Here is a 286922-nt window from a genome sequence, read left to right on the forward strand (position 1 = left end):
AGTAAGGGCGAAGGGGTGAGTGAGTCACGTGGGTGTCCGAGGGAACTGCTCCAGAGGGAGTGACAAGTACAAACGGCCTAGGGCAGGAACTGCAAGGCGGTCAGCACTGCTGGAGTTGCCTGAGTAATGAAAGAGAAGAGATTCATCCAGAGAGGCAAGATTTGGAGGTCTCTGTAGTCCTGTGTAGGCCACGGTAAGGCCTTTGGTATTTTACTGTGAGTGAAATGGGGAGGGCTTGACAAATGATAGGACTTATTTTCAGTCACAGCAGGATTTTCTTTGGGGTTGGGGTTGAATAGCCACCATATCTTCCTGTGCCCCCAACCCTGGCTTGAACCCAAGTACAACTGATGGCACACGCAGTTGTGGAACACATGCTTCTGAGAAGGGAGAGGCAAATGAGGAAGAGGCCCTCAGCTTTGAAGGCTGAGCCCCGGGCCAGGGTGGAGAGAGCTCTGAGCAGCTCTGGGAGGGAGTGTGTGGCCCTCTTGGTGACTTAGCCTCCACAGTGCTAGGAATGCGATGTCTGCCCACAGGCCGCCGTTGTGAATTGAATGGGGAAAAGGTAAAGGGAGGAATGCGATTCCTGGGTTTGGACTGTGCAGTCTGTGGTTGCGACAGACTCTGCTGGCCTCAGGCCAGGCTCTTCACAGTCTGGTCCCCTCCCCACGCCCTCAGCAAGCCTCTGGGTCATAGGAGTAAGAAGCTGCTTCCAATTAGACTCACTGAACCCCTCGGGCCCTAGAGGGAAGAACTTGGTAGGAGCCACTGCTCTGGGTGTAGGGAGGAGGAGGAGGCGGTGCCTAGGGAGGTGAGGTGGGAGGGTCAGGCAAGCAGCTACGCACCGCCTGCCTGGATGCCCACGCTCCCAAGCAGTGCTGCAGGCAGGTGCAAAGAGGGTGACCCGGGGAGTGCCCAGACCCGGATTTGAACCCAGTGATGACGTGCCCATGAGCAGCATGACTGAGCAAGCAGGTGGAGCGCCCCACACCCATTTCCTCATCTGTGGAATGGAGAGAACGTGCCACCCACTTCATGAGGCTTAACAGACGATGGAAGTGGAGCACTGAGCACAGAGCCTGGCCTGTGGTCAGCGCACATCACGCAGTGGCTCCTTTTCCCATCACCCAGTCCACAAGGCTTCCTGTGTCCCTGTGTTCCCAGATCTGGACTTGGCTCAGCAGGGCCGGTAGTGGGAAGCTTCTGAACTCAGCCTGAGAAGAGACCTGGTCTGGCTGGGGAAGTCAATGCAGGTATCAAAATAGGAAGCAAGAAGGAAGAAGGCAACCTATAGGACTGAGTGTCGTTCTAACTTGTTCTCTGCTTTCCCACAGCGAGAAGTTCACATTTCACTCTGACTCAGCATAAACACGCGCATGGATGTAACACGGAATTACAAGGTTCAAGAAGCAGTACTGGCTCTCATGCTCTAGTTTCTATTCTCTTCTATTCCATTAAAAATATTAAATGCTGGTCACAACACAAACACAAAATTTTTAAAGCTAATGAAAAGTGTAAGCCTGGGATTGGAGCACAGTTGGTCTCACGACTGGCCTCTCTCAGCCCACGCCAGGGCTGTGTGGACCGGTGGGTGAGCAGGTCCACAGCCATTGTGACTGTCCTCTTCAGGTCCCCAGAGGACCACCAAGAGGTGGGAGGGGCAAACCCAGGAGGCAGCGGAAGTGAATGGACAGATGATGCCCTGAGGAGCTGCTTCAGACACTGTCCAGGATGGCCTTCTGCCCCACAGAGCCAGGTCAGGGGCAGTGGAGTGAGCACCTATGTTGGCTGTCTTTAGGCAGAGGCTAGAGGGCCCTCCATCCATCACCACCTGCACAGTGTGAATCTGGCCTGGGAAGGACCAAGGGACTGGGGGACCTGAGAGAGAGAATGTAGCATGGGGGTCAGCACAGAGCTTCTGCTACCGGGCAGCCTGGGCCGACGGTCCATGTCCTGGCACCATGGCCTCCCAACTGGATGGCTGTGGGCAAATCATTTAACCTCTCTACGCCCCAGTTTTCTCACTTGTAAGATGGAGATGATGATCCTTCCTCAAAGGGCTCCTTAAGGACTGTGTATGGATGTGTGCATCCTAGAACAGTGCCTGGCACTGTTGTCATTTTTATGCCAAGTCAGATGAAGGCACTGACTGGCTGGAGGCAGCCAGGTTGTGTGCCAACAAATGCCATATGGCCTCAGGGCCCAGCTTTCTCTCTCCACAGTCTCCAACCTGGTGAGCCAGGTTCTCCTTGAGCTTGGCGGGGGTGGGAGCAGCATGGGTATGTGCCCACCTGCTGTTGCCCTCAGCCAGAGACCCTCGACATGCACCCCCCACGGTTCATTAATCACTTGCTAGCTGGCCAGGGGGAGAGGGGGAGATTCATTCTCAAGATCACAGGTGGGTCCTTCTGGGGCTACGGGCCTTTTGGGGTCACAGGGTGCTGGGAAGTCACTCCAAGTCCCAGCCTGTGTGCAGCTTGCTACTGCGCCCTCCCAGGCCCCATATAAACACTGGGGAGCCTTGCACTGGTGACGATGTGGGTGGGAGGACTGCGTGGGAACAGGTTCCCTAGAATTGTGTGAATTCTCAGCTCACTGTCCTTCCTGGAGGCATGTGTAGGTTCCCACAGAGTCCAACTACAGGTCACGTCACAGGCAGGGGGACGGCTATTATGGACTCAAGGGCTTCTTTCTGGTGTTCCTTACATCAAATACTGTACTAAACGCAGAGCATCAAACCTTTTGTGGGACCCATCCCCACTTAACCCCATAGGGTCCAGAGATCTAGCCCAGTCCCAGTGTCAGACAGCCCCACCTTCAAATCCCAGCTCTGCCAGCTAAGAGCCTTAACTTCTGTGACACCCAGGTTTCTACTGGTATAAGAGGGGCCATACCTACCCATTGTGACAGGGGGGTTAAATAAAATGTGGAAATTCACCAGCACAGCACCCAACACTTCACTCCATAGGCACCTGCCAAATCGAAGCTGGGGCATCTCCTCTCCCTATGGCCTCCCAGCACAGTCTTCATCCCTGTCCTCCCCAGCAGTCCCAGTTCCTTGCAGCGCCTCCTCCCGGGGCCTCTTCCAGGCATTTGGCTCACAAACAGGTTCTGTAGCAGCAGCGGCAGCAGCGGCCTTAATTTTAATTCTGAGCACATGCCCACGCACGTGCCTGCACCCTCAGTGCACGCATGCACACAAACACACACACACACACATGCATGCACACACACCAGTCCCTCAGGACCAGGACTGGGGACCTCGGCCAGGCTGGACACGTACTGCCTGTGCCCGTGGTGATACTTCCCAAGGTGGACACAACCACAGGTGCACACCAGCCTTCCCTGTGTCGAGTTACAGGTCTGACCGTAAGGAGAGGGAGGACGGAGACTGGAACGCTTTAGGACAAGGGCTCTCACCTACCCCACTTTCCTTCCAGAATCTTCCTTCTCCCCCTTCCCTGTGGTGCCCACAAGAGGAGCACCAGAGGAAGGGACACTCCGTCTGTTTTCTGCTGTGAGACCTCCTAAGGACTGTGTTTGCGGGGTGGGGAGCAGGGCAGTCCATCAATAAATACTTATTAGACATCTACTGTGAGGCTGGGCTCAGCGGCTCATGCCTGTAATCCCAGCACTTGGAAGGCTGAGGTGGGAGGATCACTTGAGCCTGGGAGTTTGAAACCAGGCTGAGCAGCATGATGAGACCTTGTCTCTACAAAAAATAAAAAATTAGCCAGGTGTGGTGGTGCATACCTGAAATCCCAGCTACTTTAAAGGCTGAGGCAGAAGGACTGCTCAAGCTGGGGAGGTCGAGGCTACAGCGAGCTGTGATCACACCACTGCACTCCAGCCTGGATTGGGTGCTGAGAAGTCACTCCAAGTCCCAGCCTGTGTGCAGCTTGATACTGAGAGACCCCATCTCAAAAAACTTTAAAAATAGGGCCGGGCTCGGGGCTCACACCTATAATCCCAGTAGTTTGGGAGGCCAAAGCAGGCAGATCACTTGAGCCAGGAATTCGAGACCAGCCTGGACAACATGGCAAAATCCCATCTCTACTAAAAAATGTAAAGCATTAGCTGGGTGTGGTGGTTATGCATGCCTGTAGTCCCAGCTACTCAGGAGGCTGAGGCAGGAGAATCACTTGAACCTGGGAGGTGGAGGTTGCAGTGAGCCAAGATTGTGCCACTGCACTCCAGTCTGGGCAGCAGAGCGAGAGTCTGTCTCAAAAAATAAAATAAAATAAAATAATAAAAAGACATCTACTGTGAATCTTGACCATGACCTATATCAGGTGCTGTGGATGCAGCAGAGAGTAAGACAACGGGAAAACCAACAATCACACAGAAACACGTAAATGACACACACTTGACCCTCATGACTCGCACATTCCCCATCTGTGAGTTCGCCTGCTCTCTAACCCCAGCGTCAACACTAGCAGCAGCGCTTCCACCGTCATTCTTGAACACTTGAAGAGTGGAGACGTTTGGCCCGATGCACGCCTCCCAGCGGAGAACCACGCAGGGGATGCTCTGACTTCTTGTCACAGCTCTCACACTGTGAAAACGGTCCTTTCCCTTGTTTACATACTGTCACCACATGGTCTGTTGAGTGTCATGCGTTTCACATTTTTGTGCTTTTTGTTGATCTCACTATTTCAAGTGACCCCCGCGTGTAGGCTGAAGTGCTGTCTAGCATTCCTGAGTGCAAGAAGGCTGTGATGTGGCTTATGAGGAAAACCTCGCTCGAGCATGAGTCATGGTGCTATTGGCAATTAGTTCAATATTAATCAATAATACATACTAAATAAGCTGTCTGTAAACAGAAAGACATGAAACAAGGTTATATATCGATTGTATCACTCAGTTGACACAAATGTTGTGATCACAGGCTCACAGGAGCCTATCCCCTAGGAGCAATGGTCCCACGCTTGCTAATTCAGCGTTCAGGGTGACGATGGAACGTAACTACCACAAATAATGAGCATTGTCTGTAATTACTGATAAGCGGCATGAAGAAAATAAAACAAGGAAATGCAATGGTGACAGTGAGTGTCACTACGTAGCCGGGACAGGCCTCTCTGGGGAGGTGACATTGGCGCTGAATGGGGACGATATGGAAGAAGGCAGCCATGGGAGGCATTAGGGGGAGAGTGTTCCAAGCAGCAGCTGAGCCGAAATGAGCACAAGCTCAGGGGATCAGAAGACAGCAAGAAGACCAGCGTGGCCAGAGCAGAGCACAGGGAAAGAAGACGGAGGAAGATTGAGGCTGGAGAGCTGGATGGGCCCAGGACACCCAGGGCCTTGCAGGCTGCAGAAAGGAACTTGGATTTATTTTTTCCTGGTCAAATCAGAAAGCAGGGAGTGACGTGATCTGTTTTGTCCTTACTGCTGTGTGGGCTGTACCCTGTGAGGGCCGAGAGGGCTGTGGTGAGGAGTCTGCCATCGAGCTCAAGGGGCAGCCAAAGAGGCAGCGGGACAGAGGGTTCTGGGCTCAGGAGGGGCCATGCGTGGGGGTCTCTCGTGTGCCTTGCATGAAGCTCTTTCTGCTGATGCCGCCTCTAGGGGTCTCCCTGTGAACCCAAACCTGCCTCCGCCATCGATGCTTCCTGGGTGAGAGCTGTGCAGAGGTAAGCCTGGAGAAGCTTCTACACAGTCTATTTTTGAGAGATCAAATTCCATCCCCGGGTCCTGTGCTCTGGTCTCTGGGCTCTCAACCTTCATGGCGGCTGTTCCTCCTCCTCAAATTCCATCCAGCCGTTCCAGCCCCACACACCCACCGCTGCCTCCCTGAGGAGGACTTCCTGCCCACTGTGACCCCCAACTCCCAACTGACCTCTGACTTTTGAACTCGCACAGCTCTGATGGCCTGAGTCACACACACACCTCTTTCTCTGCCCCCTAAAGTGAGACTTGGGTCTGCTGCTCTTCCCCTCCACCCTGTGAGGGCCCCAGGCACAACACTGGCAGTGGTAGCATCGCCATGGCACCAGCGTGGCCCATGGTTCTGCTGGGCATGGTGCAGGCACGGAGGGGCTCTGGGGTCTGGCTGCTGGAGAGATCACTACGGGGACGGTCCTCCTCCTGACTTCCCAGAGCACCTCACTAGGTGGCCATGGCGACCGGGAGCAAGCCAGAGAGGTTCTGTGAGCCTGTGGTCACAACATTTTAGTCAACTGATCGATACGTAACCTTGGTTTATGTCTGTTTCTGTTTACAGACAGCTTATTTAATATGTATTATTGATTCCTTAGCATTGAACTAGGGGGTGGGGGATGGGGGTGTGCAGAGGATAGGAGGACTGAGGCCATGGCCAGAGTGCAGGCAGAGTGCATGTGGAAATGCCTGCAGGGCCTGGGGGGAGGGCCCGGCAGTGCTCCCTGAGGGCTCCAACTGGGCCCAGGTTAGGACTGAGCTAGGGGCTGCAAAGGACGAGGGCTGCAGGCAGGGTCAGGGCTCAGGCTGGGGCTGAGGCCGCAGCTCAGAGTCTGGTCTGTGCTGAGCCAGCCAGTGTGCCAGGGCTTGCTCCCAGGTCACCGTGGCCACTGAGCTGAGGTGCTCTGCAAGGAGTCAGGAGGAGGGTCATCGCCGCAGCAATATCTCCAGCAGCCAGAGCCCAGAGCCCCTCCGTGCCTATGCCACGCCCAGCAGAGCCAAGGGCCACGCTGGTGCCATGGCGATGCCACCACTGCCAGCCTTCCCCAGCTCCGTAACCATGGGAATGTGCACAGGACCTCGGGCTGATTATGCAACGCCTCTGAGGGAGGGAGACTCCCAGGCCCTGACCTACTCCCAGGGATGGCAGTGGGGAAGCCAGAGCCCAAGCAAGGTCCCACCTGTCCCCCCGCCCAGGGAGGGAAGCAGCAGGCTGATGGTCACACAGCCCCCACCTCACACACACAGCACCCTGCCAGGGAGGGGATAACCATGAGGGGAAGACAGGAGAGTTGGAGGGAAGGATGGATGGCATGGGGGATGGGCAGAGAGCACTCCGGAGAATTCTGACAGATGGGGCTAGGCCATCTGCATGCCCGTGGAAAGCTCTGGCCACCTCCGGCCAGCCCCGAGGCCCAGATGTTTGGTATCATGGAGACAGGGCAGCTGCCTGATGGGCTGCTCTGTTGCTTCCCTGCAGCTGAAATCTGGGGCCTCATAAAGAAAAAAAATGCAGAGAGAGTGTGTGCAAGAGCAAGCCAGAAGAGAAAAATCCGCACGACAGTGTCACACAGATGAGACAGAACAGACTGTCAAAAATATCTGCAGTTTCCTGTTGGTTTCCAAAGCCTGGATCTGCCCTGAAGGCAGCCCTGTTCCTAACGGTTCCAGGGCCTGGGGCTCTGGCAGCCCCAAAACTGGGAGGGTGAAGCCATAGCAGGATGGCTGGACTGGTCGCCCAGGATCCGGAGGGCAGGAGCCAGTGCCTGGGGCTTTCCAGGCTCCTGCTCCGAGGCCTGAGCCGTCTCCACCCCACCCTGTCTGGACTCTTCCTCTGGTCTGTTCTCCTCACTCCATGCATCCCATCTCTGCCCTAGCCTCCCCTTTGCAGCCCCCAGGCTCCTGCAGCCCCCCTCGCCCCCTTCATGGCTGGAGGCTCTGGCTCCAAGGTCTTCCTTGCCCTTCAACCCCGGCCTTCATCTTGGGTGACCGCAGTGCCCAGGCTGATGACCTGTCACCCAATGACCTTGCAGTCCCTGCCTTCTTTCTGTCAGGGACCTCCCTGACCCCCAGCGCACACCCCCTCCCACACCAACACGGAGCCCATGCTACTGCTAGAAGTCACACCAGCCGTGCTGCAAAGCATCCTGTTCTGACCACACCCTCTGTCCTCCCAGAACTCTTCCTCTGCACCCCAACCCAGCCCTTCCACCTAAAATTCCATTCCCTTCCAGCGGACCCTCCAGCAGGGACCCTGTGGCATTGGGCAAATGCTCTCTGACAAACACCTAGAAGTTCCGCATGCCTCGGCCTTTGGGGCAAAACCCGGCCCTGAATAAGCCCAAGTCAGTTTTGTCTGTGCCGGACATCCCACCCAGAGAAAGTGGTCTCACCCCAGGTTTCCGCTGTCGGGGGAGCTGCCCACCAGCACAGCCTGGCCAAGGCATGTTATCCTACTGCTGTCCTCCCCTCCGCTGCGGCTGCTTCCAGTCTTCTTCACCCTCAAGACCCACCCACCGTCCCCTCTCACCCCGACTCCCACCACAGCAGGCCATGAACCCGCCTTCATGATGAATGCAGGAGCCAGCAGCCGCCCTCCTTCGCCTGCACACCCCCAGGCTGCACACCCACCTGCCAGCCTTTGGAGCAGAGCCCCCTTTCCCAGCCAAGACCCCCACGCTGGGTTCTCACGCTGCCTCCTCACTCCTTCTCGGCCACCTGCTCCACGACGTGCCCCCCATTCTTCAATGATCCCACATCCACTTCTAGTAATTATCTGGGCTATCCTCTTACCACAAAACTAAATGTCTCCTCCTGCTCCCCTCTGGCTCCCCCCGCCCTCCCAGAAGAGCCTGGATAAAGGGTTGGTAAAGGCTGGTTCTCCTGCGCTGCCCCAGCGGCTCCCTCCGCACCCTTGAGCCCAGCCTCCCAGCCCATCCTCTGACAAATCCGCTCTTAAAGGCTGCTCAGCAGCACTCAGCCAGCTCACCAGCCCCTCGCTGGGACGCTCTTTGTTCGGGCCCCAGGATCCCACAGTCATCTGGTTCTCCTGCCACCTCTCTGGACACTCCTTCCCCCGGCTCCCCACACGGCATCCTTGGGGGTCCCCTGCTCCCCCCGTGGGGTTGTGAATGTGTAGATCCCTCCAGCTCAGCTCAGTCCCCATCTTGTCCTGATCCTCACTCACACTGCGGGTGGCCTCACCCATGCCCTTGGCATCAAACGCCACCAATGTGCCGGCCACTCAAGAACCCCCCTTCTGAGCCGCACCTCGCTTCTCACTCCAGCCCGCTCCTGGGCGTCCCGCTGGCTGTCTCAGTGCATCCCAATCCCAACGTGGCCAAACTGAGCTCCCGCTCTTCCCTCGAAAGCTTGCTCCTCCGTCTCTCCTCATTCCTGTAGGCTTCTGGGAAGCCTCCGTCCATCTTCTTGCTCTCACACAGCCTCATTGCTGAGTTAGACACCCCTGGACGCCATCCTTATCTTTTCCACCACTATTACCCTAGCCCATGCCTCCATTTCCAGTCTCCCTGCTTCCAGCGGAGGTCTCTGCTGAAATTCAGTCTTGGTATACCAGCCAGATGGACTGTGTAGAACACTAAGCCTCGTCACATCACACACTTCAGTAGCTCTTGGGATGAAACCTCAACATGGTTTTCCTGACCCTGTGTGATCGGGGTGCTGCCTGCCCTATGCTCCCCTTTTCTAGCTAAGATCCAACTACAATAGCTGATATTCATCTCCTCCCACGCCGAGCTCCTTCCCACCTCGGGGCCTTCACATGTGCTGTTTCCTGTACCTGGGTTTTTCAAATCCACTTCTTTGCCTGGTCAACTCATTGTCATGGTTCCAACCTCAGCTGTCACTTCCTCCAGGAAGCCTTCTTATTTTTCACACTTCCAGTCTAGGTCTGGTGCTCTGGATATTTGTTCTCCCAATGCTTCGCCGCTCTCTGCATCCATCTCCATGACGATGTGATTGCTTGGATGGTGTGCTTGTCTCTCTGCCACACATCTGTCATGCTTGCGGCCAGCCAGCATATTCCCAGCGCCCTTCCTGTGTCTGTGAACCTTGCCACATCAGGGGGGCCCTCTCCGAGCTAGAGTTCTGAACTTGCTGTACCAGCCTTCCTTGCAGCTAGTGGGCAGGGTCACTGGACTGTGCCATCGGGATAACTCTGGGACTTAGATCTGGAGGAGAGCAATAAGAGGAAGCTGGTGCCAGGTGGAATCACGTTTTTGGCCAGCATGGGAGAGAAGGAGTTTGGCTTTTCAGGACAGCCATGTGGTGGTTCTGGCATTCTGTCCCCTGTGTTGGTGGTGTAAGCAGCTGTGTCTATGACCAAAAATGGTGAAATGAGGAATTTGCCACCGTGGCCCCTGGTGTGGGAGGGACACTGCCTCTGGGCCCCAGTTCGGGCCCTCCTGGAGACAGGGGAGCTACCCGATGTCCCTGAATCTGTCATGTTTTTGCTTAACTCGGCCAGAGTGGGTCCTGCTGTCTGCAACAGAGGGACCTAAATAATCCCTTCTGTATCAGTCCCTTCTCCAGAGAATAAAACCAACATTTTATACACACACATACACACACACACAGTAGAAACAGCTTTATTTATGGTATTGACTCATACAATTATGGAGGCTGAGAAGTCAATCTGCACTCTGCAAGTCAGAGCCCCTGGAGGGCGGGTGGTGTATTTGAAGGCCTAAGAACCAGGATCCAGGGTGGGGCAGGAGATGGAAGTTCCAGCTCAATAGCCAGGCAGAGAAAGCTCAAGTTTAACCTTCTTCTGACTTTTCTTTTCTATCCATACCATCAAGGGCCGGCTGGTGCCTGCTCACTGGTGAGGGCCATCGCTTTCCTCAGTCTGCCAGTTCAAATGCTAAGCCCTTCCAGAGACACCGCCACAGACACACTCACAAACAATGACTCATCAGACATCGAATACCTGGGCATCCGGTGGTCAAGTCATGTTGACATGTAAAATTGGCCATTGCCAACCAGACCCTCAGCCCCTTGCATAGAGGAACATTTGAGAGTTGCCTGTAGCTGTATTTTCAGACTCTAGCAAGGGGTCTGTCCCCCAGGTACTCAGTGAACACTCACCACACGGTCTGCCTGGCAGATCCAGAGCCCTGGCAGGAATGCCCATGATCGTCTGTCCCTGGGAAAACAAAGCCTGGACCTGACCCCACCCTCCTACCAGAACCTTCCTCCAAGTATTGCCCTCTAAACTGAGATCAGCCCCATTCCACTTCCTGCCCAGCAGATGGTGGGAAGGGACCACTGTGCAGCCTGGCCTGGTGGGGCTCTAGGGTCTACACCCCTTGCCTAAGTCCCCTCTGCCAGGAAGCCTTCCCTGACTGCTCCTGCCCACACCCACACTGGGTCCTCGGAGCTTCCACATCCCAAAGAGTCTGAACCCAGCACGCCGGTTCTCACAACTAGGTTCAAGCTCATCCTTGTGGATCTTCCCAACATTTCTGGGGGCTCTCTGGGGACAGAGAACGGGCCCTTCATTTTCCTCTCTCCTCCTCTTTCCCACAGAGGAGCCCGAACATAACAGGGGAGAAGTCCAAGTTTCTTTCTTCTCTTTAGGGAGCTCTCCTCCCAGGACCTGCGGGGAGGCTGGCTGGAAGGACAGCGGGGTAGGTGGGGCGGTGCGTGGGGGAAGAGCCGTCCTGCAGAAAGCCTGGGGCACAGGGAAGGCCCCATGCTCTGGATTTTACGCGAGCTCTAGTGGGCCCTGATTCTCATGTCTCTTCAGTTCTCCCTCTTCTTAATCTGCTTCTTATTCATCAACACTGGGGCCTGCGGGGGGAGGGGGAAGTGGGGATGTCTTGCTCCTCCACACCCCTGCCGGGACCCTCCCTCCCCACCTAAGCCGCTTTGGCTCGCTGAGCCCCAGGCAGGCCGCTGGAGTCCTGGGTCCATTCCAGCATCAGCTCCCGCAGGCTGCACCGCCGACCCAGCCAGGGCTCTTGGCTGCAGTTCGACTGCCACCTGGTGGCCGCGATGAGCATTGCGCTTCTCAGCCCCGCTCCTTGCCGGCCATCCGGTGTCCCTGGTGAGACTTCCTCAGATTTGGCCTGCTAAGCAACCCCCTCCCCTTCCCGCTCAGATGTGGAAGCTGGAGTCCTGAGAAAGGAAGAGCTTGCCAGTCAAGGGATCTGCCCAGGAACCTGCATCGTAGGCCCAGTCTGCGAATCCCTGTCATGGAAGAGACAAAAGTGACAGGAGTTTGAGGCTCCAGTTGAAACTAAAAGGGAGCAAGTGGTGAACTTGTAGCCGTTGTGAAACCTCCGGGCGAGGGATGGACAATTCACAGAGGGAGCGGCTTCTGTCCGCTGCCAGTACCACACACTGCCAACGCTGATGACCAGCTAGCCACTACTGACGTTAACTAACACCAACCACACACTGCTAATTAACCACTAACACTAACTACCAGTAACTGCTAACTGCTAACTAACCAGTAGCACTAACCACTAAATAACGTTAACTAACAGCTAACTGCTAAACTAACTGGTAACTAATTAACACAAGCTACTAACCTTAACTAATGCTAACCACTAGCCACTAACTCTACCAACTGCTAACCACTAAAATTAATCACAACTAAATGATTAATTTAGCGCCAATCACAAGCTAACACTAACTACCACTATACTAACACCATTGCTACTGCTAACACCAGTTAAAACTCAGAGAAACAAATAATAATGCCAGACAGGCACAGTGGCTCACACCTGTAATTCCAGCACATTGGGAGACTGAGGCAGAGGATTGCTTGAGCCCCAGGAGTTTGAGACCAGACTGGGCAATATACTGACACCTATCTCTACAAAAGCATTTTAAAATTAGCTGGTATAGTGGTGCATGCCTGTAGTTCCAGCTAGTTGGGAAGGCTGAGGCAGAAGGATCACTTGAGCCTGGAAGGTTGAGCAGCAGTGAGCTGTGATGGCCTCACTACCCTCCAGCCTAGCCTACAGAGTGAGATCCTGTCTCAAAAAATAATAATGCAGAAAAACCTCCACACTTATATTGTTTGTGCAAGAATTCTCTAGACCAGTTTTCTGGGAGGCAATTTGCCAACAGGTACTAACAGACTTATGTGCATTGCATTGGTTCAAACATTCTTCCACGTTAGGAGAATTTATTCTGAAGGTCTAAATTTGTGTTTTTTTAAGGTGTACATGGAAAAAAGTATGCAAGGAAATTTACCATCACACATATTGATTTTTAAAATTGAGAGAAACTTTCACCAATATATTAAATAACTATTGGCTAAATAAATATTATATAGACTTTTCAAACTAGCAGAAAAATTGTCTGCAAGTGTTCTCCAGCAAACCCCCATTTACTCATTTTTAATAACTGCTTTATTCATGTACAATAACATTCACCCTGTTCAAGTGCACGGGTCAGTGGTTTTCATGTATTCCCAGAGTTTGCAACCGTCATCACTAATTTTAGAACTTTTGATTACCTCAAACAGAAAAGATGGAGCTCCCATCGCATCATCCAGATACTCCACATTTTGCTAATTCATTCATAAATTGATGGATGTTTAGGTTATTTCCACTTCTTGGCTACTATGAATAATGATGTTATGAATATTCATGTACAAGCTTTGTGTACGTGTACAGTTTCAGTCTCCTTGCCTATGTACCTAGGAGTGGATTTTCTGAATAATTCAGTGTTTGACTTTGTGAACAACTGTGCAACTTTTTAGCAAAGCGCCTGATGATTCTACAGTCCCACCAGCAGTGTATGATTTCCACACGTTCTTGCCAATTTTTGTTATTGGCTATTTTGTTTTCTTTTTAGCCATCCTCATGGGTGTGAAACAATATTTCATTGAGGTTTTAATTTACCTAGTGACTAATGATACTGAGCATCTTTTCATGTGCTTTTTAGCCACCTGTATATAACGTATATTGTTTTATGCATACAAATCATATGCAACTTTATAAATATATGATCTCAAGATGTTTCCAAAACACAGAGGAAAAAAAAATCTTTCCAGAAACATACAAAAGTATTAGTGGTGAATGTCTGGGTAATAAGATTATGATCGAGTTTTTTAAAAATCCTTCTATACCTCCTAAATGCCTGCCATGAATATGAATTACTTTCATGGTTTGACAGTGAAGGAAGGAATGCATGATGGGTTTTCAGACTGGGCCCGCACTTTGACATTTGACCAGGAAGGTGCCAGGCAGCCGGGCGGCATGGGCCACAGTGTGACCTTAGGCTTCACGTAGCTGTGTCTCCAGTCCCTGGAACTCTCAGGACCATAAGGGAAGAGGCTGTCCATCCGCTGCCTCCACCAGATGCACATTTGTGTGCCAGCACGGGTGAGGAATGCCTACTCCTTCTGCTCCCAGTGGATGAGAAAAGAAACCTGGTCCAGGCAGGCCATGGAGGACAAGCTAGATCCTCCGTGCAGAGGACAGGGCTGGCATGCAGGGATCACAGAGAAGGGAGACTCCCAGACAAGGGCCAGGACAGGCAAACGGCACCTGGCGATCAGCCCAAGTAGGCAGAGGCTGGAGGGGAAGGTTTGGACTCTCAGGGTAGTTGGAGAAAGGAGGAATGGCCAGAAAGGCTAATGTAGTAAGGGAAGGCTTCCTGGAAGTGGGGGAAATGGAACTGAGTTCTGCAGGACAGGTCTGTTGTGGGTAGACCAAGAAGGGAGAGGTTTCACTCCAACCTGACAGTGTCCGTTTCTGCCTGTTCTCTGTACTGGAATCTCCCTCCACCACCATCAGTCAATAAGCAGGTCCCCACAGACAGAGCCCAGGTCTCCTCCTCCTGCCGCTGCCAAAAGGAGGGTGGAAGAGGGATGGGCTCTAGATGTGTTACATTAAGGGAGTCCTCACTTGGTGGGAGACAGCAGGCAGTACGCTGGGACCCAAGAGGGCACACAATGGGGAGGACATAAGAGAAAGACCTGGAGTTCAGGCATCTCCACCCCAGAGAAGAAGAAGGAAAGAGAGTCAGGCAATTTTGGTGGGGCTGTGGGATTTAGGAAGCTCAAGAGCTGCTGGTGGTAGTGCAGATCTGAAGCATGCAACCTGGCATCACCTAATCATGACGGACACCCAGCACTGCCCCTCCTGGATGTGAGTCCTGGACAAAGGCTCACTCTCACAGGTCCAGAAGGGAACCGGCATGTGCATGTTCACTAGAGCATGGGGGAGACAAGACAGGAAGACGTGGGCAGTGACTCCACAGAGCTCCACATGCAGCCAAAATGATGGATCAGATGTGCGCAGGGCAACACGAGAGCATCTCTTTTTTTTTTTTTTTTTTTTTTTTTTGGAGATAGAGTTTTGCTCTTGTTGCCCAGGCTGGAGTGCAGGGTGCAATCTTGGCTCACTGCATCCTCCACCTACTGGGTTCAAGCAATTCTCATGCCTCAGCCTCCCAAGTAACTGGGACTACAGGTGCCTGCCACCACACCCAGCTAATTTTTTATATTTTTAGTAGAGACAGGGTCTCACTATATTGGCCAGGCTGGTCTTGAACTCATGACTTCAGATGATCCACCCGCCTCGGGCTCCCAAAGTGCTGGGATTACAGACATGAGCCAACGCATACGACCCAAGAGTGTCTCTTAAAAGCACAGTGCTGAGGGGGGCGGAATGTTAGAAGCAGGATGAGGCAAATGACCAACAGCATTGATATAAATTACAGACACACAAAACACCACGTATTTTGCAAGACACACAGAAACACAAGTACTCACATTAAACATGCTTGCTTGTTTGCCTGTGAGAGGAGGGGAATGGGAGCAGTGATGAAGGCAAAAAGAGAGCGCAGTTTAAGAACAAATAAAACAAGAGGCCCTTTGCACAAATAATCATAATGTAGCATGAACTGAGGAACGATGAACGCAACTCAGCACCAGCCGTCCAAATAAAGAATGCAGGTGCACTCCCCTTTAGAGGCCATTTCCTCACTCAAACGAGCTTCTATTCATTTACAGGTTTATTGGCTCCTCTGAGCCTTGGGCTAGAGCCCCAGGCCCTGGGAAGAAGAATGGATGAGAGCAGACACAGAGGGACCACAGAAGTCAGAGGCAGACCTCGAAAGAGAGTCAGAGGCAGGGACCGGGAGGAAGGGCTGCCCCTGTCCCGGTCTGGGATGGGGCTGTGGTCTGAAGGTCCCCGGGGGCCCCCTTGCTCCTCCAGAGTGTGATGGACCCATAATAGCTGCCCAAGTTCAAGTGTGGACTCCAGGGGCATGATGGGGCAGCCTAGCACATAGATGTCAGCACCTTTGCTGCCGAGCGGGAAGGCGTGGTCCACTTAGCACGGGTCCTCCGGGCTGGCAGGAGCTCAGGGTCATGGCCATGCCACTTCCGTGAGATCTCAGTCCTCACCTCCAGGGACAAGGAAGAGGATGTTAGGAAGGTCCCCCTGGGGCTTTGCTACTCCACCCCAATGAGTCTGAGGTGCAGGGAGAGGCCATGTAAGAGAAACGGAGACATGGGGCAGGAAAAGCCATGCTTGGCCACGGGCCCTGCTAAGTACTACCTCTGAAGGATACTACTTCCTCCTTCCTGTGAGTATTTCTCACCATTCTTTCAGCTCCTCTCTCTGCCTTTTAGCCCTGCCTTTGTCTGAGCCCAGTTAAAGGCATTTATGGGTGCTTTCTTGAGTTCCTGGCCAAATAACCACCCTGTTCTCTCTGAATCACTTAGACCACTCCTTGCTCTGGGGCTCAATTTTGTGAGCTCAACTCTGGCCACTGCAAACCTGTCCAGAGGACGTCACCTGAAGGGGGAGAAGATTCAGAACTCTGTCTGCGGGGCTTCAGTTGAGGGAACTGAAAGGAACTGAAAGAAAAGTAGCCTGGGGCAAAGTGGAAGGGTGGGATTGGAGGGGGCGCTGTCTGTATCTTCACGTCTCCAAGGGGCTTTCATGGGAACACGGTGCTGAGAGACTGCCCCATGCAGTGGGGCAGAACTAGAGATGTGGTGCAAGATGAAAGGAATCAGCTATCTGTTCAACATAGAGACGATCTATGTGGGAACACAGCTGCCTGGCAACAGAAAGAGCTATTGCAGGGTAGTAAGCTTCCCATCACCAGAAGTATGTAACCACCTGGTCTCCAACACTGCTTCCTAAGACAGCTCCCTTCACTACTGTCTGTGGAAACACCTTTTCCACACCCCACCAGACTCAGCCTGGGCTGCTGCTTGCCCCACCCAGGACCCCCAGGGCTACACTCAGACACCAGATAAGGCTGCATGGGACTTAGAGAGGCCTGGTGAGGAGTGAAGAGAGGGAAAGGAGAAGGAGCAGTCAGGGACAGAGGCGAGAGATGAGATGGGAGACGGGAGCAACACTCCACAGTGAGGGACACAGGACACCTGTGGCCAGGTCTCGCAGAATGCAGAGCCCATGGCAAATCCATGGCCAGCAGAGGGAGCGCAGGGGCCTGCAGGTGCACAGAGGTGGAACTTGGGAGTCTAGGGCATTGAGATCAATTCTCCCCGGCCCCTCTCCCCAGAACAAGACTGTCCTAAGGGGGAGATTCAGAAATTCACAGAGTCTCCTGGATGGAATTCACTTCGAGCCGGTCTCTGGCATCTTCCCACGTGTCCACGTGCGCAGCAGCACCATCTGTTCTGTCTTTTCATGCCTATCTCCCCTTCCGTCCATTCTCTTTGTGTGTCTGTTTCCTTTACGTGCTGTTTCCCGGGCTCCAGATCTTCTCTTTGTCTCTGATTATTTTTGCATCTGATTATTATCTTAGTTCCCTGTACGTTCACCTCTGACTTTCTTGGTTCCTCTATCCATTGTCTCTGATTGGCTCTCCTACAGCTGGCGTACTCCCTCCCCGACTCTCCCTTTATGTTCAATTTTAGAAACACAGAATTGGGGGATTCCTTCTGACTCCCTACTCTAATTCCGCTCCTGATCCCTGAAAGGCCTCCTCCATCTCCTGAAGAGTGGCTAGTAGAGCTTGGCCCAGCACAGAGAAGGGATAGGTAAGAGATGTTTACAGGTTGCATTCAGGTTCAGCTTGATCCAGAAGCTCAGGACAGACTACCACAAAGGCTCATAGGAGTCAAGGTGTGGCCTGAGCTGGGGTTTACAGGGCCTGAGTGGGAGAGAGAAGGAGGGGCCTTAGGTCTGGTGGGAAGGGCACTCCATGAGGGATATCCTTGAAAGTCACACACCTCTTGGTTGAGGAAGCAGTAGAGGATGGCAACGATGAATCCCTGTGGGGCCAAAGAGGAAAGACCCCATCAGAACACTTCGGCCTGGCCTCAAAGTGTCCACAGGCTTTCTGCTGCTCCTTCCCTATTCACCCCCAGGCTATGGCTTGGGCCAGGTCTGATTGAAAGGGGAATTTTGATGCATTCATTACTTACTATGTGCCAGGAATATTGTCTCATAGAATTGTCATAGCAAGCCTGCCAGGCTGTACTGTTGGCCTCATTTCTCTGACTTTATTTCTGCATCCCTTATGGATGAGCACAACATTTGGCACATAATAGGGGATCAGTAGGAGCTGAATAGATTGGATGGATGGATGGATGGGGGCGTGGATGGGTAGGTGGATGGATGAATGGATAGATGGGCTGGTGGGTGTGTTGGTGGGTGGGTGGATGGATGGATGGATGGGTGGATGATGGATGGGTGGGTGGATGAACGCATGGGTAGTTGAATAAATAGAGAGAGAGGTGGCTGGAAGACGGACAGACAGACAGATAGTTGAATAGATGGACGAAAAAGAATAGCCCTCACCCTGTCATGAACTCAGCCAAGGCCTGTGGGCAACAGCAGCTTCCTCAGCACCTCCCATGGAGAGAAAGAGTGCCTGTGGGGTCCTCACCTGGAAGGAGCCCAGTCCCAGCTCCAGGGGGAGGCGGATGCCCAGGCCGGCATTGTCAGGCAGGAAGTTGAAGATGATGTAGTGAATTCCAAAGAGTGGGATAAGGAAAAGTGTCGACTTGGAGAGACGCCTGCAGGAAAGACAAATCCTAGGCTCCCAAGGCTGGGATTAGAAACTGTCATGTGCACTTCGTCTTCTATCACTTCCTACCACCTCCCTATATCCACTTTGCCGACCAGCCACCCTGGGAAACGCCACCTCCCCACACTCACCCTGGGCTTTTGCATTTCTGGGCCCAGGATTCTGCTGATTCCCCTGCCAAGTGTTATTGCCCCAGTTTATCCCAAAGTCTATGCATCTTTCAAAGTGGGGATCAAAACCACTTCCTCCAAGAAGTCTTCTGTGACCACACCACCCTTCATATAGAAAGGATCTCTCTCTCCAGGCTCCCATAGAAATTCGTCTTAGCACTCATCCTTCTATTTGGCATGGGAATTGGCTGTTCGAAGTGCCCATCCTTCCAATACTGTGATACTCTAGAAGGAAGAGGCCAGGTCTATTCTGTCTCTGGGAACATAGGGAAGAGTACGGGGCTGAGGTCACGAATGCCTGTTGGATGAGACAGAACCACCACGTTGAATCCCCCTCCAGTTACACTTTTCCAGTGTCCCCAGACACACACACACACACAGTACCAATACTGAGAATGGGTATGGAGGCTGCCCTGAGCTGACTCCAGTTTCCTCAGCAGGATGCGGATAATATTGAGAAAAAGCCCAAAGTTCACCTGGAAATAGAGGTATAGGAAGATGGAAGACAAGGGTCAGGGGCTATGCTTGGGTGGCTGGGGTGAGCTCCAGCCCATTTGGGGACCAGAAAATTTAAATGCTTGAGACGTGAGAATGCAGGTGGATGAACACACATATCGTTGCTCCAGAACTTGTGGCCTGGAGCTGGGAGGTCCCACATTTGAGCCTTAGAGGACAGAGGAGGGCCCAGGACTCCTGTCCCTCTCCAGTCCTGGCATCAAGGAGGGGTGATCAGGCCTTGCCACCTGCCTCCGCACACCTCCCAGGCTCTTCTCTAGCACAAACCAGATGTCCCTCACTTTGCACAGTTGCTAAGTTGCAAAACATTTGTACATTTACCAAAGCCATGCAAAGCGGTCTTAACTGCCTCTGTGTTGTGTGTGGGAGCAGAGGGAGGGGAGGGGTTTAGCCGTGTGGTCTATTTACTGCCCCCACCCCACACCCCACACCCCAACCTCTCACTGCAGTGGTAAATGAGCTGCAACCAGCACAGTAGACTCATCAAAACTGAGCTGGAACAGCCTGCATGCTGGTGGAAACCACCATTCCTCTGGCTTTACAAATGCAATACTGAGGCCCAAAGAGGGCCTCACAGAGAATCAGTGGCAGAGCAAGGCTGGAGCTCTGTTTTCAAGACTCCCAGCCTGGAGTTGCATTTCCTGCTGTGCACAGCCCCTCGGTAGATCCAGGGAGGTTAACTGGATAAAGCCAAGAACAATGGCCCAGGGACTGACCCCAACCGAGAGGACGATGGGCCCTTTGATGATCCACCAGTAGGGGGAGCTGTTGTCCAGGTCCCAGCACCTGGAGAGAGAGGCAAGAATGCCATTATTGGAAAGTCCCATTCACTGTGATGACCCAGTGGCACAAATGCACCTCCCTCCTCTCTCGGGCATTCGTGCCTTCTGGCCTCACCCCACCCCCCCTCCAGCCTTCTCGTCTGTCTCAGCCAGTTAGGATCTCACCCAAAGGGGCACCCCAATCCAGGCTTGGTTCACCCTTTCTATCCACCTAGATGGACAAATGTTTCTGAACTCTGTATGTTCGATGCCTCCTTGCTGGACCCTACACATCCCTTTTTCCAGGAGGACCCTTGGCAGCTCTCCCACCCCACCTTCCTCCAGCCCCACAGCCCTGGGAATCAGCTGCACTCCCTGCCTGGCTCATGCCCCTTCTGTGCTATCCACAGAACGTTCTCCCACCCCGCATCCTAGCCGGGCAGTCCCTCCTCCTCCTCTTCCCAGCCTGGAGAACAGCCTGTGGCCTGACTGTCCACTCCACACCCTATGTAGGCCCAGTGGTTGTGACGAGGCGGCCGCTCTGACTCACGCAGTGTCCTCGAAGGCCAGCTTGCAGCCCACCCACGTGCCAGTGAAGAGTACAGGCAGCCCTACAAGAGTACAGGGGACACACAAGTGAGGGGGTCTGCATCCTTGGCTCTGAGACCTGGCCCCACCTCCCTCACCACCATCAGCCACTCAGGGAACTGCAAAGGCAGGGCCAGGCAGGACCCCAGAGCCAGGGTCCTGGTCCCACACTCCAACACTTGCTGCCGGACTGTGGCCCATCCCTCCCCTTCTCTGGGCCTCAGAGTTAGCTGGAGGGGCTTTTATGTGAGCTCCCTGGCCTTCCCAGCCCAGTACCTTCCCACGGTGCCCAACCCACCCTGGGCACTCACCCCAGCCAGCGAGAACCAGCCACCAGAAGGCTCTCCTTGAGCTGGGGGAGGTGGAGGCCAGGAGGCATGTCAGGTAGGCGGCTTCTGCCAACAGCCAGCTGAAGTTGGTCATGGTGGCGAAATGCAGGGCAGCCACAGAGACCTTGCATAGAACCTGGGGATGATACTCGAGTGCTTCCGAGCCGGGACACCCACTGGAGCCCCACCCCAGTCACCTGTACCCCACTCAGATATACAACCTCCAGGCCCCTCCATCTTAGGCTGGGAACTCCAGCTCCTTGGGCCACCCGAGAGGGGATATGGTGATATACAGTGAGGGTGAAGAGCACATATTTGGGATCTAGACTGCCTGGCTTCTAATTTACCATCTATTTGCTGTGAAATCACCTCACACCTTCGCTTTTCATCTGTAAAAGGAAAAACTTCCACTACCTAGCTCGTGTCCTTGTCATAAGGATTAATTAGAAACTCTGCCTAAGACTTGCTTCTATTTTCACTTAGCCCCACCCTTCCCGAGCTGACGTCAACTGGGTGACCTTGCCAATTGCCTCTCCTCTACAAAATGGGATGAAAGCGATCCTTTCTTCTTTGAGCTGTTTTAAAAATTTAAGAGATAATGCCAGCTGTCTCTCGAACAACACAGGTGTGAACTGCTGAAGTCCATTTACACATGGATTTTCTTCCATCTCTGCTACCCCTAAGACAGCAAGACCGACTTCTCTTCCTCCTCCCCCTCCGCCTACTCAACCTAAAGGCAATGAGGAGGAAGACCTTCATGATGATTTACTTCCGTTTAAAAACAGTACATTTATTTTCTCTTCCTTATGATATTCTTAAAATTTTTTCTCTAACTTTATTGTAAGAATGCAGTATATAACACATGTAACAGACCAAACATGTGTTAATCGACCATTTATGTTATCGGTAAGGCTTCAGGTCAACAGCCGGCTATCAGTAGTTAGGTTTGGGGGTGGTCAAAAGTTATACTTGAATTTTCAACTGAAAGGGGGGTCAACACCATTAACCCCCACGTTGTTCAAGGGACAGCTGTACGTGGTAAGCACTTATTGAAATGCCTGGCACAAAATAAGTGTTCAATATGAAGTATGATTAAACCTTTCATCAGTTAATTGAGGTCATATGTTTGCTCGCAGATTTCACTGTTCATTTCCAGGACACCTATAGAGAATCTAACAGGTGCTGGGTCTCCCCACTCTGCCCAGCTTCCCTTTAATTTCGGTTGCCTCTTACTGTCTCCACCCCACCTCTCCCATGGTGTCTTCCCAGTTTCCGGGACATGGCCCAGGTCCTCCTGTCTTTGCGAGTTTGTTCACCCGGGTCCCTCCCCTTCACATGTCCTCCTTCCCCATCTCCCTATCGTTGCCGCCAACATAGCTCCAGGGTCCCTTCCTCCCTGAAGCCCCCTCTCGTTATCCCCCCACTCTCAGCTTCCTCCACTTGGACGTCCTCTAATCTGTGTGCATTCTGTCCCTCGGGCACTTCCTGAAGGAGGGACCCGGCTCCTCCCGGCCGCTTGCATACACACCCCCAGCACAGACCAATGAGTGCTGAGGAGGTATCAAAGGAAAGGAAAAGGCTGTGCGTAGTGAAACGTGGTCTAGGTTAGATTACAGAACGCGGAGTAGAGCATGCAACATGGAAAATTACATGGATTGACACCACGATCTTTCCCAGGAATGGCGTGAGGACTTAGGGTCTGACATGAGAGACGGGCACTTTCCTGTTCTGTAACTGGCCATGCCTGCAGGAGCCCCAGGGTCAGCCCACAGGGCAAGGCAGGCTGGGGCAGGCACATCTGGGTCTGTAATCCCACCTCCTCTCTCCTCCACCAGCCCAGCCCCTCTGCCCACGGCCATTACGGTGGAGAAGCTGCAGTGGTCAGTGTCGTCAGCGTGGAAGAGGGCGGCATCCTTCAGGAACACAGCTCCCGCCTTGAGGATAAAGGTGGTGAACAGCTGGGTGTGGACGTAGTTCCGGGGACAGTGGAGCCTCCTGGTGTGAATGGGAGAAATGAGAAACAAGAAGCAAGCGGGGAGAGGGGATTCTGGGTGTGCTGCGACCGGGCTGAGCGGGGCAGGAGATGAATCGAATTGAATGCAATTCAAGCAGAATTGAACTGAGCTGAACTTGAGGTTTCAGTTTAACCCTTGCAGGACAGCTGAGCAACCATTCCTGTGCTCAGGGTAAGTGTGGAAACAGAGGAATATCTGGTCCCTGCCTTGGCAGTGCTCAGAGTCTGGGGGAACGGGGGCAGAAATGGCAGGTACTGCCCATGGGACCCCCTGGATGGTCAGAGACACTCATCCCCATGAGACCAAGAACAGCACAGGCCAGATGCGGTGCTCAGACTTTGAAGGCTGGAGGAGCGGGTGAGGGGCTGAAAAGGGACAATGATCAGAGAGTTGTAACAGTCAAGAGGGACTCAGGTGGGAGGCGGAGGATTGTTAGATGCAGATGGGAGCTGGGCTTTCTCAAATATAAACACACTGAGGAAAAATAAGGAATTCCAAGCAAATGCAATGAGTGCCGCAAGAGCAAAGGGGCGGAGGTAGGAGTGAGTTCTGGTGTTTGAAGAGATGGGTCTACATGCTGGGGAAGAGAGAAGGGAAAGTCGGACATGGATATGGTGCTTAGATCTGGGAAGTTCATGGCTATCCAGGCAAGAAATCAGACTTGGCCCTCTGGGAAATAGGGAGCCAAGGAAGGTTCTTGAGCTGGTGATTAGGATGGCAAACCTGAGAGCAACCAGGATGGTGATGGCCACAAGGAGGGCTACAATAGAGATGCTATGGCCCATGGTGTAGACAATCTTCACAGTGGAGAAGTAAGATTTCTGGGAAGGGCAGAGACAGAAGAAAGTCTTAGCTTCTGGACCTTGGAGGGAAAGAGAGGCTTGGCAGTCAAGCAGGTGAAGCCTTTGCCATTCCACCCCAACACTCCCCATCTGGGGGCAGAGGTGTCCGCAGGTACCATGGAAAGCTCCCCCCATGCACTGAAGATTTAGTTTCCTGCCTGAGCTGTGGGTGAGGGAGGGGCCGTGGCCGGGAGTGGAGATGCTTAGCACTCAGGATGTTGGGGGGCAGGGAGAGGCAGCCACAGAAACTACGTGTCCCTGGGGAATGACAAAAGCCCAAGAGGAAATCAGCTTGTTTATTGACATCCAGCTTGCTCACCGGGCTTAGGAACACAATGTCCCCAAGTAAAGGAGACAGCCAGGGACACCTGGGGACAGCCATATCAGGCAGGCAAAAGCTTTCCATGGCCAAGTGTTTGGATCAATCAGAGTCCAGCCTGGCCCTGAAGATAGAGGGTGCAGGCAAAGGCAGGGAGCAGGGCCCGGGCACTGGCCCCAATCCCAGCTCTCCTGTGGGGCTCAGGCAATCACTGCCTGTCTCTGTCTTTGCATCTGAAAAATGGTTACAGTCATGCTTTACCTTTCAGAGATCACAGGGATAGAGAAAAGGGATGATGCGTGTGGGAGTGCCTGGCAAAGGCTCTGCAGGATGCAGAAGGGTGGGGTGTGCTGGCTGGTATTAGGAGCTTTTTGCAATCTCTCTAGGCTTGAGTTTCCCTCACTGGCCCACACCACAACCATGCACACTGCTCCACTGACTGAGGGCCAGAGAAGAGAAGGAGCTTCCCCAGGCCTGCCAGGAGCCTTGTTTCCTCTGGAACCACCCCAAGCTCCCTGTCCTGGAGGCTTGGACACTGAAGCAAGATAGCAGCCGACAGATCTCCCACCTGCCCTCTGCCCCACTTCTCCCTTCAAGTAACTTGGCTGGTGGGTCAGCCTCGAGTAAGTTAGCAAAAGACCCCTTCTCCTCCAGACACTTCACTGCCCTCTCTGGAAAACTGTAATATTCCAACCTGCAGGCCAGGGAATGGCAGCCCCCACATTTGTGCACCCACCCATACAAATGTCCATGGCAGTCCTTCCTCCAAGATGCCAGGATCGTCTTACCTCATCGGCCAGCAGCTCCAGGGGCACAGGGCAGGCCACGGGGTAAGGTGGAAAGGGCTCTGACCAGCCAGTGATGGTGCAATCCCGGTTCACGGCCCCTGGGAGGCAAGCAAGACTTTCTAGCCACAACTCCTTCCCTCCTCCCAGGAGGGGTTGGGGTGCCGTGGACCATCAAGTGACCCTGGCAGGGTTACATGGACAGTTCCTCTCAGCGACAAAGAGGGTGTCTCCAGAGGCCTGGGGCCCTGGTCCAGCCTGCCCAGGGATACACTATGGGGCCTCCTATCTCTGGCTTCAAAGGCACCATCTCTTCCCAGAGAGGGTTATTCCCCTGAGGGGCAGAGAGTGGTGAGCTGGGCTACCAGCATCCTAAGGGCAGTGGGGGAGAAAAGAGGCCCTCACTGTCCGGGCACCCAGGCCAGGGAGGTGAGGTAGAGCAGCAGGGTGCCCCACCCACCCCGCCCTGGGCAGCTGGCAGCGTCTTAGCAGTCAGGCAAGCCTGCCCTCCTCCCCACTTGCAGCCTGCCTCCTGCTGACACCTGGCGGGCACCCAGGTCCAGCACTTACAGCTTCCACACTCTAATCCTCTCCTGCGCAGTTCATGCTCTTGTTGCCCCAGTTCACAGCTCAGGAAACAGAAGTCAGGATCAACTGACTGGCCCGAGGTCACCCCAGAAGAGGGCAAGTTGGTACAAACCCAGGTCTGCCTGCCCCCAAAGCCAGTGATGTGTCTGCCCCCCCTCACCTAGCACCCTACTCCCTTTCCCACCGCCACACCCAAGACCCCTCACCTGACTCTGAGCTGAAGTGAGAGAAGAAATCCGGGCAGGGGAGGGTGACCCACTCGCCAGAGCCTGCCGTCGGCCAGCACAGCAGCCCATCCCAGGTCCTAGGGCAGCCTGAAGAGACAGCCAGGAGCAGGGGAGACTCGGTCCAGGCACAGGGCTGCCCCCACAATTCAAGGGTTAAGGCTGAAGGACATAAAAATCAGAGAAACCGCCGCCTGCCTCCCAGGCCCCATACCCAGGGTGGTGTTGGGCGTCTCCTCTGCTGCCTGTAGACAGGCGCTCTCCTCCTCTCTCAACTGGGTGATGAAGTCACATTCTGGGTGCATGTGGCCCAATACCTGCTGGAAACAGTGAACAGGATGAGCCAGGCCAATTGGGTGCCCTTCCAGGCTCTGTGGTCCAAATGGCCTGAGAATAGGGACAAGGCCTGATTCATTTCTGTGTCTTGATCCTAAGCAAAGACCTGCTCACAGCACTTTCAGGTGTGTGCAGTGGAAGTTCAAATACAAGGAAGGGAAGGGGAAGAGAAAAGCAGGAGGGAAAGGGATGGCTCTAATAATCTCCCTTGTGGTTAATACTCTTGTTCTAAGGAAGGAAGGAGAAAAGGAAGGCTGGCTGGCTCTAATCTTCTCCTGCGCGGTTAACGCTCTTGTTCTTTCCAGTTCACAGCTCAGGAAGCGGAGGTCAGGACTGACTGACTTGCCCGAGGTCACACTGGAAGAGGGGAAGTTGGTATTATACAAACCTGGGTCTGCCTAGGGTTCGAGTGACTGTTTCTCCATTCTGCCTCATGGAAGTGAGTTCTGAGACACAGAAGACAATGTGCTTCCGAAGACCTTGCAGAGACAGCCAACTCTATCCTTGCCAGGGCCCTTCCTCCTTCCCTGTGCTACTCTCCTTGCTCTGCACTCCTGCTCCCTGGAAGCAATTCTGTGTAAACTACCTTGGTAAATAGAATAATGGCCCTCAAAGATGTCCACATCCTAATCCCTGGAACCTGTGAATATGTCACCTTATATGGCAAAAGGACTGTGCAGATGTGATTGAGTTCAGGGTCTTGAGATGGGACGATCGTCCTTGACTTTCTGAGTGGGCCCGACCACAAGGCTCCTTATAGGGGGTGCGGGGGGCAGGAGAGTTAGAATCAGAGGAGGCGTCATGAGGATGTGTGTTGTGGGAACTGAGATTTAAAGGTGCCGCACTGCTGGCTTTGAAGTAGAAAGGACACCAAGGCAAGGAAAAGCCAAGCAAATGGATTCTTCTCTAGTCTCCAGAGGAATGCAGCTCAGTGAATACTTTGGATTTACCCCACTGGAAACCATTTTAAATTTCTGACCTTTGTCTCAGTCTCTGCTTTTAGGGGTGCACGTGGGCAGGAACACGTGAGTAAATGAGTAAGTTAGTGAGAGAAGATGGATGAATGAATGAGCACATGGATAAGTGAGCACACAAACGAGGTGGAGGAGCAATCGAATGTGGATGCACAGAGCAAGGAAGGGAGGGAGGGATGCCTGCTGGGCAGCTGGCTGGTGGAGTGGATGAGTATACAGACAGACGGAAGACATATATAGGGCTGGGAGGGTGGTGGATGGATGAATGGACAGACAGATGACTCGTGGATGGGTCCATGGTGGATAAGTGAGAGAGCTGTGTAGGGATGGAGGTGCGGGCTCGTGGATGGGTAGATGAAAGGATCATAGCCTTGATGGCTGAGCAGCCCTGAAAGATTGCAGTTTTAGGAGCTTCCCAGATCTCGTGCTACACAGTGGCCGTGAGGAATGATCTCTGGAAGCTGGAAACAAGTTGGATTTTTTGGAAATCATCTAGCACTATTTCTGAAAGTGTGCCTCGGGAACCAACTAGAGATCCACTGGGACGGAGGCAGGAATATCCAGAGATCCACGGTGGATCCAGCGCTTTGCATTTCCACAAGTTCTCCAGGGAACTGGGAGTCAATGCAGGAATTCCTGGCACGTCTCCCTCCCACTGCCCCAAACTGGAGGAGCACCAAACTGATCACCCAGCAGCCCAGAGCCCAAACAGATGCATATAAGGGGAGCCAAGTTCACAAAACATGCTTTCTGCTCTGTGAACTGGGTATACAGCATACACATTTTTGAATAACACACACATCCAAGTCAGCGAGTGTAGAATTCTGTTCCCCAGGCTCTCACAGGGGAGGAGTGGCTGGGAAAGGAGAAAGGGCTGGGTCCTAATAGACCCTGGGCAAACTGTGATCAAAACCAGGACAGGGGCCAGGCACAGTGGCTCACACCTGTAATCCCAGCACTTTGGGAGGCCAAGGTGGGCAGATCACGTGAGGTCAGGAGTTCCAGACCAGCCTGACCCATGTGGCAAAACGCTATCTCTACAAAAATACAAAAATTAGCAGGGCGTAGTGGCACACTCCTGTAATCCCAGCTCTCAGGAGGCTGAGGTGGGAGAAATGCTGGAACCTGGAAGGCAGAGGTTGCAGTGAGCCTAGATCATGCCACTGCACTCCGGCATGGGTGATAAAGCCAGACTCTGTCTCAAAAAAAAACAAAAAGAAGCAAGACAGGTGCCATGGGAGGGAGTGCCCATCTCACAGGGATAGGAGAGGGGACATTTGAGCTGAACCTCTGGACAAAGGAGCATTTTTAAAGCCAGACACACACAGTGAGGAGAACAGCATCTGGAACCAAAAAACAGCATGTGCAAAGACAGGGGAAGTGGAAAAAGGTGTATTTGGGAAGTATCTGCCCAGGACTGTTTCTCTTCCCATGACCACAAACACACACACACACACACACACACCCTCACACACTTCCTCTCTCCCTCTCTCTCTCTCTCTCTCTCTCTCTGTCTCTCTCTCTCTCTCTCAATGTCCAGCAGGATCCGTGTCAGCAAATGTTTTATTAACAGCTGGTGTTCTTTGGGAGAAATGCAGGCACAGCAAATAGTGCAGCAGACCTAAGACGGGCTGGGGTCAGAGAGTAGAGACTTTGACCACCAGGTGAGGACAGGAGACAGTGAGTGACCACATGGAGAGCCCCGAGAGCTCTGCCATGGACCCGTGGGCTAGGAGAGGATCTGAGACCCAACCCAGTAAGGAGGGTCACCGCCACCAGCACTGCCCTGGCAGAAGTCACTCCTGTCCCACCCTGCTGACCCTATTGCCCCAAATCCAGCTTGGACCCAGCTCTGCCATCTGCTGTTTAGCCATGCAGGGCCTCAGGGTGCAGATGTCACCCACTACCCAGGCTCCAGATCTCATTTTGGTGGGTACCCCAGACTCAGCTCTTGGCTTCCTCCCCAGGACTCAGTGGCCCCAGGTCCATCTCAGGGCAGAGCCCCATTGCATCTCCCCAACATCTCCCAACAGACTGAGGAAACAAAGCGGGGAAGGAAGGGGGCAGGTGAGACTGTATGGGACTTTCTCACACCATCAGCCTGACATCGACCCTGGACTGTTGAGAGAGCCATGGTCTCCGCCTAGCCTTCCTCCTGCTACATGGTCTGGAAAGCCCCAACTTTGCCTGGGAACCTTCTCAGAGCCAATCAAGGGGAACCACTGAGGACAAAGGACGCCATGTGAGCAGCCTAGGGCCAAAAGGAGAGATAGACGGTGCCCACACTGCTAAGAGGAGGAGGGAAATTTAGGGAAGCCCAACTAATGACTCGGGATGTGTGGTCACAGGGCCAGATGGAAGGGGAGATTCTAGGGAGGGAAGTGGTGGGGTGGAAAGACAGATCATTCCAAGATTTATCCAAATGTTCCTGCTCAATCAGGACTGGCAAAACACATCCTGGGGCTCCCAGTCACCCCTACACACTCCTGAGGGGAGGCTCCCTTGCCCTGGACCCCCAGGCCTTGCATCTGTGCCTGCCACTCTTCCTGGTGTCTGCAGGGGATGGAGCCCCCCCTGGCCAACAGTGATTTAGTTCTAGCTTTCATATCAACACCATCTGCTGAACGGCCACCACCAGGTCCTGGGTCCCCCTGCTAAAAATAAAGCTTTTGCTGCAGAGCACAGAGATGGCGCCAGGGGGCAGTCAAAGTTTCCTGTGTTGCACCCCTCTACCCAGCCCTTGACAAATCAGATTCCGCTCAATGCACAACAAACCTGGCCAGCAGATATGTTCTCTTTTTACAAAAGAGATAAGGCTCAGGAAGGCTGAGGGACTTGCGGGCCACACGGCTAGTTTCACGGGTCCAGGATTCAAGCCCAAAGCCTGTGCACTTGGGAGCAGGTGCAGCAAGGTGCTCGCGAGGGGCAGCTGAGGAGGAAGAATGCTTCAGCCCCCACCATCCCAGAACTTTGTGACTCCCATCCTGGTCCCTGCTGTCACTTGCAATAACCTTGTGGAAAGTTACTGGAAAATTGCAGCCTATTTGGGAAAGGCTGTCTGTCCTGATGCTCCGTGCTCCAGCGCCCTAGCCCATGGAGTAGTATTTGGTTGCCAAAAGCCTCTCCAGCCCTCAGCATCACAAGAGGTTGATGGATCCCCTAACTGCTGGAGCAGAAGCAGCTGGTCTCCACCAGCTCCTCAGGTTCCACTCCTTCCCTGGCCACACTGTCTTCAAAGAAAACCACCAAATTGGAGATGGCTCAGGGAGTCATGGGGCTAAGGAGGGGTCCGGAAATCCTACCAGGGGAGCATGTGGAAGCATCGCAGATGCACAGCTGAGAGAAAGAGCAGACTGGGGGAACTAAGAGGGGGGCCTGACTTTGCCTCCCCAATTCTGAGGCACTGTCTTGGGGCAGACAGAGTCTCTGTGGTCCCCAGAGGGCACAGCCAGGCCCTGGGGGAAGCAAGAGGAAGTCTGTGTTAATAGCGCTACCCAGAATCACAGCAGACTGCCTGGCAGAGGGAGATGAGTGGGGGGCCCCAGTATCAGGAGTGCTCCAAGCCACAGCCTGCCACCTGCTCGTAGGGAGGGACTTTAGAGTGGGAGAAAGGCAGTAGGGTCTCTGCCAGGCTCCAGTTGGCCCCATGACTCCCAAATCTGGAGCCTAGTAGAAGCTGGAGGGTCTGAGCTGGCTACTCACGGTCGGTAACTGGCTCAACACGCAGAAGACTCGGGTCCCCCACATCCGGCGGTCCATGGTGGGCCCAGCAGCGGCTCCCTCCGCCAGCCTCAGTGAACCTTGGCTGTCTTCCCTCCCCTGCTGTCCCCTGACACAGCCACTGCCACCACACCCTCTGCTTCCCTTTTCAGGTGGCTGTTTGCATAGGCAGGAGCCAGCCAAGGGGACACAGCCCTCTGAATATTCACCAGGATTTCAGGACACCTGCTCAGCTGAGCCCTGGCTCTGAGGTGGGACTCTTTCCAGCAGGCAGGGGCTGAGCCCCCACCCCCATCACCTTCTACTCTGGCCATAAGTCTGCTCGTGTGTCTGTCCTGATAGCAAAGGCCCAGAAAGGTGACAGCCACTGGTCACTTGGTCAATATTCTCTACCACTTTCTTCTTTCTCTGAGTCCAGGTCTCTGGTGGCCGTCAGATTGATGGGATCTTAGAGAATAGGAAGGGGACCCGGACCTGCCCTTCAGAAGCCCCCAGATTACTTGATGTGGGCTCCTTGCCTTAGCCATAGGGCTGGAGAGTGAGGTCAGAGCTGTGCAGCCTGGTGGGGAAGGAGAAGGGTATAGTATCAGTGGAGACGGATGTCAGTGGACATGGAGGGTTGGAATGGTCCTAGAAAAGGAAGTGTGATCTCTAAGCACTGGCATGGACTGACCAGGAATGTGTCATGTCAGCAAGACCCGGGTCCTGTATAGGGCAAGGACTCTAGCGTGGATGGTGGGCTGAAGCTGCAAACATCAAGGCTCTGGACTTCACATGGGGGCTTGTCAAAATCTCTCCAGAAACACTCATGGCAAGAGGGGGAAATGAGGTTGGTTGGAAGCTTTGTGAAACGATTCATGGGCCAGGCCATCTTGAACAGGGAGAGGACAACTCTCATTGGGAGCAGAAATGAGAAGACTTACGTAGTCACTCAAACTATATTGAACGTTCATTGCCTGGTTGCTTTTATTATAGTTTTAGACTTTAAAATGCATGATCTCCACCGGCCGGCTAAAGACAGTGTTCTAAATGCCCTGGATCTTGCACAGCATCTTGAAATTTCAAAGACGTCGTTTCTGAAAGACCTGAATGTCCCAGTAGCCAACCCGTCCTGATGTTTGTGTGCACGTCTCCACTCACAGAAGCTGCTGGGCTGGGAGCTAGAACTCCAGACATGTTTACGGCCCCAGTGCATCATGAATGTTGAAGGCGACTCGCCCCCGCCACATCTGGATTTGGGCTCATTTGGACATCAGCAGGGCTTTATTTTTCCATTTCTGTTCATTGTCAACAACATGCTGAAGAAAAATATTTCAAAAAGAAAACATGAACCACCCCAAGCCCCAAAACGCTCCTACCCTGTGCAAGCATTTTCACGAGATTACCTGTGAGAAGGGTGCAAGCAGCATGCCACACAGAGCTCTGCACACTTTTACACTTTCAGGGGAGGGCAGAGCTCCTCTCTTGGCAGGCTGAGAGCTCACAGGTTGGAAGAGCAGTGTGCTGAGAAGGTACAACTTGAAAGGAAAGCTAGAACCTTCTGTTCCTCAGCTACAAAGAAGCAACAGCACCAGGGAAAAAAAGTCTTACAGTTAATCACTCTTGATAATTAGCACCACTATCATTAGCATTAATGATGGCTAATAATTGAGGTTGATAGTGATAATTAATAATAGTGATTACTGTCTAAACGACTGGTTCCTAACCTGGAGCAATTTTGCTTCCCTAGAGGACACTAGGCAACGTCTGGAGACACTTTTTATTATGAAAATAAAAACTAGGAGTCGGGGTGGGGAGTGGGGTGGGAGGTGTCACTGGTGTCTAATGAGTGGAGACAAGGGATGCTGTTGAGTATCTACAATGCACAGGATGCCCCCACCCTCGACCATACAAGGAATTATCCAGTCCCAAAGATCAGTAAGACCAAGGCTGAGAAACCCTGCTCTAACTGTTCTGTTCCCCAAGGATCCCTGCAAGCCTGTTCCTTCATGGAGCTGTCTTCTCTAGCTAATTCTCTATACACCCAGGATTCACATTCTGCCTCCATCACTTTCTAGCTGTCATTCACTTGGCAAGTTATTTAGCCTTTCTGAGCCTCTGTGTTAGTCCATTTGTGCTGCTATAAAGGAACATCCAAGGCTTGGTAATTTTTTTTTAAGAAGACGTTGCTCTTGGCTCACAGTTCTGCAGACTGTACAGGAAACATAGCACTGGCATCTGCTTCCAGTGAGGGCCTCAAGAAGCTTCCACTCATGGTTGGAAGGTGAAGGGAGAGCCCTTCGTGTATCACATGGTGAGAGAGGGAGCGAGAGAGCAAGGGAGGAGATGTCAGCTCTTTAAGCTACGAGCTCTTGCATGAACTAGCAGAGCGAGAACTCGCCCATGACCATGGGGAGGGCACCAAGCCATTCACTAGGGATCCACCCCAGACCCAAACACCTCCCACCAGGCCTACTCCAACGATGCAGGTCTATCTCAACATAGGATTTGGTGAGAACAAAACATCCAAACCATATGAGCCTACGTTTTCCCATAAGAAAAATGGGGATGATACTAACGCCTTCTTTATAGGGTTGGTGGGATAAATGGACAAGGAAAGCCGTGTACTATAAAGAACCTCATATAGAGCCTAGATCACAGTGGACAATTATTTATGACGGCATGTAATGAAGATGGACTAACAGCAAATAAGATTGGAACAACTGGTTCTTTGTATGAAAAAATAAGATTAGATCTCTAGCTCACATTTACAAAACATAAATTCTGGGTTTAAAATCCTAACTATAAAACAACAAATTCATAAAAATGCTTCAAAAAATAGAAATTTATTTTTACGGCCTTGGAATAAAGGAGATTTTCATATAAAACTCATAAATAAAAAAGTGTGATCACATCAACATTTTAAAATGTATGTTCAAGAGAAGATGTCATAGATGAAAACTAAAAGCATTTTTCTGCTACAAACAAAGAAATATTTCCAACCAGTCTTGACAAACAAATCTGTAATATCAAAAATATATTTTTAAAATATTTAAAACTCGGCCGAGCATGGTGGCTCATGCCTGCAATCCCAGCACTTTGGGAGGCTGAGGCAGGCAGATCACGAGGTCAGGAGTTTGAGACCATCCTGGTCAACATGGTGAAACCCCGTCTCCACTAAAAATATAAAAATTAGCCGGGTGTAGTGGCACACAGCTGTAGTCCCAGCTACTCGGGAGGCTGAGGCAGGAGAATCCATTGAACCTGGGAGGCAGAGATTGTAGTGAGCTGAGATTGCAAGCCTGGGCAACAGAGCAAGACTCTGTCTCAAAAAAAAAAAAAAAAAAAAAAAATTTAAAAATCAGTAAGAAAGAGAAAAATAACTCAGTAGAAAAGTGAGCAAAGGATATAAACAGACAATTCAGAAAAGAAGTGAAATATACAGGCCAATGAACAGATGAAGAAATGTCTAACCCTGCTAATACTAAAGAATATGAAAATAAAAATAATAATAAGCTACCCATTTTCACATATCACATTGCCTGAAACTATAATGTCTGATAACACAGTGTCTGGAAGATCATGTAAAGAAATGGGAGCATTCAGAAAGTGCAGATGAGAGTGAATTTTGTATAACCACTTTGAAAACCAATTTGATATTATCTATTGAATTTAAGAATGAACATATCCTATAAGCCAGAAATTCCATTTCTGGATATTTGCCTCCTGAGTTGTGTTGTTTATAACATGTAGTGAAAACCAGAAAACGACACAATTGTCCAATGAGAAAGGAATAGCTAAACAAAATGTGATTTATTCATGCAATGGAATACTACTGAGCAGTTAAAAGGTATAAACTAAGTCCATTTGTACAAGAGGATTTCACAAAGTTCATGGAAATATGTAATTAAAAAATAAAAAATATAAACTTTCTTTCTCAACATAAGCTCCATCAAGTTCAAGACACTTTTGTAAGCAGTGATAGCAGCCATGTAGCTCAGCCCTAAAACACTGAGGGTCCTGGGAATTCAGCCATGTCAATGCAGTCTTTTTTACATTATTACCTAAAGAAAAATGGGTGCCTTTAAAAGATTTTTTCTGATTAGAAAACAAAAGGATGTCATGAAAAGCCAAATCATGACTGTAAAGTGGATGTGTAATGATTTCCTACCAAAACTCTTGCAAAAATTGGCCTTGTTTGATGAGAGAAATGAACAGGAGCATTGTGGTGGAGAGGGATTCTCTAGTGAGAGTTTCCTGGGCATTTTTCTGCTAAAGCTTTGGCTGTCTCAAAATATTTTCATAAGAAGCAGATGTTATGGTTCTCTGGCTCCCCGAGAAAACCAACCTGCAAAATACCTTGAGCATCTCCAAAACTGTTTTCATCATGACTTTTGCTCTTGACCGGTCTCCTTTTGCTTTGACAGGACCACTTCTTTTTTTTTAAGAGGGAGCCTCACTCAGTTGCCCAGGCTGGAATGCAGTGTCAAGATCTTGGCTCACTACAACCTCCTCCTCTCAGGTTCAAGCGACGCTCCTGCTTCAGCCTCCTGAGTAGCTGGGACTACAGGCACGCACCACCACGCCTGGCTAATTTTTGTATTTTTAGTAGAGATGGGGGTTTTTAGTAGAGACAGGGTTTCACCATATTGGTCAGGCTAGTCTTGAACTCGTGAGCTCAATCCGCCCACCTCGGCCTCCCAAAGTGCTGGGATTACAGGCGTGAGCCACTGTGCCAGGCCCAACAGGACCACTTCTACCTCTTTGTAGTCACTGCTTTGATCATGCTTTGTCTTCGAGATTGTACTGGCAAAGCCATCTTTCATCTTCTGTTACAAATCTTTGAAGAAATGTTTCAGGATCTTGATCCTGCTTGTTTAAAATTTCCACCGAAATCTCTGCTCTTGTCGGCAAGCTGATCTGGGTGCAATGTTTTTGGCAACCGTCAATTGGGAAGTTTGCCCAACTTTAATTTTTCGGCTGGAATTGAGTAAACTGAACTGATTGAGATGTCTATGGTATTGGCTATTGTTTCTGCCATTAATCATCAGTCTTCTTCAATTAGGGAATGAACAAAATTAATTATTTTCCCCACAAATTGATGTGGATGGTCTGCTGCTGCAGGCTTTATCTTTAACATCATCTCATTCTTTCTTAAAAGGAATTATCCATTTGCAAACTGCTAATTTATTTGGGGCATTGTCTCCCTAAACTTTTCATAAAGCATCAATTATTTCACCATTCTTCCACCCAACTTGATCATAATTGATATCAGTTCTTGCTACAATTAAAGCAGAATTCATGTTGCTCTGGTAAGAGCTGGGGTTTTTTTGGTTTTTGGGGTTTTTTTTTTTGAGATGGAGTCTTGCTCTGTCAGGCTGGATGGAATGCAGTGGTGCGATCTCAGCTCACTGAAACCTCCGACTCCTAGGTTCAAGCAATTCTCCTGCCTCAGCCATCCCAGTAGCTGGGATTACAGATGCCCACTATGATGCCCAGCTAATTTTTGTATTTTTAGTAGAAACGGGGTTTCACCATGTTAACCAGGTTGGTCTTGAACTCCTGCCCTTAGATGATCTGCCCACTTTGGCGTCTCAAAGTGCTGGGATTACAGGCATGAGCCACTGCACCTGGCCTGCTCTGATAAGAGTTCTTTTGAAACTTATGTCTTACCCTTCTTAGTGCCTCAAACTAGATTCTGTTCAGACATGTTACAGTAAGTTAGTACCAGTTTTTTCAGTGCTAAAAGCTTTAGAAACCTATGCATAGTTAATTATGGAACAATATCAGGTAGTCTAACATATATGGAACTAGAGTCACAGAAGGAAGAGAGGTTCAGAAAAATATTCGAATAACAAAATGGATGAACTTTACCAAAGTTGATGAAAAACATATATCAAGGATTCAAGGAGTTCAATGAACAACATAAACAATAAACTAAAAACACTCCAAGGCACATGATAATTATTATAAATTACTGAAAACAGTAATAAAGAGAAAACCTTATTGGCCACGAAAGGGGAAAAGACAATCTGTGTGCAAAAGAACAAAATAAGAATTACCACAGATTCTCATCAGAAACTATGCAAATCAGAAGACAGTGGAGGGATATTTTTAAAGCACTGACAGAAAAAAGTTTAAAACTATATCTATTAGTGAAAATATATTTTAAACATGAGGGCAAATACTTTTAAAGAGAAATCAAAGATGACATAATTCATTTTCAGCAGAGCTGCACTACAGGAAATGCCTAAGGAAGCTTTTTAAGTCAAAAGGAAAATGAGAACAAATGAAAATTTGGAACTACACTAAAGAATGAAAAGTGGCCAGGCTCAGTGGTTCATGCCTGTAATCCCAGTACTTTGGGAAGCTGAAGCAGGAAGACTGCTTGAGGTCAGGAGCTCAAGAACAGTCTGGGAAACATAGTGAGACCCCCTTCTCTACCATTAAAAAAAAAAAAAAAGTTTTAATTAGCCAGGTGTGGTGGCATGCATCTATAGTCCCAGCTATTGAAAAGGCTAAGGCATGAAGATTGCTTGAGTCCAGGAGTCCAAGCCTGCAGTGAGTTATCATTGTGCCACTGCACTACAGTCTGTGTGACAGAGTGAGACCCCATCTTGAAAAGAAAAGAAAAAAGAAAAAAAAAGAGGAGAGGAGAAGGGGAGGGGAGAAGGGAAGGGAGGGGAGGGGAGGGGAGGGCAAAGAAGGAAAGGGAAGGGAAGCAGAGACTGGAAAAAGTAAATAAAGGTACGAAAATAAAATCTTTCATACCTTTCTTCTCATTTTATACTCTTTAGAAGATCATTGATCTTTATGAATATAGCTGCCAAAATCATCAACAAAATACCAGCAAACCAAATGTAACAGCTTATTAAGAGGATTATACAGCATGGCCAAGTGGAATTTATCCCAACAATTCAAGGGCAGTAGCTCAACATATAAAAATTAATCAGTGTAATACATCACATTAATATAATAAATTTTTTGAAAAAGATAAATGATGCAGATTAAGTATGTGACAAAATTCAACATCATTTCAAGATAAAAAACCACTCAGTATATTAGGAATAGAAGGGTACTTTCCTAACAGTTGGCATTATACTCACTGAAAGAATGAAAATCCCCTGCCCCCCTAGATCAGGAACAAGGCAGACCGCTTTCACCACTTTTATTCAACCTGGTACTGGAAGTTCTAGCCACAGTAATTAGGCAAAAATAAAAATAAAAAACACGCAAATTAGAAAGGAAAAGATAAAATATTCTGTTTGCAAATGACATGATCTTAAATGTAGAAAACTCAATCCACAAAAAAAATTTTAGAATTAATAAATTCAGAGCCATACCACTAATCTGCATTAGTTCAAATCCTACATCTGCCCATTACTAGCTTAATCATTCTATGCTTCAGTTTTTCCTTCTCAAAAATGGGGATAACAAGGCAATCTAAAAGGTTGTATGTAGGGATGAAATAAATTGATCCATATAAAGGTATTAAGCAACTAGTCAAATAAAGCCCCTATGTTTGCTGTTATGTCTTATTGCTTCTTGTTGATGTAAGTGCCTTATAAGTTATTTGAAATTTCTTATACTAGAATTTAACTTTAAAATTTTGTCTAAATGGCTCTGTTTATTTTGGTAATGATATTGAAACTGTAATAGGAGTACTGTGATGACTCAGGGACCCATACTAAGCAATGAATGAAACAGTCTCTCCAGAAAGGAGCTGAGCCAACCAGAGAGTTGGAAACCATACATGTTAAACACACATGATAACACAAAGTAGGAGTGGTGCAGAACACCAAGTACTATGTAAATTGTGTAAACTTCCTTGGTTAGTGCTGTAGTCTCTAAGCATTTGCCATGTAAATTCCAAGTATGTCCGTGCGAAATGAAAACTTGGACCATCTTAAAACTTTTTTTGTTTTTATGGAATTCAAAATCATTTTTGTGGTTGCTAAGAATGAAATTTACAGACTAACATTTCTTTTTATTCATTAAAAAAATTCAGAAAAGTTTAAGAAAACAAAATTAACATGCAAAATTTAGGTGTATTACTGTAAATTAATGATGAGTACTCTGAAAAGTAAATTAAGAAAACTATTCAGTTTACAGTAGCATCAAAGAATAAAATACTTTGGAATAAATTTAATCAAAGAGGTGAAATACTTTTACATAGCAAACTACACAACTACTGAAAGAAGAGCTCTAAAGCAAGGGAAAGATATCCTATGTTCATGGATTGAATGACATAATATTGTTAAGAGGACAATATCACCCAAAGTGATATACAGGTTCAATGTAATCTCTATAAAAAATCATATTGCCATTGTTTTCAGACCTAGAAAACCCCATGCTAAAATTTATATGGAATTTTAAGGGACCGCAAAAGTAGAAACAATTTTGTAACAAAGCCAAAGCTGGAGGTCTCATATTTCTCAAATTCAAATCTACAAAACTATGGTAATCAATACAACGTAGTGCTGGCACAGAGATGGATATATAGAGACCAATGGAATGGTCTCCAACATTGGGGAGCAGATTTCAACGTGAGATTTGGGAGGGTCAAACGAACCAAACAATGGCGACTTTACAATGACTAGGATGGTTATTTAAAAAAATAAGGAAAATAGCAAGTATCGATGAGGATGTTGAGAAATCAGAACTCTCAGGCATTGTTAGTGGAAATGTAAAACGGCACAGCTGTGTGGAAGACAGTTTTCAAAAAGTTAAATATTGAACTACCATATGACTCATGCCAACAGATATTTGTACATTAATATTTATAGCAGTGTCATTTATGATAGCCAAAGGTGGGTGACCATCAACAAATGAATAAATAAACAAAATGTGATATATACCTACAATGGAATATTATTTAACCATAAAAAGAAATGAAGTTACGATATATGCCACAGCATGGATGAACTGTGAACACGTTATGCTAAATAACATAAGCCAAACACAAAAGGACGAGGATTGTATGATTCCATTTATATGAGGTATCTAGAATTGGAAAATTTCTAGACATAGAAAATAGAAGTCACCAAAGTCTGGAGAAATGGGATAATGAGGAGTTGTTTTTTTAATGAGTACAGAGTTTCTGTTTGATATGATTTTTTTTAAAGTTAGTGAAGATGTTTGCACAACATCATGAATGCATTTAATTCCACTAAATCGTGGTACATTTTAAAATGGCAAAAGTGGCAAATTATGTATATTTTAACCACAATTTTAAAAATGAAAAAGAGATAAATTGATTGCTTAAAGCCAAACTAATAGTTATGTTGTGGAGTTTGTGGCCTATGTAGAAATAAAAAGTATAAAAACAATGGCAAAAAGGATTGAAGGAGGAAGAGAGAAGTCTATGATTATAAAGTTTTTATTCTATATAAATAAAGCAGTATAATAAAGGCACAAAATCAATTTAGTGAAGAGAGCACAGTCTTTTCAACACATGGTGCTGGAGCAACTGAATATTTGTTTTGAAAAGCAAAAGTGAACTTCAACTCATACCTCACAACTTTTACAAATTTAACTGAAAATAGATCATAGACCTAAATTTAAACATAAAACAATAAATCACCTAGAAGACAGTCTGGAAAAAATCTGCATATTCTTGGGCTTGGGAAGGACTTGTTAGATTATAATACTAAAACCACAATCCATATGAGAAAAAAAAGCTTGATAAATTAGACTTTAACAAAATTCTACAAACTTTTGCTCTGCAAAAAGAAGAAAAAGACAAGTGATAGACTGAGAGAAAATATTTGCAAATTAAATGCCCAATGAGGAGCATGCATGTAGAATACATAAAGAGCACTCAAAACTCAACATTGAGAAAGACAATGCAATTTTTAAATGAACAAAAGAACTGAACAGTCACTTCACCAACAAAGATGCACAACTGGTAAACAACATCTAAAAAGATGCTCAACGTCATATTTCATTAGGGAAATGCAAATTAAAGCCACAAGCTGCAAACCACAAACTACACACCTACTAGGATGGCTACAATTTAAAAACTGAGTGTTTGCAAAGATGCAGAGCAACTTACACTCTGAGAACTCCAATGAGAATGTAAAATAGTAAACCAATTTACAAAACACTTTAGCAGTTTATTTTAAAGTTAAATATGTACTTACTATCAATCTTTCTCCTGAGTATTTACCTAAGTGAATCAAACATTTATACTCATCTTTACACAAATGTTTATAGTAGCTTTATTCATAATCATTAAAAACTGGAAATGACCTTTCTTTCAACAAATGAATAGTTAAACAGACTGTGGAACAGTCACACAATATAATATGACTCATCAGTAAAGAGGAATACACTACTGATTTATGCGACAATACAAATGAATCTTAAATCCACTTTGATAGGTGAAAGAAGCCAAACCCCAAAGGCTACATACTATAGTGTTCAGGTACATGACACGCTAAGAAAGACAAAAACTGTAGAGACAGAAAGCAGATAAGTAATTGCCTAGGGTTGGGAGTGGGAAAAGGTTTGACTGCAAAGGTACAGCATGAGGGCAATGGGAGGGTTAAGAAACTCTTTGGTATATAATGTGATGTTGGATATTAGATTCCATGCATTTTTCAAAATCCATAGACTTGTACACCTCAAGGAGTGAATATTACTGTATGTGAATAGTTTTTTAAAAAAAATGATCTCAGGGGTTCCCAAGATGGAATGCAGACTGTGACAATGAAACTGACGGTACTACAAACATATGACACAATCACCCTGGAGATGAAAAAGAAGGGATCTAAGTATTTTGCCTAGATACTGTGAGACTAAAGATTATAAGGATGATGCATAAACACTGTACTCTATTTATCAAGTTTGTTTTCACAAAAATATGCGATAATAAGTCTAAAAATACTTGTATAGTAGAACAGAGAAAATAAGTAAATATACTGTAGATAATAAGATTCAAAGAAAGACTAGTTAATGAGAGCTAAAGTTACAAATAAGTAAAAGGAAAATGCCAAAATGAACACATCGTGTTGGATTGCAGTCACATGTGTTAGTGTAAAGTCATGCTTTTCTTTAATAGATGATGGATCAACAGATTGGTAGATTGATTGACTGATCAATTAATAGATATATGCATACACATGAATTAATACACATTCATATACTTCCTATCTCGGTCTGATGAGAGTCACCTGCACAGAAGCTGGCACACAGATCTTGATATCTATTAATGGTATTTACTGTTCTCCAATAAAATGAACTAGGGTTGCTTAAAGAAGTTGATTCCAGGGCTGGGGCAAAAATAATTCAAGATAATCCTGGAGCAACTCACGGTTCCAGAAAGATGAAGAATGCTCAAAAAAAAAAAGGAAAGGAAGAGAAGAATGCAGAGCAAGGAGGCTGGGGGCTGCCAAAGAACGCAGGGACAAACCTAGTGCCGCTCCCAGCAGCCAAGGCTCGCCATCTGAGCAGCCAAATACATAGCAGCCGTATTGGATTGCAAGCCAAGGAGCAAAATAAATAGCCATGAGTTCACACACAGTAAATAAATGATGGAGAAGAGAAAACTCTCACAGAAAGATTTCAGTTAATAGAGGTAGCTGGAATGAGAAGCGTAGAAAATTGCCGTCGGAACACCGCAGTAATAATTGCTGCAGGCAAACCCACCAATGAATGCAAAGGATTTGTTGGTTTGTTCTTTCCGGTTTTCGGTTTTGGTTTTGGAGACAGCATCTCCCAGGCTGGAGTGCACAGGCATGATCATAGCTCACTGCAGCTTCTAACGTCTGGCTCAAGTGATCCTCCTGCCTCAGCCTCCTGAGTAGCTAGGACTACAAGCACGTGCCACTACACTTGGCTAATTTTTTTTTTTTTTTTTTTTTTTTGAGGCGAGGTCTTGCTTTGCTGCCCAGGCTAATATTGAACTCCTGTCTTCAAGCAATCCTCCCACCTTGGCCTCCCAAAGTGCTTGGATGACAGGCTTAAGGAAAGCAAAGTTTCAGAGAAGAAAGGATAGTTGTTTGGTCTCAAAGTATCTCCCTCAAACTTTCAAACTAAATGCAAACAGAAAAAAATTGTAACTTTTTAGTGAAGAAACCCATCAGACACCAAGTGATGAAGATCACCATCACCAGTGATGTCTTACTCATATGATGTGCCTCATGAAATGATGCAACCAGAAGGGCATTTGGTATTCTACCCCCAAATCCACAACCTCAATGCAGTAATGAGAAAACATCTGACAAACCCAAGTTGAGGGACACTGGACAAAATACTTGACTGTCACAGATAGAGGAAACCAAAGGGACATGGTCAAATCCTGGAACAGAAAAGGAACACTAGTGGAATCTGAATGAGGTCTGTGGCTTAGGCCTAGTATCATATTAATGTTAATTTCTTAGTTTTGATCATCGCACTGTGGTTACATAAGATGTTGCCATTAAAGGAATTCTTTGTACTATCTTTGCAATTGTTCTGTAAGTCTAAAATTATTTCAAAATAAAAAGTTAGAGACATAGTGAAATCAAGAAGATGAAAAGACAAACCTCTGAGGGAAAACATTTCTAAAATATTTGTCTTATAAAGGGCTTATACCCAGACTATGTAAAGGATTCCTACAACTTAATAAGGAGATAATCTGATATTAAATGAATGGACAAGATTTTCATAGACACTTAACCAAAGAAGATGTGAAGGGAAAATAAGCACATTTAAAGATATACAGCATCATAAGCCATCAGAGAAACATAAACTTCATTGTAAGATACGACTACACACCTACTAGAATGGCTTAAAGTAAAAACCTGACAACACAAGTCTTAGCAAGGATGTGGAGCAACTAAAACTCTCTTACATTGCTGGTGGGAATGCAAAATGGTGCAGCTTCTGTAGAAACCCATTTAGCAGATGAACATAATACCGTTATACCATGCAGCAATCCTACTTCTAAGTATCTCTCCAAGAAAAAAAAAAGTGTATGTTCACATAAGGACTTGTACCAGAATGTTCATAGGAGCTTCATTCATAGTAGACAAAGCCTGGGAACGCCCCCAAATGTTCATCACTGGTGAATGGATAAGTAAATTATGGTATATACATACAACAGAATATTAGTAATAAAAAGGAACAAACTACTTACACACAACTATGTAAATGCATCTCAGAAGCGTTATAAAAGCTAAGTGAAAGACGTCGGACTCAAACTGCATGCAGGATGATTCCATCTATATGAAATTCTATAAAAAGTGAAATGATAGCAACTGAAAACAGATAAGAGTTTGCCAGGGAACAGGGGTGAGGTTATGAATTGACTGGAAAGGGTTAAGAGAGAATATTTCAGGAAAGTCAGAAATGATCTATACAGTGACCATGATGGTGGTTACACTATTGTACACATTTGTTAAAATTCATCAAATTGAACACACAAAATTGGTGAATTAAATAATACCTGTTTATTCCTTAATAAAGCTGATTAACATTTATAGATTTTTAGTAGAAAAGAGCAAGTTGCAGAATGTATGTGCTTTCTGAATTTAAAAAAACTTTATATTTGTGTATATTATTTTTTAATGTCTAGAACTATAAAAATGGGGAAAAGCGGAAAGGGATGGGATGTGGGGGATGGTCAAATGGAACATTATCTTTAATTTCAGTATTTCAGCTGTTAAAATTTGTGAACACTCCTTGCACAATTCAAATTATTTAAATTGAATATAGACGGTAGCTGGTGTTATGGTTTTTCCATGTAATATCGGCGGATATCAGAGATCGGGGTCAAGCCGGCCTCCCTATCCCGTTAGCAGATGGTCTCCTTGACCTTGGGGATGGACAAGTCCTCAGAGCGCGCGTCTGTCGGACGGTAAAACTCCCAGGGTTTAGTCCCGCCTGTGCTGGTGCCCCCTGGTGGTGATGATGCGCAACGACCGCCTCTTCCCAACAGCAGCTGCTAAAAGCCCCCCTGGTCTCAGGATGGCGCCAGGCTTGCGGAGGCTGAAGGGCGCCCAGAGCTGGGGCCTGGGCCTTGGAGCGGGTGAATAGGCCTTGGAGATCAGCTGTTTCTGGATATTTGGCCCGAATCTCCCTTGCTGAGGGGACTGGAGGCAGAGGGTACCAGAGCGACCCCTTTCCCCGGCTGGGGTTTAGCCCCTCTCCTGCGCCCCATGCATGCTGTCCTCCTTTCAGGCGCAGGCAACAGTCCTGCAGACACAGATCCTCAGAATGGACCCCACAGACAGGAGCCCCAGCCCCAGCCCTCACTTAGCTGTGGCTCTGCAGGGCCATTGGCTGCCTGGAGCCATCTGCCGCCCTCACATGATCCGCTGAGAGACCCAGCTCTGAACAGGGCTGCAGTTGGGACTGCCAGGGCGAGGCTCTGGCCACGGTCAGGTGCAGGATGAGGACCAGGGCTGAGAGTCCTGCGGACACCTCTAATAATGACACTTAGATTCTTTAGTCTCTGAGCAGCAAAACAATCTGTTATTAAGACTTTTAAGTCAAGAGCCATGGCTAACGCCTGTAATCCCAGAGACTCAGAAAGCTGAGGTGGGAGGATCACTGGAGGCCAGAAGTTCAAGACCAGCCTGGGCAATATAGCAGCCCTCGCCTCTAAAAAAAATAATAATAATAAAATTAATTAAAAAGAAACAAAAACACTTTTAAGTCACTTGACAGTTCCAAAGAGAATTTTCTGCTGAACAGAAATGATGAAACTAAGGAAAGGAATCTCATTCCCCACTGGTCAGGGGCACCTGCCCAACTCCACTCCCCCACAGGCCCTGGCTCCTTCCTGAAATGCCTCTTTCTCCTCCCAGTAGCAGACTCAACCCCTGCAGACACTTAGGAACGTCCAAAAATGTCCTATCTAGGATCATGATGATGGTCACCCTATTGTGCATATTTGTTAAAAATAACCGACCAGGCAAGATGGCTAATATCTATAATCCCCAGCACTTTGGGAGGCCGAGGCGAGTGGATCACGAGGTCAGGAGTTTGAGACCAGCCTGGCCAATAAGGTAAAACCCTATCTCTAATAAAAATACAAAAATTAGACAGGCGTGGTGGCACATACGTGTCATCACAGTTGTCCGGGAGGCTGAGGCAGGAGAATTGCTTGAACCCAGGAGTCAGAGGTTGCAGTGAGCTGAGGTCACGCCACTGCACTCCAGCCTGGGCAACAGAGCGAGACTGTTTAAAAAAAATCACCAAAGTGTGCACATAAACTTGCTGAATTTTGTTTTTTGTAAAGTATTCCTCAATAAAGCTGATTAAAATGTAAAGATGTTTAGTAGAAAAAGCAAGTGCCAGAATATGGGTTTTTTTCCATTTAAAAAAAACTCTATATGTGTGTATATGAGAGTTTTTTAATGCCTGGAACTTCCACATCAAAATCATAAAAATAGGGGAAAATGGGGGAAAAGCGGGGAAAATGGGGGAAAAGCAGGCAAAAGCAGTAACACCTGTTGGGGGAGGGGCGAGGGCGAGGTGTGGGTGGGCAGGGGCGCGGAAGGGACACTGGCCTTCAGCCAGACAACATGAGAACAATGTGACACTTTGTTTTCCTCCAACCAAAGACGGTGCTTTGAACTGTGCATAGATAACTCATTTCTTTATAAACTTTAAACTTTACTGCAGACTTTGCCCTCTTCTCCTGGAGCAGGCTTTCTCTAGCCGGCCCTGTGAGGTGAGTGGGGCTAGAGAGGGGAGATGTATAGACCTGTGAGATACACAGACCCAGCCGTTCCTTGCATGCGCCCCACATGGAGAATTGGCCTCATTCTGCAGAATGAGAAACTGAGGTGCCCAGGGTCTCAAAGGAAATTGTTCTCTGAGCTGGGACTGGGACTCAGGCCCCTAGGTTCCCAGCCCTGGCTGCTGTCGGCAGCCTAAGTTGCATGCTGTAACTCGCCACAAAGCTTTGATTCAAAATTTGAATGTGCTTATTTTGGTTTGAAGTGGTTATTACTAACTCAAGGCACAGAGGGAGCAGAGCCCCCAGAACATGGTGGAAGCATCCTACGCAAAGGTGCCCCCCAGGCCCCAGCTGCACCACACACACACACCGTCCCTCCTGGCCCCACTCCTCCAGCATTCCAGATGAGGAAAACCACCACCACCAAGCCAAGGAGGAACTGGGACACCGTAGGCATCACAGAGAAGGAACCACTTCACCCACTCTCCTTACAGATGGGGACCAGAGAGGGCAGGAGACCCATCCAGGGTCACACAGCCAATTAGAAGCAAAGCAAGGACTCAGGCCCAGGCTGGTGTCCCTGGCCAGCCACTCCTTGCAGAGCAACACGTAGGTGGGAGAAAAGGCAGTGTCTAAAAATGTTGCCGTGAGTCTGGGTAGGGACAGAGCTAAAGAGCCAGGGCTAAGGTGCTGAGGACGGGCCAGCCAGACTGCTGCGGGAGTGGGGGTCTGAAGGCCTGGAGGCTGCGGCAGACACGATGGGCCTGTGCTCAGGCATGGGAAAGAGTGGCCGGGAAGAAATCGAGGGTAGTGAGCTCCCACAATGAGGCCCTGCCGCAGGCCCAGCATGGATGCGTCTCCCAGAAACCGAAGATTGAGTGGACGGCCCAGAAGGCCATCTACAGCATGCTCCCACTTTCATAAAGCTCGAAAATAAAGTGGACCAATATACTGATTAGGCATACAGGCATGATTGCAAATGTTTTCTTTTTAAGCAGGAAAGATAAACACACAATTCAGGATAGTCGATACCTTTAAGGGATGCTGGGGGAATAGGAGAGGTGCACAAGCTACATGCGAATTTTGGAAATGTTACAGTTCCTGAATTGAGTGATGGGCTCTGGAGTATTTATTATGTTATTAAACTTTATAATTTGCATCTCTAATAATTCCTACTCATATAGGGCTTACTATGTGCCAGGCGCTTTAATAAGCACTTTACATATACTAGCTCATTTAATCTTCACAACCTTATGAGGTGGGTCCTCATTTGCCAGATGAGGAAACTGAGGCACCAGTGATTTGCTGGAGTTCACACACCTGGTATCTGGCCCCAGATTCTAACCCAGGCAGCCTGATTCCAGAGCCCGTGGTCTAAACCATTCTACCAAGCTCCATATATTATTGTATAAGTAACCAATGTTTCATTCTTGTAATCAAATAAAAAATGTAAAGTGTACTGGGAGAGGCAGGAAAGGAGGTAACCACTGTGTCACAGGCAAGAGGGGCAGGGCCTGAGATGGAGAGAAACTCCCCCTCCAACCCTCCCCTTCCCCAGGGTAAATTCCTCCCCTCCTTCACCCTCCCCTCCACCTGCCCAGCCCCTAAACCTTCTTCAAGCTCCCTCTCCCCCTCAGTGGCCTCCCTCATTGCTGAACCCTCTTCTCTGAGCAACGAGGGCTGATGATCCCGTGCTTTTGTTTACAAACCTGGGTGGCCTGGTGATGTGTACTGGTCTGATGATGTGTACTGGTGTGGTCAAGATAGACTGGTCTCAGCATGGAAGACTTCATGGAGGAAGCAGCCCTGGTCCCCTCTGAGAGGACCTGGAGGGCTAGGCCAGAGCTTCAGCCCCTAGTGCCCCCTTCAGAGATGCTGAGCCTGGGGCTGGGCACAGGGGATGCTGGAGTCAGTTCTGATCAGAGGAGGGGGCTACCCCCAGAATGGCAGGGGCAGGGGTGGCAAGTACCAGGAGCGGATGGATGTCCCCTGAAGCCTTCTCCTGGTCTCTCCCTGCAGCCCAACCTTCACCCTTCCCCACCCAGCTCCCTTATTTATAAAGCATATGTCCCCGTGTCCCTGCCTGCCCCTACTGTTTATCCAAAGCTTCAGCTGCTTCCCCTGATAACCCTAGAACAAGTGATCCTGGAAAACTGGGAGGGCCCCAGGGGCAAGCATAGTTCAGGGACACTCCCCCCACCCCTACTCAGGAATCTTCATTGGCTCCCCATGGACACTCCAGGATCTGATGCACACAACATGCTCAAAAATCAGTAGCTGTCCCATGTAAAATGTTAATTTCAGTTTTTGCCCATAGGAGCTATTCCAGACCACTTTGCCAAAGGCCTCAAAGGCAACTGAGACAATTTCAGGTCCAGGGAGTGGAAGTGACTTGCTCTCGCTCACGTGACGAGGCCATCTGAAGTCCTCTCTACTCCACCGCCCTGCCTTTCTGCCCAACCATTATACACAAATGCAAAGAACTTAGTCCCAGACCTTTCCAGCTGTGTGACTTTGGTTGCTTGCCTAACCTCTCTGATTTAGAGTTTCTTCATCTATAAAATGCAAACATTGTCTGTTTTCTTCAATACCCAGCACCCAGAATGGTGCTTGACACGTAGTAAGGGCTCGATAAATATTTCTTGGATGAATGAATGAGTAATCCCTAACTCTCAGCTCATTTATGAGTATCAAGCCAAGCAGAAAATACGAAGTTCCTGCACAGTGCCAAATGCACGGCGGAGACGTTGCAGAGGGTGCTCCTCTTGCCCCCTCACTGACCACGATGAGGATTCTAGCCCCCTTCTGACCCCAGCCAGGCACCCCGGATGGCCAAAGCCCAGACTCCATCCTGAAATCACAGGCACCCAGAGCTCTGAGCCTCTTGAGTTTGCCGAGCACCCCCAGGCCAGCCTCTTCCCTGGCAGCTCCTCTGGCCTCTGCTCCCCACTTCTCTGCCTCACCACAGGCCTTCCACTCGGCGCCTGGGGAAACAGTGCCCCTGGCCTGCACGAATGCCCAGCCTGCCAGGCCCGGGCCCCCTGGACATTGCTTTCTCCTCCTCTCCTTTGTTCAGCAAATGCTTCCCTGCTTCTGGAACTGTCTCCCGGGACTCACAGTGGAGGAGAGGCCAGCAGGGATGGCAGAGATCATGCCTGTGCTCAGGGCCGTTCGGGGGTGTAACGGTCTCAGCAGGGATGGTGTAGGACTGTCCTCCCAGCACAGAGAAAAGCAGAGATGAGAAATGGTCACAGCAAAAGGTAATCAGAGGTGAGGGCCACCGCTAGCTCCGGGCAGCAGAAAGAGCTCCAGTCCCATCTCTGCGACTGAGCCCAGAGGTGACTTGGGGCAGGTCCCATCTCCCTGGCCTCAGTGTTCCCAGCTCTAGGATGGTGCCGGCGGCGGGGCTGTGGTCAGTCCCCCATCACCTCCCGCTCTCATCTGGCTTTCTCGTGTCATCTCACCCCAGTATCCCCACAGGCAGACGCAGGGCTCCCAGAACAACCAGGCAAACAGGAAGCTTCTACTTTAGCCCCGCCTGCTAAGGAGCCTAACTCCATCCTCAAGCATTAAGCCCTAGAACCTGCCCTGCAGGGGTCCCCGAGGGATTAGCGTCCAGCCGTGGAGGGTCGGGCTGATGTGGACACGTGGGCAGGGCTTTGGAAATGGTCCCCCTGGCAGGTCCCAGGGGAAGGCGCCTCCCTGGCAGCTTCCCCAAGAGTTGGGCTGAGGTGCCCGGATGATGTTTCCACCCGGATAAGCCCGGAGAGTGTGGAATGAGAGGCAGGCCTGTGAGGGCTGCGCGGGCCTCCTCCCACAGGCCGGCAGGCCGGACCGGCTCTTTGTACAGCCGGGGAGAGAGAGGCCGCGCCACAGTGAGAGCGCAGGCACAGCCGCCACCTCAGGCCTTCCTCTCAGTGCTGTGTTATGCGCGCGGGGAGGGGCTGGCCAGGGTCGCACAGCAAGGCAGCGGCAGGAGCCGCAGGTCCCCCAGGGTGAGCGCAGGCCTGCCCCTCTCACAGGTGGACAGGCGCAGGGTCCCCACCTAACACTGGTGGGTGGGATGCTGGGGCCTCTGAGAAAGGTCCCCAGACTGCCATCCCTCTGTGTGTCCCTGAGGGCAAAGCTAAGCAAGCCTGAATTAGGGCAGAGCTGCGGAGATCAGCTGGGGTCTCCATAATAAAGCCCCAAGGCTGACACGTAGACTTCAGGCATGAGGTTTTGAAAAGCTTTTGGACAAAATCCTCCAGCCAGGAGTGTCTTTCGGGACTCTCAAATTCAATCCCCATGTCTACATGGGGACGCTGAGGCCGAGAAAGGAGTAGGGGCTCATTCATGGTGCCACGGTGAGTCAGGAGCAGAGGCGAGCCTGGAACTCTGGGCCCTGACTCCTACCCCAGTGCTCTCTCTAACGTCACTGGCTGCTGCGGCTGGGGCAGCGAGGGAGCCTCGGTGTGCAGAGCCCATCCAGACATGCTGGGATTGGCCTGCTTTGGAAGCGGCTGGATGAGGCTGTGGCTCTGCTTGGGCTCACCCCCAGTTCGCATCACCTTTGCCCACAGCTCCAGGAGCTTGGCACGGACACAAGCCCCAGCTGGTTCCAGCACAATGGAAGGATAGTCAATGATTCATGGAGGCTTCGTTCCTCGGGGCCTTCTCCCAGTGCCCAGGAGCCCGCTCCTGGCTCCTGTACAAGCTCCCCAAGCAGGGCAGGACAGGGATTGATCAGTGCTGGGCCTGGAGGGAGACTGTGGGAGGGTCCTCCCCACCCACCATCTCTTCCTCTCCACTTCTCTTTCTCCTTGCTCCTCCCTCCCTCTCTCCCTTTCTCTCTCTCTCTCCCTTTCTCTCTCTGGCACACCCCAAACCTGCCTCCCCTCCCCTCTACCTCACCAGCACCCTCACTGGGAATTCTGAACCTTTCCTTCCTCCTCCTTCCCTCACACCTGCCCTCAGGAGAGGTTTTGATAGACTAAGCCATCCTGAGGTTTCAGACAGGGAAAGCTGAAAGCTGAGGGGCCCTCAGAGATAACACCCAGGCCAGCGTTTACAATGGGTATTTTGTAGAAATCCAGCTGTCTGAAATGGTAATCCATGTTACTTCCAAAAGAAGGTTCTGTGGACAAACAAGTTTGGTGAACACAGGCTTCAATAAAATGAGTTCTGATTGCAGGGCTTGTCAGAGCCTCTACTCTGCTGACAGAATGATGAGACTCCAAGAGGGTGATGGGGTTTCCAAACTTACCTCGCCACCTGTAAAAACCAGTCAATAGCTCCAAGAGCTGAGACGCTCACTTGGTGAGGACCACAGAGGTCAGGTGACCTCCCCAAGCCCCTCCACTCAGGACTTAGCCAGGAGCATGGGTGGTACCTATTAGTAAAGTCCCTCTGGCTGCTAAGCTGTTTCAAATCCAACTCTTCAGGATTTTTTCCTCCAGAAAAATCTCCCCGAGGGCAGCCTGGGCAGCTTCACACTTAGAGAGAAAGAGGGAAAGGGGCAGGGGCCTGGAGCCCTTGGAATTCTCTGGAACCCAAACTGCAGGCCCATGGAGGCATTCCTGGGCTTGATGTCTCTGGCCTCACATTCCTGGAGGCAGATGCAGCTGCCCTTCCCAGCCCGGGAGGTCACTGCCAGCAGCGGAAATTCTTGGAGTTCGTCTCGGATGGAAGCTGCCACCAGCCCATCAGCTACAATCCAGGCGCAGTAGCGGCTCAGCGGCTCCAGGGAACTTCAGGAACAGTTTAACAGTCACCCCCACCCAAGGGCCCAGGAATCCTCCTGCAGGGCATAGAGCGGTGACTCCTCTTCAGATCTGCAGACACAGATGGGAGAGAGGGGGTAAAGTGAGGCAGGATACAAAAAGGTACAGGTGTGGGGAGGGCGGGGAGATCGCTGAGTCCATCTCCTCGCTGCTGAGACCCAGACACGGGGTGAAAGCACGGAACGCTAGGAAAGGGCACCCGAGGTGCATTTCAGAGCTGCGGCACGTGCTTGGCATTGGCACGCGCCAGGTGGCCTGTTGGAATTTTGGGGCCACATCTCCTGTGACCAGCCTCCACAACCTGCCTCTGTCAATGATTTGACTGGGACATGAAACTAGCTCTGGCCACGCTATGCCGTCTTCAACATGGAATTCACCTCCCAGTGCCTGACTTCACAAGGAATGTCAGCTGAGGAAATGTGATCAATCAGTATAAAGGTTACTGACATTCTTACCACATGTAGAATTTATTATACATTTCTTATTGAAGAAAAGTGTTCACTGACCACCCACCAACATTTTTGTGTAGAATCAGTTCAAGATTAGAAATTGGATCTGGCAAATAAGATAGATGAGAGCATTGGTCCTGTCGGCCTGGTTGGCAAGTGAGGAAGGGGAGCCCGGACTCCCACCAGACCCCCAGGAACTTGCTCTTCCCAGCTGGACAAAACATCAGCTGCTGGGAACTCGGCAACGTGGCTCTATTCTGTGGCTGGGTCTGGGTAAGATCCCCTCATATTGTTCAAAAGCTGGATTTCAGGAAGGTTTCCTTGGAGTTTACATGATTCCTGTCATCCCCTGGCAGGCAGTAGCCTGACACAGTCCAGAAGACCCTGCAGTTGGGTCCACAGGCATCTCATAGACGTGCACAGATGCAGTGTGGGCATTCCTGCCGATAGGCCTGACCTGACTCTCCAGAGAATTGAACCTCCTATGCACGTGCACACACACGCACCCCCCACCCCCCAAAGTGATATTCCAAATATATTAACACCCTGTGTGCCGTGAGCAGCACCCCCAGCCACCTGCTCTACACTCACACGATTAGAATACATTTTCATGGTTTTATTGGTTCGATTTGTTTCCTATTTGAGTTCCTTAAAGGCACAAGTTATTACTTCTATTTAAGGTGCCTTATGAAAAATATAAGCTTCTTTTTAAAACACTTATATGAAATAAAGCACCAGGGACAAGTTGACCCCTTTCAGAATGTTCAAGGCTGCTGTGAATGGTAAGCTTCAGTCCTTAAGAACTTTTTGTCTGTGCTAATTCTTTGGGTTTGCTTTTTCTTGGATTGGACTCATTTGTTGAATCAGCTTTCCTCATATTACTATTTCAGAGGGAGAAAGGGTAATACTCTTCTACAAATTATAGATCTGCTTACCGACTTAGCAGCTTATTGAGAAATGTCTGCCAATTCACCCTTAATGAACACAAGCCAGGCCAGCCTTCTTAACCCGATATTCTTCCTGGGGAGCATGCTGGCTCTAGGCAAACTGAGTCTCGTACCTGGTGGTGACGTCTATTCGGAATAACATGTCTCCTGAGTTCCATATAACTCAAGGCGCAGAGGGAGCAGAGCCCCCAGAGCACAGTGGGCGCATCCTGGGGGAAGATGCCCCCCAGGCCCCAGCTGCACCCCATACACGCACTGCCCCACATGGCCCCACTCCCTGGGAATTCCAGATGAGCCAAAGCACCACCTCCGGGTCAGGGAGGGACTGGGTCACCACCGACATCACAGAGAAGGGAGCACTTCACCCACTCTCCTTACAGGTGGGGAGACTGAGGACCAGAGAAAGCAGGAGCCTTGGACTATGTGCCCCAATCTGCATACACACACACACACACACCCACACACCCTTTTTCTAACTTGGACCTTGCTGGATAGACACCTCTTACTCCCTCTCACCCAGGATTGATGTGTAAAATATATACCACCCTGGTATAGTGAAGACATGAATCCATCAGAACTATCCCACAACTGTAGTGCTGGACAGGGTCCGAGGCCCCTTAACCCATTGAGTGCTGGCTTGTGGGGAGGTCTGGGGGAGAATAAAGAGGGGCAGGTAGCTAGGAAAGCCAGACAGCAGCACTAGGAGGATGTTACTTGGATGGCTCAAAACAGATGGAAAGATTTTAATGTTTTAAGAGCAGGTGGGCCGGGCGCAGTGGCTCACGCCTGTAATCCCAGCACTTTGGGAGGCCGAGTTGGGGGGCGGGTGGATCACCTGAGGTCAGGAATTCGAGACCAGCCTGGTCAAAATAGCAAAACGCTGTCTGTACTAAAAATACAAAAATTAGCCAGATACGGTGGCACATGCCTGTAATCCCAGCTATTCGGGAGGCTGAGGCAGAAGAATCGCTTGAACCCAGGAGGCAGAGGTTGCAGTGAGCCAAGATAGCACCACTGTACTCCAGCCTGGGCAACAGAGCAAGACTCCAACTCAAAAAAAAAAAAAAAAAAAGAACAGGCTGAAGATCAGTTGTGCCCTCACCCAGTTCCTGATTGATGCACTGGAAAGAACAGAAAAATAAGCAAAATCCGACATGCAGAAAACATGGTTTTATTGGAATGAAGCAGAATCACCTAAGCAGGACGAGCTCATTAAAATTGCTGGATACCCTTTGCCATAAGCCTCTCTGCACACCAGGGCCCGAGGTATCGGTGGGGACTAGTGGGCTCTTGAGGGCTAGGGAACACAGCCCATAAGCGCAGGATTCACCTGCCTTCCCTATCTACAGAATCGCCCTCTTTTTGGCAGTAAGGACGGTAAACATCACTACCTTTGGGTCTCCAGGCCCCCAAGAATGGCCCCACCCTGGCCCCCAGCTCGGCAGCAAATTCCACTCATTGTCCTCATTGTGTTCTAAACCTAAAGAAAACAAGGCATCATGCCCAGCAGCTCCTCCATGAAACATTAATCACTGTCCCCTCCTCGAGAGGTTTCTAACCAGTGAAGGTGTGACCTACAGGAGCCATGGAAAAATCCCAATGGGTCAGCACACGGCCTGACCACGCCATGGGCGGGGGACCCAGCACCAGTTCCTCCAGTGCTTTTCCAGACTCCTGACTGGGGTTCCAGGGGTACTGAGGACCACCTAAGAATCCCAAAACGGACAGAACCCTCCCTGCATCTACCAAATCCCCCAAAGGCACCGCGGTCCTTGTGGTCTAGTGGCCTTAAGCCCGACACCCTTCCATTTGGGCCCTCAGAGCCCACAGGAGCGTTGAGATGGATGACCGTGCTAGCAGGGCCAGGACTATGGGCCACTAACCCCGCTGAAGCTTCACCACATCTGTGACCAGTTCACGACTCCTAGTCCAGGGTGTTGCAGAAATCAAGCCTTTTCCCTATAACCTCTCAACACCTCTCCAGGGCTGGGAAAGATAAATCCCCTTGATTCTGGAGGAGAAAGTGAAATGTCAAAAGGGAAATATGCATCTATAAGGAGCTCAGACTCTTGAATGTTTAGAAACCCAGGAGAGGTTGATCTGATGATTGAGATCATAAATATGTGTGGCTGAAATCCAACCTCAGGCTGATGTGAACGTTCACCTCTGGGCTCCGGCTGACCCTCTGATCTGTCCCAGCGTTCCTAGGGGGCCTCAGAATAAATGGAGCAATTGCAGAACCACAACTTTTTGCTCTTGTGAGTTTAATGGAAAGACAAATGTTCTAGGATTCAGTGGCTGCTAGATTACATCCTGCTTCCTCCTGGGCCGGGTGCAGAGGGCACAACCTTCCAAGCCAGCTGAGCCATTCCATGTGCAATCTCAAGGGAAGGGCCAGGAGGGCATCTGATGGAGATAGTGACCTGTTGTCTGGTCTCATCAGGGACCCAGTCAGAGAGGGACGACAGGTGCCCCCCACCAACTCACATCACACGTGCAGCTGCCTGAATGTTCAACAGCCTGAGGACAAAGATTGAATCCTGGGAGCTTTCAGGAAATTTACTACTTCCATTAAAGTCTGATGAACAGACAAGGTCTCAGCTGCCCAAGGAGCCCTGCTTCATCTGTTATTCCCTCAAAACTCTTCCTGTGTTGGGCTGTATAGAAGATGAGAAGAGCAGCATTGGGGATGGCCCCAAAGAGATGGGGTGCCTAGAGCACTAAACCCGCAGGCTGGAAGATGAGGAGTAATCTGGAATTGCCTTTGCCCTAAGCTGTTGCCCCCTTGCCTGATGGGTAGCTGAGGCCACTGAGGCCCTGTCTTAGTGCATTATTATCCCTCATGATGCAGCATTGCCCTTCCCCTTCTCAGATACTCTGCTGGGTGAACATGTTTCCCAGACATTTTTCTCCCAGGGAGAGGGGTAGCCAGGCCCTGGAAGACAGTGGGGAGGCTTGGGTGGGGCCAATGCTAAGGGGAGCAGCCTCAGGCCCTGTGATACCAACGTGTCTCAAGCAGACACCACGTCCAGCTGACCCTGGAATAAGCAGGCTTCTCCTGACGCCGAGTGGCTCTAGGGCTGGCACTTCTCCTTCCCCCTCCCCATGCGCACTCTGCTGGAGTGGCTGCACTCGCCACGCAGCCTGGCTTCCTGGCTAGCCCAGAGCTTAACTTTTAGCAGGAATCCTGACAAAACAGGCCAAGACCACATTGTGGAAAGAGCCTGATCTTTGAAGCCAAGCAGAACATGTTCAAATCCCAATTCTGCCACCAACATGCTGTGTGGCCTGGGGAAAATCATTTCATCTTCAGGGACTCTGGCACCCTCTACAAATGGGGACACATATCTCTACCTTCCAAGGATGTCGTAAAGATTAGAGCGAATGTATGCATAATCTCAGGGAGATTCCTCACACATAGTGAGTGCTCAAGAAATAGCAGTCCCCTGATGTCTTATTCAGGCCCTGCCTCTTGGCTCTAGGATTCTATAACTAAGCAATACAATAAAGAAGGCTGTGCCATGGAGTGGGGGTGAAGTGGGGGTGGGGGTCGGAGTGAGTGAGTAGGAGTTGAGGTGGCTGGACTCATAGCAGGGGTTGGGAGGGCTTCAGGCCTAGAAGGATGGGATGAGTTAAGGAGACAAGCCGAGAAGGGCTGTGAGAGACAGCATCGGCACACCCTCACAGGTGGGCCTGGGATGCAGCGGGCTAGCTGGTAGCCGATTCCCACAGCCTGGCTGGCACGCTGCCATTTTTATGCCCCTCTCAAGCTGGGAGAAAAGTTTCCTTATCTGTTAAATGGGCTGGAAGTTCTTGCGAGGGAGTGGAGAAGAGTGTGCAGATGTGATGCACTGGTTTGCAGGGACTGAGACAGCCGAGTGACCCAGGGCACGCTGAAATAAGAAAGCCTGTCCCATCAACACGGCCTCAGTCTTCACTGTCGGGGTGCCTAGCCCCTGGCTCCCTGAGACCAAGCCCCTCTTATATCACCGTCAGCCAGGTGTTCCACAGAGTGGGCAGGAACCATGTGTCTCCCAGGAGCAGTGCCGGGGCGCCAGGACCTGCCCATACACTATTTCCCAGCTCAGCCCACTGCCATGTTACCTATTCCCTATGATCAGGCACTAAGTGTGTGTGCATGTCGGGAGGGTCAGGAGCCGGGGTCCCAATCTCAGCCTGATGCAGAGCCAACCACACTGGGCTCTGATGAGCAAGTCTGTCTCCCATGAGACGCTCAGCCCAGGTCAGATGGGTGGCAAATGTGAATGGAGGGAAGGAGGAAGGCGGAGCGATCCCTAGTGTTCCCGGGGTCATGCTCTGTGGAGGATAGAGGGGATGAGGGGCTGGGGGGCTGTTAGACTTCAGGCCTACTTTCCCCCATCCCTTCCATACTCAGGAATCAGAAATGGCTCCCATAGCCCCATTTAAACTGATCAGAATCCTGCCTTTTCCCTGCCCCCAGATCTTCAGTCATCCCACTGGGCTCTGGAAGTCTCCTACTAGGAGTAGGACCCTGTGTCCCTCAGATGAAGTCTGTGATGTGGCTGTCTCATCGCCTGAGATCAGGGGTATTGAAGGTAGAAGGGGAGGCAGTGGGTCCTCCAGACTGGGTCCCTAGCAGTGGACTGATTTCCTTGTGGAGTAATCCAGAAACATTTGTGGGGATACGGCATCAAAAGAAGAAAAACTGCAGGAAGCCCGAAGGACCTTACAAGTCATTTTCCTTTATTTTCTTAACATATAATGAAATTCCAACTCCAAAGAGACAATTATGCAGAGCGGGCAGACGCAGGGCCCTGGTGCGCAGCAGCGTAGAACCAGGCTGGGGGTGGGTGTGCCCCTCTCCCTCCATCACCACCCTCCCCACTCCTGGCCCCTAGCCATTGCCCAGGCAGAAACTGAGAAGCTGGAAATGAGAGGAATCAGCCTCGTGGTCCAGGAAGTAGCCACAGACAGGGCCTTGGTTGCTAGACCTGGCTAAATCATTACCTAGCTGAAACGGAGGGCCTCAGTTTCTTTATCTGTTAAATGGGCTAGAAGTTCCTGCTAGGGAATGGAGAAGAGAGTGTGCAGATGTGATGTGCTGGTGACAGCTAAGGGCCTCCTGGTTGTCCCTCTGCTTCGAAATACCTGCGTAATTCTGTCTCTTTGTTTCTGTGGCCATGATGGCTAAGTGCACAGTGGTGGAGCTGCTCTGGCCCTGGTGGAATTGAATGGACTTATGTAGATAGATGAGTGGAAGAATTCAGCCTTCAAAGCTGATTCTGATCTCCGAACTGTCCTTGGGCTACAGCTGTAGCTGCCTCATCAGGTCAAGGCTGACCTCTCCCCTCCAGGTCAATGTGGAAGGAAGGCTGTGGCCAGGGGTCACATGGCAAAGCTGTGCAGGTTACTCAGCTGCTCAAATGCCTCCAACCAGGAGCTCGTGAACAAGAGCAGGACTTGCTCCATCCGCTCAGGACCAGCTGAGGGCTTGAAAAAAACCCCCGAGCCCCGGGAGGGCCATGCCTAGCCTCCACGGGCTGACCTGCATCAGGGTCATTCTGTCTTCAGGCTTTGGGCTTCAGCTAGCTCAAGTGCTCTTTGATAGATATATACCAGCATAATGGTGACCTGTGTCTACACTGACAAGAGGGAGTAGAGAACTGAAAGAATGATCAAGATAATGCAGTGATAGATGGAAAGACCAACTCAAACTCAGAGAAGTAACATGGGTATTTCTCCTTCACCCTCTAAATGGCTTCATTCTGCAACAGCAGGCCCTGTCTTGGGAACACCCTTCACAGGGAAGAGAAAGTTCCAACTACCTGACTGTCTGTCCATCTCTGCTTTGTAGCCCGTCTGCTCTGCACACATGTACACCGAGGTGTGTGGCGATAGCCATGCCCCTGGCAATGGAAGGAGCAGCCCTGGTCTAGACCACGTTTTCTGGACCTGTGCTGTGTCTGCACTCGGGGCTGCAGGTCCGTGTAGCTCTCCCTGTCCCTGCCACTCTGCAGAAGGAGGTCGCTGAGGCCCTGAGATAGGGATGATTCCAAGGTCAGGCAGTAAGTCTGAGCGGGCGGGGGCCTGGGAGCACGCAGAACTGAAGGAACAAAGCTTGCCCTCCCCTGCACCTCCTGGGATCTCTTCCCCCTCCAAGCACCATTGGGAGCAAGGTGCAGGTTAGAAGAAAGGGGGCCATGCCCAAAGGCACAAAGCAATTACAGTAGAATCCCAGGCACTTGCGCAGGTGAGTCGATGAGCAACTTTGGAACAAGGGGGGACTTTCTGGCACACCTCCCATCCCACTCTGAGGGGGTGACTAGCAGGTGGGTCCCTCTCTTTCACCTTCCTCACGACTTCAGGGTATTGGGTGAATTGGTAAATCTTGGTCCCCAGGAAGCTCTGAGGCCGGAAAACAGAGAAAGAAAGTGATAGAAACACCCCCAAATGAGGCTTGACCGTGGAGGTCTGGCAGATCTTGGGGAAGTGAGCTTGACCAGCTTGTCAGAGTGTCTACAATATGGATTTCACCCCTCCCCTCCCTCCGCCCGCCCCTGCCCCTGCCCTCTATGTGGATGCCCGGGCTAGACTCCTTCTATTTGGGCTTCATCTCCACCCTGGAGTTGATGTCGTCGGCATCCAGGTCGTACTCCTCCACCTGGCCGCTGGTCCACACCTTCACACGGTCTGCGAGGTCACTGCTGCGCGGGGCCAGGATGAAGTCGTAGATGAGGACAGCCAGGGCTCCCCCGATGAACGGCCCTACCCAGAAAATCTAGGAACAGAGCAGGTGTGTTCAGAAGACTGCACTAAGAAGCCCTGGGAAGAGTTCCCTGGGGTACCCCCGCCCGCCCGCCCGCCACCCCATTGGACAGGTTTTCTCCCACCTGAGACAGAGGCGGGCAGGAGGACCAAATCCTAACATCCTGATTCCGGTGCCCCTCAGAACTGGCCCAGGCCAGGCTGTGTGGTGAGGGCACCTCCTTGCCTCTGCATGGCCCAGTTCAGGCACAGGCAGTAGCAGCCCCTTCTTGAGGAAAGCCACCGCCCCTGCCCTCCCAGCTTTGGAAAGGCGCCGGAGACCGTTGTTAATGCAAGGCTGGCCTAGCACATCCACATCCATGACAAGAAGAGCTAAAATCCACCAAGCGCAGCCTCTGTCCTGAACTCAGTTTACAGATAGGGAGTGAGCCCTTTCCTCCTCTCAGCCACCCTGGGAGGTGGGCACCACCATATCCCCCTCCACAGTTCAGGAAACTGAGGCTCAAGCACGCTGCTCAAGGTCATGCTGAACCCAAAAGTGGCAGGGCCAGGATTTGGAGCCCCACTTTCAACCACGCTGCTGAGATGACCTGGGGCAGGGCGGAGCTGGGAGGGCTCGAGCTCACAGTGGGACCCCGCCCTGCCCCTTCGTGGCAGGCCTCGGTTTCCTGATTTCCTGTGCCCTGGCTGTCTCCCAGAGCCTCCAGGACAGGAAGGGATGCTTCGAGGGTGGGGTCTGGCTTAGCATGGGACACCAAAGCCGCCCACCCCCCACCCTGGGCCGTAGGGGCAGCCCGTGGGTCGCCTACCCAGTGGTTGCTGAAGTTGTGTGTGATCACCGCAGAGCCGAAGGACCGAGCAGGGTTAATCCCACAGCCGGTGTAGTCAATCTGTGAGGGAAAAAGACAGAGGGAGGGGTGAAGGCAGAGTCACAGGTGAAGAGAGAGTGAGAGGAGGGAGACAGAGAATAATCAGGAGTGGGGGACAATGAGACCCAGGGAGAGAAGAATGCTGACCCCAAGCTGGGCAGGAGGTCCCTGTGCTCCTCTCCAGGGCAGGACCCAGCCCCCAACTCCCACCCCCTGCCCCCCACCCCCCACCCCCCACCCCCAGCCCCAGTGCTGGCCCGCCATCCTCCACCCCATGGCAAGAGCCCTGTTGAAAGTCCCACCGGCTGCCCATGGCAGGGCACCCCACCAGCCCCTGCCCTCCCTACCCCTACCTCCACCTGGGAGGGTCCCCAACTCACAGCCAGGAGGTGTCCGAGGGCTACAGAGAGGCCGATGGCGAGGGGGGCTGAGCCACCAAGGTCGCGGCGTCTCCGGTCGGTAGTGGCCAGGACGCACAGCACCAGCTGCAGGGTCCCGATGATCTCAATGCCCAGGCCCTGGCCCGAGTTCACGCCATCAGCCAGCTGCAGGCGAGAGAGGTGGGGAGGACCGGTGAGGAGGGTAGGCAGGGACTGTGTCCCAGAACCCCAAGGACCCCCAGACCGCCCAGGCACGAAGGGCAGACCCTCAGATGGGCCTTCAGAGCCCCTCACAGGGCCCCAGGCAAGTACACACAGCAGGTGGTGGAAATCAGGCCTTGAACCCTCCCACTACTGTGGATGAAACTCCAGCTAGACCCCTATGACCTGCCTAGACCCAGCCCCACTCTGCCTAGAAGCTGGAGACCCGTGGGGTGAGCTGGGGTCTTCGCATCCAGCTGCATCCCGGCCAGGTTACCTTGGGTTACCAAGGCCAGAGGCAAGGGGCGAGTCCCAGGCATGGGGGTGATGGTCAGGAGCACGGTCCTAGGAGAAGAGATGCAAACAGGTGGGAGGGCCCAGCAGGGGACATGGCTTCATACCCAAAAATCTACAACATTCCACCCCATGCCCGCCTGCATCTAAATTCCAGGGCTGTGGGGGCCTTCAGTGAGCTCCCGGCTCCCTCCGCCCCTCTCTCCCCTCCGTGCCTGCCTCCCTTGTCTCCGCCCTCTCTCTCTCCTTCTCCACCCGTCTCTCTTCCTGGTCCAGGACCTGTCTCCCATTTCTTGTGGTCCTGCCCTCCCTGTCTCTCCTTCTCTTCTTCCTCCCTATTCCTGGCCCCAGTCTCACCCTCTGTCTCCCTGGCCAGATAGGCCCCCCCACCACCGTCTGGCTGCCACTTGCTCCTGGGCCACTTTTAGAAACATGACTCATGGAAAGAAAAGGGAATGGGAGCTGCAGTGAAGTCATGAAAGTCGTCCCCGTGCAGCTGCCCCAGGAGGACCCTCCCTAAGGAGGCCCAGCACCTTCCACTATGCTTTGTGGCCGTCCCAGGGGCTCAGTGCACTCACACAGGGGAGCTGGACCGCATCAGCAAAGGCTCACTTGCAAAGATGCCCAGATGAGGCCACTTAGGCTGCCTTCCCCCAGCCAGGGCGGATGCACCCAAACACTTCCCAGCTGGCAGCCCCACTACCCAGCTCCCATCCTCAGGGTATGGGAGTGTCTCCAGGGCCATAGGGAATTTTGCAAAATCCAAGGTAGGGGGGCACACCTTGGAGATTTTCCCAGCCCCACCCTGAGGCCATCCTACAAGAACAATTCTCTTCCCGGCTTTGTCTGCAGCCCCGGGTTACAGGGAATGACTCACATCCCCTCCCCTGCCTTGCAGCCCCAGATTTGGGCCTTTCCTGGCAGACCCCAGAGCTACATCCCTATAGGTCTGCCAGACCTCTGGGCAATGCCCAGTTGCCTTTCTGTCCCAACACTGGACCAAGGAGGCAGAAGCCCTGGGTTCAGGTCCTGACTCTTCTACTTTCTGGCCCCGTGAGCATGGCCTATCCCCTCTGGTCTTCAGTCTCCCCATCTGCAAAATGGATCTCATTTCTCCATGCCTGCTCTCCAGACCAGTTGGGAGGTTCAAAGGCCAAAGGGGCCATCTCAGGGCATTTGGAAAGAGTTGCCGACGCAGGAGGGACGGGGCAGTGGTTGTGGCTCTCGTTGTGGTTCTTCTCATTGTGTGTGTACGATCTGGGGACAGGCAGAAGGAGACGTCTTGCCTGCACAGATGGGAGTGACGGCAGCTGTAGCCTGCCCAGAGCTAGGACAGGCTGGACAGGGTTCAGGCCGGTGAGGCCAGGCTGGCTAGTCCTGATGCCCACCCACCCCTCTCCCTCTGTGTCTGAGCCTTCAGGAAGCTCACAGCTCCTTCTGTCCCTCTCTCCTCTGCTCTCCAGGGCTGGCCTAACTACTAGCTGACAGAAATCCTGAAACCAGCCCTTTCGCAATGATTAATGGAGCCATGGCTGTACCCGCCTTGGAGAACCCTCCCAGCCCCATCCCTCACAGATGTGACCAGAAGGAGCTCATCTCCCCTGGTTCTTAACCAGGTCTGAGAGTCCCAGCCCCAACCCAAAGATACCATGCTTTTCATGCAAAGTGGGCAGAGCAGAAAGTGAGGGTTCCAGGCTCTGTGCTCTGAGTCCTTGGGGAGGGGAGGGAGCAGCCACCTGCCCTGGGAATTCAGGAATATATCTTCCTGACTGCTGAGAACCACATGGGCTGACAGCCTTCCTCTCTAGTACCCACTACCACCACCACCAGGAAGCCTCCCCTGATTGCTTCAACATCTACTGACAATCTTCCTTTAACTACCTAATACGCTTGCATTATTTACATCTGGAAAAACTTGATAATTCAGAATTGGAAGGGGCACTCAAAGGCCTGTTGAAACTCAATGTCCAGGAAAGAAAAGGTAAAAATACTTCAAAATGTATGTTACTGTTTACAACCCATTAAATTTGAAAAATTGCTTAAACAGGGACAATTCCCATTTTAGTCACCTGTTATTAAAATATACATATATATATATATGTTTGCACATCCCCAGGTAGTTTTGCCTGGCCCAGGTCTTATTAAGGCAAAAAAAAAAAAAAAAAAAAAGTAACAGTTGACAATTCTCTTCCTGCCTTTGTCTGCAGTCCTAGGTTTTGTGAATGCACGAATTACCTAAAGCATAATGCACACATTTCTTCTAAAGCGTCAAAAAGATACACGCTCTCCATTTTGTGCTAAGCCCTTGTAACCCTGACTGCTCAAGCCCAGTTCAGACCCCACCAGCTCCTAGAAGCCTTCCCGGACCCCTGACTGGAATTAACTTCTGCTCCCACCTGCTACGCCCTCACTGAATTCTCTGTGCATCTTGTAGGAAACCAATCTTCCTTCGGCCTATGTGGGTGCAACTCCTCCTGGCTGGGAGCTAGGCTAGGACAGGGTGGAGGGCCTCTGCCATTTCCCTGCCCACACATCTGAGGGGAGGCTCACTGTGTCGTGATGGAAGTGGTAGAGGATGATAATTTTCTAGAATTCCTACCCTCGCGAGAGGCAGCCTGGCTCCAGAGATGCTCTCCAGACCCAGGGCCGTCTTCTTCACTTTCTAGCTGGGAAACAATGGGCCAATCATTAGCCTCTGGGGGCCCTACAAGGCAGCCTGTGCGATGGCTCAGTGAGATGATGATGTGGAGGCTGAGGCCCAGGGAGGATGCAGCAAAGCCAGGATCCTTGCCCCATGGTCTGTGCCACCCTACACTCACAGGTCAATGGGCTGGACACTCCTAGGCCCAGCCAAGGGACCTGGCTATCCCCAGCTTAGACTCGGGAGCTGGCAGAAGGTGGCTCTGTGGCTGCCAGTGTGTCCTGGCTCAGGGGCAGCCCAGAAATGATCTCTCCGGGCAATGTACTCTAAGCCCTCCCTGCTACCCACGGACAGGCCAACCAGGATAGCTTCCAAGGCCTGGGGCCCCTGACTTGGCCTGCCCTGGCCTTGAGGAACAGCAGGCTCCAGAGGCCTCTGGACCTGACTGAGGCTCTAAGCATTCATTCTCAGGGGACAGAAAACATTGAGGCCTTCCCTGCCCACCCCAGTGCCTCCAGGACTCAGCACTGGGCAGTGAGGGGACCTCTGTGGGCCCCAGTGTCACTCCTCCGTGGGTGTTCACACGTGGACATGGGGGTATTCCTGGCTTTGTGTGCCTCTGCATGTCTTGTAGATAAGTGCTGTGTCTGTGGATGACCACATGTGTCCAGGGTTCACTCCCTCTTTCTCTTTTTTGTTAGATTGTAAGTGGTTTATTACACAATAATTAAATTTTAAAAATCTGTAAAAGAACTACAAAAAGCCCCAATTTGCATGCACCAAACAACATAGCCTAAAAATAAATGAGGGAAAAATTGACAGAATTATAAGGAGAATTGGATCACTCTACCACCAGAGTGAAAAATTGTAACAATCTTCTATTAGAAATGTATAGAATAAATGAAGCAGCCAAAAACTACCAATAACATGAACAGGGAGGGTTTGAACCACATCATTAACCAACTTGGTTAAAAATATATTAAAAACCCTGTACCCCTGAATTAGAGAATACACATGCTTTTTAATCCCATGTGACCAAGTGCCTCAGCCCTCCCTGGGAACAGCTATCACACAGGGGTCTCTGCAGGACAGGAAGTCCTGGAGGCCATGCTGTGTGTCTGCACTGGTGTGTCTGATGGCATTTCTGAGTGCCTCACTGTGTCCCTGTGTCACACCCACACAGCTACATAGGGAAGAGAAGAGAAAAAAATGAGCCCCTCAAGTGAGAAGGCAGCAAGTCTCAACGAGCCCTTTATTTGCTCCCATTTCATCTTCCTGACAAGAAACAATACACAAAGCAATAGCTTCCTCCCTGCCTCCCTCCTTCTTTTCCTAACTCCAGGGCAGGGAAAGGAAAAGGCTCCATTGAGGAACCCCCACCCAACCCTCCTCAGGTCCCAGAGCCTAAGCGGGACCACCCAGTCTTGACAATGAGTTCCGTGTACTGTGTGTGTGTCCCCCATGTGAGAGCACATGTGCGTGCATATTTGTGTTTGTGCAATGCTGTGCACTCTGGAGCAGCAGAAATAATCAAGGGCTAGGAGGCACTGCCACCTTGACAAGCCTCCACGCCTCTGTCGGCTTCAGTTTCCCCATCAGTAAAATGGAGGCCTTGGCCCAGATTCTAGCCCTGGGCAGTTTCCAGAAGCACCTCCTGCCTGATGTCGGGGTGGTCACTCTCTAGCCCCAGATCCAGAAACCTGAGCACAGGATCCCCTGAAGGCCATCAGAACTGCTGGTTTCAGCGTGACACAAAGCCTATGTTGCAGAAGCTGTCACCTACCCTACTGCACCCCTGCATAGAAAGGCACCCCAAAGTGGCCTCCCCACCAGATAGTGTCTATTGCACACCCCTGATGACAGGGAGCTTATTGACTTAGAGGCAGCCCCTTCTTCATGTCAGCAATAACAACAACCTTCTTTACACTGAGCAGAAACCTGCCTCTCAAGGGCCCTGACCACGATGAGATTGCAGGCACTGAAAGGGCGGGGAGCAGGGGATGGGAGGATGAGGGGGCGGTAGCATTTTCCAGCCTTTCTGGACATCTTATAGAAGTTGGAGATTTCAGCCTCAGAGTGTGCCCACCCCACTAAACTGTAGCTACTGGCTGAGTGAAGACAGCCCCTCATGATCCCCCTGGGCACCATTCCATGTGGGCAAGGAGCCCCTCTTGTCCCCAGGGGAAGCCCTGACTGAGGGGACCCAGGCCACCTGCAGGGCCTTGCAGAAGGCATTTTCCTGCCCTCACCTCCAGGTGTGAGGGCTCAGATCCCAGCCATTCAGGAGACTCCAGATTTGTGTGTGCTTCCAGAAGGTAAGGGCAATGGCCCCTGCTGGCAGGGGGCCCTAGACTAAGTGGGGCACCATCTGGAATTGGCTTGCAGTGAGCTAATGGCCCCTCACGCTGCTGGAAGGCTGCCCTGGGTGGAAAAGGGGAGGCAAGGTGTGAGAGGAGGCTGTGGCCTGGGGAAGTGCAGGAGGTAAGCCCCTTAGGCATCCCGGGGTGGGGGGGGCGTGTCCCCTCTCAAAGCAGGGCCACTTCAGACCAGAGTTCCCAGCGCAGGCGCTGGTTAGGGCAAGCATCAGGGTGGGCAACACTGGGACCAGCTGGGCTGTGCTGAGGGCTCTAAAGGGGAAGCAGCCTCACGATTTTCCGTGGTGAGGGAAGTCTCCACCACAAAGCTCCCACCCCTCTCTGTGCCCTCCCTGTCATCTGGGACTGGCTGGAAACAGTAATTATATGTCCCAGATGTGGCACCACCACCCAGCCCCCAGTCCTCCCTGCGTAGCCCGGGCTGGACAGGGACATGGAAACTCTGCCTTCCTTTCCCCAGCCCTTCCCTGAGCTCTGGGGGAGGTGGCAGGGCCCCCGGGAGAACTGGTGGCATGAAGAGGCCTCTCACTCTATGGCTGGGGAAACTGAGGCCCAGAAAACAGGGTGAAGGGGAGAGTTTAGGGCTTCGGTCAGGCCCCTGATGCTGCAGGTAGAAGCACTTCATGAACAGTCAAGTCCCGAATTAGCAGGGCTGGAGAAGACCCCAAAGAGGGTAGTAGCTTTGCCCTCTGCCTGAGCCCAGGGGGCAGAAATCACAGGCTCTGGGGATCCAGACCCCTTCCCCTGGATGCAGCCCCTGGCCTGCATCCTGAGCCCTCACCACCCTCCCTCCATGCCCCCCAGCCTGACCACACCCCACTACCAGACACTGCCCCCACCTCCGCCTACCCTGTGCTTACACAGTCCTCTCTGCCCCTTCCCTTGGCAGGGTCTCCACATTCTGGCTCCTGCGAAACCTCCTCCCTGATGCCTTCCTGGACCTCCCACCCTTTAAGTTCAAAGGTTCCCAGGCCTCCTGCCCTGACACCTCTTATCGCATCTGCCTCCTGCTCTGTATCACAGGCAGCTGTGTGCTGGCTTATCTTGCCATAGGGCTGTGGGCTTCTCCGGGGAGGGAGCCGGGCTAACCCAGCCCTGCATTGAGCACCCAGCAGTCCCCAGTCACGCTTACAGGGAGCTGGCTGAGCAAACCAGACAGCAGAAGAATGAAAAAAAACAGCAAATGCCAGTAATCCCAAGTCCATCAATGTCTCCTACTTCTCAGAGCGTGGCCATGCCCTGCTATGTCCCTATCTCATAGCCAGGAGCTAGGGCCACACAGGCCAGTCTGTTGTGTGATGTCACATGGTGTTAGTGGCTGAGCTAGGACAGGGACAGGCAAGTGTCCCCCCCATAGCCTCAGAGCCTCTCACCCTTGGCCAGAATTGGTATTTGGCTCTTAGAACTAGCCAGGACCTCGCAGGCTGGATGGAGGCCCATGGTCTCTAGAGGGCGTATCCTGAGCCCTGACTCAGTCGGGAGAAAGTTGTCCCCAACATGTCTCAAAGGGACACCCCCTGACTCACCCCAACCACTTCCTGCCACCTCTTTCTCTGTTTTCCTTGGAAATCTCCATGCCAACAACTTGCCCCACCCAGGTTTTGGCTGGGGTGGGGCTCAGGGCCAGAGAGGCTGCAGGAGTCTCCCCTGGATCATGAAGGAGAGTGTGTCGCCTACTGCCCAGACCATCCCCTGTCCCTTTTAAGGCATCCAGGCCACCCCTGAGGCCCCTCCAGTTCCAGGGCCAGTGTCTGATGGGAGCCCTCAGGGGGGTACCTTCTCTGTTTCTAGGTCCAGAGTTGAGCTGCAGAACCCCACCCTTCCTGTCAGGACAGGGCAGCGCCTGAACCCCCACCGCAATGCGTAGTGCCCTGATGTTCAGCACTGGCCCTGCTTGGTTGCTCTTAGCCAGCCTCCCTGGGATGGGTGATAAGTGCAAAGCAATGAAGTGAGCTGGCTGTATGGGTGTGGCTGTGAGATGTCACAAGACCTAGGTCCCCTCTCGAGGTTCAGGGTCCGCAGCTCCAAGGAAGCTCAACAGGTTAGCTGCAGACAGGTCTTGAATCTAGGTGTGTGCCTCCCAGCCCAGGGCTGGCCCCCACACTAGGCTGCTCCTCTTTTTCTCCCATTTGCAAGATGCCCAGCCCAAGTATTGGGGTGACTATAAAAAATGGAGGCCAGGGAGGATGTGGGGCACGGGAGTCGGGTGTGGCCCCTGATCCAGATGGCACAGATGGGGTCCACCCTCCTGCCTCTGCCTTGGATGCCCGTACTGGAGTGTGAAGCCTTTGCCAGCAGGTGCTGAGGTACTGCCCTGTGAGATGGGAGGGAAGAGATGGAGCCAGAAAGCCTGGGAATCGCAACCCCTCCCCTACGGGGACCCTTCCCCAGCCCATGATGCCCAGCCAAGCCTCAGTGTGAGCTCGACCCTACTCATTGGAACTCCCTGAGGCTACAAGCTCTGCCTCCACTGGAAACTGAGGCCTGGGGGGCAGAGTGTGACGTGGCCTGTTTGAGCTCTGTCCCTTACATACCCTGTAGCCATGTCTAAACTGGCTAAAGTCTAAATTCCAGCCCAGGGAGCTAATCTTCAATCTTGGGCTGAGCAGAGGTTGGCTGCAGAGGAGGTTGGGTGAGGTGTCACCATGACACAAAAGTGCTAAGCCCCCCGTGGCCGGGCTGAGCCAGCTGCCCTCTGCACCAGACCTTTACCTAGCTTCCCGCTGGCTGCCAGCCCCAGGATCTGAACTTTGGCTAGGAAGATAGAGGACAGCTGCTGTAATCACTCCTGCCATCTCTGTGGTGCCCTCAGAGATGGCTCACACCATCCCCACACCTGCCTGCCCTGCCCACAGCCCCGCCAGCCTCCTCTCTCTAGATAAGTCCTCCTCTCTGCTCCTTAGCCTCCCTCCCTCCCCATGCAGGCACCCCCAAGCCTGCTCACCTGCCCCTTGGGCCCTCAGAGACATCCTCCAAGCCTTCCTCCATCTCCAGGCCAAATCACCCCCTGCTATGGCCCAAGCCCAGCCTGAGTTTGCACTTGTCTGAGGAGCTGGAAAAGCCCAGGTATGGGATAGCAGGCAGCTGCCGCCAGCGGCCTATTAGCCGTGCTAAGCAGCAGCTCAGGAGACATTCTCTTCCACAGCTGCCACCCAGTCACCAGCATCTGCTTGTCATTAGTGACCCCAGTCCAGACCCCATTCAGGCCAGGAGTCATGGGCACATGTGGTTACAAACTCGCCCCCACACACCCTTACACGGGTGCACAAACATGCGCACAGTTTACACAAGCTCAGAGACCCATGCTGGCAAACACATGCACACATGCACACCTACACACACAAGCACAGACACACACACACACCACACCTGTCAGTGCCTGGCCCCCAGCCCACACTGTAATCCAGGAAAATCACTTTCAAACAGCCCCAGAAAGTGTTTTCACTCCCTTACCTTTGTCTCATTCCCAGGGCAGAGGAGTAGAAGAGGGCCCTTCTCTTAATTCCTAGCGATGGTGTGTTTGGAAACCTGTGTGAATATGGGGGGCTCCCCAGAGGCCTGGGGGCTCCCTGAGGGAGTCCTGCTCACACACTTGCAGAACCAGCTGCAGACAGGCTGGGCATCAGGTTCAGGGTGGCCAGGGATGGTGGGCAAAGTTTCCCCAGGGTGCAGGGCTGCAGGAGGAGGGAGCTGGTGGCACGGGGAGGACTGAGAAGGGCCAAAAAGCTACAGCCAAGGGGCAAGGAACGGCTGGCCAAGCTTATTCCCCATAATAAATGCCCTGCAGGGGACATTGGCAAGACCATTATTCTCTGGCTCTCAGCTTCCTACAGTGCCTGGCGGAAAACAGGCTCTGGGAGGCATGCATAGCTGAGTTCTAGCCCCAGCTCTCTACGTGACCTCCAGCCACCTCGTTCTCTCCTTCCTCAGTGTCCCCATCTGCACAATGGGCCGAGGATGGAACCAGTGCCTTTCAGCATCATTCTAGAACACCCCGAGCCCGGGGACCCCCACTCACGTCATTGCGGCCAAGCGAGTTCCCAGGCAGGGAGGAGGTGATGCCGGAGAGGATGGCGGTGGCGACGATGGCCCCCACGCATTGGGCGATGATGTACATGAGGGCACGGAGAATGCTGATCTGGCAGCTAAGCAGCAGCCCCAGCGTGACGGCTGGGTTGAGGTGGGCACCGCTGATGTGGCCCACGCTCTGCGCCAAAGTGGCGATGCTCAGTCCGAAGGCCAGCGACACCTTCACATTGTCCTGGACTGCCGTCTGGTTGTTCCCCACTGGGTATTTGAAGCCCAGGGCAGAACCGATGCTAATGAAGATAAAGAGGGTCATGGCCAGGAACTCGGCCACCACTGCCCTCCAGAAGAGCTTCTTCTTGAACTCGCTGGCCATGCTGGCAGGGGGCTTGGCCTGAGACCGCTGCCGGGTGCTTAACTCCCTCTGAGAGCTGAGCCACAGCCTGGGCTGGGCCTATTTATAGGGGCGGGGGGGGCGGGGGGAGCACAAAGGGAGGAAGGCCTCTCTTCACTCCTGGCCCGCCCCACACCGCACGGGCCTCCTCTGGATGGATGCAGACTCGGCTCTGCTGTCGGCCTGCCAACTTTTTCCTTCCTCCTCTCCACCCCCTCCCTCCCTCCCTCCGCCCTCAGCCCTGCCCAGCCCAAGGAGGAAGGCAGGAGGCGGCCGTTGCTCTAATAGGCTTTGGGAAATTCCTCCAAGCTGGCCTCACTAAGGGGACCAGAGAAATCCAGGTGTCTCCACCCTGTGTGCAAAGCTCAGGGGGTTCCTGAGGGTAGAGCCAGGCACACCAGAGTGGGCGGAGTGGGTAGACTGGACTCGGTGGGTGGACGTTGCTCTCCCTGGAGGCAGGCACCATGATCCTGCTGGCCTGACATCCCCATCCCAACCCAGAGAGGGACTGGCCTGGAGTCCCTGAGCCCAGGGCTCCAGAGGGGCAGTCAGGGCCTCCTGCACGGCCACTGCATGCCATGTTAGGGATGTCCCAGAGCCCCCAGTCCCACCAGCCAAGCCTCAGTGGGAGCAGGCACGGAGACATCAGAAGGTGCAGAGAGGTTGTCTGTGGTTGCTCTCTCTGCTGTGAGCTTGGCAGGGCTATTTATTAGAAAGCCCCCGCCCTTGGAGCTCCCAAACTTCTCAGGAGCTGTTTGAACCAATGATTTGAGGGCAGGTTGGTGATGATGGAGACAGTCTCGGTCTTTCCTCTCAAGGCAGTCACACTGGCGGGTCACTGAGAAGGTGGAAGGAACAGCAGCCCGACCTGGCATTGGAAGGTGCTGGAGAGGAGGGAGGGAGTGAGCAGGAGAGAAAGGGAGAGACAGGGAGATGCAGGCTGAGGGGAAGAGAACAGAGAAACACAGAGAGAAGGAAGGAAGGTAGCAGGGAAATAGAGCAAAAGTGGAAGTGAAAGAGACAGATCCCCTGCCAGAGACAGTAAGACAAGCAGGGCCAAGAGACACAGAGACAGCACAGAGGGTTAAGAAAAGATGAACTGAAACGGGAGATAGGACTGGACCCAGAGCCAAGAAGCAGAAAGGGAGAGATAAATGAGAGGCAGAGAGCAGGAGGGGCCAGATGAGCCCCCCCACAGCGGGAGGGACCAAAGCCCTCAGGCAGACCCCTGTGGACCCCCTGTGCCCTGGGCATCTCCAATCCAGAGGTCCAGCGCCAGCCGACAAACAACAAGAATACGGACTCAGGGGCCAGCAAGCCGTCAGGAACCCCGGGGCCCAGCCCTCTTGCCTGCTACATGGAACGTGCTGGACAAGCCAGGCCCAGGAGGGAGGGTCCCCCTGTGGCCCGTAGGAAGGGCCTGGGATGATCTGGGCTCTCCTCCCACCTCCTGCCTGCCCCACCACAGTCTCATTCAGCAGTGTTGGCATCTTCCCATTTATAGGTGGGAAACTGAGGCCCAATGAGAGGACTCCTCCGAGTTTGAAGTGTGCTTAGGGCAAGGCAAGGATGAGTGCATCTTGTACCTCTTGTCCAGGGTCCGTCCTGCAGACAATGAGGCCAGCCATCACTGATCACCTCTCTGCCCAGCTGTGGCCTGGCTCTCAGTGTAAATTGACAGGAACCAGCCTGGTGTGTGTTTGCTGGGGCTGCAGGTCAGGGAGATGCATTCCTCTAAGTGCCTGTCCAGGATGGCGGTGGCCAGCAGGCCCTGCCTGCTCAGAGACCCTGGGTGGCCAAAGGTCATCAGCACTTCCTTAGCTGTCCAGGAGAGGAAAGTAGCCCCACTGGGTCACTTCCTGGGCCCTCCTCTACATCCTTTCCTCTGAGGAGCCCTAGCTCAGCATTCCAAGCCCTGGGAGGCTCCCTCACACCCCTGGCCCCTGGCACCTGCCCCTAGGCCCCAGGCCCCTTGCCCCGGCAAGGACACTGACCCACATGAGGAACTCTCTGGTCATTTCCAGGGGCATCCAACCAGAGCTCTCTCTGCAAGGCTAGGATCCCCTCACCTTGAATTTTTCGACAGCAGCCTATTTCTCCTGAAGATCTGGCTCCTGAGGGCAGGTGGGGTGGCACCCCTCAGACCAGGGTCCTCTGGAACATGACAATCTCCCTCCAGGCCATAGGCTCCTGGCTGTCTCCCACAGACCATGCCTACTAAGGGACATATACACCACCCTCCTCCTCCCCACACCTGTCCCTGCCCTGCTCTGCTTGGTACAGGGCTATGTTCTGAGGCTGGCAGGTGCTGGGACCCAGCCAAGAAGACTTGAGGAAAGAAGCAGGGGCAGAGCTGGCACCAGGCCACAAGGGGCCACTGAACTCAGGCCAGTGTGGCCCTGCAGAGTGGCAGAGACAGGAAAACAGGCATGTCCCGGGTGTCCATGACGTTGTCCATGTGCAGCTGAGGGCCCAGAGTTTGCTACTGTGCATGTGGATGAGGGTAACCTGAGACTTACTAATTTATCCAACATATAGTTGGATAGATGTTTAGTGTGTATCACAGGCCAGACATTGCTCTGGGTACAGGGAAGACAGACATGAGCCAGGCAGACCAGCTTCCGTTCACACACAGTTTCCATCCCGTTCAGAGCCAGTGGGCTCAGCAAGGACAGGCTAGCTGATGATTGTGGCACTGTGGAGTGAGTGTGTGTGTATGTGTACTCAGCAGAAGCCCACCTTGCTCTGCATCAGGCAGATGGCCAAGGGGCAGGGGGAACTGGTCAGGCAAAGCATTTTGCCCAGGCAGATTAGATGCCCAGCAATCTCACGATGCTATGAGGCTCCTCAGGGTGCCACTCCACCACCTCCTGCGACTCTCATCCTCTCCCCTTCGTCAGCATGGCCTCTGCCTTTAATGCCACCATTACAGCTCCATTCTTTTGGAGAAAGGCATGGCTGTCACCAGGAGGCGCCACCAGAATGCAGGCATGGCCAGGAGTGCCAATACAGAGCTCATGTGCCCACCATTTCTGAAGGTCCCTGTGGCCGGCACCTGGCCACGTGGTTGGAAAGGGGAAGGGCTTGCTGCTGGAGCCCCAGGCCCAGGGATGCCTCTAACCCCTCTGCCTCCTTCTTGATGTGCCACAAATGCAGACCAACCAGAGACGGAAGGAAGGAAGGACACAGCATCCAGCTGGGGCCTGTTTCCCGAAACCCCGGAAGGCTCAGATTGTAAATGACTTGCCAAAAAAAAGGCAGCGCTGGCTCTAGAACTCAGGACACCCCCATCCCAGAGCCCAAATGCAGTTCTCTCCCCATCTGTCAGGAAGGGCCCCTGATGACCTGGTTACCAGACAGAAACCCCAGTACAAAACTCGGGGGCTGCAGGCCCAGAGAGGTGCCAGGATGGGTGGGGGAGGGAGGGAGGAGACAGGCTCCAACAACCCTGTATAATTGGGGTGGTGAGTGAGAAGGGAAGCACCAGGCTAAGAGTATGCACCAGAGGAGCTGAGGGCAGCCAGAGCCACCCCTGTGGTCCCAGTGAGCCCTAGGAGGTTGGGCTCCGGGCAGGTGCTGTGTGCAGCCCAGCTCTCCTCCCAGACTTCCTGATTTGGCAGGTGCTGTCCGCTTGCCCTCTGCTGGCTCCTGGGTCCTCCCATGGACTCAGGCCTGAGCCAGGCTAAATAAGGGGGCTGCCCCCACCCCCACTTCTGAGCCCTGGGCAGGGCTTGAGGCTACTAAGGTTGGGCCCTTCTTGGCCCTGCTGACAGCAATGATGGTCTTGGCAAAGGCTTTTCCAGATGTGCCTCATTCCTGACGTGCCCCAGAGACCCACGTTCCTGCCAGAGCTGGCTGTTCCCAGGACTGTCTGGGCCTCGTCTCCCGGTGGGAGAACCTTGGGCTTCATCCGGAGGAGGGTGGATGGAGCCTCAGATGTTGGCTGAGTGTCCAGACCTTGGGTGTGGCTGAGGCTATCACTGGCCAGAAGCTTCTGCTGAGTGTAGGGCAGAGGGGCCAAGGTGGGACGGTCCATCCTCCGGGGCCAGCAGGGATTTCCCACCCACCAGCCTGGCCAGGGCAAACAATGACTTCGTTCCCTCCAGGAGGGCCACCAGGAAGATGGGGTTTGGGGTGGGAGGGGACTCAGAGAGCAGACTGGTCCTGACCATCTAGTCACCATCAGCTCACCCACAACTTGGATGAACTTTCCAGAATCATGCAGGCTTTCCTGAATTGGGACAGAGAACCCTGATGGAGGGTGGGAAGAAAGGACCCAGTCCCCCAGGGTCCTGGAAAGGGGGTGGTGAAAAATCAGAAAATGCTCCTCCCAGCAACTCTGCCCCAACTGACCAGTGGTTCCCGGCTGACCAGTGCTTGAAGATCCTGCACAGGGCATACACTGCCATCCCTCTCCCGACTCTGACCTGCTTACCCTGGCTCTCAGGACACCCGCACAGGCCTGCACCCACAGGAGGCCATGGGCCATACTTGGTACCAGTCTGGAGTGGTCCTTTGCATGAGGCAAGGTCAGTCCTCTCCAAGCCTGGGGGAGCAGATAAGGGGCCCAGGCCCAGAACACACAGACCCAGAAAAGAGACAGGAGGGCCCCAGAGCCTCACAAGCTCCTCTGCCTGGAGCTCTCCACTGACCATCCTTTTGAGGCCCTCACTACCCCTTCCTGCTCTAGACAGAGGCCCGGCTCCATGCCCCAGACTCGCCAAGCCTGGGTGCTGACATTCACACTCTTCCTCCTGCCACAGTGCCGTCGCCCTCCTCTCCAGCTGCAGCAGCTCCTCCTGACCCTTCCTCCACAAGACCACCCTCAGCGACGGCCAAGGCCATGCTCACCCCAGGCCCACAGTTCTCAAAGCAGGGCCTGGGCCTCTGTGTCCCTGCCCACCACGCCCCCCTGGAGAGCTGAGCACAGGGCTGGGCGTGGTGGGGGCTGATCCTGGTGGCATCTGCTGACTATCTCAATCCCCTGAGAGAAGAGATAGGCACCCACCTCTCAAAGCCTATGAATTCCTCCCTGACAGATAACTCCTGAACATTTAGGCGTCACACGATCTCTCTTAAATCAAAAGCGGATTTAGCGGGCCACCAGTGATTCACCAGAGCTGGAACAATTTAGTAATTTTCTAGGCTACTGCCTCCCATGCACTTCTCCCCTCTCTGCCCCCACCCTGTCCTCATCCCTGCCCCTGCCCCTGCCTGCCCTGAGCACTTGGCCAGGCTTACTGTCCTGGGGGTGCAGGAATAATGTTGTACCCATTTCTTTCTGAAAAGCACCATTTTCTGATGTTTTACCATCAACTCTCCAGCAATGGCCCCTGCCTGATGCTAACAGAGGATAGGCCACAGAAAAAGGATGGAAAAAAGTTGCCATCAGCCCAGCTGGGGTCCATGAGGGCTTGAGGTGCCACCTCCAGGGATGGGAGCAGAGATTTGAGAGTCAGACCAAACTCTCAGAATGAGGGTGCCCTGGGGAGGCTGGGCCCTACTTTCACCCCAACTTTGCGGGGACTGGAGAAGATCCTCCAGGAAGGAATGAAGTCACATTTTCCCCAGCCCTGCCCTGAGGGTGATGAATCCCTGCTAGCCTGGGAGGGCAGGGATCCCTCACTTGTTAAAAAAAAAAAAAAAAAAAAAAAAAGCGGGGGTGGCATTTGTGTCAGGCTGCCAGCCCAAACCCTTAGGGAGGGCAGGGCAGGACGGCCTCTGCTGGAGTGGCTTCGGCACTGTGGGACCCTGGAAGGAAGTGTCGTGTGTAAGTGGCTTTGGAGCACATCATTATGCCAAGCTCCTCCTCTCTCCTGGGCCCCAGTAGCTTCCCATTCTGCTCCTCCCGCCCTGGGCCCCCTCAGAAGTCTCCTACATTGGCTTGTTAGATTATAAAGCACAGGACTGGGAGAGGGATGGCACTGGATCTGACACCCTCCTTTGGTGCATGGGAAACTGAGGCTCAGAGGATTTTCTGGTGGGGCAGTGTAGAGCCAGGCTGGAGCCCAGGGTCTCCAGTCCTGCCTGGCCTGCTCTGCCTGCCACACCCAGCCTCTTCCTCCTCCCTTTTCTGCTTAACCAGAGACCAACTCTTCCTCGGACTGCAGCAAGGACTCAGAAAAGTGGCCTCTGTGACGAAGAAGCAAGAGGTCTGGGCAGCCAAAAGGAATCCACGGGAGACCCTGCCTCTCACTCTTCCAGCCCCACAGGACCTGATGTTTTTGCATCTCCAATCAGGGCCTGAGCCAAGGTAGAGGCTGTTGTCCCCTCCACCACTGACACCCAGTCCCTGAAGAGTCAGCAGCCTCTGCCTCGTGGCTCTGGGTCATCTGCTGGCCTTTTTCAGTTCTCATGCTCCTCCTCCCCAACCCCTCCCACCCCACACTTCTAGCCAGGTGTCCCCACAGGGGATCTCTGGGCACTCACAGCAAGGCCAGCAGGCAGGGACTCCAGGCTCTCTGGAGGGAGAAGTTTGCTTCTCCCTCTCCTGGAGGCCCCCATGCCATCTGCCCCCCTGGCGTGGGTTCCACCCTCTCATTGGCGGCTGCTGCCTCTGCCACCTCTCACTGCATCTTCCTCGGCTCTGTCTCCTCCTGAGACAGCTATGGTCACTGACACTGTTCCCTCCGCCTCCTGGCCCAGTCCAATCTTCTGGGAGCCCTTGCATCCTCCGGGTTCAAGCCAGCTGCTTCAAAGGCCAAAGCTTTCCTGGCTTCTTAGGTGTTCACAGCATGCAAAGCCCAGCAGTTTCCAGCTGAAGGAACAGCTGCCCTGCCCGGGACAGCCTTGTGTTCCCTTCTGGGCCCAATGCAGAACTGCCTAGGTGCAGGTGGCCCCAGAGCTTTGGTGAAATTCCTCCTTCACTGTCCTTAGGGCTGTTCAGGCAGGCCTCACCACCAGGGTTCATATGTGCATCTTGATGCCAATGCAATTGTAAAATCCAATTTCTAATATCTTAATGTCTGGAGGAAAGAGCCCATGATGGCCAAAGAACCCAGGCCCACAAAAGTTATAAGGTGGCCCCAATACCACTGCCACCACCACCAGCAGCCAACAGTGCAGAGGGCAGGGCCGGAGAGCGCACCATCAACTCTCCAGCAATGGCCCCTGCTTCATGCTATAGAGTTTGAGCCACAGAGACAGGATGGAAAAAAGTTGGCACGGGCACACTCCAGCTGTGCTCACAGGACCATGCAACAAGCAGCGGAGGGTGGGTCCCTAACCATCTCCTCCCTCAGGATGGGTCCACAGGCCCTGTCGCCTGCCCTGCCAAGTCACAACCACTCAACAGACCTGGCAATAGGCCTGGTTATCCCTTCCTCCTCCTCTGTGTGTGGGCTTCATGTACATACAAACACACGCTTGCACACATGGGCACACATGCCATGCACATTTCACACCAGTACATGTGTGCACAAACATGTGTGCCTAAACATACACGTGAGGACACACATGGAGTGATGCACATCATGGCTACTATTGCCCTGCCACCTCTGAAGCCCTGTGCCAGGTACACTGTGGCCTCCACTACCTGCAGCCCTGAGCCTGTCTCTCTGGCCCCTCTGAGTGCTCATAGCAGTTGCCACCTGTGCTGCCCCTCATCCAGCTACCTCCCTCACCTTGTGTCCTCACCGAGAGCTGTTTAAACAGCGGAACAGAGAAGCTGTGGGCATTTCTGTGACTGTATTGCTTCCTGGGGACACTCTACTATATGTGCCCTGGTCTCTATTTCCAGATGGCACCCTGAACCCTGGGTAGGGCAGGTGACCAGGCTTGACCCAGCTCTCTACACAATGCCAGGTGGGGAGCAGACTCCATGTGCAGGCAGCTTGGGAAGGTGTTCAAAGCTGAACAGGACCTGCCATCTGCCAGCACACCAGGCACGGTCAGGAAGGTATGCTGGGCCCCCAAGAGCAGGGATGGGGCAGGGCCACTTGCAGGACAACCCTCCTTTGCTTTCTCCCCTAGGATGTCGTAGGCAGGGGCTGGGGTGGGTGAGGCTTAGAAGGGTGGAAGGAAAAGTGGGCAGGGCCTGCCATTGCCCCCATCCACCCAGAGACCCCCCGACTCTGAGGTCCATCTGGTAAGTCTATTCATGAGAAGCCAACATTCCTGGAGCCCACAGGGCCAGCAAGATCATCTCACATGGGCAGATCACTGTCTCACCTAATGAAAAAATGATGACATGGTCCCCTGCCCCAGGGCCCTGCCTCAGCCAGCCCCCAGCTCCCCAGCCTCACCTCAGCACACACACTTCCTGCTTTGGGATGTAGCTGTACAGGTACGCAGGTCCTGGGAAGCCACCTCACAGACCCCCCTCCATGCCACGTCCTCCAGACCCTCCTGTCACCAGAGCATTGGAACACAGCAGCAGGATCTGCAGGCCATTACAACCCCACTGCACCAAAATAAACTGAGGCCACAGGTTCAAGTGACTTCCCCAATGTCACACACAATGAATGAGCCTCAACCTACTCCCCAGCCCCACAAATAGCAAAGTGGCCCCTGCAGGGCATGCAGCAGAGCAGAGGATTTGCCTCATGACCGAGGCAGGACCCATGCCCCCACTTCCTCCCTGAACACCCCACTCCAGGCTGGCATCACAGGGGCCTTTGAAAAGCCAAGACCAGATGGGGTTAGGGCCGCAGGGCCTGGAACTCAGGAAGCCCAGGTCCCCACGGCAGGCCCAGGCCCATGAAGAAGGCTAAATACAGCACTAGGAGCAGCCTAGAAGCGGGGGATGAGGGTCCTTCCCCAAGCCCTTGGTGTTTGAGAACCAGAGGCTTTGGAAGTGGCCATTTTCAGAGCCAGCCAAGACGGAGGGGCCCACGAGGCCTGCGTCACGGGTCTGCCTTTGTCTCCTGCCCATCCCTATCCAGTGAGCCTGAGGATGGGTGGACAGAGTAGGCCCAGGTTCTGAGTTCGAAGGCTGGAAGGGAGCCTAGACTCACAAATACCTGGATAGTGGGGAGGAGCTGATCAGGAGGGCAGAAGTCACAAAGTCTTCCAGGAAGAGGCAGAGTTTAGACTCATGGAGCCTGGGGGTCTGAAGGGCTCACAAAGGTGGCCTGGAAGCACACATGACCACACCCCGGAATCCCCTGGATGAATCCTTGCCGGAGAGACACTGACCCCCATGTGGGTGCTCCCCGGGTGAGGTCCTGGTCATTTTCCCGGGCAGCTGGTCCCACCATGGGCCAGCACCGAAGGCTGCTCCTTACAGGTGGCTTTGGGGAACTCAGCCCCTGTCCTGTGCTGCCCTGCAGGCCGCTGACCAACACTTCTGTACCCTCCAACTAGTGACAGCTCTTGGAGCAGAAGCAGGACTAAGGACCCACTCCCTGGGGCTGCAGCTCCTGAGGCCAACCACTCCCAGGTCTCTCAGGCCCTCTTTGCTCCTGCCTCATCCTGGCAACAGTACGAAGCCTGGGTCTGATGTACCCACACTGATGTCCCATTCACCAGGAGTCACCAGGAGCAGAACCCTGAGGGCCCAGTGCCATAGGAGAGTCAACTTGGTCTGGATCAGCCAGCACCTGGAGGGTCCCTGTCCTGGGGCACAAGCTCATTATCTTCCTCATCCCTACAGACCACAACACAGAGGGTCCCTCCCACAGCCTTCAGTAACTGACCCTGCCAGGGAGCGGAATGAGGGGCAAAATCAGAGCAAGGGCTGGTTTGGAAGCACTGGGGCTTGGAAGGGGTGGGGTTGGGCTTGGACCGGGTCAGGGGAAGGTAGGGAACTTGGCATAGGAAAGGGGAAGAAGCATCACAGGTCTTATTTCATGCAACTTTGATTTACGAAGTCCTTTGGGATTCCATCAGTGCTTCTCAGACTAAAATGTGAGCATAAACACCTGAGGGTACTGTCAAAATGGAGATTCTGATTCTGTAGGGCCGAGTGGGGCCTGGGATTATTTATTTCTTAACAAGCTCTCGGGCAATGCAGTGCTGCTGGTCCCAGAACCACACTTTGAACACTAAGGGACTGAATTACAAGAAAAGCTCCTAACAACAATCTAGTGAAAATACAACGAAAGAGAGGAAGGAAGCTGCTCGTGGCACCAGAGACAGACTGCCATGGAGCATCACTTTCCATCTGTGCTTCCTGGAAGTCATGGCAAGAAAGGAAAGAAGTATCTACCAACTCTTACCCTGTGATAATGGGGACAGCTGCCTGTCATCAACAGAAAGTCTTTTCCCCGATTCTGGCCACCCAGGGAATTGATCAAGCAGATCTTCCTATCAGGAGATATGAATAGCAGGCTGTTTTAGGAGGACAGCAGGGCTTTCGATGGAAAGAACGCAGAGCGGGCACCTCAGTAGGGTGAATCCCTGATGCAGAGTCATCATGGTTCTGATAACACAGTGCCCCGGTGCCCAGCCTGAGCTAATGCCAGGGTCAGTGCCCATAGGAAACCATCCTTCCAACACTTACTGGCTCTGACACTAGTGGACTCAAACACCCCTGCCAATGGAGGAACCCTGGAGCTGTGATGCTCTACCATGCTGCCCTGGTGTGTAGGGGTGGACAGCTGGGACCAGGCCTGAGACACAGGAAGGGGTGAGGTGGATCTCTGGGCAGCAGAAGAGCCCCACCTCTTTCCAGTAATCCAGAAAGGCTTCCTAGAGTAGGGCACATGGCAGACAGACTTGTTTATATAAAGGAAGGGAGGTGGTTTTGGGAAAGGAAGGTCCAAGCAGAAAGAGGCTAGGAGGGGTGGGCTTCTAGCCACCGCAGGAGCAGGGGAGGCTCCCTCACTGCCCCTCACCCCACAGTTGGCTCTGACTCTCAGGGAGGCACTGGTGGAGTGGAGATGGCATGCTGCCACCAGGATGTGCCCATGTGAGCCTGTGTCCTTCCATATCCTGAATCACAGAGCCATGGGCATGCGCTGCTTCCCACTCCTGGGTTGGTGCAGACAAGGAGGCCAGGCTTTGCCTGGGGAATACCAGGGCTGGGGTGTGGAGGTAAAGATGGAGGCTCTGCCCTCAGGGAGTCCTATGCCACCCAAGTCTGTCCAAGTGGGAGCCAGGGCTGAATGAGAAGCTCAGACAATTACAGCCTCTGAAGACAACTGTGAGTACAGCCATGAGCAGGGGAGGCCTGGTAGCCTCGTGCTATGAGGCCTGGGGGAAGTTACTGTCTTGGCCTGGGTTCTTCACTCCTAAAACAGGTTTATTCCTATGACAGGCCACCCCAAGAGGCCTTGGGCATCATCATGGCCTCAGGCAGTGTCAGGGTGAGCACTGGCTCCCACAGGTCTTGAGATCTCAGCCTTCCCCACTCTCGATTCCCGGGAACACATGCCTCTCTTCCCAGCCTCCTTTGTGGAAACAGCAACGTGCAGGACCCAAACAACTTTCCAGAAAAGGAAATGGAAAATCCTTAGACAAATAAACTCAAGGTGTGTCTGACTTAGCGGGAAAGAAGGAAAAAGTGCTTGGCATTTTCTGTGGTGGCTTAGGGGCGATAGGAAGTGGGTTTTGCGGGACGTGCTGGGGCCGTGTCACGTTCCCGGGCTGGCTGCCTTCTAGGTGGGCCCGACGGGGCAATGACCCATCACTCTCTCTGGACTGCTAGTGAAGGGTGAGGGGAGGGGTCTGAATTGAAGGAAAGGCTGGGCTCTCACACAATAGTACACGGGTATAGAAACCAAGACATTCACAGATTTTTCCAGAGTCCCTAAAGTCTCAGGAAATAAAGGAAGATAGGAGAGGAGGGGCTCCAGGAAGCCCCACCCTCTCCTCTGCCCTGCTTGGGGCCCTTCCAGAATCCCAGCAAATCCTCTAGGAGGCGAGGAATGAACAGGAGAACTTGGGCACCTGCCATCTGCTAGCCTCAGGCCCTGAGCAAGCACCTGGCTGGCTGAGCCTCAGTTTATCTGTCACCAGGGAAGTGTGAGTGCCAGGCTTGTTAGGGGCTGCACACAGTGCCCACCACCATTGCCCTCGATCTCAGTCTCAAGAGTGGTCACTGCTGGGAATGCGGGCCCAGCCGCCATGCAGGCCATCCTTATCCAATCACCTCCTTTCATAAGCAGGAAACCAAAGCCGAGAGCAGGGAGGAACAGCCTTAAGGGGGCAAGCAGAGAAGAAGCCATTTATCCAGCTGGCCCAGGAGCAGCAATGGGGCCTGGAGAGCCATGGAAAGGAGAGGAGGGACTTGCCTTCCAGGGCTGGGTTTGGGAAGGTTCAGGAAGGGACTGACTTCCAGGGGTCCATACAGAGAGACAAGGTCCAGCAGGCCTCACGACATCACAGCATCTCACGGTCACCCTTCCTGAATCTCAGTGAGGTGAACTTACCCCAACCCCTGGACCCTTCTATCAGCTCATGGCAAAAGATCCAACATTTACTGGGCCCCTACGAGGCGCCAGGCCCTCTTCTGGGCACTTTACACTTAATCCTCACACCAATCTTCTGATGTTTACACTGTTATTAATCCCATTTTACAGACAGGGACACTGAGGTTCAGAAAGCTCATTTTGTGTTTGTTTTGTAAGTTAACTGAGGTGACACAACTGAGCGGTTGGGGCCAAGATCTAAACCCAGGTGGTCCCAATTCCGAGCAGAAGCTTGTAATCACTCCACCATCTAACAGGTACATCCTTTCCTCACAGCCCACACCCCATGTAGGTGCAGCAAGGATTCCCAAAACCCAGAGAGGGAATGGCAGACAGACTTGGACCTCTGATCCGCAGGGCCTCCAACAGTAGCAGACACAGGAGGAGGTATGGGTCTTGATTCTGGGGCTGGGAACTCACTTTCCTGTCTAATAAGAGATTCCTGGTCCTTAGGAGATAAGCAATCTCCATAATGCCAACTGGGACCCCCATGAGCTGGGGAAACTACGTCTCTCCATGGGCAGAGGCCCCACCCAAGGCCACCTAAGCACTGAAAATCATCCTGCCAGCCTGGCTGTCTTTCGCAGGGAACTTGGAGGTAGGAGTCAGCCAGTCCAGTCCAGCTGGCCCAAGGTCACCAATGGCATGGAAAACAATAGGCAGTGGGTCCAGCCATGGCCGGAGCCAGAACAAAGTCCTGGGCACTTCCTCAAATTAAGGCCCCCTCCTTCATGGTTTGCCAAGGCAGGCGGGCGGAGGAAGCCTTCCATCATCATGTGGCAGGGATGTTTTGCAAAGATGCTCTCGGGAGAGCTACAGTCACCAGTGCTGACAGAGGAGCAGGCAGAGGGGACTGCTGCTGGAGACGAGAGCTGCCTGCCAGGAAGCAGGGGAGAGAGCAGGGACTTGGGTCCATAGGCCCACCACCTGGCTCCTTCAGCTGAAGCACTGAAAGACAGCGGGTCTGTGTTCTCGGGCAAGGGGCCTGGGGAGTCTGGGGGTAGTAGGAAGGTTAAGGATGTCAGGGCTGTATCCTGAAGGACTTTGAATGTCAGGCTAAGGAGTCTGAGCTCTCTTCCTGCCAGGGAGAGAGAGGTCTGAAGCAGCACTCTGAGAAGTCCTCCTCTCCCAGGGAAATGTCCCAGCCCGGCCCATTGCCTGAGGCCCTCTCCTGCTCTTTGCCTCCACTCCTATGCTCTGGGCCTCCACGCTGTGGTCACCCCAGGGGAGACCCCAGACATCACGGACTTCCCTGGTCTCCTTGCTTTCACTGTTCCTCTCCGCTGGAATGATCTTCCACCCACGTCTACACTTGTTAAAACTCTGCTCATCCTCCAACACCCAGATGAGATGCTGCCTCCTACCTCATTGGAAATATTAGGAGCCAACATTTACTGAGCCCTTGTGCTGTGCCAGGCGCTGTTCTAAGCACTGCACCATGCAGTAATACGGTGGACAGGTACGTGTCTGTAGGAGGCCAGAGGCCAGTACAGCCGGATCGTTTGAGCTCAGGAGCTTGAGAACAGCCTGGGCAACACAGAAAGACCTTGTCTCTGCTAAAATAAATTTTAAAATTAGCCAGGCATGGTGGCAAAAACCTGTAGTCTCAGCTATGTGGGAAGCTGATTTAGGAGGACTGCTTGAGCCCAGGAGATCGAGGCTGCTAAGCTGTGATTGTGCCACTGCACCTCCAGCCTGGATGACTCTGTCTCAAAAAAAAAAATAAAAGAAGAGAAAAGAAAAAGCAGGCTCTCTCACACCCACTCCTCCTCTCCATGGCCCCAGCTAAAAAGTTAGTGTCTTCCTTCTGTCTGATCTGTCCTCCACATTGTTGCCATATCAGTCTTCCAAAACAGCTTGGACCCATCACTGCCCTGCTCTGAAACCCTCCATGGCTCCCTAGTGCTTACAGCTCAAGCTGACATTCAAAGACCTTCAGGATCCAGCCCTGACATCCTTAACCTTCCTACCACCCCCAGACTCCCCAGGCCCCTTGCCCCTGAGAACGCAGACTCCATCCTACCTGGAATGCTCCCTGCCCCTCCCCCACAACCACTTCCCTTCAGGGTCCAGTTTCAATTCTCCCTCTTCAAGAAGACTCCTGACTGCTCCAGCCCACCAAGAGGTTCCCCTCATCTGAGCTCCATCCCCCAAATACAACCCAAGAAGGATCTGAGCCCGGAGTTTGAAGGGCAGGGTGATGGGAGATCAATCAGTAACAGAACAATCCTCCCTTAGACTACAGTTCCCATGCATGGCAGTTTCTGATTACAAAACTGTCCTGATATAATTATTAATAGCACTCCTCAGGGTCAGTCACTGGGCTGGGGAGGGGAGGCGCAGGGTCCAGGGATGGTGCGGACCCTGGGCTCCCCATACAGCAGGCCACAGGGAGTGCTGTGCTTATCACCGAAGGCTCCGTGGAGAGGCGAGACTTCGCTGAACCTCAGACAGGCCTTAAACAGAAAATGCCAGATAAACACTCAGGAGCACCCTTATCACGGGCCACAGGAAAGGTGCCAGGTTTAATCTCAAAGCCACACCTGGAACCAACGGTTTAGAGCCTCCCGCAGCACCTTCCCACCCTGACACCCAGCTGCCAAGGCTTTCTGCCTGGAGGTGTGGGAGGGGCCTCAAAGTGGGCAGGAGGAGCTTTGGGCTTGTCCCCAGGGTGGGCAGGTACATCAGGGAAGGAGGGAGGGAGGGAGGAGCCCCGGGCCTAGGGGTAAGGAAACAGCACTAGAGGTGTACAGGTGTGTGTGTGCAGGTGTGCTTGTGTGTTTGCTTGTGTACACGAGACAACAGAGGAACCTGTGGTTAGGTGACCAACACCCTCTAACTATTAAGATCTAGGCTTGTGAAAGAGGAGCTGACTGAGTCCTGTGGGCACTCAAGAGGGGAGGATTTGCACTTTGAGCTGGGTAATCCAGGAGGGCTTCTTAGAGGAGGGATCTTGGAGCTGGCCTTGTGAGATGGGTAGGATTTGACAGATGGATATGGGGAGCCAGAGGGCAAGGACCCAGGTGAATCAGAGAACATCAGGGAAGGCTGTAGGGAGCCAGGGGAAGTTGAGGAAGAGGCTGCTGGGGTCTGCGGCGGGTAACGTGTAGGGCTGGAGGGGGAAGCAGGAGGGGAGTCAAAAAGGGAGGCAGGTTGGAATCACCCCCACCTCCCATCAGATTTATTCCATTCAGCCCCAAGACCATCCGGTGGTCTGGTCTCCAAGAGACCTCTGTGGAAGAGAAATGCCCAGGAGGGCTCTTAACTAAGGATTCCTGCCTGGGCCTCGGTTTCCCCATCTGTATGGAGAAGGCCCTCAGGGACGTCTTGGAGGAACAGGACACAGGATGGGTATTTTGTGGGCATGTAAGCAGGAGAATGGAAGGAAGCGCCAAAGTCTGGAGACGGCATGAAAAGGAAGGGCAGGAAAGGCCACCTGCAGGCTTTGGTGACCATTGGCCCTTGCCCAGCAGGGTCCTGACCCCTCTCTGCGCATAAAAGGTCTGCCCGGAGCACACGCACAGGCAAGATAGCAGCGACAGCAGTGCTCTGCCTGAACCCTCCCCCCTACCTACCAGCCCACTCCTTCATCCTGGAGTTTGCATTAAGCAATCTCTATTATCACAAATGCCTGGCATTTTTGCCTGGTAATTACGGCTCCCACATCCCCATGAGGATTAGCGCATGATTAAGGAGTAGGGTGGACTCTGGTGGGTGGAGAAATACCTGCAAATAGACTTGGCAGGCTGACTGCCTCCTGCAAATTTTAGAATCCCCTAAGAGCTCAGTGGCCATGTAAGGATGGTCCACTAGGGCCTCCAGTAGAAAAGGCCACCAGCCATCTTTCACTTCCATCCCCTCAATGTGCTCCCAGCCTCTGCCCCACACCCTACTCTCCTGCCAGGGAGAGAGAGGTCTGAAGCAGCACTCTGAGAAGTTCTCTTCTCCCAACGAAATGTCCCAGTCCTGGCCCATTGCCTGAGGCCCTCTCCTGCTCTGGGACTCCCACACTGTGGTCACCCCAGAGGAGACCCACAGACATAACTGACTTCCCTGGTCTCCCTGCTTTCACTGTTCCTCTCCACTGGAATGATCTTCCAACCACGTCTCCACTTGTTAAAACTCTGCTCATCCTCCAACACACAGATGAGATGCTGCCTCCTACCTCATTGCAAATACTAGGAGCCAACATTTACTGAGTCCTTGTGCTGTGCCAGGCGCTGTTCTAAGCACTGCGCCATGTAGTAACTCACTTAATCCTCATCTAGTCCCAGGAGGTTGTAATTCTACAGATGAGGAAACTGAGGCCCAGTGAGCTCGAGGCAAGTGCTCAAGGCCCCACAGGCAGGAAGCAGTGGAGTTAGGAAAGAACTCGGCCCTGGGATCTGATGCAGCTTCCTCCTCACGTGCCCACGACAGCCTCCCACACACACCCTCAGAACTTCATTTTGGGGGCTACTTGTGCATTTCCACACTGTTTCCCCACAAAATCACAACCTCCAGAGCAGGGCTTTAAAACTTGAACTCAGATTCAACTGAGGATTTGTGAAAGTGCAAAGTCTGATCCAGTAGTTCTGGGCACAGCCTGAGTCCACATTTCTAAGCCCAGATATCAGGCGATGCTGCTGCTGCCGGTCTGAGGATAGCACTTTGAGTGGTGAACCTGGACTAGGGCAGAGGGGGCAGACGCCCTGCTGTGCCACCCTGGCTTAGCAGAGCCAAGGGCCTGTGGAAGCCTCAGACTTCACTAGCCCCGGCCCTCACGGGAGGCGGGCGCTGCTGCTTCTCTTCCAGGGCTGGTGCTCTGGATGGGCTGGGTCCCACCCCCCATCCTTGTGTTCCCTTTGGGCTCAGACATGGAGACCCTGGGGAGGAGTCAGGTGGAGTCTGGATAAACCTTGCCTTAGGACAGCCTCCACGCCCCTCCAAACCCTGGCCCAGCTCTGACCCCCAGGGAATTCTTGCCATTCTGGAAACGGCTCTTCTGACAGGTGCTGCCGCTATATAGAACTAACAGGGAGAGTGGTGCAAATGGTCCATCATGTGAGAGGATGAAGAAAGTATTGGGCTGGCAGTCGAAGAGGCCAGGGCTAGTGAAGATATCTTTGGAGAGAAGCATCCATGTGCTGGGGTCCCCTGCCCCGACCCATGGGGAGCAGAGAGGGTGAATCTCCACTACTAAAGCCAAGGGAGGGAGGCTTCAAGGAGACTGCCTGAAAGCCTGGTGTGTACCCCCAGGGTATGGGACACTCCCATGGAGTGGGGAAGGTTAAAGGTGAGCAGTTCCTGACAGTGACAGAGCAGGAGATGGGCTACGTGGGGAAGGTCTGATCTCTGGGATTTGGGAGGCAATGATATGTCGGTACTTTGCACAGTTCAAGTGTGGATCCTGCAGAAGGAAGACTCAGGTCTTCCATAAAGGAGGTGGAGGAGAGGTTGGCTCCGGCAGAGGGGCTGGAGAGCTGCCATAGCAGCAGTTGGAGGGTGGATCAGCTGACTTGGGGAAGTCCCTAGCGGTGGGAGCCCCCTTATAAAAGAGGTGGCCAGCACTTCGTATGTGCCCATCAGAGGGCCCACAGCAACACCCAGCACCACTGCAAGACAGGTTAAGACCTTGCTGCCCTGCCCCTCCTCCCCGGAGGAGCCACAGCCAGCTTGAGCATCTGGGGAGGACTCCAAGGGCATGGTGGAAAGGTGACAAAAGCTAACTACAATTCCCTCTCCCAAAATGACCACTGCAAGAGGAGCGGAAACTTTCACATCATCTGGGCAGCTCTGGACCCTCTGAAACCCACCCACAGCCTCTCTAGAAAACTCCGTCCCTTTGGATGGAGATTGCCCAGGGGTGAGGAGTCAAGGGCCTGTATTTCATTCTTACAGGCTTGGTGTCAGCACCAAGGACTTGTCTCAGTATCTGGGTTTGGGGGAGGGTGGTGCTGGGCTTTGCTCATCTTCCATTCCAGGAAAACCTAGGCAAGGTGCATCAAACTGCACAGTGTACCAGACTTCTAGAGAAGCAGGTCTGTAATTTGTTGGAAATGGTCTTCTCAAGCAACAGTGGGAATAGTTTGTTTTCTCCAGCCCTGCCAAAGGGACCTTGGTCAGAAGGTTAAATGAGTTTCATTGAAAAGACACACTTTTCCTTCCCAGGCTGATAAACAAGGCTGCTGCTGGGAAACCGATTTCCTCTGCCTGGGCGCTCAGCTGGAGTGCCCTATCCCTGGCCAAGGAAAACAAATGCATAAACATTTCAGGGATATATAGGAAGCATTTCTGCTGGAAACCTGCTGTGAATGGCTGCTAAAGTTTACATAGCAAACCCCACCGGGGCCTCGGCACAGGCCGGACAGGACAGTCCCTACCCTCCCACTTCCCTCACGGCCTGGCTTGCTCTCCACCTGCCTCCCCAAAGACTGACAGTCAGGCCTCTACACATGTCCCATTCACAAGAACACCAGACAAGCTCTTTCGTCGTCACCACCAAATGCCAGTTTTACCTCCAACACGCCTGGCACCTAAATAAAGGGGTCTCCTGTAGTCAGCACTGCAGAGGGACACAGCTCCTGAGATGCTAGTGTCCTGAGCCCCAGGGGCACAAGGAAGCTGGGGATAGGCTGCTGTCCCGTGCTGGTGGCTCTCCTAGGCCTCTCTCTGGGCCAAGGCAGACACAGCAGGGGTACATCCCCTGGTTCCTGTGTGTACACACCCACCTCTGCACAGCCCCTCAGAGTCCCAACTGCAGCACTCACTGGGCACAGAGTGGGGTATGGGGATGGCAGCTCTCACATGGGCAGCCATGAGATAGAAGCCCCGAGAGGCTAGTGCTGTGCCCCTGGGCTCCTGCATCCAACCTGTTCTTGTGAACCACTGCAGAAGAGTCCTTCACTGTGCTTTTCACATGACCCTATCTCCCCACCCGCTTCTTCACTGGCAATGCCATTGCACTTCTGCGTGTTCTCATCTTTTTGAAACTCGTGGGATAACAAAACAAACAAGGCTCAGACTGCTATTCCTCTTCATGAGTGAATATCACACATTTCCTATTACAACTTATGCCATCTTTGCTCTGGAATGTGAGGGGCTTCACAGGCTCTGTCCACCCACATTTTCAGTCAGCCCTCTCCCCATATGCTTCCTGTCAGGTACCAGGGACCACACCCAGTCCCCAGTCCCTCTGTTTATCCCTGTCCTATTGCCCTTCCCACACCATAATGGCCAAGAGGTCCCTCCTTCTCCTTGGAAGGCTCTTCTCCCTCATCTACTTGGCCAGGTCCAGCCTACCCTCCAGGTCCACCTCCATTCTCCTGGGGCCTCACCAGGGCTCTGGGGAGTGAATCACCCCACCACCTTCCCCACACCAGCCATGATCAGCACAGACAGTGCAGGTCATGCCCTGGGCAGCAATAGAACAAATGTGTCTGGGCCCTTGACCTAGGTTTGACTCATTTTATAGAAAGCCAGCTACCAGAAATAATGAGTCCCCGGGGCCACATTGCAGGCCTGGGCGAGGGACCATCCAGCAGGGAGCATGGGAGGGATGCAGATGAAGGCAGAAGAAACCCTGGCAACCTCCTTCCAGTACCCAGCATTCATGGCTCAGCTGGGAGGGGACATAGCAACACACTGGGTCCCCAGCACGGTCCTGGGTGGGCCCTTCATGGAAGGGGCAGGGAGGCTCTGGATGCTTCTGCAGCCATGCTGACCCAGGCTAGGGTGACACTCTTCTCAGAGACTTGCCCCAGAGGCCTGGGGTTCAGCTGTCATCCTCGGTGATGAGTGGTGGACCACAGGGTTTACCCACATCCAGCGGTCACAGGATGGGGTCTGAGCCATTCCAGTTCACTGATGCCCCCTTCCACCTAAGCGTAGAGTGAGGAGAGGGAGGGAGGGAGGAAGGGGGAGGGGGGGGAGGGAGAGAGAGAGAGAGAGAGAGAGAGAGAGAGAGAGAGAGAGAGAGAGAGAGAGAGAGAGAGAGAGAGAGAGACATCAAGCTTCAGAGGCCCAGATGAGAGCCCATCTCTTTCCTCCACTTCCTGAAGGTTTTGTCTTGGAGGCTTCGAATAGTTCAGTTTCCATCCTGCTCATCTCAGCCCTCCAAACTCACACAGAAAACCACACACCAGTCTCTTATGAAACACAAATACACCCAGGACCCCAGAGCAATGGAGAGGTCAGTCGGCAGGTGATGCATCCTTTTGTGCCACAACCTATTTTGCACCTGCCACCGCTGGGCCCTCCACTGACATGAATGATCCACACACATCTGGACCAGCCGCTCTCCAGTGGGGCCCGATGGTTGGCACTATAGAAGCACCTGTGCAGTCCTAGATATGGCTGAGTGCAGAACAACGGGGAGACAGGGTGGGGAGGGGCCGGGGAGCTGGCAGGACCTTGTAAGGTAAGGGTTCTGGGATTTACTGAGAGTCACAGAAAGGTAGTGAAGGGCTGTGAGCAGTAACAGGACAGCTTTTTGTTTGCTTTTTACCAGAAGCAGCACGGAGTATAACTAAATTGCGGTCCAGGGTTAGAGACAACTGAATAAAATTTCGGTTGCAAAATAAAAGTTAGTTACTGACCATGACATTTCCTAACACTTGATTTTAACACATGGTGCTAATTTTCTGAAAACACTCAGAAGAATCAAATTAATAGAAGATGGAGTGCTTATGTCAAATCTGGCACTAGGTATATTATACATATACAGATATCCTAAGACTCTATATGAACTAGCAAACAGAAGTTGCATATCTCACAGCAGTTCTACGGTGCAGAGTTTGAGGCTGGAATTCATAAATGCTTTCCAAAGCATGAGGTTTGGGCAGGGAACAGACATCTTGTTTTCAAAACCTTTAGATTGAAGAAAATCTAACTGCCATGGAGGAAGAAAAAGGGGAAGCTTTTCTCACATCAACTGAACTGTACATCTACATCCAGAAAGTCTAGGACTCCTGACATTGGAACTGCGATAAGAAGGGTGTGAACAGGTTCTCTCAAAGTAACACAGTTGCATTTTCCAACAGAAGGCCTGGAAGCACCAAGGTGTCTCAGTCAATGGTTCATCCTCAACCCACTGTTCCCCATCTTTATGACACAGCCTAGACTTCTACTGAATCTTTCTTCCTTTCTTAGGCTTCTGCTCTTTGTCTTTCTTCAAGTCAGTGCTTTGCATCAATTGCCGCATCAAAGTCTCTGATTTTTAGGTTGAAAGTGTCCCTTCCAGAGGCAGCAAGGTTCATACTCACTCCGTTCTTCCAACTCACTTTCCTCTTGGTTACAGATAACTTCGTATCTGCAAAGACTGGATTTTCCCCTTGCATAGTCTGAATACTTTACACCATTCCATTTCTCTTCAAATGAGCAATAAGATTTCTTGTCATTTGGAGAAAAAAATCTTAGTGGAAATTCTGTGCTTCTTGTTCCCATAGAAAGGTTTGGTGTGGAAGATATTTGCATACAGCCCATTTGGGAGCAATTATATTGCATTCTCCTCCTGGCTCCACCCAGGGCTCTGTGACGATAGATGGCGCATACCATCGGAGAATGTGAGAATGTCACGTTCATTCTTGTTTAGACACAAGACGCAGACCTGCCCTATATTGTGCTCCCTAGTCAACAGCCCAAGAAATTTTCATTTGTCCCAATAGGAATGCTGAATTGTATCTTCTTGTTAAAACACTTGGCATACTTTGGGAGGCCGAGGCGGGTGGATCACGAGGTCAAGAGATCGAGACCATCCTGGTCAACATGGTGAAACCCCGTCTCTACTAAAAATACAAAAATTAGCTGGGCATGGTGGCGCGTGCCTGTAATCCCAGCTACTCAGGAGGCTGAGGCAGGAGAATTGCCTGAACCCAGGAGGCGGAGGTTGCGGTGAGCCGAGATCGCGCCATTGCACTCCAGCCTGGGTAACGAGCAAAACTCCGTCTCAAAAAAAAAAAAACAACACTTGGCATAAAAGGTTGAAACGGGTTGATGCTGGAAAACACACTCAGCCAGGAATGTTACACTGTTTGGGGCAACTGTGTCCCAAACTTTCTCCGCGTCTTCCTTCATGTCATTTGGTGACGTCCAGTGATGCTGAAAGATCTCACTCAAAATCGGGTTGTATGGCCTTTTGGCAACCAATCCTTTTCTGCCTGCATGAAAGCGTTTACCACCTGAATCATTTGATTCCTGGGATCCTTCTGGTCACAAATTCTTAGAAACAGATCTGGATGTGCAAAAAAAAAAATCTGCATACATTTTTGAAAGAGATTTTTCAAGAATAAATACTAAAAGAACTACCTTAGTGAGATCCATTCCTAGTCTAACCTGTGACAAGAAGTGCACAGTAACACTCTTATGTTCATCCACAACCCCACCTCCACTTCATCATCAATCGTTTTGAAGTGAAAAGGCCAGCATCATCACTTGTTCCACGGGATGTAGAAGAATTAAGTGCTTCTATGGTATCCAAGTGCTTCAGACTATTTACTGGGCTTCTGTGTGTCAAGTGGATCCAGAGGAGTCTACTGGGTTTTGGGGTTGAGCCACTTTGATGGAATTTATCCACATTATAGCATTCATCTTCACTGCTCAAATAAGTGACACAAGGGCTATATTTGGAGAGACTGGCTTGGCTTAGCAAAGTTGGACTGCTCCTCGGTGGTGAGTGCCCACTGCTGCTACTATTTGGGGGTGGAGTCTGATTACGTCCTATAGTAGCTAATACAGGACCAACCAGCAGGAAAATGGCCACTGCTCTGGCTTACACAACTGAGTAGGTTCTGGAGGTAAGCAGGCTGGGAAGGCATTGTGCTGACTGACCCCGGTTCCTGGGGACTGAATTCACCTATTACATCTGCTGGGTTAATAGCACTTTAGCAATCTGCAGCAACACAATGAGGGTTTGAGACTTTCACTGTTCTTGTTCTATTCATCATCTTTGCAGTTTGGAGTGTGTCATTAAAAAGCTTTTATTGTTCTATTAAGATTGATGGGTAAGCATTGAAATCTTGGACATTAAGGAAAACATCCTGAATCCAGACTCCCCAAGGGTGGTAGAAGGGAGGCAGGAAGGAGAGCAACATCCCAGCTCTCAGCCTGGTCCCCAGGGTCCTTCACCCCATCCCTCTGTATCCTTCCAAGCCTTTGCCCTCCCGACCCAGTCAGACTGACTGAAGTACCTCCTATGAGCTCCCAATTTAAAAATTTCTTGAATCCTGGCAAGATGTTTCAGTGCAGGAGTGAGTCACACTCGTGCCACTAGACAACATCTGTGTCACACCACAGTGGCTGAGTCTTACTGTCAGGCTGTTGAGTTGGGCTTGGTTTTGAGGCTTTTTACAGACATAACCAACCCTCCCCAACCAGTCAACAGGTGCAAATGCAAGGAGAGTACTGGAAACACCAGAGGGAAGCAGTCTGCAATTACAATAGAAAATCAAAGCAGAGAAATGATAAAAATTGAAAGGGCTGAGCCATGACGCAAGTTGTGCTTGTGTAGGGGATGAATCGAATCATTCCCCGACTGGAATGGTTCGAATGGTTCAAAAAGTCTGTGAGTCAATTATAAGGACAAGTAACAAGTGCTCTGCATATGCAACCAACTGGGGACAGGCAGAGAAAGGGGAGGGATGAAATGGAAACACCTCTGAGGAGCAGAAGAGCAGAATCAAAGTCCCAGACTCACTCATCAGTGCTAATGCAGGAGGCGGCTGACAGCCAGCCAGGTTTACAGCTGGGGCTCTCATCTCCTGCACCTTTGGCATTTTGGCTAATTCTTTGTTGTGGGGGCTGTCCTGTGCATTGTGAAATGTTTAGCAACCTCCCCCAGGGCTGTGACAACTAAAAATGTCCTCAGACATTGCCAAACAACCCCAGGGGCACAAAATCACCCCTCTGAGACCACTGGCTCCGTAAAAACACCATGGTCCCTGATGTTCAAGTCAACTCAAAATCACAGAGAAGGGCACTTCATGGCCGAAAATAAGGCCCTGTCTCCCCAGGGGCATCACGGCAACAGAGGGGTGGTCACCTGCCTTAACTGCTTTTCAGCATTGATGAACAGTGTTTTTCATGGGGCAAAAGATGCCTGACAGAGCCTGTGTCAGCCAGAAGACGGCAGGCCTGAGTTCAAAGCTCCTGACTGATAGAAACACATCCAGGGACTCCTCTTGCACACTTTGGATCCCCAGAAAAACAGGCCCGAGTGAAAGTTTCCATTCCTGTGCTCCAGCCATTAGGAACCAGGAGCAGTTCTAGGATGAGCCATGTGGATATCCCTCACCCGTGGGTCTTAACCCCTGCTGCGCCCTGCCAGGTCCAGCATCCTGCACGATGGGAACCAGATTCCTCTTTGCAGAAGTGTTCTCTGACTGCCAGGCCACCCACGGGTTCCTGTCAGCACCCAGGCCAGGCTCCAAGACAAAGCTAGTTTCAGCAGTGCCTGAAGCTTAGGCTCCGGGTGGAGGTGGTAGGAGGGGGTGCCGCTGCATGAACACCACCCTCCCAGGTCAGTTGCTCCTCCTGGATGCCTGCTTAGGGAGCGGCCCCGCCCTCCTGAGCACTCATCGAGGAAACCATGGTCTTTGCTCAGGCTTCCAAGCCCTGCCTTGCCTTCGCTCTGCCTGCTCCTGAGCCCTGGCTCAACTTGCCATCTGATTCTTCCTCCTCCCTAACACATTCCTAGAGGCCCTTGCGGCTCACAGGAAAGGGAGTGCTCCCACAGTTCTTCTCTCAACCTCACAGCAGCTCAGGAGAGGGATCCTTAGACCCTAGGGACAGATGGAGGAAACTAAGGCTGGGAGCAGAACCAGACCTTCTGGAGCTCACACAGCATGATGACTGCAGAGCCAGCACAGGGCGGGTGAGTGTGGGCAGCAGGGCATGGGAAGAGGGCTGGTGTGGACAGTGGGGAGTGACAGTGCCCAGAGAATGCTCCTTAAATGGGTGGGAGGCACTATGGACAGAGAGCCTGGGCAAAAGGGTGTCAGCATGGAAGCTGAATGGGAGGCTGTGCAGGCAGTGGAGGCAGCTGAGGGAGGCGGGTGCTCTGCCTCAGCCCCTCAAAGGCACCATTCCCAGCTGGAATTACATTTTCAATTTCTTGTCTGAGCCTCCAAACAGAAACATCTGTGCCCCAGCCCCAGGCTCCGGTTATGAGTTCTTTCTCCTTTCCTCTGGACTGTTGACAACCGTTTCATTTTCCTCACTTTAGCTAGGCTGGAAGCATGAGAGGTCACTGTGTGTATCTTGTTTGGAAATGACCATAAATTAGCCTGTTTTTGCTGAGATGGTTAGAGTACAACGGAGGGGGAAGGGGACAGACCCCACATTCCTGACACAAGCAAAGGTAACAGGAGACTCTCTCAGGCCGAGATTTGCGTCACACCAAAGTGCAGAGACACATGGGGTCTGGGGATGGTTTGAATTAGGGTGCTCTTCTCTGAAGGCAAAACCAAGCAGTCTGGGCTTGTGCAATGTCACCGTGGCAACAAAGCCAGGTGGTGGGAAGTCACTGCCCGCTCAGTGACCTTCCAATGGGCTGGGACAGCAAGAGACTAAGCTGCAGTCCCTAGAGCTTATGACTCAAGGTGTGGCTGGGACACGCACCTCCGTTCTAAAGGTCCCCATCTCCCTGTCTGTAAAAGAAGAGGTGATAACAGGTGGCGCCCAAAGCCTTTCTGTAGAGCCAAGCAAGCTGCCAGCCAACCAACCAGCTGTGTGCATCAGGGAAGACAGGGCAACAGAGCTGGGTTTAAGGGTGGGTGGTGCATCTTTCCCTGGACTCTAACAGGGTTGATTCTGAACTTGACTTGTAGCTGATGGCAAACTCCCTGAGAGCAGAATCAAGTCTTACTTAGCTGTTTCTTCCATACTGTCCAGCCCAGGGGTTATATGAGGGTTGACCTGATGTGAGGGAATTCCACGTGCCCACCACCCTGGCATACCCTGCAGCCTACCTAGGAGATGGACAAGATGCTGTAGGCACACAGCTGCATCTTATCAGCAGCTCGGGCTCTGACTCCAGCCTTTGAAATGACCTGAGCTCACGCCATGGCGTCATGTGTATCCCCTTCCTGACACGGTGGGGTCTTCCTACAGACAGCAGAACTTACCCCTAAGAGGCCAGACCTGCTGGAAGTGGGTCCTCAGTGACCTTGGAGGCCACTTTCCCTAGTCCCTTTGGGCTGTCTGAGAATCTGGGATGAAAACAGAGCACAAGCCTTTGTAATCCTACCTCTTGGACTAGGATTCCATGAGGCTGGGCCTGCTGTCTCCCATTACAGCAGTATGCTACCTGAGGGTATGGGGGCAGTGTTCGCACTCTCCACTCACCTACTCAGCTTTTCTAGGAATAATTGCCCAGGTGGACCCACTATGACGGAGGATTGATGGGGAAAGTGGAACAGGCAGGCAGCTGGTGTCAGCAAAGCCCTAGCAGACATGGAACACTCTGACCTGGGGATGAGGGGATAGCTAATGGAGCCAGGAAGAGGGTACCCCTGGCCTAGTGCCTATGGTGGGCCAGAGAATCAATGCCTCACTTGATACCCAGCTCCCACAAGGCAGCGGGGGTTAGGAGGGGAGGGCACTGCCCTCACCTGTCACTCACCTCGTTCTCAAAGTGTGGTTCCGAGACCAGCAGCATCAGCATCACTTGAGAACTCCTTAAAAACGCAAATTCTTGGGCCCTACTCTGGACCTACTGAATCAAAAACTCAGAAACCCTGGGTGTGGAGCACAGTGATCTGTGTTTTAACACATTCTCCAGGTGACTCTGATGCCCCTGAAGCTTGAATGCCACTGCTCTGGAGCAGACCTTCTCCATGCATGAGCCACAAATGCATACCGGCTCCCCTCAGCCCGTGTGCCACGCAAATAGAACTATTTTCCATCCACGACTGCTCACGGAGATGCTGGGCCTCAGCCTTGTCCAAGCTTACACAACACTGAGCAGATGTAAAGCCAATGAAGGGCAGGGCCCTGGCCAAATCATGCAGCCTCTTTGCTTCCCACATCATCTCCCTACCATCTGCTTCCAAGTGGCCAAGGGGCAGGGGAAGGAACTCCTGGGAGATGGAGGCAGCCAACAGAAAAGGAAGAGGCATTTCAGGCCCCTGTACACACACTAAGACTCTTACTCTGGACTGAGCTCCATACAGGCCAAAGCCCTAGGTCAATCTCAAACAACTGCCAATTAGGGCTGAGCCCAAGAGGTCCAATCCTGGGCCCACACTGGGAGGTGCTTGGTGAGTCATACAGTGGAATAATTTCTGGTGAAAAACGAGTTACTCCAGAAGAGGCAGTGGAGAGGTCTCAAGTGGTGGGCCACCCCCTGGGAGGGGTACAGAGACACAGAGTCAGATGGAGGCCTTCAGAGAGGGTCCCAGGAGTTCCAGAGGCGAGCAGAGGCTGTGTCCAGCATGTAGTCGGAGCCCTGCTCAGCAGGCCCACCTGCAGGAAGGATGCCCTGTGGCCTCCCACACTGTCCTGCACAGATGCCAAGGCTGGTGTCACCTCCTGTCCCCACTGCTGCCTTTCTCTCATCACTTTGAATGAGCGGCCCTTTGTATACGAAAGGAAAGCAACCTGCAGGTGCCCTTAATCCTCCTGACGAAAGAACCACCGGCACATGACCCTGCAAGAATGCTTCATCACTGGCTCAGGGGGCAGGCAGGTGGATGGATGGACGGACAGACAGACAGACGGATGGATGGATAAATGGACAAAGCACACTGAGGATGTCTCAGCGTTCCTCCCACCTCCCCTTCCTGGTGTTTCCACCATGTGAACAGTTCTCTCTCTCTTTCTCTGCAGCTCCTCTCAAGGGCTCGCTTGCCTGTGGTGGGCATCAACCCTAAGGTTTGCTGTGCCCCTGGATCTCGGGCAGTCAGCATTGCAGGGCCTCGCCATTTTCCATTCCCCTGCCCCAACCTCAACCATTTCACAGGCAGAGAAATGGATATTCTCTGAGGTCACAGCAAATCAGGAGTAGCTGAGGTTATAACAGTGAACATGAACACTGTGGAGCACTTAGTAATGTCCCAGACACTCTTCACAAGGTCCGGTAAGCTAGGTACGCATCACCCCCATTTTACAGATGACAAAGTGAGGTGCAGGAAGGTGAGGTCCAGCGGCTCACAGCAGGGCTGGAACCCAGGCAACTTCTCTCCAGAGTCCGCACTCGTATAAAGGCCACCAGTTCCACTGCTCCCCAAGAAGGGACTAGGATCCAGGCCTCTCCCTCCCAGCCTGCTCTTCTTGTGAATGCTGAGGACCCCAGATCATTCCCCAGGGGCTTTGTAAAGGGCCTGCCGGGGAGAGGGGAGCACATCTAACACCAACGGCCCCACCAGTCCAGGGCCCACTCAGAGAATGCAGCAGGGAGGTGAGCCCCAACTCACCCCAGTTACCAAACATTCCCCTCCCCTCGCCTGAGCCTCAGCCTTCCCTTAAATACAGAGGGCCTTGTCAGAGGAGTCGAAGGCACCACCTGCTCTGAGGCCACGGGCACGCTGCTCAGTGTTCAGTGGCCAAGCTGCTCCTCCTGCTCCTCCTGCTCCTCTGGACGCAGAGGGTGCCGCTCCGGCAGCACCTCCAGGCACCACCTCCCGCCACCCCCATGCTGGGCCAGGCCACCCCAGCTTCCCATCCTGCTCAAGCCTCCCCCATCCTCAGGTAAGCACCCCTGTCCTGCCTCCTTCAGGTCTAATGGTACTCGCCACATTTGGCTGCTGCTGCCTTGAGGGAGGAGGGGCTTCAAGAGGTGCCTATTTAGCCCCACCCCCCACCATGAGGACAGCCTCAGAAGCTGTCAAGACGCATCACCACTGCACATCTCACCGAACCTGGGCCCCAGTGACCACAAGTGGAGAAAGCTGTGTCTTTCCAGTCACCACACCCCGTTTGAATCAGGGAGGTCCAGGAACCTATCCACCTTCCTGCAGGCCTGACCACCCCCAACCACAGCTCCTCAAAGCTATGCAGGGAGAGGCTCAAAGCCAGAGAGGGGCCTGACTCACTTGGTTCTGATGCAGAGCTCGAGGGGTGGGACAAGGTCGTTGTCTGTGTCCTCAGAGATGGTTTGGGTGGTATCTGGAAAGGAGAAGAGGCACACACACGTCACCCAGGGCCCTGTACTCACCCTGCGGTCAGCACAGACCACTCCCGGGACCTGACCCCTTCTAGTCCCTGTCCCCTCCTCTCCATCTCAACTGGACCCACCCTCATCCCTGACATCCATTCTCACCTGCACAACTCACTGGTCCCCACCCCTATGTCACTTCAGCTACACAATACTCTTTCTAAAAACATATCCGATTTCATTGCCCCCCGATTCCAGAACCTTCCATGGCTTCCAACTGCCTGAAGAAGAAATCCAAACTTGTCATGATAGTATTCAGGGTTATTTACCATGTGGTGTAGGCTTCACCCGACACCCTTAATGCCACCCACTGCTCAAGGCCCAGCTCTAGCCACCTCCTGCAGGAAGGCCCTGCTGGCATGCGCCCTCTGATTCCCCCCAAGTCTGGACGGTGGAGTGAGTCTGCACTGCTCTCTGTCATGGGGGGTGGCAATGGATATGAAGGCTGGTTCTGTGACCAGCCTGGAGGATCCCTGGGGACGGTGGTAGGGGCCGCACCAATAGTCAGCCGGATCTGCTCCTGCTGGTTGGCCAGGCCATCGTAGTAGTATAAGTCAAAGAGCCTCTCGGTCCTCCAGTCACGCAGGAGCCCTGGCTGCAGGCTGAAGAGGATGCTGAAGTGGCTCTCGCTGCACACCACCCAGATGGGGAACCTCGGGGTCTTCAGGAAGCAGCCAACCTGGATGAGGAAGAGGCCTGATGTGAACTGTTGGCCCCAGGGAAAGGGGCCAGGACATTTTTCTGTCTGACCCAAGGCAGGTTTGACCTCAGGAGGCTCTGTTGAAGATCACATCTGTGTCCGACGCTGGGAGCCCCCCATGCTGCTCAGGCCACTGTGCTGTTTCCCAGGACCACCCCTGCCCTGCCACCCCACCTGCTGCTGCTCGTACAGCCTCTGTCATACAGACCCAAGACCTGGCATCACCCACCCCCTCATCCCCCACATCTAGTAGTTCCCAGTACTGCCCATTCTGCATCCAAGAGCTCCCCGACTGCCAGCCTTTCCTCCTCAGATCTACTCAGCCTCCAACCTGCACCACAGCAGTGACCTCCTAACCAAGTCTTCCCACACACCGTAAGCAAATCCAGCTTGTCCACTGGCCTAGAGCTTGCTTGCCCTTGGACAGGCTGCATCTCCCAAATCCCTCATTGGAGCAGAAATGGTTTCCCCCTTCCAGCTCCCAAGGGGCACATCACTGGTTGCCCACCCACCTCAGCCTCATGCTAGACAGACTATACCCTGAAGTGCCAGGAGCCCAGGGACTAGAAGTGTTCTGTAAAGACAGGTAGGAATGGAGCCCTGGGGAGCCAGGAGGGAAAGGTCTCAGTGAGAAGTCTGTAGGGGTGCCAGGAATGGAGGGCCAGAGAAATTCAGGATGCAGCAGGGCACTGAGGTTGAGGCAACACTTGGATAAGGAGCATTCCGAGCAGGGGAATTTCATGGTGGAAGTGTGTTTGGGGAGGACGGATATGGAGGAATAAGCACCAGGGCCCTCGGCACATCGCTAGCCTCTTGCCTGCAATGGGAAGAGGAATGACAAGGGCCCCCTGTGAAGCCCTGAATGCCTGGCCTCTGTGCACTCTCCCCCAGTCCCCCAGGAAGCGACTCCTTGGGCGGCGCCTCTCCTGACCCTGGGCCCTGGTTTACTCAGCTATGTACGTGCCACTGGCCAGGCTGATTCTGGCCTAATCCCCACTAGCCCCAGGGAGATGTTTGCAGGCTCAGGTATTTACAGCTACAGCCTGTGGATTAAAGAAAGAATGGGAATTATTTTTCCAGTGGGGAGAAAGGCACTTTTTCCAGAGCCCTTTACAGGAGAATGGTTGGGCAGCTCCCGTCTCGGGCTGGGATGTCTCTGACAGAGGGGCTGTGCTCTGAAGGGCCTGAGCCAGGTCCCCAGTGAAATGCCTGCCCCTTTAAAGCTGCCTCCTCCAGAAGGCAGGAGGACAATCTTTACAATGCGCTCATCCTTTTCCTAAGGTTCCGGTGTCCCCTCCCCCCACCCCAGGCCTCCCCCCAGCGCTGTGTGACATTCAAGTGGACTGCAGAGCTCATTCCTTAGTGAAGTGTGGGGGAATTAGATGTCTTACAGGACGTGGCTGGACGTGCCTAAACCCCACGTAAACCTGGCTTCCGTTCCACGCTTCAAAGAGGCTTTTCTGGTGAGAGCATCGCCAGGAACGGGGAACCCTGACACAGGGACCCAGCGTTCATTCAGGGCAGGGAGAGAGCCCAGAAGCCAACCAGGGAGCAGGCCTTTGCATAATCAGCCACCCTGAATTTTCCAACAGAGGGGCAAAAGCGCAGCAATAACAGTCAAGAGATTAAGGGGAAAAAGCTGCCCAGAGAGTTTATAAATGAGTTTCCTCATTCAGGAGCCTCTTTCTAAGTGGGTGACATTTTCCAGAGATGAAATTCACTGCCTTTGAATTCCTGGGTAACCAAAGGCTTGACGTGAGGTCCGGGTTGCCAGGGGCGGGCCACATTTCCTACAGCACAGTCTGAGGCTTTCTCCTGGTGAGTGAACATGTAGCACTATTACGGATTACTTCATCTTCTGGGGTGGGGGTTGTGAATGGCCCAAAGCCATCCATGGACAGCCAGGTTAGAAGCACTCACTTAAAAGGATCAGCATTTACTGCATAGAGCTATGGTGTGTCATTTCTAAGGAGAGCAGTGGAGATACAGTGCTAATGGAAGCAAGCACAGTGCTGTCCTTAGGGAGCTTACCGGATAGAAGGGGGTGACACAGTAATTAAATAATCAAACTCAGACATTTCCACAGCACCTCAGTGAGTCCAAGATGCCCTCAGATTCACCATGATTATTTTTGTATCACTAAGTAAGAAAGAAAAAGTAGGTGTGTCAAAGTCTGACACACCATCAACTGTAATAACGCATCAACATTTCAGAAATGCTCAAATGTGGGAAAGTTTGCATCTTAAAGGTGATGAAATGTGATGCTTAAAATCCAGAGGCCTATGAAGGAAAGAATCAAGATGCCCTGATGGTGCCTGACAAGATATGGAGGGGACAATGAGAGGTACCCCCTACTTAGATGGGGTTATGAGAGCAGGAAAGGCTGCCTTTTAGGAAGTAACGTTTAAGTCAAAACGATGAGAGGGTAAAGCTAGGCAGGTGGAGGGTGCAGCATGTGCAAAGGACCGGAGGTGGGAGAGAGGCTGAGAGAAGCCCCAGAGTGGCACAGGCTGAGTCAGGAGAGGAAAGCAGGTGCAGCTCTGGCAGGGCCTTGGGGCTGGTGGGAAGTTTTGGATTTTAGTTTTCGCATTAGTCTGCTCAGGCTGCCATAACAAATACCACGGACTGGGTGGCATAAACAGCAGACATTTATTGTCTCACAGTTCTGGAGGCTGGAGGTCCAAGATGTCACCAGGTTTGTTTCTTAAGGCCTTGCTCCCGGGCTAGCAGATGGCTGCCTACTCCATGCCTTCCTTCACAAGGCCTTCCTGTTGTGTGAGCCTGTGTCCTAACCTCCTCTGCTTAGGAGGATACCAGCCATACTGCATTGGGACCCACCCTAGTGACCTCATTTTACCTTAATCATTTCCTTAAAGGCCTTTTCTCCAAATACAGTTATTAATACATTCTGAGGTAATGGGGGTCAGGATTTCAACACAGGAATTTTGGGGAGACATAGTTCAGCTCACAACAGTCTTAGAGGACTGGAAAACCACTGAGGGTCCAGAGAATATGATATGATCGTGTCCATATTTTTAAAGATCACACTGGCTTCAGTGAAGGGACAGACTGGAAAGGCGGAAATCAGTGGGGAAAGGAGCTAAATTCAGCCTGGCTGTCACAGGTGTCGAAATCAGCGATGCCGGTGGCTCTGACCAGGTGAAAGTGGACAGGCTTAAGAAATGACTTCGGGGGAGGCACATGTCCTCCTGATGGAGTGGATGTGCTCCTGGCTGAGGAAATGGGTGCATGGTGCCCATCTCTGGGCTGGAGAAGGTGGGAGGAGGATGGACCCTTCTAAACTCTGCCTGCCAAGCTATTTTCCTTTGGGTTCCTTCATGAAGACAGCAATGAACATGCCTTGCAGGTCATGAAAGAAGTTCTGAGGCTAAACTCCCCATCCCACCTCATCCCTCTTGGACTGTCAATCCCCCATAACCACCATGACCATTAGCCTGGAGGGGCTTGGCCTCCAACTGCAGCTAGAATGCAGTCCAACCCTCACTGCTAAGCCTTGTCCTGGGCCAGTTGTGGGACTGAGGGAGGGAGCCGGAAGTCAGACGGGCAAGACCTGGTGGGGTCACAGATAGCCCATGGAGGTCCCATAGGACACAGCCAGGCCAGGGCAGGAGGCCAGTTACTTACGGCTGGGGTGAGTTTCTCGAGCCCAGAGTTTCATGTTTCCCCCAGGTACACCCCAAGTATGGGTCATCTGAGCAATTCACTTTTAGATAGGACCTTCTCCTTCTCTCACATCCTCAGTGAGGGCCCCAGGACCCCAGGCTGCAGTGAGAAGCCTGGAGACAGGCTGCAAGCAGGAGGGCTTCACCTGCTAGTGAGTGAACACCATGGACGTCACAGCCCAGGCTGTTCCAAATGCCAATCTTCCCCTTGGCTGTGTCTGTGCTGCCTGAGGAGAGGGCCAGGCCAGGCCAGAGCAGGGGCCCTGGCTCTGAGTACAGATCCGGACTGGGGTACTGAACCCCCCTAGACTCCTTCTGTGACCACTGTGTAGGGCCCAAGGGACTTGGGGACATAAGGGATGGAAGGTGGTGTTGAAGAAGAGTTGAAAGGGGCCAGACGCGGTGGCTTATGTCTGTAATCCTAGCATTTTGGGAGGCTGAGGTGGGTAGATCACTTGAGGTCAGGAGTTCAAGACCAGCCTGGCCAATATGGTGAAACCCCATCTCTACTAAAAATAAAAATAAAAAAATACAAAAAGCTCGGCGTGGAGGCTGAGGCAGGAGACTCGCTTGAACCCAGGAGGCAGAGGTTGTAGGGAGCTGAGATCGTGCCACTGCACTCCAGCCTGGGTGACAGAGTGAGAACCTGTCTCAAAAAAAAAAAAAAAAAAAAGAAGAGCTGCTGGGCCTGGCCTGAGCCTTCAGTGGAAGGCAGGGGTTGAGGCCCAGCCCTCAGTAAGTTCATGGAGGAGAGGAGGCCAGGGCTCCGTCCTTCGCAAGCTTGCCGTTGTAAGGCAGAGGAGGAAAGCATCCTCCTGCTGCAGGGAAACAAAACTCCCAGTCCTCAGCTGAGCACAGAACAGCAGAGGGTCTACACAGATCCAAGAAGCCCATGAGGAGGGGAGATGGTTGCAGGGCCTGAATTTCTTCAACAGTCATTTTATTCCAAGGGAAGGAATTATTAAACCCAACTGGTTTTCCCATCAAGTACCGTCTATAGACCACAGGAAAATAGTTTACTCTTTGACCAACACCCTCAACCCAAGAATGAAACCAGAGCTCATGGTGAGTCTGGGAATTCCATGAGCCTGGCCAAGGTTACCTCTCCTGGCCCGTGGAATTTCGAGCTGAATACTTTCAGAGCACATCCAGGGTCTGGTAATTGAGAGCCCTGGTGCTTCTCACCAGCCACATTCCTGGGCTCCCTCTTGACACCAGCAAGGTCGGGAAGCAGCCACTCTCATTCTTTTCTCCCCCAAGTCTTTAGGACCCACAAGTCTGCTTTTGGCGTGCTAGGGGTATCACCCAGAGAGGAGATCTGGGGAGGGGACTGCACCATGTGGTTCATTAGTAAGACACAGCACACCTCAACAAGTGGTCATGTGGGAAGGGTGGGTAAAACTGAGCCCCGGCTTTGAACCACAGTCTTTTTGCACCCTGCAAATCCAGGGTAGAATTGCCTGGTGCTATCTGCATGGCCCTGTTGAGTCAATCTCTGTGTCCTGGTTCTGAGAATATGTGGTGTATGAGGCCTCATCCAGACACTCCAAGAATCTCTGCAGGGGGTGGCCACCATGAAAAGAGCTCCTGACATACTTTCAGAGCACCAGACCCTGGGTGTGCTCTGAAAGTACTCAGGACAACCCTTCCCATTTAATCAACCACAGAACTATGGACTTTGACATCATGGAAAGCAACGCTCAGAGAAAGGTTCCGTGGCAGCTGGAACAAGAATGTCCAGTGCTCCTCTGCCTGGCCCCCCTCAGCCCCTGGCCACATTCCCCAGAGGTACAGTCACCCATGCCCTGTCCAGCTTCACCTGGGGGCCCAGCCCTTTCTGAGCCCCTGGCTGCGGTGACAGTGCATGATGCAGAGGGATTGCAAGCTAGCAAACAGGATGCATGAGGCCTGCTGTGGGTTGAACTGTGCCTCCAAAAAGGTATGTTGAATCCTAGCCCCCAGTACCTCAGAATGTGACTGTATTTGGACACAGCGTTGTTGCAGACATGATTAGTTAAGACGAGGTCATACCGGAATCGGGTGGGCCCCTAATTCCAATATGACTGAGGTCTGTATAATAAAAGACATACAGGGAGAAGGCAGCCCTGTGATGATGGATGGAGGCCGAGACTGGAGTCTTACGTCTACATAAGCATCACTATATGCCAAAGAATGCCAAGGATTGGCAGAAAACACCAAAAGCTAGAAGACACAAGGAAGGATTCTCCTTATGGGTTTTGGAGGGAGCATGGCCTTTCTGGCACCCTGATCTTGGACTTGCAGCCTCCAGAACTGTGAGACAGTAAGTTTCTGTTGTTTCCAGCCACCAAGTCTGTGGTACTTTGTTAGGCGGCCCTGGGAAACTAACACAAAGCCTAAGACCTCAAGTTCCTGTCCCTTGTGAAGACTCCCCTACCACACAGACACCAGCCGCAGCGACTGTGACCCACAATCACAGTAGAAATACCCCAAAGTCCTTTTCAAACAATCTTCCCCGGAACACGGTATCAGCTTCCTTTAAGTTTGAATTACAGGCTTGTAGCCACAGCAGAGGAGCTGTTCCTCTTCCCAAGCCCTCTGTGATTCCAATTGGACCTCTGAGAAGTGGAGTCCAGCTTTCCTTCCCTGCTTCCCTCCTTCTCATTGCTCCAGGGAGCCAGGCTCCCCTATTTGTGGTGAACATGAGCATCTGGGTACCTGGCACACATTGTAATGCTCAAAGAGAGATAAGAAGCCAATATCGCTGCGTGCAGCAATCCCTCTGAGAAGCGTGATGTTCCCATCTCCAGAATCCAGCTCCACCATGTCATTGAAAACGTTGGACACAGCTTTCCCAGTCAGGAGCAGATTGACAAGTTCCTATAGATGAGAGAAAGGGGAAAGGATGATCAAGACTGAATCAGTTACTGAAAGGGTGAAGAGAAGACTGGGGAAAGAGAAAAAGGGTGGAGAAGGAAGGAAAGCAAGGAGGGGAAGAGCCCTAGAGCAGAGGAGTCTGTGACTTCAATTTCCCCACAAGCCCTGTAGGAAAGGTGCCAAATTTTCTCATCAAGGTAACTCCAGGCACCCATTCATCTTTATTCCGCAAGCACTCATTGAGTGCCAACCATTCATAAGACCCTGTCCTATGCTGTCGGCTACTGGGGGCACTGGTGAGAGGATGAGACATGGTTCTTGACCTGGGCTTTGGGTCTAGACTGGGGAGCCAGGTACATGCCTGCACACTGACTCACAATGCAGGATGTAGCTGGGGCTGTAAAAATGTATCCAAGGAGTACTCTGGAGCCAGAAGAACATGAGGCCACATGACCGAGTCAGGGCAGCTTTCTGGAGAAGTGACATTTGGGTGAGTCTTAAACGATGTTATTTTTTAAAGAAACCTTTTTATTTTGAAATAATTTTAGACTCAAAAGAAGTTGTAAAAATAGTACAGAGAGTTCCTGTGTACCCTTCACCCAGCTTCCCCCAACGATAACATCTTACATAACCAGAGCACATTATCTCAACCAGGAAACTGACCATGATGCAGTACCAATAACTAAACTCCAGGCCTTGTTTGGACTTCATCAGTGACGGGCTTTTAACGGAGTAGGGAGAGCCGAGGAAGATACATCAGTAGGCAACAAGAACAGAAGCAGAGAGGTGGAAGCAGGAAGCCCAAGTCTGAGTTCTAGCTCTGTCTCTGCCATCATCTTGCTAAGTGGCATGAGGCACTGGGTGGCCCTGTGACTCACACCACCCACCTGGCAAGCCAACAAGCTTGCCAACCCTGGAACTTAGAGACAGTGACATGTGGAGCAACATTTCTCTGGCAGTCACCTGCAACCCATGCCTCCCACATTTTGGTGTACCAATATGGCTGCAAGGCCCCTTCTTTATGCAGGGTAACCAGGGGTCCAATCTCCTGTTAGGAATGGAGAAACTGAGGCTCACAGGCGGGTTACCCAAGCCATACATTCCATTAGTGCCAGGGCTGAGCTTCAGCCCACATCTGGCTCTCTCTGTCCCATGTCACTTCCCTCTTCCCCAACCTTGTTGTCCTCTGCCTGGGCACAGATTCAAGATGAAGGGTGGCCTCTAAGGGCCTGCTGAGGAGGAATTTGAGTGAGCCTAGCCCCACTGCTAGGGCAGGCAGGTTTCTGTGTCATCCACCTTCTGCCGGGGCTGGCGCTGCCTGTGAGGCAAGCAGGCAGGCATCACTCCCAAGGTGGAGCACGTAGGAATGGCCAGAACAGCCCTTGCCCAGCGTAAACTCTGGAAGGCAGCATTTATAGAGGTGTTTTCCCCTGAATTGTGAAAATGACATTGAGGGTTAAAAAAATTCCTCAGTTAACACCAACACCCCTGCCCCAGTGAGAGTAAAAGTAGCCTCCTCTGATGGCCGCAGAGGGACCCTCGTTGGAGGGAGCTACCAAAGGGACCTTATTGTGTCCTTGCAGAGGAAACGAGACACAAGAATTTGGAGGAAATGTCTGCTGTAAAATACTGCACCTCAGGGGCAGCAGCTGCTGAGAAAGGCACAGCCTTTTTCAGGCAAGTTCAAGTTTTCCCACCTGGTTTTTCAAGGGGAATAAAAGCCCCTGCTCCCTGATCTGTGTCTAAAACCATCCTCACAGCAGGAAGCCTTCTTGAGATGGAGGAGAAAGAGCATCAGGCCTCCTAGACTCAAAAATCACACAACGGCAAAGCTTAGCAGTCCCTTCCTACTTGGTGTGGTCTGTGGACCAGCAGAATCACCCTCCCTGGGGAGCCTGTTAGAAATTCAGAATCTCAGGCCCCAGCCCAGACCCACTACGTCTGAGTCTGCTCTTCAACAAGACCCGCAGGGGATGCATTCACATCAAAGTGTAAGAAGCCCTGGTCAAGTCCAAATGCCTCTTGTACAAATGAGGAAACTGATGCACAGGAGGAGAAAAAGACTGTCCCAGCTCATTCTGTGAGTGAAAACAGAGAACAGGGCTTGGAACCCAGCCCTAGACTCTGACCTGGGATCCTCTCCACCCTGCTTGACTGCCCACCCCTGGGCAGCATCCTTCTCTGCCCCAGAAAAGTGGAAGTTCCCATGGGGCAGGCAGGTGCCCAGAGTGAGAGTGGGGCCATCCCAAGCAGCCAGAAGAACAGCCACTCCCCGTGAGGTCTTCCTCTAGGGTGGTGGGCAACAGTCAACCCCAACGTCCCTCTCTGGGTGCCCTGGACAAACCACAGGTCCCAAGCTTGCCTTTTATGGTGCCCAGGTAGGTTTCCAGAGCTGGGTGCAAGTGAGCCAGGACCCCCAGGACAACTGAGTCCTCAGTTGGCCCCAGAAGATATACAGCTCTGTCTAGCCTGTCTACGCTATGCATTGTGGTTCCCCATGTGCTGAGAGCCAGATTTTATTGTGGCCTATGTGGCCACTCTGGGAGGCCTCATCACAGGGAAAAAAGGCATGGATAGAAGCCAGGTGTAGAACTGAGCTCCCAGTTTTGATGCTCACTAGGTAGCATCTTGAAAAGGTCCCTTCCCTGGTGTCACCTGGGTGACTGAGAGGATCGATGACAAGCAACTGTGCTCAGGGTCTTCTCTGCCCCCAGGAGATCCATTGAGGACCCCTGTGCAAAGATGCAGAGGGAAGGGTGGTTATAAAGACAATACCTTGTGCAAACGTAGAAGGTGCCAGTGCCACCATCTCCCTAACTAGACCCAGAGTCTCCTGGCCCATGCCTAAGACATCACTCCCTGTGTCCTGGGCTCTGGGCTACGCAGAACTTTGGTCTGCACTCAGCCTTTCTAGGTCTCCATTACATGACAGGGAGACCCAGCAGAGGTGGGCATGTGAAAGCTGCTTGGAGAGTGCTGGCAGAGGCAAGAAGACTTGCCTCTTTCTTGGGCAAGAGGAGCGGGAAGGACACCTCCCCCTCTGGGGAACAGAGGAAGGGAAGAACCAGCTGGGCCCCACAGCACCCCCTGACCTGTGTACAGTAGCCATGTGCTCCAATCAGGTGGCTGGTGGGGACATCGAAGTCCTGGCGGATGCTGAAAAACACAAGAAGAAGTGTTGTTAGCACAGCTCTGCCTGACCCAGGTTGCAAATCTCACTGAGTTTCCAGGCGCTCCCCTTGGGTTCCACACTAAGACCCAGGATTCCAGATTTGGTGAGAATCTGAGCGCTCTGTGTTCTGTTGCCCTTCGTGGAGGAGGCTCCCACCCAGAAGGCATGGAGTAGAGCCCAGGCCTCTTCGTGTAGAGCTCACTGTGTTCTCTGGGCAATAGCCTCCATTCCAGCCTCACCAGGGCTCCGCCTATGCCAGAGAACAGTGACTGAAGCATGACACAGAAGAAAGGACCCTGGGTTTGGAGTCCCGTGTCCTGAAATCACATCCCAACTGTCACTACCAATGGTGGAGACTGAGGAATCCTCTTCCGCCTCTGAGCCTCAGTCTGCCAGCCTATGAAATGGGAGGAAGGGACTCTAATGTCTCCTTGAGTTCTAGAGTAACAGTCAGCACCACCTGAGCACAGCTCCTGCACCACACACCACAGGCACAGTACTCCCTAAAACGTTTTGAGGAAACCAAGGCTCAGATAAGGGACTGCCCTGCTCAAGGCTGCTCGGCTTGTGGGCAATAGGGCCAGTGGGAAACTCGGGCAGCCAGGCTCTGAGGCCTGTGCTCTCAACCCATGGTACCACTGTGGTTCCACCCTCAGAATGGGGTCCCTCAAAAGGTACGAGGTGAAAAGCCCCTTTGCCAAAGACATTCCCCAAACTGAAACAAAGGGGCTGAGCACTGCTAGGGACCAGAACAATTCAGTATCCCGGTAAGCAGAAGCCTGTGGCACGCCAGGCAGAAAACTCTCCCAAGTCTCCACCTGCCTTCCCAGCTTGCTGTCAAGCTAGGAAGCCCACCATTAAGACATCGTTCCTTTTAGCCACCCAAGGTAAATCCTTCTAGAAGATGAAAACCCTGTTGAACAGAGCCCTGTAAGGAGCACACAGGGAAGGGGCTGCTATCTACTCATTGCTCAGCAGGCAGCAATTTCAACCCCCAGCCCCAGGTGAAGTAGGAATTCCTGTCTCCACTTTACAGATGTGGGAAGAAGTGCAGAGAAGCTGGCTCTAGGGGTCAAGGTGAAGCCAGGCAGCCTGGGTCCCAGGCCTGTCCCCTCTACTTCTGCACATGACCCTGGGGGTCACACACAGCCCTGGGGGGTACACATGACCCTGGGGTCACACGCAGCCCTAGGGTCACACTTAACCCTGGGGGAACACATGACCCTGAGGGGCACACTTGACCCAGGGGCACACACAGCTACCCAGCACTGTGTCCAGGGCCTGCCCCATTCCTTCAACCACACCTCAAAGAGAAAGGCCAGGTATAAGACAGAGAGGCGACCCAGGAGTACGAAGGGCTTAGCAATCAGAACATTCATTTTTTCCTTTCAAAGGAAGAGAAGAGAATCTTGGTCTCAATTTATGCTTTAAATCTAAGATCTGCCATAAGCCTACAAGTCTAACATACACGCCCTGGTCTCTGTTTCCTTCTGAAACAAGTTTAAGAAGTCAGTTCCATAATACTTGGAGAAAACACTTGTTTGTGGTATTTAATAACCATGGCCAAACACGGAAGGTTTGTGGCCCACATGAGAAGATGAGCTGGGGTTACCCTTGCAGGGACTTGCAGAGAACCAGTAAGGCTTGGGAGTCTTCTGGGAAGGGTGGTCGAGGCTCACCCACCACAGAGCCCAGCAGGCCTGGGAAGGAGCCAGCTGGGAGTGATTCACAGCGGAGCATAGTGCTCCGCTGGCACTAACTCAGGCAGAAGAATTGATGGAAATGCTCTCCGCAGCTTATACAAGCATCTTCTGAAGAGAAGAAAATAACCTCAAAGGAGTCCTGGGGGGGAGCCGATAAGCATCACTGGCCCCACGCCACCCGGCGCTTTCAGAAGCAGTCCGATCTTCATAAGCTCACAGCCTCGTGCTCACCCAGCGGGCTCGAGAGTGTGCGTCAGCTGGGGAGCAGGGGGACAGGCAGAAAGCACAATGGGAGGAAATGGTAATTGCATCCTTAGGTGCAAACACGATGGGAAATTCAGCAGTGCACTGGAATCTTAAAAGGGAGGAACATCTGCATTTCACATCAGGGCATTCGAGAGACGCCAAAGAGTGGCTTATGGTTTAAGAGACTTACAACTTTGGCAAATCTAGATGTCCAGACCTCCCTCTAGGAGAATTCTCTGGAGAGCTGAGTGTGAGGAGTCCTTAAACAGAGGCACAACACACTCAGCTTTGCCCGGAGAGAAGATAATTCACATAGCTAGCCCCAGCCTGTTGTGTGGTCTCAGCCTCCCCTCCTGTAGCACGAGGGGCTTGGACAAGATGAGAGGTGTAATATTTGTACGCTGAAGTCCTAACCTCCAGCACCTCAGAATGTGTATTTGGAAACAGAGCCTTTCAAGGGGTGCCTAAGTTAAAACGAGGCCATTAGGGTGGGCCCTAATCCAATCTGACTTGGAAGAGGAGGAAATTTGGATACACAGAGGGACACCAAAGATGCACACTCGCAGGGCTAAGGTGAAGTGAGGACACAGTGCTGAAGTGGCCACCTGCAAGCCCGGGAGAGAGGTCTGACAAGGAACCAACTCTATGCCACCTTGATCTTGGACTTCTCGCCGCTAGGGCTGTGAGACACGGATGTCTGTCGTTATGGCAGCCCTAGGAAACCAACACAAGTGGCCACCAACATCTTTTTAGATTCAAAGCCCCTTCTTCAAATGAAAGCTTACAGGCAGAAACCCATTATACGAAACATAGGGGCTGAAGGCAGTGTAGGGGCTCATCCCATCCTTCTCCTCCTCTATCAGCCCCTGGGTCTCCAAGAACATGCAGCATCGTAGGAGCAGGGGCCACCTGAGCCACAGCTGTGACTGTCCCTTACCTAGGACTGACTTAACCATCCAGTCTAATGGGCAGCTGTCTCTTCCATGTCCTCCTGGGGGCTGGATGACCCTGAGCCCTCAGAGAATCCTACAGAGCCTGAGGAACCAGGAGGGCCCAGGACCAGATGAAATGGAAGCCATCCTACACTGGGAGCCCCTCCAGGGAGCAGAGCTTGCTGGGACTTCAATCCAATAAGCACAAGGGAAGGGTGGGCTTGACCAGTGGGTGGAAACTCAGAACAGAGAACAGAACAGGCTTGGCCCTGGCTGCCCTGACACCAATCTCTGCAGTATTCTGGGGGCAAAGAGTCAGAACCCTGAAACAAGGGTCTGAGATGACAACCCAGCCTCCGGGGGTGCCTGCATCACCGAAAGACAGAGGAGGAGGAGGAATAGAGAGCTTTGCCCAGGATCCCAGCAAGGACCAAACCTCCCAACTCTATCCACCATCACAAGGTCCCTGAGACACTATGCTGTATCAAGAAACAGAACAAAGGGGACATCAGGGCTGGGAGAGTTTGCAAGGCTCAGAATGTTGCAGAAGGTAAGATGAATGCCCAGAGAGAGAAGACAACTGGCTCCGAGTTAGTGACACATGTCAGCTCAAACTCAGGGCCCTCTGCTTCCCTTTTCCACCTGCCCTGTCCATACATCCCAGACGAAGAGGCTCTGCCACTGAGCAGACTGCACAATGCATGAGCCTCCAATGTGCACAGTCTCAAGCACCTTTAAATGCATCTTTCTCTCAAAAGCTTTGTAAGGCCAGGAGGGTAAGACCACCATCTCTGTTTTACTGATGGTGAAACAGAGGCCTGGTCAGTAAAAAGGACTTGTGGTTGTATGGTCACACAGAGTAGGCAGGACCAGGACTCTGTCCCCAGTACCAACATCACAGAGTGTCTGCTGTGGCCTGAAATGTGGGGCGATCAGCCAGGCCAGCCAGCTCTGAGCAAGCCCTGGAGTCCCAAAGCCCCACCATTGCTGGCTCAGGCAAAGCTTGTCCCTTCAGCTAAAAGCCTCCCTGTGTGAATCTGGGCATGTGGTAAAAAAAAGTTTCTGAATAAGAAGGCAAATAAGTCCAAGTGGCCTAGAGACCATGGTCCCAGCCTACAGCCACAGCCATTCACCTAACACCAGCATCCACTTGGCCCCTGACTGGCAAGTGACCTCAGGCGTGTCCTGACCTGTCTCTCAGCTTGTGTCTTTGCTTAGAAAACCAGAGGACTAGAGTAAGAAATCTCTAGGGGCCTCCTGGGATGTACACAAGTGTGCCTGGTCCATGACTCTATCGAAAACATCAAGCCTGAAGTAGGCAGTACTTACACTAGGGGGACCCAACCAGCCATCCCCCCTCCACCTGACCACTAGGGCACTGGACCCTGGAGGAACTCTGTCCCACCAGGCCAGCTCCTGCTTGCCCCTCCCAGAAACTGACCCTCGACCACACTTACCCCACCAACCAGCAGTGACCTCCAGAGATAACAGCCCTTTGGTGGGACTTACATTGACTTTTAAGGACAATATCAATAGTGTAAGGGCAGCTGTGGTACAACCAAGAGAACTTGGGCTCTAAAGTCAGAGGGCTCTCATCAAATCCAATTACTGCCGCTTACCAGTTATTTCCCTCTCTGAGCCTCAGTTTCCCCATCTGCAAAATAGGTATGATGATGCCTCCTTCTATTAAAGACTGCTGCGAGAACTGAATGAGATGAACTATATAAAGCATCTGGCATTTGGTAAATGTCACTTCCTTTTTCCTACTATAACAACGATAATAACAAAAAACAAAACAAAACAAACAATGGCCAAGAGGTCATGATTCCTGCCATCTCAGCCACGCATATCACGGCCAAGAACCCAGAATAAACCGAGGCCTCCAAGCAGTTGAAGTGGAGCTGGGAACATCTGAAGAGGATTTGGACACAGCGGATATCCACTGTTTTCCCAGGAAGGCCAAGAGGGAGTAGACGATGAGTCAGAACCAATGGGTGCCAGGCCCCTTCTGCCACCTGCACTGTGTGACCTTTGGGAAACCGCTTTCCATTTCTGAGCCTCCGATGTGTCACCCCTGACAGGGATAACAATAACTACCTCAAAGGGCTGTTGCAATAAGGGACTAGACCATACCAGGTCTTGCAAACTGCAGAGGGCCCCACAGGCCACAGGGTCAAAGTTGTTTCCATTCTCTAAGCGTGAGAGGAGAGGGCTAGAATGGGAGCCCGGGAGGCAGGGGGAGAGTTGGTGGAAGTCTCTGCAGGATGGAGAAAGAGGGACCTGCAAGGAAAGAGGAGAAAGCAGGGGCCCAGGCTCAGCAGCAGCTGGCCAAAGCCCTTCCCACGCTGCCTTCTGCCACCCACCTCTTCCCACCCACCATGTCCTGCTCCTTCCCTCCCAACCAGACCCTGTGCAATTGATCCCTGCGAACGCCCACCAGTGGCCTTAGCCTACCTGGTTCTTGCTGAGTGCTGCCTGCACTTGCTGGAACAGAAAGCTTGGTGATCTCTTTTCTTTATTACTGAGAGGAGCCTGGCGGGGGGGCCTCCATGAAGGCCCAGTCCACCCCAAACCCACATCTGCTCTCCTGTTCGCAGATACACTTGTTTCCTGACTCTGCCCTGTCTTTTTATAGCAGGCATGGTGGCCCTATGTGGGCAGTGACTACCTTCTGGGGACAGCCCATGTCCATACGCCTGTGATGGCGCAGCCCAGGCCTGGTCATGGCAATCACACCAGGAATGGCACCCAGCACCCAGCATGCTGAGGAGCTGCTGGAGAAGGGCCCTCTTGAGCCCACTGTGCAGGAGGACCCTCCTGAGCATGCAGCTAGGACAGAGGAGCCAAGAGTGAAGAGACAAAAGGACAGACATCCAGTCCCATGGACCATGTCTGGGCTCCTGGGTGCAGCCGCTCTTAAAGCCCAGGCTTCTGATAGGAGGAGTCAGCAGCTTTGTTTCTGCTTACACTGGCTGGGAATTTAAGCCTGCTAAAACCCTCCACTTATCCCTCAAAGCCCTGCTAAATGTCACCTCCTCTATAATCTCACTCACCCCAGGGACAGAAATGCCCCATCTCTTCTCCTTTCCTTCCTCCCCTTCCTAAGGGTACCCACCAACTGCTTTCACACACCTGTCTTGCCTCTCGAGACAGCAAGGACTTTGAGGGCTAGAACTGGGCTCCAGACCCCACAGGTGCACAGCAACTGTGCCCCTAAATGACATGAGCCTACCCACACCTACCCCAGGTGATACTGCATGTGAGAAAGGCCCTGGTGGCACAGCTTCGAGGAGCTGGAAGAGGCAGGTGGAAGTGAGCAGTCCACCCACACAGTTGAGGCTGTTCTGGCACAGGAGACCCTTCCAGCAGGTTAATTATCTCTCCCTCCTTCTGAGGCCTGTCCCCTTTCTTAAGGCACCTGGTCCTTCATGAACAATTAAGGTCCCTGGGTGAGTGGGTAGGGACAGGAGATGCACTCAGGACCGAGGGTCAAGAGACCTCCCAGCTTTTCAGTGGCCTGGGTGTGGCCCCCCTTCTCAGCTGTGCCAGGTAGGCCTCCTTCCACACAGCTCTCAGGCTTGGTGTCTGTGGCAGAATGACTATCCTCACAGCTCAGTGGCTGTGACTTGCCATCTCAGCAGCCTAGGGGTCTGACCTGGGCAGTTTGCTTCCTTTAGCCCAGCCCATTCCAGCTGCACTGGGAAAGGGGAGCAGGTGGTCAACCACCCAGCTGGTATGGGCCTATCTGGGGCCTCATTTGCCACCTCTCCTTCTAAGTTGGCAGACACAGCTGAGCAGCTCCTCTTATCCCCTCCCACAGCCCAGGGAAGGCAATGCAGGCACAGGGTCTCAGCCTGAGAGCCAGGAGCCTCAGGTGCTGCTGCCAGCTGTGCCACTAACTGACCCTTCACATCTCAAAGTTACCACACCTGTAAATGAGATAAGGGTCCCAGCCTGTGGACCTGTCCCTTGGGTTGCCACAAGACCACAAAGGCCCAGAACGGCAGCAAGGGCCCTTTCCCTCTCTCCTCCATCTCCAGCTCTCACTGAGTTTGGGCCTCCAGATTCAGTCTTCCGCAGGGTCATAGAGGGGGAAGCAAGGCAGAGATACACAGGACAGAATTTGGTTCCCTGTAAAGGGGCTGGGGACAAAGGAGCGGGTAGCTCCCAGGGACGAGACCAGGGAGAGAGAACAGAGTCAGTGGAAGTAAGTGCAGTCTCAAAGCATCCATGACCCTGTGAGTCCACCTTTCACCGTCACCTTGACCTCTTGAGACATTGCTGAAAATCTTCATTAGTGGGGCCTCTGCCCTAATCCGAATCAGTGTGAAATTTGGGCTGGAGTTAACTGAGGAAGTTCCTCTCCTCCTGTTTCCCAGCTAAGCTTCAAAAGGTCTTAGCATGCTGGGGAGGAAGGACACTCAGCCATCCCACCCTGCCTCACATGTGACCTGGGGGAAGACTGTGAGAGAGGGCAAGTGAGCCACAAAGCCAGGGTGTCTGTGGGGAAACAGGAGCCCAGGGGTCAGGCTCCTGGTGTGGATGGCTCTGTTCAGACCTCATTATTCTGGGCTGGCAGAGGCTCAGCAGAGTCCCGGGAAAGTTGACGAGCATCCCGTGGACCCCTCCCATTCAGAACAGCACATCTGAACCTCGAAGAAACCGTGATTCTCAAGGGGAACAGCCCCTATTCACATCTCACCCCACCAACCACACACCCCTTCCCCTTCCCCTTCCCGATTCTCCCCAGAGGGTCTCTGACTTGGTGAGTGCTGCCTGCACTTGCTGGAACAGAAAGCTTGGTGATCTCTTTTCTTTATTACTGAGAGGAGCCTGGCGGGGGGGCCTCCATGAAGGCCCAGTCCACCCCAAACCCACATCTGCTCTCCTGTTCGCAGATACACTTGTTTCCTGACTCTGCCCTGTCTTTTTATAGCAGGCATGGTGGCCCTATGTGGGCAGTGACTACCTTCTGGGGACAGCCCATGTCCATACGCCTGTGATGGCGCAGCCCAGGCCTGGTCATGGCAATCACACCAGGAATGGCACCCAGCACCCAGCATGCTGAGGAGCTGCTGGAGAAGGGCCCTCTTGAGCCCACTGTGCAGGAGGACCCTCCTGAGCATGCAGCTAGGACAGAGGAGCCAAGAGTGAAGAGACAAAAGGACAGACATCCAGTCCCATGGACCATGTCTGGGCTCCTGGGTGCAGCCGCTCTTAAAGCCCAGGCTTCTGATAGGAGGAGTCAGCAGCTTTGTTTCTGCTTACACTGGCTGGGAATCGAGCTGCTGTCACTGTCTTTCCAACCAACCTCACAGCTGGCTTTTGTTTCAGAACTATTTGCATAAAGGAAGAAACTGTTGTGTTGTTGCCGTTGCTTTTAATCACTTGAGGAGGGTTACAAAGAGTCACAGAGTGACATGGTGTGGGTCCTGACCAGTGACATCCCTCACCGTCAGCACTGAGCTTGTACTGTTCAAAAACTTTCTGCAAATGACAAGCTACCACCTCTTCCGGACTTTCAAGATTGCTTTTGGGCAACTGAAGTTGCTGCTGTAATGAAGGCCAAGAATTTACTGCATGAAAAGGTTTTCTCTCCCACTGCACCCTCTCAACAACCTGGCCAGGCCTGTGCTTCACTGAGGCACTGGGAGAGCCCGTGCACAGTGCCACTCAGGCCTGGTTCAGAGCTGGCCCTGACCCCAGGACTCTGAGCATCCTTGGGGCTTGCAAGAGCTCCCTGGGGAAAGTTCCAGCCATGCCATTTGGAAAGCAGCAGAGTTATGCGAGCATGAAATCCTGCATGAGATTTACCGTAATCAATTCGAGATCTTAGAAAAGAAAATAAACGGCTTGAGATCAAGTAGGGAGAAAAAAAAACCTTCACAAGGCTTTGCACACAGCCTGAGATAAACAAACCTCAAAGGCCTATTTCTCGACCGTTCTTGGGGCCAGGCAGGCAGTGGTCGGCAGCGCTCGGCTAGGTTTACGTCTGCCCATGCTGTCCTCACCCTGGCTCTGGTCTCAGTTAGGAATGGCTAACAAACAGGAGGCATTGATCTTGGTGCAAAGGCCAAAGAAGAGAAGCCTCCAGTGCCCAGGCATGAGTCAGAGAACCCTCACCAGGAGGGAGGGACCACCATGCCCTCTCCATCACACATCACAATCACAGGCGCACGTACACAATCAAGTCACCCTTCACACAATCTCAAACACAACCACCAACACCCATGTCATCTCACACCCGGCCATACAGTGTCACCAATGTCTCCCATCCACACACTATCACACCACCACAAACGTAACATACACACGCTGTATTTGCAAAGAACTGGGGTGGATTTTCCCAGCCCACCACTCCACTTCTCTCTAGCTGAACTGCAGTTGGTCCTAGAGACTCCGCTGTCTCTTTGTGTTATCAAAACATGTTTTCAACTGCCCAAAGTGGTAACAGATTGCCCTGAAATGGTATCAGAGGATTCTCTGGCAAAGCTGAATCTGAACCCCAGAGCAGGAAGGCCCTAGGCAATCATCTGGTCCTGAGGTTTTTAAGCTGTGTATGCAGGGCTGGGGCTTCTCCAAAGCAGGGGCTCAGGGGCCGTGGCTGGAGAGCAGGGGTTGGTGCTGGATTGGGAGGCTGGGGAGGGGCAGCAGGGGCCTTTCCCTCCCATCTCTGCTGCTCTAATCAAAGTCATTCTGCTGCATCTGCTTCACACAGTGCACTTGAGAACAAAGCTTATTTGGGTAAAAAAAAAAATCAGATTTTGTTTTCATTACAAACATAGTTTAAAAAGCACCAGCCCAACCCTTCTGGTTAAAGAACCTATCACAGGCTGGGTCAGTCACACAGCTGTGGGCAACTGAGTTGTGCTAAGGACTCAGGTATCCTGGTGCTACACTATGACCAAGAAGTGAGTGCTTTCCCGTGACTTGCCGCCCCACTGGGCTTCCCTGGACAAGCCTAATGGTGCCTGAGGAGGGTGACATTTACACCCAAGTGTCCAAAGGTCTATAGAGAAAGACCTTTGCCGGCTGTTGGCTCAGGAGGTAGCAGGCAGAGGTGGGATTCCAGCCCCAGAACTGTTATCATTGCCCTGTCAATCACCACAAACCTTCAGCAGAGCCCGGCACCCCTCAGAGAGCCAAGGCCCGAGGTGCTGGTGTGCAGGGAGCACCACTGGAGTGCAGAGTGACTGGCACTTGAGGGGAGTGGGCTGCTGTAGGGACTCCCCTCTGGAAAGCCAGAGAATGGCTTCTTCGTGGGTGCTCTCCCACATGCAGGAATGCTAGCATGCTATCTGAAATAATCCCAGCGTGGCTGTCTCACGGGATTTGGGCAGCGCCATGACTGCCCGGGCTATTCCCAGCCTTGCTGATGTTCCCGTCTTTCCTCTTCAGGAGGCTCCCCCGGGCCCCAGGTGAGTGGGAGGGTCAGCTGCACTCAGATGCCCACACCTCCGGCAGCCCCTCAGGGGGAGCATGCCAGAGTCAGGAGGGAGCACTGATCTGGAGACCCTGCCCTGTTCCTCATTTGAAGCCTTCGGTTTAACTGAAAGTGTAAAGTTCTCTTATCTTCTCAAGTACACCTCTGAACTGCACACCCCTGGGTGGGGCTTGGTCCCATGGCCCCTCCTTTACCCCCCAGAGGCACTCAGGACAGGGAGCTCTCGGCTGCTCAGGACGTGCCTGCCAAGGGTGAGTGTCACTGCAGAAGCCCTGTTGGGAATTGCTGGACATCCCTGTGGCTGTGCCTACTGAGATGGCAGCAGGGCCTCCACCACGGGGCCCCAAGCCAAGGCTGTAGGCAAGAAGAGACAAGAAGGCACACAGAGGCATGTGAGCTCCTGGGATAGGGTCAGACCAGCTATGGCCATTATTCCCGGCTTGTACCCACCAGGAGCTGTGCTAAGCACAGATGCATCTTGTGAGGCAGGAATCCTCACTCTCATTTTAGAGGAAGAAACTCGAGCTCTGTAGAGGAGTAGAGAGTCATGCCTAAAACCAGCCAACTTTTTCCAAAGTTCAGGGTTTCAAACAGCAAACCCAAAGAGCCGGCTCTGGGGCCAGACTGCCTAGTGGAGCCCAGGGCCATCAGTATCACTTGCTGTATAATCTTGAAGCCTTCTCACCTCCCTGAGCCTTGCTTCTGCCTCTGAAAAATGAGGATGGTGAGAGCACTCACAGGGTGCCCACCTACCAGGGCTGCTGTGGACTGTTCTTTGCGTTCGTGGGCAAAATGTTAAGGCAAAGGGTCTGGCGCACGGGAAGCTTCACAGACTCTATCCTTACGGCTGACAATGAGACCTGCCTCCACATTGTCCAGACTGTCGTCTTAGGAGAGGAGAAGAGGGAGGCCACAGGGTAAGACGAAGCCCAACCCATGCCTGCCTGCTGGCTCCAATACCACAGCAGGGCTCTATTTGGGCCCTCCAGGAGACAGAGGCCCATGCTTCCCCAGGGGCCTTGACCATCTGCCTGCAGAACCCAGGGAAGGGCCTCAGGTGCCCTGGAAGAACAGCTGGAATGTGTGTCTGTGTGTGTGTGTCCATGTGTCCATATGTCTCTATGTGTCTGTGTATATGGCCGTGTATGCATATCCATGTATATCTGTGTGTCTATGTGTGTATATCTCTGTGAATCTATGTTTGTGTTTGTGTGTGCGTGTTGGCAGGGCTGTGACTTCAGGCCCAGCAGCATGAGGCCACGCAGGTCCAGCAGGGCAGCCTTCCCCACACTAATGCCCGACAAGTGTCCAGCTTGGTTGTACAGGGAAGCAGCAGCCCTAGTCCCCAGCTCTGTACAACATCAAGAGAGGCCTGGGCATGGAGCCCTGAAGCCCCTTCAGAGGGAGAGGGCTATACACAGGAGCATGCATGTAACAAGGCGCCCGCTCCCAGGCTGCCCCGGTGACCACCAGAACAGACAAACTCGAGCACAGAGCCCTAGACTCCCAGAGCCAGATGGCCCCCGCACAGGTGGGGACGCTGAGGCTGGCATCATTGGGTCTGGCCCTCCTGAGAGTGCAGCTGCCCCTCAGGGAGACCTGGAAACTCCCACCCAACCCGTCAGCCCAGGAATGAGCCAACCCAGGAGCAAACCCAGTCCTGGGGAGAAGGTGGTGCAGCTTATGGTCTCCATGCACGTGAGTCCGCATCAGGAATGAATCATATCATTATGGCAGGATTAGAAGTTAGAAATCGCTGTGCACTCACACGTATTTAATAAGGTCAGAAGCAGCAAGCAGCAGGCAACCCGGTGTATGAGGCCACAGAGCCCCCCGTCCTCCCCCGAATCCACAGCAGAGGCCCCTAGAACAGGGAGGGCGCCGACCAGGCCCAGCCAGGCCGGGGAAGTGTCTCCTGCTGCGACCTCCTTCCCCTGGGCACCACAAGTCTACTCACCCTGCCTCCCCACTTCCCAGGGCCCACCTGCTGAGGGCTGTTCCCAAGTCCTCCCCACTACGTACCCCTCAAAGTAAGATTCACTCCCCCAGGACTCTCTGCTTGAAAGTGAATGGGGCAATCGATTGTACTTCCCACAAGCATTTATGCACTATTAATCTGCTACACTCCCTGGTGCCATGCCTAGGTGACAAATACAGACAAAGAGGTCTAAAAAGCTCCTAGGGAATGACCTTCATGGGGAAACTCCAGCTGTAGGGCAGGCTGGGGGGCCATGTTTCACCCGATGCAGAGTCAGCACAGAGACCCTGCCGACAGGGGTCAGGCAGGGGAGATTAGGACAAGCCACCCTGTGACCTCTCCCTGCCTCCAGGGCCACCTAAGCACCACCCACTCACCACCTGGGATGCCAGCCTTGTCCTTATAGCTGCAGGGTTGCCTTGGTCTACAGTGAGGCCTCCCTGTCCTGAGCTCTTGGCGGCCCTCAGTCATCTCCTGGGTCTCAGCCTCAATTGTCCATCCCTGCACATGTGCCAGGGGCCTCTGCCTGAGTGTTCAAGTGTGCACATGCTGCAGTCCCAGGCAAGCTCCTTGAGGGCCAGTGGCGTGTCTTTCAGGTTGTCCCCCGCACACATGGTAGCCCTGGACATGTGTCTATGTAGAATGCAACTACTCTCTTTCCTCTACCAGCTGACCTTCCCCTACTCCACTGCTTCATTCATCATTTCCACAACATTCTCGGAGCCCTCACCATGCACCAAGCACCATCCTGGACTCTAGGGAGGCAGCAGTGAACAAGACAGATCAGCCCGGCCCCAGAGAGTTCAGGGAGAAAGATACTCACAGCTCCGTGGACCTGGACAGGATGGCAGACAGGGTGAGCAGGATGCATCCATAGGGGCCCACTTCAAACTGGGAGGGGAGAGAAAAATGAGCTCCATGCCATCAGCACCTCCCTCTTCCCAGCCCCTCACCTCTGTGGGAGCCACACCCCAGGGGGCAGCCTTCCCTGAGCCAACTGCCTCCAGCCCAGCCCTGGGGTTGCTAGGTGGCCCAAGGGCTGACCTCCTAAAGGACAGGGCATTGGAACAGCCCAAATGACAATGGCAGCAGAGTCAGGGTGATGCAGGAGCCACCGCAGAGAACAACAGTGACCTCGGAGTCCTCAAAACTCATGAGACGGCAACAATCATGGCCAGCTCCATTACAGTGCAAGCGTCTTATGGGCATTATCACGTTGAACACTCTGACAGGCCTGGGGGACAATACTATGATTACTGCCCTCTAGCATATGTGCAACTGAGGCTCAGAAACTGAGTGAGCTGCCCAAGACCACGCAGCTTGTCGGCGGCACACTGGGACTCCAGGGGACTCTAATTCCAGCAGAGAGCAGGTATGGAGCAGAGTCAGGATCCGGTGAGGCAAAAGAGGCAGCCATACAAATGCAGGTCTTAAAAATATTTTTTGGATATTTAAAAATATCAACATTTTGGCATTTTGTTCTTTGTGGATTTTTCTGATTAACTTTGATTTTTAAAAAAGATAGTTTTTGCTAATATCTGAGTTTTTTGGCACCCCCTTAGATTTTGCATCTAAAGTAAGTACTCCTCCCAACTCTGGTTTGGAGCCCATGTCCTGGGGCCTGTCCGCCTAATTTACATCCTCGCTCTGCCACTCTTTGCTATATGACCATGAAAACATTCCTGGACTCCTCTATCCTCAGTCTTCTCATCTGTAAAAAGAGGGTAATAATCACAGCTCCTACCCTCATCAAGTTGTGAAAATTACGTGAGCTAATCCTTTTAAAGCACTTCAAACACGGCCTGGCACCCGTGTTAGCTGTTAGTACAAAGTTGGCTCTGCACCACCCATCTGTCCAGTGAGGCTAGTGGGGCCACAGCCTACTGGTATGGACCATATCACTTCTGCTGCCTGGAGAAACACTGTCCTCAACTGCAAGTCAGTGTGAAGGCCTGACCCATCCCACTTTGGAAACCATGAACTGTGACTGAAGACATTGCCTGTTGTAATAGTCAGTGTTCCTTATTTGTAATCACATTTTGGACTTAAAATCAGAAGAAAAAAAAATCTCAACTTGTTTCTCCTGGAACAGATAATGAAAATCATAAAACTTATCACGTTTACATTTTTGCCTTGGCTGCCAGGAAGCTCAAAGTCAAATATAGTGTTCTACTATGGTTACTATTGGAGCTCAAACTTCCGATAAAATTATCTTTTCTTTTCCTCAAAATATACTGTTTATTTTCATCCAGAAATTCACTTGGTCAATCAGTCATTTTTAAAAATGTACTGGTGAAATTTCTGTGCCAAGAGGATGCTCCTGGCTAAGGCTGTACTTGTGAGCAAGGTGGATATGGATCTCTCCTCTTGGGGAAGTAATTTAGGGAAGCAAAAACAATAAGCAACTTGAAAAGGCTGGGAGGAGGGGTTCTGCCACAACAGAAATGCAGGCTCCTTCGGAAACACACAGGGAGGGACTTCAACACAGACTTCGAGCTTGGGGAGAGAGTAGCAGGGGAGGCTTTCTGGAGAAAGTGATGTCTGACTAGAAGCCCAGAGGATAGGCACAAATCAGAAAAGTGAACGCTGCTCCAGACAAGAGGAGAAGCACACACAGGCCCACAAGAAAGAGAGGGCAAGCTAAGCGGGAGCACAGCAGAGCCCTGAGGACATCATTTTCTTTTAAAAGCAACTTCAAACCTTTTTTTGTAAGTAGGAATGGAATGAATGAATCAACAGCAATCTTAAATCAACTTCATCTTAATTCTGTGCTCTCAGGCCAGTCACTTCATTTCTGCTGCCCTCAGTTTCCTCTTTGCGAAAGAATAACAATGAAGACCCACCTGGCCTATTTCCTTGGCTTATGGTGGACATTCTACGAGACCATGTCTGTGGAAGTGCTCTGACAACTGTAAAGAGTAATGCTGATATCTCCCCCTGCACAGGGGGTCACAGGCCCAGGAGGACTTGAGCCACTGGCCCCTTGTCCCAGCTCTGCACGCTGCCTAGGGAAGTCACGAAGCTCTTAGTCTCAGTGTCCCTTTCCATAGAAAGCCTAATCTGCCACAAATTTCCATCACCCTTGGAAAAGTCACAAAGTGTTCTTGGTCTCAGTTTCCTCTTCTGGAATTCTTGCCTACTTCTACCATGGACGTAAAAGCTGCCCTGGGGCAGCCATAGTACTTGCTTGGTCTGTGGTCTATTTCCCCTTCTGCCATGCCTGTAATGCCTACCTACCTACGATGAAGTAATGGACACAGAAGCCCACTCGAAGCCCCAACTCTGGGTAAATTTGGGGAACTATTATTACTATTTATGCCAGCATTTCCCCCAGTCCTAGGAACACCCTCAAGGAGACCCTCACCCCCACCCTGAGCCTTGGACACGCCTCTCTGCAGAGGGTGGGGAAGAACCCTGCTTGAAGCTCCTTGCCCTTGCTGGAACACAACTAAATGGCATCAATATTCCATTTTGTTTTTTTAAACTTTTATTAAAATTATCAAATTCAAGCTGCCAAGACATGGGAGGCCATGGGGCAACATGCCTGCAATGAAAGGCAAGGTCAGGCAGGGCAATTGGCCCAGAAACTGCCATCAGGGTCTAGAAAAATGTCTGGTGCCACTTGGGAAGAAGGGGCATTCTTCCAGTGCTGCTCTGCACTCCATAGAAACCTGAGTCCACCAAGGAACTCCGAAGGGAGGCAGAGGTGGGGGCATCCTCCAGCTTGCCAGGGGCCTGCCAGACACCTTGCCCAGAGGGCGAGCAATAATGAAAACACAGCAAGAAGGCTATTTATTTTGGGTAGAGATGGCTTGGTGTACATTTCCAGGCCTGGCACGAGCAACCCCTCTTAGGCCCAGGCCATGAAAAATGAATTTGGTGAGGGCAGTGCTGAGGCAGCTCAACCGCTTCCAGCAAAAACATAAATTAAACTGCAGGGGGAGAGCTGCCTAGCAGAGTGAGGAGGGCCGAACACTGAGGACCGAACGCCTGTACCGAGGACCAAAGCCAGGCGAGGGGATGGCTTTGAGTCCAGAGGCATCACTGAAGGAGAAGGCCCCTCGCCCTGTTGCAGACCCTACTCTCTGAACCCTTCCACAGTCCCTGTCTTGGTTAGGCTTCATCAAACCCCTGGGGTACAGGCTAAGGGGGAGGCCCCATCTCATAGACAAGGATGCAGAGGTCCTGGTGCTGAGGGGCCACCCCAGTCCATCTGTGGGCAGCTACAAGCCTCAGGATCTGTGGTCATTTGAGCAATCACCCTCAGGCTCCACCCTGGCCCCTGAAGCCTCACCAGTCACTTCCTTTTCTTGGACCTCATGGTTCCATGCTCTGCTTCAGCTGACAGTGTGACCAGGTGCCCCCATTCCTGGCCACCCTGGCCAGATCCCACGCACGAATGCCATCAGGCTCTGCTCATCTCTCCTGTGACTGCTGTACTCTCATGATGGTCTGGATCAACAGCAGGTCCCCTTTCTTCTTGTTCAGACTGCCTGGTACTATATTTGGAAGACACCCTTCTCCACGTATTTGAGGTTCTTCTTTGAGGACCACCCTTAGACGATAAAGAGCTGGAAGCTACCTGACAACTGCCCCATCTTCCATTTTCCAGATGAGGAAACTGAGACCCAGTGACTTCCCCAAGGCCATATGTGACAAAGGAATAAGCCAGAGGAGGCCCCCAGGCCCCTGCTCCAGGCCTCCCCTGCCAAGGCCAGGCAGTGGATGCACTGCATCAGCAGATGGCCTGCCGGATGACTCCGATGAAAAACCAGAGTGGGGGACAGGCAGAAAGGGAACGACAGCCAGGGGCTCCCGATGCCTCGGCCAGCACTCCCCCTCCCATGCGCCTGGACAGAGCAACCCAAGCAGAAAGGGAGCCATCGTAATCCATGCTTTTGGGAGGGGCCCCGAGGCCTCTGTCTCAGCTGTGGGTGAAAGCACTTCAGGCGGATTGCGCCTCCGGTGACTTCACCTGCCTCCTCTTGTTCTTAGGGCAGGCCCTATTGTCCACCCAAGGGACAGCTGGTGCTGTCAGGGCCTGGTCATTTCCCAGGGCGGTGCCCAGGCCTCCGGGGTCTTTGGGAAAAGCTCTGCTGAAGGCAGTCTTGACAGCAGGAGCTTTAGTCCTGATCTCATTTCCAGCAAGTTCTCCCATGCTCTGGCTTACCACCAATCCCTCTAGGTGCCTTCCTGGGGCCGACAAGAGCAGATCCCACATCCAGAAGGCCAAAGGAAAGGCAAGGGGAGGCTCAGGGACCAGCCTGCACACCAGGAGAGAAAGGTCTGCATTCTTCCTCTGCTTTGATCCTGACACACAAATGTCAGAACTGTGAGGCCTCACAGTGGGGGTCTCAGAGGTGTCGAGTCTCCTGGCCTTAGCTCATGCCACACCCGCCTTCTGTAATGCTTCCCTCTCACTTCTGCATGTCTACGAGGAGCCCATCTCAAGGCTGCCCTTAGAGCATCACTACAATGGCAATGGTAGCATCAACAACAGAAGCTAACAACTACTGAGAACATCGAGCACGGCCCAGCTGCCCTACTATGCTCTGAGGCAGGCACTGTTCTTACCCACATTTTACAAGTGGAGAAACTGAGGTACAGAAGGATTCAGTAAGTTGCCTGAGGTCATGGAGCTACTGAAGGGTGAATTTGAATTCAAAGCTAGGCCAACCGCTCCAGAGACCACGTTCTTTACCCGTGGAGTGTGCAGCCCCTCCTCACAGAGACTGTGATGCCGCAGCTCTGCGGTGACTTCCTGGAGCCCTGGAGATCTGCTGCTATCTGGCCCTGGCCGTGCCCTGCCCAGCTCATGGCCAGGAGTGGATGTACAGCTCTCCCCTGGCAGACAGGGGGCTCCAGAGCCCCCACCTAGGCCTGCCACCCCAGGGACACCGATCAAGGTGTGCATCACACTGCTAAGCCCTCCAACCCACCCAGAAAGCCACTTTCTGGTCACTGCACCAGCTGGTCCCAGGACCCACTCCACTGACAAAGAGCTCCTGTGTTCCAGAGGCACTGCTTCCACTCCGACAGAGAGAAAGCTCTGGTGACCTCCATCAAACAGCTGCTTCCTCTGTGTCCTGAACCCACCTGTCCAGCTCTGCTGTCAGTAGCCCTGGCTGTGGCTGCTCCCTGTGCCCTGCCTCCAGGATCAGCCCTCGAGGATGCAATGGCAGGAGCCAGATCCCTTGCCCCAAGCCCATTCTCCTCAGTCCCCCACCCAGGGGCCAGCATGACTCCTTCCCAGCTTCCTTGCCACCCCGGGATGGGAAGACAGGAAGAACAACTCCAGTTCCACAATGAAACAGAAAGCTTGGTGATGTATATCTCATGGGAGTAAGGCACGGTTCATACCTGATGAATGCTTTGTTGAAGGAAAGTCACCAGGTCCTCATAGCAGGCCAAACTGTGGAGCGTGAGCTGAGAAGACACAAACACGCAGGGTGAGTGGCCCCAGCCCCGTGCAGTACCCCATCCTGGATTAGCTTCTGCTCCCTGGCTTCAGCAGCTAAAAAACCCCACTTGGGAATGTCCCTGTGTCAGAAAGCAGCATCCCCAAGTCGGGGCTGAGAGGCATAGCCATACCTGTGTGTAACTGAAAGGCTGGCTGGCACTGCTGGAGTTGCCAGGGTTCAGGTGGCCCTGCTGCAGCCCTGGGCCTGAGACCCCAGAATTCCAGCATCCTGTGTTGCCCCAACCGGGGAGGGCTGCACCCCATGGGCGAGTCACTGATATTAGAAAGGAGGCTGGTGGGGAGGTGGATGAGGCAGGGGCCACAGCCAGATCACAATAGCCAGGCCAGGTGGAAGCCAACAGGCCGTGTCCTGAGTTCAGCGGGAAGCAGGCTGAGTCTCCATTGCAGGCCAGGAAAAAACAATTCTAGAGAAAACATTCAACAATGCGAGACCCGTAATTAGGGTAACAGGGCAACACGTGCCCAAACTGAGGTCAAATGAAACTAATTAGTTAAAACAAAAATTCTCAGTGAAGAGGTTGGCAGAGGTAGCTGACAAACTTCACTGTTTTTATATTTTCCAAAATACAAAAACATATGTCTCCCATTTTTTCCTCAACTGTGTGTGACTTAGATCTGGCTTTATGGCTGGTGTTCCATGCTATTAAAGTTCCTCCCCACATTCTAACTTTCTCTCCCTTTCCTTACCACCCCTGCCCCACCCCCTCCCACAACAATCCTGGAGCAGACGCTAAAGAAAGAGGAAGAGGGACACAGAGAAGCCTGGGGCTTAACCAAAAGGCATTCCATATAAACTTCAGCTCTGCACACCCTTGAGGGGACAGGGAGCCAGTGAGCCTTTTTGGCCATAAAGCCAACTCTAGCAGAAGCCCATCCCCAAAGTCACCCCACGTCTGTCCCCACCCTAATCCCAGGACTAGGATTCCTGGGACCTGGGCTGCGGGAAGGCCAGCCTGTCCCCAGCTGAGGAAGGATTTACTTATATCAAAGGAGAGAGTCCAAAAACAAAGCCAAAGGTTACGTGATAATTTTCCAGAAACCCGTACTGTTTCTAAGACTCCATCTGCTTTGTATTTCCCTGCTGGACTGAACTGCTGTGTTCTCGAAGCCCTAAAAAGGAAAGGAAGGTGCATGAGTCCTCCGCGTGGAGAGAAGGCGTGCCCTCCAGCTGGGGCAAAACCACATGTGTCATTAAATAAAGACAAATAAGAAGGTGCCTCCAGAGAGAAAATGGAGCCAAGAGTTTCTCGTTTTTCCCCACTTTGAACTCACCCACTAGGCTGGGCCCAGAGAACTCCAATAGCAGGATTAAAAAAAAAAAAAAAAGAAAAAGAAATGGAAAAAAGACCGAAAAGGGAAAGCTTGGAATAACCAAACCCAAACCCAAACCCAAGCTCTGGGAGTAGGAAGTCTGACTCTCACCCCCAAGTGACAAATGTGTTTCCAGACTGCGGAATGCGGACTTGCCCCTCATTTTCACTGACGGGAGGAACTCGAGCCTCCGTCCTCTCTAAGGCTCCCCCAGGGTGTGCAGTCCCCAGGGGTATGCAGCCCAAGGTATCAGGGAACAGGAGCCGGGTTTGGGGCCCACTGCTCCTTTAGTGGCTGTGTACCCTTGGACCAGCCACCATCCCTCTCCTTGCTTCTGCTTCCTAATCCGTAAAACAGGGAGCAACTGAATTCCTGCCCCATCTGTTCTCAGGGTTGCCCTGCAGATCCTAAGGGCCGGGGTTAATAAGTTAACTGGAAGGCGAATACCAAAGACAAGTGATAGTAATAATAACAAAAATAAATAACGATATCTAACATGTGGAGCTTATGTGCCAGACATACTTCACGTTTATAATTATCAGCTATTCATACTGATAAAGTGATTTAAACTATACTCATATTTATTATATATCATTTCTTTATACTGACTCTTAGGTCTCACAACCATCCAAGTAAGTCATCGTTCTTATCATCCCCATTTTGCAGATGAGTAAACAGAGAGGTTGCATCAGTTGCCTAATGTCACACAGCCAATAAGCAACAGCATGGGGAGTCTGACCTAAGAGTCCCTTCTCTGAAGCACTATGCTACAGTGACCAATGTACCCCCAGAGTATGGTCTTTGGCCCCAAAAGTTATCTCCTTTATTACAGCTTAGCCTCACAGCTGGGACAGTGATGTTTCCACTCTCGACAGGTCAGGCTGAAGAGCCAGTAAACCTTGCATGTGGGTTATGTGGGTAGAATGGGGCCAGCGGTGAAGATACTGTGTGGGTCAGGGCAATTGGGTCCAGAGCCTGGGCTCCACCTCACCTCTCTGAATCTTCTTCTTTATGGGATGCATACCCAAGTGACAGAGCAAAGGACAGTGTGCTCTGGGGACTGAGAAGAGCAGTACAGTGGGGTCAGGACTGGCTCAACCTGAGGGGCTGTTCTTGGGGCCTCCAGATCAGAGACTATAGAGAGAAGCTGGCCACTGGGGTCAGAGGCTTCCTCAGAGGGGTCACTCCAGAGCCCCTCAGAAGGAAGGCAAGGCAGACAGACCATGCATTCCGACATGAGAACTGGAGCCCAGAGAGGGCATCACAGGGCCGCATGGAAGGCCAGGGCTGTCCTTGAGTCTGGGGCTGTCCAGCACATCAGGCTGGCTTGCAGGGCTCATCCCAGCACATAGCACAGGGTGGGTACTGGAAGGACCCCAGGACAGGAGCGCACACGGCCAGCTTGTCTGCAGCTGGCAGCAGACGATGAGCCATGGCAACACAGCCCTCAGAACCACTTACAATGCAACCACAGCTCTCTCTCGGCCCCCCGCCCGCCACAGAATGTCTGCAAGGGCCAGGGTGAGGCAGCGGGTCCGGTGGACATCTGAAGGCTGCAGCCCCCTGCGGATGAGAAAAGGAAGGCATTTATACCCATGTGGACACAAGGCTCAGATGATACAGCTCTGCTTAGTGTGGTTAGGCAGCCCCCTCTGCAGATGGCCTGTCCTTTCCCTTGTTCACAGTGGGGCCACCTGCATCCTAGGAGCTCCAAGGCAAAGCCCAGGGAGGAGGATTCTCCACAGCCGACGGTCAAACAAGGTGCCTTCAGTGGGGGGCCCCAGGTAGGGCTGGAGAAGGAGAAGGCAGAGGAAAGGGCCCACAAGAGCAAAGGGGGCTCTGCAGGCTTGATGGGGACCAGAATTGAGTATGAGAAGGGGCCATGAGTTCTGACAGGGTCCACGAGGCCCAGCCAGCAGTGCTCGGGAAGACCTGCCATCTCAGCACCCTGCCCAGGCCCTGGCCATGCCCGCCTCAAAGCCCCTGGAGACAAAAGCATGTACAGGTAGGTGCTCTTCACTCCCAGGGCCAAGGTGACAGCAGCCTCACTTGCTGGACACTTAGACATAGGATGTAGGGATGAGTGACAGGACAGATTCAAGGATGAGCTCTGTGTTTTGAGTGGGCACATGGTGGTGCCACCAGGTGAAATAAGGACGATGTGGCCGGGAAGAGGTAGCTGGAGATAGAAGATAATGAGTTGCACTTCAGACTTTCTGAGTTTGAGATGCACTCGGATCTTTGGATAAGGCTGTCAGACAAGTAGAAAGCCCAAGAAAGTGGCTGGAGCTGGGCATAGATTTTCCAGAGAGAGAGAGAGAGAATGAGGAAAGGCAGAGGCAGTGGTCAAGGATAGAACCCTGTGGAACTCTAAGGAATCAGGGGAGGCAGAAGGAGGAAGGGTCAGAGGGCTGGGGCGGAATGAGGAGAGAGTGCCGTGTCAGTCTTAGGAGCAAAAGGGTTTTAAGTGGACACGCAGTCAGCGTATCAAACGTGGCAGAGGCCTCTCTACAATAAAAATGGTCACTAAGAGGTCCCTGGTGCCTGAACAGAATGAGAGGGAAGGGAAACAGCCAAATATGCACATTTCTTTCCATTTCCCATTCCCAGGACTCCTTTAAGCTGTATTTCTAGCCTTCTCTTGGATTCCATGAATTTTAAAAAACTCATACAGAAGCTAGCTCGTCTCTCCCTAACAAATAAAAGGAGTTGATAAAGACCCTGCTAGGGGTCAAAGGAATACAGAGGAGGGGGTTCCCTGACATCAGTCACCAAATAATTCCTGAGCTTCATGCTGAGCTGTGTTGGGGAGAGAAGGATACTGAAGTTTTTCCCTCCTCTCCAGGTCAGAAAAGAAACCAGGAGACTAGGACCCAGCCCACCACAGTGGGCAGCATGTGGCCCGGTGCCTGGGACACACAGCCAGTGACCCACACCCAGGCTGCTGCGGTCCAATCACTTTAAGGGTCGACAGAATACAGCGGCCCCTCAGTTTCCTCATCCGCAAACTGGCAATGACCTCTGCACCTCCCTCATAGCTTTAAACAAGATGTTTGTAAGGTCCATGGCCCAGTGCCTGACACGTGGTGACTATTCAGTCAGTGGTGCCTATCACTATTGTCCTTATGAAAACATCAAGTCCCTACTTGGGCCATGACAAGAGGAAAGTGGATTTCCAACATCTAATATGAAAGTGACACCAAGCCTCTGACACTGGAAATCCTTCAAATCCAATGAGACAAGTAACAAGCACTCAAGCACTTAAGAAAACAAAACATCGACTGCCTGACACTTCTTTGGCCTCAGGAAGCCCATCGTGTTTCTCGGAGGAAACAGTTACCAAGCGTTCATCGAACCGGACGCCCCAGCTGCTGGGAGCACTGGCCCGGGTCACAGTTCATCATGAAAACAATGATGAAAAAACACTGCTCTAGGTTTCAGGAGAGCCCATGCCAAGTACTAAGGGGGCCCTGGAAAGCAGAGCTTATCGGAAAAAGGAGAAAGGACTGGACTCAGAACCCACAATGTGACTCCATCACCCCCACTGCTCCTGCTTCATGCCCTGCTCTCATACAAATGATGGCCATGTACTGTCAACTGCACATCCTGAGTACCTCATGCCCACCCTCCCCCTGCCGTGTGGCCCAGGCCAGGGTGTTCTGCCCTTAGCTCAGATGTTACAGCCAGTGCCCCACCTGCATTTTGCTCAATCTCGCCTCCGTGTCCAATCACCATTGTACACATACATGGGGTGGGGGTGGGGGCGTGTCTTCCTACAACACAGGTGTGACCAGTGTTCCCCAACATGGATAGACATTATATAAAATCATGCCTGGAGTGTTCTTTCTGCCTAGAACACACCTATGCTGGCAAAGCTCCATATCTGGAAGTAAGGAGACCCCTTTCAAACACTTCTACACTAACTTACTGAAACAGGTAATTCTCAGTTGGAAGCTTCTCAGTGTAGCAACAAGTAAGATTTTAAAACCCAACATTGGCCAGGTGCAATGGTGATTCATGTCTGTAATCCCAGCACTTTGGGAGTACCCGGGTGGGAGGATCGCTTGAGGCCAGGAGTTTGAGAACAGCCTGGGCAACATAGTGAGACTCCATCTAGAAAAATTTTTTTAAAAAGCCAGGTTTGGTGGCACATGAAGTCCCAGCTACTCAGGAGGCTGAGGCAGAAGGATCACTTGAGCCCAGGAGTCGGAGGCTGAAGTAGGCCATGATCATACCACTGCATCCCAGCCCTGTCTCTAAAAAAAAAAGAAATAAGGTTTGAAAAGCCAACGCATATAGAGTATCGTGTGCCAGACTATCATAAGTTCTTTCCCTGTGTTATTTCATCAAATTGTTAAAACAACCCTATGAGGGAGGTACTATTATATCCTCTTCTTAAAATGGGAAAACTGAGTCGTTGAGAATGATTTATCAGATCACATAGTAAAAACTGGAAAAAAATAAACATTGAGGAAGGAAGGAGAGCTTGGGCAAGTAGAACCAACTGTCCTGGGCACCTGGTTTCAGGAACCAGTCTCCCTTTGCCTTTGACCTTGTCTTTTCAGCACCATGTAATACAATCAAGAGATCTTGCTCTTGGGTGAGGCCTGTCCCCTGGTCCTACAGGCTCTGCCTTCAGCTCCTCTGATCCACCACGTCTCCAAGCACAAGTCCTTACTCTTTTCTTTGGCTTCCAGTTAGTAACTCTGCCAGTCTCTCTATTCTTCCCTGGACCTTCTCTGTCTTTGTCTTTTGAGACAGTTTCCTAGAAAACTCAGTGGAGCTGGAAAAAGTACAGTGGTCAGACAGTTAAGAGGCCTGGGCTGGATTTCTGGCTCACAGGTTCTGGGGAAACCTTTGCCTTCCCTGGCCTTTGTTTCCCCGCCCACCTACAAATGCAGGCACTGGGTCAGATGCCCCAAAGCATCATTCCAACCCTGCCATTCTGTCATTAACCCAGGAGTCCCCCACCCCCATGCCACAGACTGGCACTGGTCTGTGGCCTGTTAGAAACCAGGCCACACAGCAGGAGGTGAGAAGCAGGCGAGCCAGTGAAGCTTCGCTCTGCCTGCTGTCAGATCAGCAGTGGCATTAGCTTCTCATGGGAGCAAGAACCCTACTGTGAACTGTGCATGCAAGGGATCTAGGTCATGCACTCCTTATGAGAATTTAATGATAAATGCAATGCGCTTGAATCGTACCGAAACCATCCCACCCCACCTCCACCTCCACCTCCAGTCCATGGAGAAACTGTCTTCACAAAACCAGTCCCTAGTGCCAAAAAGGCTGGGCACCACTGATTTAACCCACCTCAGATTAGCCAGGGCTATATGTGTCAGCACCCACAGATGACGACAGGGGAAGGAGGCGCACGTCTGAATCGCCCAGACCTTTACCAGCTAGCACAGCAGAAACCCGGGTGACAAACAGGTCCGCATTTCCTGATCAGTCAGACTCCTCCCAGGAGGCTGGCACCTGGCCAGGCTCTCAAACCAAGAGAAGTTTCTTTAAGAGTCAAATTCCTCACAGGAGAAGTGCAGGAAAATGACATTTAGCTAGAGATAGGAGAAATAAATTATCTTGAGGGAATAATACATCCTGCTTTTATCTAAATTACCCAAGTGTTTCAGATGAAAGATGTTTCTACCCTAACCTTCTCAAAATAGCCTCACCTGTCCACTGTGACGTACCCATGGAGCCATGTACAGCGTCTACAGACAATCTGGCAGAGAGCCCTCTCTGCTCCCTCTCAGGGTCAAAATCTGCAACAGTGCGTAGAAAGACTGGCCTGGGGCTGCAGGACCATGGATTCTGCTATCAGTGTCCACAGAGGCCTTGGGCAAGCACCCCTCCTTCTCTGGGCCTCGAATTCCCCAATTTCAGAGGGGAAGTAGAAGTGAGAGGAGGACTTCCTGGACTCCCCAACTCTCAGATCGGCACCTGCCGCCTCTGAGGGCTGTTCCTGGCCTATGGCTCTCTCCAGGCCTTCAAGGGGATCAAGAGCTCTTCATCTCTTTCTGTAAGCTGAGCCAGCACAGCACCTTCTCAAGTGGAAAAACACCAAGTCCTGCAGCCCAGCTCCATCCTTCCCAACTGAGGAGAGGCCGGCTGCCGGCCTGATGGAATGAGTCTTAATGAAGCCAGACAGTCCTGCAGAAAAAACACCACCACTGCCAAGATGCCTTTTTTTCAGCGTGACTTCCCTGGAGGGTACGATCCCATCCTCCGTCAGCTTCCACAAAACCATTTCTCCATCAGTGGTGGGGGGCAACATCTGAGATGGGGCCTCCAGGGCCCAGGGAGACCCTGCACACAGGCAGAAAAGTACGGGGACTGCCTCTGGGCCCACAGGGCATGAGCTCCCCAGGGCCCCAGAGCAATGGCAGCTGATGGCAGATCTCATGATGTTCCTGAAGAGAACAGAGGAGCCTATTTTTTTTTTTTTTAAGCTGGATCATGTCTAAAATCCTAGAATTTCAGAGTCAAAAGGGAGTGCTAAAGCCTCACACCCAACCATGCAACATGGCTTTTGAAGGAACATCAATAACACATCAACCAATGTGAAAACTATGTAAGTCAATGAAACCAAGGAGCTGGGAACTGAGAGAGGTTCCTATCCATATGGACCAATGTTTCCCTTTGCTCGAATGGGGCAGGGCTCTGTGGGGGTTTACACCCACTCACATGGCAAGCATGACCTTCTGCAGCCTCTGACCTACAGGTCCTTGGCAAAGCAGTGACATGGACTCCACCTCCCTTCTCTTCTTTTCTCCAGGCCCCAGACACCAGGCCCTCACTCCCTGGTCTTCCCCATCTTTGCCTGATGGAAGCCCTAACCTGTCCTCAGGAGGGTTCTTCCTTCCCAACCCCTATCTACCTGCAACCCAAGGCAGGATCAGGGCAGGAGAGTGGGAGGAAACTGAGGTGGAAGGGCTGGGGAGAGCCTGATGCCTGATGCCCAGGGCCCACCACCAGGAGGAGGCAAGTCCTCCCTGGGGTCACGGAAGAGGTCTCTGTACCTCTCCAGTTTATCTCCCTGCAACAGCTCTCTCTGAGTCCCCTGAGACTTTTTCAGCAAGCTCTGTAACTGAGCCAGGCTCCCCATTCCTCTCTCTCAGCTGTCTGAAGAATGTCCCCTGAGGCCTGCTAGGAGGTCTGTGGGAGCAGGAAGTCAGACTGCTTCACTCAACCTGCACAGCACAGCACCACTGTGATGGGGGCAGCAGGCAGTGGGGGCTGCTAGGGGGTGGGCTACAAGCAGCACCCAGAATTGCAGGGCTCCAAACAAAGGTAAGGTCACTCCCACACCATGAATCCTTCCAGGCTTGCTGGAGAAGGTAGTCCTGGCCAGCAGGCCATGCTCTCCTGGCTGCCTGGCACAGACCTCCTCTGGTCCAGCCAGGCAGGATCCCCGGCACAGTTCAGCTCCTTAGCACCTGGCACACCCCGACACATGACGATTCCCAACAGGCCAGCAGCTCCTTCTTCCCTCTTCCTCTGCCCACCCCCAGGGCCCCAGGACCCACTGGGCTTCACCACCCTTGGCCTGCAGCTAGAAGGTGCCTGCCTGGCCAGCAATGACAGACAGAAAACTCACTCCTCCAGCTTAGCAGTTTTCTTTCTACCCAGAACCCCCGCTGGAATCCCAACCTGGATGACTTTTGCCTTCTACAGCCTGGCTTCCCTCCCTGGTATGGAGAGCAGAGCTCAGCCCTCATGGATGTGGCCTGGGGGATACAAAGGCTCTCACATCCCCTTAGTGGGGTGGGGATGGGGCAACAAAAAAACAAGTCTCCCTTGTGCCCTGAGCACTCAGCCCTTCCGGGAACGTACTTAAATGCCTTGTCCTGACTGTTGGCAAACCATCTGCAAGTTCCCCTAGAAGCCCATGTGAAGTTCAAAAGCAACTCTGAAGGAGCACTGGGCCAAAATGAGTTCAGAGACAATCTCCTCCAACGCCAAGGCTTGATCCAAGCAGCTGGTGGCACCCTAGGCCCCTCTGGCAGCCTGGCACTGACCTGCCACTACCCCAGGTCCCACCCTGCCCCTCCAAATCCTGCCCTAACCACCCTCAGCAACTCCCTGCTCCTCTCCCTGCCCACAGGCCTTTGGCCACATCTTGTTCTCTTTACTGGAATACCATTCCACCTCCTCTCCCTGTTTGGATAACTCACTCATTTGTCCATGTGTTCACTCAACAAAAATTCTGAGGGCCTCTTCTGTGGACCAGGCACAGGGCTGGATGCCAGGAACCTGGCTGTGAACTAGCTCAGGAGGGTCCCCGTTCTCCTGGGGCTTGTGTTCTGGAGTGGGGTGGGCCATAGGTGGTGGCAGATGTGGACAGGTAACCACATTGATGAACAAGAGCACCAACTGGCAGTGGAGTTATGAGAGGCAGGGCCTGGGTTTCTCTTAATGGGGGAGGTTTGAGGAGGCCTCCACAAAGATGTGGCCTCTGTGTAATGAGAGGACCCAGCAGGCACAGCACCTGAGCACAGAGCCTGAGGAAGGAGTTTGAGAATATTTGCCAGGAGGGGAAAAAAATTTGAGGGGAAATGAGAGTGTGCAAGGATGTGCATGAAGGGGAGTCAGGGATTCTGTCCATCCTTCACATCTCCATAAGAGGAAAATGTCACTCCACCAGGAAGCCTGCCCTGAGCCCCTTCATGTCCAGGTGAACCTGTTCAATCGAAGGTGCCATGAGGGCACCTGTATTTGTCTTGTTCAGTCCCATATCCCTGCTAAGGACCTGGTAAGTACACTCTGCACATTTTTTTCAATGCAAGGAAGGAAGGAAGGAAGGTAGGTAGGCAGGTGGGTGCATATGTGCTCAGTATCCCTGCACCCTCTGAGGGCAGCTAGCGGTTCTCACTTAGCAAAGTTCCACCCAGTCAGGAACATTCCTGAGCATAGAGGATTGTGTTGACCCTACCAGGGAGAGAGCTGATGGCAGGTTCTCTCATTCAAACCTCCCAGCCCTTTGTGCGGCTGAACTTCAAGAGCAGGCAGTGGGGCATGATCCTGTACAGACAACAGCCACTAAGGATGGACCTGAGACAAAGGGGAGGGGAAGCAGAGAGAAGAACAAAGACAGGTGAGATCTTGCTATGGAGGTGCTACGCTGCTGTGCTTCTGATGAGCATCTTTGGTTTGAGAGGAAACACCTTGATTATTACTGTGCAAAACCACTGGAAAAATTACAAGATGCCAAGCATGAAAAGCCACCTTTGCTTGAACCCTATCTAAGGCGAAATCATCCATGTTGTTGAAATGTGTTGCACTGGAGGACCAAGCTTGGCTGGGTGGCTCTCCCAGTGAGCAGTGTCTTTCCCAGGAATACATGGGGAATGGGCCTTGCTGTCTGGGTAACACCTAGGCTTTTTAAAAAAGGTTCTCAAACGCTTATTTCAAAGAGCAAGTACCTTTCAATAAAGTTCAGGAACTGGCAAGATTAAGCTATGGTTCTAAAATCCATTTAATTATTAATATAACTTCAGGGGAATGGGGGTAGCTGCTGGGCAGGAGCAGAGGATTCTTCTGGAGTACTAGAAATACTTTTTCTTAATCTAGGCTATGTGTTTATGGGTGTGTGGTTTTGTGATAATTCACTGAGCAGAACACATATAGTATAACTATTCTGTACACGTTATATTTTAACTAAAAAAAATTTTTAACAAAAGGCCAATTACCAGAAGTTCTGTAGCTCTGAGAGTGACTTGATATAAGCTGGTAACCCAGCCTGCAGGGAGGGAGAGAGAGAGGCAGGTTGCCTCCTTATGGAGCCCTCACCTCCAGCCCCACGAGTGCTCTGCCAACCGTTTCATCTTGACACCAACGATGGTATGGGATTGGGGTTTTCTATCTGCCTCTTAACCTCATGGAGCGTTTCTGGAGAGGAGAGAACTCATCACATTCTCCCCTGTATCACTTGTGCCTGCACAGAGATGCTCCAGGAATGTGTGCTAAATGAATGAGAATGAGGTGCCCATGTGCAAACACTTTATGTGTGAAACAGAAACTGAACGGCTGCAGGGAGTGGAAGCCATGATCTGTGGGGCGGCCTGGAATGTGCGGTTATGAATGTTGGCAGAGGGAAGACAGTGTGGGGAAGGAGGGGAGGCCTGGACTCAGTCAAAAGGTCAGGAGGCAACCTGGTGAGTGGAAGGGATTCGGGCAGCTTGCCGTCTGAGGAGGGAAAACTGGTTTCACTGCCGTTCCTGCAGCCCCACTGATGAACCCTCCCCGCTTTTAGAAACAAACGTGCACAAGTCCCCTTAACACTGGTCTGTGCAGGCCTTGTCAGCTAGATGCCATTACCCTTTCCTTTCCTGACCTGCAAAAGACAGGAAATATCACGGAACACAGACGCTCCCTTGCTTGTTTTTTCTGGACACTCTGGAGAAGACCTGGGAAAAGAAGATATTGCCAAAATGAGCACTGACTTACCGAGCACAGTCGGCTCTGCTATCTCCTTCAAACAGGAGTTTCTGTAGGACACAGCCTTGGACAGCCGCCAGGACTCCACAAGGACCACCCTGCAAAGAACGACACCATTGCTGCCAGTGAGAACTGGCCCGGGGCAGAGTTCTTGGTTCCACCCAAACCCACTCCAGAACCCAAGTGATAGAGTACAGGGTCCTGCCTTCTGCAAAGAAGGACCTCTGAGGTGGCAACTGCTTATACAACACACTGACCTTGGGTCACAGAGTGGGAGTGACAAGGCCCAGTGTCCACTCCTAGAGGAAGGGGCCAGTTGGTAGTCTGTCATGGAAGGAAAGTGACTCTTCATAACCAGTCAGCTGTGAAGCCAGGGACATCACCATAGGTTTTCCGTCATCTAGGGAAATGTTTCTGTGTCTATGGGTTGAGGGTGTTAATTGTCTACCCAGCCTTCAAGGCCCATCCTAAAGGGCTCCTCCTCCAAGAAGCCTTTCCTGAACCATCTCAGCTGGCAGTGAGCCCCTTCAGCATCCTATGCTTAGGTGAACTCTGCACTCTCTCCTGCCCAGCTTGTGGTCTGCTTCAGCACCGCATTAGGTATATCTTTGTCCTTTCCCATGCTGTAGTGCATAGGCTCCTTGAGGAGCTCATCTCTGAAGGCATCATGGGGCTTAGCACAGGACCTGGCTCCTGGGACACATTGGCAAAGGCTGGTGGGACTGAACAACACAAACAGACCCCACCCAAATTTAAAGATGGTCTGAGCGGCAGGCTAGGGTGCTTATGAAGACCAGCGGAGCTCGGCCATGAGAGGGAGGGACAGAAGTTGGTGGCCCTGGGGCTCAACCTCAGGCAATATGGGGCAGGGGAGGTTTCTGGGGCTTAAGAAACTGAACCTGACCAAGCTGCCCTGCTCATCTGCTGATTCCTAATCCTGGGTTTAGCTTATTTTCTGCCCATGAGTATAATATGGGAACTGTGTATTAAGCCATGTTCTAAGCCTGCAATCATCGACTGCTGCTGGCCCAGCTTCTATTACATCCTCTTCTTTAAGCACTTGCTCCACACACTTGATCCCTCTGCCTCTTCCTGCAGACCCTAGACCTTCATACCGGCTCCCCTTCATTCACGCTGCCAGCTGCCCAGAGTGTCCTTTCTCCAGCTCTACCTGCAAAATCCTGTCAATCTCTCAATGATCAGCCTAAAAAGGCCCCTCCAATGGCCCCAAGCAGACTTAAGGCCTCCTCCCACTCTCTCCTGCCGAGGATGCCAGCACCTGCACCAATCACAGCAAGTGCTCCTTAAATCTATGTTCAATTTGAACATCTCCAAAGCAGAGGGTCTTGTTCCCCAGCAATCACTCCACCAGCCACATGTGACATGACTGAACCAAGTGACAACCCAGCACATGTTGGGCTGGCTGGCCCAGAATGGCACAGCTACTGCTAACAGGATTAACCAAAACTGGGAGGCACCCCCACCCCTATGTGTGATGGCCCAGCAGAAAGATCCCAAGGAAACTTAGGAGCGACCTGCCTTGTTCTGCACAATGCCGTATTTTAACGAGGCTATGTTACTAAAGGAAAAACTCTGAAGTTTCCATTCTTCATTGAAACAGAAAAAGGTGGAACCAAACAGAAGGGTCTTTATTTCCTATAAAAAAGAAGAGAGAGTTTTACTGGTTGTTTTAAAAGCAAACAACAATACAGTGTTCAGTATGCATATTGCTGAAGAAGTTTTTATTGAATTGCAGCAGGGAAGTCCATTTTCCAGCATGGTTAGTCTCTTTTCTTTTTATTTTTCAAGCTCATTCTTCTTATATTTGAGGAAAGAGAAACTCAATCCTGAGGGTCTTACCTCTGGAACATCTTTAAACCAAGCCAGCCCGTGCTCACATGGGCCAAAATCTTTGTAAGCTCCTTGCAGAGGCCTTGAGAAACAAAATTTAGCTTTGCAAGGGATCTTGGAGGTTCTCTGATCCTCCACAGGCAAGACTAGGGGGTTTTCAAACTCAACCTCACACTAGAACCATCCAGGACATAAAGTTCTTAAAAATAATCTTGATGTTCAGAAAACACAACAGCCAATTAAACCCCAGTTGCTGAGGGTGAGACTCCAGTATCAGTAGTTTTAAGATTCCCCCAGGTGATTCCACAGTGCACCAGGTTTGAGAACCAGTGCTCTAGTGCAGGTTTAGTAAACTGTGACCCACAAGCCAAATCTGCCCCCACCACCTGTTTGTAAATAAAGTTCTACTGGCACACAGCAAAGCCCATTTGATTCCATACCATCCGTGGCTGCGTTCATATCACGATGGCAAAGTTGAATAGGTGCAGCAGAGATTACACAGCCAGCAAAGCCAAAAATACACTATCGAGCCCTTTACAGAAAACACCTCCCAACTCCTGCTCTGGTATGACTCTCTACCATGTGTAAGAACTTCCTCTGTGACGCCACCCATGAGTGGTCCCCCATAAACTCTGCTTGAACCAACCCAACCGTCCAGTGAAGGGATTCCCACCACCTCTCAAGGCAGCCCCTCTACTTTTTCATAGCTATGTTCTCCAGACTTCTGGCTGATAATGAGTTCACTGTTCATCTCCCATCAACCCACGCATCACCCTCCAGAGCCCCAAAAATGGTCAATCCCTTCCCCAGGGACAGGCCCTCAGAGAGGAAAGGCAGTGGCTCTCTGCCCACTCCTCTCATGATGAGCCCACCCTCTCTCTGCCATGGTATTATATCTGAGGGGGGTTTCTGAAGCCTCGAGTGAGCTCCAAGACCAACAGGGGATCCTATAGCCTCTTCCCTGCACCCTCTCTCTGAGTCAGACCTTTCCTACAGACTCACTATTTTCCACTAAAATCAGCTCTTTTCTTCTCCTCATTAAGTATAAGGAAAATCTCTCTGACGGAAGCATTTGTCCACATGTCATCAAATGTGGGCTGGTGGCACACAGGAGAAAGGACATGCGGATTCATCTATCAGGGCTCAGAATGACAGCTCCCCGCTAGGCACAGTGTGCTCAACAGAGCCTGGACACCTGGACTCTGCTTTCCATAGAGGCCACGTGCCCTGGGCTCTCCTGTTCTCTCTGCGGGCCTCACTTTTTCCAGCTGCTTTTGGAGACGCTACTGCTGGGTAATCTTTAGGAGCCTAAGGGACCTGCCCCAAGCGTGAGTGCCCTCTGCAAGACTCATCACCCCATGAATCTGGTAACAGATGACAGAGCACCTCCTCCCAGGTTTGGGGCCACTTAAGTGTATCTGACCCTCTGTGGCTTCAGAAGAGAGAATGGAAGGAAAAGGGGGGAGAGATGAGAGAGAAGGGGAGAGGGGAGAAGGGAAGGAAACGAAAGGACAAAAACTCTAGGAAAACATTTTACTCTTTGATTTGTATGCTGAGTAAATACGTAGTAAGTAGGAAGAGAAGGAGGTCAGTGGTGTCCCCAGGAGTTTTAATTTTCCCCTCCTGGATCTTGGTGAAAGGCCAGAAGAGGACAGCGGGAATGACATTCCATCCTGCAGGAGCCTCTTGCCACAATAGTGGTAAGGCCACCCTGGTAGCCGAGGGTGGTGAGCAATCTCAGATACCCCTGCAGAGGAGGCTGCTGTGGCCAGGAACCTGATCCTGGTCCCATGACCATGAGGCCCTTTAAGTGGCCATGGGAGTGCACCTGGATGGTGCTGAAGAATGGTTAACACCTCCTGTCCTTCTCTCACTGCAACCTGGCCAGGGCTTAGGAGACCAGTATAGGAGCTGTGCTGCTCTAATGGGGACAACTGGACCATTCCCATCACACCTTAACGGTGCCCACAGGGATATGACGAAACAGGTCCCACAGTGTTTGGATGGGAGGACATAATCTCCTCCCTCACCTTTTGTCTTGGAGGGAACAAGAGCTGCCAGGACTAGATTGCAGTTTTCCTGACTTTCGGTTCACACTGTCTTCTACATCACACCCAAATTTCCATTTCAGCAATGACCAACAGATTACGATGAGCTGGACTGGGCCAGAAACACCAAAATCACACCATCCACATCCATTCAAATCAAGATGCATTTAACCCAGGAGTCTCCTTACACTTACCTTTGCTACTGAAAGGTCAATTGGCTTTGATGCTGTCTGCAGCTTGAGCACTGATGGGACTGGGGACAGGATGACCTCTTCCCTTATCAACTCATCTTCCACATCCTCTGAAAGAAAACCATGGCCATGTGAGCCCCTCATTATGACTCAGAGAACAGAACATGAAGTCACTGAACACCACAGACATTGCTAAGTTTGCAGAAAGTGTGACTGAAAGGAGGGTTCCTCCCCCATTCATTCACTCCAGCTGTTTTGGGGTTCCCAGACCCTCAGTGGAAGGAAAGCAAGCAGATCAAGAAAGACCATGCTCCTTGTCACAACCCTGCTCTGTTCATCTTTGCTCACAAGGATTTGCCGAATGAGACTTAGCTACTGGTCCACTAGAAAGTTCTATGCATGGACATGTAGTGGAACAAGTGCCCAGGGCCTCAGCCATCGAACCAGGACCAGGAAAGCCTAGCTCAGACACATTTCTTACAAAAGGTGGGCATGACTCATCATTCCCCTGAGGACAAAGGTGAAGAAGACAGGACTAGGAAAGAAAACGGAAGCATTCCTGATAAAATATATTGCAGATGATCACTATTGTAACTTGCATTTATTGACTGCTTGAATTTTATCACCTTCCTCCACAACAGCCTTATGAGAAAGTAATTATTATTGCCCCCACTTATAGATGAGGAAACTGAGGGTTAGAGGTATTAAGTAACTGGCCCAAGTCAATCAAATGGAAAGTGGCAGAGAGTGACTCCTAGTCACTTTGCCATCCCACTTCCCCAGACCTCCAGCAGAGACATTAAGCCATATTCCAGATATTGTCATCTTATAGTGGGGCAACTGAGGCCCAGAAAGGGTCCCACCTGGGTCTCTGATAGCACTAGCTGTGACTTTCCAGTTAGCTAAGGTCCCCTTGTCATTACACATGCTGCCACTGAATTCACCAGAACACAGTGATAAAGGACCCAGGGACAAACAATGCCAAGGCAATGGTGCCAGCAAGGCTGGGCAGAGTGAACTCCAGAGGGTAACTGAGGCCTTGGCTCTGTGAATCCAGCTCCCTAGAGGAGCCTGCCAGAGCGGGCCTGCTTGGGTGGGGGTGGTATCAAAGGCCACCATTCCCAGGACACACAGCCTGTATCTTATGCTACAGCCTCCTTTCTCCCCAGGGAGAACCAGCCACAGCACAAAGGGAACTCGTGGAGATTCAGGCCACTGAACAAGCAGACAGATTCTACCGTTGGGCTGGGGAAAAAAAAAAGTCTGCAATTTAAATATGAATCTGAATTTAGATGAGAACACTTCTGATATGGCTTGGCTCTGTGTCCCCACCCAAATCTCATCTTGTAGCTCCCATAATTCCCACGTGTTGGAGGGACTAGGTGGGAGATCATTGAATCATGGGAGTGGGTCTTTCCTGTACTGTTCTCATGACAGCGAATAAGTCTCACAACATCTGATGGCTTTATAAAACAGGAGTTTGCCTGCACAAACTCACTCTTTGCCTGCCGCCATCCACGTAAGATGTGACTTGCTCCTCCTTGCCTTCTGCCATGATTGTGATGCCTCCCCAGCCATGGAACTGTAAGTCCAATAAACAACCTCTTTCTTTTGTAAATTGTCCAGTCTCAGGAATGTCTTTGTCAGCAGCATGAAAATGGACTAATACAGTAAATTGGTACAAGTAAAGTGGGGTGCTACTGAAAAGATACCCAAAAATGTGGGAACAACTTTGGAACTGGGTAACAGGTAGAAGCTGGAACAGTTTGGAGGGTTCAGAAAAAAAAGAAGGAAAAAAAGGTGAATCTTCGTAGAGACATGTTGAATGGCTTTGACAAAAATGCTGATAGTGATATGAACAATAAGGTCTCAGATGGAGATGAGGAACTTGTTGGGAACTGGAGCAAAGGTGACTCTTGTTATGTTCTAGCCAAGAGACTGGTAGCATTTTGCCTCTGCCCTACAAATACATAGAGCTTTAAACTTGAGAGAGATGATTTAGGGTATCTGGTGGAAGAAATTTCTAAGCAGCAAAACATTCAAGAGGTAACTTGGGTGCTGTTAAAGGCATTCAGTTTTACAATGAAAGCAGAGCATAAAAGCTTGGAAAATTTGTGACCTGACAATGCAATAGAAAAGAAAATCCCATTTTCTGAGGAGAAATTCAAGCTGGCTGCAGAAATTTGCTTAAGTGTAGCCAGAAGCCAAATGTTAATCCCCAAGACAATGGGGAAAATGCCTCCAGGGCATGTCAGAGGTCTTCATGGCAGGCCCTCCCATCACAGACCCAGAGGCCTAGGAGAAAAAAATGGTTTCATGGGCTGGGCCCAGGGTCCCTCTGCTGTGTGCAGCTTAGGGACTTGGTGCCCTATGTCTCAGCCACTCCAGAGATAACTAAAAGGGGCCTATGTACAGCTCGGGCCATGGCTTCAAAGGATGCAAGGCCCAAGCCTTGGCAGCTACCATGTGATGTTGACACTACAGTTCCAAAGAAGTCAGGAATTGAGGTTTGGGAACCTCCACCTAGATTTCAGAGGACGTATGGAAACACCTGGACGGCCAGGCAGAAGTTTGCTGCAGGGGCGGGGCCCTCAGAGAACCTCTGTTAGGGCATTGCAGAAGGGAAATGTGGGGTTGGAGCCCCCACAAAGAATCCCTACAAGAGTACCACCTCATGGAGCTGTAAGAAGAGGGCTACTATCCTCCAGACCCCAGAATAGTAGATCTACCAACAGCTTGTAATGTGTGCCTGGAAAAGCCACAGACACTCAACACCAGCCCATGAAAGCAACCAGGAGGGAGGCTACACCTTGCAAAGCCACAGGGGCAGAGCTGCCCGAGACCATGGGAACCCACCTCTTGCATCAGTATGACCTAGATGTGAGACATGGAGTCAAAGGAGATCATTTTGGAGCTTTAAGATTTGACTACTCTGCTAGATTTTAGATTTGCATGGGGCCTATAGCCCATTTGTTTTGGCCACTTCCTTCCATTTGGAATGGCTGTATTTACCCAATGCCTGTACCCTCATCGTATCTAGGAAGTAACTAACTTGCTTTTGATTTTACAGGTTCATAGGCGGACGGGACTTGCCTTGTCTCAGATGAGACTTCAAATTTTGGACTTTTAGGTTAATGCTAAAATGAGTTAAGACTTTGGGGGACTGTTGAGAAGGTATGACTGATTTTGAAAAGATGAAGACATGAGATTTGGGAGAGGCCAGGGGCAGAATTATATGGCTTGGCTCTGTGTCTCCACCCAAATCTCATCTTGTAGCTCCCATAATTCCCACATGTTGTGGGAGGAACCCTGTGAGAGAAAACTGAATCATGGAGGCAGGTCTTTCCTGTGCTGTTCCCATGATAGTGAATAAGTCTCATGACATTTGATGGCTTTAAAAAATGAGATTTTGGGCCACAGGTTGTAGAGATGTGAGTCCTCCGTGGCCGCTGGCTATAAAGTCCCTGCAATTTGGTATACTTTTGCCTTGGTGTTGACTCTATGCTAGGGCCAGTACAACATTTTGGAGGTCCCACCGAGATTTATCTTCGTCCATCACCAGACAAAAGCCATCTCAGAGTCTCGCCCAGGCAGGCACTCCCACCTCAGAGACCTCTAGGGGAGGCGCCCCCTGAGATGTTCCAGGTCCCCAGAGTTCCAGCCCCGTGGAGGATGAGCGACTACCCGGCCCACATTCACCCAAAATTCCTCAGGGTCCTGGGGACCTCCGAAGTCCTTACAGGCGCTCCAGTCTGTTCAATCCTGGATACACCAGCTCATTAAGGACACGCGTCCCACCCCATTGGACTTCGCAGACCAGCCAACACACCCCTTCCAGCCTGGAGACTCTGTCCTTGTTAAAAGATTCACCACCTCTGGCCTCATCCCCCATTGGAAGGGACGCTACATGGTTATCCTGACCACACCCACCGCACTCAAGGTGGACGGACTAACGGCCTGGATTCATCACACCCATGTCAAGACTGCCCCACCGGAAGGACAATGGAGCGGCAAACACTCATTCCCCGATTCACTAAAGCTAAGACTGGTGCGCTCTTCATGGTCACCACCCTCGCCACCCTAATCTGTGCTGTAAATCCCTATAGCAAAGCCCCACAGGACCCACCTACTATCAATGGGTCCTCACCGAGGGATCCACTGGAGAATATGTTAGTTCCTTAACTGGGAAGGGATCCATCCTAGTCAACTTAACCGTGGAGTACATTCCAAAGAACCCCATTACCTTCTCCCTAGACCTCTGTGCCCTCCTGGGCCCCAACCTAAATTTCAGAACAAATGGAGGTATAGCCGGGTGAGGCAGTTCAGGGGCAAAGCAACAACTCCAGACCATGGGGTTTTATCTGTGCCCAGGATCCACCCCACAAAAAAAAAAAAAAGATGGAACTGTGGAGACTTAAATGAATTCTTTTGCCCCCATTGGGGTTGTGAAACTATCTCCACTATATCAGGGTACACCAAAAACATAGACTAATGATGTTAAGGTCTCAATATTAGCCATTAGAACCAACAAACAATATTAACCTGTTGGAGGAATCAATGATTTAATTCCTGTAAATAAAACAAGGGGGAATGTGACATGGTAAAAGCCCCATAAAACTGCATACCTCAACCATACCTCAGCTTTCTGTTGAAACGGTTCTCTGTAACCCCTAATGTGACAGGCAAGCAGTCCAAACCTATGCCATCTTGGCCCCTGTGACTTGTAATAAGTAATTAAGGTCTGTGATTTCCACCCTACCCAGACAATGTGTGAACAAACGCTTATCTTGACTTTTGTGAACCACTTAAGTAACAATCAGAATGTCAAAAGTCCCCTGGCCCTTGGAATGTCCAGAGCCCCTCACCCTCATCTCCACCCAGAAGGTGATTTACAGAATCCACTAGCCCTCAATGTCTGAAGCCCCTCACCCAGACCCCCGCCCCTCACCCTCACCCCCAAGGTGGTTTTACAGGTATAAAAGGTCTTGACACCCTCCTTTCGGGGCCATGGGTTGGAGAGATGCGAATTCTCCTTGGCTGCTAGCAATAAAGACCCTGCAATTTGGCATAAAAAAAAAAAAAATGAGAGTTTGCCTGCAAAAGCTCTCTCTGCCTGCCACCAACCACGTGAGATGTGACTTGCTCCTCCTTGCCTTCCACCATGAATGTGAGGCTTCCCCGGCCACAGAGAACTGTGAGTTGTCTATTAAACTTCTTTCCTTTGTAAACTGCGCAGTCTCAGTTATGTCTTTATCAGCAGCATGAAAACAGACTAATACAGCTTCTTAGTTAGGGTCTCTGAAAAGTTACCCTATGACCACGGCCTTACATAAATAACCCAAAACAAAGCCCAGATGTCTACCTAGCAACAGGAATGGGACTAAAAACATGGTACTGGGTAAAGAAAGAAACTGAATGAGATATATAACACAATGCTACCTATGTCAAGTGAAAATGATGCACACAAGACATTATAGATTTTGCAAGAACATATAGAAGAAAAAGATATAAATTAAGCATAAAATAATGGTTGCTTATGGGAAAGGAAGGTAATAAGAATATAAGGGGTAGGGCTAAAGAGAAATAAGGAAAGAAAGTTACGAGGGAGAAAGGGAAGGAGAGAGGAAAATGTAAAAGGGAGGGAAGAGGGCCAGGGGCAGTGGCTCACACCTGTAAACCCAGCAATTTGGGAGGTCGAGGCAGGCAGATCACCTGAGGTCAGGAGTTCAAAAGCAGCCTGGCCAACATGGCGCAACCCCATCTCTACTAAAAATACAAAAATTAGCCGAGTGTAATGACACGCACCTGTAATCCCAGCTACTCGGGTGGGGGAGTGCTGAGGCAGGAGAATCACTTGAACCCAGGAGGCAGAGAGTGGAGGTTGCAGTGAGCCGAGATCATGCCACTGCACTCTGGGCAACAGAGTGAGACTCTGTTTCAAAAAAAAACTGGGGGGAGTGGGAAGGAAGAAAGGGAAGACAACTGGTGGGCAGGCTTTGCAAAGACCAACACTCAGAATGTTCTCTGGAGGAAAAGAAATGTGTGATTAATTCCACCTTAGACATCTGAGGCCCCAAACAATCGGGCAGGGTAACCTGAGTGATTCCAAATTGCTGGAGAACTAACCCTGAAGCATTCCTTGGAATGCCTTGAGCCAGACTGTTTCCTGGAGGCACAAAGGGACAATATTTAAGCTTATTTGGAGGTTTCTATTTAGTATGATGTTGTCAAGGAGGGAGCCAGGTCTGAAACATGCTTTGCCCGGGTCCCATGAAGTAAGTCTGGGAATGAAGACTGGGAGCCCAGGAAAAGCAGACCTCGATGAAGGATAGGCCAGAGTGAGCCCCTTGGAAAAGACACTCATTTGGCTTCTACATAGAGAAACTGGCCCCTGTGCAGGGAGTTGATTCAGGATCACATAGCAGGCCTCAGGCCCAGATGTGGTGGGACCGCCATGCAAGGGAAAAACAAAACACTCCAGAATGACATGTTGGCCAGGCAGACAAGGCCATCTGCAAATGCCAGTGGTTTGAGAATGCTATTTTAAGGTCCTGGTTTAAATGTCTGATTGAAAATAAGTAAGTTTTGTTTCCCATACCATTTTATGTCCTTTTATAAGATATATGTGTGTGTGTATGTATGTATAAAGCAATTGGACTTTATTTCAATAGGGAGTCAAAGATACCAAGGGGAATGATGTTCATAGGAAGACTCCACAGGGAGAATGGCTCACATAGTTTTTCTCTGGGAGCCTGTGCAGCATTTCCTACTGACCGCAAGATATCTTCTGGAAGTGCCCTAATACCAGAAACTCAGAACCCTTCCTGGCTTCAGTTTCAATAAAAGACCCCCTCTCTCCTCTACCCTTCTACCAGAGCCTGAGGCTGAAACCTCCACCCTCTCCCACTCACCACGCCAGTCCAGCCTCTGGATTACTCTGCCTCCAGAATGTCTCATATCCTGCCCCCCTGCTGCCTCTCTCTCTCTCCACTGTTATAGGAATATGTCCTTATCTTTCTATTTACTAAGCAAGTGCATTCTTGAGTACCCATGATGTACTAGGGATGATGTGGGACAGAGGTCAGAGATGACTAAGGCCCCACCCCTTCATTCAAGCAGCTCCCTGCCCAGAGGGAGAGACAGAGCCCCTCGCCCCCACTGCAACCTAACCCAGTAAGTGCTGTAACAGGGATGAGTGCAAGGGTTTTCAGAGCAGAGGGGGAGGCAATTAATTCTGCCATAAATGGTCAAGGAAACTTTCCATAAGACGTGATATTCGGGCAGATCCTGAAATACCCATTGGATTTCCCAGGTAACGTGGGTCTCATTACCTCTTCTCTGGACTATGCCAAGAGCTCCTCACCAGTCTCCTAACATCTAAGCTTGCATCCCTGAAGTCCAGATATAGCCCCCAAATGTGCAGTCCTAGATATCTCAACACCACAGAATCTCTGCACAATGACTTGCTGTTCAGTTGTTCAGCAGAGCACTCAAAATCATCTTACCCGGCCCAGCCTTCACTTCAGCATCATCACACTGACCCCCATGTCCTCCCCCGCAGGGCTGTTACCTCCAGCCAATCTTCCTCACACATACACCAGCCTTTTGCCCATGCGACTCCTTCCACATCTCTATTTGGCAAGACCTTGCCCATCCTTCAGAGTCCAGCCTAAATACCTACATGATATAGAAACTTCCAGAACTGATATGGTTTGGCTGTGTCCCCACCCAAATCTCATCTTTAATTGTAGTTCCCATCATTCCCATGTGTTGTGGGAGGGACCTGATGGGAGGTAATTGAATCATGGGGTGGTTACCCTCATGTTATTCTAGTAACAATGAGTTCTCACAAGATCTGATGGTCTTATAAGGGGCTTTTCCCACTTTTGCTGGGCACTTCTCCTTCCTGCTGCCATGTGAAGATGGACATGTTTGCTTCCCCTTCTGTCATGACTGTAAGTTTCCTGAGGCCTCTCCAGCCATGCTGAACTGTGAGTCAATTAAACCTCTTTCCTTTATAAATTACTCAGTCTCTGGTATGTCTTTACTAGCAGTGTGAGAACGGACTACTACAGGAACTCATCACAGAACTTGGCTTATTAAAGCAGTTAAGCACTGCTGGGCATCTGCTTCATGTGTTGCTATGGGAAAATACCTCTCTTCCTTTGTCCTACCCACCCCGCCCTCTGAAAAGGCAAAGCCACCTTTTATTCACCTTGGTCTGCCTTCTACAGAGCCTTGCATATGCCCTGGTAGGTAATTGCTGACAAGAGCTTATTGAATCGAACCAAAGTAAAATGAACTGGGGTGGAGAAGGAGCACTATTCCTCTAACCAAGTTTGATTTTTGTTTCTGCGCCGCTCAACCCCCAAACCCCAGCTCCCACAAGACTTCTCTTTCCTTTCCTCTCATTCATGAACTCTGTCCGTGACTGGGTTCCATGGTCTCCCATCCCTCACTTTCTTCTCCTTTCCTAAATCATTAGCTGAGCCATTAGCAAAGAGGGGTCAGCCTCCTCCAGAAAGCATGCACACACATACTTCAAACAGCTGCTTCTGAGAATTGCTAATAGCCTTCCTTCCAGTAGAAGCTCTCTGGGTTCTGAAGGCCAGGAACTGCTTTGCTTGTGTCCAAACACAAGCGGCTTTCACTGCAAAATGTTAAAGTGTAGAGGTGCACAAAAAGGGCATGGATGCCAGCACTTCCTGCCTCCATGCTGTACTCTGCACAGCCTTGCACAAAAACCTGCCCCCTCTGGGGAGCTCTGAGGATCTGCTACCTCTGGGATGAATCATGCAGAGTAAACAAACCCCCACCTCCACCACCACTGCTCAGAGGCCTGCCCCTTTTTTTCAACTTTATCAAAGCAAACTGTCAGACTACACGTCTCACACAAGGGACTTCTAAATAGAGGCACTGCTTTTTTCCTTCAGTTTAAAAGGGAGAGCTCAAAAGGGAGAAGAAAAGCATGTGAACAGTTCTTGTCTGCCCAAATAGTGCAACAGGTAAATTGTTGGCTCCAGAAGAGGAGCAAATGTTGGCAGCACTCAAGCCTCATCCTCTCACGGCCAGCACGTGGTCTTAACATCCTCAATCTCTAGCTGCTTCTGCAAACCCCTGCAAACACATCCATCTTTGGAGAGCAGGGAATTACAGAAAGAGAGAGAGAAAAAAAGCTTACTTCAAAACTAAAGAGTGGAAGGAAATGTGCTCTATCTTGATCTCAGAGAGCAGTTACACAGATGTACACAGAAGTGAAGATGCAGACCAGAGCACTTAAGGTTATACACTTAATGCTTTCACTGTTTGTGTCTTATGCCTCCATAATACAATGATAAACTTTTAAAAAGTATGGGCCTTCCCAGACAGAGCTATACTGATATTTTGAATGAGAACCGTCTTCTGGAGACCTTAGTAAGTTCCGAATCCCTCCCCCCTGCCAAAACAAAAAAAAAAAGCCAAATGCAGAAAGAGCTTCTCTGGCCCCACAGTGTGGATCCAAAAATGACTGGTCTTACAAGGATTTCTCCAGGAGAGAAGGGCAAGCAGTAGAAGACATCAATCAGTGAGAGAGTAGTGAGAGTAGTCTGCTCTACTCATTGGACCGGCCCTACTTGCCGAGGTCAGGTGGGAGGAAAGGGGCCCCACACCATCCATCTCCCAGACAGAGCCAACAAGGACCCCTTGGGCTCTAATGGGCACAGCGCAGAGGCACCCGCTCCACCTACCGAGCTGCAGGGCATCCAGCTCACCATCCACCTTGTCAGACGTCAGCAACTGATTTTTCCTGGAAAAAAGAAAATATCAATGTACCAGAGGAGACTGACAGAGAAATGCAAACAGCAGAGAAGACTGTTAAGAGCAACAGACAGACATTCAGGAGAAAGGTCTCTCTATTCTTGGCCTTGCCTCTGTGTGCCTTGAATACTTCCCCTCTCTCAGCCACAGGTTCCACATGGGATGGGACAAAATGGCCCCCATGATGCCTGTCGATTCTGTGTTCTCATGAAGAGACTCATACTACACCAGTCAATACATGGATGGTCAGCTCTGAAGGTTGGCGCTTGCCAAGCACTGCACGTAGGCTGTCTCACTAATTTCACTGCAATACTTCTGGGAAACACACACACAAACAAATTGGATTCTTGTCATCATTGCCCAGAATTTGCTCATCGCATCTCCAAGCTTTTTGTTTGTTTCCTCTCTCCTAGCTTTCTGGTAAAGCCATCAGCAGCCATTTATAAGAAACCTCTGAAATGCACCAAGATGTTTAAAGGAAGCCTCCTATATCTTCCTGTTACTGAAGACATTGCCCTGTGATTCTGATTTGTAAATTCAGGTATGTGCACACAGAGCTTTCTTAAAAGGTTCCTTAAAAGGTGGATGCTTTTAAGGAACATTTTCTAAAGCTCCCTTTAGATTTTTCTGTTCTCCAGCATGCATCGATCTGAACTAAAGTGAAATCATTTCCAAACAGAATGTATTAAAAAAAACAATATTACATCACTCTCCGAAAACCCATTTACTATGTTAAAAAATGGCAGCTCTTTTGAGCATGGCATTGAAATATATTTTCCTCCAACATCCTTGCAGGGTAAGATATGATTGAAGTAACAATCGTAATCTTGCCCTGGTGCACTCTATTGAATTGGTTTCCTCCTGAAGATGTATGAAGGGGCGTGAATGGAAGACCTCAGAGGACGCACAGTACCAAATCCCTGAGCACACACTTCTTCGGACTCCAGGTTTCTTTCACTGGCGCTAGAACACAGAACTCCCTCTCCCTCCCTCACAGGCAGTCCTCATCCTCCACGTGCCCTCCTCGACACAGTCAGGTCATTTGCCTTAATTCAAAACCACAAAATCCCTCTGCCCAACACTACCAGGATTCTACAGGCATTCTTGTGGGGACTGGTGAAAGAATGAGCTGGAAAGAGGAGTTAAGGCACAGAGGGGTAATCAGAGGGATGTGGAAGGGGCAGTTGACACACTGAGGTTGTATTAGCACCCCTCCACCCATGAAAAAGTCTCACTTCTTCTGATGATGCACTTTCATCAGAAGCCTCTTCCAGCCGCACTTCTCCCACCTCCGCCTGCTCTGCAACAAAGGGCTAAGGACCTGAGTTCTACCCTGCCTATCCCATACGTCAGTGTTTCATCTGGAGGCGAAGGCAAGGCATCCTCCCCTTGCTGTGCCTCAGTGTCCCTTTCTGAAAATCAAGGACCACGGCATTGGTACTAAGTCTCTAAAATCACCCTTGAACCATTTCAAGGCCACAAAGACATCTCTCCAACATCCAGCATCGAATAACATCTCTCTTGAACCACCACCTCTGCTCTCTGCCTCTTCATCTCTCACTTAGATTATGTTAATAGGCTCCTAACTGGTTTTCTGACCCTTAGTGTCACCCACCCTTCGCCCCCACCATCTTCACATGGCTGTCAAAGTTATCTTCCTAGAAAGCAAATCGGACCACGGCACTGAAGCCTGGCTGAAATTCTTCAGAGTCCCCATTATCACCATCAATAATAACAATAATCACATTTATTAAAATAACAGCAGGAATGCCAAGACATTCCTAAAGGCTCCTTTGACTGTTCCATACACTGTGCTAACAATCCTCAAAAGTCATCTGCTTTACAATCCTCAAAAGTCATCTGCTTCTCAGAAAAGCTTTATGAAGCACTATTTCACTAAGTCTCAGAGAGGTTGAGTAATTTTCCTAGGGTTACACAGCAAGTGAGCGGCAGCACAGGAATTTAAACCCAGGCAGTAACTTCAAAGACAATGGCAATAACTACATTTACTGCTTCCTTACAAAAACAAAATCCAGCCTATTAGGGTATCCTGCAAGACTCTCCGTGACCTACTGTCCAGTCTCATCTCACTCTGGGCCATCACACTCCACCTGCATTTCCTCCATGCTGAACGTCTCAGCTCATGCCTCTATATCTTTTCATAAGCTGCTCGTTCCATCTAGAATACTCTAGCAAACTCATACTAATCCTTTAAAGCCCAAGCGGAATATCAGCTGACTACATTCACTCATTTATTCATTCACTCACCCAGCACACATGTGGAGCTATCTGGCAGGCCTATCTCACTGCCCAGAGGAAACACATTATATAGATATGTAAAATGAACTGACATTAAATGCAATGTCACATGGTGTAGTAAGCTGAATAAAGACCCTCAATTACACCCACATCTCAATCCCTGGAACATCCTTGTGAATGTTACATTACATGGCGAAAGGGATTCTGCAAATGAGATTAAGTGAAGGATCTTTAGATGAGGAAATTATCTCAAATGGGACAAATGTAATTATAGGGATCCTTATAATAAAGAGATAAATGGGACAAATGTAATTATGAGGATCCTTATAATAAAGAGAGAAAAGGAGATCTGACACAGAAGAAAAGAAGGCAATAAGAAAATGGAAGCAGAAATTGGAGTGAGGTGCTTTGCAGTCAGGAAGGAGCTACAAGAGAAGGAATCTAGGTGGGCACTAGAAGGTGAAAAGGGCAAGGAAACAAATTCTCCCCTGGATCCTCGAGAAACCACCAGCCCTGCCAACACCTTGACTTTAGTCCAGTGGAACTTCAGCCCTCCAGAACTATGAGATAATAAATTCATATTGTTTTAAGTTACTTAGTTTGTGGTCATTTGTTACGGCAGCAATGGCAAACTAATACACATGGTAAGAGTTATAAGCAAGGAACAAGAAAGGACTGCAGGATTCTCTTGGGCTCCTCTGGATCCCAGGTGTCCAGCATGTACCCAGTGCTCCATAAATGGGTGCTCAATGCCATATGATTTTCACAGAAGCTAGGTGGCTTACATAAGGTCACACAACTTAGAAGTGCCAGAGTCAGAATTCGAACCCAGGTCACTGGCTTCAAATGCTCTACTTTGCTCTTGCCTCTATTTTCCACATCCTTCCCCTGCTCAGAAACTTCCATGGTTTCCTGTAGACCAAAGGACAAGGTCCAAATCTCCCAAGTGGTTCCCTTGGCTCCTGAGGGTAGGTAGGTGGCCAGGAGCCTGCTGAGATGGTGGGAATAATGTTCCCAACTGAGTAGGGTACAGCTTGGCCTCTCTCTCCGGTCATGAGACTTCCACCCAGAGGGCCATCCATCAGCTACAAGAGCCCAGCTCAGATGCTTTGTGCCGAGTTCCCATAGATCTCATCACCAGAGGAGACTTCAATTATGCTTCCATGTAGAGAATGTGCTTATTGTTCCTTTCATGTGTCTCTTTGTGGCATAAGCCTTACAAAGTTTAAAAGGTCAGTTTAAAAGCATGTTCTTGCCTTTGAGTGAAAACTATTCTGAACAACAATGACAAAAAGATAAATCAAGGGATTCAAAACACTTTTTCAAAGTGTGATTGTGCAGATAACCCAGAGACATGTGTCAAAGCATGCAACTAATAAATCCATGGGGGCCAGGTGGCGGAACTCCAATCACCCTTCTGCTGAGGCCTCTACCTCCTACCATAGCTCCTCTCATGCACCCCCTAGGGAGAGGCACAAACCAGGTCACTGCTGGTGTTCTGGGGTCCATGGGACCAGGACTCAATCTCTGAATAACTGAATCCTTGGCTTGGTGGAAAGAGCTGTTCTCACATAAAAACAAAGAAGCCAGGTGTGGTGGCTCACACCTATAATCCCAGTATTCTGGGAGGCAGAGGTGGGAGGATCATTTGAGGCCAGCCTGGACAACATATCAAGAACCTCTCTCTACAAAAAATAGAAAAATTAGTTGAGTGTGGTGTCATGCACCTGCAGTCCCAGCTACTCAGGAGGCTAAGGTGGGAGGATCGCTGGAGCCCAAGAGTTTAAGGCTATAGTGAGCTATGATCATGTAAGCTGCTACCTCTAAAAAATAAACAAATAACAAAAATTAAAATAAAAACTGAGGAGATGCTCATTCCTCTGTGTTTGTTACTAGATTCTTGGCTAAATTAGGGTTATGGGTTCTAAAAGAAAGGCATCTCGTGAAAATAAAGATACTGATTACTTCTATGGTTTGAATATCTGACCCCTCTAAAACACCATGTTGAAATTTAGTCCCCAGTGTGGCAGCATTGACAGGTGGGGCATTCAAGAGATGATTGGGCCATAAGTGCTTTGCCCTCATGAATGGATTAATGGGTTAATAAATAATGAGTTGTTATGGAAGTGGGATTGCTGGCTTTCTATGAAGAGGAGGACAGACCTGAATTAGCACACTCAGCCTCCCCATCATTGATGCCTTGAGTTACCTCAACACTCTGCAGAGAGCCCCCACCAGGAAGAAAGCCCCCACTAGATGTGACCTCCCTATCTCAGACTTCCTAACCTCCAGAACTTTAGGACATAAATTTTGTTTCCTTATAAACTACCCAGTTTCAGGTATTCTGTTATATGCTACAGAAAACAGACTAAGACATTTGCTACAGATTTGATGAAATATCAGAACCCAGTGTCAATAGAGTTCAAATTGATCCCATTCTTATGGCACAAGAATCTAGAATACAAGAAATTACATAAATTTTCCCCAAGTCAGTGATAACCCAAAACACTTGACCAAAGTAATGTAAAATTATGTGGCACAGCACTTCCACAAACCAGTTCACACAAGAATCGCTGGAAGAAAGAGGCTTTTCAGTTTTTTATTTGTTTTTTAAGTCCTACTAAAATATGCTCAACATAAAAAACTCTTTAACACATGAGAAACGATGTACCATGAGTAAAAGCCAACAGGCACACCAAACAGGACTCCCAAAAACTCAAGATAGAGCAAAAAATTTGAGAAACACTGTAAATCAGAAAGATTAGAGAAACTTTTTAAAAACAGGAATGGAAATCATAAGAGAAGAGCTAGACATGACGAAGAAAGAATGGGCAGTTTTGAAGAGTGAATGTAATCACTGAAATAATGGGCACAGGACTTCTGCCAAGATAGCCGAATAGGAACAACTCCAGAGAGCAGTTCCCAGTGAGAGAGAACCAGAAGGTGAGCTATCTACACATTCCCAAACGAGGTACCAGGTTCATTTCATGGGTCTGGTTGGACAGTGGGAATAGCCCAAAGAGGGCAAACCAAAGCAGGGCAGGGCACTGCCCCACCCAGGAAGTGCAACTGGCCCGGAGGATCAGGCACCTTACCCTCTCAGCACTCTGGTCCAGATATTGCGCTTCCCCCACAGCCTCTGCAACCCACAGTACAGGAGAATACCACTGGGCTGAAAAGTGCAAGTTGTCAACACAGATCCGAGCAACAGCTCCAGCCCGCCCAGTGCCGCCAGTTGTCGGCACACACATGGGCGGAAATTTTGACTAACGCTGAGAACACTTGCGGGATGGAACTACCCATCCCCCAGAAAGAGGGAGAGTTGAAAGCAGGGAAACAAGTGATACGGCTTGGCAGGTCCCACCTCCACAAAGTTCAGCAAACTGACGCCCTCTCTCTAGAGTTTTGCAGCTAGCACATCAGTTTGACCTCGACCCAGGATGATAAAGCTCGGCAGGAGGAAGGATGCCCGCCACTGGGTAGGTGGGTCTAACCTCACCTGTGTAAACAAAACCCAGAGGAAGACTACACAGCAGCAGGGCTGCAGGCAGACAAGCAACAGACTGCCTCATCAAGCAGCTTCCTGACAACTGCATAACCAAAAAAATGCCTCAAACAGGAGAAATAGCTTTGACGTAAAAAGAAAGGACGTCCCCTCAGAGATCCCATCCGAAATCACCAACTGCAAAGACCAAAGGTAGATAAATTCACAAAGATGGGAAGAACCAGCACAAAAAGGATGAAATTATGAAAGACCAGAATGCCTCTCCACCAAGGGACCACAGCTCCTCACCAGCAAGGGAGCAAAACAGGATGGAGAATCAGTTTGACGAATTGACAGAAGCAGGCTTCAATAGGTGGGTAATAACAAACTTCTCTCAGCTAAAAGAACATGTTCTAACCCAATGCAAAGAAACCAAGAACACTGAAAAAAGGTTAGACAAAATACTAACTAGAATAACCAGCTTAAAGAAGAACATAACTTGATGAAGCTGAAAAACACAGCACGAGAACTTCACAAGACATACAAAAGTTTTAATAGCTGAATCAATCAAGCAGAAGAAAGGATATCAGAGACTGAAGACCAACTCAATGAAACAAAATGAGAAGGCAAGATTAGAGAAAAAAGAGTGAAAAGAAATAAACAAAGCCTCCAAGAAGTATGGGATTATGTGAAAAGACCTAATCTATGCTTCATTGGTGTACCTGAATGTAATGGGGAAAATGAATTCAAACTGGAAAACACTCTTCAGGATATTATCCAGGAAAACTTCCCCAACCGAGCAAGGCAGACCAACGTCCAAATCCAGGAAATACAGAGAATACCACAAAGATACTCCTCAAGAAGAGCAACTCCAAGGTACATAATTATCAGATTCACCAGGGTTGAAATGAAAGAAAAAATGCTAAGAGCAGCCAGAGAGAAAGGTTGGGTTACCCACAAAGGGAAGCCCATCAGACTCACAGTGGACTTCTCAGCAGAAACCCTACAAGCCAGAAGAGAGTGGGGGCCAATATTCAACATCCTTAAAGAAAAGAACTTTCAACCTAGAATTTCACATCCAGCCAAACTAAGCTTCATAAGCGAAGGAGAAACAAAATCTTTTATGGACAAGCAATTGATGAGTGATTTTGTCACCACAAGACCTGCCTTACAAGAACTCCTGAAGGAAGCACTAAACATGGAAAGGAACAACCAGTACCAGCCACTACAAAAACATACCAAATGGTAAAGACCAACAATGCAATGAAGAAACTGCATCAACTAATGGGCAAAACAACCAACCAGTAACAAAATGGCAGGATCAAATTCAAACGTAACAATATTAAGGTTAAATGTAAATGGCTTAAATGTCCCAATCAAAAGACACAGCCTAGCAAACTGGATAAAAAGTCAAGACCCATCAGTGTGCTGTATTCAGGAGACCCATCTCACATGCAAAGACACACACAGACTCAAAATAAAGGGATAGAAGAAGATCTACCAAACAAATGGCGAGCAAACAAAAAGCAGGAGTAGCAATCCTAGTCTCTGATAAAATGGACTTTAAACCAACAAAGATCAAAAGAGACAAAGAAGGGCATTATAATGGTAAAGGGACCAATGCAGCAGGAAGAGCTAACCATCCTAAATTATACGCACCCAATACAAGAGCACCCAGATACATAAAGCAAGTTCTTAATGACCTACAAAGAGACTTAAGACTCCTGCACAATAATAGTGGGAGACTGGGAGACTTTAACACTCCACTGTCAGTATTAGACAGATCAACGAGACAGAAAACCAACAAGGATATCCAGGACTTTAACACAGATCTGGACCAAGTGGACCTAATAGACATCTACAGAACTTTCCGCCCCAAATCCACAGAATATGCATTCTTCTCAGCACCACATCGCACTTACTCTAAAATTGACCACATAATTGAAAGTAAATCACTCCTCAGCAAATGCAAAAGAATGGAAATCATAACAGTCTCTCAGACCACAGCGCAATCAAGTTAGAACTCAGGATTAAGAAACTCACTCAAAACCACACAACTACATGGAAACTGAACAACTTGCTCCTGAATGACAAATTGATAAAGAATGAAATGAAAGGAGAAATAAAAAATGTTCTTTGAAACCAATGAAAACAAAGACACAATATACCAGAATCCCTGGAACACGTTTAAAGCGGTGTCTAGAGAAGAAATTGTAGCAATAAATGCTCCCATAAGAAGTGAGGAAAGATCTAAAATCAACACCCTATCATCAAAATTGAAAGAGCTAGAGGAGCAAGATCAAAAAAACTCAAAAGTGAGCAGAAGACAAGAAATAACTAAATTTAGAGCAGAACAGAAGGAGATAGACACACACAAAAAAATTCAAAAATATCAATAAATCCAGGAGCTGGTTTTTTGAAAAGATCAACAAAATAGAGTGCTAGCCAAACTAATAAAAAAGAAAAGAGGGAGAATCAAATAGATACAATAAAAAAAGATAAAGGGGAGATCACCACCAATTCCACAGAAATACAAACTATCATCAGAGAATACTACAAACAGCTCTACGCACATAAAGCAGTAAATTTGGAAGAAATGGATAAACTCCTGGACACTTGCACCCTACCAAAACTAAACCAGGAAAAAGTTGAAACCCTGAATAGACCAATAACAAGGTCTGAAGTTGAGGTAGCAATTAATAGCCTAACAACCAAAAAAAGTCCAGGCCCAGATAGGTTCACAGCCGAATTCTACAAGACGTACACAGAGGAGCTGGAACCAGTCCTTTTGAAATTATTCCAAACAATACAAAAACAGGGAATCCTCCCTCACTCATTTTATAAGACCAACATCATCCTGATACCAAAATCTGGCAGAGACCCAACTGAAAAAGAAAACTTCAGGCCAATATCCATGACAAACATTGAGCAAAAATCTTCAATAAAATACTGGCAAAATGAATGCAACAGCACATCAAAAAGTTTATCCATCACGATCAAGTAGGCTTCATCCCGAGCATGCAAAGCCGGTTCAACATATGCAAATCTATAAACATAATCCATCACATAAACAGAACCAAAGACAAAAACCAAATGATTATCTCAATAGATGCAGAGAAGGCCTCTGACAAAAATTCAACAGTCCTTTATGCCAAAAACCCTCAATAAACTAGGTATCAATGGAACGTATCTCAATATAATAAAAGCTACTTATGACAAACCCATAGCCAATATCATATTGAATGGGCAAAAACTGGAAGCATTCCTGTAGGAAGCCGGAGTAGCACACCCCCTCTAGGGGGATCAGCAGCAAGACTGCTGTGAACTTTGGTTGAACTTCAGGGAAAAGAAACCATAATAGGAGGATGTGCATGTCTTGGAGAACAGACAGGCCTAGAGAGATAACAAGCTTTCTTTGCTGCAAGATACTTTTTGGCTGAAGTATATTAACTGAAGTATGAGAATAATAACCACAGGCTGTTCTAAGTAACTGCATCCTCCCTCTGCTTTGTGCTTTGTCAACAAATAGAATAAAGTACACTGAGACAGGTCAGAGCTGGAGAGACTGACATCCTCACCTCCCAGACCTCCTGGCCCAGCTTTCTCTAGGTCTGTGTCTGTGTTTTTATCCCCCACCTTTCCCTCTTAGGTCCTTGAACCCTTGTGCAGTGCGGGACACAGCATACGTCAGACATTCCCTTTGAAAACTGGCACTACACAAGGATGCCCTCTCTCACCACTCCCATTCAATACAGTATTGGAATTTCTAGCCAGAGCAATTAGGCAAGAAAAAGAAATAAAGGGTATTCAATTAGGAAAAGAGGAAGTCAAATGGTCTCTATTTGCAGATGACATGATCGTATATTTAGAAGACCTCATCGTCTCAGCCCAAACCTCCTTAAGCTGATAAGCAACATCAGCAGTCTCAGGATACAAAAATCAATGTGCAGAAATCACAAGCATTCCTATACACCAATAACAGACAAACGGAGAGCCAAATCGAACTACCATTCACAATTGCTACAAAGAGAATAAAATACCTAGGAATACAACTAACAAAGGATGTACAAGACCTCTTCAAGGAGAACTACAAACCACTGCTCAAGGAAATAAGAGAGGACATAAACAGATGGAAAAATATCCCATGCTCATGGTTAGGAAGAATCAAATCAATATTGTGAAAATGGCCATACCATACTCCTCAAAGTAATTTACAGATTCAACGCTATCCCCATCAAGCTACCATCAACCTTCTTCACAGAACTGGATAAAACCACCTTAAACGGAGACAGGATCCAAGATGGCCAAATTGGAACAGCTCTGGATCGTAGTTCCCAGTGAAAACACAGGCTGAGTGATAACCGCATTTCCAAATGAATTTTTACTGCCCACAGACCAGGAGATTCCCAGGCGGAAAAGTGCCACGAGCCCCCAGCAGGGCTGTTTCAGCCGGTGCAGTGCGTCTCCACACAAAAACTCACACAAATCCGGGCGCCTTTTCCACTGGCAACTGGAACGCCTGAGAGACAGAGTCACCTATGCAACTGAAAAAAAGGGGACTGAAACAGGGAGCCAGGCCAGGAGATTCCTGGGTGGAAAAGTGCCATGAGCCCCCAGCGTGGCTGTTTCAGCCAGCGCAGCAAGTCTCTGCACAAAAACTCACACAAATCCAGGCGCCTTTGCAAGTGGCGACTGGAACACCTAGGAGAAAGAGTCGCCTATGCAACTGAAAAAAAAAAAAGGAGGACTGAAACAGGGAGCCAGGTGATCTGGCTCAGCTGGTCCACCCTACCCCCCCCAACCCACCACAAAGACCAGCAATCTGAAACGCTCTGGAATGACAGTTTCACAGTAAGCACAGCTGGACCCAGGATGGTCCACCTCTGTGGGGGAAGGGCATCCACCATTACTGAGGCAGTCCACCACTACCGAGGCAGCCCACCATTACTGAGGCATTCCGCCATTACAGAGGCAGACCGCCGTTACAGAGGCAGTTCTAACTATACCCCTATGAACAAAACTGCAAGGAGGTTCACAAAGCAGCTGGGCAGAGCCCATGGCAGTTCAGCAACACCTCTGCTGGCAGACTGTGACTAGGCTACCTCCTCGCTGGGCAGGGCATCTCTGAAAAAAAGGCAGCAGCATGACAGAAACTTAAAAATAAAGTTCCACCTTCCCAGGACAGAGCACCTGGGAAAAAACGGTGGTTATGAGTTCTGCTGCAGCAGACTTAAACGTACCTGCCCAGGAGCTCTGAACGGAACAACAGAGCTCACAGCTCAGCACCTGAGTTCCTATAAACAACAGACTGTCTCCTCAAGCAGCTCCCCGAACCCTGTATATCCAGAGTCACCTCATAAAGGAGAGCTCAGGCTGACATCTGGCAGGTATCCTTCTGTGACAAAGATAGCAGAAGAAGAAACTGCCAGCAACCCTTACTGTTCTGCAGCCACTGCAGGTGATCCCCAGGCAAGCAGGGTCTGGAGTGGACCTCTAGCAGTCCTACAGCAGAGGGACCTGACTGTTAGAAGGAAACTAAGAAACAGAAATAAATAACTTCATCATCAACAAACAGGACATCCACTCAGAGACCTGATCTGAAAGTCACCAACTACAAAGACTACAGGGAGATGAATCCACAAAGATGGGAAGAAACCAGCATAAAAAGGATGAAAACACCCAAAACCAGAATGCCTCTCCTCCTCCAAGGGATCACAACACCTCACCAGCAAGGGAACAAGACTAGATGGAGAATGAGTCTGATGAATTCACAGAAACAGGCTTCAGAAAGTGGGTAATAACAAACTTCTCTGAGCTAAAAGAACATATTCTAACCCAATGCAAAGAAACTAAGAACGTTGAAAAAAGGTTTGATGAATGCTAATGAGAATAAACAGTTTAGAAAAGAATATAAATGAATTGATGAAGCTGAAAAACACAACACAAGAACTTCATGAAGCATACACAAGTTTCCATAGCTGAATCCACCAAGCAGAAGAAAGGATATCAGAGACTAAAGACCAACTCAATGAAATAAAACGAGAAGGCAAAATTAGACAAAAAAGAGTGAAAAGAAATGAATAAAGCCTCCAAGAAACATGGGATTATGTGAAAAGACCTATTCTACGTTTGATAGGTGTACCTGAAAGTGACAGAGAGAATGAATCCAAGCTGGAAAACACTCTTCAGGATATTATCCAGGAAAACTTCCCCAACCTAGCAATGCAGGCCAATATTCAAGTCCAGGAAATACAGAGAACACCACAAAGATACTCCTCAAGAAGAGCAACCCCAAGGCACAAAATCATCATATTCACCACGGTTGAAATGAAGGAAAAAATGCTAAGGGCAGCCAGAGAGAAAGGTCAGGTTACCCACAAAGGGAAGCCCATCAGACTCACAGTAGATCTCTTGGCAGAAACCCTACGAGCCAGAAGAGAGAGGGGACCAATATTCGACATACTTAAAGAAAAGAACTTTCAACCTAGAATTTCATATCCAGCCAAACTAAGCTTCATAAGCAAAGGAGAAATAAAATCCTTTACGAACAAGCAATTGCTCAGAGATTTCATCACCACCAGGCCTGCTTTAGAAGAGCTCCTGAAAGAAGCACTAAACATAGAAAGGAACAACCAGTACCAGCCACTCCAAAAACATACCAAATGGTAAAGAGCATCGACACAATGAAGAAACTGCATCAACTAACAGGCAAAACAACCAGCTAGCATCAAAATGGCAGGATCAAATTCACACATAACAATATTACCTTAAATGTAAATGGGCTAAATGCCCCAATCAAAAGACACAGACTAGCAAATTGGATAAAAATTCAAAACCCATCGGTGTGTTGTATCCAGGAAACCCATCGCACATGCAAGGATACATATAGGCTCAAAATAAAGGGATAGAGGAAGATTTACCAAGCAAATGGAAAGCAAAAAAAAGCAGGAGTTACATCTGATCTTTGACAAACCTCACAAAAACAAGCAATGGGGAAAGGATTCCCTGTTTAATAAATGGTGTTGGGAAGACTGGCTAGCCATGTGCAGAAAACAGAAACTGGACCCCTTCCTGACACCTTACACTAAAATTAACTCCAGATGGATTAAAGAGTTAAACATAAGACCTAACACCATAAAAACCCTAGAAGAAAACCTAGGCAAAACCATTCAGGACATAGGCATAGGCAAGGACTTCATTACTAAAACACCAAAAGCATCGGCAACAAAAGCCAAAATAGACAAATGGGATCTAATTAAACTCCAGAGCTTCTACACAGCAAAAGAAACAATTAGAGTGAACTGGCAACCAACAGAATGGGAAAAAAATTTTTGCAATCTACCCATCTGACAAAGGGCTAATATCCAGAATCTACAAACAACTAAAACAGATTTACGAGAAAAAACAAACCCATTCAAAAGTGGGCAAAGGATATGAACAGACACTTTTCAAAAGAAGACATTTATGAGGCCAACAAACATGAAAAAATGCTCATCATCACTGATCATTAGAGAAATGCAAGTCAAAACTACATTGAGATACCATCTCACGCCAGTTAGAATGGCAATCATTAAAAAATCTGGAGACAACAGATGCTGGAGAGGATGTGGAGAAATAGGAACACTTTTACACTGTTGGTGGGAGTATAAATTAGTTCAACCATTGTGGAAGGCAGTGTGGCGATTCCTCAAGGACCTAGAAATAGAAATTCCACTTGGCCCAGCAATCCCATTACTGGGTATATATCCAAAGGATTATAAATCATTCTATTATAAGGACACATGCACACAAATGTTCACTGCAGCACTGTTTACAATAGCAAAGACTCGGAACCAACCCAAATGCCCATCGATGACAGACTGGTCAGGGAAACTGTGGCACATATACACCATGGAATACTATGCAGCCATAAAAAACGATGAGTTCGTGTCCTTTGTAGGGACATGGATTAACATGGAAACCATCATTCTCAGCAAACTGGCACAAGAACAGAAAATCAAACACGGCATGTTCTCACTCATAGGTGGGTGTCAAACAATGAGAACACATGGATGCAAGGAGGGAAGCATCACACACTGAGGCCTGTAGGGGGGAACTAGGGGAGGGACAGCGGAGGGTGGGGAGTTGGGGAGGGATAACATGGAAAGAAATGCCAGATATAGGTGATGGGGAGAAAGGCAACAAACCACATTGCCATGTATGTACCTATGCAACAATCCTGCACGTTCTTCACATGTACCCTAAAATGCAATAAAACATTTAAAAAAAAAAACATCTTAAACTTCATATGGAACCAAAAGAGAGCCCACATAGCCAAGACAATCCTAAGCAAAAAGAGCAAAGCTGGAGGCATCACGCTACCACATTTCAAACTATAATACAAGGCTACAGTAAGCAAAACAGCATGGTACTGGTACCAAAACAGAGATATAGACCAATGGAACAAAACAGAGGCCTCAGAAGTAATGCCACACATCTACAACCATCTGATATTTGACAAACCTCACAAAAACAAGCAATGGGGAAAAGATTCCCTGTTTAATAAATGGTGTTGGGAAAACTGGCTACCCATGTGCAGAAAACAGAAACTGGACCCCTTCCTTACACCTTACACTAAAATTAACTCTAAATTGATTAAAGATTTAAACATAAGACCTAACACCATAAAAACCCTAGAAGAAAACCTAGGCAATACCATTCACGACACAGACATAGGTAAAGACTTCATGACTAAAACACCAAAAGTAATGAACAAAAGTCAAAATAGACAAATGGGATCTAATTAAACTTAAGAGTTTCTGCACAGCAAAAGAAACAATCATTAGAGTGAACCAGCAACCAACAGAATGGGAAAAAAATTTTTACAATCTACCCATCTGACAAAGGGCTAATATCCAGAATCTACAAAGAACTAAAGCAGATTAACAAGAAAAAAACACACAACCCCATCAAAAAGTGGGCAAAGAATATGAATAGACACTTTTGAAAAGAAGACATTTATGCAGCCAACAAACATATGAAAAATGCTCATCATCACTGGTCATTAGAGAAATGCAAATCAAAACCACATTGAGATACCATCTCATGCCAGTTAGAATGGTATTCATTAAAAAAATCTGGAGACAGATGCTGGAGAGGATGTGGAGAAATAGGAACATTTTTACACTGTTGGTGTGAGTGTAAATTAGTTCAACCATTGTGGAAGGCAGTGTGGTGACTCCTCAAGGATTTAGAAATAGAAATTCCATTTGACCCAGCAATCCCATTACTGGGTATATACCCAAAGGATTATAAATCTTTCTACTATAAAGACACATGCACACGTATTTTCATTGTGGTGCTGTTTACAGTAGCAAAGACCTCGAACCAACCCAAATGCCCACCAATGATAGACTGGACAAGGAAAATGTGGCACATATACACCATGGAATACTATGCAGCCATAAAAAACGATGAGTTCATGTCCTTTGTAGGTACATGGATGAATCTGGAAACCATCATTCTCAGCAAACTGACACAAGAACAGAAAACCAAACACTGCATTGTTCTCACTCATAGGCAGGTTTTGAACAGTAAGAACACACGGGAACAGGGAGGGGAACACCACACTCTGGGGTAAGTTGGGAGTGGGGGGCTAGGGTAGGGACAGCAGGGGGCAGGGAGGCTGGGGAGGGAAAACATTGGGAGAAATGCTGATGTAGGTAACAGGGGGACGGAGACTGCAAACCACCATGGCATGTGTGTACCTATGCAACAACCCTGCAGGATGTGCACATGTACCCCAGAACTTAAAGTACAATTTAAAAAAAAAAAGAAATAATGGGCATACAACAATGGTGATAGATAATACATTAAATATTGAAAAAAATTCATGAGTCTGCTACTGGAGGAGGAAGGAATGACAAGAAGGAAGAAGGGGGAGTGCAAGGGAAAGAGAAAGATGGACCAGTTCTTCTCTATAGAATACCATCAGTGAATGTAGAAGGAATTATAAAATTAGAAAATCATCATTTTACATACTCCAATTTAATCATTTATATGGGAAAGGGTCATCAATAGATGCCAATATCACTGGATGGAAGGTTTTTCAGGAATAGGATATTCATGTGGTCTGAAAGTTTCAGATTACTTATTAATTGCAAAAGGGAAAATTATCTTTACAATGATAGAGTGACGTATACCATCTTAACAGCATGATCCAACTTAGCGTCATCAAAATAAAACAAACTGACATTAATGTGGTCCTGATGTGATGTAACAAGAAATGTACAACATCACTTATGTATCGTCCTTGCCCCCCTCAAAAAAAAATGCTTAATGTAAACCTAATAATGAAACAAACCAACAAATCTAGAATACGGGTGTTCTTAGGACAACAAGCCCATTCTCTTCATGAAAAACTAAAACTGAGATTAAAATAGACTAGAGGCTGGGCGCAGGGGCTCACACCTGCAATCCCAGCACTTGGGAGGCCAAGGTGGGTGGACTGCTTGAGCCCAGAAGTCCTACAACAGTCTGGGCAACATAGTGAGACCCTCATCTCTGCAAAAAAAAAAATTTTCAAAAATTAGCCAAGTGTGGTGATGCACACCTCTAGTCCTAGCTGCTCAGGAGGCTTGAGATGGGCAGATCACTTGAGCCTGGGAAGCCTAGACTGCAGTAGGCTGTGGTCATGCCACTGCACTCTAGCCCAGGCAACAGAGTGAAACCCTGTCTGAAAAAAATAATAAATAAATAAAATAGACAGGCATGTCAACCAAGACAATAGGCAAACCTCGAATTGATCCTGGATTGAAAAAAAAATAAAGCCCAAAAGAATATCTGGGGAAAACTTGAGAGAGATTTGATTATGGGTTACATGTCAGATAATGTTATTGAATCAATAGGAAATTTCTCAGGCCAGGTGCAGTGGTTCATACCTGTAATTCCAACACTTTAGGAGGCTGAGGCAGGAGGATCACTTGAACCCAGGAGTTTGAGATCAGCCTGGGCAACATGGCAAAACCCTGTCTCTACTAACAATACAAAAAAGCCAGGCCTGGTGGCATGAGCCTATATTCTCATCTACAGGACTATGGGAGGATCCCTTAAATCTGGGAGGCAGAGGAGGCAGTGAGCCAACATCATACCACCACACTCCAGTCTGGGTATGAGAGCAAGATTCTGTCTCAAAAAAAAAAAAAAAAGAAAGAAAGAAAGAAAAAAGAAATGTTGTGGGTATAATGGCACTGTGGTTGTGGAGGAAAATGTTCTTGCCTTTAGGAGATGCATGCTGAAACATTTACAAGTGAAATGCCAGGATCTACCTGAATTTTACTTTCAAATGAATCATCAGAAAAATATGTGTATATATAAATACATATATGTTGGGAGGAGGAGAGGAGAGAAAGAGAGAGAAAGAACAAATGTGACAAAATCATACCAATTGCTGAATTTAGGTGAAAAGCATATAGATATTTACTGTACTATTCTTTCAAGTTTTTTGCAGGTTTGAACTTCTTTAAAATTTGGAAAAATTTTTTGGTAAATATAAACAGATTAGATATAATGAAGACATCATTAACTACTAAGAGCTATCAGACAACATTACTCAGAATGTCACTATCAGGACAGAGATAAAATGCATGAAGCAGCAAATAAGAGACATGGAGGAAAAACTTCTAAAGTCCAACATCCCATACATATAAAAGAAGCTCCAGAAGGAGAGAATAAAGAGAATTTAGGAAGGGAAATAACTGAAAAGGCAATTGCTAAGAACTTTCCAGACATGCATCCTCACAGAAACATGATTTTCAAATGGACATGTAAAAATAAATGCACACCTAGACATGTCATTTGAAAACTACTGGAATACCAAAGACAATGAGAAAAATCTTAACGAAAAGGCAGATTACCTATAAACAATTACAGCAGGCTTCTCAATAGCAATGACAAGGGCATAAGACACTAAAATAACATCTTCAAAGTGCTGAAAGAAAATAACTGTCAACTTTGAAATTCCCAACTAAAACATCATTAAAAGTAAGAACAAAATGAAGATATTTTCAGACAAGGATTAAAACAGTTTACTATTACAGACCTTCACTGAATGAATGATTAAATAGTCATATCAAGAAATTAACATTTCTTCCTATCAGGAAGAAAATAAATCAGTGAGCATTTAGATGAGAACCACAATAAAAACAATTAAAACAATAACAACAGCAACTAATTTAACAGTAGTTAAAAACAAAGTGAAACTAAAACAACAGACATCATAAACAGGAGCATGGGAATGGGAAACAATTATCAGCGTTCAAGGTTCCTAAAATCTCACATTTTTTGAGGGGGTAGAGGGATTGATTAAAGTCAATTATGATTAAAAATTCATAAGTAACCACTAGAATAATAAAAACATAATGTATAATTTCTAAATGTGAAAAGAGTAGCAGAAAAAAACACATTTCAGTTAATTCACAAGTAAGCGCCACTGTGAAAAACAGTCTGGGAGTTCCCCAAAAAGTTAAAAACAGAATTATTCTGTAATTCCACTTTTCAGTATACACCCCCAAAGAATTGAAAACAGGGACTCAAACAAATACATGTGCGCAAATGTTCATGGCAGCACTATTTACAATAACCAAAAGGTAGAGGCAACCCAAATGTCAATCAACAAAAAGTAAATAAGTAAAATGTTATACATTCATACAATGGAATATTCTGCAATCAAAAGGAATGACATATGGATACATGATACAATATGAATGAACCTCAAAAACATTATGTTAAGTGAAAGAAGCCTGACACAAAAACTTACATATTCCACTTATGTGAAATATCACAGATTGATAGTTGCCAGAGGCTGAGGATTGGGGGAGGAATGGAGAAGAACTGCTTACTGTGTAAGGGATTTTACAATGAAGAAATGAAAATGTTCTAGAACTAGACAGAGGTGGTGGTTATACAAACACTGTGAATGCATTAAATGCCACTGAATTGTTTACTTTAAAAAGGTTAATTTAAAAAATAAGAAAGCAAGAAGAAAGGAGAAATGAAATAAAGAAAAAGTGTGGTAAAAGGGAAGTATCAAATATAACAGGACACATAAATTCAAGTAAATCAGCAATTATACTAAAGGCAAAAAAAATTAAACTTGCCAGTTAAAAGACAGAGACACAGATTGAACTTTACTTTTAAAAATTAGCTATATGGCAGGTGCAGTGGCTCACGCCTGTAATCCCAGCACTTTGGAAGGCTGAGGCAGGTGGATCACGAGGTCAGGAGTTCTAGACCAGCCTAACTAACATGGTGAAACCCCATCTCTACTAAAAATACAAAAATTAGCCAGGCATGGTGGCATGCGCCTGTAATCCCAGCTACTCAGGAGGCTGAGGCAGGAGAATCGCTTGAATCCAGGAGGCGAAGGCTGCAGTGAGCAAAGATCGTGCCACTGCACTCCAGCCTGGGTGACAGAGCGAGACTCCATCTCAAAATAAATAAATAAATATTTTTTTAAAAAAATACTGTTTTAAGACACATGACACAAAAGCTTAACAGTAAAGCCTGGCAAAAATATACCACTTGTATACTGGTGATGTAGCTAAACGTTATCAAATAAAAACAGACTTTGGGATAAAAAGTATTGTTAGTGACAAACCTACTTACTACAGAATAATAAAAGGAAAAATTCAACAGAAAAATGTAGCCATCATGAACCTCTATGCTCCTAACAACACAGCTTCAAAACCTATCATCAAAAATTTGACAGAACTAAAAGGAGAAACGTTCAATTCATGAGCATAATAGAAAATTTTAACACATCTATCCTAGCAACTAACAGATAAGCAGAAAAACAACATTAACAAAAATAAAGAATATCTGAACATGAAAATAACGTTTGATCCAAAACATTCAACCATCAAATAATATATAGATATTCTTGTCAAGCACACATTTATAAATATTGACCATACAGGAGGCCACATGTTATGTCTCAAAAAATTCCAAACTGTGTTTTGATCACAAATAAATTTTTTGAAAATTCAATGATAAAGAGATAATTTCACCAGGTGTGGTGGCTCACGTCTATAATCCCAGCACTTTGGGAGGCTGAGGAGGGCGGATCACCTGAGGTTAAGAGTTCAAGACCAGCCTGGCCAGCATGGTGAAACCCTGTCTCTACTGAAAATATAAAAATTAGCCAGGTGTGGTGGCAGGTGCCTGTAATCTCAGCTACTCAGGAAGCTGAGGCAGGAGAATCACTTGAACGCTGGAGGTGGAGTTTGCAGTGAACCGATATCGCGCCATTGCACTCCAGCCTGGGCAACAGAGTGAGACTCCGTCTCAAAAAAAAGAGAGATAACTCCTCTATACTCCCCAAAAATAACCTATGTATTAAAGAAATAATGGCAGAAAATATTTCAAAATGGTTAACATTAAAAACACAACTTATAAAGTCTTATGGGAAGCAGTTAAAGTGGTATGGAGAGGGCAATGTGTAGCATAAAGTTACCCATTATTGTGGAAAATTGGAAAGCAAAGAGCTAAGCATCCCCCAGCAAAAGAGAACAACAGAATAGACCAAAAGAGAGTAGAAAGGAGGAAAAATAAATGCAAGATGAAAAAGTTAACAAAATAAAAAATAACAGATTCAACAACCCTCAAAACTGATTCTTTTAAAAGATTAATAAAAAGGGAAACTTTTGACAAGATTGATAAAGAGAAGAGAGTATAAATAAATAATACCAAGAGTGAAAAGGCAGGATAAAACTAAACATTATCAATAGAAGCTTCTCAGTAAGAAGAAAATAGTATGAATAAGTTCAAACCAATACATCGGAAAACTGACAGATGGGACCATTTTCTAGAAAAATCACAAAACTGACTAAAAAATTAACAGAAAATCTGAAACTACATATAATCATTTTCTTAAACCATTAAATTAAAATTTACCCCCGTTCCTAGCCCCAACATACACAGAGTTTCACTGATGTGTTCCACCAAATATAAGAAAATTTCCCCAGTTTACATTCCCAAATACAGTGCACTCAGACTCTGGAACCACCCATTCCAGCTATGAATCCTACTGCAACACTAAAAGTCTGTGCAGGAGAGTCAAGTGTCCAGCTCCTCTGGGCTTCTGATTCTTCATCTATTCTTCATTCTTCATCTAATGGGGCTAGTAACAGTCTTCCCTCAAAAGACTGTTGTGAGAATTAAATGAGTCAATACATCAAGTACTAGGAATAGCACCCTACATACAGAAATTGCTATGTGTTAGTTGAGATAATGATGATGATTAATGAAGCTAGCAAAACCTTGATTCTAAAATCTAACACTTGTAAACATAAAATACAAAAATATAAAATAAAATAATAGTTATATTAGCCATGAGTTTGAGGGAAATTACAACCAAATAGAAATGCAAGAATATTTTAACAGTAGAAAATCCAATAATGTAATTCATACCAAGATATTTTAAAGGGCCGGGCGTGGTGGCTCACGCCTGTAATCCCAGCACTTTGGGAGGCTGAGGCAGGTAGATCACGAGGTCAAGAGATCAAGACCATCCCGGTCAACATGGTGAAACACTGTCTCTACTAAAAATACAAAAAATTAGCTGGGCACAGCGGCGCGTGCCTGTAATCCCAGCTACTCAGGAGGCTGAGGCAGGAGAATTGCCTGAACCCAGGAGGCGGAGGTTGCGGTGAGCCGAGATCGCGCCATTGCACTCCAGCCTGGGTAACAAGAGCGAAACTCCGTCTCAAAAAAAAAAAAAAAAGATATTTTAAAAATATAAAATAATCTAAATAGATGCAGAAAAAGCACTTGATAAAAATAAATATCCATATATGTTTCTTTAAAAATAATTCTTAGCATGCTGAAGGGAAGGACAGGGTTTTATTTGGACCCTACAGAACATCCTACCTAATGCTGAGGCATTGGAAGCATCCCTGCTAGAGTCAGTAACAAGATGAGGATGTCCAGCATCCCACACATACCCAATATGCTGGGGATATACGTACTAGAGGCCATGCAACAAGACGAGTGAAACTGACAACCCCAGGACCAGAGTCCAGGTTTCCTGACTACAAATTCAGCACTCCTGTCACTCTCCCACGTGAAACAGAACATCATTTTGCAATGAACAAGAGGGTGAGATGATAATGAAGCAGAGAGTTGTTCAGATGTGGACAGACATGTAAGCACTGGACGGACACACACATGCTAGAGAAGACTGGCATCACCTGGCAACAGATGCATTGCCTCTAGTCTCAACCTCCTTTTTGCCGGAGTCATCTTTGAGGGGCTGTAAGAACCACAACACCTTGGGATCCTGGGCTTCCATTCTTCAAACCCAGCCCCTCCCCACCTGCAAGCACTTCATGGCCATGTGTGTGCGCAGCAAACACTAGAGGTGCCCACCAGGGGCAGCGGGGTTGCGCTCCCGCCAGGCTCTTCCTGCAGTGACTCTGCACAGCCCCCTGCACTTCAGTAGCTCTCATGAATGACTGAACTGCTGGAGAAGCAGTAAGCTTTTGTGAGTTAGATCCCTGAGGGCAAGCTGATATAAAAATACTTTTAAGAAAAAAATTTGTTTAAATGTAAAATGCTTAAAAAAAAAAAAAGACAAACCCAAGTTCTCTATGGAAGAAAAGTTTTTTTCCTTTCCCTTTCCTGCTCTCCTTTTTGCTTTGGTTTCCTGTAGCACCTCGGCCAAGCTCCTCTAGGTATAGGCGGAGGACAGAACTGTGGTCAGAGCTGGATGGTACTTAGGACGTCACCTGGCATGACCTTTGGTATTACAGTGCTCCTGGGAGAGGATGGGAGTTCCTCCAGTGTCTTCGCCTCCTGGGAGCTCAGCAGGACTCTGAGCCTCTGGAGGGGCTTCCTCCACCTCCCTTGGCCACTGGATATTCACAGGCGTTTTTCAAATTAAGTCATAGAGAAGGGTTGGGTTATCGAGAAGTCATCGCGTGCACTAACCATCACAATGTGTAGCAACTTTAACGGATCTTATTTTAAACCCTGCAGTTGCCAGTTCTCAAATGGTTGACCTACAACATACAAAAGGAATATTTTTTTTCTCTGTCTTTTCTTTCCTCTTAAGGATGTGGAAAACCTGACTAGAATCACTGGTCTGACATTTCCTGTGAGAAAGCACTCTGCTTGGAATCCTGTGAAAACAATCTGCCTTAACAATTCAACTCAAATAAATTATCTTCCTGAAACCAGTGAAACCCTTAATTGGGAACTGGGCTGCATACCCAAGTCTCTCTCATCTGGGTCCATGATGACAAAGGCTGGACAAAGATATGGATCGCCCAGTGAGGACAGACTTGGGAGGCAGTGGGGCGGAAGGCAGGGAGGAACTGATGGCCCTGCATCCTCCAGGAAAAGCCATCGGGCCCAGGCTGTTTGGCTGGAGAGAACACAGGCTGTACTCCAGTCCCCTAAGCCATTGTTCTGTTGGGGTGATGGTTCCTCAGCTTAACTCTCTTTCCGTATGTGTCCCTCCCAACAGGCCTGGACACATGTCCTTGACAAGAAGTATGCAGAGCCAGAGCAAGATCCAAAATCAGTTCCAACATTTCTCCTTCCTGCATCTCTATTCCTTGAGTCAGGAACATTCCAGGAACAGAGAAGAAATTTACCATAGTCTCAGAGTCAGAAGTTTTCTTCAAGGGCATACAGTGTGCAAAACAAAACTGTACTAGATGTGACCTTGCCTCATATAATTTCCCTATTCTTCCAATTTAGCATACAAGACCCTGGTACACAACTGGTATTCAATGGATGCTCCCTCTGGAAGCTGAGGAGTACTCAGAGATCACCTAGATACAGCTCATCCACCTGGAAGGGCTGAAAAGGCTAATCCAGACCATCTAGCCTAATCCTGCAGCCCTGCTGGAGGTGGGAGTTGAGGACAGAGCTTTCCCAGGGCCCCCGATTGTAGGCAGAAACAGAGCTCCTGACTCTCATCCTGGTTTATTTTCATCTATCCCATGCTGGATATTAGATGCACTGCCTGTATTTTCTTAAGACCCAAAAATGCGTTAGGACAGATTGTTCTTCCCTTGGGGAGACACACACCAGCAGGACTTTGTGGCCCTCCCAGTTCATACCTCCCTGCCCTTCTCTCAGGCTGAAGTTTCCTGGGCACGGCTGAGGTCAGCTCCAAAAGGTGACTGGTGCAGAAGCAGGAGTTGCTCAACAGGCATTGAAAGGGTGGGTAGAGATGATGTTATCCTAGGGAGAGAAAAATATCTTCTCGAGGGAAAAGTGATCTCTATGGAGCATGCCTCTGGAAAACACTCAAATTCACTGAGTAACCACTCTTGCTTGCCTGGGGTATGCAGTTCGCCAAGCAAAATGTTGCTAGCCCATGATCTCTCTTCATCTTGATCTCACCTCCACCCCTCTGCACGCTAGCCTGTGGCTGCTGGACTTAACCAAGCCCACCCAACACGAGATGCTAGATGAGCCCAGTGACCAGGGCCAGTGCTGGAGATGTGAGGGGGTGCCTGGCCCACTGCATGAGGGATCCCAGGTGTGAGTGGGCCACAGGCTGCATACACAGTGGGCGGGACCACTAAGGCTGCCTCTGATTAAGGCTCCCTGGCAACCCAGCCTCCCTCCCCAGTGGACTGAGGACCCAACGGGATGGCTCTATGAGACAAAGTCCCTGGGGCTGCCTCCCAAGGATGGTATGAGCGCCCAGAATGGAAAGGATTGCCTCTACAGCCTTGGCCCCGTCCCAGGGAGGTCTAAAGTCATCCTTGGCATTACAAAAGGGAAGGCTCTGACAGGCCGCCTGAAGGAGTTGCTGCCAGTTTCCACAGCGGATTGGAAAGCTGTGTGGAGATGTTTACTTAGCTGCTAGGAGAAGCCACTCTGGGGCACCAATCCTGCCCATGATGTCCTAATAAAGGAGGCCAACCAACGTGTCAGGGAAGTAAGCTGCAAGAGGATGACTTCCTCGAGTCCCACCAAACACTAAACCCACTTAGGCTCTGTTTGGTTAAATATGCCAAAGCATGATCTTAAACAACTTCTAGGATAAAGTATTTTCCTTTCAAACTTATAAGACATTCCCCTACATAAGCATTTCTGTAACAGCTGTGAGCTGCATGTTTGAAACAGCTCTGACTGGGTCCAAGGTTGACCTCATAGCCATTTGAAAAGAAAGAAATTTGAGTCCATTTACTTTGGAAAGGTGAAGAGGCTTACATTTAAATAATACTTACTTTTGGAGCTCATGCCTTTCTCCAAGTGACCCTGGGCAAATATTCACCTTCCCTGGGCTTTGATTTCCCTTTTCTGTGACCTTCTAAGGGTGCTAAATGTTCTATAGCTTTGCCTTTACAATAATAATTGCTTGTCTAAGCAGTACCTTCTACTTTTCCTAGCACTTGCTAAGCATATTTTAAAATTTAATTCTCATAAAGTCCTGTACAGAAAGCAGCATAGGAACTTTTTAGCCCTATTCTTTACAAATGAAGACACTGAGGCTCAGAAAATTGCCAACTGTCCAGGATACACAGGTTCATGGTGACATGAGAAAAATAAAAAACAATGCAGCACAATGTTTCGCAAAGCTTAATTTGTTCATTTTAAAAGTTGACATAATCTTGAATTAAGATTATGTCTACCTCAACTTGTGAAATTTTATAAAATTGTTTTAATGTCCTTACTTGGTCAGAAATAATAATAATAATAATAATAATCTGAACAGCATTTGACTGACCCTGAAGCTAATGAAGCTTAAGCTTCAGGGACCTTTCTTTCTAAGAGGCCCTAGAAATGTGTACTCACACAGTCTTGTATCTTTGGAAAATTTGTGAAAATTAAATACTTGCATATTCTTTCTCTTAAAGAGCTCACTCAGATTGTGTAAGTTTCAGGCCCACCTATGTCTGAATCTGCCTCTGAACCTGAGGCTGGTACCCCAGTATTTTTTTAAAATAATTTACTTTACTGACTGCACCAAATGGATGACCCAAAGGTCTCCATGGTCACAGAGACTCTGTGATTCTCCATCATACCCTGGTTTGGCCAGAGCAAGATCAAGTCAAGTCTGGTTCCTAGAGCTATGCTTCGTTCCCACCCCACACCTCCCCATCATGAACAAAGAACCTCCAGGAAATTTTGACCTACTCCCAAAGCACAGAGAAATGACTGTGTTCCAGGCATTTTCAGAAGGAGAAAGAAACATGTTGCTTTAAACCCAAGTTAGCTTTGCAAACTTTGAGCATTACACCACTCATACACACAAAACCAGAGCTGTGGAATTTCCATGAGGGAGCCAGCCCCAATTTGGACGACAAGCACACCCTGAGCTAAAATTAGCTGTGTCCCTGAGCTGGCCTGCCAGCCCCCTGTGACTCTCCTGGTAGTCATTTTTCCCTGGAAATGGGCTATGAGGGTCCCTGGGTAGCAAACCATGGGTCGCATTCCTCCCTGACCTCACTCTGGGATTACTGCCTCTGCTAAGCGTCCTCAGCTGTTCAGCACAGGTGGCTGTGGGTGGAAAGGCCGGCAGGTGAGGGCATTCACTGAGGAGCTGGACGTGGCTGAGAATCCAGCCACTCAAGAGTGAAAAGTCTGTACTAAGACTTTCCATGAGCCCCACAGCATGGGAGCACAAGGCCCACCTCACACAGAATTCAGGACATGGGGATTGAACACTTTAACACAGAGCAACTTTCCCTCCCAGATCCTTAAGAGGTAACAATAATTCACATGCGTCTGTAAAGAGTAGAAAAGAAAAAAAAAAAATTGAAGCAGCATAATCCCTTTTCTCCTTACAATGAAACTACTACAGAAGCAGAATGGAACTCTTTGGTTCTCTGGTTTTTAAGGATCTGAATCTAACCCAGGCGTGAGGCTGAAAGTACCCCCTCCAAAATCCCGAGTGCTTGGTTCTCCAAGCTGCCTCTTCCACATCGTCTCCCTCCCCAGTGGGACAGATGTGCTGGGACCTACAGACAGCAGCCCCTTCCGGATGGTGTGGGCGAGAAATGGCCCCAACACGGCAGACGCCAGGAAGAGCTTCGACCAAAGGTATCTGGAGCTTTTTCCAGAACAAATGGAAAACCATCGGAAGCAGCTGGACCCATTCCGGGCAGTCTCCTGTTGGAAATGTCATGTTGAGCCTCACAATGGGGGCAGAATCAAAGGTTCAGAAGTTTTGAGAAACCAACCAGAAGGCTGAGTAAAGGGGGTAAGATGGGTCTGGAAAAGGAGGGTGGGAATCAGCCACCCAGAGCCCAGCAGACCTACATGAAAGAGCCTGTTTTCTATGCATCTGGAAAACACGTGCAAGCTGTTGTTTCTATAACCACCAATTCCTTGGAGTGCAAGGGCTTGCAAATGCCAATGTAACAAAAAATTCATCAGCTGTGTTGAGGTGCTCCCTCAGTGTGTCTTGGGCTAGCCTTGGGTTTTATACCTTCACCTCAGCCAGATTCCAGCATTGAATAACACACCTGGTTATACTTCTTTATGATCATTACCCAGAGATAAGAGATAGATCCTATTAACCATTCATTTTTCCTATTTGTTCCATGTGTTTTTTCTTTTTTTTATTTTGAAACATGATAAACCAACAGGAAAACTGAATGAAAAATAAAACACACACTAGCATATACCCTTCACATAGTGACAAATTGTTAACATTTGCCTTGTTTTTACTGTCTTTATGCACACCTACACACACACCCACAAACACACACATATTATTTTTCTTTTTGCTGAACCATTTGAAAGCCAGTTGTGGACACCATGACATACCAGCCCTAAATACTTTGGACTGCATCTCCTTAGAATAAGGATGCTCTCCTGCTGAATCCACATGGAGTTTGTTTGTATGACAACACTTTTTAAAACCAGAATCCTTGTCTAAGTTCTCCCAGAACCTTGCATCCATCTGGTACATGTGCCCTTTTGTAGTTATTTTCTTTAAAAAGAAGAATAATAAAGCAGTTGTAATGTCTTTATTAAATATTAAATGGACCAGACCCACTTTTGTTTTTGATCTAAAATGGATACTTTCAACCTCTCTTTTCTTCTTTTAATATCCTCCTAGGAGTGTATTGAATTTTAAAGATATCTGATCTTCCATGTTGAGGCTAGAAAGTGACTTGAGATTTGTTAGGGAGCTGAGCAGGGGCAGAGGGAGACTATGGGTGGGAGAATTGTGTGTGTGGATGGGTCATTTTGGCAGCTCCGGGGGTTGACTCCTAGACACCTGTCAAAATACCCTTATAAGAGCATGCCTTCCATACAGCACCTTCTGGAACATGGCCACTCAGTGTGCCATTGCTGCATGAGGAGGTAGACATGAAATAATGGACGTCGCTCTAAGCCGTGCCAAACAGCCTCTAATCCTCAGATGGTGGCAAAGTACTTTATCTCATTTTCCATCTGTGACATTTTTAGTTTAGATTTCCTTTTCTACTCATTCAAAAGGCATCTGAAGAAGAAAGGCTGAACAAAGTGACATTAAGACCAAAGCAAGCAACATCAATTACAGACATGCCATCATCCTCCCTTAGACTTTCCATGTACCTTGACCCTTCACACAGTTGAGTAAACCCTGGGCTCAAGGCAGAAGCAGTGAGATGGAGGACCATACCACATAGGCCTAGGCAAGGGCAGCCAATTTTGCCAGCCCATTGTCCAAGCCTGGCCTGGGAAGGACTTCTGGAAGAGAAGAGGGTGGAAGGATACATTTGCCTCACAGTCCAAACCTTTCAAATGGACCCAACCTCCCCTAACCTTCAATGAAAAAGAAGGAAATGCCTCAAGGCTGGCAAATTCATTCAATCCACAAACAATTTCCGAGAGCCTACTATGTGCCTCACCCCAGAGGAAAGACATGCCCAAGGTCACAGGAGCCCTTGGCCATGCTTCTCACAAGGAACCTCAACATTTCTCTTTTGACCATCACAATCTTCCATAATCTGACTGCAACCTCACTTCCCATCCTTCTCACAAAATCCCCATGTATTCAGGAATATATTCATCTATTTTTTTTAAATGGGTGTTTTGGTTAACCAAATAGCTGGGGGGGGGGGTGGCGGGGAGCTAATATTTATTAAAATAACCATTGTGGTTAATATATTTTATAAATATTTTACATATATTATTTATTCCTTATGTCAATCATAAAAAAGCTAAAAGAGACAAAAAAAAAAAAGAAGTTTTGCCTTTGCCCTATTAGTGTCTGGCAGAGCTAGGATTTGCACCCAAATCTGTTCAATTCTAAAGCGGAGGCCCTTTCAACCTCACCATGCCAAGAGTTACTAAATATGTGAAAGACGGTGAGCCAAGTTTCAAAGTCTCAGAATACAATACAATGCAATGTTTCCCAAAGAGCAGATCTCAATAACTTAACAAAGCTTTGCTTAGTTGGAATAAATTTCAAGTAACTCAACGACTCTGCTGAGTAGAACTGACTCTTTGACTAGAGATTTAAAAGGCACTTTGGGAACTTGTAATGCCCTGGGCCCATCATTACAGACATCAATTATCGTTACTGAGCGTGGCAGAAAATGACTCTGGTATTGTAAGCACTGTCCCCTTCTGGGCCCCACCCAAGCACATGCACCCTGCCCCCTTGGGCTCTATGAATGGTGAAATTCTGCTGCAGCTGCTGATGCAAACATGGCTTGCAAGCATGTACACATCTCTCTTGTCCTGAATAAAGGGCCCTATTCCTTCACTTTCTACTGTCTTGAGCTGCCACCCTGTCCCTGTGCACCCTTCATCTCTAAACTTCTTTCACAAAGGCTCTATGTTCTCCACACGTGTCCTCATCCCCTCCAATTCCTCAACACACTACAGTTGACCTTCTGTCCCTGAGCACTCTGCTCAAGGTGCTCTCTCCAAAGCCACCTAGGAACCACCACCACCAGGCCCAGTGACCTCCCAACCTCTCCTAAGCGTCCGAAGCTGCAACCTCCTGCCTCTGGGAGGCTGGCTCTTCCCTCACTTGGGGTGGGGCTGGCCTCCCAACCCTCCCTCTGCTCTGACCACTCCCTTTCCTTGCCCTACCCCACACCAAGCATGTGATCTCTACTGCAGGACACTGACCTTGGCAATGTCCACCCTCCAAGGACTTCAGCTTTCAGCTCATGCCAGCTCCTCCCAACATTCCCGGGGGCCTGTATTTCTGCCCCACTCTTGACTGTGGAAACAAAAGCTCCACTGGACATGTCCAGAAACAACAAATCTTCTTCCTGACTCAACCAGCACCTCCCACTTCAGGTGCCCCTACCCCTGCTAACTGTCTGCCCAGTCTCCCCTTCCTCCAGGCCCACAGTTCGCCTTCACTGCCTCGTCCTCTGGATTCTCCTCCACAGCTCCCTGGCTCCTCACCCCTCCAGCACAGCTAGGTCAGAGCCCACTCACCTTCCCGGCCGTGACCCTGCTGCCAGTCACCTTGCTCAGTCCTGCTGCATCCCTAGACTCAGCTTGCTGAAGCACATCTTCCTGGTTAAAAAACAACCACCCCAGAACCCAAGACACAAAAGAACTTTCTATCCCTCTCTATTGCCTAGAGAAGAAGGTCTGGCTCTTGAGGCACCTGTTGGGCCTGCAGTCCACCTTGTTCCCAGCACTCACACATCCCCTGGGCTCCAGCTACACCAACGTGCCCACCTCTTTGCTCACAGCATCCCCTCGGCTTGGGATTCTTCCATTCTCTGAACTGCCAGACTTGCCCTCTAGGTGCTTGCTAATGCCACCTCCTTAACAGTCCTCTTCCCCCAGATTGGGGCCAAGGTAATGGTTAAGACTAAGCCCCAAGAGCCAGAAAAGCTGCATGAACTCAGACCACTTGGCCATTCTGTGCCTCAGTTTTCCCAACTGTAAAACTGTAAAGTTGCTGTCAGGATTAAATGAAGTAATACACCTAAAGCTCCTACAACAGAGTCTGTCAGATGAGGACTCAACAGATATCGACAGCATAATTATCCCTAAAACTATCCAGACTCTATCTCTACGGCACTCTGCCAGATCCCTTATCACACTCATCTTTTCCCTTTTTTTACTCCTGTAGTACGTATTTGTCGGGATGTCTCAGCCTCTTGGGAGCAGGAACCTCAATCTTCAGCATCTCTCTCCCTAACACCATTCGAACAAGCAAGGGGCACTCTATAAATGCTTTGTTGAATTAAGTAAAATTAAATACCATATTATTTAGATTAAGATCAAAAACTGTTTACTTTATCGGGAAAAGGCCCACTTCTGAGGGACCTATGACCACAAAACTGGCCTCAACAAGAAATGAAAGAAATCCCATGGCTTTACTAACATCTTGTGGAATGAGTAAACAAAGTAGAATTTTCTGGAATGAGGCACACACATGGAATCTAGCCATACAGGAAGCTATCCTGGCAGGTCATCTTTGTGATTTGAGGAACTCTGCCCAATATGCCCCTAACAGAACTCAGCATCGGAGTCCATCTTTCCAAAATGGAGACACCAGCTCTGACAATCACAGCAGAATTCCATCCCTCAGCTACCATTTGAGAAAACCAGCCCAAGAGTCATGAGGGAAGGCATCCACCCAGTGCTCTAGCAGGACTGAATGGGATTTGGCAAGGGAGAGACTTCAGCTCTTTCTATCTCAGGCCCCAAGACAACCAGCCTATCAGTTAGACACAGGGTAGGAACAAGGATGCCCATCTTCCCTAAATCAATGCCTTGATCCTTAGGAGGAGCTGAGCTTAGGCTCTTTCTCAATGGCCCATCATAAGTATACATTATATAAAAATGTCCGCAAATGCAGCAGAACCCAATGCAGGCCCTAAAAAAATAAGCTGGGGAAGAACAAGAGAGCTGCTTCAGTCTTTAGGAATGAGACCCCAGGGATACCAGCAAACTTTTCCCTCCCAAAAAATATCTCAGGCTTAGAGGAAGGCAGAGAAGAGTGATGAGTTCTATTACAGCAATAAGACCTGAAGAATAAGACTGCCCCCGCCACACAAAATTGGGCTATTCAAACCCACTCAGCCTTCAAAGCTCAGCTCAGGCCTGCTTCATCCAGAAAACTCCCTCCCTCTCCTCTAAGCTCCTATGGCATCTCAATTAGCACCATCTATTTGACCCTGAAATAGATCTGCCTGCTATTTTTAGGTGACTTTTTCAGGGTGCTAAGTCACTAATTCTGCTCTTCTATTAACTTCCTGAGTTAAGGAAATAACTCATGACTTCATTCTCCCTCCCAAATTCCAAGCAAAGTCAATAATTCATTTCAATTATTATTTACTGGAATAATTCTGAGCAAAACTGAAAAAGGTAGGGTCACAGACAAGTCACCCCCATACTCAGGTAGCTGACAGTCCAGCAGGAGGAACAAAGTAGCCTGTCAACTCTCTCCAGCGTGACATGTGCCAGGAGAGGTCTGGGAAACAGATCATGTCCAAATATAGGTACAGTAAAGAGATCAGGAATGGCTTCCTGAAGAAGGTAACATTCAAGATGACTTAAAGATGGGGCATCACAGTTGGGAGAGTGAATTGGTTGGTTGGGTGGTTGGGTGGGTTGGTTGGTTGGGTGGGTGGGCTGGCTGGTTGGTTGGTTGGGTGGGTGAGTTGGTTGGTTGGTCGGTTAGTTGGTTGCAGGAATGGATGTTTAGCTGTTTGGTTGGTTGGTTTGCTGGATGGTTGTTTGGCAGGGTTGGTTAGGTTGGTTGGTTGGGTGGGATGGTTTGTTGACTGAATGGATGGTTGGATGGCTGGTTGGGTTGATTGGTTTGGTTAGGATAGTTGGTTGGTTGGTTGGGTGGTCAGATGGCTGGTTAGTTGTTTGGCTGGCTAGATAGATGATTAGGTGGTCATGTAACTAGTTTTGTATGAACAAAAAAAATTACTGAGTGAATTAATGAATGCCAAGAGGCAAACTCAGGTTCAAATTGCTCCAATTATATGAAAGATTTATCACTTTTAAGTTTCATGATACTATCCCAGACAGATTAGCATAACTTTCCCTTTCATTATCCTTGCTAAGGGCACTCTCTCATTTGCTTGGCACTTATTATTGCCAGGTCCAGGAACATGGCTGAGTGAAGACAGAGAAATAAGGCCCCATTCCAGACCTCAAAAAGTTCATGAATATAAAGATGAGTTATCAAATCATTGAAGGTTGCCCATGATACTGAGGGAACAAAAGAAAGCAGTCAGACTCTGCTGACCAGGACAGGATTAGGGTGAGATAAGCAAGAAGTCTGAGGTGCAAAATTTTAAGAGACTCTGTCTCAGGTCACGCAGGTACCCAAACCGCAGCTGAACAACCATGAGAGACAGTAGCCCCTTACATTTTGCATCCTAGATGCTTTATCCTGCCTCAGCCTTATCCTGGTCCTATTAACCTCCGTGGGTCTTTATTTGGGGTTCTGGTGGCCAGGAACTGCTGGAACATAGCTAACAGAGCAGTACAAAAGCATCTTGAAGTGAGAAAACAAAAGGAATACAGGGAAGACTCTCTATAATACCACTCCTGCTCTCTCACACTCATCACCCAAATATTATCTCAGTGCCTCAACAGCTTCCTTCCATCTAACAGCTGCCACTTCCCCTGCATGGAACATCTTCCCAGCCTGCGTCTCAGGACTCAGAACCTAGGATGGAGCTGGCAAGGACCCAGGTGTGGTCTGAGAGGATCTCAGAGCTGCCACGCTGATGTCTGCAGATGAACAATACGAGATCACTCATCTTTCCTTCCAGGGAGATGTGTGGTCACTCTCTCACTTCTTTAGTTGCACTTTCTGGATCTCAAAGAAAATCTGAGTCATGGGAAATTTCTTTTCCCGGACAGATACATCAGGTCAGAGACTTGGAAACCATGGAACTGAAGGTACCTGGGGGTTGTAATAACCACACAGGGGTTTGGGGTCACCAATCCCATTTTTGGAGGGCTCAGAGTGGCCTGTAATATGCACTGGAGCTGTTTCTCATGTTTAATCTCCTGTGTCTACTTTCAGGAGGCCAGCATTCAGAAGGAGAAAGAAATGGTATTCCACCGTGGACTGGGGGCACATGTATAGGGTAAAATATGATCAACAGGCTGAGAAGTAAAAAGAAGTGGCTGAGCATCGGGCATCAATGGTAGGTGTGGAGGACAGCTGTACCCAGCACAGAAGAGAGGTCCCCAGAACAGGTTAAGAAGGTGAGGCTGAACCAGTGCATGAGCCCCAGCCAGGCCACTATCCACACAGGATGACCAGGATGCTGGTAAGGAACTTGGTGTTGCGGGTCTCAAGAGTTAGATTTTGAACACTGATAGTCTGATGTGAAGTCCCAATAGTGCATACAGATAAATTAAAATGGAAATTCTCCCCATTACTCAACCCACGAGGTGCAGATGTTTTCAGAGTCAGGATGCTCAGAAGCAGGAAATAGTCAATGAACTGCAAATGCCACATCCTCCGAGAAACCTCCTCCAAGTCCCAGTTGGCACAATTCATTCTCCCTCAGGACACAGACAGCCATCTGTATACCTGTGGCTTTCACTCCAGATCTGGGGGCCTCCAGAGGCACTAGAGGACCTGGGAGAGTTTGGGATGCACCTGTCTCTCTCCCGCTGAAATACTTAAGAAAGGTCTGGTAGAGGCCTGGTGAGTGTCCGCTGAATTAAATTATGCAACAAGGGCAACGAGACTAAATCGCTGGGGTTGGGAGGATTGATGAAGATCTGCTGCCATCTACCGTCCATTCTTCTGCAAAACCTGAAAAACTGCCAGGCATCCCCAGTGTCAGAGGAGTGTTTTGACAAAAAGGCAGCACTAAGGCTTTGGGGCCTTGGCTGTTGTCAAGGTTGCAGAGACCCACAGCAGAACAAGGCAGGTTAATCTGCTCCTGGATCTGTGAATTAAAACTACAGCCACTCCTCTCCAATGTTACTGTTTCACCAGGAAGTCTTGCATTAAACACTGCCTCTCCAAGTCCAGGGCCCTCCTGCCCTCTCAATAGCATACCTTAACTGCTCCCTCAACTTCCACTCCTTTGTGAGGGCCCCAATTTAGCACCCAATTACACAGGGCATCCTGGTGCACCCTGGACTTCTGGAGGCAGCCCTTTACTGGGTTGACACCTCTCACCTCACTAAGACAACAGGACGTAACCGAGCCACAAAGCCAATAATGGGTTAACATGATGCTCTTGCATAGAGAGCTGCAGATGTCATGATGGGAAAGGCTGTCTGAGCCTGAAACAGTTTCGTTTCAGTCTCCCCTTCTGGAGTCTGTATCCTAACCTGTAAAAGGTCCCTGCTCGGCCCCCTCACCAGGGCATCCAATGCACCTAAGGTGATATCCAGGGACAGGCTTTGCAGTTTATCTTTACTGTGACACCTAGGGATTGGGTGAATGTGGAAGGAGCCATGAGAACTGATGTGGAAGCCACAGGTATCCTGCCCAGCTGTCTTAGACAGGTACATACTTCCCAGCTGCTGTCAAAGCCAGCTGCTAAGGGCTCACAGCTACACCCTTTTCTGGAGAAATGTCCTTTACCAAACTCACACCTAGGAGGTTGCACACTGCCCGCCCCATTCCAGGATGGGCAGCCCATAGCCAGTGACTGACATAGGGACACAAAAAGCCCACTCCCTTGCTTAAACAAGGGACTAACTCTGAGTCAATTCATGCTCCACATCTCCCCATGAAATCAGCCTGAGCCCTGGGCTCTCACAACCGTGCTGAGCTCCTTCCCCTGCCCAGTTCCACTTTCCTCACCCCACTTCCTCCTGAGAGCATGATCCCAACAAATTACATGCACTGGAATCTGACTCAGGCTTGGCCCCTAGGGCATTGCTTCCCAAAGCTTGACACGCTTTTTTAACATCACCTAAAGAGCTTGTTAAAACCCTGATTCCTGGGCTTCACCCCCAAACTTCTGACTCTGGATCAGACAAGCTGTTTCTAGTAAGTTCCCAGGTGATACAGATGCTGCCAGTCCAGGGATCACAGTCTAAGAACCACTGTTCTGAGGAACCTAACCTGAGGAACCATTCAACAAGTTAGGGATGGTGGAATTTTACCTTGCCCTGGTCAGCCTGCCTTCAGATCAAAATGCTGCAGCCAGGAACAGCCTGGAATAGGCCTCCAACGACAGACACTTGTACTCTGGGCTGGGAGTGATTCCAGGTTGCTGTGTTGTAAATCCATTTACTACACACCTATAGGAGCTCCAAGGAGCCCATAGTCTAGGAAGGACTCCAAAGTCACAGAACCCTGGTTTACAGGCTCATTCTTTACACAAGATAAGCCTCAGAGGTCAACCGAATCAACTGTGATTCGGAGATCACAAAAGAAGTCAGAAGTCTGGTCTAGGCATATGCAGAAGGTAGAGTCAGGGAGCCACTACAGAGTAGTCCATCCAACTCCTTCATTTATAGACAGGAGAACAGAGGCCCAGAGAGACCTGGAGAGCAGCTCAAGGCAGATTTCCACCTGCAAGCACAGGACAAATAACTGCATGACTTAAAGGCAAGATGGGGACTTGATTTGATTGTCCTCAGACAGTAGCTGTGAGCAATCCTAACTTGGGCTCTAGTAATAGTCCTGGTGTGGAAGCTTCTTAACAAAACTCCAGAGTCAGAAGAGAAATGTCACAGCACAACAGTAACAGGATAGCTCACCACTCACATGTGTGGACTCCAAGCACATGGTCCCTGACTCAAGGCCACAGGGATGCTGGTTCACAAAGAAACACCACTGGCCTGATAGAAAGTAACATGAAGACCAGAGGTATAAATTATGGCCCAGTGACCATGACCTAAACCTGCTTCTCCCACAGCCTTCATTTCAGGGAAAGGCAACCCCTTTCTTACAGTTGTTCAGCAGAAACTGCAGTTATCCTTACCCCCTTTCTTTCTCTAACACAGCACATCCAATCCATAGGCAAATCCCAATGAGATATGTCAATGCAGTCAATATTGAACCACATATATGACTGTGGTTCTATAAGATTATAATATCATATTGTCATGGTGCCTTTTCTAAATTTAAATTTAAATTTTTTAAATTTAAATTTAAAAAGATACACAAATACTTCCCGTTGTGTTACAATTGCCTCCAGGATTCAATACAGCAACATGCTGTCCAGGTTTGTAGACTAGGAACAACAGGCTAAGCCATTTAGCCTAGATGTGTAGTAGGCTGCACCATCTAGGTCAGTGTAAGTACACTCTATGATGTTTCCACTTCACCAGTCTCGGGGAGACAGACAGATGCACCTGAAACTCTCCTGGGTCCTCCAATGCCTCCAGGGACCCACAGATCTGGATGCGCTTATAAGAACGCATTTCTCATAATGTATCCCTGCTGTTAAGTGACTCATGATGTACATCTGTGTATATATGTATACACACACATATTCTAGCTCATGTTTCACCATCTTCACTGCCACTTACCCGATGTAAGCCACCCTCAGCTCTCCTCTACTACTGCAGTTGCCTAACTGATCTCCCTGCCTCCACACTTGCCTTCCTCCTTCCACACTTGAATCTATTCTCAACACAGCAGCCTATTAAAACACTAGTCAGATCACAGCATGCCTCTGCTCAAACTCCAAAGGCTCCTGTATCTCCTAGATACAGGAGTAACCAGAGTAAAAGCCAATGCATTCAGCAGCCTCCAGGCCCCACATGACTAAGCCCTTGCTTCCTCTCATGCTTCTTCTTTTCCTCTCTCTCTCATGTGCTCCAGCCCAACATGCTCAAACTGCAGGGCCTGTGCCCACCTGCTCTCTGCATTTGCGCCCAGGGACTGAAGTGCATGTTCCCTGTCTCCTTTCTGGGCTTCTCTCAAATGTAACCCTCTCTGAAAGGTTTTCCTGGCTACCTCTTTACAATAGCAGCCCTGTCTCCAGGGCTCCCTGTCACTCTTCCATGATTCGTTTTTTCTCTTAGCACTTCTAATCCTCAGATATGTTATATATTTCCTTATTTTGGTGTTATTGTGGGCTGCCTTGTCTCACTAGAAGTGGATGCTCCAAGAGGGCAGGGACTCAATCTGCTTTGTTCACAACTGACTGCCTGGTGGGTCCAGCACACAGTAGGCCATCGCAGGTGGTGTGCTGGTAAATGTTAACAACTGGCTCTCCAGGGATGGGGACCTTGATTTGCTGCATTTGCCAATCTCCATGGTACAAATATTCCAACCATGATCAATTCCAAGCTACAATGTGATGTCACTGAATGCAAAGTTGGGAAGAGGCACTAAAAATCAGTATTCAAAGCCAGTACAAGCCATCTTTAACATATTGCTGGTCCTTGCTAAATAGTTGTTGAATAAATTAACTGAATAAATGTATCTGAATTGACAGGGTTTTTTGTTTTTGTTTTTGTTTTTTTTTAAGGTATGACTCTAGGAATTCAGAGTCTAAAATCAAGTCTACCCAAAGGTAAAGGACCTGTAACATGAAGAGCAGGACATCATATGTTGGTTGGTGACATCTAGGATGGAGGCTTTAAGTGAACACAGGAGGAGCACACCTATTTGAAAAGCAAGCTTTAAACATTAACTACAAACTGAAAACAGAGTTTAAGAAAAAATTTTGCAACACCTGCAAAAGTTCAAGTGAGTCATTTCCTTTTTGTTCTCTGGAGCTCTATTTTCCCTGCCTGCCAAATAAAGGGCTTGGATTATAAGGCTGTTCCAGCCCTGACAGTCTACAAAGCTAAGAATTTAAACAAGTCCTAAAGATGCATGTATTCCACTCTGCTTTTTAAAATGCTCAATTTAAAATCTTTTTTTAAGTCTAACTAAATTAGACTTCAATTCCATGGACGATATTATACTTCAAGGTTGTATTCTGGGAAGATATTAACTTTCTCTAGGGCAAAATCCATTTCATGAAATTAAGGATGACCCAAGGCTCCATGGACCTGCCACAGCAGGCCCCAAAGCTAGACATCCTCCCCTCACCTAAGCCCACTGCTCCCGGGGATGGCATGGCTGTGGGTTTCTTCTTGCCCTTTCCACACAAGGCCTGGATAAAAAAGAGACAGATATGAGAGTGAGACAGGGGAAAATGCCTGGAAAATGTGAAAAACACACACAAAGAAAAATCTTCTGAGAGTGGTCAGAAGGGAGACTGAGAGAGTAGAAAATGAATACTTTAAAAACCGTAGTGAGACAAAATAAAAAAATGTGGCTGGGCACGGTGGCTCATGCCTGTAATCCCAGCAGTTTGGGAGGCCAAGACGGTGGATCACGAGGTCAAGAGATCAAGACCATCCTGGTCAACATGGTGAAACCCCGTCTCTGCTAAAAATACAAAAATAAGCTGGGCATGGTGGCGCGTGCCTGTAGTCCCAGCTACTCAGGAGGCTGAGACAGGAGAATTGCTTGAACCCAGGAGACGGAGGTTGCGGTGAGCCGAGATCGCGCCATTGCACTCCAGCCTGGGTAACAAGAGCGAAACTCCGTCTCAAAAATAAATAAATAAATAAAAATAAAAAAATGTACAGTGCTCCAACAAACATCTGCCCTCTGTGGAAGGCATAATAATGAGGCCCTCCCTCAACTATGTCCACATTCTAATCCCAGACTCCCTGAATGTGTTAGGTTATATGGCAAGGGGGGATTAAGGTTGCATAATGAAATGAAGGTTGCTAATCAGATGACCTTGAGATGTGGCAATGTCCTGGATTAACCAGGTGGGCCCAAGGTAATCACAAAGGTCCTCAAAAGCAGAAGAGGGAGCAGGAAAGGGGAAATCAGAGAGGAGGTGGCCTGAGCAGGATTTGGCCAACATCACTGGCTTCAAAGGTGAAGGAAGAGACCACAAGCCAAGGAATTCAGTTAGCCTCTTAAACCTGGAAAAGGCAAAGAAACAGATTCTCCCCTAGAGGCTCCAGAAGGAATGCAGCCTGCTGACACCTGGATTGTAGCCCAGTGAGACATACTTCAGACCTCTGATCTCCAAAACTGGAAGACAATCTGTGTTGTTCTCAGGCCACTATGCTTACGGTAATGCTACACCAGCAACAGGAAACGCACACAGCCCTCTATTTGCCTATAATGTCAGATCATCTTGTCCCTGATCCTAATGGCCTGTGTGACCCTGGAGAAGACTGTGCCCCTCTCTGGGCCTCAGCACCCTCATTTATACCACAGGCCTTCATGTCTTGGTACCCTTGGATCCCAAGGCTCCATGGTTGAAGCCATGTGACAGGGTACACATTTGCTCACCAGCCCTGACCCTTAGATGTCAGTGCTGTGGCATGTGCTGTGGGTTGAATTCCCAAGGGAGGATAACAATTCTTCTCAATTCATGAGAAACACAGTTTCAGAAACACAGTTACGCCCAGGTTTCTGAAGCAGATTGAGCAAGTAAGTGGCTGGAACTTCTGCAGACTATGCCTACACCTATTGCTGGATGCCCAGCATGGTGTGTTTTGAGTTATTATGCAGAAAACCAACCACAGGAGGGTCCACGTGGCCATCTGCAGGTCTAGAAACTCACTCTGAGGGACCCTCAGACAAATGACAGGCCAGCATGCCCCAACAGAGGGCTGTGAGCAACACAAGTAAGGTGCCTCGAAACAAATAACCCACCTTCACAAAGTGCCCCTGGGGAGGAGGCCTGGAAGACCTAGCCCTGGGGGCTTGTAATTCAAAATTCCCTCTCCCATGCTCCCTACTGCACCTGAAGTTTCCTGAGGGTCTACTCAGGCCAGGTGTGTGTGTCACAGCAAGATACATAAATGTACAGAGAAAAGCCCCTGCCTGCAACACAGCACTCTAGCAAGAGGCAGAGAGAGGCGAGGGTTAGAGGACTGCCCAGGTCAGGGCCAGTGTCCCCCTGGTTCTGAGTGATAATGAGAGGAACCCAACAAGGGGCAGCCCTGACAAGCCAGTGACAAGTGACAGATGGCCCCAAACAGCCACAACGCCCACAATGGAAGCCTAGGTGACATACTTTCCAAGCATCTTTTGAGATCAAAGGACACAGAAGAAAAACAAAAATTAAACCAGAAAATAGTCCCTTCAGCACCTGGGACCAGATCCCAGGAGTCTGAGTTAAGAGGGCCTAACTGCGCAGATACTCACACCCCCTAACAGCTCAGCAGGTCACATCCTCCACCTGCCCCCACCCCCACCTGTGCCCCTAGGTGTGACTTCCATGGCTTTTCCTGACCCTGATATTATGAGGCCCCAAGTAGCCCCCTCTCCTCCAGCTTCCTTACAACAGAGCAGTGGAGCAGGCGCTGTGCGTATAGCCAGCTCTGATGTCATCTCACTGTACTTGCCCATGCTTTAGAAGAATTACATGTGCACATGTGTGTCTCCCCTTGAGGAACTCACAGGACCTGGTACACACTAGGACTCAGACTCATGTTTACCAAATTGAATTAAACAAAGAACAGGGGGAAGGGGGCACTGATGGAGGAGGGTTGGGAAGGGTAGGGGGTGCAGATATGTTTACCAGTGGGATTATATGTGCACATTTGGCCCCAGTTTCAAATCAAGGGCACTGTGTAGAGTTGTGTAGTATGTGTACTACACAAAGATGCCTAGCTGAGAGAGAGAGAGAGAGAGAGAGAGAAACTGAAATCCAGCCCACATTCCATTAGCCAGTCTGTGCGCCCTTGGATCTGCATCCACTCAGAACTTTGTCAGGCTCCTTGGATCCTCTATGCCTCAGTTTCCTCATCTGTGAAATGGGGTAATAACTGCTAGGTTGAAGGATGCTTTTTCTCAACTCTCAGTGTTTTCTGACAGTTTGAAAAGGGCTCTGCTGGTCTGGCCCACCTGGCCATTCTCCCCCTCTTTACTCACTCCACCCTAAGAAAGGAAATGTGAATTATATGATTGATAAATTCTGTAGAAAATAAAAGGCATGTTAGGCTCAGCTTTGCCCTTTTTCCTCTTGGAAGTGGGCTGCTCTTCCAGGGGCAGCCCCTCCCTACCATGTGTTGTATGAGAAGACCTGCCCTGGGCCACGATGGGAGGTTCGCTTGAGCCCAGGAGTTCACGACCAGCCTGGGCAATATAATGAAAGCCCGTCTCTACAAAAAAATACAAAAAATTAGCCAGCTGTGTGGAAATTAGTGCACCTGCAGTCCCAGGTACTTAGGAAGCTAAGTGGGGAGGATTGCCTGAGCCTGAGAGGTCAAGGCTGCAGTGAGTTATGATCGCACCACTGCACTCCATCTTAGGTGACAGAGAAAGACCCTGTCTCAAAAAAAGAAAAAAAAAAAGGCAAACCAAAGACATTCCAAACACTAGAAAAAAATTTTAACATAGCTGCTAAAAAAACTACTAGAGGAAGTTATTCAAGTAAAAAGAAAATATAAATGCCATAATTATTCCAACTGAAATAAAAAATTATCAGACTGGATTTAAAGGTCAAATACATGCTGTTTATCAGAGATATGCTTTAAATATATTCTAGATGGAAATCTCAGTAAATACCAAAGGATTGTAATCATAGAGATTATATATATATATGTATGTATGTATGTATGTATGTGTACATATATATATATATATATACTACCAGAGTAGAAATAAGCTAGAAATAAAAAAACAAAAAGATAAACAAAAAAATGCCCTAAATATATGAAATTAGTCAGTACATGTCTAAATAACCCATGGGCTAAACAAAACACACACACAACTGGAATTAGAAAATATCTTAACTAAGTTATATGAATATGTAACATATTAACTTATAGAATACAGACAAAGCATTACTTGCAGAGAAATTTGCAGCTTTAAAAGATATTACAAAAGAAGAAGGCTGAGAATCAGTAAACTACAAAATAATAGCAAATTAAACTCAAAGAGAATAAATGAAGAAAATATTAGGAGCAGAGGTCAATGAAATAGAAAACAAACAAAGCCAAAAGTTTTCTTTGAGTATATTACGCAGTTGATAAATTCCTAGTGAGACTAGTTAAGAGAAAGAGAGAGAATCTAAATTATCAGTCTCAGGAATGAAACAGAGATGAACTTCAAAGTGATAATAAGAGGATAATAATACAATTTTATACCAATAAGTTTAAAATATATATAAAGTGGTCAAACTCCTTGAAAAACTACAACTTGCCAAAACTTACACAAGAAAGTTAAAATTTGAATTAAAAATTTTTAATTAAACACATAATTTAAAATCTTTCAACTTAATGCTCAGAAAATTTCTCCAGTAAGCTCTCCCAAATATTTAAGGAAGAAATCACATCAATCTTACACGGGCATAGAAAGAGGGACCACTTCTAGCATAATCTAGGTAGCAGCATCTGACAAAGCTGTTGCAAGAAAGGAAATTACTTGCAAGAAAGGAAAAGGAAAACGCCAATCTCCTTCATAAACTTATACACAAAACCCCTACACGAAATGTTAATAAATCAAATCCAATGATATATAAAAAGATAATATATCACAGCCAAGTTAGATTTATTCTTGGAATGTAAGGTTGGTTTAACATTCAAAAACCAATCAATGTAGGAATCATCAAGGCCTATTGTAAAGAATAAAAGGATAGGGTAAAAAATGAAATAAAATAGAAATAATGCCCAAAGGGCCCTTATGGAGGTGATTCATCACTGCATCTCTGGCTTCCCACAAGAAACTCTTACCACATCTGCCTGGCCAGGCTGCTGCAGGTATGCTTTGGGACCACCTGCTAAAGCAAGCTTGTCTAACCCGCAGCCCACATGCAGCCCAGGATGCAGCCCAGGATGGCCCTGAATGCAGCCCAACACAAATTCATAAACTTTCGTAAAACATTGAGTTCTTTTGTGATTTTTTTTTTTAGCTCATCAACTACTGTTAGTATATTCTATGTGTGGTCCAAGACAATTATTCTTCCAATGCGGCCTAGGGAAGCCAAAAGGTTGGACACCCCTGTCTAGAGCCTTCTTTAGCTTTCCAGGTGTGTGAGCTCTGGTTGAGTTTTCTTCTTGATTGACCATAATCAACTCTGCCTTGCCGGTTACCTCACAGGCTTGTTCTGAGAGAACAAGGAACCTAAGAAGGCCCCTTGGAAGCCATTAGGGACTAGACAACATGAAAGAAGCAGAGCTTCTTTTTGAAAAGCCATCACGTTTGCATAGCATGCTCACCTGAAAGGTGTGGGCTGGCTGCCCTGCCTTTTGAACGCTCTTTCCAGCCTCTCCTGGGTCATCCTGGAATTACCAACAGGCAAGCAGAACTTCAAGGTCGTCCTGTCTGCATCTGTGCTGTCATCCACTGCTGGGCTGTCCTCTGAAAGATCTCTCCGTCTGGCCCTGTCCCACGGGGGCAGCCCTTTGCTGGGCAGATGGGGAGGACTGCCGGCAGTGGTTTTCTGCTTTTCTATGGTCAGTTCACTAAGCTGACTCACGGAGGGCCTGGAGGGGGAGCTGTTGCTGGAAGCCAGGATGTCCTGCTGGGTGCAGACAAAGAGCTCAGGGACCTTACAGCTCTCCTCTTGGGGCTGGGTGGAGCTGCTTGAGGACAGGGACCATCTCAGAGAGCGTTTGTGGAAAGAATCCTAAAAGGAGCAAGGACAAAAGCAGTGAGGACCCCTTTGCGAGGAGCTGGAAAACACAGATCCCACTTCAAGCATTTGTGATGTGATGTCTCTCCCAGGAATGTCTTTTCCCACCCTTGACTCCTTCCCTTAAAATCCTGCCTGTTCTTTGAGGCCCTGCTCAAATGCTCCCACCTCTGTGCTCTCAGTGACTCACACCCCACCTGCTGGAACCTCAGAGCAGGCCTCGTCCTTTCTCTCACAGCCCTTACAGACAGCAGGTCATACAGCAGGTGAAGCCGTCACTCCAGTCTGCATCACCACCTACCAGCTGTGTCACTTGTGGCAAGATGCCTAATTTCTCTGTCCCTGATTTCCTCACCTGAAATATAACCAGGCCACAATCCACTACCTGTCATTTCTAAATCCCAAAACCAGCCTGGGCACAGTGGCTCATGCCTGTAATCCTAGCACTTTGGGAAGCCAAGACAGGTGGATCACTTGAGGCCAGGAGTTCAGGACCAGCCTGGCCAACATGGTAAAACCTCCTCTCTACTAAAAACACAAAAAATTAGCCGGGCGTGGTGGTGCATGACTGTAATCTCAGCCACTCAGGAGGTGGAGGCAGAAGAACCACTTGAACCCAGGAGGCAGAGATTGCAGTGAGCCGAGATCACACCACTGCACACCAGCCTGGGCCAGCGAGACACCATCTCAAATAAACAAACAAACAAACAAATAAATAAATCCCAAAACCTCTGAAAATGAAAGGTTTTTCTTAAATCCTGTGGTAAATTCTTAACTGTTGTGAGGTCGCTTACAGTTTTTTAAAGTATGAGTATTAATCAAGGCCTACTGTAAAGAAGAAAGGCCTGTGTGTAGTTGCTGAAACAGACATGTTTTTGCTTATGGGGTGCTACCACAAACCCTACTAAAGGCATCATATCCTGTGTGGCTCATGCACCGTACTTCCTTTCCAAAATTTTTTTTAAAAAGGTATAAATTCCAAAACACATCCGGCCCAAAGGTTTTGGATGCGTGATGAGGCACCTATAGTACTCCTCCCTACAAGACTGAGGAGGATGACATGAGACCCGTGCAAGGCACTAGCACGGAGCCAGACATACCGCGACAGTCAGCAAATGCTCATGACTCCTACGCATATTTGCCCCATGCCCACTTACATATGGTCTTAGCTCCCTCCTGGTGGCAGAGGTCATTCTTAATTTGCCTCTGGTGTTCACAGAGCATCCAGCTCAGCAGCCTACACCTAATAGGTACTCAAGATTTGCTTAGTTTTTGAAATGAAGGAATTCTAGAGGAGTCCACAGAAATAACCAAATACCCTCCCTTACCGTCAAAGATGAGTGGAGGAAATGGGAACTCATGTTGTTATTAATGGGAGGGCAGGGAGACAAAAACAGACTTACCAGGCTTTTCCTTGGTTTGAAATTCTGGACCTCTCAATATTTCCAGAAATAATCCAAGATCAAATAGTAAAGCCTGGGCTGGAATAAGGAAAGCTTAATTTTGTAATGTTCTGGCCAAGTAGACATTACTAAGCACTATAAACCTCCTCCCAAAGCCACTCAGGGCATCCCCTGCATAAAGTGAGGAAGACATTAGTCACCATTCCCAAGGAGACTCGAACTTCTGGCCCAAGGGAGCTGGCGCTGCTGCAGGGAGCATAGCCTCTTAAGTCATTCTTAAACACAGAAATGATCCAGTAAAAATGATGAAATACCCAACAATCTTTGGCTCTTTCCTCCTGAGCAACCAATAAGTATGGCCAAGGTACTCAAAGGCCACAATGTCCCTTCTAGAGAATCTGGAGAAATTCTAGAGCAACCTATCCTTCAACATCCTTCGCAGGTTTCAGATACCACCTCCCCAAACAATTACCCAAAGGAGAAGTCTGCCTCAATGCCTTCGGCAATGAAGCAGGTGCAAGCCATCTCCCTCACACCACGGGTATAAAGGGCATCTCCACTGCACACACTAGATGATTAGGACGTCATGCTAGGACAGCACCTTGGTGCTCATCCGGCTCACTGGTCCTGAAAGAGTAGTCCACCAACCCCTAGGAGTCCCTAGACCCTTTCAGGGAATTCAAAACTATTTTCATAATAGTAAGATGACACAATTTGCCTTTTTTCACTGTGTTGACTTTGTGCACAAAGCAACAGTGGGAAAAACTGCTGGCCCCAGCATGAATCAAGGCAGTGGCACCAACTCCGCTAGTGCTCAAGGCCCTCTTTACCACCGACACACTCGCAATGAAAATAGATGAATAAAGTGCTGACTTCACTGAGGAAATGCCCATGCTGACACATAAAAATTATCATTTTTTACCTTCTTTTTTTTTTTTATCATTATTCCCTTAGTCTCTCCAGTACACATCTCTTCAACACCCTGAGTGACACAGTGAGAGGGACGTGCAGGCATTCCTCAGAGCATGGAAGACAGCAGCTGGCACTGCACGACTGTCTAGGCTGCAAGTGAACTTGCTGGTTTTTTCATGGAACCACTGACAGACAAACTATGGTGACTCAAGCGTGGGCATTTGGCAGGCATTTTCTTGTAAATCAATTGAGCCTATCACCTCAAGGGAAACAAATGGTATATTTTTGTCAGTGATAAACACAAGCTGTCAGGTAAAAATTAGAATTTTGGAAAACTTCTATCTGCCACCGTAAGCTTGAGAGCTTTGCAATACTTAAAAACTTCTTGGATGAGCTGGGGGGTGACATCAATGAACACAATTTTTTGGTGCAATTTTCTTTTTTCTGATGAGATGTGTCCACATTTGGAAGATCTATATAACTCAGTAACCGATATTTTCCAAATGACCAATATATTATGTTACTAAATCATGCAGAGGTAAAACATTCAAAGTACAAGACGTACCAAGGGAAATTGGTAAGGTACAAAAAGTTCACCGATATGGTTTAAGATTTCACATTGAGAAACTGTAACTTGTCTAGTTTCAATGTAGCATCAAAGAAAAATAACCCAGTTTTATGAAAAGACTATTAAAATACTTTTTCCTTTGCCAACTGCTTATCTATGTGAGGCCAGATTTTCTTCATACTTTTCAACCAAAACACCATATTGCAACAGGCTGAATGCCGAAGCAAATATGAGGCTTGAACTGTCTTCTACTAAACCAGGCATTAAAGAGATTTGCAAAGAAATGTAAAACAATGCTACTCATCTTACTAATTTTTTGTTTTGGAAAATATAGTTATTTTGTCATTAAAATATACTGTGTTACATGTAACAGGTTTACTACTTTTATTTTTAATGATTTTGTAAGTAAATATTTTTTAACTTCTTTTAATTTCAAATATAGTAAATAGCAACAGACACACCCACATAAACAAAAGCTCTTTGCACTCCACAATAATTTTAAGAGTATAAAGAGAGCCTGAGACTTAAAGTCTGAGAACTACTGATGTAGTCTAAACTCTCAACCAGGCAGGGCTCCTTCCACAGTGTCCCCAGCAGATGGGTTACCTAACTTCCTTTTTACACAACTAGCCGAGTCCCTTCCAAAACGACCTTTTCCACTGCTGAGGTGGCTGTGACCAATCGAGGGTTCCGATACCAGCCTCCATCCACTGGTGCCAGCTGTGCTGTCTGGAGCCACCAGGCAAGGCTACACCACTCAACCCAACAATGGGACCAGCAGGCATACACCATGCACTACACAGAAACACACGGTGCCCTGCTCTTGGGAGCCTTACAGACTAAGCTGGAGGTTGCAAATAGAGTTTATCTCACATGGAGACAGGCTATTCCTACCTCCATATTCGAAGAAATCTCTTACATTCTGCCAACCTCCCACAAGATTAAGCATCTCCAAATCTTTTCATTTCCTCCAAACTGCTCACCATTTTTGCCCCTTTCCTCTGGACAGGATTCAGTTTCTGAATGTCCTTTTTCAACAAGAAGACCTAGGATGCGGTATGACATCAAGATGTGGCCTGAACTACACAGTGATGGACAGGCTTTTCCTTGATCTGGACCCCAAGACTGCATGACTTGAGAGCACGGAAATCCCAGAGCCCTAATGGGCCTTAGACAGCTGGTCTAATAGAAGAGACTGCAGCCAAGATAAATAAAAACCTTGATCAAAGACCCCACAAGATGGAGCCAGGGGCAAGGAGAGGACTCACTTCTTTCTGTGCTAATTATAAATGAACTGGGAGAACAGTGCCAGCACCTATGCCCACATCTAAACATACAGCAGGTGAGTGAGAGCACAGGTGGACACAGACACCCTAGTTTTGGTTGGCTCAGACTCCCTGACGTGACTGATACGGCATTTTGAGTTTGGTGTTTGCTTTTGCTTTGCTTTTCCATTTGTTGTACTGCAAACTTTTTTTACATTTGTTTCTGATTTGGTTTCGTCTCTCTGCCTAATGAACTCTACCATGGTCACCCTGTAAGGAAGACTATAAAACAACAATGTGAAATTTTTAGAATTTTTTTTTGAAAGAGAAAAAATAAAAGCAGAATAAATGAAACTATAAGGACTGGGGGTTTTATTCCCTTTTAACTATTGTGTTTTAAATTTTTTTTAAAAGATGCTCTCTGTTTTTCTTTTTCTTTTCTTTTTTTATTTTGGACAGGGTCTTACTCTTGCCCACGCTGGAGTACAGTCACATGATCACAGCTCACGGTAGCCTCAACCTCCCAGGCTCAAGCAATCCTCACCACTCAGCCTCCGGAGTAGCTAGGACTACAGACGCACACCACCACACCTGGCTAACTTTTTTATTTTTGTAGAGGTAGGGTGGTGGGACAAGTGTCTCCCTGTGTTGCCCAGGCTGGTCTCAAATTCCTACGCTCAAGTGATTCTCCCACCTTGGCCTCCCAAAGTTCTGGGATTACAGGCATGAGCCACTGAGCCCGGCCTAAAGACGCTCTCTAAACCTGGATAGGTTCCCCACTCCTGAATTACAAAGACAAAGCTGAGTAGGTGTTCTTACTCAGCAGAGGAATAGAAAACTTTACAGACAAAATGGGTAAGCTAAGGGCAGGAAAGGCGACCTGCTCAAGGCCCCATGGGGCACTGACAGTAGAGCCAGAGAGAAAACAGGGGAATGTTCTTCCCATCCCCATACACAGGTTCCCTTCTCGGACTATCCTGTGGGGGACCCCAAATAAACCCAGGAATACCTTAAGCCTGGCCCAGTCCTCAGCCTCCAGTCTCATAACAACAGAAAGAGCAATAGCCCCACCTGTGGGGAGCTGGCGATGGGCCCAGTCATCATGCCTCGCACAGTCAGACCAGACTTTGGCCTGGAATTCTCTCCTATCCTCTTCACATCCAAGGAAGGCTCCAACGAGTGAAGCTTGTCCATCTTCTCCCATGCAGAAACCAACATAGGAGTTTCGCCCGGGACTGTCTGCATGGGCTTACTTTTGTGTGGGGGCCTTTTAGATGATACGAAATTACAAAGTACATCTCCATCAAGATTGTCATGCCTGTAAAAAAGGAATTATTTCCATTAAAACAGACTCCCCAAAAGGAATCAGTAGCAAAGATAGCAAATTCCACATTCAATGGGCACTCAAAGCAAGTCCATTAATCAATCTATGATGACTTCTAACCACCCAGCACTTTATCATGAAAGATAAGGAAAAGAAAATACTCTGGTATCGGGGCAAGTCTGCCCTACAAAATAAGACCAGTAAACAAGCAAACAAATTCAGTGATGATGATCCAAAACAGGACCCCTCAAGTCCTTAAGACTAAAGAGCATCCTCAGTTTTCCAGGCCTGAATGATGAAGGAAAACTATAACCCTTCAGGACAGTCATGGGATATGTGGAGCCCAGCCTTGCCGGACACCACCGAGAGGCGTGGAGATGACCCAGTGTGAACTCAGCATTCCCCCACTGTTCAGCTAAAGCTGAAGTCAGTGTGCCAATGGCTGTGTGTGTGTGTGTGTGTGTGTGTGTGTGTGTGCGCATGAGAGAGAAAGAGAGACAGAGGAAGAGAGCAAGAAAGAACAAAAGAAGTGAGACAATAAGCACAGAGAGAGAAAGAACAAGAGTGAGAGAGCCCACGAGACAAAGCCAGAGACCTAGGCAAAGGGGACTCTTACCTCTGATCACCCATAAGCCAGCACTCCTGTGACACAGACTCAACTATTTTCTACTCCTGGGCTCTGGCATAAATAAGTATTGCCCCCTACCCTATGCCAAACTGCTTGCCAGGGACTGGATCACATGTGGGTGGGCAATCACATGTGCTGTGATTGGGGCATGTCAAGCAAAGTGGCTGGAATCAGCCTGAAGAAATCCCAAAAGGCTCCCAGAGAAAGCAGCACCTGAGTCTGAGCCAATCAGGAGGGAAGAGGTCCCCAGGAGAGGGCCCAGCCCCAGTAGGCAGGCCTCTAAGGCAGGAGGTGCTCTGGGGAGAAGTGGGGCTGGTCTGGAATGAGATTCTGCATGGTACTCTAAGGAGTTTATACCGAAAAGAGCAAGGAATATCTGAAGCCCTTCAGCAGGGGAGCGGCATGGCCAGACTCCTTTTGTGGAAAGCTCACACTATCTTAGGGCAAGGGTGGATTTGAGGGGAAGATCACTAGAGGCCTGGAGACCAGGAAGGGGCTGTGGGAGTTAGCCAGGAAAAGAGGATGCGAGTGTGAACTGAGGCTCTTGCCAGTGGGCAGAGAAAGGAGGAAAGAAGCAAAGTGCCTACTATCACTATGGGTGCAGAGCTCACAGGACTCACAGATGCAGAAGATGACAGGGGGAGGCAAGAACACCCACATTTTTGGCTTGGGTGACTGGGTGGGACTCAGGAGCTTCAACTTCCTGGTTGCTTTTTTATTGTATCAGAAATATTTCACTTCCCAGCCAGGCAGTAAATACTTTGGAGGAAGAGCTTCCTGATAGCCCCTCACAACCCTACACCTCCAAATCCTTGTGCTAAATGCCTGTCATGGTCCCACCTTTTGGCAGCTGGACACCCATGCCCTGAGCTTCAGCGACCCTCAGGAAGGGAAATGCTTTTCAATGGAAACAGAAGAAAGCACCCATTCCCAGGAAGTTAAGCTCACTACTGGGGACTGCTGTATCTTAAGGTCATAATTTAATTGTTTCCCAAATAATAGAGATTAAATCAAGAATGCCAATTCATTTTCTTCCTAAGATTTTTAAAAGAGCTTATTTTTCGGATTTTTTCCCATCTGTACAGTGTTTTGTTGCCTTGTAGAATACTATACCCCTGTTTTTAAGAAAATCAAATAAAGCAAGCGCTTGAACCTTACGATCATGGAATTTAAAATAAACACAGTGAATTGTAACTATTCTTCATCACAACGCAGTCCATTCTCACAGCCTCGACAGGAAAAAAACAGCACTCCATGGCAGAGATTTTGAAAACACAGAGTATAGGAAGCTGAACAGTGACCCCCACAAAGATACTCACATCCTGATTCCTGGAATCTGTTAACCCATTTATGCCAGAGGTTGCAATTTTTTGAATTTTTGCATGAATGAAAAATCAGACCTTGGTGATGACCTTGAGCAGTACAATATAAATAACTCCCACATATTTAGTGTTCCAATAATGGAACACTAGGCATAAGTGGGTTAACCATAAGTCAACCATAAGTTAACCCACTTACGGATAACTACAAAAGTGGGTTAGCTACATAGTAAAAGGGATTTTACAGGTGTGATTAAATTAAGAGTCTTCAAATGGGATTATCTGGTGGACCCAATGTAATCACAGGGGTCCTTCTTAGAAGGAGACATGAGGGTGAAAGGTAGCAGTAAAGTTAGGAGCTATAACAACACAAGCAGAGGCTGGAGTGATGAGCTTTAAAATGGAAGGAGGGGCCATGAGTCAAGGAACACAGGTGGCCTCTAGAAGCTAAAAAAGAAAAGAAATTGGATTTTCCTCTCAGAACCTCCAGACAGAACCAGGCCTGCTGACACCTTGCCTTTAATCCAGTGAGATTAAAGGTCAGGACTGTAAGAGAATAAATTCGTATTTATTCTGACCTCCAGGACTGTAAAAGAATAAATTCGTATTGCTTTAACCACTGCGAGGATTAAATTTTATATGCCAATGTGGCTAGGCTGTGGTACCCAGTTGTTGAGTCAAGTATCAGTCTAGCTGTTGCTGGGAGGGCATTTGTAAATGAGATTAATGTTTACAATCAGTTGACTTTAAGTAAGGCAGATTATCCTCAATGATGTGGGTGGGGCACATCCTATCAGGTGAAGGCCTTAAGAGCAAAATCTGAGGCTTCTCAAAGAAGAAATTCTTTCTCAAGATTGTAACATAAAAATCCTGTCTTGAGTTTCCAGATTTCCAGCCTGCCCTACAGATTTCAGACTTGCCAGCCTTTACAATCCCATTAGCCAGGTCCTTAAAATACACCTGTTTTTTTTCTTCTTAAGAGACAGGTTCACTCCATCTCCCAAGCTAGCCTACAGTGGTGTGATCATAACTCACCACAGCCTTGAACTCCTAGACTCAGGTGATCCTCCTGCCTCAGCTCCTGAGTGGCTGGGACATGTGCACACTGCCACCCCAGCTAATTTGTTTTTAGTTTTTGTAGAGATGGGAGTCTCTCTATGTTATCCAGGTTGGCCTCGAACTCTCGGTCTCAAATGATCCTCCTGCCTCAGCCTCCCAAAGTGCTGGGATTACAGGTGTGAGCCGCTGCGCCTGGCCAAATTTCTTTATATATACATACAGGTACGTATGCATATAGACACACACACACATATGTAGACCGTATTGATTCTGTTCCTCTGGAGAATACTAACTGAAACAACTATGAAGTATATAGTAACTTGTTATGGCAGCAATAGGTAAGTAACAAATGGAATAATGGGAAAAGATACCTGGCTTTGCTTGTTTCTGACAACGATGTTCTCCATCCTGCATCTTCGTCTGAAAGGTCATATATATTTACCAGTGTGGGCTCTGAGCATCTCAATGGCACTTTGTTATTTTTCTTTGGAACTGAGAGTGAAGGGATTAGGGTTTCTTGAGTGAAATTGTTAGCCGTATTTCCAAAGTGATCCAGAAAGTATCTGGTGATGAGTTCAAGGCTCGTTTTTAGAGGATTTTCCTTTGCCTATCATTGGGAGAGAAAAAAAAATCATTAATTATATGTACAGCCTCAGGAAAGAGTGGAAAAGACAACTATTCCACTTCTTTGAGTAAGTTTATCAACTTTTCACTCATTCAAACAAGCTTTCAGCCAACATTTACTGGCCATGTATTATATGTTAGGTACCATGTTGGGCTGGGACACAGAGATAAGAACAAAATCTCTACCCTAAAAGAACTAGCATCCAATGCATGAGACAGGCCATTCAATAAATAATTAGAATAAAATGTGATAGAAATAGAGGCATGCCTAAGCAAATTTCCTCCTTTTTGCACCAAGGAATAATTTTATAAAATATATATCCCTTCATTTAAAAATCAGAGTCTATAGGGAACACTAACCCTACAGATTCATAAGTACTTGGGGTCTGAATTTTTTTTAGTCTGTAAGCCCTGCATCTAACACTGACAGCAGCGATGACAGAGACAACTGAAGCAGATGATTAACGTGAAGAGCATAGAGGCAGTCAGGACCAACTCATTTTACATCTCAACTTTAAAAACAAAAGGCAAATGAAAGTCTTCAGTAATTTGGAATTAAATGATACCAGTATTTTCCAGCCCTGCCTACTCAAAATGTTCCCTTTGGAAGTTTTTTAAAAATGCAGATTCTCACGTCCCACTGACACTAAATCAGAACAGCAAAGATTTAAATTCCCCTAAGTAATCTGGATAGACACAGCCATTCATGCAACGCTGTGCAGGCTGGCCTCAGGGACCCAGCCACGTGTCAGTCCCCAACCCACTCGCCCAGTAACACCCAGGTCCTGCTGAGCTGTGATTAGACATTTTGCAGAGTAGCAAGGCACCTGACCTGGAGCTTGGCAGAGCAGGCCCTCAGGGCATGTCAAGCCCTCCCCTTCCCACTCCTCTCATCTATGCAGCAGGACTCTAGGACTAAGACCCACAGCCCACAGACTACGAACAAACTCAGCAGATTCATCAGACAAAATCTGGGACAGTTTTATTGTTTTTTTCAGGAAGAGATAAAAACAGAAACTATTTTGTCTAAGATTAAATGAAGCTTACAATGAAGAGAGAGGAAAGAGACTATATTTATTGTAGCCTTCTTGCTTTTTCTCTCAATAAGAGAGACTTAGAACCCTGAATTGCCTGATTATACCTTATGCTTTTTTACATCATTTGGCTCACAATAGGCACAGCCTATATATGAATCTAGATATTGTTTTTCAAAATCTCAATTTACATAGGCATTTTTATCTATCCTATACCTAATAGGTTAAAACAAGTTACTGGAAATATTAACATAAAATTGCAGGGCTTTCCCAGAATCAGGCTTTGTGCTGAGTGAATGTCAAAATTATTATGTAATAGATAGACTAATGAGTAATTTTCCCGTAAAATATACACTCCAATTCATTGTATAACAGCTAACGATTGTTGTATAAATCAGGGCACTTATCAGTAGCTCATGAAAATATCTTCAGTATCTTAAGATAACAACTACTTTAGGGAGACTATATTATACTGAGGGAATAAAAATAACTTGAATGCCAAAGACACTTTTGGGAAATTAGATGAGGTACATTTATGTTAAAAGTCCAATGTAACCAAAATGGTTAATTGAAATTTCTGGGTAGCTGTCTTATTCTTGGTGCAAAATTCTCCTAAAGTGTACAGTCCACTCTCCTGCCTTGGAATACAGCAGACGGAGGACTGTAAAGCATCTGCTGCCTGGGTCAACATTCTTTCCACAGGACTTAGAAAGTACTTGCTAAGGACAGGAGCTAGAGGTGCCTGCATGCCACCCCAGGACCCAGAGGATAAAGGCCTTCTATTTGTTATCTTTACTGAGCCTCTGATACACTTCACCTGGCTGCCATTGCCTATTTCTCCTCAAAGGGGAAGATGAGAATTTCTGGTGACCTGAGTGCTCCTGTAGGTACCACTTATTTTTAGTTTATATGTTTGCCTGAAATTCCATCCTTCACTTCATTGAGGGAAGCCTGGCCTAGGTTCCTTCCTGGCCTATGACACATATTTGCATAGTTTTCAAGTGGTTCAGAGGATCCTCTGGGTGTCTCAAAAAATAGCCTTGGTCCCACCACCACACCAATCCAATCTGCTAAAGTCCCATTTGAAAAAAGGATTACAATTAAAATATGCTTGACCATCACTTCTACAATAGGATTGGGAATCAAAACACCTGATTCTAGCCTCATCCCTACCTTGTAACAGACTGTGAGACCTTGGATAGTCAACTCTGTCTGGCTCATAGCTCCCTCCTGAGAAGAGGAAATTTATCCGTAGTTTAAAGCTGGACCCTGAGAGGCTAGCCGAGAAGGCAAGACCTGCTTTTCCCAACTTCAAATGGGGCATTTTCCCTTCTTTGCTTTGCCTATTGAAATTCTACATGAGATATCATTTTATTGCATTTTTTAAAAATTGTGATAAATGCTGAACTATATCATTTTCTTTTTGACTCTGACACTACGCGCAACCACAAAGCAACATTTGCTGAACGGCCCATTCTTTTTCTGTCTTCACAATAGATGAAAAAATTAAGTAGAAAGTGTAGCTTTGTTCAACTGTATAGTCATTCATTCATTTATTCCACAAATATATACTGACTATTCACTATGTTATTGGACAGCACTTTATGCATGGGGATATAATTGTGAACAAAAAAGACTGCATTTCTGGCTTCTGCTGTGTCCAAGGTACTGGGGGAGGCAGATATTAACTTTAAATCACATATTCTATTGCCAATGTGAAAAACACAAAAACAGGAAACCTATAGGGTGCCATGAAAGCCTATAACAGCAGGTTGGGGGAGATCAAGTCTGGGGGATCTGAGAAGCCCCCTTCCCACCCACAGAAATGCAGTTCCGTTTGCTTTCCTGACTCTAATGCACCTGGGTTAGCTGAACCCAATTCCCTCCTCTACCTAAATTATATGTCACAGGAGACTCAACACTAAGGTATTACTCAGAACTGAAGAAGGAAACTCTTACACAAGTGGGGAATGGAAAATTTTAGTATAACTGGATACTATATTCTTGAGTACAGTCTTACTAAAAATAGCCTTGTGTGGGGAGGAGGGAGCACGGGGAATAACTGGGAGGCTGAGCACTGCCACAGGCTCTATTCAAAATGAGCCCAACAACCACATGCACGCAACACACCAGTGGGCGGCACCAGCCGACCAAGGTGGAAAACTCACTCCCACTGGGAATCTGTCCGCACTTGGAGGGGGTCCATTTCTCCCTGAACGCAAGTGTGGCAGGCCAGCAGCTCCTCAAGCCTCTCCTGTCACTGGCAGGGACCGTGAGTGCTTTGGCAGCGCCAAACTCAGTTCCAAGACTCCACATCACACCTTAGAAAGCACGTACCTTGTTCTCCTTATAGAGAAATTCGAGATGCAAAACCTTTCGAAGATCATTTCTGTTGTTTATGCTGAGGTTAGAGCGTGGGCGTTCCTGGTCCATGGTCACACATGTCTTCTTTAAGCCCTGAGGGAAGAAATCTGAATCACTGTTTACCATCTTAAATCAAAGCCTGCTGTTCTCATAAAGCACAAGCAAAAGACTCCTGATGTTCACCAAGATAACTCCCACATAACCTTTACACTTGACATCACCTCTGCAATTATTAATATTATTCTGATTCTTACAACAGCCCTATGGGCTAAGTGAAGGCTGAAGTTTTCAGCTCATTTCACAGATAAGGAGTGAGTTCAGAACTCCCACACAGGAATCCTGGGTTTGGCCCTATATTTGGAACCATAACATATGAAGTTTTAAAAATAAACAAAAGAAAAAACATGGCTAATATTCATTCCCTTCACTCTCAGATGGGGAAACCAGGAGATGGGGTTGACTTACCCAAGGTAACACAATGGAATTACATCACAGGCAGGGGTTGTAACCATCCCAGCCTGTGAGTCCTTGACTCTGGGACCCAGGCCCATGGGAAGCTCTCGGTAAATGTCTGCTAAATCACCAGCAAAGCCACTTTCCATCATCCCACCCCAAACTACCCAAAGACCAAGGTTCAAGGCTCAACTGAGACATGCTCTAGCAATGGCAAATCTGGGGTTGGAGAAGTGAGCATCCTGTTCCCCACAAGTGCCCGGCTCCTCCATTTGAAAAACAACCACAGCAGTTGCTTTCTGCCCACCTCACTGGGCCATGGTGATTGTCAAATGGTTAGAGGCAGGAAGATGCCTCACCAACAGCTCAGCCTGGTGTTAGGAGTGTTCCTTGCTCTTAATGGATTCCAGACCCCCAGTGCTACACAGGCTTCAGCTTCTCTAAGAGCCTTTGTGTTCAGAATTTTACAGAGGGTCTAGATGCTGGGGAAACCAGACAAAACCCACGCCCACCATGAGCTTAGGTAAGAAGGCCAATTTGGGAAACTAAAAGTAAGAACATAACCTTGAAACAAACAGGAAAGAGGAGGCCGTAAGGAAGGGAAATGGAAATAAATGGACACTATGTGTTGGAAAAAAAGGTGGATTAGGTGCATCAGGAAGAGTCCATTTGAAGGAAAGGTGGGCTTCAAAACCAACCACTCACATTTCATCTGGGCTTAACCATGGCTTTCCCTCCAGTCAAAGCGATGTGGAACACGCTATAACGAGGGTCTCTCTCTGATGGATAACTCTTTATGTCTGTCAGCAGCTCAAATCAGCAAGCCCTGGCACATTTAACAAACCCCACACCTGCCCCAACTCTACAGTGTGATGCACACCAGCATTTGTAAACTATGGAGGCCTGGGCATGGTGCCATAGGCCTGCAGTCCCAGAACTTCGAGAGGCCAAGGCAGGAGGAATCTTTGAGCTCAGGACTTCAAGGCCACAGTGAGCTATGATTATACCACTGCACTCCATCCTGGATGAAAGAGGGAGATCCTATCTCTTCAATAAAAAGAAGGAAAGAAGGACAAGAAAGAAAGAGAGAGAGAGAGAGAAACCACTGGGGCAGGGAACAAGGGTACCCTCGGGAGTCAGGTAGTCCTCAGTCCCATCCAGCCCACTCAAACTTCATTCACCCAACAAACGCCTGTCATACAACTCCTATGTGCCAGGCTCTGTTCTAGATGCAGGAAACACAGAAGGAATACGGCTGATGTTCTGTTGGGAAAGCAGACGATAAATGTATAGTGCACTACTATAGACAGCTGCTAATATGCACTACCAGGGAGACAAAGCAGGGAGAGGGAAGACAAGGACAAAGGGCACTGTTTTAGACGGTCAGCTGTTTGCTCAGCATCATCCACATGCTCACTCCTCCCCAGTTTCCCTATCTGTGAAACAAAGGGAACGGACCACTAGTCCATCAGTCCAGTTGCTAGAGGCAGAGGAGTGAACAGATCAAAGTCCCAGTCCTCAAGGAGTCTGCATTCTATAGGAGAAGAGACAACAAGTACAGTATGATATGGGGGAAAAACATACAAAGTAAGATAAGGAGACAGAGAGGGCTGGGGTGGGTGTGGGGATGGGCTGCTACTTTATCAAATGTGGTCAGGAAAGGCATTGATGAGGGAATCAAAAGACGAGGCCATGCAGACACTTGGGAGAAAAGTGTCCAGGCAAGGAACAGCAACTCCAAAGGCCCCACGCCAGTTGCAAAAAGCCAGTGCATCTAGAGCTGCGTGGTAGGGGAAAGGAGATAAGGAAGTCGGAAGTCACCCAGAGCCTCATAAGGAAAGGCCTTGTGGGCTTCTGTGAAATGGGAAGGCTACTATTTTGAACTGACATATTTTTAAAAGATCACTCGGCTGCTAGGTTGAAAATAAACTGTAGGAGGCAGGAGATTAAACAGAAACCACTGAGGAAGCTATTGAACAATTCACAACACATGAACACAGGGGTGGCTTGGGGCAAGGTGTTTGCAACAGAAGTGGTAAGAAGTGGCTACATTCTGTATGCGCTCCGACGATAAAGCCAACAGATTTGCTGATGGACTGGATATGATGTGCACAAGAATAGGAAAAGCCAAGAATAATTCCAAAGTTTTTGGTCCAAGCAATTAGAAGGACAGAGATGCCATTTATTGCAATGGGCACAGTCGTAGGAGGAACAGGAAATCAGAAATTGAGTTCTGGCCATTATGATAAATAAATATTTGTTCTTTGTCCCAAGTTCCTGGCACATAGATTCTAAAACCCTTGGAATCTCCAGGGTGATAAATGTCTTCTTTATGCTAATGTGATGATTAGTGGCTGGGGACCCCTACACAGCTTCAGGACAGGGGCTGGTCACAAACCTTGATTAGAGGGCTGGAACTTTCAGCCCCACCTCCCAACCTCCCAGAGAGGGAAGAGGAGCTATAGATGGAGCTCATCACCAATGGTCATTGATTTAATCGAACATTCCTATATAACAGAATCGCCATAAAACTTCCTGAACAATGGGGTTCAGAGAGCTCCCAGGTTGGTGCTGAGAGGGTGGCATGCTGAAGAGGGCATGGAAGTTCCCTAACCCCCGACCTGGCCCTATGCATCTCTTCCATCTGGCTGTTCCTGAATTGTGTCCTTTATAATAAACTGGTAAATGTAAGTAAAGTGTTTCTCCGAGTTCTGTGAGCCATTCTAGAACATTATTAAAACTGTGTAGGGGGCTGTGGAAACCCTCAATTTACAGCTAGTTGGTCAGAAGTTCAGGTAGCAACTTGGGACTTCTGACTGGCATCTGAAGTGGGGATGAGACTGAGACCTTAACCTGCAAGGTCTCCACTAACTCCAAGTAGTTTCAGGATGGAACTGAATTGTATGACACCCAGTTGGTGTCTGGAGAGTTGGAGATTTAGTTTGTGTGGAGGAAAAATTCCCCACACATTTGGTGTCTGAAGTGTGAGGAGAAACACTATCAGAGACATATTACGATGCTTGTTAGCCATCCCAGTAGAAATGTAGAATAGGCAGACGGAAGAATTCAAGAGTTCAGGGAGAGGTCTCAGCTAGAGATAGACATCTGGGAATTTCAGCATATAGACTGTCAGCATATAGACCACAAGACTGGCTGAGACGTCTTGAGAGTGAATGGACAAAAGAAGAGAAAAGAGCCATAAACTAAGTCCTTGAGCCCACCAGAGTGCAGAGAAAAGGGAAACGAAGGGGATCAGCGAAGACTATGAAGGGAGCAACCAGAGGGGTAGGAGGAAAGCTAAGAGGGGCAGTCTCCTAGGAGCCAAGCAGAAAACACAATCAACTGTGACAAACATAATCATTAGATCAAGAAGGGCAAGGACTAACAACTCCAGGGCAATAATGGCCCTAACAAGAGCTGTTTCCATGGAATGATGGGGACAAAAGTCTGATTAGAATGGGTTTGAGAAAGCAGAGAAAAGAATTAAAATGAGAGTAGACACGGCTCTTTTATGGGGTTAAAAAATAAACCTGTAGCTGGGTTTGGGTGTCAAGATGGGATTCTGCAGGAGCACGACTTGTATGTGCTGATAGAAGTAACTAGCAGAGGAGGGAAATGCATGGTGCAGGAGACAGCCACATCCTTGAGCACACAGCACAGGGCAGGCACACATGGAGGGGCGGGCCTAACCAGGGGTGTGGAGAATTCATCCACCAGAGAGAGCAGAGTGAACGGTGCAGGCCCAGGAAGGTCAGTAAGTGTGATGGTGGGAGCCTGTTGGACTTCTCTCATGACTTCTGTTTCCTCAGTGAAATTAGATGGGGAAGGAGCTTCAGGGTTTGAGGAGAGAGAAGGTGTGAAATGGTCATCCAGGATTTGAGAGGTGAACAGACTGAAGAGTTGAAACCAGGTGGGCAGCACCCATAAGGTATCATAGGGGTGGGTGGCTATGGACTTAAGAGTGACAACATCAACATGGTGGTGTGTGTTTCTCTCCAATCCCATTCAGCTCTATGGGTGCAAATGTGGAGCAGGACGAGTCAGAAAGTGATGAAGAGAGAGAATGGCAAAAGAGCTGTGCCTGTTATGGAGGCTGCAATTACAACGATGGGTGGGTGAGAAGTAGGCAGGGTTACGGCAGGCCAGAGGAACTGTGAAAAGTTGGAAGGAACAAAGCAATACAGATGGGTATGGCTGGAGAGGAGTTTACGCGGGGCTAGGAAGGGGGACAAGCCGGAAATTTGGACAGGTGGGAAGTCTGGAATTGAGATTACAGAAAGGGCACAGTATTGGTAATGACAAGCCCAGCTCATGACCATGGAGCAAGGTGGCAGAGGGAGGATGGCACAGTCACTGCAGGAGTGGAGCCACAGACCCAAGAGGCCGGGACAGCAGAAGAGTCGCCTCAGTGTATCCTGCCATCTCCAGGAGACTATCGTGACTCTCCCTGAGGGCAGACCACACTTGGTGAGTTCAAGCAGGCCAAGGTGACTGGAGGGTAGAGGGCGGAGCAAGCAGTCACAGAAGATGAGGTCTGAGGGTAGCTAAAGCCAAGTCATAGAGAGACGCATAGTCTAATTACAATGGGAAGCCAGTAGAGGGGTTTGAGCAGGGGAATGACATGGTCTGACCTGCTCACCCTGGGCAGTTTCTTGGCCTCCTGGTCTCATGATACTCTTATGTGAAAGGGAATACTTACACCTATCTTTCAGGACTGTTACAAGGATCTGAGACAATGAACCAGTACCTAGAAGATATCTGCCACCATGATGACAGCTCTCTTGGTTACTACTGCTGGGTGCAATGACTGCTTGTGCAAAACCCTGGGAGGAGCATGTGGTCTCTGCCTGGAACAGATGGCGATGAGAAAGCAGTATCCCTGGGCTGCAGTCCCAGCTCCCTGTGACTTTCTGAGTAACTATGGGCAACTCCTTTCTACTCTTAGGGCCTTAGTGTGCCCAGATAAAACATGGGAGGGAGAAGCGACCAGGGGAACTTGGCCATGTCAAGTGGGCGGGGTGAGGGGGTGGGGCGGATGTTGAGTGGACATGGGAAAGGCTGGAAATGAGATCGAGATGGTAAGCTGGGGTCAAGCTACAGGGCAGGTTCAGATGTCAGTGAGGACAATGGATTTCATCTGTACTCAAGAAAGAAAGAACGTGAAGAAGCCCTCTCTAAGAGTTTTATTCAGTGACCCAGACTTAAATGATGGTAACAGTCAGCTTCCCAGGGTGTGTCACTGATACCCAATATGCAGCCAGGACTTGGTGGTGGAAGGTCAATTCGCCATAAAAACAGGACAGATGCATTTAAACAGAGCCAAATGCATTTAAAACTTTTTCAAATAAATAATTAAAACACACAGACACTTCCCAAACAGGTGCACTTCAGGGACACCTGTTTGGTGTCAGAGACAGTGAGGGTGTGGGGAGGTATAAAGTTGAACACCCACGTGCACATTGTATCTATATGTCAGATCCAATGCTAGCCCATATGTAATTATTAATCCTCATTATAAATCTGAAAAGGGTAGGTCTTATTTTTTCGTGTTTTACAGATAAGGAGATTGAGGCAATGAGTAAAGTACCCAGATTCACGCTGCAAACTAGTAGCAAATATTTGAACCCTCTCCATTTGACTTCAAAGTTCTTCCCCTTTTTTCCATTCAAAAAATTACCTGTATGTGTTTTCATACCAGACAAGTGCCCAGAGCCCTAGCGAAGTATGACATGGCAAGGATAGCCAAATCCAGAAAGAATGGAACCGATGGGTGTCCCCCTCTACTACCATACCAAGACCCCCAGCGAGCTCCTTTCCCACCGAGGTCCCCATCTCCACCCTCAGGGTGGATGGACAGCGAAGGACCTTCCCAGCTGTGAACACTGCAAAAACTCTCCTGGGACAAACTGGAAAACTTACAAAAACTGAAGCAATCACTGGAATTCCCACTATTGACTAAAATGATTAAGGGCTTGACTGTTAAGAACTTTTCTGGGCCTTTGGGGTTTCCTCTGGGGAGAAGTTCTTTCTGAGCGGGACCCTGACTTGCGTGGGTCGCGCACGGAGGCCGGCAGCTAGGCTGGGGCGCAGGCCTGCCCGCTGTGCGCCCGCGCTGGGACTGCTCCCCCGAGCCCCCTCCCCAGCTGCAGCCGCTCCGGAGCGCGGACGCACCACGAGGGCAGCGCACGGGGCTCAAATCCTGCCTTGCGGAAGCGCCTGGTGGCAACCGCAGAAACGCCTCGTGGGAAATGTAGTCTCCCCTGTCCCGGGAAAGCGGCGCTCTTCTGGGGCATCTCAGGAGCAGGCAGCAGGCAGGGGACGGGCTCCCTCCCTGAAGGTGCAAAGCCTTCGGGGAGACCCCGACAGTCCCCCCAAATTAGAGCCACTGCCCGGGTTTTGGAGGGGGCGAGCCGTTACCTTTCTGCTGAGAAACTCCCTGACCAAGGAGGCGGCCACCTCCTCCACGAAGAGGCTGTCCATGGCTCCAGCTCTGCCCACGAGGCCCACGCCCGGCCGCAGACCCGCGCCGCTAAGTCGGTTGGGCGCAGTATGGCCGCGTTGCCGTGGCGACGGCGGCGTCGGCGTGGCAAGAACTCCTCCCCTTCCCTGGGGCGGGCGGGAAGGGGTGGAGCGTCCTGCAAATTCGCGTCTCAGAGTGGGCGGCCGCAACCAGGACGCCCCGGCACCGCCCAGGGCCCCGCCCATGGGCTCCGGACTCGTAGTCCTCACTCTGGTCCTGGTCATCTGAGAGGCCTAGGACTGATTACCGCCCAGCTCCTAGGCTCCATATCCCTAGACATAAAATGGGAACAATGCCTGCCTCCTTGTTTCTGGAGGACTAAAAAGTGACCTCCTTAGGTTCACCCTCAGCACCACAGCCCCCTCTGGGACCACCAACGCCACTGACCTTGGCAGGCCTGGACCGAGGGGGCAAGGAAGCCCAGGATTCTGCCTCTTGGGCACCGAAATTAAAGGACACGTTCCTAACCCCCTCGGTGCCTGCTTTCTCGTAATGAGACTGCCATTTATTGAATACTAAGCTCTTAAGGCACAATGGCACTTTTAATCCTTACAACTTCCTGGCCAAGTGGTTACTCTCGGCCCCATTCTTTAAAACTAAACACTGAGATTCAGAAAGGCTAAGATTTTGCTGAGGCACACACAGCTGGGTACTGGGAAAGTTGAGTTTCTAATTAAGCCTGATATATTTTCCCTAAACTTAGTCACCTGGGTTCCACCTTCACAATCTTTGCCACTTCTGCATGTTACCTATTGTATTCCTTTGCTGGGGGGCCATACAAAGTACCACAGACCAGGTGGCTTAAACAACACATGTATGGTCTCCCAGTTCTGAGGGCTACAGACCGAGATCAAGGTGTCAGCTGGATGGTTTCTTCTGAGGCCTCTCTCCCTGGCTTCTGTTATAGATGGCCACCTTCTCCCCATATCTTCATGCGGCTAGCCCTCTGTGTGTGCCTGAGTCCTAATCTCTTCTCATAAGGACGTCAGTTGTATTGGAGTAAGGTCCACCCTAATGGCTTCATTTCTGCTCAATCACCTCTTTAAAGATCCTATCCCACACAGTCACATCCTGGGGTACCAGGCATTAAGACTTCAACACAGGAATTTTGAAGGACACAATTCAGCCCTTAACACCAATACTGCTACTTATGGATTATTTTCTTTAAATCCACATACATGTTTTACAATTTATTTTTTTTTTTTTAATTTTTTTAAGCCTATGGCACCCATACAATTTATTTAAAAGGAAAGTGTTCCCAAGTAGTAATATCCACAGGATCTTGGGTTTTATGTGCTTGTTAAATCTCTAATACACATTAAAACAAACACAAAACCAGAAAGGTATGCATTGCCCTCAATCACCTTACGACTGCCACTGACTGGCACGTGTACCACACTTGGGAAGCAACTGTCTCACCCTATACAGTCTCCATAGGACATGGCCGTAATGTGGCAGATTGCACTGCAGTCTCCAGGCATTTCTCCCTCTCAATCTGCGATGGTTCTTTGAGAGACCTCTTTTGAACATGTGCTATGTGAGAAAGAGCCATATGCTCTTATATGTACAGAGAGAAGGGCGGAGTTGCAGGAGACAGTGTGATGCTTGGTCCAGGGGCCCTCATGTTCCAGCTGTGAAGACACACTGATGGCTGATGTGTCATAATAAAAGAATAACATGAGACAGATTTATGCTTAGTAAGAGATTGTGTATCAGGGGTCCCCAACCCCCAGGGTGTGGACCAGTATGGGTCTGTGGCCCGTTAGGAACCAGGCCACACAGCAGGAGGTGAGTAGCCACAAGGGAGCATTACCACCTGAGCTCCACCTCCTGTCAAATCAGCCACAACATTAGATTCTCATAGGATTGCAGATCCTATTCTGAACTGCACATGTGAGGGATCTAGGTTGCACACTCCTTATGAAAATCTAATGCCTGATGATCTGATGTGGAACAGTTTCATCCCAAAATCATCCCCCCACCTCCCATGGAAAAACTGTCTTCCACTCAACTGGTCCCTGGTGTTAAAAATGTTGGGGACTGCTGTTGTGTATCACAGATAGTAGGTGTTATATAGTAGGTCAGAGGAAAGAGATTTCCCCCATGGAGGCAGATCAGGGTGAAAAGAGAAAAAAATCATTCACTCCTCCATTAATTTATTCTTTTAAAAAATATTTGTTGAGCCCTTACCGTGTGCCAGGTGTATGGGTGCTGAAGATTTAGCACTATAAAATATATGTCTTCTTAGAGAGAGAAGATGGGGAAAGATGGAAATGGGGAGATGGACAGGAAAACGTTGTAAATGCATAGAAAACTCATAGGGAGCATGGCAGATGGTTTAAAGGGCATCATAGATTTATTTATTTGTTTGTTTGTTTGTTTTAGAGGCAGTATCTCATTCTGTCACCTAGGCAGGGTTCAAGTGGCACAATCATAGCTCACTGTAAGCTCAAATTTTTGAGCTCAAGTGACCCTCCTGCCTCAACCTCCCAAGGAGCTAGGACTACTGCCATGCAACACCATACCTGGTTGGTTGGTTGGTTGGTTGGTTGGTTGGTTGGTTTGGAGATAGGGTCTCGCCATGTTGCCCAGGCTGGTCTTCAACTCCTGGCCTCAAGCTATCCTCCTGCCTCAAGGATGGCTTGAAGATATTCAGCCTCCCAACGTGCTGAGATTATAGGAGTGAGTCACTGTACCTGGCCCCCAAAAATCATAGATTTAAAGAGAAAACAAATGCATGGAAGGCATATAGGAGAACTTTTAATGGGGAGCAGAAATTACGATTTTTAAAAGATGACTAGGTAAGGTCACTTAGATGGTAGAACTTCAGCAAGGAAGAGAGGATGTGAGCTATGCAAAGACCTGCAGGAAGAGCACTGCAGGCAGAGGAAACAGCAAAAGCAGAGGCCCTGCGAGGGTGTCCAGCCTGAGTGCTTATGAAATTTGGAGGCCAGAGAGAGTGGAGAGAAGACAGAAATGGGCCTGATGATATAGAGTCATCAGAAGGGATCAGCTTTTCCTCTGAAAGGGGAATCCTTTGGAGAGTTTTGGGCAGAGGGGAGACAGGATCTGACATAGGTTTGACAGGATCCCTTTAGCTTTTGTGTTGAGAATAGATGGTAGAGGGGCAAGTGCAACAGATCCTCAAAAAACGTTGCTTCCTTCAACATCATTTGGTTATGACGCTGAAAGGAAAATAAAAAATCAGTTCCCAGCTGGGGCTACCATCTGTGCAGAGTTTGCAGGCTCTCCCCATGTCTGCGTGAGTTTCCTCCATCATCCCAAAGGTGTGTATGTTGGGCGAATGTGTGTGTCTACACGGTCCCAGTGTGAGTGACTGCGGATGTGGGTGTGGGTGTGAGTGTTTCCGGTGATGGAATGTTATCCTGTCCAGGGAAGGCCTTGTGACCTGACCACTCTTGACCCTGAACTGGAATAAGTGGGTAAGTAATTATCTCACTTTTTAAAGTGATTTTTTCTTAATTATATTTATAGCTCACATTTATTTCAATGTTTAATATTTGAAGCATCTTGCTCTTTATTTAGAAGTTTGGTGATATTTTGGGGACCAAAAGTATGCCAGGAACTCAACTCTTATTTATAGCAGTTAGCCTATAGTAACACTGGTTTTGTTATATGTCGTTTCTCTGAAAGCTACAATTTCCAAAACCCTATGGATGATGCTAAATGAGGACTTACTGTATGGAAGCAGGGAGACTAGCTGGGAGACAACTGCCCCAATTGGAGGTCCGGGTAAAACTTAGGCTAGACATGGTTAAAAGTGTGTGTGTGTGTGTGTGTGTGTGTGTGTGTGTGTGACTTTCCTGGCCCTGAAACTTTTTTTTCACATTGGAATGAAAGGTTAAGCAAGAGAAGTGCAGGAATGCATTCTTTCTCCAGGCACATAGCTGGCTCCTCGGAATAAAAGAACCTTAACACAACCTTAAAGTGGCAAGTAAAAGAGGCCATCTGGTCATCGTAGAAGAGCAGAGGGTGTACTGCCAGAAATCTGGGAAAGACTAGATTGCATCATGTGTCCCATTCTTTTCCACCAGTCCTCCACAAGGAATCCGGATTTCGCTACATCATGTTCCTGTGAGCTGAAACATTCTCACCAACCTAAGGGAGCCCTGCTCTCCTGCCTGACCTTGAATGGTGATTGAGGTCTTATTAAAAAAAAACATGCTGGAGATAAAAAACAGCCATGCCATCAAAATAAGGACCCAATCATTGTAAATATCTACAATCACTTAAAAAGCAAAGGAAATGCTTTTCCAGGTTTCATAAAACAGAGATAAACCCATGGAGCCTGCTAAATAAGCAAGAACTATAAAGCATGCTTGCGTGATACCCAGAAAGCAGTCATTTCTCCATGTTACCCATGGACCTAAAGCCAGATTTAGCCAAGATGAGCATGTATCTCATTAGTGATAGGCAGTCATTTCATTCACCTTCTCAACAATACAATGGAAATACATACGGAATCTTAACAATGGGAATGTGAGTACAAAGGTTAACTCCTAAAAGATGACAGACAGCATAAAATCTTTGTACACACTGTTAAACCAACAAGTCATAATTTCTTGTAGGAAAATAGAACTTTGATAAAGCTTTATAAAAATAAAAGCAAGGAAATGAAGATGTGATTCAGGTCAGCAGTTACTTAGCAAAGGGAAGGTCAAGGACATGGCAGAAGAGAACGACGCAGGTAATGATAAGTATTCACAGTTCTCTGGCTGTCATGAGTGTATTTGTTTCTTAAGCATCGTTTATATTATTTCTATTGATTCAGTAGTTAATGAAAGATGGACTCTCAAGGGCCAATGATGACAGGATGTCTTGAATTGACATGAGTTGTGTTATTAATTAACTCTATGTCCCTGAGGTATAGAAGGAAGGGAGGGAGGAAAATTCAATGGACTTTACATTGGAGGGACAATTTAGATGGCCTTGCCTGATAACACAGGTGTCACACAGAGGAGAAAAGTGTGTGTGTGTGTGTGTGTGTGTGTGTGTGTGTGTGTGTGTGAAATCATATCCATCACTATACAGCTATGGCTCTGTGCATTTGAGTCGATGAGCTCCTGCATTCATGTGAGTCTACCCACAGGAATTACTAGACCCCCTGAATTCTGTCTGGTACCCTGTTTGGTTCTGGCAGTAGGATGGGTCCGGTGTGTTGTGGGGCTTGGAGCAGGGAGGTGAGGCCTGCTACATGGGGGGCCGGATCTTTTGCAAGATTTTGAGGATCAAGTGTTGCTTCCTCCAGGATGCTCCAGGGAGGCGACTGACCGAATGAACTCCCTCCAACCGAGGGCTCCTCGAGGGTCTGGAGGGCTTGGATCAGGGGGTTCCAGAGAACAGAAGCACACACGCTTGTCCCCATAACTATGTCCTCCCAGAGACTGGCTGTCAGGGTTGGGGGCTGGGAACAGGGATCTGACCAAATGCAACATGTCTGGACTAGCTGGGTTGGAAGAACGTTGTGAAACTCCTTCTAGTGATATGACCCTCAGACCTTCCCAGCTGTCTGGCTACCACCCCGAGGTCAGGACGGGGGGTCCAACCCAGGCCACTGTCCTTGGCAATATGAAGGAACAGATTATTTACACAATCCCCCCCACACATGGCTCTATCTCATCTACCACCTCCCAATCTTTGCCCCCAGGCTGTATCCACATGGTCACCAACATGAGACTGGAGATGGAGGGGGGACCCAGGCTGCAGCCAGGCTCTAGTAAGAGGAGATGGGACAGCCATCACCCCAGTGAGAGTGTTGGTCTTTCACTAGGCCTGGTGCATTCAAGACCTCCTCACTGTCAGGAATGGTGAGGCCCAGCCGTTTGTGCAGGTCTGTGCATGGGGACTGGCTGGTGAGAGGTAAGAAGACAGCAAAGGTATCCCATGGGATTTTGAGAAAATGTCCATTTTAATCAAGAAGAATGCGTAATTCTCCACCAATGTGGTAGTTAATTTCACATGTCAACTTGGCTAGGCCATAATACCCTGCTCTTTGGTCAAATGCCAGCCTAGATGTTGCTGTGCAGACTTTGGGTAAAACAGCTTATCCTTCGTAGTGTGGGTGGGCCTCATCCCACACTAGGGATTTAAGTTGATGAGCTTAAAAGACAAAGACTAAGGTTCCCCAAGGAGGAGAGTGTTCTGTCTCCAGCCTGCCTTTGGACTCAAGCTGCAACATCAGCTCTTCCCTGGGTCTCCAGCCTGCCAGCCTGCCTTGCAGGTTTCAGACTTGCCAGTCCCCACAATCATGTGAGCCAATTCCTTAAAATAAATCAAGGGAGTAAGGAGGGTGTCCCCAGAGAAAAAGAACCAGTTAAATCACACACACACACACACACACACACACACACACACACACACCCCTAAATAATACAAACTCCAACCTACTTTGCTGCACACTTGCCCTGGAATGGCCCTAGGAAATTCTTGATCAAAGCTCCTCGGATGCTGTCCAGATAATGGTGCCTTCTCTGGGGCAAGCCGAGATTTTTGGCAGTTGCTTCACACTCTGATGTTTTCACCAGCAAGTGCAGACCCCAAACCTTCAGACATAGCTGTCAGTGCCTCCCTGTGAAAAATTCCTGTTGAAATAATGCACATACTCTTTGGAAATCATAACATAGTATCCTTCAAAGTAACATTCTGCATAAAAATTCTGGTCTAAGTAAATGAATTGAAACTGCTCCCAAAGTGGCAGAGTCTTGTGTGAAGTCTGCTAGTTGCTCAATAGAATCCATTCTTTCCTTCGTGCATGGTTATATGTTTGGAGCTGGGGAAATGACTTCCAAGCCACATGGTATTTCCCAGCCTTTCTTGAAATCAGAGGCAGCCATGGAACTAAATTGTCACCAGCAGAATAAGAGGGCCGGTACCTTAAAACCAGGCCCCATCTCTTTCATACTTTTTTCTCTCCTGTAAGCCAGAGCACCAGCTGCAACAATGAGCATGTGCTGTGACCCTAAAGACAAAAGCAACACCTAAGAACAATGATTCTCAAAAGTGTAGCTGCCTCACAAACACCAGCATCAGCACCACTTGAAAATTAGAAATGCAAATTCCCAGTTCCTACATCAGATTTACTGAATCAGAAACTCTGAGGGTGGGGCCTAGCAATCTGTGTTTATTAGACTTCCAGGTACTTCTGATGCTCACTGAAGTTTAACTGTGCTACCTTGAGGGATGGCAGAAATAAGATGGAGGAACCTGGTTTCCTGAATCACTGCATGGAGCAGAGTCACACAGTGACATGGACTTCAGATGGTTACAGGTGAGAGAAATACACTTTCATCTGGTTTGAGCTTGGTGTTTTGTTTTGTTTCATTTTTCTGTTTTTGGAAATGGGAATGAGGGGGTCTTTTGTTAAAGCAGCTATCTTTTCAACCAAAATACTATAAATCTCGAAGAATGAGTGAAAGCTCAATCAATTGTGGGGCAGTGGTCTCTTTCTCTAGGGTTTCCTAGACCAGATATTCCCAGAGGGATTGTCTATACTGATGTGCCACAAATTGATTATAGGGAGGGCATAATGGGCATGGGAGAACAATTAATAATCTTTGGAACACTGGTGTTCTTTTGTTTCAAGGTGACATGTTTCTACACCTCTGGTTCTTTTTATTAGGATCTCAAATCATGACACCCCACATTCTTATTGCGCATGTAACATGCCCATGTGCAGGATCTCAGAGCCCGTCTTGCAGTCCTTGATCTCCACATGAGCCTGAGCCTCACTTCTGTGCTTGTGCACAACTGCATGTCTGTATAGCTTTTCCCATAAGCAGAGACAGTTGCCTATGAAAACTTCTCCATGACCTCTGTGCTGCCTAAGCTAGATGACCAGAACGGTCAACTTTTGTTCCTTTCCTTTCTAGATAAGCAGTTAAAATGCCTCTGGTAAACAACCATGTTCCCTGACCTTGGGTTTTTTCAGAGATCTAGGAAAAAGAATAAATGCAGGATTTTTGAGATTAGAATGGAGTCACAAGATAAGCAGTATTTCTCAGCAAGGAGCCAAGAATGCACTAGAATAAGAGAGGCTGAGCTTACAGGCAGAGGGCAAAAGAGCTGTGGGGGGTTCATCCTCCTCTTTCCCACATTCCCCACAGCCCCTTCAACCTCCAGCTCCACCCGTATAAGGATGCGGGAGTTGGTCATGGGTCAGGAAGAGACTAGGAAATTCATATCCTTTTGAACCTATGCAATGTTTCTGCTGGCATCTCTCCAAATCTAGCTTGGCCTTGATACTTGATTCCTATGATGTGGTAGAGGTGGATAAGGAGGAAGTGGGGGGTACCACACGACTAATAAATCTCTTGTGTCTTCTGTTTTTATATTCATGTTACTTCCGGACCATGGGGGTCATGACTTAGGGGTGGAGATGGGTTTTTGTGTAATTAGCCACAACACACAGGTTTTTCCTCTGCTGTGAATGGCTAGCCCTTCTTCTCTCCATCAGCAGTCAGTGAACTATTCACTCTTAAGTCTCAGCTCACAGATCACCTCCATGAAGCCTTCCTGGACTTCCCCCAAGGCTAGTTAGATGTTCTTCTGGGACCCCTGTAAGATGACAGTATGGGGTACAGATTAAGCTCAGGCTCTGGAATGACAGAGCTTGGTTCATAAGCCTGGCTTATCTACTTAATAGCTACTTTGAGAAAGTCTGTGCCTCAGTTTCCTCACCTGTAAAATGGAATTTCAAAATAATACTGTTCCTGTAGATTATTAGATTAAATCTCATGGATAGGAATATGCGGCCCAGAGAAGTGAAACCTAGCAAATAAGTGGCAGCGCTGAGACTAGATTCCAGGTCTCCTGGCTCTTATCAAGGTTGCTGTGCCCAGGGGGTACCCACAGAAAGGCACAGGTTGGGATTGAGGGAGAAAGGGAGGCTGGCAGGTGCTCAGGGGTATGACCCAATCAGCCTTAAGAAAGGGACACCTTTCTCTAATTACACTCCCCAGAAGAGGTACCTTGTTCTCATAGCCCTTCCATGGGGAAAGGGAACAGCGTTTCTCAATTAATCAGCCCTGAACACTTCTTTCTGCAATGTGTCCACCTGCAGGAGCATCTCTTCCTAATTTGCACAGAGGCACCTTATGTATCAGGGACAGCCTTGATCCCTGAGCTGCTCCTCTTCTCACTTGGTGTCAGGTCCTGGGGTCCAGGTCCAGCCCATGCTGAAGTCCGAGGGGAGTGGGTAGACGGGCAGAAAGAACATTCGGGAGCTATAGGCAGGTGAATATGGTTTTATTCAGTGACCCCTCTCAGCAGCAGCTTACTCGCACTAGCTCTCTCACACTGTCCGCCCTGTCTCGGCTGCTTGAGCCTGCGGCTCCCACACACAGCTGTGCAGCCGGCTCTCCCTTGCCTTCAGGGTCAGCAGCTTAACTCTTTCTCTCTCTGGGCACAAGCAAGCCAAGCTGTGTCCTGACTCCCTCCTGTCCATTTGCAAGATGGACAGCTTTGGCTCTCTCTCTCTCTAGGCACCAGCGCACCTGCCATGTCAAGCCATGTTGAGCCGAGCCGAGCCCCAAGAGCCCCCCTATATAGCGTTAGCACAACAAGTATACCTTTTACAGACAACAGTGGCTCAGAGCCAAGTATGAATTTACACAAAAAGGTTATATAACAAGTAGAGGTGTGCACCCGCGCACCAAACCCAATGAGTCATGCAGGCCTGGATATCCGCCTCTGCCTATTCCTTGACCAAAGCGCATACATGTACATTACTCTTGGATCTGAAGTAGGGCTGACAGATAAAATACAGGACACCCAGCTAAATTTGACTTTCAGGTGAACAACAAATCATTGTGTAGGATAAGAATGTTCCATGCATTCTGGGGACATACTTAGCCTTAAAAATTTATTTTATTTATCTAAAATTCAATGAACTGGGCAGTCTGTATTTTTATTTGCTAAATCTGCTGACCTTAGTCTAGAGGAAGTGTTGTATTCCAGCTGACTCAAATCAGCTCATGAGAGTCAACTGTAAAATGTTTAGGAGATTTATGAGCAAGTCATTAAACCACTGGTAGCTTGAAACCAACCATGGTGGGAGTGTTTACACCACAGAAATTGGTGACTGCCACACCTCAGTGCTTTTCTTTATAGAGCTGGTTATGAAACATTCCCCAATATGCCACTGTCTAGAGGTTTCCTTGTTCTTAATATACTAGGCAGACTCTGAAACCACATCCTGGGTGCACCACATTCACACGGGAGTCAGATCACATCTAAGGTAGCTGTAAGCCTTAGTATATTAGAAAATGGAAAATTCCACTCCTAGGATCCTAGAATGAGGAATGTTGGAAACTTAGAATTCTAAAACAAGGATGTTAGAATCTCAGAATTTTAGAAGATGGATCGTTAGTGTTGAAAGCAGGGGCTGTTAGTATCCATTCCTCGCCCCTCTCTAGCATACAGATGGTCAAGGCCTTACAGCCTGGCCAGATCTCTGGCTGGCCCTCCGGGCTCAGGGCCCAGGCTTCTTGCAAGCCACAATGAAGCAGACTCCAGTGTTGGCAGCACTGGTGACAGAGTAGCTCCGGAGACTGTATAGGAGCTGCTCAACGTCAAAGCCGGCATCCAAGACAGCCTGCTCCACCTCCTCCTTCTCCAGGGCCAAGCAGGAGAATTCACGCTTCCCCACCATGTAGGACGAGAGCCGAAGTGTGACCATGGTCACCAAGTGGCCACCCGGCTTGAGCAGTGAGGCAAGGTTGCAAAGTGCAGCACGGTAGGCATCAAGGCTACAGCAGGCACACTCCATGGCCAGAAAGGTGAGCACGCAGTCGGCAGGGGGCAACACAGCCGGGGCCAGCGGGTTGCCCAGGTGGACATCACATTTGAGCACCCGCTTCACCACTGCTCGCAGCTTCTCCTCTTTCTCCTGCCATCGGCCACTGCAGAAAGAGAGGGAGGGAGTCGGGGAGGCACTTCAAGGTTCCAAAGGGAACTCTCAGTCCACTGCGACTAGCAGATGGAGATAATCTCTGAATCCCCAAAGGATTGCTGTCCCTGAGTCCCTGTGTGACCTGACAGCAGGCTTTTCTTCGATCTGATCCTCAGTTTCTTCCAAAGAAAAATGGTTAGCAAGAGTGGACCAGAACAATTAAAGGAACCTTTCTCTCTCTGATTTCATGTGAGCCCCCTTCCCTTAATCCCCAGGAAGGACAAAACCACCCCAAGCACAGACAGGGCAGTTAACAAACACTATTGGAAGGATGGATGAATTAATGAATTTCTACAGATAATACATGAATATAGCTATCTTAAAAATATAATGTTGAGTGATGAAAAGCAAATCCCAGATGACACAGGGCAAAATATTCTGCTATAAAGCTCAAAGGTAACTAAAACTAAATAATAGATTGTTTAGATATACATAAGTATGCAAGAAAAAAATTTTTTTGAAAAAGGGAATAAGTATAAAATTGATATCAGTGATTACCTCAGGTGGGGAAAGGCAGGAGCAAGGAGTCACAGAGAAGCACAGGTAAGTCTTTATTATATCCAAGTACTCAGGTTGGGTGGTGGGTTCACATCATTATATGTCATATAGTCACACAGGTACAGACAATAGAGGGAAGAAGGAAGGATGGATGGGTGGGTGGATGGATGGATGTGTGGATGGATAGATGGATATGGATGGATGGATGGATGGATGGAGATGGATGGATGGATGGATGGATATGAATGGGTGGGGGGATGAATGGATAGATGGATGGGAAGGTAGATTGATGGATATGGATAGGTGGGTGGGTGGATGGATGGAGATGGATGGATGAATGGATGAGTGGGTGGATGGATGAATATCAATAGATTGATGAATGGACAGATGGATGGATGTGTGAATAGCTGGCTGGCTGGCTGAATGGGTGAATGGATGGGTGTTGGGTGGATGGATATGGGTAGGTGGGTGGATGGATGAATATGGATGGATGGATGGTTGGATTGGTGGGTGCATGGATTGATGGATATGGATGGATAGTTAGATATATATAAGATAGGTAGATATATAGATTAGGAAAAGGAAGAAAGAGAAGAAGGAAGGAAGGGTTTTATCACCTGGTCTTCAGTGTTCACACTTGGCTATATCACACCTCAACATAGGACTATGATCAGAGACTTGTCCCTGAAACTCTTGTAATCCTGAAACTTGGGGGCCCATCTACTCTGTCCCCACAGCAAGACCTCTGGTCATATACCTGAAGGCCCTACTGTCCTGAAAATGTCAGAGACAACCAAGAGGCCAGAGAGCCCTCCGAGAAAGAAGGTCTGGGAGCCCCTCCCCAAACTCTGCACCCCTACCTGTTTCCTTCGAGCTCACAGGCGAATTTCACCACCGGGGTCCAGTCATAGGCCCCCGGCTCCTTCTTCAGCCATTTTTCCAGCTCCTCCCGGTTACGGTCGGTAAAGTCAGAGAGAGTGATGTCTTGGAAGGACTCACAGGCCGCGAGAACTTGGTAGATGGTAGGACCTGAGCCGATGTCGATCAGCGTGTCCCCTTGGAGGCCTCCTGTGGGAAGGAAAGACTGGTAAGGGATGGGTAAAAGAAATGAGACCCGAGACAGACACAGGGATGAGGACACACACCCTGGTCTTACCCAAGGGGCAAGCAGCACCAAGCATGGTGGTTATCACGGATTGGTGGCTTCCTGTAGGCCAAGCCTCATGCTAAATATTTTATATGCATTCATTTCCATTTACACCTCAGAACTACCCTTGTAGTGACTACTATCACTATTTTCATTTTATAAATTAGAAAACTGAGTCTGAAAAAGGTTAAACAATTTGCCCAATATCTTTCAGCCAAGAATATAAGCCAAGAGTATAATCTTTCTGGGACAGAGAAAAGAGACCCAAGCCCTGCTCTAGTGAAGATTCCGGCTGGAGAGATTAGAGAGGACATGCTGGGGGCAGTGGCCCTTTAAGTTTCAGGCTGACTGGGAGCTAGGAGCATCCCTGGGAAGTCCAGCCCTGCCTGGATGGGTTTCTCATTCCTTGGAGGTGGGAGGGGTGTAAGAGTACAGGAATAGGAAGCAGGAGGCTGAGAAGGAGATGATCTGGGAAGATGGTCCCAGGAGTAAATCCAGGGTCACCTGGAAGCTGGAACAAAGCATGACTTCCAACTTTCTGTCTGGAGCCCCGGCGTGGGGCCATCACTTGGCCTTCCAGGCTTGGTCACACCAAGTCTGGCTCTTCTCTGATTTCTGCCTCCCATACTGGCCTGCTCCTCCAGGCTCAGCAACATTTTAACCCCTCTTATCCCCCAGACCACCAGGAAACTCACCCTTACTATTACCCAGTCAAGTGCCCAAAGTGAGAACATGGCTGTTTGAGCTTGGAAGACACACCAAATCATGGGGTCACCGTGGGGAGGGAAGAGATCACCGGGAGACAGGCAGAAGTCACCATCCATTGTACAGATGTCTCAGTTTAGGTCCTTGGGACCTGACGGCCTTGCTGTCAGGTTTGCAACAGGGTTGAGACCCCACCTAACAATCCTTGTCCCAGGGCAGGGCTTTTCCAGGTCCTCATCACAACCACATCTGGGCTGCACGCTCCAGGAATAGGCAATCCTGACCCAACCCACTACAATCCTGCTGTTTGCCCCTGGCCTTCTGGGGGACCCAGAGGCCTGGCTGTGTAAGGGCAGGGCTGAACTTGACAATGACCTGGAAACTCTTTTCTGCTCCACCCCAAAGACCTAGGAGCTAATGGAGAACAGTGTGGGAACTGCATGGGCTGTGCTCTTCCCATGGATCCTGATCCCTGAGCTGGCACACAACTCCTGAGCCATGGGGAGACAGACCCAACCTCCAGCATAACAGCTACCCAAAGAGAGGGACAGGTCCCCAGCAGCTCCCCCAGCCCACCCACAGCAACCCCTAGAGGAGACCAGACTGCCCCCAGGACACCTTGTCCCCAACCCCATCCAGGTTCCTTGGAGAGAGGCTCGAGGGGAAGGGCCACCCTCTGCTCACCAGGGCCGAAGGTCTTGTGGAGACACTCCAAGTAAAACTTCAGCATCTTGACCTCAGGCAAGTGGCTGCCATCGACGCTATAGTAAGTGGCCAAGTAGTCCCTGGGCAGGAAGTGCTTCTGATACTCATCACCGCCCGTGAAGCCGCCCTCCATGGTGGCCCTGAAATATGCCCCCTCCTGCCTGTCTGGTCTTATGAGGGCTCCAAGCTCTCCAGGCTCCACCTCCAGCATTCCAGCCTCATCCCATCGCTCCTCCCACGTATGTCTCTCAAGCTTCTCCTTCTAGGGGGACGCAGAAGGGAGTGCATCCCTCACCACCTCCCAGCCACGCTGACACACCTGAGGTTCCCCCAACCCCAGAGCCATGACAGCTGGGGCTGCAGCCGCCGTGGTCCTGCTTTCTCTAGGGACCAACCCATGTCCATCAAAGGCAATTGATGGTGCCCAGCCCTGGGTGCAACTCTCAGTCCTGCCAGCCACATGCTGCTGTGTGGCCTCCAGCAAGTGTCAGACCCACGTTTCCCCACCTATGTGCCCACTTCACTGACTGTGAAGACCAAAGCCACTCCCCCAGTCACAGATATTGTGACCTGAGTGCACAGTGAGATCCCCATCTTGTCCCCTGGTGGTCAGGGGGCCCAGTGGCGCTCTCTCTAGGCCAGGCAGTAGGTGCAGCTTCATGCATCCCCGATCCCTGCTGGAGAACAGAGTTCAGACCCCAGGAGGCAGAGCAGAATGGCTGACTTGGCATCACTGTGCAGGCCACTGGGAGAAGAGCAGAAATTATCATCCATCTCCATGAATGAGAACAAGGGTGCCCAGTCATAAAGTATAAACTATCAGAGGGATCCTGGCTTCTTAGCTGCTGACTCACCAGGTAAGTTCAGGTAAGATACTGCTGGCCTCAGTCTCCTTCTCTTTGAAATGGGACTGGGTTGTAAAATCTCCCACAGACAGAGAAAAGCTCAGTCTCTGTTTTTTACACTAGGAAATGGCTCTGACTTGGCCACAAACCAGACAGAAATGAATCTGCTACAGTGGAGGTTCAGGCCTCTTGCCCTGAAAGTGGGAAGGACAGGAATGCCTTGTTCTAGTTTTAAGTAAACAAATAATTCTGAATCCACAGGGCCCAAGAGACAGAGATGCCGCAGAGGCAGGAACACCCAGCGGTCATCTGGGGCCTGGCTTCCAAGGAGCAGGCGCCTGGGCAGCCTCCAGGGAGGCCTGCGGCCAACGTGCTGGCCAGCAGAAGGCACTCAGAGCAGGCAGGAAACTGCAGTGCTCACGTTACATAATTGGAGGAGTGTGCAATAAAGGCATGGTACTAAATAAGGTGTGGGCAGGGTGGAAGGAAGCCACATGATACCTCTATTAGTCAGGGTTCTCCAGAGAAACAGAGCCCAGGATATGTACACTGAGACAAATTGGATCTATTTTCAGGAATTGGCTCATGTAATTGTGGAGGCCGGTAAGTCCAAAATCTGAAGGGCGGAACCAGGAAAAGCCAATGTTGCAGTTCAAGTCCAAAGACCAGCTGCTGCCAGAATTCCCTCTTGCTCGGGGAAGGCCAGTCTTTTGTTCTACTTGGGCCATCAGCTGATTGGATGAGGCCCACCCACATTATGGAGGGCAGTCTGATTTACTCAAAGTCCACTGATTTAAATGTGAATCTCATCCAAAACCACCCTCGCACAAACAGCCAGGATCATGACTGACCACCTGTCTAGGCACCAAGGCCTAGCCAAGTTGAGTCACAGAAGGCACCATCACAGAACCCGAGGAGCCATCATCCCAGCAAGACTGAGAGAGAGAGACAGAGCTGTGTAGAGAGGGCCTCCTGCAGCAGCCAACAGCAAAGGGGCTGATGTGGTTTGGCTGTCTCCCCACCCAAATCTCATCTTGAATTGTAGCTCCCACAGTTCCCATGGGTTGTGGGAGGGGCCAGGTAGGAAGTAGTTGAACCATGGGCGCTGGTCTTTCCCATGCTGTTCTCATGATAGTGAATAAGTCTCACGATATCTGATGGTTTTCTAAGGGGAAGTTTCCCTGCACAAGCTCTCTTTTCACCTGCTGCCATCCATGTAAGACGTGACTTGCTCCTCCTTGCCTTCAGTCATGATTGTGAGGCCTCCCTAGCCATGTGGAACAGTGAGTCCATTAAACCTCCTTCCTGCAAAAATTACCCAGTCTTGGGTATGTCTTTATTAGCAGTATGAAAACAGACTAATATAGTAGCTAAAGAAGAATCACCCAGTCCTCCTTCTCTTACCTCCCTCCAATATCCTGCCAAATTTAGAAGGAAGGGAGTGGTGACTATAGTCCACACGTCAGCCTCCTGGCACTTGAAGTAGCCTGGAGAGGATGGAGAGCAGATATGGAGGCACATGGAAGAAGCCCAGCGTTAACACTGAAGGGGCTGAACCATAGACATGAATGTACTTTCCAGGATTACAGAGCCCCTGCAGCAGGACGTGGGCAGCTAGGGGGTCTGTACAGAGTTGGGAGAGACCATCCTTCCCAGAACTACACATCCTGCTGCCATTGGATGTCCTTGGATGGACAGAGGATATCTTTCCTAATGCAAGGCCTCCAGTGCCTCCTGCTCCCCAGAGGAATGAATCCAAACTCCCCCTTGGCATTCACAGCCTCTACCCTCTGGCTTCCACCTGCTTCTCCCCCACTCAGGCCTTCTCCATCCCTATGTGCTTCCTGACTCTGGCCTGGCCAAGCGTCCTAACAGCACTAGGGCAGTCTGTTCAGAGTGAAGCCTCTTACGGATATATTCTAAGAGCGAGTTTTTCAACCTCAGTACTATTGGCTCTTCAGACCAGATCATTCCTTGTTGGGGTGGGTTGCTGGATCGTGTTGTAGGATTTTTAGCAGCATCCCTGGCTTCTACCTGCTAGATGCCAGTACACTCCAAAGTTACATTTTTGGGGACAACCAAAAATGTCTCCAGACATTGTCAAATGTCCCCTGGGAGGAAAAATTGTCCCCAGTTGAGAACCACTATCCTAAGGTTTGCCTTCTTCAATGTGACATTTTGTTTATGACAGAGCTAAGCTTCAGACCCTTTTAACAATGTACACCTCATCTTAGACATCTTTCTATACAGTGATTTTTTTAATAGAGCAAGGACATTTCCAATTCAGGAGGACTTCTGTTTTAATAGTAAGCAAAGGAGCAAATTTCAAGCTGCCTATCAAGACAATAAGACCACTTGAAAAGTCAGACAGATAAGAAAAGGATCAAGCTCCTTTACAAGATTAGGGAAACTACCATCCCAGCCTTCCATGCTCCCTGATACCTCGCTACTTCTCTTCCTGCCTGGCTCTGTGGAGTGAAGAAATGAATCCAGAGAAGGAACTTGCTGGTATACATCAGACTCTGTTTTCTCTGGTGAGTTGCAAGCAGCTACTCAGACCCTCATCTCACACCAAACACCAAAATAAAGGCCAAACATTTTTCTAAAAATCAACCGCAGAAGCTCTCACAGTCAAATCGTTATCAAACTTCTGAGTAAGAGAGGATTTTCTAAACCTAGATTGAAGAAAGCCCAAAGAAAAAATACCACATTTATTATTCTATATTATGTTACATTATCTCATATTTTGTTAGAGAAAAATTAAATATTTGTCCTAAAAAATTAAAAGGAAGAAAACACTATTTTTTCTTTTGGAAAAATAATTTAGTGATTATTTGCCTAACTTATTTGTTGTACTAAAAGTTTTTAGAACTCTGACCCAGGAATCCCATATATAGGAATCCAAAATACAGAAAAATACAGAATACAGAAGTACAGAAAAAGGATTTAAATACAGCAAAAGCAAATGCACAGGGGTATTGATTTGGGCAAGTCTGTGCCTCAGTTTCTTCATCTGTATAATGGGAAAAATATTATCTTGCTCAAAGAGATGCTGAACAGGTTAAGTCACAGGCTTTGCCCAGAGGATAGTGGTGAGGGCTGAGGGACTACTGTCATAATCATCATGTCATCTCTGTGACCCTCCACCATAGCAGCGAGTGGCAGGAGAAGGAGAACCAGCTTTGCTGGACAATCACGTGGTTGCTGGAGTGTGATGTGACCAAGCTGCATGCGCTGGAGTCAGCCCAGGATGTGCCTGTCTCTATGTAGACATGTACTGGACAGCCCCTCAGAGGCTGGCCAGCCTGCTGAAGCCAGACAGGCACCTGATCGCCATGGCTGCCCTCACTCCCACTATCTGGTAGGTTCCAAGAAGTTCTTTGGGCTCCAACCAGAGAAGGAGACAGTGGAAAAGGTGGTGCAGGAGGCCAGCTGCCAGGTGCGGAGGTGTGACTCCACCCCAGCAGCTGCTCTGAGACCTGCTCCATCAACGAGGGTGTCTGCTTTGTGGCTGCCTGCAAGGACCCCAGTGTCTGAGGCCAGCCTGGCAGAGGAGGGCCTGCGCCAGAGGGGAAGTCATGACCAGAGCATCTACAATCTTGCTCCACAGCCTCCCTAAAAGCAGGTCAGGCCTCAGCACTACCTCTTCATTCCTGTTACCTGGTCCCAAGGTCACAAACGAAAAACAAGAGTTCCCTCAGCACCCCGCCTAGGGTTCTGTCCCTTACACTACCCTGCACCAAAGATCACGAAGAAAAAGTGGCTTAGGTGGATACTACCTTGGTTTGGATTCCCCTAGAAGCAGACCCTAAGACAAGGATTTGAGTGCTGAGAGTTGATTTGAGGGGAGATCCCAGGAAACATCAATCAGGATGTGGGAAGGAAAGCAGAGAAGGCAGCCACACACGGTGTGTCATCAAGCCCTTACCGCTGTGGGCAATTGGAACGCCATCGTGCTGGGGGCTCTGGGGCCAGCATAGAGCACATGGTTCGGAGTTTTCCCACCCGGGGAGCTGCAGCACTTGCCCACTACCTCCTGTTGTCATGACAGAGAGCTGCTCCTAGGGGGCGTTAATTCCCCAGCACATCCAACTTGCCTGTATTTGGACAGCGCAGCCCAAGAGAGAATCCTCAAGTGAAGGCTCACGGGTGCTGCCCATGGGAAGTTCACCCAGCATGCCAAAGGGATAGGAAGAGGCAGCAAGAGCATCTGCAACAGACATGAAATGTCCCGCTGGCTGGAGTATGGGACAGGTCCTGGGGAGCCTGGTTTTTCCACCAGAGGAAAAGGATCTCAGGTTCTTAAACTGGAAAGACACAACCCGAGAGCAAAGAAGACCTCAAGGTCAAGCTCCTGTTCCCACAGGTGAGGAAGGCAAGGTCTGGGAAGGGAGGGGACTGGGTCCACTCAGAGGGCTCAGTGGTCAGGGGCAGAGGCATTGGAGCCTGGGCTCTGTGCAGGTTACGACGGACCTGGTGGTGATGGATCCTCTGGAAATGGTTGGCTGAGGCTGACCAGCAGGGCAGAGCCGGGACCCATCAATATGGCCAAGAACACAGGACCTCTGACCTCTAGGAAGGCCTGGGGCCACATCCCTAGAAGGACCTTCACAAGGTCATACATCTCTGGACATCCCTTACTCAAACAGCCAGCTCTGTTCCAGCTGGCTGTTAGCACTGGGCTTCCCCATTCTCCCTGGGATGTGGGAGGGGCGTCAGCATTTCTCCACCCAGGCCAGGCCTACATGAAGCCCCCAACCACGCTCCGAAATGTGGCATGACCCCTCACAGGTCTTTCAACTCCCAGTGCCCCAACCCCAGTCCGTTCTCCACAGAGAAGCCTTCCAAAGCCAGTGCAGGCCAGGCTCTGTCCTGCTAAAAACCGTGGCCCACGGGGATAAGGGCCCAGCCCAGCAACAACGCATAAGGCCCAGCACACTCTGGCTGCAGCCTCAGGGACTGCACCCACCAACAGGGCTCCCGAAGCCAGTCCAGCAACCTCCTACCTGCACCTGCTTGCAACACAGAACTCCTCCTCTCCTCTCTAGTCCATGCCACACCTCTGAACAGCCTCCAGCAAGCGGTACAGGAAAGAGCTGTGATGAGGAGAAGGGTTGAGCCAACACCCTTGGCCCATTTGCCATCCTGCTGCTAAAGTTCAGTGCTTTCCAGACTGCCTCCATCACGTTTTTGGGGTCCCTGAGCCTTATATCAGAGGGCAGTGATGAGTCTTCCCCCATCCACCACAAGCAACAGTTTCATCCCTGGGTCCTGGATCTGCCAGAGATGCGGGCAATGCCAGGTGGCAATGGCTCCCATGGCCACCAGAGGGCAGTGCAGGGCAGGAAGCAGCAGGTGGAGGCTGGAAAGGAGATTGCGTGTTGAGCCTCCTGAGGAGAGAAAGATCCATTTCCTGCCACCTTTTCTGCCAGGCCTAACCAGGCAGAGGAACCATGAGCCAGCCCACCGGGAGGAGCCTGGAAACCTTTGGACAGGCAGGGCCTCTAGGAAGCTTGGACCCACTTCTCTCGTGGTCCTGGACACTGTATTTTAGCTAGGGCCCAGGAGATTAAGTTTTCCAAACCTACGTGCCTGTGGGTCACCTGGGGATCTTGCTAAACTTTGAATTCTGATCCGGTACATCTGAGCCAGTAGGGCTGAGATTCTGCAGTCTCAACAAGCTCCTAAGGGACGCTGACACTGCTGATCCGAGGACCATGCTTTGAGTAGTAAGGAATCATAGAAAGGAATGCATCTCAAACTGAATTTTCCCGGAAATAATGAGGTTCCTGGGCACATCCTAGAGTTGGCACCTAATTTCTCCAGCTTCTCTCTCCAGGTGAGAGAGGAAGGAAGACCTGGGCACTCTACCCAGAAAATATCCCTACCCCTTCTCTTACCCCGGCTTGGTAGGCTCTCCTCCCTCTGGTCTTTGATGGTCTTCCCTGCCAGCCAGAACTTCCCAGGGCAAGGACTAGCGATGCCCCCCAGACTCTTCACCTTGGCAGTTCCCTGTCTTGGCCTAGCAGGCAGTAGGGACCTGGGGAGGATTTGCACCTGCTGAGCTCACACAACCTGACGCCTTCCAGCTGGCTTTTCATGGCTGGGGACTCTGGGACTGCCCAGAAACCTTCCATAGGGCCTGCTCTCCTCCAAGCTCCCACCAGGGCATGGGAATGGGAATGGGGGCAGCTGGAGGGGTTGCAGACTTCCAACTTGAGGCCCAAAGATGCAAAGTTACTTCTACGGAGTTATTCACCTTCAATATTCCCAGCTGTAATCAATCAATGAAGGTTGGGTGGGGCCAGGGCAGGGATTTTCACTCTGGATATCCATTAGACTTATCTAGGCAGCTGTAAAAGTCCTGAATCCTGGCCCTTACCCCAATTTAGATGAGAAACTCTTGGAGGTGCCACCCAGGCATCAGTACCTTGTAAAGCTTCCACAATGATTCAAATGTATGGAAGACAGAACAGCTGGCCTGGGCCGGCACTTCTCAAACTGTACTGTGCTAATGAACTACTCGTGAGCCTGTCAAAATGCAGATTCTGAGTCTATAGATCTGAGCGGGGGCAAATAATCTGCATTTCTGAAATGTCACCAGGGATGCTGATGTTGCTGATCCAAGACTCATCCTGGGAACCAAGGGTACGGAGCGCAAAGTACTTCCTCTCCACCTACCCCCAGCCTGGGCTCCACACTGTTGGTAAAGCAGGACTGTATAATAGTGGGCTAAGTGTAAACCGATGATCCCTGATGTGCTAGATCCTTCAGGCCCTGGGAGCCTTGATGATTGGAAAAGGTCTTCTGAGTCATGACAGAGCCATCCGAGCTGCCTCTGTTGATATGTCACTGGCAGCATCCAAAAATCACTCACAACTTCTAGAAGTTCATCCACAGAGCAGCTCTGTGTTTCAGCCCTACTTGCTCTCCTCTCCCCACCACTACAGTGTCCAGCTGCCTCCAATGACCTAGCCCAGGGACCCTCAAACTGAGCAGGTCCAAAAGCACACTGCCCATCTCCTGGCCCCCCAGCTCTGCTCCTCCTCCCCTCTCCCCAGCCCAGCGAGGATACTCCTGTGCAAGCCTCATCCATGTCAGACACATGCGTGCCACCCTACCCTCTTCCTCTCTCACCGTTGATCTGCACCACTGGTTTCCCCAGGCCTTGGCATTACCTCCTAAGCAGCCCTCAAATCCATCTAGCGGCCCTCATCACCCCACCACTGCCCTGATCCTGGCTCCATTATCTCGCGTCAGCACCTACCCCACCACCAGGCTCTTTCTGTGTAAGGAGTAGGCCACGGAGCAGCAGTGGCATCACCAGGAACTTGTTAGAAATGCAGCATCTCAGGTCCCAGCCCAGACCTGCTGAATCCAATCTACATTTTAACATCTCCAAGTGATCTGTACCTACATTAAAATCTGAGAAGCACTGATCTAGAAACAGATGATGACAGGAAACAAGAAAGGGAGGAGGAAGCAGAAGAGAAGAAGCGGGGGTCCTTTTTAGCAGCCTTCATTCCTGGCTCCCTCCTCATATTCCACATCTCAACTCAAATGGTACCTATCCCTACCCTTACCACATAGAGTAGATGCTTCCCCCTCTCTTTCTCCATTCACGATCATATCACCCATTTATTTCCTTCATCTCACGTTATTCTATTTCCTGTCTCTATTGCCCTTGCCTTACTGACAGAAATTGTAACTGAGGCAGGAAACTCCTCTCTCTTGTTCATAGCTGCATCCGTAGTGCCTAGCACATAAGACGTGCTCAGTAAGTGTTGAATAAATAAATTGAATATGTGAAACTTATTATAGACTTATGCTGCTGCAAACTTCACCCTTTGAACTAAAAAGTTCTGAAGCCATCTAGTTCAATAGCTTTGCTTCATTCTTTGTATTGCAAATGGGCCATGATCTTAACAACCTGACACTTTAAGCAGAACATCAAGACTTCGAAAAGCAAGTGTGTACAAGAATCGGATCGATGGCAAAGATGACCACAGATTCTTCCCTTTCCAGTTGGCACCAGTCTTTGCAATATGACTTTGCCTCTTCTCCCATTAGGAAGTAGAGCTGTTTCTCGCCACCGTCTCCCTGCTCCCAATCTGGGCTTGACCACACGACTTGTTTTGGCCGTTAGCAAAAGTGACGCAAGCAGAGGTTTGAAAAGTGCTTACACACTGGAGCTTTTCCCCTCACTTCCTTCTTGGTATTTACCCAAAGAAGTTGAAAACGCGTGTCCATACAAAAATTCATGCACAGATGTCTATAGCATCTGTATTTATTAATTGATACCCATTTATTTCCTTGGTATAAGGAAGCAACAGGATATCCTTCAGCAGTTAAATGCGTAACTATAGTACATCCAGACAATGGGTTATTTTTCAGGGCTAAAAAAATGATGAGCTAGCAAGCCATGGAAAGACTCAGAGGAAACAAACTTTCTTAATTGAAAGAAGTTCAATTAATCTGAAAAGGCTACTTACTGTATGATTCCAACTATATGACATTCTGGAAAATGTAGAACTATGGAGACAGTAAAAGATCAGTAGTTACCAGTGGTTATGGGGAGGGAGGAATGAGTAGGTGGAGCACAGAGGATTTTTATTTTTAGGGCGTGAAACTATCCTATATGATACTACAATGGTGGATATGTGACATTATACATTTGTCCAAACCCATAGAATGAACACCACCATCAGTGGACCCTGGTGTAGGCAATGGGGTTGGGTCATAATGCTGTGTCAGTGTAGGTTAATTGATTATAACAAATGTACCACTCTGTTGGGGACGTGGATAGTGGCAGGTGGGGACAGGGAACATATGAGGAATCTCTGAACTTTCTACTCAGTGTTGCTGTGAACCTAAAACTGCTCTAAAAATCAAAGTCTATTAAAAAAAATAAGTGCTTGCATACTGGAATGTGTTCCCTCCCTTGCTGCTCTTAGGAACCCTGTGACCGTCAGTGTATTAGGCTGCTAATAAAGACATACCCGAGACTGGGTGATTTATAAAGGAAAGAAGCTGAATTGACTCACAGTTCAGCATGACTGGGGAGGCCTCAGGAAACTTACAATCATGGCACAAGAGGAAGTAAATTCATCCTTCTTCACATGGTGGCAGCAAGGCAAAGTGCCAAGCAAAAGAGGGAAAGCCCCCTACAAAACCATTGGATCTCATGAGAACTCACTATCACAAGAACAGCATGAAGGTAACTGCTTCCATGATTCAAATACCTCCCACAAATCCCTCCCGTGGCACGTGGGGATTATGGAAACCACAATTCAAGATGAGATTTGGGTGGGGACACAGCCAAACCATATCACCCAGCATATGGGAAGTCCAGGCTGGCCTGCTGGACACTGAGGGCTGTGCCATGCCATTGCCCCAGCCGACAGCTGTCCCTCAGACATGTGAGTGAGGGCATTAAAGACCCCCAGCCAGAGCCAAGATGCCAGCTGAGTTCAGAGAGTAGCCCAACCAGCCCTGACTGCTGTACTGCCCTGACAGCAGTGCAGCCCAGCCAACCCGCTGAGAAATCATAAATGTGCTAAGCCTCTATTTTGGGGTGAGTTGTCACCACACAAAAATAACTGAAATACAGTTAGCCTTTTCAGAAAATGACAGCAGATTGAGCACATTTGAGCTTTGTCCTTCCTAAAACCCCACTAAATGGACAAAAATAGGTTATTTAAAACCAAAAAACTGGTAAGGACAAGTGGGAAAGGAAGCAACAGCAACACGATGCTGGCAGCTGGGGAGCAGGTGGATGAGCAGCTACACTAACTTAGCAGGCCAGGGCAGGCTGCATCGTAAGCTCGCCACAGTGGAAACTGGTAAGCACCTTGACTTCCTCTAGGAAGGTTTCAAGATTAGACTGGCTACTTCTGGAAAGGGTGAGGGTGAGCTGAAGGTGGGCTCCCAGCAGGTGGACTGTTGAATGCTGTAAAGGAAGAAGTTCTCATGCCCTGCCTGTCAGCCTGTGGCAGCTGGTGCTCCTTGTCCCACCCCACCCAGGACCAAAAGCCTGTTCCCTAGAAAGGGCAAATAGAGGGTGTCTGCACCAAGGGACACTAGGCACAGTGGATGCTGGAAGCACTGTTCTTGACATAAGAGGATTTGCTAAAGATTTCTGTGCTGGAGATCAGCACCATCCGCTGCTCCAGCCTTCTTCCCTCTCCCTCTGCTTTCAGAATGTTGGCCTCTAGGTATCCTATCCTTAGGCAGGAAACCAGAAAAGTCTTTTCTAGAGAACATAACCAGCCCTAGGCCAGGTGCAGTGGTTCTTGCCTGTAATCTCAGCACTTTGAGAGGCCAAGGCGCTGGGATTATAGGCATGAATCACTGCTCCTGACCCAGGCTGGTCTTGAACTCATTTTCTCTGCTACTGGGCTTTTCTCGTGTGTACGGTGACCCTCAGCTGCCTGCTCATACTTTCCCTGGGGCACTGTGGAGATTAGAAGCTCAATACTCACTGGGAGCCCAGTCCAGCCCCTAGAGCCCTGATGTCCATTTCTCAGATCATTTCTCTTGGGCTGGTCAAATTCTTTGGGTTTTTTTGTTTTTTTAAGAGAGAAAGGGTCTCGCTGTGCCACCCAGGCTGAAGTGCAGTGACCTCATCATAGCTTACTGTAACCGTGAACTCCTGGGCTCAAGCAATCCTCCTGCTTCAGCCTCCTGAGTAGCTGAGACCACAGACATACACCACCACACCCAGATAATTTTCTTTCTTTCTTTTTTTTTTTTTATTGATAGAGATGAGGGTCTCACCATGTTGCCCAGGCTGGCCTCAAACTCCTGACCTGAAACAAGACAAAGGCAAGCTGGAAGAAAGAGATCGTGCAGGGAGAAGATAACTTTCTGTAAAGGATCATCAGTATGCTCTGGGAGATGGAGGATGTTGAATGCATGAAACGAGAACAGGATGTGCAACCCTGGCTGCTGGCGCTAGCCCTTCCTCCCTGCCTGTCTTGCTTTCCCTGCTCCCTCATTCCTGCTTCCTTGCCTCCTGGGAGCACTCCCCTCAAACCACTGCCTCTCCCCAAGCCCTGGTCTCCGGTTCTGCTGTCAGGGAGGCTGCAGCAGGAGAGCTTGCATTCTGCCAGCAAAGCCCTCCGCTAGAGGGCAGTGAGCATTAAGAAGGCCTGGCAGGCCCAAGAGTTGAGGAAGTAGAGGAAGCTAGGAGTGGGAGGGGCAGGCCCCGCTGGCGTCACTGGGGGTGTTACACAAAATGCTGCACCAGTGAGTGCCTCCCTCAGCCACTGTCCAGCAGACGCTCACTGACCTCAGGGCTCCTGCTCCAGAAAGGGCCACTGGAGACCCCACCACCTTTCCATTGCTAGAGCACAGGGGACAGTGGAGAGGAATGTCAAACGTGTCCCTGCCTGGGTTTCAACCCTGACCCTGATGCTCAGGTCTGATCCTGGGTGAGTTACCTAACCTCTCTTAGCTTCTATTTAGTCACATGCAAAAAAGGGTAATGGGGTGGGGGATGAAATGAGTTCATGTTAGGCACGCAGCACCATGCCTGGCCCAAGGTAAGCCCTACGTAGTGTTAGCTGCCGGTGTGAGGCTTTTTCCCTAAATCCAGCACACATTCAGTGAACTCAGAGGAGGAGCCCCCACCCTGGAGGGGAATCTCATGATCACACTGGCTCTATCAGAGCGGGGCTGGAAGGTGGGCTAGAGGAAGCCCCAAGGAGGTCGGGTGGACTGGGGAGCCCCCAAGACGTCAGTGGGGCCTGAAGGAACCCTGAGAAGGTCAGTGGGATGTGGGGAGCCCATTTGGAGGCAAGGGGAGGGCACAGAGCTTGACCCTGAAGGAAGGAAGGAAAGGTAAGCATTGGAGGTGTCCAGAAAAGCATGACCACAAGGAAGGAGGGAAAGTGCCTGGGGTATGAGGGTGAGGAGACCAGCTGGGGCACAGGCTTCATGGGGCATGACAGGAGAGGAAGTGGGAGCATGAGAGGGGGCAGGGCCAGCCAGTGGGGCGGACCGGATGGGGTGGCGGGTGAGCTGTCCTGTGGTGGGCAGCCCCGTGCGGGGGGCGTGGGCTCCTGCCTTACGACTGCCCTCGTTGCAGCCTCGCAGCAGCCACTGACCTCCCTGGGGATACCACAGCATGTGCAAGGTGGAGCCTGGCACCTGTTCCCCGACCCACTTGTCAAAAATCAGAGAAGAAGAGGCTGTGCTCTGGGAATGACTGAACTTGGAATCCAGACTGGGAGGGCCAAATACTGCATGAATATTTCCAGAGTCCAAGAATCCAACTTGTATGTTCACTGAAGCTGAGTGTTCTAAAAATCTCCAGAAGACAGAGGTATTCAAAGCCAAACAGATTCTCCCGGATTTGGCCTGGGTAGTAGGAAAAGACCAGAAAGTAATCTGGTTTTCAGATTCTTCTGAGGAAAGCAGGAACCTGGGCGAGGCCGGGCCGCGGGGCTGCTGGGCCCCTGGATGGTGCTAGGTGTGTCCTGAGCTCCGGCTCAGCAGGACAGTCAGGGCAGCCCCAGGCTCCCTATGGCCCAGACCATATGCACTGTTGGAGAGTCCCAGTGAAGGACGGGCTGGCGAAGATGAACCCAGACCCCTGCCTAGTGTGGCCGTGAAAGCCATGACCTCCTGCTCTCCCAGCAGATGGGAACTACCTCCCAACCAAAACCAGTGTTGGGATATCTGAAGGGTCAGGACGTCTCTCAGGCCAGGTTGGACAAGCCATCAGCAGCGTGGTGCCACCATGGCAGTGCACGTATTGGCAGAAGGGCCAGGTACCGAGGACTGCAGCCATGTGGCCAGCAAGTCCCTGCTACGTTCCTTGCTTCAATTTCCCCAGTCACACCAAAGAAGTAAAATAGCCAGGAAGCTAGACAAAGCCTGGGCTTAGAAACAAAGTGCCCAGTTAGAGGCAGGATATTAGCCATTCCCAGCTGGGCTGGCCCCAGCAGTTCCTTCTGGCCCTACTATTCGCTTCTTCTGGGCCCTGCTCCTTCCTTCACTTGCTTCTCACAAGGAGGAACAGCACAGAGTTGCCCCACATGGTGGGGCTTGCAGTGAGCCGAGATCACACCGGTGCACTCCAGCCTGGGTGACAGAGCAGGACTCTCTGAAAGAAGGAAAGAAGAAAACAGAGAGAGGGAGAGAAAGAGATAGAAAGAGGGAAGGAAAGAAGGAGGGAAGGAAGGAAGGAGGGAGGGAGGGAAGGAGGGAAGGAAGGAAGTCAGAGAGAGAGGAAGGAAGGAGGGAAGGAAAGAAGGAAGGAAGGGAAGGAAGGAAGGAGGGAAGGAAGCAAGGAAGGAAGGAGGAAGGGAAGGAGGGAAGGAAGGGAGGGAGGAAGGGAGGAAGAGAGGAAGGAAGGAAGGAAGAAGGGAGGGAGGGAGGAAGGAAGGAAGGAAGAAAGGAAGGAAGGAAGGAAGGAAGGAAGGAAGGACGGTCGGTAAGAGTTAGCATCCCCTGCCAGGGCTCCTGGTGTACCTTCCCTGGGAAGGAGGGGAGATGACTCTCTGGCTTTGGAGGAGGGTGGGACATGTTCTTGGGAAGGTGGATAGTTTTTTTAATAAAAATGTGTTGATATTTTTAACCACTGTAATGGGGTTTTATCATTGGGGACATAGCGTGCAGCCAATGCCTGGGTGGAAGACTTTCTCATGGAGGTGGCAGCAGTGGGCCTGAGATTGGGTGGGCAGGTAAGACATGAGCAGCATCAGGAAGGCAGAGCAGGAGTGTGCCAGGGTGGAAGGGACATTCCCTCAAAATACTTAGGGTGGCAGATGCTGACCATCTGCTGAAGAGGTCAGCCTGGCTGCGACCGATGGGACCACATGGCTGTAGACAGAGCCAGGGCACATCCTATAATTAAGTGAGCCATCCATTTCCCGCTGTTAGACTGGAAACTGACTACTCGACACATTGAGAAGAAAGCAATGCATTTTTTTCTTTGTAATGATAACTTCCAGATCTGAGAATGATGTCAGCTGTCCATTCTGCTGGCCAGCAAAATACCTGCTCTGCCTCTCCCCTGGAGTCCTGTGCCCATTTTGGACCTCAAAAGGTGTAACTGTTGTTTGTCCTTCAGTACCACAAAGGAAGTCATCTTTTCTACCGTGACAGCAAAGGCAGAAAGCTTCCGAAAACCCAGAGAGGCCGGCCATTTGCCTTTCAGACAGCCAGATAAGCCCCCTTGCTCCTGCCTTGCCATGGGGGGATGGCAGTAGAAAGGTGTGCTGGGAACCCAAAGTCGTGGGAAGGGAGGGCACCCTGAATGGAGCCTACCCACTGCCTCACAGCTGGCAAAAAGGGAGGGTCCCCATGCAGACAGAACCTTGAGGACCAGGGAGTCAGCTGCCCAATTCATGGATGTGAAAACTGAGGCTCAGAGAGGGAAGGAGCAGCCTGCGGGCTTGAAGCTTGGTGGCTACATGTGCATCAGTCTTGGCCTGCAGTTGGGAAGCCTGGATTCTAGACCCAGCCACATCTCTCATCAGCTGTGTGGCGGTGGGTGAGCTCGCACGCCCTCCGTGGGTAAGTAGTTACAGGAAGACATTGCTCGGGATCCCCTCCAAGGATTGCAGGCCTCTCAGCCCTGCCTCTCCTCTCCATCTCAGCCCCTCTTGCACAAGAAAGAGAGGCTCTCCTCTCAAAGCTTTGGGCAGGAGAAGTGGACAAGCCATCAGCAGCGTGGTGCCACCATGGCAGTGCACATGTCGGCAGGAGGGCCAGGTACCGAGGGCTGCAGCCATGTGGCCAGCAAGTCCCGGCTACTTTCCTCAATTTCCCCAGTCACACCAAAGAAGTAAAATAGCCAGGAAGCTAGACAAAGCCTGGGCTTAGAAACAAAGTGCCCAGTTAGAGGCAGGATATTAGCCATTCCCAGCTGGGCTGGCCCCAGCAGTTCCTTCTGGCCCTACTATTCGCTTCTTCTGGGCCCTGCTCCTTCCTTCACTTGCTTCTCAGCTCCACTCTGCTTCCAGCGGCAGGTTTGCAGAGGAGAAGTCACCTCATTGACACCGAGGTCCCTCTGCTGAGATGGACTTACGCCTTTTCTAGGCCATGCAATCCATAAAACAAGGCTGCGAGGTGCTGTATTTTATGCTCTCTTCAGCATTGAATTATTTGGAAGAGTTTGCCTACACAGTACACGAAGGCAGAGACTGTCTATATTTGATGCTGTATCCCCAGTGCCTAGCACAGTGTCTGCTGAGTGACTATAACTATCCCTGTTTTACAGATGTGAAAGCTGAGGCTCAGAGAGATTAAGGAATCTGCCTCGGGCCACACAGTAAGCAAGGCTGGGTTTCCACCCTAGCTGTGCATGCTGCAAAGCAGCGTGGCTGTGGGTGAGTGCAGTTGGTACATGTGCTCAGTAACCAGATGGGCCCTGTGCACCAGGGTGGAAGAACCAGGGAGGTGCTCCTAGAGTCTGCACCACCCCATAGACGGACAGACCTGGGCTTAAATCCTGGCTCTGCTGTGCAGGCATCATGGCTGAGCTTTCGGTTTCTGCATCTATAAAGTGGGTGATCCTAAGAGTGACCCCTTAGGTTGGGTAAGGATTAAATGAGGGACTATGGGGAAAGTGTGTTCTGGGCCCTAGCCCGCAGGGATCTCAGCAAGGGTTGCCTCACATTCCTAGGATTGTCCTCGGTCTGAGGAAAGACCTTGGGGGCAGACATGGTGCTGGCATGGTGCTAGGAAAATTTCCTCCCACTTCTGAGAACTCCCTCTGCTGCTACCATGATAAGGAGAGATGACCTTTCAGAAAAGCAACCTATGCTTTTTTTTTTTAATTTTTTGAGACAGGGCCTCATTCTATCACCCAGGCTGGAGGGCAGTGGCATGATCTTGGCTCACTGCAGCCTCAGCCTCCTGAGTAGCTGGGACTAAAGGTGCATGCCACCATGCCCAGCTAATTTATATATATATATATATATATATATATATTTTTTTTTTTTTAGTAGAATTGGGTTTTCACTATGTTAACCAGGCTGGTCTCAAACTCCTGACTTCAAGTGATCCACCTGTCTCGGCCTCTCAAAGTGCTGGAATTATAGACTTGTGCCACTGTGCCCGGCCTGTGCTTTTAGCACAAAGAACTTGGCTGCAGGACAGAGACTGAAGGCCTAGCACACAAACACAGCTGTTCCTTCGCCTGCCTTCCATGGCATCAACCTGATCCCCGAATGCCCTGCTTGCAGACCCACTCTGCTGCCCTCTCCAGACTTCCCTTCTCTTCCTCCTGCAGCTGGTCCCCACCAGTCCTTCAACATCAATCCCCATCCTGTCCATCCAAGGGGTACGCCCTGAGCCCTGCCTACTGCACTCACAGTTATAGCTCAATACTTAATCCATGCATACATTCATGCGACAACTATTTATTGAGCAGCTACTGTTTATAGGCTGTGAACAAAGGGAACAAAACAGACTAAATTCCTGCCCTCTAACTAAGGCTTTACCTGCTACACTGGGCAAAAGAAGAAAACCAAAGAAATAACTGAAGGCATGTATCAGAAGATGATAAGTTAGGAAAAATGAAGCAGGGAGTGAAGGGGATGTGGGTGAGAGATACGGCTTGCAATTTTAAATAATGCAAGTCTTGCATCCAGTTCCCTAGAAACAGAGCCTGAGATGAGGATCTGGGCATGTGGTGGATTGAGGGGAGTGAGGAAGCAGGGCAGAACAGGGGACAGCACAGCAGGGACGAGGTCTCCACTGGAGTCAGCTTCAGTCTGGTCCCATGGGGAGCTCCAGGACACAAGGATTGCAAGCACTCAATCCCCACTTGAAACCTTTGCAACCCCTAGTCTGTGAACCTGTGGTTGTGAGCTGCCCAGAGGTGGAAGTATTACAGGAAAGGGGTCTCTATCCAGACTCCAGTTTAGATTCAAGAGAGGGTTCTTGGATCTGGTGCAAGAAAGAATTCAGGGCAAGTCCATAAAGTGAAAGCAAGTTTATTAAGAAAGGAAAAGAATAAAAGAATGACTATTCCGTAGAGCTGCCCTGAGGGCTGCTGGTTGCCCATTTTTATGGTTCTTGATGATACGCTAAACAAGGGGTGGATTATTCATGCCTCTCCTTTTTAGACCATATACGGTAACTTCTTGAGGTTGCCATAACATTTGTAAATTGTCATGGTGCTGGTGGGAGTGTAGCAATGAGGACGACCAGGGGTCACTCTCATCGCCATCTTGGTTTTGGTGGGTTTTAGCCAGCTTCTTTACTGCACCCTGTTTTAACAGCAAGGTCTTTATGACTTGTATCTTGTGCCGACCTCCTATCTCATCCTGTGACTTAGAATGCCTTAACCATCTGGGAATGCAGCCCAGTAGTTTTCAGCCTCATTTTACCCAGCTGCTATTCAAGATGGAGTTGCTTTGGTTCACATGCCTCTGACAAAAGGGGGAAGGCAGAGGAATCTCCCAGGCAAGGCAGCTTTCATTCTGCAAGGGCACTGCTCTGGTACCTTCTGGGCAGAGGGAGCAGCCAGGGCACAAGCCCTGAGATGGGAGAGCACCCAGCAAGTTTCAAGAACAGCAAGGAGGTTAGTGCCAAGGAAGGAGAGTGAGAGAGGGAGAGGGTGGGAGGAGTTCATGTGTGTGGAGAGCATGGGCATCTGCCTGCTGAACCCCGGGCCCCCACCAACCTACACCTAGAACTGTGTGCAGCAGTGCTTCCCAATGCTCTATAGCTGGAGGCAAGAGGCAAGGGGCTGCAAAGAGAAGGGGAGGGATGAGGCAGCAGTCAGGGGTGGGAGGAAGCGGTTAAGATCAGCCTGGGTCCTGGACAATTTACAGGGCATGTTATTATGAACAGCAGTCAGGACAGGACTTGCTGGAGAATCACAATCACCCTCAGTCCCCAGCCTCACTCAGAGGGCTTTGAAAATAATGCTCCGAGTAATTAAAAAGAGACAGTGAGCGCCTCACTCCTCCTGCCTCCGGGGAGGGATGTTCATCTGCAAATAAATGAAAACCAAATCTAGCAATTTGCATGACTCAGGCTATCAGTGCAAGCTGCCAGGTTCTTTGCAGAAGATGCCCGTGAACTGTCCCGTAGTGATGCAAATGTGCTGCTCTGAGGTGCCACCCTATGTGGCATCTTCTATTTTCTCGCCACAGAGACTGTCTCTGCTCTGTGCTCAATGTCCTTTGAACTCTCAGTGCTGTCCATGCAGACCAGGCAAAGGGAATTACCCAGATGATGAGGTCCCTGTCCATCACTAAGAGGCACGTCTCTGCTGGTGGTGGGGCTGTCTATGTAGATCACTCAGTAGCTCTCAAGCTCCTCTGACTTGCTGAGTGGCACACGTGGAGCCTCAGTTTACCTTTTGGGGGAAGAGGAAGAGGCTTTGGCTGATCTACACAGCAGGAAGAGGTGCTGGCATTGAATAGATTGCTGTGACAGGGCTTCAACAGGAAAAAAAATGGCTATGCAAATTTAAGGTGGAATTGCATTATGCAACCTAAAAATATCAAGGGACATCAGGCTCTTGCTTCTGGGTAGCTGGGAAACCATCTGAAGTCCCACATTTATTGTCACTCAGCAGCCATTTTTTCACAGGGAGATGGGGCCATTTTGGTGGGACCAGGAGTCCTGGCTCCAGAAAAGCCTTCAAGAGGCTATGTGGCCCAGGCCCCCACCTTTGAACAGGACCCTGTGGCCTCTGCCCCCACCTGCTGGTGACAGCGGCACTGGCCCGATCACCACCTAGACCATGGCTAGGACACCTCCTACATGAAAGAGGCCAGGGAAACTCTTGGGGTCTAGAAGGCCAAGAGGGAGGTGTCTGAGTCCCAACCCCTACAAGCTTTCCAGGGGATGGTGACAGAATAACAGGCTCTGGGGCCTGCAGCCTCACTTGCTGAACATCACTGCACCCCAGCCGGGCGCGGTGGCTCATGCCTATAATCCCAGCACTTTGGGAGGCCAAGGTGGGCAGATCATCTGAGGTCAGGAGTTCGAGACCAGCCTGGCCAACATGGAGAAACCCCATCTCTACTACAATACAAAAATTAGCCGGGCATGGTGGCACGCACCTCTAATCCCAGCTACTCAGGAGGCTGAAGCAGGATAAGTGCTTGAACCCAGGAGGCAGAGGTTGCAGTGAGCCGAGATTGTGCCACTGTACTCCAGCCTGGGTGACAGAGTGGGACTCTGTCTCAAAAAATATCACTGCACCCCATATTGTCCTGAAAGATGCTCAGAGAGGAGTCAGAATTCTCTCTCTCTCTCTGACACACACACACAGAGAAAAAGTCCCATTCTTCCCTCACAGCTCTGGGATCCAGCCACCTTGCCCTGTGTGTCTTCACACATAGAGCACTCCATCCCCTAGAGGCTGCCACCTCCCCAGTCCAGCAGCCAAAACCAATTACCAGCTCCCAATTAATCAACCCTTTAGAAGACAATGGACTCAGGCAGAGCCAGGCCTGCCTGGAAGCATAAAAGCATGCTGGTTTAGGTGTTCTGAGCTGGGAGGCTGCAGAGGTCAATTTATCCCCTTTGCATCTGCTTAAAGGAACAGAACCCTCTAGAATTTTATACCACCTGCCATCCCCTAGGGAGCTGGAATCTGATCAGATGGAGTTGCTCTCAGCTCCCTGCCTGGAAGAGCATTACCTAGGCAAACTTTGCTTTTAGATCCTTGTTGGAGGTAGTGGTGGGCTGAGGTAGTAACAGCTGTCAATTATAAAGCACCTCCTATGTTCTAGGTACTTGCTTTTTATTATCAATTAATCCCTACTTGAGTCAGGTGCCATTATCCTGATTTTTATAGAAGGCAGTGAAAAGTTGGTGAAGTAAAGAAATTTGCTGAAGCTCATTGCTGGGGTGCACCTTGCCCCTACACCACCCACTAGAATGGAGCCTCCAGGTACTGGTTTCCTGGCACTGCTGTAACACAGTGCCACAGTCCAGGGGCTTAAACAGCAGAGATTTATTCTCTCACAGTCATGGAGGCCAGAAGTCCAAAATCAAGGTACCAGCACAGCTGTGCTCCCTCCAAAAGCTCCAGGGGAGGATCCAGGTTCTGGCAGTTCCTGGCATCCCATGGCTTCTGGCAGCCTAATTCCAACCTCTGCCTGCCTCTTCCACGTGTCCTTCCCTGCTGTGTGTCTGTGTCTTCTGTCTCTCATAAGGACACTCACTGTTGGAAGCAGGACCCATCCTAGTAATCCAGGATGATCTCAAGATCTGTTCCCTAATTACAGCTACAAAGACCCTGAATCCAAACCGGGTCCCACTGTGAGGCTCCAGGGAAGGGGCATCACTCTTCAAACCAAGACACTCTACAGGGTGAAGGTTTTGTATTTGTTCACTCGTTCCAGGACACTAGAGCAATGCCAGATTCATCATGCATGTTCAATAGATCGTTCCTGAATGGATGAATGAAATCATGACAAAACTGAGCTTCCAAACCTGGCCTGCCAGCCTCCAAAACCTCTTACATGAGACTTCCTCCATTACTGAGACCAGCTCAGCCATAGAGACCCCCACCCAGGTGGCGCTGAAGGCATTAAGAAGCAGGCACCCAGATAGAACAACAAAGTGGGACTATCTGGGGGCCAACAGGCTTCCAAGCTTAGAGCCTCAGGGGGCTGACAGCATTCCAGGCTGAGGGCCCCCAGCAGACGCTGACCCATGCAGGTTGTCTCTCTGAACAGGTGGTTATTATTAACAAACAGGTGTTTTGTGTTTTCTCATAGAACCAAAATAAACTAGGTAGGCAGCTGGTGCCTGCTTACCACTGATCAGGGACAAACCAGAAAGTATTCTCCACGAGGGAGCCACGGGGGCAGGCTCACATATCCCATGCTTAAAGAATTGTTTTATCTGGTGTATGATATACATATACTGTTTTGCTACTTTAGAATGCCACAAGCAGTTTTCCACTTGGGACGGGGGGAGGGGGGCACCTAGGTTTTCCCTGCCATTGTTCTTAGCAAACAATATATTTTATCACGCACTCAGCATTTCTCAGCACTCCCTGTATTATGCTCCTAGGCTTCAACATCTGTACTTTTGAAAATTGCTTATTTTCTGAAGCTAATCATGAGGAAACATCAGACAATTCTGAATGGAGGGACATCCTACAAAGTAACAAGAGTGGGAAGGTCGTAAGAGACAGAGAAGGTTGAGGACCTGCCCCCAGTTAAAGGAGAACAAAGAAACGACCCATAAACACAACACCTGACCCTGGAGGGGACCCTGGACGGGGAAAAACGCAACTGGAAAGGGCTTTACTGGGACCAGAGGCAAAATCTGATGTGGACCACGTGGCTTAGCTAATAGTACTGTGTCAGGGAGCTAGTTCCTGACTGTGATCACCGGACTGTGGTTATGTAAGAGAATGTCCTTGTTTTTAGGAAATGCACATGGAAGTCAGAAGTATTTAAGGCGTAATGTACATATATGTGTACGCATGGTTGTGTATATTATAAAGATGTGTATTTATACATATACACGAGACAGTAACACAAAGATGGCAAAATGGCAACAATTGATGAATCTGAGTGAAGAGTATACGGGAGTTATTTGTACATTTCTTACAACTCTTCTGTCATTTGAAGTTACTTTTTTTTTTTAACAATATAAAAAATAAGTCACACACTAACATGCAACAAAATTTACAAGGCAGAAAGGATCCCTAGGTTCCCAAAGGCAGCCACCACTGTTGCCAGCCTCTTGGGTGTTCTCACACTCTTTCCTCTCCTACTGGCCGGAACTTGCCTTCTGACACCCAGTATTAAGCCCTTGGTAGCAGCAGCAGGGGAGGAAGGGGAGCAGCGGGCGAAGGGAGCAGCTCTTGAAGGGAAGAGGGAAGGTCCTGTGCCCAGCCCCCCTCCAAGGGAGCTGATGAGGCTGCTGCTTTTGTTCTGGGACTTAGGGGCACTGGGTTGGCAGCAGGTAGCCCCTTCTGTAGTTCCCAGGCCCCAATTCTGGGTCCTGCTCACCCCTCCCAACCCCTGCCCCACTGCCTCTCCATGCATCTAGCCATCAGCCAGGGTACCAGTGAGGTTCCCCATCAGTGGTCCTCAATTTGGGAGGGCATAGCCCTCTCCGGCAGGGGGCAGGGGGATTTTTCATTACCAAAACGCCAATGGAGTACTACTGGCATTTAGAGGCCTGGACAAGATATGTGAAAAGTTCCAAATTACTTGTGAGCATTTGAGCCTGCCACAGTCCCTAAAGGACAGATCAGACCCAAGCTGATGGAAAAGAAGTTGAGCCGCATTCCCCCTCCCCGATAAAGCCTTACATGGCACCCCATTGCTTTTATAATTCCAAACTTCCCAGGGCAGTGGGTCAAGCACTGCAGCCCAGTGATCTCTGGATTCACCATGCTTGTCCTCATTGCTGGGCCTTTGCATGTACTATTCCCTCAGCTTAGAACTCCTGGCTGCCCCAAGCCTACAGGTGGAAAATATGGAATGTATGCGGGGAGAGTCCAGTTGAGAATGGATTGGGAATGAGGCAGGATGGAAAGAGGGTTCGGATGAAGGCAATGGGTCTAACTGGTATCTTAAACGATACTCCGAAACAGGGAAGGAGAGGATCAGAGCCACAGTTGATGACCTTGGCTTTTAGGAGGGGTGAGGTTCTTCCTGTTCAAAGCCACACAGGCCTTGCCCCTTCTTAGTGTCTCAGCCTTCCCTGCCCTGTCTGGTCCTAGGCCTAAAGCCAGACTGTTTATTTCCACCTGCACCCCTTTTCTCCTTCCCCTCTCCTTCCCAGGAGGCTGAACTGAGCAGATGAGCTCATTCACTACCTCAGAGGTAAGTGACTGACAGGTCTGGGCCCCCAAAGTTGAGCCGTTCACAAGCAAAGAATGCTGGCCTCTGATGCCATCATGGCCATGAGGCACAGACCCCTGCCCTGTCTCTAAATAGATGCAGGCAACCACCTCTTGATTCCAGACTGGGGCTTCCTTTAGGGTGGTGGGCACCAGGGAAGGCAGCATAGCATAAACCCCATTCCACAGAGGACCCTGGCTCAGGGCTCCACAGCAGCAAGGAGGTGGCAGAGCAGAAACTAGAGGAAGCGGAAGTGGTGACTGTCTTGGTCTGGATTCCCCAAAAGTAGATCCTGAAACAAGGATCCAAGCTTATATTTTGAAGATCCCCGCAATAGATAGTGTTGCCCCTCTGAGGAAGTAGAGCTTCATCCTGCCAGGGAATGCTGAGGGCCAGTGTAGGATACGTGCCTTCCAGTTATCCCACCTGAGGGGCAAGGGAGTTGGGGTAGTTATACACCATCACCTGCCAGACATAGATTGAAGACTGCTCCAGAAACCTTCATCTCCAACCCTAGGCCTGACAGGCTTGTGAGGAGGAGGCTCTGGCTGTCAGAATAAGTCTTTAGGCAAAGAGTTGCAGGTGTTTACAGCACAACACAAGAAGGGCCCAGGGAGATGTGGGAAGCTACTTCAGCCTCTGCGGCAGGGAGGTAGATGGCAACAGAGGGGAATACCGTCTGGCATTTCCCAGTCTTCTGGTGGATTAATGACCATGGCATTAAGCCCTCAAGTTTTTCCACTTTTCACATGATAGCACCATCCAGGCTCACCTCCAATAGTCTTCCAGCCTCAAGGGAATTTGTTTGAAGCAGGAAACAGCCCTAGCGGCCTCTAACCCTAGAGTGATGTTTCCCCAAGATGAGGCTGTTGTGAGGCAGGCTGGTCCTACACTTGAGACTGGGGAGGCAGACCCCAGGCTGACCTGTCACTCTGGGGGCTCCTGGTTCACTTCTTCCAACATACTAGCAGAGCTCATGCCCTGTTTATAGAGAACTCCAGGACCCAGGATGTTGGAGATGAAGGGCCCTTCACCCAGCCCCCAACTGCAGAGATGGAGGGATGAGGACAAGAAAGCAAAGGGGACATTTCCAGGGTCCCACAGCCAGTCAGAGCCATTGTATGTGGTTTTGCAAGCTGTCAACCAACTAGACAATAATGTCCCTGCAGCCAGTCACAGGGAACTGTAACACAAGTCACAGTATCAAGTGAGAGAAAGGCCAGCTAAGTGGTTGAGAGTATTTGTTTCTGATTGCTGCTGTAGCAAATCACCATGAACTTAACGGCTTAAACCCACAAATGAATTCTGTCACCACTTAAAAGTCAGATGTCCGAAATGGGTCTCACAAAGCTAAAATCAAGGTGTCAGCAGGGCTGCAATCCTTCTGTAAGCCCTAGGGGACAAACTGCTTCCTTGGCTTTTCCAGCCTGAAGAATCAGCTCGTATTCCTTGCCTCATGGCCCCTTCCTGCATCAAAACCAGCAATGCTGGGCCAAGTCTTTTCCACACTGCCATCTCTCTGCTTCTTGTTCTCCTGCCTCCTCTTCTACTTGTAAGGATTCTTGTGATTACAATAGGCCCATCTGGATAATCCAGGATAATCTTCTTAACTCAAGTCACCTGATTAGCAACTGCTATGGTTTAAATGTGTCTTCTCCAGAAATTCATGTGTTAAAGTTAATCCCTACAGTGGTTGTGTTGGGAGAAGGAGATGGGGCTCTTGGGAAGTAATTCAATCATGGATTCGTGCCTTGTAAAAGGGCTGGAGGAAACTAGTTTAAACCCTTGGCTTATCTGCCATGGGAGCACTCAGTGTATTTCTCCTTCAGAGGAAACAGCAACAAGGCATCATCTTAGAAGCAGAGACTGGGCTTCTGGCAGAGACAGTGAACCAGCCCATGCCTTGACCTTGGACTTCCAACCTTCAGAACTGTAAAAAATAAATGTCTGTTCTTTACAAGTTATCCAGTCTCAGGTAGTTTGTTACAGCAGCACACACAGACTAAGACAAATCTTAATTGTATGTGAACCTTAATTTCCCTTTGTATGTAACCTAATGTTCACAGGTTCTGGGATTAGGATGTAGACATCTTCAGGGACCATTATTCTGCCTATCACAATAGATTGGGACAAGCAGAAGGGGCAGGCAAGGAAAAACAAACAACAGGGTCTGATTCAGAGACACTGGCTGAGTGAGCAGGGATGCCCTGCCCAAGGAAGTGTGGGTGTGTTTGCTTATGTGCGTCCTGTCTGTCTGTATATCTGCGTATATGTACACACGCATACATGCCTGTGTGTGTGCATGCATGCATAATCCTTCCTTACCCTTCCAATTGTTTCATATCAGACTTCTCCAAGGAGGTAAATATGTGAGCAGGACTTTGAAGGCAGGGCAGGGCAGTGAGCTGGGCTCTGTCATTCTGTCCCCATTAAGCAGGCCTCCACTTTGGCTGAAGGCCATCCCTACTCCCTCCCAGGTCTCATCTCTGCCTAGGTGAGCTGCTGCATAGCCACACAGGCTCTGGGCAGGGCTGAGCTATCCAGGCAGGGATGGAGGTTGGGGGTGGAAATGAAGCTTTTTCCCACACCAGGCCTGGTTCCTACAGCACTGAGCTCACACCAAAGGAAGGTGGCAGGGGCAGGCTCACGGTGTCCAACACTAAGGGCAGAACAAGGAGCTCTTTGTGGAGCACAACAAAGGGCCACCTCCCACCTGGCCTCCAGAAGGAGGCTGAGCCATGTATGCACCCAGGGTTCTCCCCAGACCCCACATGCAGGTAGCAGAAACAGCATGGAGACAGAGCTCCCCTCCCCAGACGAGCAGGCCCCATAGCCAGGAAACATCAGAGTGTACTGACAATTACCAGACAAAGCTTCCCTGAAGACAGACAGAGAGGCTGAGGCCCAGAGAGGTCACGGGGCTAGGTAGGATAGAGCTGGGGTGCAGTCTGAGGTTCCTCTTCAGTTCCTACTGCCCTCCTCTACAGAATAAGAAAATCACAACAGGAAACAGGTGAGGACCCCTGGCCCAGCATGGTCCGAGAACACAGGAAACTTCAATGAATGCTGAATAGTTGGGTGAGTGGATGGGTGAATCGATACAAAGAGGGAAAGAGGGAGAAATGGAGGGAAGAAAGAGTGAATGGATGGATGGATGGATGGATGGAGGGACGGATGGGCATTTATCTAAAAGATTCTGATATAGTCATAGCATGTACCACATTGTCTCATCTTGGGACTAAACATCCAAGTATAATAGCTAGGAAGGATTCAGTTAATCCCTATTCATTAAATCAAGGCAGCATAAGAGATCATCCAGAGTGTGGCTTCAGGCTGCCTGAATTCAAATCCCTATTTCAAGACTTCCTAGCTGTTCTACCTTGGGAAAGTTGCTAAACCTCCCTGAGTCTCAATTTCTGCATTTGCAAAACAGAAATAATGAGAGTACCAACTCCTAAAGTGGTTGTGAGAGTTAAATGAGATTATTTACATTAAGTGCTTAACACAGTGCTTGGTGGATAGAGGGAACTAAAAATAATATTAATGGTTATTATAAATAATTATTAATTTCATGATTTTTTGTTAGTAATAGTAAGATAACAGAGTTACTGTCCAGTAGCCCCATCTCCTTCAGTGTTAGAGTTAAGGGCCTTACAATGACCCCTGAGGCCCTGCATGACCCTGCCTCATGTCTTGGCTGGCCCTGCCTTCTCCCTCCCTCCCTCTTGTCCACTCTGCTCTTGCCACACTGTGCTTCAAACATGCCAGGCATGCTCCTGCCCAGGCCCTTGGCAACTGCTCCCCATCAGGCTCGTCCTCCAGAGAGCCTCATGACCCACTCCCTCACCTCCTTCAAGTCTTTGTTCCAACGTCCCCTTCTCAGTGAGGTCTTCCCAGACCCCTTTTAAATTGCACATTCTGCCCCATCCCTGGCACTCTAATCTCCCTTCCTGGCTTAAGTTTACCCCCGTGGTACCTACTGAGATGTGACTCATCATGTACTTAACTTAGTCATCTTGTTTATTGCCTACTTCCCACAGCAGAATCTCAGATCCGTGAGGGCAGTGAGTTACATCTCTTCTGTTTCCCAGTGCTATAGCAGTGCCTGCACAGAGTAGGCATTCAATAAATAGTTGTTGAATGAATAAATGATACACTGTGAGGATATTTCAGGCCTTGCTGCCTGTGTCCAAAATCCCTAATCAAAGTTGGAAGGAGACAGACATCCGAATGGAAGTGGAAATAGCTCTCATAGAAACCTAGAGAGGCATCATGAAGGAGGTGGCTTTTTCCTTGATCCTTAGAGGGTGAGGAGGATGTCCTTAGGTAGAGCTGGGGGTGGGGGCCATTCCAGGCTATGGTTGACATTAGCCAAGGCCCTGCAAAGAGGAAGGGTCTGATGATGTGTAGCACAGGGGTCCCTTAAAACAGGCCAACCCTTGTTTCAGGGAGAAAGCTTAGAAAGTGGTACAGGTATCTGCAGTGCCATGAGCTAGGTTTTTGCACAGACTGTAGGGGAGAGTGCCAGGTCAGAGGCAACCCCGGAGAGTCTCATCCCAGCCAGGCAGGCAGCCCCAGGGAGGTGCAGCTAGCCTTCCCATCAGTGTGGCAGCAAGAAGGATGGCCTGCACTGAGCAGATGCAGAAGTGAGCTTTCCCGCCTGCCCCTTTCTGCTCTGAGCCTCAGAACTTCCAGCCCACACTGGAGCGAGCATGAAGGCACTCAGCTGGGGTGAGTGAAGCCCTTCCTCTAGATGAATGACACTCAAAATGAATTATGAGTGTAATAGATGAATTACACTCGAATTACAGCTTCTGCATGGCAGGATGCTGCCCCCTCCAGTCAGGGAACAAAGGAGTCTTCTGAGAAGGTGGAGGCCTGGCCTGACAGATCCCGCTCCACTCAGCCCCTAAAGATCTGAGCTTGAGAAGGGCTGCTGGAAGGAGAAGGGCTGGGCCCTGTGCGTGCTCAGCCTGCACTGAGCCTTCACTCTGCAGTGAGCTAGGGGACCCACATTCAGAACCTAGCTCTGCTGGGCAATACCTTCAAAGTCTCTCAGCCTCACTTGCCTCACCTAGAAGAACAACTGGACAAGGCTGGGCCAATCTAGGGTTTGGAAGTGGGATTCAGAAAAATTTTCAGAAGCTTGAAAACTGGGGGCTTAGGGTGCTATTCTGGGGAAACCTACAGAGTCCATGAACATGAAAAAGCACAGAAAGCTAGTTCACAGGGAGGAGAGGAGGATGCCTGAGGAAGACCAGGGTGCCCTCAGGGAAGCGAGGGAGGTGCAGCCTGGGTTACTGATGGCTGTTCCCAATCCTCAGCTGCATGTCCAGCCCGGGGTTATCTGAGATACCCCATGTCCTTATAATGCATTCTCCTTTTTATCTCAATCTGCTTAGCAAGGATTTCAAATGTGTTTCCACGTGGGGCAAGGCCCACATGCTCTTTTGCAAAGGGCCCTTGCCATTCCTCTGCTAAAGAGGTGGAAACTATTCCCCTCCACTGGTCCTGTTGCTGCTATGGCAATGGAATGAGGCATTAATGACAGTCTGGGCATTCCTGGTCCAGGTATCATCAAGAAGACCTGGCAGCTTCCACTTTTGCATTCTTGAGGGAGCCAGCTGCCGTGTAAAAAGTGTCACTTCCCTGAAACCACCATGCTATGAGGAAGCCGGAGCTAAACCACTTGAAGAGGCAACATAGAGAGATGTGACCCTAGCTGGTTCAAGCATCCCAGTCCAGGCTCCATATAGCAAATGAAGAACCCTTCTTGAATGTTGCAACCCCAGCAGACAACTCATGGAACTGTCCATTTGAAACTGGCCCAATTTTCCCATAGAACTGAAGCTTGAGAAACTTACATTTGTCTTATCAGAGTTCCTTTATCAAGGAATTGACCATCAGCCCTCGCAGATAGGATCAAGACATTCATATGTTCCAGATCACCTTATCCAGACAATGAGAGGCCAGACCTCTCATCTGACCATCTGCTGCCTGTTCACTAACTCGTCTTCCTTCCCTGCTCTGCAAACTCCTAACTTTGGTCAGCAAGAGAGTCAGATTTGAGACTTGTCTCCCAACTTCTGGTGGACGTCATCCATAATAAAGCCTTTCTTTCCCGGCTATACTTGATGTCTTGGTGACTTGCTTTCTGCACAGCAAGCAACCTAGGCCGAAACCCTGACATTTGGTAACACAATGACAGCTGAGCTGCCCCCATTAAGCTCTCCTCAAATTCCAAAAACATCAGAAATATGAGCAAATAACTTACGATTTTTTTTTAACCACTAAATATTGGGATAGTTTGTTTGTTATGCAGCAATAAATAACTGAAGCAAGTTGTAGTCCAAAATGCTATAGTCCTCACTATGCACATCTATTGGGCTCCTGAGTTCAGACAGTGTCAGTTCTGATAGTAAGGGACATCCAGTTAGAGGTGAGGTGAGGGCCCCAGCCTGGTCTCTGGCTGTGCCACTCTGCCATTCTATGTGTCAGAAATGCCTTCCTCATGTGCACCCCAGCCAGGTCCTATGAGCACCCCTCCCAGCCTAGCTCAGTGATCTGTAACCTCACAGACAAGCCACCCAGAGCCACACCACTCTCCTCCTCCCTTACCAGTGTCTTTACTAAGCACCTAATTTATTCCATGAGCAGTTCCTCTACAAACGGCCAATAACCATATGAAAATATGCTCCAGCTCATGAGTAATCAGATACATGCCAATTAAAGCAAGAATGAGATTCACCTTCCTGCTTATCAGATTGGCAAAATGGAGATTGATGGTTGTTGTAGAATAGGGTGGGACATATTGGGAGCCTCAGGTGCTAGGAGGCAAGCAATTTGAAGGGTTAATTTAGCAGCATTATTGAAATACAAAGTATGCATAGCCTCTAATTCAGCAATTCCACTTCTGAGTTTATATCTTGGAGAAATATTTACATATGTTACACAGGGGGGCAAATGAAAAATGCTCTCTGCAGCAGAGTTCATCATGGTCAAACTCTGAAAATGTGCCACACCTCCACTAGTAAGGGTGTGTATCCCTGCTCTGGTACAAAAGGCAACCATTAACATAAATGGTATTTTATGCTGTATTTATGCCATAACATAGATAACATGTAGATGACACACATATGTGATATACAGCACAGAACTACTGGCGTGGAAAGGTCTCTAATGCACATTGTTGAGTGAAAAAAAATCCACACAGTATAATCTTTGTGTAAACACACTCACAAAAAAATGGAAATAGAAAAATCCAAATGTAATGTTAAGTGTGGAAGGAAACTCAGGAAACTGAGAAGAAGTCTTCTCAGGGGAGGCAGATTGTATTGGGAGGGCCAAGGGGGATATCTGTCTTATTTCTATTCTTTAATAATTATATTTATGTACTCTCATGTTATTAAAAATAATTCTTAAGTATTTATGAATGTCCATGGAGCTTCCAAGATGGAACAGCTGAGAAGAGTCCAGGCTAGGGAGAGAGCAAGGGCTGGAGAGCAAGACTCACGGGGCTATGGGAGCACAGGGCTGGGGAGATATTATTGAGGACTGATGCAGTTAGGGAAGGCAGCCTGGAGGAGAACCGTCCCCCCAACAAAATGCTGGTGGGACCTGAGTGGCTGACAAGGAGGAACTGTCCAAGTCTAAGCAGGGTGCCCTGCTGCTGGGGAGCTGCAGAGGGAGCCTCTGGCTCAAACAGGAAATGGGCAACCTTGGAGAGTTTGCCCTGCCCCTAGCCCCACCCCATCCATGCTCTGATTGCTTGGGTTGCTAGGATGTCCTGCTTGCTCTACCTGTGAAGCTAGGCAGCCAGGACCTGAGACAGCAGGATGCAGGACTTGATGGATCACTATTGCTCACAGCCCAGGCACACACACACACACACACACACACACACACACACGACTTTTTTTGCCCCCAGAAAGACTTTACACTCATCTTCATGGCATCCATACATTTTTGCACCCATCCATCCACTGACTCCTCCAATGATGATTAAGAACTTGCTTTGTGACTACTCGTTATGGGCTGAGAGCTGTGCCTCAGCCACCAACCCTCCTTTGGAGGCCCAGGTCACTACAGATGGAAGGACCCTAAGGGTTCATCTAGTCCAAACTTCACCCATTTTATAGATAAGAACAGGGCCACGACTTACCCATAGGAAGCAGGGCCAGAACCAAGACTAGTCAGGTCCTGTGCAAATCCCCTTACTCCCTGCACCTATCCCATCTATCTACATCTTTCCGTCAACTCTGTATCCCAGACCCGAGTCGTACCTGCATGTAGAAAGAACTCATAAATCTTTGGTTCAACAAATGATTCAGTAAATGAATGAGTTATGAATAAGTAAAAAACAGGCAGGGCTATATTTCTCATCAGAGAGAAGAAAGAAGAAAGAGATATTCTTCAGGGATATAAAGAGATTTCCACCCTGCTCCAAGGCTGAAGCTTGGGCAGTGCACCTGTATGGGGAGGGGAAACGTTCTGGGCAGCTGGAGGGTATGTTTGTACTTCAGTCCTAGATGTTCACTGGATCAGTATGTTCACATCAGTGCCTGTCAGGCCAGACCCAGAGCAACGCCGGGAGAGATGAACTTAGTCTAGGGCAATAGTTCTCAAATGCCAGCATGCATTAGAATTACCTTGAGGACTTGTAAAACACAGATTGCTGCTCCCTCGCCCCCAGAATTTCTGATTCAGTGACTCTGAGGTGGGCCCTAGAGTTTGCATTTCTAACGTGATGTTAGAAAACCCGGGTGATGCCGCTGCTGCTGATCTGGGATGGGAGAGTTTCTCAATCCTGGTTGCACAATGGAATCACTTGGGTAGCCCTGATACCAGCAGGTGCCCAGCCTGCATCCTTGACCAACTGCATCAGAGTCTCTGGAGAATAGACCTAGACAGCAGAGCTTCTCAAACCTCACCTAAGGTGAAGGGCCAGTATTTTGGGCCAGTATTTTCTTTCATTATTGTCAATCAATTACAGATCAATATTTCTGAGAAAAACAACAAAAACAGATTTTCAGAAAAGAAATGAAACAAACCATAAAAATCTACAAAATATATGTTCACATTTTTCTCATTAGATTCAGCAAGCAAAAAACTCTATCACTTGCCATAAAAGTTTCTAAACACCCTCAATTTCTGTACTTCTTGAAGACTGGTGGCCAAAATTTCACAAGTTGGCAGCATCTAGGGACACCCTCTTTTGAGAGTCCTCAGAGCTGGTCACAAGTCAGAAAAAGATGACCAACAGCTTTACCCAACTTTCTCTGGTTCAGTAATCTCTTGCCTCTCTCTATATATCTACAGTCCTCAAATCTAGATGGGCATCAAATCCTCTTCCCTGTGTCTATGGGGTTTGTCTTTATAACGGCCAGAGTTGGGGGATTTTCTGAAATATTTTTTAAAACACTGGCCAGGCACAGTAGCTAACACTGTAATCCCAGCACTTTGGGAGGCTGAGGTGGGTGGATTACTTGAGGCCAGGAGTTCAAGATCAGCCTGGCCAACACGGTAAAACCCCGTCTCTACTAAAAATACAAAAGTTAGTCAGGCACGTTGGTATATGCCTCTAGTTCCAGCTATTTGGGTGGCTGAGGCATGAGAATCATTTGAACCTGGGAGGCAGAGGTTGCCATGAGTCAAGATCGCACCACTGCCCTCCAGCCTGGGCAACAGAGCAAGATTCTGTCTCAAAAAATAAAAAATAAAAACATTGCAATGCAGAAAATCACTGGAAGAAGGCTTGCTTAGAGAGGTACTATTTTCTTGCAGTTAGATTCCTAGTTGGGAAGTTAGCAGTTCTGGGTTCTGGTTTCAAATCTACCACTAACTAGTTAAGACACAAATAATATTTCTCTGGGTATCATGCACCCTCCCTGAGAACTGGGCAGAAAAGCATCTCTGGTTCCTGCAATGTCATTACCATGGTTCTAATGATGAGAAACACATATTACCCATGGGCTCAGTCATCAAGGACCAGGATGAAAATCATGGTGAGAACATCTCAGAAAGAATCCCCTGGTTAACTAGTCATATGGCTTAGAGGTCCAATTATTAAACTGATGGCTGCTGTCCCTCCCTAGCAATGACTGCTGGTGCCTCAGTGCCAATGTGCCAACTTGAGCTGTGATTTATTTTACCAAAGGCGGTACGTTGATTCTCTGACCTTCAAATCTCTTATTTGGTCACAGCCATGGATAAAGAAATGAACCTGGAGAAGCAGCGTAGCCTCTTCCCTAGAGGGACTTATGTCTCAGCTCAGCCAGGGACTAACGATAGAAGCCTGAGCAAGCCCTTCCCTTCTCTGGGCCTCAGTTTGCACAGCTAAAATGGAGGAAATTAAGCTTGATGTTCCAACTCTTGCTAGATTTTCATCGACGGTGCAAATATCTGTAAAAGATCAAAGTCACTTCTGGTCCCAATCATCAGGAGCCAGGTGGCCAGGGTGATCTCTTGCATCCCAGCCATATTTTGCACTCGCTCTTTCACTTGAAGCCTGCCACAGTAGCAGCTAGTCTTTGACTGAGGGTGTACAATAGGCCAGGCACTGATTTAGCCACTGGGCCCTGATTAATACATGTAGTCCCCCACAATCCAAAGAGGTGGGTACCATGAAAAGTACTATTATCAGCTCCACTTTACAAAGGGAATTGTGACCCAGAGAACAGAAGTCACTCGCCCAAGGTCACACAGCTAGAATGCCACAGACAGAATTCTCACCAGGCAATCTGGCTCTACTCAATTCCTACTGAGCTCCTACTATGTGCATATAATAAAAGACACTGCAAAAAATCAGTATTTGGGGACACCTGTGATGGCATTTACACCATGTTCAAAAACTAATTTTCCCTTCTTCCTGAGAAGCTGGGGGAAATTCAGGACAACTTGAATTTCTTTTGTCAATATTCTATATACCTGCCAAAGAGAACATTAGCAGATTGTGCAAGGAGGTGTGGGTCTCCGCACAAATACTTTCTATTACTGCTGAAGCAATAGCTCCGGTACTCCGTTTGAGAGAACTGTATTTCTTAAAGAAAGAGAAAGAAAATTTTACTCAAAAATTCCAATTTTTGGAATTTTTATCCACAGCCAGAGGGGTGGATAGTTGATGGCCAGAAGGGCTCTGAAATTTAACAGGAGGACTAGGAGGTGGGGGATGGGAGAGTGATACTCTCATTTCATAGCAAGCCCTGGGAAAACAAGAGTGGTATTTCTAAGGACCTGCAGGCATTGGGTGGCCCTTCCCACCGAAGGGCACCATAGCACGGCAGTTAAGAGCATGGACTCCTGACCCAGACTGCTGGTCAACTCCTAGGTCCACTGCTTATTATTAGCGCTGTGACCTTGGGCCCATGACCGGAGCTCTCTGTGCTTCAGTTTCTTCATCCCTAAAACACAGATAACAATATGGTTTTATATGGGGATTCTATACATTTATAGCATATACCTGAAAGGATTAGAATTATGCCTAGCAGAGACCAAGGCTACATATGCATTAGCTGTTATTAGTACAGTTTCAGGTATTTGGACACCAAGCCCTGTATTTGGACACACAGAAGTCAAGAATTTAGGTGGCTGTGGGATTTAACTTTCCCATTACACATGCTTCCTTCTAAGAATAGCATTGTGATGGCCTTCCCAGAGCATGAAGCAATGGGAATCACTTTCTTTCCCTTTGCTCCACCACCCAGTCGTTTCAATCCTTTGATTCCCCGGGGATCCTTTGCAGACTGTTCCAGCCCCTGTGACCTCCCATCCCTCCCGCACACTCTCACCGCCTCCAGCTCACACCCAACCTAGGCTGTCCCTGACTGTGGGTAAGTCAGCCCCGCAAGAATGCGGCTGGATTTTTCCTCTACTTCTCCTCCTCCCCCTGTCTCATCTGCATGGATGGGCCTGGGTCTCCTCTTCCCATCTTTCCTGAGCAGAGCTGGCCCAGAGCTGGGTCCACCGGAGAAATCAGAGGTCAGGATTTCGAGACCAGCCTAGGCAACATAGTGAGACCCCATATCTACAAAAACCAAACAAACAAACAAAACAAAAAAATCTGGGCATGATGGCGTGCACCTGTAGTCCCAGCTACTTGGGAGGCTGAGGTGGGAGAATCGCTTGAGCCTGGGAGGTGGAGGCTGCAGTGATCTATGATGGTGCCACTGCAATTCAGCCTGGGCACCAGAGCAAGACCCTGTCTCAAAAAATAAAATAAAATAAGCTGGGACTCTGACCAGAGGGGGCCATGAGAACATGAGTTCCCTGGAACACATACATGCCTGTGGAGGTCACTGAACCCCCTCAGGGAGTCAAGATTGCGTGCTCACAGCGACTTGAGTTAAATCTCAAGGGACAGCTGTCATCACATGGTAAGAGATACAGATGAGGGAGACGAAGTAGGATGCAGCGCTCACACAGTGGGAACACGGCTTTCCTCCTTTCCCGGGGCGGAAGGCAGGGCAGAGTGGCTTCAGTCTTGTTCTGCTTCACTTCTTTCTTTGAGCTTCAATTACTTAAACATCTCCTTGTTTCTGGCTTATTTCTAGCCTTCAGCATTGTTGATAACTTTGGTGTATCTTGGGGAGGTGGGAGGGGTGAGCCAGGAGATGCTAGTTGCAGTTGCCATACCTCCACGTCCCCCACTTCGCATTGTTTCAGGGCTTTGATTAATTCCAGGAACAACTGAGGGCTGTGAAGAGGAGAGCAGGGTGGAAGGAAGTGGACCCACCCCTCTTTACGGACAGGCTAGCTCAGGCCACTCACCGGCAGGCCACGATGATGACCAGAGCGTCTGCCTGAGAGACCATCAGCCCCAGCCCAGGAAGTGGCCAAGCAGAGACCCAGGGAACCCCTGGAAGGGAGGCTGGAACCCTAAGAATGTAAACTTCTCCCATGTCTTCCATGACCCAGGCACAATGTAAACAGCTCCTGGCTCAGCCATGGAGACGATTCCATTTGACAGATGAGAAACTTGAGGCCCAGACGATGAATCCCTTTTCTCCCAGGGCTCACAGCCAATAAATCATACAGACAGACTGGAATCCTCCCTTCCAGTCTCAGGCTCCAGGCCAATTGAACTAGGCAGAAGACGAACCCTGCAGGCTGCTGGCCTCACTCTTACACTATCCCACCGGGTCCCACCAGTCACCAGGAGAGCACTCTGAAGTCAATGTGGCATTCGGCTCTGGTTTCCTCTGGCTCACTCCTTTGTCCTCCCATGGCCCATTGGGAGGACAGCTGTTCTGGACACAGGTTGACTCCATTACAAAAGGCCACCTCCTTGCCTCACCAGTCTGATACCACTGGCCGGTGGCCCTGTCCCCACATTCAGGTGGAAATGCCCCAAGCTGCCCAGCCCCTGGGCCCGGCATTTGCCGAGTGAAGGGTTGAGTCCAGGATCTGCCAACCCCATGGACCGCCCCCCTTTTATTGACCTGATGCCTCAGCCTCTTGCCCTCTGGGGAACCCCAAGGTCAAGTCCCCACAACGTCACCCTGCAGTAGACGCCACATGGCCCAGAACAAGAGGAAGATACATGTGTCATTGATTTGTCTTACTGCACAGGTAGAAAGAAGTTGGGACAGGGCCAGCTAAGCGGCTGAGGAAGAAGGCTTCCGGGGAGTGGCCCTTCTGAAAATGCCAGGTGCCAGGCCTCATGGGGCCTTGATTTCTCCACCTGTGAGATGGAAGCATGAATTGAGTGACTGTCAAGGTCCCTTCTGGCTCCAGTGTTCTCTGGGTAGCAGCATCAGGACCAGCATCAGGCTACCACCACCTCCCTGCACAGTCCGCTGCCTGGTCGCCCTGCCCCTGGGCATGCCCCAGCCAAGCCATCCTCTACCCTGTTCTTCCCACATCCCAGCCCTTGTCACTCCCACAGTGGAAACCCCCAATGGCTGCCTCACCCAGCCCACATGCCCCAGGCCTGAGCTCTGCCCACAGCCCTGCCTCACCCTAGTAATCACCCCTGTTATGGACTGAATGTCCCACTCCTCCACCCCAAAGTCAAATGCTGAACTCCTAACCCCCGATGGCCTTAGAAGATGTGGCTTCTGGGAGGTGACTAGTCAGGAGGGCAGAGCCTTCATGATGGGATTCATGTCCTTATAAAAAGGGACGGGAGAGCTTGCTCCGTCTCCAGCCTCACAAGATGGCCATCTGCAGGCCAGGAAGTAGGTCCACATGAGACACCACCTGCCAGCACCTTGATCTTGCACTTCCCAGCCTCCAGACCTGTGAGAAATAGTCCTACTGTTTGTAAGTCATACTGTTTATGGTATTGCTCCATATCCCAAACTGGCTAAAACATCCCCTCAGGCACCCGTCCGTGATAGATGCCACCCATGCAAGCCACCTGCTGGTCCGAGAGCCTGCCTTGTTCTCTCTCACTTGCTGCCGACACCTCCAGCCTCACCCAGCTGAGCTCCCTCGTTCCTGACGCCGCCTTCCCTGGCCCCACGGGCAGGTGAATGGGTTGGCGATGCTTCCTCACTCCCCCCAGAGCTCTTGCCTTGTCGTCTTCCCCACCAAGCTGCGGCAGCCACTGTGTCTTCTCTCCCTGTCCCCTGCACTTAATAGTTGCTCAATAAATAAAATTGTGTTAAGTTCAAACTAAACACTGTCTCCTGCCTTCTGGCCCAGTGTTCTCGTAGGGGTCCAGGAAAGGCAGGCATGGGTCATGGCATCCAGAGCCTGCAACCCCACCATTGGCCACTCCACGCGCCCTGCCCTGAGGCTCCCAGGGTCCTCCCTGTTCATTTGTTCACCTGACATCTAAGAACCTATTTTGTTCTAAGCACCCACGGTCAGGCCTTGCATGGGGTCTTCCACATAGTAGGTCTTCAATGTTCATTGACTTTGAAACAAAATAACAATAATGGCAACCCTCACGTTTCTAGGCAGAGTTTGTCCACACAGATCCTCACTTGGTCCTCACAATGGCCACTGATGACAGGTAGTATTTTGTTTTACAGGCTGGAAAACTGAGAGGGAAAGAGTGGAGGGAGCAAGCTAGGCATCACGTGGGCCACAGCGGACTCTGCAGCAAGGGTGGGGACAGGCCCCTCGGGGCGGAGCCCAGACCCCGACACAGGCCACTCCCTCCAGGGCAGCCTCAGCCTGCCCTGCACCACCTGGGATCCCCTCCATGGGTTTCTGCCCAGCCCAGCTCACGGTGCCTGCTCCTGAAAGGAGCCTGCACACAGGACAGAGCGCAGCCATGAAACCACAGACAGGACAAGCAGAGCCAGGCCTGATGCCACTGGACACTGGAGCCTGGACTATTCCGGAAAACACAGGCTCCACAGCTGTTCTCAGGCGCAAAGTTCAGGGCTTGTTCATAGCAGGTAGAAGCTTCACCAGAGCTGACTTAATCTCTATTAATCAAACATGACCTGTTTTTCTTTAGAGACCAGTGACAACTGAACTGCATCGTCATTCCTGCTCTGCCCTGGCCTTCCAGAACCAGGATTTGGGAGGACAAAAAGAGAGAGTGGGATCAAAGTAACATCCCATGGAACCCATGGGGGAAAAAATGAAAATTAAAACTGAGCCAAATCCATCTCTGTTCTTTCAACAATGCTGTAAAATCGTGTTCAGAAATTGCACAGCAAAAGCAGAGTCTGCAGTCTGAGGCTAAATTGGTGTGACCACAGCTAAATTAAGGAGGTGGCGTCAGAAACCTGGGGAATGTCACCTGGCCACAAGGTCAGGATGAAGCAGGGAGCTCCCTCTGCATGACCCGAGGCACCTCATCTGCTATGGCACTGGGTCTAAGGAGTCTAGTCGCAGGCAGAGATGTGGTCAATGTGGTGGCCCTGAAGGCAGGGCAGAGGTCCCTTTCTCGACAGATGTTGCCTTTCCCTAGACTCCTCCCTGGACTGCGAGGACCAGCTCATCTCTTCCTGCCTGGGCTGCTGCATTCGCCCACGCTGACTTCCTAACTCCAGACTTGCCGCCTCCAACCCAAGACTACCCTGCTGCCCGAGCAAACCTTCTAGAATGCAGACCCTCCCCTGCCCCTCCCCTGCTCAGGGACATGTGTCCCTAAGTCCTCCAGCCCTTCAAAGTTACCATTTCCTTTCACAACCACATCCAATGATCCAGCGGCCCCATCCCATTAGATTTACAGGCGGTCTAGGCTCCCCACAACAGTGCTGGTTCCCAGGCAAGTGGATGAGGTGTCTTACATTTTCCTGGTCACTCTTTACTCTAAAGTCTACTCCTGTTCAGCTCCTGAACCCTACTGTGTTGGTCACAATTCTATGGGTAGTGAGCAACAGAAACAACCTTTAAACATAAGGGACTGTTTATTGGAAAGCTCCCTTACTGGAGGCAGAGGCAAGGCTGGCTGCAGGTCCAACTGGAACTGAGGCCTCAAAGGCTACCAGGCCCTTCTCTCCTCCTCTCTTCTCTGCCGGTGTTCTTGGCTTGGTTCTCAACGAAACCGCTACACTTGGCATCTCTGGTTTTTCACAAGAAAGGAATAGGCCCTCTCTTTGGAGCAAAGTTTAAAAATCCCGGCTGAGCAAAGTGGCTCATACCTGTAATCCCAGCACTTTGGGAGGTCAAGGTGGGAGGATAGCTTGAGCCCAGGAGTTTGAGACCAGCCTAGGTAACACAGTGAGACAGACTCTGTCTCTATAAAAAAAAAAAAAGTTTTAAAAATTAGGTGGGCATGGTGGCCCATGCCTGTAGTTCCAGCTACTTAAAAGGCTGAGGTGTGACGATCACTTGATCCTGGAAGGTGGAGGCTATTGAGCCTCAATTATGCCACTGTACTCCAGCCTAGGTGACAGTGTAAGACCCTGTCTCAAAATATGAAAAGCCCAGAGAAGGCCTATGATTCAGTAATTTCAGATGAGCTGTCCATTCCTGTACTGACCAACCATGGTCAGCGGGGTGACGCGCTCTCATTGTTCAGCTTGGTCAATTGCATTGGGCCAATCCACAGCGGCTGGCTGCTAGCCAGATCACAGGGTGGGAGAAGAGCACACCTGCTCTTTCCTCCCAGGGGAATAAAATCAGTTCTTAGGAGGCAGAACCATCGGATGTGACAATGGTCTGTGGCCCTCCAAAGATGCAAGTACATAACAGATACACAGTATATCTGTGATATTAAAATTTCATGGGAGGAGGGAGGGCAATTAGGAAAATAAATACCTTAAAAGCCTCCTTGTAAATAACGATGGGGGGAAAAAAGCTGAGCAACACGTTGGAGTAGAGGATGGAGCATTTCTCAGAAGGATAGTAGCATCTTGGGACAAAATAAAGAAATATCCAGTTCAGCTCCCACTTCCTGCAGCCTCTGACCTCTCCTAACCCCGTATCCAACATGACCCAGCACCTCCGCATTCACTGCTGGCACAGGCTGTTGTGTATCAGAGATGTTTCTGAAGATGAGGGATTGAATTCATTGACAATTCACCACCACAGGGAAACTCCCAGTTCATCCAGGCTTGGACCTGGCCTGTGCCCCTAGTCCCTTCTCCTCTTCTTTTTCCTCCTCCTTTCTACAGCCCGGATCCTAGCCCTCCTACACCTTCTCCATGTTGGGATCCACACTCAATCTAGTCATTTCAATGGCTTTGCTTTACAAAGCAAGTTCGCTTTCTTTCCACCCACTTCTTTTTTAGAACATGCTGAGTTCATCTTTCATCACCAAAAAGGGCCATGAAGGCATTTTCAAAAACATAAAGCCTCCTTTGCCCCCCAAACCTGCCCTTAGTAACACAAAACCTATAAATGACAACGTTGTTATTAGCCTGCTCAGATCACATTGCTAGGCAGGGTTTCTTCTACCACCAGCAGCCTCAGAAAGCAAAAGTCTGTCTAGAGGAAACCCCGCAGGCTCGTTTTTTTTTTTTTTTTTTTTTTTAATTGGTGTTATTTGTTGTTAACACATTCCATTTAGACGGATCAAGTCCAGACTTCCTTGACCATTAGGGCTCCCTTAGATGGGGTTCCCTGAAGGTGAAGATTCCTGTGCAGGGATGCATAAAGTGCTCCCAGGAGAGACTGGTAAGAGATGAGGCAAGGCAGGACAGAGAATGGAAATGATTCCAGGCAGAGTCCCAGCCTCTGCCTGGTTCCATAAGGAGTTCCAGAACATCCATGACACTTCAGAGTTCCTCCCACCTCCAGGCAAAGGAACACCCATCAGTCAGTGCTAAGGATGCCCTCATGGAGTTGGGAGGATGTAAATTCCTGGGTACATGTGCAAAAAGTGGTTCTCATTGCCCCAGGGCAGTTCTAAGAAGGTTCTAGGTTGTGAAATGGTGTCTATTTTCTAAAACAGAACACAAGGAAACCCAGGGGAATGGCACTGCCATGGATTGAATGTCTGTGTCCCCCAGATTCCTGTGTTAAAGCTTTAAGCCCTAATGTGATGCTATTTGGATTTGGGGCTTTGGGGAGGTAATTAGGGTTAGGTGAGGTCATGAGGGTGGAGCCCCCAGGATGGAAGTAGTGCCTTAAGAAGAGGAAGAGACAAGAGTCCAATCTCTCTGCCACGTGAGAAAACAGCAAGAAGGCAGCCACCGACAAACCCAGGAGAGGGCCGTCATCAGAGCCTGACCATGCGGGCATCATGATCCTGGACGTCCTGCCTCCAGAACAGAGAGAAATCAACATCTGTTGTTAAGGCCACTCAGAGTAAGGTATTCTGCTACAGATGCCCAAGCTAAGACAGGCACCCAGAACACCCCACCCAGAGAGGAACCTGGGCTGAGCACCACAGTGCTTACTGCTACCCAGAGCCTCTTAAAGCTGCAGAGAATCTGGCTTCCCTCTAGCCTGCCTCACCTGGCCAGGTCCCCAGCACTTACCCTGCTCCCTGCTTCTGCTCAGGAGACTTTCCATTTGCAGTAAGGGTCTTCCCTTCCTCGGTCTGTTTAAACCCTTCAAGGTGCACCGGCAGCACCTTCCCAGGAAGTGCCCTCTCACTCCCCTGAGCTGGCCCAGCACCTATGCCATCTCCCACCTCCCATCAGTTATGGATGCCCAGTTCTCACGGGTTCCCCATGCCTTTCCTTCCTGTGTCCCCCTGCACACTCTGAGGCTGGCCTCTGCTCTCAGTGCCTGCTGTAAGGCTGGCCCCTGGAGACCTCCAACTGAAGGCTGCTGAAGGGAACTGTCCCAGCCATCTTTCAGAGTCTGTCTAGCCCTCAGAGTCCTGCTGAGCTTATGGTGTTTTATAGGAAGTATCCACTTTCTATAAGGAACGCTCTCTGACCAAGCCCATCTGGCTGGGTCCAGGAAAGCCAAATCCTGCTCCAGGACTTGGGATGGGGCTTTCATCCTGCCACCTTCAAATAATTGGGAAATATGGTCAATTCTTCCTCCACTTTTCCCATAAAGATTTTTCTGTACCACTGAGACTAAGCTCTGTACAAAAGAGGAGGGAAGGGAGAAGAGAAAATGAGGAGGGGAAGGTTGGGGCAAATCCACACTCATCCTCATCCTCGCTGAGCTTAGAGAACAATCCACACCAGTGAGAGGCAGGACTTCAGACTCAGACCTGCGAGATTTCACAGGAGAGGGAGGCGGGAGCTGGAGCAGCCAGGAAGGCTGCCTGGAGGAAGGCGCTGGGGGTAGGGACAGGGGATTGAAGGAGAGAAAAGTGTCCAGTGTCTCAGACAGGGAGACCAGGAGCACAGAGTGTCTGAATTATTTAAAGTGGGACTGAGTTTTCCAAGGTCTCTCCTCACACTGCCTGCACCTCCAAGAGAAAGCTTGGTGCCCCGCTAATCACATTCCTCACATGCTTTCCCCTCAGATCCTAACAACAAGCAAGGTGTAACCACAGCTTAAGCTTTTAAACCTCCTGCACCAGGCCCACCTGTCAGGAACAGCTCGTGAGCCCTGACCCAGCTCCAGGCTGGACCTGTCCCCCTGAGAACAGCACTGCTCACCCACCTGACATCAGGATCCCTAGCCATTTCCTGAAACACCCAGACACCTGGGCCCCATCCCAAGCTACGTCATCAGAATCTCTGGGTGAGTCCAGCCATGGCTGTATTTGCTGTCGGTTTGGGTTTTTTTTTTTTTTAAATAATTTTATTTTGATAGAATTTCAAACATATAGAAAAGTTGGAAGAAGGATCCAAAACATATCCATATACCCCTTTTCCAGATTTACCAACAACTTACACGTTGCCCCATCTGCTCTCTTGTTCTATCCATATATCTATCTATGTGAGTGTGTTTCTGAACCATTTGAAAATACGTTAGGAACATGGTGCCCCTTTAATCCTAAATGCATATTTTCCAAGAACAAGAGCATTGTCTCACCCACCCACAACAGAATGGGCAGCTGTAGCATTGACAGAGTGCTACTATATACCCCAGCATCCACATTCCTGGCTGAGTCATCCCAGTGGGCATTAACCCCTGATAAAAGCTCCCAGGTAAGTGCTAGGCAGTGCGGGCTCAGCACTGTGCTCTAGCAGGGACCACTGCCTAGGCCCCACTCTTCCCTTTCTCAATTGCCCTCTCCCACCTGGGGAGCTACAGCCCCAGCACTGCTGGCGGCAGACGGAAGGGATTAACCCCTTCTCTGCAGGCTGGAGGGAGCGCACCTCTCCTTGGCTGGCTGGGTAGCAGCTGCTGTCCAGCTATAAATAACCTGGAGGCTATGGGTTGTGGGGCGGGGTCACCCCTGGCCTGTGGGAGAGGTGGGTGGAGAATACCCCTGGTGTCCAGGGCCTTACCTTGGCCTCCCCTCGAGGGCCGGGTGTGGCGGGGCTGGCCGGGGTGTGGCCGCTGCAGCGGCCGCAGGCTCCAGTCCCTAACCCCCAGCCGCTACTGGCATGAGGGGTCCCTCAGAGCCTCCAGGCCTCCTCCACGTCCCACACCTCCTCCTCCGCCTGCTCTGCCTCCTCCCACCACTGCTCCAAGTAAGTGCAGGGAGTGGGAGTCCACGAGGTGAGGTGCCAGGAGCACGGAGCTCCCAGTGCTCATGACTGGGGGCAGGGGTCTCAGGGCCTGGTGGCTGGACTGGATTGGAGATCCCATGCCTGGGTGAGGGGGCAGGGGGAGGGAAGATGAAACTGTGAGGCCGGCCAGGATGAGACCAGGAGACCCCTGTGGATAAGCAGAGGGTTCTGGGGTGACGCCCTAGCATCCAGAACTTGCCTACCTCAGGGCCAGAGGCTCCCTGTCTCCTGTCCATTCTCTCCCCTCCCCTACGATCCCCCCTCCATCTCTCCTGCGGGATCCTTGACTTCTTTCCCCAGCCCACCCCTAGTTCTGACCCTTCCCCCCAGCAACCCACAGAGAGCTGCCTTCTGCCCCTGCTGCCCTGTCTCCACCCCTCCTCTCAGTGCCTGAAATCAGGCAGCCCCCAGTACCAGATAAGCCATGAGGGCCGAATGGGTTCTGGGAGAACCAGCCTCTCCAGGGGTTTCTCAAGACTCTGAGCTTCATCCAGCCACACCACGTGCCTTTGTCCAGAGTCAGGGTCCGCCAATGGGAGGTGGGGTGAAGGGATGCAGAGTGGCCATCAAGAGAGAGCTGAAGAAGCCGGGGAGAGGCTGGTGGGAGTGGTCCACCTTCAGCCTTCTCCCCATTCTACAGATGGAGAAACTGAGGCTCGGAGTGGGAGGGTGACCTGTCTTAGGCCTCAGAATTTGAGGAAGGGAGCCAGAGTGGAAGCTAAGAGGCCTGTCCCTGTTCTGACTCCACTACAGATCAGCCTTGGAGACCATTTTCTGGAGGTTAGTGTCCCTATATGCATAGAGAGGATACTTCATTCAACAGACTTTTGACAGATATTTGCCAACAAAACTGATCCAAATCCCTGCTTTGCTGCTTAATGTGTGACCTTGGACAGGCTACTTGAATCCTCAGTTTCCTCATCAGTAAAATGAGGATGACATTGGTGCTTACCGAACAGGTTGTTGTGAGGAACGTTGAGGTAATACAAGCACTCAGCATCATGTGCTTGATGTGGTGTGAGCACACAGTGAATGCCAGCTATGCTTTCATGCCAGGCACCACAGATAAAGCACGATGACACAAGGGTCCCCACCCTCCTGGGGGCCAGGCCAGGTGGAGGAGAGAGGTGGGAGGCAGGTACCATGCTGAGCTGCAGTCAGTGTCTGATAGGAACATGGTCCCTAGACCTTCTGAGCCTTTTGACGTTGCAGACTGCAATTGGGATGGGTGAAGGTTGCATAGGGGTTCACCATCCACCCCCAAGATGTCCTGGGCTTTGAGCTCTCCTGCCCTCTCCCACTTGTTCTCCAGATAGGTGCCTTCCAGGAGATCCAAGTGTTGGGGCAAGGGTTGTTCCTCAACCCATCCCTCTGGGAGCCACACTGCCAGCCACCCAAGGTGGTTGGATGCAGGAAGCTTCTGCTGGCTGCTCCAGAGGTGCCCTTGGATTCTCAGGGCAACACCATGGGCTCAGCTTCCCTCAGGGTCATCCCAGGCCCTACCCCTAGCTCTCCCGAGGATCCCGGATTAGGATAGAGACCAGTTACTCGCCCACAGTCACTCAGCATGTACCCAGCTGGAAAGCACTAAACCTCGGTCTTTCTGATGCCAAATCTCAGCCTTCCTCTCGCTGAGCCTTCATAGCAATGGGACTTTTTCCTGGATCCTGAGACTCTGAGACCCAAAGCAGGCAGTAGGGAGGGAAGGCAGCCCAGGAGGGCCTGGCTTCTCAGTTATTCATCCAGTGTTTAAGGAAAATTGCCCATGGGGATGACCCGGGGTCTGAATGCCAATCTGGCTCCTGCTCTTGTGGAGTTTATAGCCCAGAAGGGGGCCTGGCAGGAAAGGAAGGAGTCTATGTTCACAAATTCAAGTACATGGGCCCAGAAGAAGCATGTGTAGGTGTGAGAGCCCTTGACAGGATGGGGGGAGTCTGGTGGGAGGTGGGCAGCATAGCAGGGATGGGGATTAGTAATTCAAGGGAAGGGATGGGGGAGAGCAGGTGCAGAGCAGCGGGAAGGCCCCAGGGCCCCAACTCTGAGAAGGCATCTGTGGGAGACTGCAGAGCTGTACAGGGATCTGAGTTCATGGGGAGCTCTCTGAGCAAGGGAAGGGACTGGTCTTTTCTGCAACTGTAAGGGTTCCAGCTGGTGCTTTTCAGTGAGGAGGATGCTGGGGCCCAGGGCACACTGAGAGCTGGAGGAACCCACCCAGCCTTGACTCCAGTGCTCCCGGTTCCCCATGGAGACCTTCGGGAAGCTGCTCTGGAGGCAGGCAGTAATCTTGCAGCTGTTAAGTGGTGTTAGGCGCCTTACTCAAACACCGGGAAGGTGAGGTCACTTATTCACAGACAGGAAACAGAGTTTAGAGAGGCTCAGCAATGCCACTTGCCTCCCCTTCTGTGAAGATCCCAGGAGCCTCTCAGCCCCTACTGGCTGAGTCCAGCTCCTTGGAGCTTTGGACAGAGAGACACCAATCCCCAGGGTCTCAGGAATGTACCTCTGTGACCTCTTGCCCCAGATCCTGGCTTCTGGTAGGGCCATCTGCCCCAACAAGGTTCAGCAAAGATAATAGAACACAGAGAAGTCCCTAGCGGCCCCTGGACCTTACCTGACCTGTCTGGCCCACCCCAAAGACCAAGGCCACCCTGCCCCCTAACACACCCCCACTGAGGGTCTGCAGGGTGGGGGCTCCAGGGCCATTTGCCAGCAGCTAATTCACTAAATGACGTTTCCCAAAAATTCAACTCCCTTCTGAGTGTTTTCTAGCCCTATCAGCTAATTTAGTCTCTGTTTTTGCCATTTTGTTGTTGTTTCAGTATTAAAAAAAATATTTGTCCGAGGGCAATGGTTACTTAATTTGGTATTCCTTCTAAGTCTCAAATTTGCAGCACTTTACAAATTATTGGACTATTCTTTAGCTTCCTAGCTAACATATTCTACTTTATTTAATTTAAACCATTTTAAGGATTCCTCAGCCAGTTTATCTACAATCACTTTTTCCAAAATTCTAAATTTTTAAATTTTTTTTTTTTTTTTTTTTTTTTTTTTGAGACAGAGTCTTCCTCTGTCGCCCAGGCTGGAGTGCAATGGCACAATCTCGGCTCACTGCAACCTCTGCATCCTGGGTTCAAGTGATTCTCCTGCCTCAGCCTCCTGAGTAGCTGGGACTACAGGCACACACCACCACACCCAGCTAATATTTCTGTATTTTTAGTATAGACAGGCTTTCACCATGTTGGCCAGGATGTTCTCCTGACCTCGTGATCCACTCGCCCCGGCCTCCCAAAGTGCTGAGATTACCGGCATGAGCTACTGCACCCAGCATTTTAATTTTTAATTTTTGTGGATACATAGTAGGTGTATATATTCAGGGGGTATTTTTATACAGGCATGCAATGTGTAAAAATGTGTAAAAATCACATCATGTAAAATGGGGTATCCATCCCCCTCAAGAATTTATCCTTTATGTTACAATCCAATTATACTTTTAGTTATTTTTAAATGTACAGTTAAATTATTGACTACAGTCACCCTATTATACTATGCCTTACTACATCGTATTCATTCTATTTAATTTTTGGTACTCATTAGCCCTCCCCACCTCCCACACATCTCCTGCTACCCTTCCCAGCCTCTGCTAACCATTCTTCTACTCTCTATCTCCATGAGATCAGTTGTGCTGAATTTTAAATCCCACAAATAAGTGATAACATGTGATGTCTGACTTTCTCAAAATTCTAATTTTTAAAGAGTCATTGCAAACCCATGGGGGACAGATTATCCAATAAGCATATTTGATTTTACTTAGCAGCCCTGCAGGGCCTATCATGGGCACTGACGCACCTCACTTATATTTAACTTCATATGAACCCCATGAGTTAAAACCATCCTATCCCCATTTTGCAGATGAGGAAGTGAGGTGAGCTCATGTGCCCAGGGCCACTCAGCTGGTACGTGGCAGGGCCAGGATTCCAACCAGCAGCCTGACTCCAGATTCCCTTCTTTTAACAAAAGTTTAATTTTAATGTTATTTAATTTTAATGTTGAGCTATTTTTAGGACATTCAGACAGATGCCAAAGCAAATCAGAAGAGATGTGACTTTTAGGCAAACTGGACATTAGATGCATTGATAATTAAGGACATCACTTTAGGCCAAGTGGCTTGTTACTAGACCTCCTGGCTGGCCAGCTCCCTGCCCCTATGTTGGGCCAAGACACCCCTCCCTTCCTCCCCTTCCCCTTTCCTCCCCTTCCCCCTCCTTCCCCAGTCAGTATTCAGGGCCCAGGGCTTGGCACAGGTAAGACAAGCAGGACTGAGGGGAGAGGAAGTCATGGGCGTTCAGAGAGAAGAGAGAACAGTAGAATGAAGAAAGATCTAAAGCCTCCTGGGGGAGCTGGAGGGGAACTGGGAAGGAAGAGTGGGGCATCCTAGGAGGAGGAACTGGCTGGGCACAGACTCAGGGACAAGAAAGCCACTAGGAGCTGCCAACACCCTACAAGTTAGAACTGAGTATCTAAAGTCTCCCCTTCCAAGAAGCCTGCCTGCCTGGACATGCCAGAAAATAATGACCCACTTCCTTCATCTGACTTCCCACCCCTCACCCTCTCCTTGGCCAGTCTCAGCTCCCATTACTGCCCTCTCTGTCTGTGCAGGGCCTAACTGCCTTCTCCTCCCCCTCCTTCCTCATCTTCACTGTCCTCCCCTCTTCCCCCTCCTCCCCACTCCTGCATCCTTCCTTCCTCCCCCACCTCCTCCCCTTTCTCTTCCCAGTCTCCTCCACCTCCTTCCCCCTATACTCCTCTTCCTTCCCTTCCTTCCTTCTCTCCTCCCCATTCTCCCCCTCCCCCTTTTCTTCTCTCCTCATCATCCTCTCTCCTCCCTGCTCCTCCTTCCTCCTTCCCTCCCTTCCCTCTTCCTCCTCCTCTGTCCTCCTCCTCCCCTCTTTTCCAGTATTCCCGTCTAAGCGTCCTCCTTCTCCTCTTCCCTCTCCTCTTGCTCCTTCCTCTAACTCTGTGCTCCCTAAAGGGCAGAGCCTGAGCTCAGGCTCAATGAAATCCACTGAATGAAAGCAAACATGAGGTGGAATCCTGCCCCTCCTGGCTGAGTCCTTCTCTGACCTTGGGAAGCAGAGGGAGGAAGCAGGGAGGGAGCTCACCCCATTCCCCTCCGGTCCCTGGCAGCCTGGGCCCTAGGATTTGTGGTCCCGTAAATCTCCCCAGCTTAGACCAAGGGCTAAATTTAGACAGAAGCTTTGTCGCCAGGCCCTGGAGGAAACACTAGACTGAGCCAGACCCCCAGGCTCCAGGGAGGCGACACCTTTGAGGCCTGTCTGAGCCCTGGGCATAGGTTCTGTTTGGATAGGACCCAAGGTGGAAAAAGAGCAGCTGAAGTCTTGGCTCTCACCCCCACCTCCTTCTCCAGCCAGGGCCTCTCCCTTGCCCTCTTCTAAGGTGAGGGCTTCCCATGCCAGGTACAGAGAGATGGGAACCAGGACCTGGGCCCTCACTCAGACTAGGCTCAGAGCAAAGTTCAGAGAGAAGGAAATATAACAAGCAGAAAACCCAGAACCTAGACTCCCAGAATTAGGGGTAGGGATGTAGCTCTACCTGGCTGAGGGGGCCATGGTTTCAGTAACCCACCCAATCAGTCAGTTAGGTGATAAACATTTATTGAGCACCTGCCAGGATCCGAACTAGAGACTGGGGACACAGTTACGTGGACCGTGGCCTCCCACAGCCTACTGTCAGTCTCGTGGGCTGAGGTGTGGGTGGTGGGGAGCTCTCTGCCCCAGGACAGCCAAGAGCTAATCGGTCCCCCTCAGAAGAGAATAACGGAGACAGGAAAACAGTCTATCTCTTCTCTACACTCTCTGACCTCTAACACCAAAAGTGTGGGTTTTCTATGCCAAGTAATTAATTCTCCACTTCTCTGGGGACCCCACCTGGGTGTCCTCCCATTCAATTCCGTTCTGATGCCATCTTCCTGAAGTTGGCATCAGACCCTACAGGTAAAGGCTCAGTCCCACAAGACTGCCCCCCTGCCCCCAATTCAGATGCCAATCGCAAGACAGGGCTTTGCATTCTCCTGATGGACAGGCTATATTAATCAAGAGTTCCCATGACCCTCTCTTCGGGTACAATAATGTGCTACAACATTTTGCAAAACTCAAGGAAACATTTCTATTTAACAGTTTATTTTAAAGGCTATGACAAAGGACACAGCTGAACAGCCAGGCGGAGAGGCACACAGGGCAAGCTGTGGGGAGGACGTGGAACTCTGTGCCCTCGCTGCGTGCCACCCTCCCAGCACTGCCAGGTGGTCACCAACCCAGAAGCCCCCGCAATCCCACCTTTGAAGGGTTTCATGGAGGCTCTGTTACAGAGGCATGATGGGTTACTAACCCAATCTCCAGCCCCTCTCCCTTCCCCAAGACGTAAGAAGTTGCTGAAACCTACAACCTTCTAACCATGGCTTGGTCTCTCTGGTAACCAACTCCATTTGGGAGCCCACCAAGAGTCACCTCATCAGAACAAACAACACTCCTGTCACCCAGGAAATTCCAAGGGTTTTAGGAAGTCTGTGTCAGGAACCAGGGGCTGAGACCTAATATTTATAATTTCTCATCTCTCTTGTGCAAGTCCTGCACACTGACTGGGTCTGCCTCCAGTGACCCAGCTCTCTGCCTCCAAGGCCCCTGCTCCTCTGCGGCAAGAGAGGAGCTCCTTACTTGAGTGGCCTCCTGAGCCCCACAGACACCCTGTCTGGGGCTGGGGGTCCTTTCAGCATCTGTGACCCACAGGTCTTCACTTCCCCACCCAGGACCAGCTCTTCCCATGGGTACCTGACCAAGCCATAACCTACCAGGCTGTCTGGGCTTGAATTCTGCCTGTGCCCCTTTCCTGAAGTGGGACCCTTGGCAGGTGACGTTGCTTCTCTGGCCTCAGCAGGCTCATCTGTGAAATGGGGTTATTTGCAGCTACCTCAGAGACTGTCGTGATGATTAAATCTTCTGTAGGGCATCTAGAGGCAGGTCTAGCTCTAGAGTAAGTGCTGACTTCGCATGAAAGAACACTCCCCTTCCTGCCTGTCTCGCCTCTCCTTCTCTTGGCACCTCCACACCAGATGCTGAGGTTTCCCGTGCGGGCCCTGGGCTCGCCTGCCTCTGAGGCTTTGCTCTCTCAGCTCCTGCCCTTCTTACTGCCTGCCCTACGTATGGCCCACATCCTTCCATCCTTTTAGCTTCTGCTCCAATGCCCAGTTCTCCAAAGGGCCTTCAGTTTCCTCAGCGAGCATTCACTGAGCATTGCTGTGAGGGAGGTGGAGGCTGCGCCTTCAGGGGCCCAGTGTCCACGGGAAGGCTGCTGAGGGCTAACAGAGGCCCATGCTGACTGCAGAGCTGGGGAAGAGGGCACAGGATTTCCAGGAAGCTTTTCTGGAGGGGAAGGGCTTGAGCTGGGCCTCGGGAGTCCCTATGAAGGGACTCAACCTCCCATCTCTGAGCTCTCTAACTAGCCCCCCTCCTAAAGTCCTTGCCAAGAGTCACCATTCAGCATGTGTATCGTATGTGCCAGGCTTTTGAGCTACAGTAATTTGTTGAATGCACACAAAATCCTATGGGATTTGTATTATCCCCATTTTAAAGATGAGGAGATTAGGGCTCAGAGAACTTGAGTGACTTGCCAAGGCCACATAGCTAAGCCTGGCATCTGCAGAACTCTGCACAGAGGGATGTGTGCACTGTACCCACTCTGAGAGCTCTTCTCAAGGCCTCGGAATGGGATTGTCCTAGATGTGTCTGTCCCTGACTTTCCCGGACTATGTGTCTTCTGAGGACAGCAGCCTGTCTTTCCTCCTCATCCCTGCCCACCCATCACCACCACCACCCAGGGCTCTGCCCAAAATAGGCACCTGCAGGGTATATTGTGCATTTGGACTGAGTCAAATCCTCCTAACCAAGCCCCTTGAAGAGAATGAGTATCTTTGTCTGTGCCAGCTTTTGGGGCCAGCAGAGAAGTTATAGGAGAGGAAATTGGGATCTGAGGTTATTCCAAACATTACTTCTGATACGCCTGTCCCAAATTTTGCCCAGAGCCAAGGAGCAAGCATCAATAGCAGAGTATGGTAACCCTGTTTCCGGTCCCCACAAAGTGCTTGCTCAGTCAGAAGATGGCCACGGCCTGAGACCACAGAATTCAAGGCAAGGACAGCCCGCCCCACATCGCCTGAGTGCTGGGGTAGAATGCCCTGACCCCATCATGGGTTCAGAGCAGGTGTCAGAACCCCCAGGAAAGTCAAACGGGAGATCACATGAGTGATGGGGCTACAAATGTCACAGCTCGGGGGCTTTGAGAGAAGGTGCTAACATCTGAGGTGCAATGGCTGTGTCTGCCTAAGGGCACACCGTGGACACCGCATGCTTCTAGTTTGCCTCTACCCTGACCTCCAGAGGCTGGGATCCACTGGGAACCCTCCCAGGGAGGCCATTACCAGCTGCTTCTCAAGCTAGGGGATGGGGGCCATAGAGGGTGATGGGTCAGGCCTAGAACCCTCACTCTCCCCAGACCCAACAGAAAGTAGGGCCTGAGAATTCTTCCTGGTCCCAGTGTCTGGAGTGTTCCCTGGCAGTGGCTTGCTGGGACAGCAAGGTCTTCCTGATGCCCAAGAAGCTGGAGCTGAGGCGCTCTTAGCAGCTCCCTTGATATGTGGACAGCAAGACCATGGTCCCCAGTGTTTGTCCTGCAGTCCCAGAGGCCAGAGCTTCTGGCTGACAGCTCA

General features: G+C 49.6%; 4 protein-coding genes and 1 long non-coding RNA gene across 6 annotated transcripts; 1 reads left to right on the top strand and 4 right to left on the bottom strand.

The window, feature by feature from the left end:
- Window positions 1–14204: 14204 nt before the first annotated feature.
- GHRHR (growth hormone releasing hormone receptor) lies at window positions 14205–52338 on the bottom strand. 2 transcript variants are annotated; one of them, XM_021674941.2, is made up of 13 exons: window positions 51710–52338; window positions 26000–26105; window positions 25768–25875; window positions 24977–25074; window positions 23751–23848; window positions 22875–23007; window positions 20995–21136; window positions 20646–20706; window positions 20051–20120; window positions 19203–19294; window positions 18508–18637; window positions 17849–17890; window positions 14205–16042 (listed from the first exon to the last, which is right to left on the bottom strand). In XM_021674941.2, the coding sequence occupies exons 2-13, from the start codon at window positions 26088–26090 to the stop codon at window positions 15917–15919; spliced, it is 1191 nt and encodes a 396-aa protein (XP_021530616.2). In that variant the 5' UTR covers window positions 26091–26105; window positions 51710–52338; the 3' UTR covers window positions 14205–15916. The 2 variants fall into 2 exon arrangements, with proteins under 2 accessions (XP_021530616.2, XP_021530613.2); XM_021674938.2 differs by having other exon boundaries at window positions 20995–21148; window positions 51710–52337.
- On the top strand, window positions 22582–27099 carry LOC105732865 (uncharacterized). Its single transcript, XR_001111096.3, has 2 exons — window positions 22582–23198; window positions 26427–27099. It is a non-coding gene; the product is annotated as an uncharacterized LOC105732865 (long non-coding RNA).
- A 5988-nt stretch (window positions 52339–58326) lies between the features above and the next one.
- On the bottom strand, window positions 58327–71763 carry AQP1 (aquaporin 1 (Colton blood group)). The gene is made up of 4 exons (XM_012475128.2): window positions 71148–71763; window positions 61619–61783; window positions 61179–61259; window positions 58327–60382 (listed from the first exon to the last, which is right to left on the bottom strand). Exons 1-4 carry the CDS (start codon window positions 71529–71531, stop codon window positions 60203–60205), a joined length of 810 nt encoding a protein of 269 aa, XP_012330551.1. The 5' UTR covers window positions 71532–71763; the 3' UTR covers window positions 58327–60202.
- Window positions 71764–91330: 19567 nt separating this feature from the next.
- Window positions 91331–219579, bottom strand: MINDY4 (MINDY lysine 48 deubiquitinase 4). The gene is made up of 18 exons (XM_012475127.2): window positions 219446–219579; window positions 212549–212668; window positions 208925–209160; window positions 205295–205541; window positions 199660–200069; window positions 155789–155847; window positions 146064–146170; window positions 143510–143626; window positions 141980–142068; window positions 132995–133096; window positions 131269–131332; window positions 130102–130167; window positions 124565–124632; window positions 111359–111422; window positions 108108–108269; window positions 101526–101706; window positions 100906–100978; window positions 91331–91758 (listed from the first exon to the last, which is right to left on the bottom strand). Exons 1-18 carry the CDS (start codon window positions 219506–219508, stop codon window positions 91710–91712), a joined length of 2277 nt encoding a protein of 758 aa, XP_012330550.2. The 5' UTR covers window positions 219509–219579; the 3' UTR covers window positions 91331–91709.
- Window positions 219580–228791: 9212 nt separating this feature from the next.
- Window positions 228792–233740, bottom strand: INMT (indolethylamine N-methyltransferase). The gene is made up of 3 exons (XM_012475129.2): window positions 233552–233740; window positions 231876–232083; window positions 228792–230467 (listed from the first exon to the last, which is right to left on the bottom strand). Exons 1-3 carry the CDS (start codon window positions 233703–233705, stop codon window positions 230038–230040), a joined length of 792 nt encoding a protein of 263 aa, XP_012330552.2. The 5' UTR covers window positions 233706–233740; the 3' UTR covers window positions 228792–230037.
- Window positions 233741–286922: the final 53182 nt, after the last annotated feature.

Source organism: Aotus nancymaae, unplaced genomic scaffold (genome assembly GCF_030222135.1).
Source record: "Aotus nancymaae isolate 86718 unplaced genomic scaffold, 86718_ANA_hifiasm-v0.15.2.pri h1tg000025l, whole genome shotgun sequence".
Lineage (NCBI taxonomy): Eukaryota > Metazoa > Chordata > Mammalia > Primates > Aotidae > Aotus > Aotus nancymaae.

Bases quoted from the DNA above. Each gene is read 5' to 3' on its own strand.
- MINDY4 (XM_012475127.2), bottom strand. From the start codon at position 219,508: ATGGACAGCCTCTTCGTGGAGGAGGTGGCCGCCTCCTTGGTCAGGGAG. The intron at 200,070-205,294 runs GTGGGGCTATTG...TGCTCCTTTTAG, and splicing joins CCATCGCCAGCTCCCCACAG to GATTCTTTCCACAAACGCTC. The intron at 155,848-199,659 runs GTGAGCATGCTA...TCTTTTTTCCAG, and splicing joins AGCCAGCCCACACCTTTCAG to GAAAAATCAGTTGCTGACGT.
- INMT (XM_012475129.2), bottom strand. From the start codon at position 233,705: ATGGAGGGCGGCTTCACGGGCGGTGATGAGTATCAGAAGCACTTCCTG. The intron at 232,084-233,551 runs GTGAGCAGAGGG...TCCTTCCCACAG, and splicing joins CCACAAGACCTTCGGCCCTG to GAGGCCTCCAAGGGGACACG. The intron at 230,468-231,875 runs GTAGGGGTGCAG...CTCTTTCTGCAG, and splicing joins TGTGAGCTCGAAGGAAACAG to TGGCCGATGGCAGGAGAAAG.
- GHRHR (XM_021674938.2), bottom strand. From the start codon at position 26,090: ATGCACCCAGAATGTGACTTCATCACCCAGTTGAGAGAGGAGGAGAGC. The intron at 20,707-20,994 runs GTGAGTGCCCAG...GTACTCTTGTAG, and splicing joins GCTGGTTCTCGCTGGCTGGG to GGCTGCCTGTACTCTTCACT. The intron at 20,121-20,645 runs GTGAGTCAGAGC...CTCTCTCTCCAG, and splicing joins CTGGCCTTCGAGGACACTGC to GTGCTGGGACCTGGACAACA.
- AQP1 (XM_012475128.2), bottom strand. From the start codon at position 71,531: ATGGCCAGCGAGTTCAAGAAGAAGCTCTTCTGGAGGGCAGTGGTGGCC. The intron at 61,784-71,147 runs GTGAGTGGGGGT...TCTCGCCTGCAG, and splicing joins ACTCGCTTGGCCGCAATGAC to CTGGCTGATGGCGTGAACTC. The intron at 61,260-61,618 runs GTGAGTTGGGGA...TTTCCCTCACAG, and splicing joins CCCTCGGACACCTCCTGGCT to ATTGACTACACCGGCTGTGG.